General features: G+C 38.6%; 1 protein-coding gene across 1 annotated transcript; it reads right to left on the bottom strand.

Moving 5' to 3' along the window:
* Window positions 1-38,127: 38,127 nt before the first annotated feature.
* GADL1 (glutamate decarboxylase like 1) lies at window positions 38,128-205,312 on the bottom strand. The gene is made up of 15 exons (XM_050777207.1): window positions 204,884-205,312; window positions 171,927-172,099; window positions 167,402-167,528; window positions 165,093-165,183; window positions 161,244-161,350; window positions 160,398-160,513; window positions 154,822-154,901; window positions 154,645-154,699; window positions 149,479-149,595; window positions 144,682-144,746; window positions 144,310-144,391; window positions 113,076-113,275; window positions 98,458-98,509; window positions 90,274-90,363; window positions 38,128-39,801 (listed from the first exon to the last, which is right to left on the bottom strand). Exons 1-15 carry the CDS (start codon window positions 204,918-204,920, stop codon window positions 39,628-39,630), a joined length of 1,566 nt encoding a protein of 521 aa, XP_050633164.1. The 5' UTR covers window positions 204,921-205,312; the 3' UTR covers window positions 38,128-39,627.
* Between the last annotated feature and the right edge of the window lie 47,182 nt (window positions 205,313-252,494).

Raw genomic sequence — 252,494 nt, 5'->3', positions numbered from 1 at the left:
TGGCTCTTGGCATATTCCATGCTTCCCTTTTCTACCCAGATACCACATCCATTTGGTGCTTTTAATCGACTTAATGAATGGTGGGATGAATATGCCTTAGGAAATTGGCTCCTGGTCATTTCTTGTGACAAAGTGCACAAAATTTTCTGCCTGAACTTCGTGCTACCTGTTTTGGAATCTGAGAGATTCTGTAGCTTCTTCTTAGTTATCAACTGGGTTCTAAATAGTTAATGTCATAGTGCCTGCACAGGGTGTTTCAGCCTTAGCACTGCTGACTTATTTCTGCCTCGGATAATTGGGAGGGAGGGAAGCCGTCCTGTGCACTGTGGGATGTTTAGCAGCATCCCTGACCTCCACCCACTAGATACCAGTAGCACACACCCCACAGCTGTGACAACCACAACTTTCTCCAGACATTGCCAAATGTCCCCTGAAAGACAAAGTCCCTCTCAGTGGAGAATCACTGAGCTAGATGATGTGGTCCTACTGGGGGCCTTAGTTATAGTCTTGTCTTTAGTAGTAGCAATTTTAGTGGTTACTAATTGTAGAGGTTACCTGCTCCTCCATTTGCCAGCTTTGTGATCTGGGCAAATTACTTAACCTCTCCATGCCTCAGTTTCATCATGTGTAAAATGAGATTTTACAAGCCTCATCCTATACAAGATAAAATTGTGGTAAGACACATTAGGCCTTTGAAGATGGGTCTTGAATTTTTTGGAAAGCCTTCACTACATGCTGGCCAATGTTAAATTGGTTTAGTACGCTAAGGGCTGCTTAGGCAAAGAAGCAGATTTTCAGGGAAAAACCTAGAGAGCCTTTACAACAGAGGAGAATGGGCATATTCCCCAGGTCTGCAGGACAGGAAATGTGAGTCCTGTGTTAGCACTAATCATTTGAAGAGAACGCTCATTCACTGAATACTCACTATGTCGTCGGATTGAATCCTCCACTAGCTCGGTGAGGTACATACTATGCCCATTTAGCAGATGAGGAAACAGATGGTCAGAGAGCTCAGATAAGAAGCCCAGGGTCTCACCATGTAGAATCTGGATGCAAGGCCAACTTGTCTTGGAACTGGAATTTGGAACACCTGACATGCTTGGTTCTTCCTGCTGTTTCCTGAGGGAACTGACCTGCCCAAGCAGGACCAAAAGGCTACCTCATGAAGAAAAGCCCTGCTACTGGGTCATTGTTCTCATCTCTCTCTGGGTCTCTGCTCAGTGGAGGCAGAAAAGATGCTTTTCCACTTCTATTGTCTGACTTCCTCTCCAGTCACGTGGTAAGTTTTGTCTAGATGCTTGCTGAGAGAACAACTGGAAGACGAGTGAATGTGTGTAGACTTGTAGACTGTGTTTCCTCATGTGTAAAATGTGTACTGATAGATGATTTAAGATTGTGCCACGTTTATAAAAATAGATCCACCTTTATTTTAGTGGATCATTAACATGTATTAGAAAAAAATCATTAACGCAGCCTGGACTTTCACAAATAATATTGCTTGAAATATGGCTGAGTTTAAAAACTTGAATGGATTTTTAAAGTACATTAAGTAGATGATACTTATTCATGACAACTATAGGAGATGTGAATACGAATAATTGAAGTTAGGGAGCTCTACCCAAGGAGGCAAATTCATATTAATTCCTAACATTTATTGAGTACTTGGTAAGCGTCAAGCACTATTCTCTGTTTTACCTTCTTTATCTGCTTGAATCCTCTCAACAACCCTGTGAAGTATCTTTCCTCCATTTTATAGAGGAGGAAACTGAGGCAGAGAGAAAGGTCTAGCTAAGGGTCGCAATCATTAGCATGAGAATTTGAACTGAAGCAGTTGGACTCCAGAGCTCAAACCCCCACCTTGAACACAAGATAAAACTGGAGTTGGGGGATAACAACGTGGAGCCTCTGGAGAGCCCAAGGGTTTGATTCAACAGTCCAAAATAAGGAGGACGCAGATGCAGTTAGCACTGGAGAAGAGGGAGTTACCCATGAGGGAACCCAGGGAGAAAAAGTTATTCCTCAAATGCACATGGGCTCTGGGCTCCGGCCCAAGAGCTTCAGCCAAAACAGGAGCCAAGGTCTTCTAACCCCTCTCCCTTCTTCCACGCTCTGTTTTGCTGGGGTTATTTTAGTTCTTGCTACTGCAAGGTCAGGAACATTCCCAACTGGCAATTAGTCTGCAAGTGCCCTCAGCACGGACTCAGTCCTTTGCACCAATCAGCATCCTTTGAATTCAGTCTATATTTGTGCCCAGGAGTTTCTATTTGTGGTGGCTGTTTTTGTTTTAAGCTCTCTATGCAAATGACACGCTAATGGTCTGGTCCTTAGGGAAATTCTGTCTTCAGGTGACAGAGAACTTTTCATTTAAATAAGTGTATCTATCCTTTTTCACTAAAGCCACTACAGTTGGCGTCTGCTCATTTTGTTCATTTTCCTCCTGAAATAGACTAGCTAATCATTGCTTATCACATTTCCAATTAGTTTCTTTTTTTTTTACTTGAATAATTATAGCTCCACACTCTATGGGTTTGGGGCCATGCCCTTCAGGCCTACTTTGCAAACTGTGCTGATAAACACAAGATGGTGAACTTGCCCACATTACACGGGCTGCCAATCAGCCTCACACGGTGTAATTTAATTCTAATATACCTCCTGATCTTTGGTGCATTTAAAAATAACTTGTTAATAGTCTTCCTATTCTAATTAAGCTAAAATTGCATGCACTGTGAAATGTTTGCTCTCTTGCTCTCTCGTGCTCTCTCTCTCTCTACACGCGTGCGCGCACACACACACAATTGATCCTTAAAAATCATTTCTGTAAACAGCCTGTGTGGCACAGTGCTTCTGAAATTCTCCTCAAAGTCTTCCCCTGACCTATGCCCACAATGATAGACAATAGAATAAAATAACTGCAGCCCTGCTACCCTAGGTCCATTAAAATATTCATAATAAATTATCTAAACTTTCCTAACAAAGTGGTTAAAATTGGAACCTCTAGAGCAAAATCTCCTTAGTTCAAATCCTAGCTCTGCCACTAACTGTAACTTTGTGTAAGTCTTTTAACTGTTTTTATTTCTTGGTTTCTTAATGTGTAGAATGAGGATAATGATAAGCTCTACTTTGGAAAGTTGTAAGAGTTAAATGAAATGGTGGTTTTTTTAAATGGTTAGAACAGAGACCGATGCACGTTAAGTATTCGTTATTATGATTAAGTTTTGCGTGCTTTAAAATGAAGCTGTGTTATTGCAGTATTTTAAAGATGTTTTGTTCCCAAAATCTTTGGGTACAATTGACTCTTAAGGAATATGAGTCATGTTTAAACTGTAATTGTGAGCAGACCACCCTTTTTCCTCGAGAGGCTTTCTCAACCAGGTGAATGGCATGGCTGTGGTGGGAAACACGGGGCCCTGTGAGACAGGAAATCTAGGGCGTTGTGTAGCTCCATTACCATCCTCTTCTTTTACGGATTCAGTGTCTTGTTCTTTTGTTCCATGTGAGAATCATCCCTATCCTGCCTACATTAGAAAGCTGGAGAAATATGAAGTAAGTGAAAACATGTGGAAAATGTACTAAAATATTAATGCAAGGATGCAAGGTATAAGCTTTGCTGGAACATTAGCTCCTCATTTATTAGTAACATTACAGGCATTTGAAAATATGTACTTTATGTGGGACCTATGTTTTACATATATGCTAATCATCCTAGAAACCCTACAAGGTAGGTGTTACTTTTTTCCATTTTACCATTAAGGAAATTATCCAGGTTTACACAACCGGAACCCAGGTCTCTGTCGGTACAAAACTGTCTACTCTTCCAAACTGTTTTATCTATCCAAATTTATTTCCTCCATTAAACATTAGTTGAACGCAACGTGGTGTATCACCCAAGGTCAGCTGGCACCTTGAAAACTATGTGTTACTCAGCCTCTTAGCACCTAGCAAAGAGTGGAGCATATAACAGTCTTTCAATTAAGTTTTGTTGAAGAAAGAAATGAAGGCTCTTGGTCTTTAGAAATTCATAAATCAGCTGAAGAGACAGATTTACTAACCAATAGCGTATGATCAGCATGTTCTAATTAGTAATGTCTCTGGAATAAGACAGCCGGCCGCAAAAAAATGTCTGACTTTTGCAGAGAAACTCCTAGTATGAGTTTGACTGCTGTCCCACATCTACCTATGTGGCCATAGTGCTGTAGCCACTGTTGTTACCCTAAGAGGACAGCCTTATTCCTCCAGGTCTCTTACAACTCTCTTTTAAGGAACTTGTATTAGATCCCTAGAGCTGCTGTAACATATTGCCCCAATCTTGGTGACTTAAACCAACAGACATTTATTATCTCATAGTTCTGGGGGCTAGACGCCTGAAATCAATGTGTCTGCAGGCTTCACTGTTTCTGAATTTTTTTATGAGAACATTTTTCATTTGATTTAGGGCCTACCTGGGTAATCCAGGATGATATCATCTTAAGATTCCTAACTTAATGAGACCTGTAAAATCCATCTTTCCAAATAGGTCACATTAACAGCTTCTGAAGACTAAGGCATGGACAGATCTCATTGGAAGCCATCATTCAACCAACTGCAAAGCTTTAGCCAATTCCCAGCTATGAATTCTTCCAAGATGAAAGGATACCAAGCTCAAGACCCTCCCTTGTTCATTTGAAGCCTTCCCAAAGATGACTGACAACTTCACAGATTTCATTTGGTTTCATTTCCTATCTTAATGAAAAAAATGATAATGTTTATACTGTATGATAATGAAAACATCATGTAAAGATTACTCTTTATCTAAATGTTAGCACATATTTTTGAACATCTATCATTTTTCCAGCAGTTATGATTTTTTCTTCCCAAGAATATGGGAATGAGGTGAAACTGACAACTTTTCCCCCACACATTGTGTCCTCTTTTAACGCCACCCTGTGTTTAACAGCACCTGACAGAATGTAGGAGCAATCCATGGTGCTCAAAGAATGTTATGGAATTTAACAACAAGTATATATATTTATTTTGATCCAGTGTCTCATCTGACTACCTTGGGCTACAGGAATACCCTAGGTGAGAAGGGAAAGTTGGGTTCTAGCCCAACTCCTGTTACTAAATCTCTGAGCTCCATGACCCTTGGATATTCTAGTTGTTATTACTACAAAACTTAGTGGCTTAAAGCCATCTTTTCATTTTGCTCAAATTTTGTGGGTCAGAAATCTGGGAAAGGATTAGGCTGGATAGTTTTCACTTGGAGTTTCTTCTACCATTGCAGTCATATGTCAACTGGGACTGAAATCATCTGATAGCTTAGCTAGGCTAGATACCCAAGATGCCTCACTCTGGTGGTTAGTGCTGGTAGTTAACTGGGAGATCATTTGGGGCTGTCATCTGGAACACCTGCACATGGCTTTTTCAAGTGGCAGTGTTAAGACAATAGTTCTAATATGACATCTGGCTTCCTCTAGGGTGAGTGTAGAACCTGTGGAAACTACATGGATATTTATGACATAGCCTTGGACATCATATAAGATCACTTCTCCCATACTCGATTGAAACAAGCAGTTGCGAGTCACCCAAATTCAAAGCAATGGGACATAGCTCCCCACCTCTCAATGGGAGACGTGACCAAGAATTTGGGAGCAATATTTTAAAACCACCACAGGTACTTTATACTACATGAGTCTAGCTCTTCTCTATAAAATGGGACTACATTGTCTCTAAGACTCCTCTAGGGCTTAAAGTCTATGGAGCACTTTCCTTTAATAATCTTAATTTATAGATACTTACATTAGTATTTGTATGCCAATTCTTTTCTATCATAAAATAACCATAGTACATAGAATTTTTAAAAATAGAAAAAAAGGCTCAGTTTCAATGCCCAAGTCTTTATATATTTACATATTTAGAGTTATTTTCTGTGTTTTTGTTTGTTTGTGGTGCCTTGTGTGTCTCTCTGTGTGAGTGTGGTGAACCTACCAGTACATCATTTTAGCATCTTTTCTCAGAATTAAGCCAGAAAGACATTCTGAAAGGTTGTTTGTTTTGTTTTGTTTTGTTTTGTTTTGTTTTGTTTTGTTTTTGAGATGGAGTCTCGCTCTGTCACCCAGGCTGGAGTGCAGGGAGGCAATCTTGGCTCACTGCAAGCTCCGCTTCCCAGGTTCACACCATTCTCCTGCCTCAGCCTCCAGAGTAGCTGGGACTACAGGCGCCCGCCACCACACCCGGCTAATTTTTTTTTTTTTTTGTATTTTTGGTAGAGATGGTGTTTCACCGAGTTAGCCAGGATGGTCTCCATCTCCTGACCTTATGATCTGCCCGCCTGGGCCTCCCAAAGTGCTAGAAATACAGGCATGACCCACCGTGCCCAGCCTGAAAGTTGGTTTTTAAAGACCATCAGTTGCCATTACAACTAAACATACTATGCAACAGTAACATTTAATATCCCAATTAAATTGTAGTGGTCGTTGACCTCAGATTACAAACTCAGGTGGGCCAGAAATGTCTTATTTTACAATAAATTTGTTTTAATTTTGATTCTGAACTCCTGTCCTGCTGAGCTGGTGGGAAATATAGCCCTTCATTTTTGAGACAACCTTCCCCACTAACTCCTGAGGTTATATCATTCATCCAGGTCTCATACATTTGGAACAAAGGGGAGGAGGCTGAAGGGTTGTTCTCAACTATCCATGAAACTGAATTCGCCCTAAAATGCCCATTATCCTTGTTTGCTGGACTTGTTCAAGTCTGTCTCTCCTATGGCTCCCTGCCTTGCAGGGAGTTTGTTATTATTCTCCAGGAAACGGAGTATTTCAGGTCTAGACTTGCTTTCTGGTGCACCATAAGCAATTTCCTTATATCCTCCATGTCCTCAGGGTCCTGCCTTGGAACAGTAGGCAGGTGCCCTCTGCTCCAGAGATTACCACGACTCTTTCTCCCTCAGGTCCTACAGATTCCATATCCTCTTCCTTTTGCCTTACCCAGGCTCTACTCCTGCTCCTTTCTCAATAGTTTTTGATAGCCTATCAAAATCATTAGCAACCAAACAACTGCTTCACTTCATCCTGAAACTTTCCCTGGAGAAGGAAATATTTGCGTTCCATCTTTCTACTGCTTCAGAGAAAAGAAGAACCAAATGACTATTTTTCCACAATAAGAGTGAATGTTCACATCCTACTACAAAAGAATACATCAGGCTAATTTATATGCATTACATATTCTCCAGTATATAAAGGGAATCACGCTTCCATCAGAGAGTTTTTTGAGTCTCTGTTCAACTGCTTCTTAAATCTCCTGGGTCTAATGGGAGAACAGCCTCTTTCATGGCTGATGACACTGAAGAAATGCCAAAGAAAAAGCAAAATGGCAGACTTAGTGTTTATTGTTGGGATGAGATACTACAGGTTCATAATCCCTATGTGCTGTTTCACATTCAAAAGCTCAGAAAAATTGAAATAACTTCTCGCTCATTTGGCTTCTAAACCTGACCTGAACTAATGTGAGGGTACTTTTAAGTCTTTGTTTATCACACTAAGGGTTGATATTTTTATATTATATACCAGAAATATTAGTATGATTGATTATGGGAGTGTTACCTACTTTCTGCTGCAGGGTATCACAGGTTGGGGCTCAGAAAATGATACCCTGAAATATGCTGCTTTGAACTTCCAACTGAGAGGACCTGAGAAGCAGCAAATGCTGAGTTCCTTATTTGACTAAGATAATTTCCTTCAGAAGGCATTCAATTGTCTTGCCCCACCCTACCCTTCACCCCTAGAATTTCATCAAACAGAGGAGATTAACTCATAGGAAAGAAGATTGGAGCTGACTCTACTCTTGGAGCACATACAAACTTTTTCCCAAGCTATTGTCTGTTCTTCAGGCCCATTCACCTCCCCCAAAAAATCATGTATTCTTCCTCAAAAATTGTCTATTATCTTCCTCTTCCCTTTCCCCCATGAAAAAGTGTTGAGGCTTATTCTGAGCCAATATGAGTGACCATGGCCTGAGAACCATCTCAAGAGCTCCTTCAAAAGTGTGACTGAGCTTGTTAGGTTGCAATTTGGTTTTATACATTCAGGGAGACAGGAATTGTAGGTAAAATCATAAATCTATATATAGAACGTATACATTGGTTCAGTCTAAAGTGGTGGGATATCTTGAAGGCAGGGTTGAGGGGATGCTTACAGATCATAGGTAAATTCAAAGATTTTCTGATTCACAGTTTGTTGAAAGTATTAAGTTTTGTCTAAAGACTTGAAGTCAGTAGAAAAAAATGCTTGAGTAAGGATAAGGGGGGTTGTGAGGGCCAAATTTTTGGTACGTAGATGAAGCTTCATAGATAGCAGTCTTCAGAGAGAATAGAAGGTAAATGTCTCTTTTCAGACTTTAAAGGTATCAGACTCTCAGTTAATCTCTCCTAGATCCAAGAAAAGCCTAGAAAGAGAAGGCCTGACTCCATTAATGGAGATTCTCTACAGATGCAAATTTCCCCCACAAAAGATGGCTTTGTGGGGCCATTTCAAAATATGTTAAAGAAATATAATTTAAAGTAAAATCTGTTTATTTCCTTCAGGGTCTGCTGTCATGTGCCATGACATGCTATACCAGTCAGGTTGGAATCTGGTGTCTTATTGCCATAGTCTGTTTACTCAGTCTTATGATGTCTATTTTAATGTTAATGCTGGTCAGTTGTGCCTAAACCACAAAGGGTGGAAGTATGATGAGGAATATCAGACCTCCATTCCCATCATAGCTGGGAATTCAGTTTTCCAGGTTTCTCTAGGTCCTCCCTGAACTAGAGAGGGTCTGATTAAAGCTGCATTTGCAAAGAATGTGACAGTGAGATAAATCTAGCATGGCTGATTCCAACTTGCTTCTAGTCTCACATGCTGGCTATTTTTACCCATTCTTGGGTATAGGCCAAGCTAACCGTGAAAGGGGACTGAATTCTGCTAAGATCTACTTTCTATAGTCCATTACTGCTCAGGAGTCACATGGCTGGAGGTCACAAGATTTGTGACTTATTGCTGCTTTACATAGCATCACTATTGTAGAAGATTGGCCTTTTGAGATGTTTTTTAGACTTTTGCATTCTGGCAACCACTGACCCCACCCAGACTCAGGACTCAACTGGTCCTGTGGCCCTGTACCCAGAGTGCCCGTCCAGCACACAAGGACTATTTTCCATGCCCCCATGATTGTATCCCCAGCTAATCAGCAGTACCCATTCATTAGTCCCCTGCCCACCAAACTATCTTTGAAAAACTCTAACCTCTGAGCCTTTAGGCAGGCTGATATGAGTGGCAACCGCAGTTTTCCTGTGTGGTCTGCCTCATGTTAATTAAGCTATTTCTTTACTGCAGTCCCACAATCTCGGTGAATTAATTTTGTCCATGTAACGGGCAGGAAGAACCCACCAGGTGATTACATGTTTATTTAGCTGAGGGGCTTAGGATTTTATTTTTGGTTTATATGAGCAGATTTAAGCTTCAACCATCTGAACTGTCTTTGAGTTTTCACTTTTTGTGACTCCTGTGCACTTGCATGTTAATACATTTGTATGCCTTTTCTCCTGTTAATCTGTCTATTATCAGTTTATTTCAGCAGACTCAATTATCAAACCTTCAGAGGAGAAGTTTAAGCTTCCCTGCATACATAATATGTACCATATTATCTTTTATGTATATATTTCATATATATGTGTGTGTGTGTATATACATATGAATTAGTAAGTTTCTTTTTCATGGTATTTCTTCATGTGTCATTACAGGGACAGAAAAAATAATTTTTCCTCTACCCTTGTAAATTCTCAGCTGGGGCCCCAATATAAAAAGACAGATTAATGAAAGAAAAACAAACAGAAGTTTATTAACATGTATACAATGACTTTTTCTGTAACCTCTGCCTCCCCACCTCATCTTTATAAACCTCGACATTTAAACCATCTGGGACTTCAGGTTTTAAACACGAGCTGCCTGAATCTTCTTGCTTGGTACCCTGCAATAAATGTATGCATGAGAGACACCCAGGGAAAAATGAGGAACTCTCAAAGAGATAGCTTAGAATTCAAGCATAAATACTATCTTCAGCTAAAGACAAAACAGAGAAGGGTGTCAGGCAGGAGGAGGTATCTAGGAAAAGTACAGTAAAGAGTAAGTTTTGTAATGCAGATTTAAGTCAGTACCTTCTTCATGGATAAGAGTCGCTAGTGATTTACCCATCTTTCTCTTTCTTATGCAAAGAGGGAGACACACTTAAAAAACGGAGATTTATTTTATAAATGCAAATTTCCCATAGAAAAGGGTTTACTTCTCCCTTGTTTTCAGAGTTTCTCCTGTGTCTGCTGTTTCTCAAAATAATTCTTATGCTAAAGAGGCAAATTTTGGGGTGGCATATTCTGGTCTCCTACATCATTCACACTAAATCATGGGGCAGCATGATTTTCAGTTAAAGATGAATACCAGGAAAGGCTTTTTAAAATTTCAAATGCTTGTGCTTCTGAATATCAAGAGGCAATCTGTGAGGAGATTCAAAGCAAGAAAGAAGACAGGAAGCATAAGAACAAAGCTTCTTATTTCCCCACCACCAAGTCTAGTTAAAATTTTCCAGTTGAAGGGAGACAAAGGAGCTAAGATGAGATAAGATGTTCATGGGGCTGAGGCACAATGTGCTGCAGACTTGGAGGAACCATGCAGAATGAAGGTAAGTCATAATCCAGGGAACAGCCAGCCCCCACTGGAGTAGCACTTTATACTGTCAGCCCATGGGAACAGCATGAATACTAAGTCAGACACTCTAAAACTTCTGGATCCATTCAAGTGAGAATCATGTCTCTTGTGCCAAAGATTGACATCAATAGTCTTTCATACTAGCAACTGGTAAGAAGCTCCCATCCATAGTAGCCTACTGCCTACTTAATGTTAATCAGTACTGGCTCTAGTGGCCTAAGATAATTTTCTCAGGCCTTGACTGTTGTGAATTAACCTAACTCAATTTTGCCAGTCAAAATTATCGGATTCTTTTGGTTATCAGTAGTTTCAAATGCTTAGAAGCAGACTAAGGATACAAGACTCCTCCCAAAAACCTCCCCAGCAGGCTTCGCTGAAAACCATCTCAGATTGCAAAAAAAGCAGTCACACAACTGAGACGGAGCAGGGAACCCTCTTAAAGGCCTGCAGCCCACCCCCCACCACCAAAGCTTGATAATAAGGGAATATCTTGAGTTCCTTTAAGGGAAATTCCAAGTACCTAGTTAGCCCTGAGAAGTACATGAGTGATTTGATAAGCAAGAAGGCAAAAGTAGCTTAAAACAATAGCTAAAGAAGTTAGCATCAGGAGATGTTTTGTTCCCTATAGAAATTAAAGATAACATTTTAACCTCTCTTCCTGAGTTGGTTTACAGAAATCCAGACTCCCACCAAACGGATCCATTGGCACATAGACCTAGATAAGGGGGAACTGAGGACTGAACTCTGATCACCATTCTTCCTTCTAAATTTCTTCCTGAGGGAGGCAGTTAAACCCATGAGCTAAAGCTAACATTCTTTTCTGCTGATCCCAAATTTTAGACAAAGCTTTGCTTTTTAACCAATCACAATTCAGAAAGTCTTTGAATCTACCTATGACCTAGAGGCCCTGCTTCAAGATGTCCCACATTTCTAGTGAAACCAATGTATAGCCTCAATGTATTGATTTATGACTTTTTCTGTAACCTCTGCCTCCCCATCTTTATAAACACCTACCTTTAAGCCATCTGAGAGTTCAGGTCTTAAACGTGAGCTGCCTGAATCTTCCTGCTCAGTACCCTGCAATAAATACCTCATTTTCTCTCATCTCCATCCCAGTGTCACTGTTTGGCTTTGCTGCACTGGATTAACAGATCCCAGTTTGGTTTTGTTGGGAATAGGCCTCCGAATCTGGCCATAAACTGGCCCCAAAACTGGCCATAAACAAAATCTCTGCAGCACTGTGACATGCTCGTGATGGCCTTGACACCCTTGCTGGAAGGTTCTCGATTTACCAGAATGAAGGCAAGGAACACCTGGCCCACCCAGGGCAGAAAACCGCTTAAGGGGTTCTTAAACCACAAACAATAGCATGAGCGGTCTGTGCCTTAAGGACATGTTCATGCTGCAGATAACTAGTCAGAGCCTATCCCTTTATTCGGCCCATCCCTTTATTTCCTGTAAGGAATACCTTTAATAAATCTTATGACTGGCTTGCTGTCAATAAATATGTGGGTAAATTTCTGTTCAGGGCTCTGAGGTCTGAAGACTGTGAGACCCCTGATTTCTCACTCCACATTCTATATTTCTGTGTGTGTCTTTAATTCCTCTAGCACCGCTGGGTTAGGGTCTCCCTGACCAAGCTGGTCTCGGCAGATTTGATAATACAACCTTTACCACAACCTCAAGGAAGTTCCAAGTCTCTCTCTTTAGGTACCATCACCAGACCTCACACTTGAGACAAGTGCAACAATATTCTAAAGTTAGGGGGCAGCAACTTTACAGTTGGTGTCCAACAACCAGAATCTAGTTAATTAGTACCTAGACATTGTTTCAGAAACAAGCTTCAAATACCATTGTAAAAGATACGGATGTCTGAGCTAGCTGGATTCTATTCACCTGAAGATGAAAGGGATCTTCACAACATATTTAGCCCATCCACATATTTCTATAGTTTGGATTTTTGTCCCCCAAACAGTATGATAAAATTTGATCTCCAATGTCAGAGGTGGGGCATAATGTAAGTGTTTAGATGATGGGGGCAGACGTGTCATTAATGGCTTGGTGCCATCCTCATGGTAATGAGTGATTTATTACTCTATTAGTTCCAGTAGGGAGTTGTTGTTTTTTTGTTTTGTTTTGTTTTGTTTTAAGGGATGGAAACGCCCCTCTCACTTGTTTCCTCTCTTACCTTGTGATCTCTGCACATGCCAGCTTGCCTTCACCTTCTGCCACGGGTAGAAGTAGCCTGAGGCTTCACTAGAAGCAAATACTGGCACTATCCTTCTTGTACAGCCTGCAGAACTGTGAGCCAAATAAACCTCTTTTCTTTATAAATTATCCATTATCAGGTACTCCTTTATAACAACACAAACATGGACTAAGACATACACCTTGATCACCAGTAATTTCAGCAATGAGCACTTATTGGTACATCCATCATGATAATTAACAAAACCTCCACCATTGATATATAAAGGTAGGTGAAATGCTTGTAGTAACAGTCTCTGAAGTGTAACTTTTAACATACTGACTCACCATCCCTAGAGTATTTTTTTGAAATTGGGAAGCCATCCATCCTACTAATGTGCATTAAAGCCATCACACACACAGACACATATATCAAATACATGTGTAATACTATTTGAAAGTAAGCTATAGACTACAATTTATTAACTGAGGTCCTGTGTGGGTAACCTGCTTTTCAGTTTCCCAGAGCACTCAGAAGCCCTTCAAGTTAGAGTGTGGAGCACTGGATACCTAGAAGGATAATAGTGATAGTATTTAGGTGAAATCCTCCCAGCTTCTCAAACTTCACAGGTGAACTTGTTTGGAACTGAATGCAATCAGATGAAAATCTTCTCCAAAACCAGGAAAGAAGTATATTATCTTCTATTCTTTCTGCTCAGGGAACATACCCTACATTTGGGACAGAGCTCACTTTGTTGGAATGTTTTTTCACTATAGCTCTGCTATGGACTACACTGAGTCATGCTTTCTGCAAGAAATGTCTGCATTGTTGAGCACAGTGATACAAGAAAAAGCTGTTAATGTGGCCATACCTTGTGGTTTTGTTTTATGAGACAGGTAATTGTGTGAATACACAGATATTGTATTAGAAAATTAAATCATTCACATATAAGTATTGTGGTAAGAAATTAAATTATTTGTGTTATATATTTTCACTAATTGATATTAAATGTGGTTTCTTAAAATGCTAATATGAAGTTACAACTTAAATGTTGAACATTGAAAACTTTATAAGGCAACAATATAGAAGTGATTAAGTAAACTACAGTTAGGGCTAATCATGGTGACAAGTCATGTAGACTGCTATGCATGATATAATGTTACACTGAAAAGAATCATGAAAAACCTACAATTTTTACCTTGTTTTAAAAAGATTTTATGTCTTATGTATGCATCTGTTGGGGCTCACAAAATGATATCCCCCAAATTAAAGTATCAGAAGCAGTCTCAGAATCAAAGTTTCTCTCTGGCCTTCTGCCTTCCTATCTCTCAGCCTCGTTCTCTTCCAAGGCAAATCATAGAAACCAGAATCTCTTTTCCCCAAAGTCAGCTATGAAGTTTAAAATTGTTACTCTAACTCTCCCCACCCACTTCCTTCCAGGTAGGAAATGGCCAGAAAGAAGGTATCTCATCTACCTTGTTTGATTATGAGTCATAATAGCCCCATTCCAGAATCCTGCCCTATGCTAGAAAGAAATGAATTTCCTCCAGTCTATTACTATTAGATAATACATTTTATTGCCCAATCACATTTCTACTCAACTGTCCCTGCTTCACTGAACCTAAATATAAAATAAGATAGTTTTCCCTGTGTATGAGTCAGGATTCTCCAGAGGAACAGAAAAAATAGGATATATGTACATACGAAAGGGAGTTTATTAATGAGAATTGACTCACAGCATCACAAGGTGAAGTCCCACAATAGGTCATCTTCAAGCTAAGGAGCAAGAAAGCCAGTAGTGGCTTAGTCCAAGTCCCAAAGCCTAAACAGTAGGGAAGTTGACACGCCAGAGCAACCTTCAGTGTGTGGCCAAAGGCCCAAGAGTCCCTGCCAAACTACTGGTGTAAGTCCAAAGGCCAAAGAACCTGGAGACTGATGTTCTAGGGTAGGAAGGATCCAGCACACGAGAAAGATGAAAGCTGGAAGACTCAGCAAGCCAGCTTATTCCACTTTCTTCCACCTGCTTTTTCTAGTCACACTGGCAGCCAGTTGGATGGTGCCCACCTACATAGAGGGTGGGTCTTCCTCTGCTAGTCTGCTGACTCAAATGTTTATCTCTTCTGGCAATACCTCACAGACACACCCAGAAACAATATTTTGCTTCCTTCAATCCAATCAAGTTGACACTTAATATTAACCATTATACCCTATATCATTTGGTCATTTAACCTGGAGGCTCCTGTGTCATGTAAAACTTGGACTAAATAAATCTGTTATGCTTTTCTCTTGTTAACCTGTCTTTTGTAATAGGAGTGTTGGCTATTTTATCATACTCAGGAAATGCATCACATCTTTCTGTTCCTACACATCTATGCTTGTTATTTTATCATTTCTGCATTTCTGTGTGCTAGATTGCTTCCCATTTCCTATTTTCCACCATCATGAATAATGCTGCAATTAATATTTTCATGTAAGTTTGCTATGTTTTATTATTTAAGATATACTATAAGAGGTTATGAGTATTTTTATGATTCTTATGGTCTCTGGCCAAATTATTTCTCAAAAAGGTTGTATCCATTTTGATTCCCACCAACAATATGTAAGACATATATTTCATAGAACATTCACTTTCTTTACATATTAGCATTTTTAAATTTTAATATTCCACAATTTTGCCTCACTAATGTTATTATTTGTATCTCTTTTATTCATAGAAGGTTGAATTTTTTCATGTATTTGTTTAGAAATTATATTTCTAGGCTGGGAATTACATGTAATTTCCTGTAGGAGAGAACAGGTAGTATCTTATTGTCACCCATTGCAAGATTACTGGCTACGAGACCTATAGCAAAAAAAAAAAAAACAGATTAACAAGAGAAAAGCATAACATTTTTATTTAATATAAGTTTTACATGACACAAGAGCCTTCACAAATGAAGATGTAAAGACCCACAGAAATCTATGTATTTTTGTAGAAAGTTGTGCAGAAGTGTGACTAGAGGACAAAGGGGTGTGATCTAATGGAAATAAACAGGGGAGAACTCAGCCAGACCTGTTTGTTCACAGTCTTACTGGCCTCCCAGTATAGGGCAGAGCCCCTCTGGAATAAAGGTCTTATGTCCTACTTTCAAGGGAGGTAGTGTAGGGAATTCTTTTATGGCCTCCTTCAGAGGAGAAAGGCAAGAGAAGATCAGCAAGGACCTTCCTGTTTCTGTGGAGCTTTGTTGTCAATTTCCTTCAGCTTAAAATACTCATCATGCCAAGGTGACATATTGCCAAGGGTTATTATGTTCTGAGCCCTGACAATCCTTTATATATTTGTCTATGACACTAAAGTGATTTTATGAATTATAATATTTGCCAGAAATAATTTCTCAGTGTATAGGGGAAAGATTTATTTTACCCATCACTAGCTTCACTGCTGAAGTCTCTGTAACAACAGATAGATTGACAACAACGAAGCATGCAAATTTATTCTCTTATAAATTGTTTGTGACATGGGAGTCTTTAGAAAGGAAGACCTAAAGAAACAGGGAAACCCATGTATTTTCATGCTTAGGTTTGATGAAGAGCGGACAGTTCTGCAAAAGTATGACTGAACAAATAAAGACGTAATCTTACGGTAATAAACTAGGAGGAACACAGCAAGACCTGTTTGTTCAGATTCTTTTCTCTCCCTGTGTCTTCAGAGATAAGGATGTTCCTTCCTCTGGGCATAGGAAGGGTACCTCTCTGAGGGTCTTATGGCCCACTTCAGGGGAGAAGGGCGAGTGAAAGGTGAGAGGGGCCTTCCTGGTTCTACTGTTTTCTCAAGCCTCAAGGTGACATATTTTGAGGGTAGCATGTATTAAACCCTATCACCAGACTTTCACTTGCCTTTTAATTTTCTTAATGTGTATTTAAAACATTTAAACTAAAAAATATTCGTGGAGTATAATCACTCATTCTATTTTCTTATGAATTCTCCTGCTGCATTCATATTTAGAAGAGAAGTGTCTGTCTAAAGATCTAGTAAACATCCACCTTTATTTTCATAAAGATTTTCTATGGCATTATTTTAAAACAATTAATTGCTTATTCTCTCCAGAATTTATTCAGGTGTGTAGTGTGGGCTTGATGGAAGATTATTTATGTTTTCTAATTGCTAAACAGATGACCCCAACATCATTTAATGTGGAGTAAGAATGAGAAAGTTTTATTTGTTGTCAATTTGTGCTACTTTCTTAAGGATTCAGTACATTTGCCCTTGCAATTGAAACCTTCTGGACTATTTTGCTCCATAATTCAGATTTCATACAAGTCTATCATAGATAATATTACTCTAATTAATGTTTGTGTATTTTAATTCCAGAACAACAAAAAAAATTACGGCTGTTAATGTTTTTGTGTTTGTTTTCTTATGCTTCTTTTTTTGTCTCAATCATAAATTATTTTATCAGAAACAAATTAAAAAGTCAGCACATACTCAGGCCTATAACATGTATTCAGAGTTAATAAAGGTATTTTGTCATGTTTGATTCAGAACTTGGCCTTTCATTTGAAAAGTAACAAAATATTACAAATACATTAACATCTAAGTAACTGTCTTTACTTCCTAGTCCTGTCTCTATTGATCCTCCAAGAGCACAGTTCTCTTATGGCTTAAATGTGGATCTTTCCTATCGATATATGTATCTAAAATCTAGAGTGTTACTTCCTGTACATGTTCTTTTTAATTTATGTAAATGGTATTTTGTATATATTGCTCTACAACTTTCTTAAAATTTAAGATTACACTTTTGAGAGCTATCTATGTTGATGAATATCGACCTAATTTATTCATTTTAACTGCTATGTAGTGTTATCATATGAATATAACAAAATTTATTTATTTGCCTTACTCAAAGACATTGGGTTATTTCCAATGCTTTTTATAATTACAAAGTGCTGAGTAGACAGACTTGATCTATTTTATTAGAAGAGAAAATATCAAGGTTAATTAACAGAAACAAAACAATTTAGATTAAAAAATTCACTGAAAAGTAAAGATTGAACATACTCAGTGAAGACACAGATAGGATAAAGAGTAGAACACAGTGTAATTGTAACCTCAAAAAGGAGGATACATCTGTCAGTTTAAGCTCTAACAAAATATGTCTAGAATCTGTATGCTAAAAGCTATAATAAACTAATGAAAAAGGAAAGAAAAACATAAATGAAACACTAAACTCTAATCATGAATCTCTAGCAAGAATATTCTAAAATTTATGTAGATATGCAAAGGAAATAGACTAGTCCGAACAATTCTGAAAAAGAACCAAGTTGGAGGTTTCATACTATCTGATTTTTTAAATACCTATAAAGTTACAGTCATCAGAATAAGAAGCCCAGAAATAGACTACAGAAATATAGTAACTTATTTTTAATAATTTTCAGAGAAGTCTAAATAAAAGAAATGGAAAAAAATCTCTCACAAATCCATAAAATCTCTCCCTTCACAAAGGTAGACGAGAGGCTGGGTGTGGTGGCTCACACCTGTCATCCCACACATTAGGAGGCCAATGCGGGCAGATCACTTGAGGCAGGAGTTTGAGACCAGCCTGGCTAACATGTTTAAATCCCATCTCTACTAAAAATACAAATATTAACTGGGGTTGGTGCATGCCTGTAATCCCAGCAATTTGGGAAGCTGAGGCACAAGAATCACTTGAACCCAGGAGGCGGAGGTTACAGTGAGCTAAAATCGTGCCACTGCACTCAAGCCTGGGCAACAGAGTGACTGAGATTCCATCTCAAACAAAACAAAACAAAAAACAAAGGTAGAAGAAAAATAAAGCAATTTTATTATTCTATAAGCATTAAACTATAATGTAAGGAGCATCACACGCAACTGGCTAAAGTGATTGTAAAAATGGGAAGAAATCACACCATTTTGTATAGCAAAGCAGTTGCAATCCATTACATACATGTGAATTGTCTTTATCAAAAAGAGTAATACAACTTCTTATATTTTTGTGAAAAGCAGGAAGTTACACTAGGAGTCAAGCATGTAGGCTAAAACTCCCACAGGAGCAGGAAGACAGAGCTCATCTTCCTCGATGTTTGCATTTCAAAAAGAAGGCCCAAACGTTCCCAAGAAATAAAAATCTCTGAAATGCAAAACTAGCAAGTGACTAATTTAGCTTTTAAAGAGATTTAAATACAACTCAACATGACAGATAAAACATTTGCAATCTATTTTCTAAAGGAACTGTCTAACAGAAAGAAAGGGAGAAAATGTTTTCTCTCTCTTTTGGCATGAGGGAAAATTACATTTTTAGAATTTATATTTATACTTTATATAATATACAAAGACAGCTCAGTGGATAAAGAATAGTCCTTTCAATAAATAGAAAAATTGGGTGTCATATACAAAATATATGAACCTCAACACATACCACACACCTTATACAAAAATTAACTCAAATGGTTTATAAAAAAAGTGAAAAAGTGTAAAACTATAAAACTTATAGAAGAAAATACAGGAGAAAATCTATGTGACTTTGAGTTTAGCAATGATTTTTTTTTTTTAAGATATTTTACAAAAAGAAAAATTAATACATTTCAGTTGATTAAAATTTAAACTTTTGTTTTGTGAAAGACACTATTAAGAAAACAGAAAGGTAAACCACAGGTTGGGAGGAAATATTTGTAAATCATGTATCAATAGAGGACTTTTATCCAGAATATATAAAAGACATCTAAAGCTTAATATGAAGAAAACAAAAAGCTCACATTAAAAAAATGGGCAAAAAACTGAACAAGAACTTTATCAAATAAAATACACAATGGCAAGTAAGTATATTAAAAGCATCTCAACATTATCAGTCATTACAGAAATGCAAATTAAAACTACAAGAAGGCAGAGGATTCTGCAAAGATGGTGGAGTATATAGCATCAAAATCTGACTCCTCCAAAGTCAACAATTGCATTGGCAGAATTTGTCTGATGTAACTATTTTGGAACTCTGAAGTCTACTGAAGGCTTGCAACTTTCAGGGGAAAGCTTGGATGACAACTTGCTGTTATTTTAGTCAATTCCAGCTCTTAAAATAGTAGTAGCTACCTATGCTCTACACCAGGGGTCCCTAACCCCTGGGCCACAGACTTGTACAGGTCCATGGCCTGTTAGGAACTGAGCAGTACAGCAGGAGGTGAGTGGCAGGTGAACAAGCATTACCACCTGAGCTCCACCTCCTGTCACGTCAGTGGTGGCATTAGATTCTCATAGGAGCATGAACCCTATTATGAACTGTGCATGTCAGTGATCTTGAGAATCTAACTCATGCCTGATGATCTGAGGTGGAAGAATTTCATCCTGAAACTATCCCCCATACCAGGACCATGGAAAAATTGTCTTTCACAAAACTGGTCCCTGGTGCCAAAATGGTTGGGGACCCCTGCTGTACACCTCAGCTACATGGCAGACTATTTGCACATGTTCCTGGAGCAACTTGCACACAGCTTATAGGACCCAGGGTGGAGAAAACTAATTCTAGTCTTTAAATAGTGTTCATCCGTGCTTAGTTGTTAATTGTCACTCTGATCACGAGGGTGCAGACATTAAGGTGATAGCATTGTTGTTGTACCTTCCCAAATTGTACAAGCCTCTTCTCCAGCTGAAGTGATTTCCAGGGGATGTATAAAGCTGGTGCCCCCTCCCCTTCATTTTTCTTTTTTTCCTTTTTTGGAAGCCAGAAATGAAAGACTATGGCATTCAAAAGCATGCACATACATGAAAGAAATTAGAAAATCACTATATATGCCCAGGGAAAGACAGAAGCTCAGAAAAGATCTGAGAAGACCTTAAGTTCACATCTGAGGTTGATTCTTGGCAAAGATACAGTCTATAGCAACAACGACAACCAAAAAGGTCTTAATAACAAAAATACTTAAACCCCAGGGAAGGGAGAAAATCTGATTTCCAGAGTTAGCATGTTATTACTTACAAATGGCCAGTTTTCAACAACAACAAAAAATTACAAGACAAATAAAGAAACAGGAAATAATGGCTCATTCAAAGAAAAAAAAAAATTATAAAAACCATACCTGAAAATGGATATACTAGACAAAGACTTAAAAACAACTGTCTTCAAGATATTCAAAGAACTAAAGGAAGATGTGGAGAAAGTCAACAAAATGTTTTATGAACAAAATGGAAATAGCAATAAAGACATGTAAAACCGAAAAAGAAATGAACAAACAAAAACCAAAATCCTGGAGCCAAAAGTTTCAATAACTGAAATGAGAAATTCACTACAGATATTCAAAGGTTTGAGCAGGCAGAAGAAAGAATCAGTGAACTTGAAGATAAGGCAATGGAAATTATTAAGATAAAACATGGAAAAAAGATTAAAGAAAAGTGAACACAGCTTTTGGGACACCATCAAGTGAATCAATGTACACATTGTGAAAGTCCCAGAAGGAGAAGAGAGAGAAAAATAGAGAGACTATTTAAAGAAATAATGAGTTAAAGCTTTCTAAATTTGATCAATGATATAAATATAAACCTCCAAGAAGCTCAATAAATAAACTCCAAGTATGATGAATTCAATAAGACTCAAACCAAGACATGTTGTAATAAATCCTTTAAAAGCCAAAGGCAGAGAGAATCTGGAAAGCAACAACAGAGAAGTAACTCATTACATATAAGAAATCATAAATAAGATTATTAGGAAATTTCTCATCAGAAACTTTGGAGGCCAGAAGACAGTGGGCTGATATATTCAAAAGGCTAAAAGAGAGGGAAAAAAGCTACCAATCAATAATATTATATCCATCAAAACTGTCTTTCAAAAGTGAGGGAGAAATGAAAACATTCCCTGAGAAACTACAGCTGAGATAGTTTATTACCACTAGCCCTGCCCTGCAGACAATACTAACAGGAGTTCTGCAGGTTGAAATGAAAGGGCAGTAGACAGTAACCTAAATATGTATGAGAAAATAAAGATCTCAATAAACACATGGGAAATTATAAAATTAGTATTATTGTAACTTTGGTTACTCCACTTTCTGTTTTCTACATGATTAGGAGATTAATGCATTTTTTTTAAATTATGAGTTTAAAAGCTAATGTTATAACATTTATTTTTAATTTTATGTTCTGTTTTCTACATAATTTGAGAGACTAATGTATTAAAAGGAATTATTAGTTTGTTTTTGGACAAACAATGTACAAAAATACAATTTTGTTATATTAACAACTGGAAAGGATGGCTATCGGGTAGTAAAGGAGCAGAATTTTTGTATGTTATTGAAGTTAAGTTATTATAAATTCAAATTAGAGTGTTATAAAATTAGGATGTTAAATGTAATCCTCATGGTAACTACACAGAGAAAATAGCTATAGAATATCCACAAAAGGGAATGAGAAAGGAATTTAAATATTTCACTACAAGAAAAATCAACTAAACACAAGACAATAGGGATTAAGAGACAAAAAGTTATAAGGCATATGGAAGTAAGTCTCTCATTATCAGTAATTACTTTAAATGTAAGTAGGTTAAACTCCCCAGTCAAAAGGCAGAGATTGGCAGAATGGATATAAAAATATGATTCAATTATATGCTGTGTAGAAGATACTCACTTTAGATCCAAAGATACAAATAGCTTGAAAGTGAAAGGATGCAAAGAGGTATTCTATGCAACATTAACCAAAGAACACAGGTGGCTCTACTAATACAAGGCAAAATAAACTTGAAATAACAAGAAGTTACAAGAGACAAAGAAGAATATCATGCAAAGTAAAATAAGCCAGTCATAAAAAGACAAATGTTACATGATTACACTTATATGAAGTACTTAGAGTAGTCAAAATCATAGAGACAGAAAGATTGGTAGTTTCCAGGCACTGGGGTGAAGGAAGAATGGAGACCTACTGTTTTTGGGGGGAATCTAGAGTTTGTTTTCCAAGAATAAAAGAGTTCTGGAGATAGGTGGTAATGATGGTTGTACAACAATGTGAATGTACTTAATATCACTGAAGTTTACACTAAAAAATGGTTTAGATGGTAAATGTTATGTGTATTTTATCACAGTAAAAATGGAAAAAAAAAAAAAAACACAAGAAGATACAGGTATTAGAGCGGCCAATAAAGATGGCATTACTATGTGCTAGGAAAATATGGAGCAACCGAAATAGAATATATTGCTGGTAGAGATGCAAAATAGTACACCCTCTTTAGAAAATAATTTGGCAGTTTCTAATAAATATATACTTATCATATGACCCAGAAATCCTCTTCTAAGCTTATTGAAAACATGTTCACATGAAAACCTATAAATAAATATTATAGATGGTTTATTCATAATTATACAAAGCTTGAAAGAACTCAGATATCTTTCAACAGGTAAGTGGATAAACAAACTGTGTTATATCCATACAATGGAATATTACGCTGTGATAAGAGGAATAAATTATTGGTTAACACAACATGAGTAAATTTAAATATATTTTGCTAAATGAAAGCAGCTACACCCCCAAAGCTACCTTTATATGATTCCATTTATATGACATTATAAAAAAAGGCAATTACATTAGGATAGAAAGCAAACCATTAGTTGCAAGGTGTTGAAGGTGAGAAGAGAGGAGTTGACCACAAAACGATCACACAAGAAAATTGTTAGGTGGTAGAACTTTTCTCTATTGCAGTAGTGGATACCAGACTTTAATATTTTTCAAAATTGGAAGTATACACCATGGAAGTACACACCACAATGAATGAATTCTACTATATGCAAATGTTAACAAATCAACTGGGATATCAGGGTAATATTAAAGAAAAAAATTATTCTGGCATTTGGTAAAATGGTAAGTAAGATTTCATTCAGGACTATTAAATAAATCAACTTCCATCTGATCTCTCTCCTCTATTGCAATAAGAATATCAAGAGAGAACAGGCTCAGTTTCAAATACAACAAAGACGACTGGGGATTTACATCCAACAAGCACATTGAATGGAGTCAGTGTATAGAAAACTATTAACAGCAGGCTGGGCACAGTGGCTCACGCCTGTAATCTCAACATTTTGGGATGCCAAGGCGGTCAGATGACTTGAGGTCAGGAGTTCGAGACCAGCCTGGCCAACATGGTGAAACCCCGTCTCTATTAAAACTACAAAAATATTAGCCAGGCATGGTTGCACACACCTCCAGTCCCAGCTACTCAGGAGGCTGAGGCAGGGCAGGAGACTTGCCTGAACTCAGGAAGCGGAAGTTGCTGTGAGCCAAGATTGTGTCACTACACTCCAGCCTGGGCAACAGAGCAAGACTCTTGTCTCAATAAAAGCAAAAAAAAAAAAAAAAAGGGAAATCATTAACAGGAGACCTTCAAGGGGAGTGGGATTTTTTTGCCTAACTGACATGACAGGATTCTTGCTACAAACGGCCAAGGTCTTGGACATCAAAGGTGGGGGATGAAGAGCTTGATCAGATATCAAGGATGATCAGATATCAAGAAAGGAAGATTCTCCCTAAACTGACTTAGCAGGATTCTTGCTAAAACTGGACTGCACAAGGATGGACATGAAAGTCCAAGATGAAGGCCTAGTTGAGAAACACGCTCAGAGGAGCCTTTAAAGACTGGTTAAGGAGACAGCCTATCCATAACCAGAATGAAATGTAGATGGTAACAAATAAATCTAGCAGTATTAAAAATTTATGACATAACTTCACTGAAGGGGATAGAGAGAAAAGAAGCTGACCTAGGTAACTTTGGAAAACAATTTTTTGTGTGGGTGCTGTAAAGCTAGAGAACAAAAGTACTGTTCACAAACACCATCCTCTAGCTGGGAAATTTTTTTTCACACAAAAGCACAGATTAGCAATTCTGGAACTAATCTATATGTATAATAAATTTGAACCAATAAGTAAATATGTTGTAGATAAAGACAGCCAGATTTCCTATTGCCAGAGAAAGGAGTTACAAATCATCAAGAGGTGGAGGAGTCGGAGAAGGCTAAAATAACTCTGTGATGCTGCCTTAAAATCACAGAAATCAGTACAAACTCATGTTTATATACACACACACACAAACATGCATGTACACATATATGTCTGTAATATGTATAAATTACATGTTTGTGAATGTATATGTACTTGTATTAGGATATACACATGTATTTCCTAGATTTGTCCTCTTAGATGAACAGATGTCCTCTTAGTGGCACCCAGGGATAATGAGCACACTTAAGGTCCAGATAGTAGTTTCTACCATTCTCCAATAAAAGAAACCAGGACTTCTCGAAGAAATGGCTGAATCTAGAGTTAGGATAATGAAAAAATGAGCCTGGAGCATCTTATAGTACCAAAAGGTATGAAACTGCTTTTTGTAAAAGATAAGGGCATGTCAAAAGGACACAGAAGTTAATCTGTGAAAGCTCCCAGTGATCAAACCTGGAACCACCTGAGCATAAAATGAATATCCTTGAGTCCACACTGATGTAAGTACAAAATTAAATACATAAATAACTATGGGGAAATGCATGTTTTTCTTACAAAATAATTCCAATTAATAAATATAAAAGGCATGACAGAAATATAAAGTCAAGCTGGGCACAGTGGCTCATGCCTGTAATCTCAGCACTTTGGGAGGCTGAAGCAGGTGGATCATGAGGTCAAGACTTCAAGACCAGCCTGGTCAACATGGTGAAACCCCCTCTCTACTAAAAATATAAAAATTAGCTGGGCATGTTGGTGCGTGTCTGTAATCCCAGCTACTCAGGAGGCTGAGGCTCCCGAGACCCAGCAAAGGGCGTTTTGACAGAGTGCTGGGTCCCACCTCTGGGACCCAGGAGGTGGAGGTTACAGTGAACCGAGATCGTGCCACTGCACTCCAGCCTGGGCTGCAAAGCGAGACTCCATCTCAAATAGATAAATAAATCAATAAAGTCAGCATTAGAACACCACAAGAATAATTGCAGCTGGCAACATCCACTGATGACTGCAAAAATGAATGAGCAAAACTTTAAGGAGAAAGAGGATACTTGCATATCCTAAAAATCTCCCCCTAAAATATGTATTAATTACTGTTAGTGGTTTTACTTTATGTCTACAGATTCATTTATACTCCTCACTCCACAAATGGAGCTTAATTCTCCTCCATAAGTAACTCACTTACAAATAATAGTGCATGAAAAGGGAAAAACTAACTTCACAATGGAGAAACCTGTCAGGTACTACCTTAACCAAGTGATCAACGTTAACATCATCAGTAATAAGACTAGACACAACCCAGACATCTTAGTCTAAGGCTAACTTTGTCCTACTGAGAGGTGACAACGTGCTAGCAGCCCTCGCTTGCTCTTGGCACCTCCTCAGCCTCAGCGTCCACTCTGGCCGCACTTGAGGAGCCCTTCAGGCCACTGCTGCACTGTGGGAGCCCCTCTCTGGGCTGGTGGAGGCCACAGCCGGCTCCCTCTGCTTGCCGGGAGGCCTGGAGGGAGATGCTGGGTGGGAGCCAGCACTATGCGCGGCACTCACAGGCCAGCACGAGTTCTGGGTGGACTGGGCTCTGTGGCCCTGCACTCAGAGCGGCCAGCTGGTGCCACAGCCCTGGGCGGTGAGGGGCTTAGCACCCATGCCAGCAGCTACGGAGGGTCCACCGGGTCCCCCAGCACTGCCGGCCTGCCCATGCCGTGCTGGAATTCTCACCAGGCCTCAGCCACCTCCCCATGGGGCAGAGCTCAGGACCTGCAGCCTGCCATGCCCGAGCACCCCCTTCCCTGCCGTGGGTTCCTGCGGCGGGAACCTCCCTGAGAGGTGCCGCCCCCTGCTCCGCAGCACTGGTCCCATGGACCGCCCAAGAGCTGAGGAGTGCAGGTGCGCTGTGCAGGACTGGCTGCCCCCAGTGCGCCATCCACTAGGCGAAGCCAGCTGGGCTCCTGAGGTGGGTGAGGACTTGCAGAACTTTTATGTCTAGCTAAAGGTTTGTAAATGCACCAATTAGCACTTTGTGTCTAGCTCAAGGTTTGTAAATGCACCAATCAGTACTCTGTCAAAATGGACCAATCAGCTTTCTGTAAAATGGGCCAATCAGCAAGATGTGGGCGGGGTCAGATAAGGGAGTAAAAGGAGGCTGTCTGAACCAGCAACGTAACCCGGGTATCTCCTTCCAGATGGTGGAGGACTTGTTCTTTCGCTCTTTGCAATAAATCTTTCTGTTGCTCACTCACTGGGTCAGCGCTGCATTTATGAGCTGTAACACTCACTGTGAAGGTCTGCAGCTTCACTCTTGAAGTCAGGGAGACCACGAATCCACCGGAAGGAATGAACAACTCCAGACACCCCGCCTTTAAGAACTGTAACATTGCGAGGGTCCATGGCTTCATTCTTGAAGTCAGCGAGAACAAGAACCCCTCATTTCAGACACCAGACACACTACTACTGAGGCAAGGCTTTTTAAAGTGTTCTACCCAATGCTTTTCTAACTATTCTACCCAATGTCTTGTAAATCATGAGGTTTTTCAGCCTGGCTAATAGAAGGAGGCAATATTACAGGCTCTGTATGGGAAGTGGACACTGTTTCCTTAAACCTTCTAAGGGAATTCTTTCTTCCGCCTCAGGTAGTTTTCTTACATACATGTGCTGATAAGTACTCTGTTGAAGACTCAAGGGAGACACTCTGTGGATCAGAATTTTCTCTCAATGCAGCTCTTTTCTCTTCAGTAATCTGTCCCATATTCTCTAAATACCAGGTTTCCCCAGTCTTTCAAATCTGTCTCTAACTCAGTCTTCTGAGATCCACCTTGGTTTCTCTTCCTGTGCCACACTTAAAAAACAAACAAAAAACACCTCATTCATTAAGCTGGAGCAATCATTGGGTTCACCTCATTAGTTTCCTATTTTTCAGGGATCACTGTCCTTCATTACCTGATGTCCAGTGTCTTAAAAACCTAATGTGTTTTGTCATGTTGTTTTGTTGTTTCATGTGAAAGAATAAATTTGGTTCCTGCTACTCCACCTTGTAGAAGTGAAACACTCTTTAAGTTCTTTAATTCTAGCTTTTACATCTGTTATTTTATCACCCAATCTTTTTATCTGTGTCCATTGATTTCCCTTATGACAGTTTTCTCAAGTCAATCTTGTGCTTAATTCATCTAAACATCAAAGTATTTTATATTTATGTATTATCTAAATATCAACAATCATTGCTAATACCTGCTGTTTCCAGTACAGAGATGAATTACAGAAGCACAAAAAGTATACGCAGAATACATAAGTGATGGAATTAATAAAATAATACTTTTCAGGATTATTTAAAAAAGAGTATCTGGGTAAACATAAAGCACTCTAATATGTTTAAAAAATATTTATATTTTTTACCCACAACTAAATCTTACCCCCATAATCTCTCTCTCTCGACTCTGTGAGATCAATTTATTACTACTTTTTCTCCCAATATGCTATGCATGTTTTCCATTTCTTTCCCAGTGATTCAGGTCTGTCCTTTTAAGTTTGTGAGAACCCCACAGCAGCTTAAACTGGTTGAGTCTGATGCTCTACTTCACCACTGCAGCTCGCTCACTCAGGTCAACTCTCTAATAGGAAGCAAACTGATAACTAATCTTTGTGAAACCTGAAATATGCTTGACTCTTGTGATCCAGAATAACTGTTGCTGGGTATTTTTTCCTCGTTTTAAGGGTTTAATGGCTATTTTGGTGAAAAAGAGAGAAAGGGGATTTTATGAGCAATTACTCTTCAAATTAAGAAAAATCATCTTTAAGCAATCAAACTCACAGTGGGGTCCAAAGTCACCCAAACATGCAGCTAGTGCTCTTAATTCAGCAAATTCTTTGAAGAATATTCATTGGATTTTTAATTTTGAAGATAAGAACTAAAGACAACCCATTTAGATAGCATCAGTCCTAAGACTTTAAGACATTTAGTTATCATTACAGCAGGCAGCATCACAAAACATTCAGCAACCATGGGATTTGAGAGCAGCAGCATAAATGCCAACCATTGACTTCTAATTACCAAGCACTTCTTAAAAGATGGCAGTTGGCACAGTGGCTGGTGATCCAGTTTTTCTTCAGTTTTCATGTGCAGTAGTAAGTTATGATTGTTGATGTGTTTGTTTTCTGAGTTGTATCACATCTCTTTCTGGAAGTTACTTGCTCATCCAAATTCATTCACCCACTTGCCTACTTAACCTTCCTTCCAAATTTCCCTGGTAATGACAGTCATTTTTTCCACTTACCCATAATCAAAGATTTGCATCAATCTTCCACAAATATCCTTACTCATAATAGTGCACCCTTACTATTGGTCCTTTAGAATAGTGTGATACACACATCATGTATATTAAACTGCTGACTTGTGAAGGGGAAGCTTAAACATTGGCTAGTGTTCAGGTCAATGACCTTGGTACCAATTTAATCTCTTTTAGAAGTTATGTGTTTGTAGCTCTACCAGGTTCTGTTAACTCTGCCTTACTCGCCATTTTTGGAAATTGGATTTTATTGTTTAGGCTTGGCCTATGCAGCATTCAATTTGCTCTTTTCCCAAGGTGTAAAGTGTAGTGGTGGTCACTGCATTTCAGTTAAAAATCTTGTACTTCATTTTTGGCTTTAGAGAACCCAGACCTGCTGCCAACACTTGGCCAACATCCTGACCAAGTCAGCCCCATCCCTAAAAGTACCATACCTTCAACCTATAATCCAGTCCCCAACCTGTAACTACATACACACACCATAGGCCAAGAGTAGAGCTGTTGTGTGAAACCTGTATCTATTAAGATGTTTCCATGATATTAAAACTCAGACCAATAGAGATTGGAAGACACTATGCTAGAGCATAAATATGCAGGACTAGTCACGTGACTGTTATTTCACTGGTTTAGTTAGCTATAGCAGGGGTGGAACAGGCCTAGGTGCCACACAATTAGTTTATTCACAAACTCTAGGATCTGTTCTTCACTCTTGTTTGTTCACGTTAGGAGAAGAGATGCAGAAATTCGCACCTACACCTTACTCAGCTACCACTACATATGAATATCCTGAGCTTGCAGAGAGTAAAGATTTTTAAAAATTCTTCACAATTTGCATACCAGATTAGGGCGATATGTGAGTTCTTGACTGATAAACCAGCAAGTCACTATAACATGAATATAAAAGCTCCTTAGAAGTCATTCAGGTTGGATTGTATAGCTCTGCCCTCAAAGATGTGAGAAATACCAAAATTGATTCACAGGCTCCAGATAGCAGAGAGTAAACACTTGAGTTGGGGATATTCATCCCAGAATGAGAAAATTCTCTCCTATAGATCCAAATTAGAGGCCTTAGAGGGGTTTTTGAATACTTGACCTAGTCATTCAACTAAAAATTCAACACACGTTAACTTAGATATGAGATGAAAGACATTTTTGAGAACCCATGCTAAATACAAAAATTAGTCCTAAAAGAAGAGAGTTGAGGAGGTAATGACATTTGCTCAAGCATCCATTGCTCATCCTCTTCTGTACCCAGCCCATCAGCAGAAAGGAACCACACCTGCAGAGAGAACAGCTGTGTTTCCATTACGGTTTAACCATCTTCTCATCCCTTCATTTCTGGCAGAGCATGACTTACCCAGAGAAACTTCAAATAACGAATAAAAATTCACTTCAAAATAATAAATTCACTTCAGAATTAAAAAAAACTTCAAAAAACAGCTTTCAAATAACAGAATAAAAATTGTTTAGGACTCACCATCCACATGAACCATAGTTTGAACTATTTGTCTACTACGTTGTTATCAGTTAGAATTTCAAATTCCAGAATATTTCAAATGTGAGTCTATATGGTGTCTTGCGAAGTCTTAAGATGGATGAACTCTTGTCATACTCTATCGTGAGGAAATATTTACAATTCAAAATCATGCTTAAGAAGAAAAATTTTCTGAGATAAGTCAAGTCTAGCTAGGCGCGGTGGCTCACACCTGTAATCCCAGCACTTTGGGAGCCCAAGGTGGGCGGATCACAAGGTCAGGAGATCGAGACCATCCTGACTAACACAGTGAAACCCCGTCTCTACTAAAACTACAAAAAAATTAGCCTGGAGTGGTTGCGGGCCTGTAGTCCCAGCTATTCAGGAGGCTGAGGCAGGAGAATGGTATGAACCCGGGAGGCGAAGCTTACAGTGAGCCGAGATCATGCCACTGCACTCCAGTCTGGGTAACAGAGCGAGACTCTGTCTCAAAAAAAAAAAAAAAAAAAAAAAAAAAAGAGAAACATTTTCTGAGATAAGTCAAGTCTACATTTATTTTTAAGAAGAAACTTTTCTCTTTTCCTGTAGGGGCACATTTACTGACCAAAACACATCATGTCTCAATTTGTAGCATGTGTTTTAAAATTAGAGGTGACTTTAGTGCTTTCTTTAAGGCAATTGGTTAGTTGTTTTACATTTATGATATGCCCCTCAAATTAAAAAGTCATCTCCAAATACAAAAGCACCCATCTGCCAATCTTCCTCACTTCCCTAATTATATATTGAGCAATTAATTACTATGTGTGAAGCCCTCTATAAATATTATAGTCTAATTTTTTTAAATGCACAGAGATATGTAATTACAAATAGTTGCACCTGTAGTTTAGGGAAAGTACAGCAGCTTATGTTGGTGCAGACGCCATTTGGGTGGGTAGAGAATAGGCAGAGAAGCCATTCTTAAAGAACTGAGAATCAAGCTGAGATCTGAACTGTAAGCACAAATTTAGGTAGGTGTAGAGAGAGAAGAAGGAAATCACACTTGAGGAAAAGGGAGTACATGCAATATTCAAAGGTTTTGACATTCAGGGGAAAGGACAGGGGTGGCTGAAAGAAGACTGAATTTTCTGGAGCCCAGCATGAGAGAGGCTGCAAAACATAAAGCTGAAACTTCATGGAACCTGGAGGCATGCAGAGCTTTGGCAACCACTTGCAGAATTTGGATCCTTATGAGAATTCAAATGACTTCCTTCCATAGAGCTTAACTATCAGGACTAAGAATGAAGATCACTTACACCAACAAGATTTAACTCTTTATTCTTAACTGTAGATTCTTGCTCAGAAAGTTAAGGTTGTAAATCTATGAATAACTTTGTTTACTTTAGGAAATTCCTGCTACCTGATTTATCCAAATAAACACTTGACTCATCTCTCACATCAGGACAAAAGAATGCTCACCTGCAGAAACAGCTTGCTTATCAAACAGCAGTTTATTTATCAAGACTCACACCAAGACTTTCACTTTGCTGTGCTCACTGGTGCCAAAAGATTACATGATAAATTGTATTTGAGTCAGTTTGTCTTCTAAGCCACTTGTGTCCAGAACCAAAGCCTATAAATGTCTCCTCTTCCCCCTTTCTGGGACACCTCTAAAACTTATTCAAGGCCATAGGATAAATTAGCTTTTCTTCACTTAACAGGTTTTCTGGTAGTCTTTGGCAGAGTTGGTAGTTGTCAATCCTGGGAGCAAACAAAAAGCTATTGAAGATTTTTAAGAAAGTAAAAGATAGGACCAGCATTTTAATTTGGTGGCAGTTTGGTGAGTAGATTGGAGAAAGCATAGAATCAATGTATGGATGTGGCTGTAAGGAGGCTATTGCTATAGTCCAGGGGGAAGGTGATTGAAGCTTGGAATTTTAACATGACAATTGAGATAGGATAAATGGATGGATTAGAGACGTGTTTTGAAAGTAGATCCAACAAGGCCTGCTAACAGTGGAGGAGAGGGGGAGTTAGAGGTGTCAAGCATTAATTTATGAATTTTTGGTTTGCAAACTAGATAGAAAATGCTGGCAGTTATTGAGGTGGAAAACATAGAAAAGGAACGGGTTTGGAGAGAAATGTGAGGGTTGTGGGTAGGAAATCATGAGTCAGTTTTGGACATGCTGAGTTTGAGGTGTCTTTGAGATACTCAAGTGGCACTGTCAAGTAAGCATTTGGACATGTGGTCATGGAGATCAGAAAAGGTCTGAGAAACAAAGCAATGACCAAATACTCAGAAAATAATTATTTCATCTCCACTGTGGTTCCCGTTTAAATTTCTTAGTATGTGCACCCAAAGGGCCCTTTATACTGCTATCCTCCAACTTTAGTGGCAAAAAGCAGAAAGGAAAATTCTTGTATTCAGGCTTGAGAAAGATGGCAGGGTAGTATGATGTAATTATTGCCTTCTAAGACCAACTTGGTTCTTAATGGCCTTTCCTTTCCGTATAGCTATACTAACAAGAAGTTAAGAGTCTGGTCTCTGGGGTGAGGTGGGCTTAGATTTGACTGTTGAATCTATAACTTACTAGATCGATAATCTTAAGAAATTTTCTTAAACTGAGCCTCAGGTCCCTCAATTATAAGTTGAGGATAATAACAACTACCACCTCATAGAGTATTATGAGAAGTAATTAAGTCCATGTAGTGTGGCTGGTGTAGTACTTGGTGTGTAGTATGGACTCGATAAATGTTAGTTGTTGCTATAATTTTCATCCTTGGATTACTGCATTAGAGGATTCTCAAGCTTGTAGAATTTTGGCCGTAAGAAGTGCCATGCCTGCAAAATTAGAGAGTTAAGGAAACAGAAAACCTATACTATTATTCTAATGTACTTCAGGCCCACACCCAAACTCACTGCCAACCCCATGGAACTATAAGGGTCTAAATATCCAGTGCTTCATTTGACTAAACTCATGCCCATTGAGAAGAAGTGGAAAATAGAATGAAGACTGAGAGCTCTCATTTTTCTCCCCTTGTGACTTACATTTAACTTCGGGTTGTTTTTGTATCATTAGATGAGTTTTCCCTTAAAAGCTTGTCAAAAGTCCCTTTATTGCAATGTTGCTACTGAACTGTGTTCCCTAAAGCCAAGAGAGTCATGAAAAAGGAACTTCTTTCTGAATCCAGTTGGATTGAACAATTTAATCCATGTTTTCTTGAGTTAAATTGTATAAAATAAATCCTATACAAATTTGAACAAATCATACAAGTTCTACTTAGTTGAAATAAATTTGCCCAAGATCAAACGAGCTCAAATAGAATGTGATCAAAACAGAGAGACATAAAATTACTTCAAACTGCAATCAGGCCAGTTCAAATGATATTAGGCTACTTCAGACCAGTTAAAAGGAATCAAACTGGTCCTGAAGAGCTTAAGTTGAGTCAAATTTTTTTTCCAGTTCAAAATTGGCTCTAATTGAGTCAAGGGGATTAAGACATTTCAAGTTGTATCAATCCATTTCCAGTTGGATTAGATAAGCATGAACCAGGCAAGCTGGCTCTGATCAGCTAGAATGAGACAAATTGAATGCTAAACAGTTTAATTGGAATCAAGCTTTATCAATCTAGGTTAATTTCTGTGCTGTCTGGAAAAACAAAACATTGCTTTAAGAACTGGTGTCTCTCCATGCTTGAGTCATGGTGGCAAAAACGATGAGTTGCTTGTCAGTGTCCATTCTGGTAGTTTTCTTCATTACTAGTGAACCTTATACGATTGTGGTCATCAATGTATCTAGCTAAAACAAAGCAAAAAACAAACAAAAGACTACATTTTCTAGTCTGTCCTGAAGAGAAATATGACAAGTGGAGTGGGCATTGAAAAATGAGTTCTTTTCTATTTCTTGTGCCTGAATTGTGGAAAATATCTGGAACCACAGAGTTGCAACCATGGGTAAAACATGGTGACTTAATTCATCTCTAAGGATGTCAGAATAAAAATATATAAGGATCCTGGGTCCCTGATAACATGGTGAAGGTACCATCCCCTGTTTCCAAAGTGGTCAGTGCTCCTTCCAAATCTCCTAGGCACTCACCAGTCCTGCTGAAGACTTTAGCTTCAAGCATCTGTACTCTGTCTAAAGGATTTCTTGGGCCATGGGAGCATGGTGGGGGACTGTCGGGTTGCTAATGCCCCTGGAATCAGTTATCAACCAACTTATCAACCAATGGATTAACAGCTGTTCTTCCCCAGCCCTCAGATGGAACATCTCCAAGGTATATTCTATACCCTTTCCCAGATGTCATGTGTAGGATTAAGCCTCAGTTGCTCAGAGCACTAATTTTCTCACTAATATCACTACTGATTCTCTTCCATTTCCTGTCTCAGTGTACCACTCTCTAAACAGTGTTTCCTGGCATCACCAAATGAATAGGCTACTTGCTCTCAAATCCTTGTCTCATACCTGTCTATGAGGTAACCAAATGTAAGAGCATCTCTGGATTGTCTATCTTGGAACTTATTTTGAATAAAGAAACATAAGGCTCTTTAATTAAATCACAATTATTTGAATATTCTCTTATGTGCTGCTAAACCTCATCCGATCCAATTAGCAATGTAATAATTTCTTTTTTTTTTCTTTTTTGAGACGGAGTCTCACTATGTCGCCCAGGCTGCAGCGCAGTGGCCGGATCTCAGCTCACTGCAAGCTGCGCCTCCTGGGTTCATGCCATTCTCCTGCCTCAGCCTCCCGAGTAGCTGGGACTACAGGCGCCCGCCACCTCGCCCGGCTAGTTTTTTGTATTTTTTAGTAGAGACGGGGTTTCACCGTGTTAGTCAGGATGGTCTTGATCTCCTGACCTCATGATCCACCCGTCTCGGCCTCCCAAAGTGCTGGGATTACAGGCTTGAGCCACTGCGCCTGGCCAATAATTTCTTAAGCTTAAATCACTTTATTATTACTAGACCTTTTTCCAATGAAGAACAGCTATTAAAAACCAAAAACCAGAAGAAAAATTTAAAAGCCTTTTTATTGAATAAAGTCTGATGCCTACTAAAATATTGAAAATTATATTCTAAATGTTTACTTTTAGCAAATACAATTTCAACAAGTAAATGGTTTCTACATTGCCAACTAGTAAATTTCAGTTTTTACTTGATTCATCCATAGCTTTTGATAGAGTTAGTCCTTTCCTTCTTTCTGAAAAATGTTTCTCTAATTGGTCTGTAGGCAACCACCCTCTCTTGGCTTTCCTTCTGCCTCATTGGCTGCTGCTTTCCAGTCTCCCTTGCTGGTTTCCCCTCATCTCAAGCTGGTATTCCCAGGCTCAATCCTTGGCCAGTCTCTCCTCTTTATCAAAAAGCATGCTCCACATGATATCATTCTATCCCATAATTTGAAATAGTATCCCTAGGTTGATGGATCTTAAATTTACATCTTCAACCCCAATTTCTCCCCTGAAGTTGAGACTCATAACTAACTACTTATATACCATCTGTGGTTGACTGGCTTTTAGACAGCTCAATTTTCACATGGCTGAAACCAAGCAAAATCACTCTTCCTGCAATCTTCAACACAGTAAATGGCAACTCCTTTATAATGGTTGCCCAGGCCAAAAGCATATGAAACTAGCCACATTTCCTCATTTCTCTTTCAACACTCCACTCCAGTAGCCAATCCTATCAACTCTACCTTTAAATACTTCTAGAATCTGACCCCCTTTCACCATACCGCCACTAAAATGCTAGTATAAACCACCATAATTTCTTGCTTGAACTCTTTCAATTGCTTCCTATTTTAGTTCTCTGACTCTACTCTTGCCCCCCCCACACCCAGTTCTCTAAGCAGTAATCAGTGTGATCTTGATTCAAATATAAGTTGAATTACATCAGTACCCTGTTCAAATTTTCCATTGTATATCCATCTAACTCTAAGTCTTCACCTACAGAACCCAGTGTAGCTGACTCCCAGACACTTTTTTACTTCATCATTTACCACTCACTCTGTCATTCACTTGGTTTCAGCCAGACTCACCTCCATGTTGATCCTTGGACACATACCATGAATGCAACTCCTCAGGCCTCTGACTTATCATACCCTCTATCTAGAAGATCTTCTCACCAGCTACCTTGTGCCTCTCTCCCTCACTTCCTGGAAGTCTCCACTCAAGAGGCCATGACTAACCAACTTTTCTACCATAGCACGGCCCACCACGCTCTCCCTTCCAGGTTCTATCCCTCTACTCTGTTTTTCTTCAGAATATTTATCACCACCTGACTTGTTACATATTTATGTGTTGTCTGTCTCTATTAGGATGAAAATGTTAGAAAGGACTTTCTATTTTATTCACTGAATATCTCTAGTACCTAGATAATTGCCTAGAACATAGCAGGCATACTATAAATGTTTTAATGAAAGAATAAATGCATGATAATAATACTTCTCTCAAAAAATTATTTTTGACCACTTAGTCAAATACCTGATTGAGTGTAGTATGTTTGAATGTTTCAAGAAAAAATAATGAAATTTTCAAAATTTCTGGCAGCAGTTGTTTTTTTACATTGATCAAGGAGCTGCCCTCTCATAAAAAGGCACAGCAGGAGTTGAGCTGTGGCTGAGCTACCCATGGCTTACCTAGTAATTGAGAAAGACTAAACAAGAGAGTCCACTCTTTGCTATAACTGCTTTTTTCCATTTTATTCAAGGTGTTAACTAAAATACAGAGAGCTTTCAACCTGCTTTTTCAGTCATTAAGCTAAAATGCCAACCAAGTCCAGTTCACTTCTAAAATGTGTTGGTACAATCCAGTAAGGAGGAGATGACAGGAAAAGAAAAGTCAACAACACTAAGTATAGTAATGTTCCTTTTTGTTTCATGAAACTCAAATTGTTACAAACATCAATTTTAGGAATATTTTATGTAGACATTAAAACAAAAAGGCAACAAGAAATGCAAAATAAATACACACACACACACACACACAAAAATAGGTTTCACCTAAGAATTTGAAGTAATTCAGAGAAAGATTTAATATTCTTTGACCAATAGAGATACCGAGAAACTGCACACTAAAATGAAAATAAGCAATAAAAGCAAATAGTACTCAAAATTTAAATGACATTAGTTAATAATGGAGTATGAAAATGTTATTGAATATGCTAAGTCTAATACTTTAATACTCTTCAATCATTCACCTTTTAATGCAGAGCTTTATTATATTCATAATCTTATCTTGTTGAACTCTACACCCACACCTATGAATTCCATCAATTTCTTAGTTAAATAAAACTTTCCTAGAAATCTAGGACCAGGGTCAGAGATAGAGTTAAAATCACAGGCGAAATGGAGGAAGTATTTCCACTGAAAGGCTGATGATTCCCAGATCTCTAATATAAACCACTTAATAATCTATACTGATATTTCAAATCTTAGGAAAGGGAATGTTGTACAACCGTGGATGTCCTTGTGTTTATTCCCTAGGAGGCACAGAGCAAGATAAGAAACAAGCCACTCAAGCTAAAAGAGGAACACAGAAACATATATGTATATATATCACAGAAACATATATATATGTCCCAAATTTGTTCCCAAATTTTTCTTAAAAAGCACCCCAGTTCAGGTATCTTAAATAAAGAAAATTAGTCATAGATGAAAAAAAAGAGAAAACCTTCCAGTTGTCTACCAAGAAAAAACTAATGTGAATATTATGTGCATTTCTATTTTGAAGACTAACAGTTTGTTAATTTATTAATAGAACCTGTATTTTTCTGTCAATTATTGTGCTTTCAATTATTGTGGTTTGAATATATATAGAGAGAGAGTCCATCCCTGGCTAATGACACAAATGATTTTGGGAAGTGAATTAGGACTATTGCTCATTGATTGAAAGGGCCATACTACAAAGTGTTTGCCTTTTATTCTAATCTCTAACTGAGAAAAAACAGAATGGATAATTTGAACTTTTGAGATAAACATTCAGCCTGCATAAAACATACATCTCTATGAAGTAAACATCTTATACAGTTTCTCTCTTTAAAAACAGCTTTTGACATGCTTCTGATGTCCTTAAATATTTGTGCTACAGATGCCATAGTTGTATTTTTTCAAAGACTGGCTCAGAGGTTTCTGAAACATTAGATATCCCTTTGCTGGCAAAATATCAGAGTGAGCATTCGATCATTACAAGGTTTTTCTTAAACCAGTGTTTCTCAGATTTTACTGTGCATCAGAATACCCTGAAGAGCTTGTTAAAACCCAGAATACTGGGCCTTACCCCCAGAGCTTCTGATCCAGTTGGTCTGGGTAAAGCCTGAGAATCTGCATTTTTAACAAGTTCCCAGGTGATGCTTTGATGCTGATAGTCCAGGGACCACACTTTGAGAGCCACTGCTTTAAACTGTTAGTTTATAAGTTCTTTAAAGAGCAATGTAAGCTTTGGCCGGGCGCGGTGGCTCAAGCCTGTAATCCCAGCACTTTGGGAGGCCGAGACGGGCGGATCACGAGGCCAGGAGATCGAGAGACGATCCCGGCTAACACGGTGAAACCCCGTCTCTACTAAAAAATACAAAAAAACTAGCCGGGCGAGGTGGCGGGCGCCTGTAGTCCCAGCTACTCGGGAGGCTGAGGCAGGAGAACGGCGTAAACCCGGGAGGCGGAGCTTGCAGTGAGCTGAGATCCGGCCACTGCACTCCAGCCTGGGTGACAGAGCAAGACTCCGTCTCAAAAAAAAAAAAGAAAAAAAAGAGCAATGTAAGCTTAGAATCCAGAACCTACATGGTACTTACTATCAGAGCTGTGTTCCAGGGGCATTCCTTGAGAAAATCATTTTTTTTTTAAACTTTCTTCTTTTAGCAACAGTAATGCCCAGGTAGCTAGAGAGTCCTTCATATTCATTGCTTAGCATTTTGGTTTTGTTGGGCCTGGACTTGGGAGTATTTCCTATTTCTCATCAGAAGGGCTGCAATCTACTGTGTATCCCCAAGATGTTCTGAATCTAAACTCTCCCAGGACAGGATTTATGCCTCTGGGGGACGAAAGCCGCAGCTACATGTCTTTACCCAGTAAGTCTATCTCATCCAGGAGGAAGTCCATGTCCTCCCGGCTCACTTGAGGGCTGATCACCACCTGGCGGAAGAAGTTGACCTTTCCCCGGTGCGGCTGGTAGCCCAGCATCAAGCTTCCCTTCTTCATCATCCTCTCCTTAATGGCTGGGGCCACCTGTGTGGGGAGAAAAGGGGAGGGAGGTGAAAGACCAGAACACCAAGGCATTTCAATAGCATTTTCACCAGCCATTTGACATTTACTGGGCATCGACTGGTTTGGATCCCATTCTCATGCACACAAGGTTGACACTAGTAACAATAATAATTTATGGAGGACTGATGACATATGAGTACTGATTCAAGTGCTTTAGACATATTAATCTTCACAATAACCGTGAGGAAGATGCTACTAATATGCCCATTTGTGGTCGAGAAAACAGGTACATGGAGACTAAATCAATATCTCAAGGTCCCAGGCATTTTCTCCCTAAGCCCATACTCTTAAGTATAAATCATTATGCAATGCTGCCTCGTTAAAAACAAATCGGGTGTCCACAGGGATTACAGTCTCATTCTCAAATTTGTCTTAACTAACAAACACCCCAGTTCAGGTATCTTGAATAAACAAAATTAGTCCTAGATGCAAAAGAAAGAAAACCTGCCAGTTGTCTACCAAGAAAAAACAAACATGAATATTATGTGCAGTTCTATTTTGAAGCCTAATAGTTTATTAATTTATGAATAGAACCTGTATTTTTCATTAATTATTGTGCTTTGAAAATTTATGGCTGCCATTCCTAGAAAAAAATGAAACTTAAATATTATTCTCACATATGAAATATAAACACTCTGTCTCTTATTAAGAGATGTAAATGTGGTAATAAAATTAGGCCTGATATTTTAAAGATCTATAGCTGACATGCGAAGTACAGGCCCTGATAATCCAGATACACAGATTTTTCTAAAAGTTTAATGTTTGAAGAAACTATACTAATTTAAAAACCACATGGGAAAATCAGTCCATTTTCTAATCAGTAGTATGGCCACCAAAGAGCTAGGTTGTAAACTTTTAAAATAGTGAAGTTCATTTTTGATACACTGAGTTAAAATATTAAGAATGCACTTTTACTATCTTGGAAATCCAAGTGAAGTTTTTCCATTTGAATTTTATTTTAACTTTTTTTTTGAGTGTGTCCTATGCAAATATGTGGAAAGGGAATACGATGAGTGTCTATCCTTGCCTTCTCAGGAAGATGAGACTTAGTCCTCCAGAAGGGAGGACTACATAGAGAAAGAACACCAGGCAGAGTGTGGTTTTGAACTCCTTAGGTGAGGGGCATGAATCTTGGTTCCCACGAGTCTCTCTCTCATAGTGTGACAATCCCATACCGCTCCAGTTTTTGAACATACCCACATTTTGTCAGCAAGTCAAATGACTTCATCTGACACTCAACACAATCTTGATCTGTTCCAAAGCTGATGGAAAAATTGGGTGTTTTAGACCTCTGAAGATACTACGTGCTGAACTGTACCACAGAGCCTTCTCAAGGGATGTTCAAGGGTAATTTTAACTCAACAATTTTTTTTCCACATGTGCTAATTTTAGAACATAAGTCTTGCAAAACATGGACTACACAGTGCTTACAATAACAAAACAAACATCTATTCAGCAAAATCACATTGCCATTCTAGCAAAAGATTGGAAGTTTCTTACATTATAACAAGATACGAAAGGAAAATATATGCATGTAAAAGAAAAAATGTAGAAAAGGTGATGTTAGAGGTCAAGTTAGTGAAAAAAGCATGGGCCATCAGGTTCTACAAATTTCTAAATATATGTGACACATTTTATTCTGAGCTTTCTAGAGATTAGAAAAATGTGATTAAACAACAGCCTTCATTCACTTGAAAAGAGTGACAGATGTCCAGTTGATGCTGGAAGCTGGAAGCTAGGAAGTAACTCTCTACTATGCTTACACGTATCTGCTTGAAACCCATGAATTTGTATGCATTGGTTGAGTTTTCTTCCAAATCCATTTATGCAAGTAGTAATTATAAAATCAAGTAAAATAATATGTAAGACAAAGACAGGTGAGTGCCAAAAAAAGTGATTTTTATAAAAACTAAGTTGAGTCCGTTGGAAAGACTGGATAAAGGGGGACGGCTAAACATCATTGCGATCACACCAGGTAAGAGAACTGTAAAAGCTTATGAGAATCCAGACTGATTGTGCATTGCGATCACTACACAGGTGCCTGAGTACTTCACTTGAAGAAACCTGAGCTGCATAAGACAAGATGATTCTTGAAGAACGTGGTTTATACAAGAACTGTGGAGGGCCCTCTCATCATCAGACCTCTACTTAAGAAAAGATTCACTTGTTTTTAAAAAGCATTTGGAAATCTTCACTAGGTGGAAAAAACCTTTCCATCAAAAGATGGTAACATAAATGTACATTGATGTACGAATATAACATTAAAAATGCAAATATAAATATACAAATATTGGAAAATGTTCACATTATGTATGCATCACATTATTTTCTAAGATTATTTGCTTTACCTGACTAATCCTTCTCACCTTAGGTAGGAGGGCTTCTCCTGTGTGTGTGGATATAAATGGGTGTGCATGCATAAGCGTGTGTGTGTGTGCCTGTGTATATGCACATGTGTATGTACACACACACATATAATTTAAACCTCTGACCCACCATATTGTACCGCTCTTAAAACCTCTCTGGCCACAGGGCAATGGCGAACCATGCTTTGACTTAGGTTCATGATAAAAGTACGTTTGTTTTTAATTCAAAGAACGAGTGGCCTTCTGAATGTAAACTGTGAGAAAAAGACAACAGTACTGCCAGTGCTAAATCAAGATTAGGAAGACCTAATTTGGTCCACTACATGGACCAAATGTCTGGCCAGAAGAGCCACAGGCTATCAGTTTTAGAACTTACAGCTTGTGGTTCTGTGGTTCTTGTTTTTGAAATTAAAATGCTCTTCATATTCCTCTTCGTTGTCCTCCAGGTACCCAGGGTATAACTGGCTCTGGCTTGTAGCCAATTTTAAATTTAAAACAGGCATGCTCTTGTCTCAGACCTAATTTGCATAGTCTATTCCTGTTTACTTTTCAATACTTCTATTTTTTCTCCCAAAATGGTATTTCCTGCCTTATCTTTGGAGAGTATTAGAATTTTGATTCCAGCACATAATATGTCTGAGGCTCACATGAGGCAATTATCAAAATGAATCTGTCACGTTTGTATTTCTTGTGAGGAAGCCAGAAATACTTTCTAACGTGAACAAGAAAGTTAAAGGAAGAGGGCACCTCAGATGTTTTAATATAAAGATACTTTGGATGTTTAAATTCTTGCTCTCGTGTAAACCACATGAATGTACTTCCATGGGCAAAACACAGAGAATAAAAGCCAAACTTCTAGGACAAATTTTGTTACTGATTTTCTGAGATTATAAAGACATAACTAAATATATGACTCAGAGGACTAGCTAAGCAAGGGTTTGACAGTACAACACACTTCTATTTATGAGTCTATGAACTGTAAGATTAATTCCTAGAGGCAGTTACTAGGTAAAGACGGAAGGTCTCCCCTGTCTATGAATACTTCAAGGGAAAGAAAGTAATAAACAACATCAAAGCTGATATTCATCAAATCTCTATCACAACCTATTCTGCTGGTAGTAGTAGTAGTTGTTTTTAACACATATTTTACCAGTTCTTTACAATTTGCAATGTCTTTTCGCTGTCTGATTCCCATAAATTGAAATTAAAGCTTGCTTGAAAGGAATTCATGTTTTTGGTAATTTAGGGACCACGCATATTCTTACTAACAATCTTTTTTTTTTAAAGCTTTTATAAGCGTATCACCTTTGCACTTAAAAAAAAAAATCAACCATTTTTTAATTTATAAAGCTCCAGTTATAATCCAATGCTAGGTAATTTGGATATTCCTTTTTGTTGATCACAGCAGAGAAACAGTCCTGATCTGACAGGATGGCATGTCACAGGGGAAGGAAAATGTGTATGAACTAAATGTCGGCATCCAGATATCACCCCTAAATGGGGTGCGCATAGAGGAAAGCAATTTGGCAGGAGTGAGATTGCTTTCCAGCTCTCAATTATTTTACTGCTGTTTTTCCTTCAAATTGTAAATCAAATTCTTTTCTTGTGCCTCAGTGCACTGGTTCCTGCATCTTAAGCGGAGGAAGATCCTGACATTTCTATTTGGATACACAGTGACTTAATCTACACGTTTCTATAGAATTTCTGTCTCTCCCTACCCTTAAGTTATGTTCCATCAGTGAGTTAGTCATTTAAGTAGAGTTTTGTTGTCACATCGCTATAGCACAAAATAGGATTTGATATTTTAAAGTTGCTGAAATCCAAGGAAAAATAAAGTAAGATGACTTTCTTTCTGACCAAGTGGGGCAATTTGATAAAAAGCTACTGACCAGGCATCATTATTGCCTTTGATTAAAATAAAATGATAATTTCCATAAAATGACATTTCTTTTTAAGACTGTTACATACTCAGTGTTAACAACAGTTTTTTAAAATACAAAGTGTTTTTCAGGGTCGGGTGCGGTTGCTCACATCTGTAATCTCAGCACTTTGGGAGGCCGAGGTGGGAGGATCACTTGAGGCCAGGAATTTGAGATCAGCCTGAGCAACATGGTGAAACCCTGTCTCTACTAAAAGTACAAAAATTAGCAAGGCGTGGTGCTGCTTGTTTGTAATCCCAACTACTCGTGAGGCTGTGGCACGGGACGCGGGGGTTGCAGTGAGCCAAGATCACTCCACTGCACTCCAGCCTGGGTGATGGAGTGAGGCTCTGTCTTAAAAAAATGTAATAAAACACAAAGTGTTTTTCAAACTATCTGTGAAGAAGGATCAGTTTTATTTTTTTCAATGCATTATAGACTAGCACTTTTGTAAAATACAATAAAAATCAATTACTAGCAAAATGAAATAAAAATACAAGCCCAATTTTGTTTATTTTTAAGTTCAATAGTAAAGTTAATCTGTTAAGGTTGCTATAAAAATTTCTAAATGGAAACTGGATTTCCATAAATTTCTTATTGCAGACTGGTAACACAGATGGGTTGGGATTGCTGCTGTGGCTTTCTTCCAGTATAGTTTTTCTGGAACAATCACAAAAACTAATTTGCTTTATACTTTCCTCCCACGTAATCTGGGTTCCCAATGTGTCCCACTTTTCTATGTCAACTTGAGGAGGGTTCTGCTGAGTGGGATATTGAAATCTAGTTCATGGAAAACGTTGGCATGAAATGTTCATACTTTGTATCTGGCACTCAAAACTATCACTGAGACGTATATATCTCCTTCCCCTGTAAAGTCATTTCTTTTCTCTCCTTCCTTCCTTCCTCCCTCCCTCCCTCCCTCCCTCCCTCCCTCCCTCCCTCCCTCCCTCCTTCCTTCCTTCCTTCCTTCCTTCCTTCCTTCCTTCCTTCCTTCCTTCCTTCCTTCCTTCCTTCCTTCTTTCCTTCCTGCCCCTCCCTCCCTCCCTCCTTCTCTCCTTCTCTCCCTCTCTCCCTTGCTTGCTTGCTTTCTCTTCTTTCTTTTTTGTAGTTTGGGGTCATCTTAGATTTTCTGAAGCCACCATGGATCAAGGCAGGGGCCAGAATTCAGGGTATGAACAGCATCAAGGGTAGAACTTAAGCGGAAGGATTTCAGTTCAAGAGAAGTATTAGCATGTCAAACCAATTCAGATTTTGATGGCTTTCCACGTGCCTCCCCCTTCTGAGAGGGTGCACCAATGCAGTGGCAATCTAGAAGGTAGAGTTTTTCCTGCCTCACTGGACTCAGGAGAAAGTAGCCACAGTCCTCAAAAGCTAAAGCCTGATTACCCATCTGAGAAAAGCCAACGTAGAGAATACTGAATGCCAACTTCTGCAGATGTGAAAAGTTAGACATGTGAGAAAGCATGAAATTCTTTTATTTGCTTATTAATTTTTCTGGTATTTATCTCCATAACTAAAGCATTATAGTTGGCAGTGAATTTAAGGTCATCAGAACCATGTTAGATCACAAAGTCTCATATAGATTTACATGTCTGTTTGCCTTTTAGTTTCAATTTTTGTTTAAGTATATTCTTCAGTGGAAAAGTGGATTTCATCTGTTTCTGATGATGAAAGAGCTCAACAATATGTCTCATACAAGTACTTCTTAAAACCTAGTGAACATTCTTATTTCTGAACTACATATCTGACCATAAATATGAACGGAATTATTCTGCCTGTAAATATGAACTGAATTTTCCTTTACACATGCAGCTCACAACATGTAGAGTTGAAATGGGTTTTGGATTCAGCTAAATATACATCCTCCAGTGTGTCACCTCCATGTTAGCCAGGCAGGCTGTTACTAAATGAACAGCTGTTGACAGAAAGCATTTCCTTATGGTCTAAACATATGATAGTGTAAAAAAGAAAGTGATTGTTTTAGTCTTATATAAAAAGTTTTTTGTGTGTTAATGGTTAGCTTTACATCTTTAAAATGTATTAAATGGAATGTCTCACCAAATACAAAAAAAAAAAAAAAAGGCTAACCCACAATATAGAAGCTTTTCTATTTCCAAATATGTCTGAGTAATTTGTCTCTTGTCCCAAGTGAGACATCCTACATACCACTACATACCAGACATTTGCCCTCCCAACACAGCTTGCTTTTGTCCATAGCCATAAACTGCAGAAATTTTGATTATCCTTCATCGTATAGTCAATTTCAGTCCCCATTAAGGAAGAAATCAGTATTTGCCAGAACAAGTACTTTATCACCTTCTTGTTTCTTAGAGCACCTGACAATTTAAAGAGGGGAAAATAATAGTCTTCTTAGTTTGTGTTCAGGTACCATCTAAATCTCTCTACTTTGTTGTTTTTTCTACCTGATTTTGTCTTAGGTAAAATGATCTTATTTCACTGTTGTTTCATCAAGTTACACATTTTCCTTTTGGAATAGAAAAATAGCAAGAGTGCTGCCCTTTGTTGAAAGCTACTTGATCCATGCAGTAAAGAAAACTGAATCTCCCACTGCATTGTGTAAAAGCGGTCACACTACACAGTTTAACCTTCTGGGGCAATTGTTTGTTAATGAAAAACTTAGAACATTTTTCTTAAAAATGCCAAATCAAATGAAATTATTCACTCCATTTTTTTCTTCTTTACATTGGTGTTTTGGCTGTATAGTCTTAAAAAAGATGTGTGAATGTTTACAGTAATTTATTCAAAGCAACACAAATGTACTTCAAGTACAGAATGGATAAAGAAACTATGGGAATACCTATACAATGGAATACTACTCAGCAATTAAAGGGAATAAACTACCAACAACACAACATAGATGAATCTCCAATAGACTATGCTAACAGAAAGAAGCCAGACTCAAAGGCTACCTTCTATATGTTTCCATTTATGTGGCATTCTGGAAATGGCAAAATCAAATGGCTAGAGAAAAGATGAGTGGTTGCCAGGACTTGGGCTGAGGGGAAGGGTTAACGGCAATGAGTCAGTCCTAGGGAATTTTGGTGAATGATGAACACTGTGGTACTGTCATGGTGGGTATATAAACACCAATGGGCAAAAAATTCTATTCGAAGCTGGGCCTTTCACTCTTGGGTGCAAAGGAAGAAGGCATTTTGAACACGGTAGAACTTGAAGCTTTTCTTCCTGGTGGGCTGAGTGGAATAATGGGAACTGCATGGCTCAAGGATTTTGGGGGGCTCTACCACACATCAGACTGAACATATTTAAATGTACCCAACATACTTATTAAATATAATTCATATGGAATTATAGAAGATTTCAGTTGAATTGTGATTGACTCAGTTAACATAATCTTTTGTTGTGTTTGTTTTTTAGTTTTCCTTTTACATTTTGGATCCATTTTTAAAACTAGCAAATATTTTAATGTGGCCCTATTGAATTCTATCCTCTTCATGTTTATTTTGCCTGATGATTAAATAAACAAACTCAGTTCACACTAGTGTGATCAAATATCTGGTTTGCTCAGGAGAGACCCATTTTATACATGTTTTCCTGTAATTATCAATAACACCCCTTTTCATGGCCATAAGTGTCCCACTTCAGATGATAAACTTTATGGATTACATTGACCATACATAGACCAACAGACTAGCTTAGACTGACTTGCGACCCAATTCCTGAAATTCTCTGTGACTTTGGGCCAATATTTAACTCCTCTGGGAATCATATGTCTCTTCCATTCAGAGCCGATAATCCTTTGCAGGGTCCTTATGTGGACTAAGTGAAATAATGAGAACACAATAAGCATAGTGCTTGGCACATTAGGCACTCAGTAATGGAACTAATATTATTTATTTCTTAAAATAAATTTGTATTTAATCAATTTACACTCACATTTGGACTTTCATTACATTATTCATTATTATCTCTTGAGACATGAACATTTCCAAGTGCTATGAAAAACATGACATAATTTATTTTCTCCCTAAAGTGTCTAAACTGTATTTAAATATTTATGAGAGAGGCTGCAAGTTTGAAGTTTCAGAAATTAAATATTGCACCCATGTATGCCACTAATCTTCCATTTAAGTTGCAGGATTTTTTCAAACGTTGATAAAGTCAACTTACATTTTTCCTTCACAAAGTAACACAGTCATTGATAATCTTGGCAGATATTTTGGAGGGAAGTTTTCCACTAAAATTTATTGTGGGTATGGATGAGTTTATTATATTCTAGAAATTTCTATCTGTTGCATAAGTTGTTAAAATACAAAAGCATTTTAAAAGTAAAAAAAATTACTTTTTCTTGGACCCAGGAAAAGGCCATGTACTTAAAATTCATAAGCTTGTTTCCAGCATTGTGCAGTCTCCTTGTACTTTCTTGTCATTTATGTCTTTATCAAAGAAAGGTTGAAGAATACTATTTGGTATGTCCCAAATGTACATGAAAATACAAATCACCTAGATTCAGGCCCCGATCAGAGCAGCTGAGTTTGAATTTCATCCGAAAAAGCCTAGTGGTCTGTATATTTACCAGGCCACCCAAATGCTTTTTTTTCATTATGTTAATTTGGTGAATGATGATCTCTTATTTAGGACTTTGGGAGAGGCAAAGGTGAGGTTGGAGGTAAGAGGAGTTTAGGAAAGGAAAAACAATTTTGACAGAAGAGGGGAGAGGAAATTGAGAATTTCCTCTTGTTGCATTGCTTATGTTGATTTTGTAATAAACCAGTGACCTTCAAAGAAGTTGTTAGCCAACTTTTTTGTTAATCATAAAACCTAATAAAGTGTTTAAAATACTTAACCATGGCCCAGGAAACAATGAGCCTCTTAGTTTTGATTGCTCAAAGAATCAATTTTTCTCTTCTACTATATTTTCTGCCATTTTTAAACTATCGAATTCTTCTCTTACTCCTTTATAAAACCCTTACTCATTTCCCCCGGTACCCCCGATAATCCATTATTTAGAAGTAAAATGCATTAGTGTAAGTCTCTCAAGTTTAAATTATGTAAAATTGGTGGTCTATAGCCCATGAAATCATATGCATCTAAGGGATCATTTTAGCTTGGCAGAACATGAAGGAAAAAGCCATACTTTGATTGAACATACGTTTTTCAAATATGAATTTTTACCCTTATTTTCCTCCTGAGTATATCTGAAAATCAGACATGCACAAAATAAAAGAACTGCCTCATTCATGTTCTTTCCAATACAGATGAGCAAAGCCACAGAAACAGAGAGTTTAGAAACCCCAAAAGCCAGAAGAACACAGTGAGCTTCACACTTGGTGTTTACAACGTAGTGACGACGATGACAGCACTTCCAATAAAGCTAATGTCAGTCATATATTCAAGGCAGCTGAAATGAACAGTCATAAAAACAAACCAAACTGAACTGAAAGCTTTAGCTGAAGGATGGACACAATAAACATTTTATACACTCTATAAAGCAAAAGCTTAATACCCAATTGTGTCTCAGCAGCCATCTGAGCTAATAGCTCCTGAGTAACTGTTGTGGGCCAACTCCCAAATTTCTGCCTATGTAGGGAGATCCCCGTACTGCTCCCTAAATGCAGTTATTCAGTAGGTCTCTACCAGAGGTGGTACCAACTCCGTTGGGGCATTTGGAATCATGGGAAAGCATTTTGGATGGTTGCAATGACTGTGGAGTGCTACTTGCAGTTAGTGTCCCGTGGTTAAGGGTGCCAGACACCTCACAATGCTGAAAATAAATCTGCCCAAGGAAGAATCATGTCATCCAACATGCCAGTAGTACCTTTGTTGAGAAACACTTTTCAGGAGCCCCATAATCCCCATCGACATCTCTACACTCTTTCTTGACACCCCCGAGACCTTTAAGTCTCTCTGAGGAGTCATTAACCTTGCTTTGGCCAAGAGCAAAGTAAATGGGATCATAAGTGCCTAAAGGTATGTTCATGTTGTTTTCCAAGGATTCTTAACATACTCAGTGAGTATCACTCCATCTGAGAGGAGAGAATGAGTACAATCCCAGGTTCCTCTTCAGGTTCTACGGCTAGTGGTCCAATATTTCCGAATATTGTGTCTGAGCATTTTAGCAGGGATACAATGCTTTAGTTTCAGCACTACTGCCTGTTACAATAAGTGGGTCACATTCGTGAGTTTTTAGCCACACAGATGTCACATTCACACCTTACCCACACACTTAGTGAGATGAGGAGCACCTCAAATACACTCTATAGCAGATGAAAATTATGATTCATTTTCTCACGGGTTTTCTCAGGGCAACTTTCTCTGAGAATCCTATTACTTTTCAATATTTGACATTGGGAAATTAGCAGCTCTAAGTTTCTCTTTTGATTTATTCCACTCTAGCAAGCCACTGACAGCCAACAAAGCTCTTCTGGGCATAAATGCAAAACTCCTAACTAGTGGCACACGCACAGATGTGGGAAGCGGCCCCAGTGTTGGCACAGCAGTAATTTTACATTGTAGAACCTGCATATTAGGCTTGGGAGGCTTAGCTTCCTGAATTACAGAATTGCTGGTTTTATAGTAGATTCAGGGGCCTGACAAGGCAGGGAGTGAAAAAAGAAGGGAGCCCATGGGGTTATGCTGCTTTGACCTAAGGGACATCTTGTTCTGCACAGGCTGCCAAGACATTCCAATTATGCCTTGGTGAGATTCCTGTATCCACCAGCCTGCACCCTCCTTCCTGTGCCCGTCCTGTCCTCCTGTGTGACTGTCTACCTGCCCCCACCTGCCTGTGCCCACCGCCTGCACCCATGCACCTGTATCTTATCTTGTTTATAGGTTTTTTCCACTGATTATTTGCTTCAGGAGTAAACTGAAGTCTAAATTGTCTTGTTGACCGTTTTTTTTGTGTGTTTCTTTGAATACAGGTGTTCACTATCCACACAAAGTTAGCTGCACACACACAGGATGTGTTCTCAGCTCTCCCTATACCTTCTCTTTGCATCTCTATTTATGTCATTTTCATATATTTTACTGCACTTCTTTATTCAGCTATAGTGCATCCTAAAGCACCTTGGTGTTTCAACCTCAGAGGCAAAATCTGAACTTTTAAAGTCTCACGTGTTATGTACCTTACTTTACTTCTGTCACTGAATCAAAGAAAGCTACCATGAGGATATTTTAAAATAATTATTATTCTTGTATTACTCATAAAAATACTGAGAAAATATTAAGTATGAGGTGTTTGTTCCTCCTTGAAATCTTTATAAATACTAATAAAGAGTCCTTACCATTAATGCTATAAATATTAACCAACAGTTTTTAAAAGCAATCCAGACCATTTACTTAATGAAATGCTTTTGATTTGCACATTTTGAGAAAATTAATGGAAGCAAGTTACACATTATTTTTTATGGAGCTTGCTCAACACTCCTAGTGTTTAAGTTTGGAAATTACTCTTTCCTCTAAGTCATAATGTTTCTATTGTGTCCAGGAAACTACAGGCTATGGAAGAATAGAAGGCTCCCACAAGGGGCAAGAAGAAAGCAAAGCAGGCAGGACCCAGCTCTGCCTAAACTAAGCTCTGCTTTACCTGCTTCCTATGTCAGAGTTCTACTAAGAGTTTGCTTGGCAAAAAGGACTCTGGTATTTAAAAAGACAGAGTTCGAATTCGATTGGTAATGTATTTTTGTTATTATTCAAGATCTTTATTTGGCAATAACTGCAAAATAGCCCTCAAGATGTTAGCTAGGGGAATTCCTACATGCCATGTCTAAGGGGAGAAAGTTGCTCTTGGAGTCTGGCATTCTTTCCAAGGTGGGGAAGTTGTGAGAAAGGTCCTAGAGAAACTTGTTGCTCTGCTAAAACCAAGTTTGTTTTGCTTAAGAGTTTAGGGTAGGTGATACACTGTCAAGTTATGTTCAAGTCGAGTAATGATAATAATAAACTACTATTTCACATAATTGAACCTCTAAGTACGTCCTAAAGCAGTTACGTAACAAAGCACTATCACCTTCCCACCAAAGGTCTCTTTTGCTTCTTCCAGGTAATCACTATTCAACTCCTACTTTCTTACTCTCCCATATATGCCCCTAGGGTTTCAAGTTATCTACTAGCCATTTGAATGTCTTCTTTTTGTTAAATGCCTATTCATGTTCTTTGCATATTTTTGTTTTGGGTGATCATCTTTTTTTTACAAATTTAGAAAAACCCATTATTATGAAGAACATTAATTCTGACTTTACGTGTTGCAAGTTATCTGCTTTTAACTTTGTTTTTCGTTATTTCCTGAGCAATTTTTATGTTTATACAAACAAACATATATATCTCTCTCTCAAATATATAAATGTTTGTATAAATATATAGAGGTGTTTGTATTATATATATATTCCTATTATATATGTGAGATAGGTGGTTTGTTTGTATAAATATTATATATATTATATAATTGTGTGTGTGTGTGTGTATGTGTATTCCAACACTGTGGTGTTATACTTAAGCTCTCTCTGCCCACACCAAGAATACAAAAATGTGTGTTATTTTCTGATTTGATTATGACACTTAAACTTTTAATCCATTTAAACATTCAATTTTTTACCTTGCATAGAGATACACTCCTATATCCCCACATTTAACCAGTAGTCTCAACACTGCTGATAGAACAAGCCTGCCTTTCCCCAGTAGGTATCAGAAACATGTTTGATTCCTGTAAATACTTGGGCCTAAGTCTTCTATTCTGTAAGATTTACCTGTCTATTCTCAGAATAATCCAAGTTGTTCGATTTATATAATTCTATAATATGTTCAGTTCCTAGAGAACTCCCCTCTCAAAATGTTCTTACCTGTTACTACCAACTTATTCTCCTAGATGACATCTAGAAGTGTTTTTGATGAGTTTAAAAAATCATTTAAATATTATGATTAGAATTATATTAAGCCCATGTATAAATTAGGGAAAAATTAATCATCTCAACTAAAATTATGATGGTGTTTTTCAGTTTCAAAATGAGGTAATTTAAAAAATATGACTGCAATTTTTTTGACACTTCCCTCAAAGAGATCTCTTCAATGAGAGAGGGCTTGTGGCACACTAATCACTGGTAGGATGCAGTGGAAGAGACCCTGTGTGGCCTCCAAGGCAAGGTCAGCAGAGGTGGATTATTGTCCAACTTATTCTCAGGTACACTGACTCTTCCAAGTTCAACTCTCCTGAGCCCACCATGAGGAATCCCAGACCACATGGAGAGGCTTTCCTGTAGGTGCTCTGATTGACAGCTCCAAATGAGGTCCTAGCTAAGGGCCAGCATTAACCACCAAACCTGTGAGTAAAGACGCTTCCAGAATAATTTGGCCCAGACAGTAAATCACCTTCAGCTATTTTAGTCTTCCCAGATGAGATCCAGCCATCATATTCCCTCTGTGCTCTGTCAGAATTCCTGACCCACAAAATCCATGAGCATAATAAAATACGGCTTAATGCTCCTACATTCAGAGTGATTTGTAAAACAGAAATTGTTACTGGAACATTAAGTGTTTTTTTTTTTTTTTGCCTTAAACTTTTGTAGTTTTCTTCCATAGATATTACACTTTATTAAAGTTAACTCTTAGTTATTTAACATACTTTTGCTATTATGGTGATAAAATTATTCTGACTAAAAAGCTACCTTCTGATGTAATTTTTCATTTTCTAGCTCCCAGTTTCTTACCTTTTGTGTAGTTTTTCAACTTTGTACATCTACTATAGTAAATTTCTAAAAGTATTTTATTTAATATTCTTAGGTTTTATAGATACACAATCACACAATTTAAAATGAACATATTTGGATCTTCACCATTAAAATATTATAAAATTCAGGGTTTTTTTCTGGTTATTATATTGGCTAGTACTCCTAGAACATCGTTAACTCACAGTGGTCCAGCCAGACGTTCCTAATTTGTTAATGAGTTTAAGGGGAAGGCATTTCATGTTTAATATATATAGGTCTAAACATCATACAAGAAAACAAAATAATATAATCAGAAGATAACCTCTAAGCCTTACTATTAGTTTTGAAGGTCATATATTTTAGCATATTTCAAGTAATTTTTTTTTTTTTTTTTTGCTCCATTTAAGTGGGAGAAGTAATTCTGGATTACTTTTTTGATTTACTTATTCAGAGATAGGAAGAAAATTATGAAATTGCTTTTTAAAGCCTGCTTTTGCTTAGCTTTAGAAATAATGACGTTCTGCTGAATGGAGCAATAAAAACAGAACCTGCGCATGATCTTGTACGCTACAACGGCTGACTAATCCATCTCTTCAGATGGTTTTTCAGAGTCCAAAAATGCTACATCAATTTTTTTCAACCTGTGTGAGTGGATTATTGTGTGGCTTCCTGAAATAATCCTCTCATCTTTTAACACAGTTCTGACCCAGTTAGAGAGAGTATCTTTAATATCTTGCTCTACTTCACTGACCTCAAGGCAGAATAGCCAGAAATATATGCATTTAACAGGCAACTTTCATCTTCAAGCTCACAAAAGGGTTGGCTTTCTTTAAAAAGGAAATTGAAACTTATATCACCAGGCAGCTTTTTAGATAATTTTACTTTGTATTTTATAACTCCAGCAAATAGGAAGCAGAGATGTGGAATGACTGAAGGAGAGAGATGGAGTGTCTGAGGTGTCTCAGAATAGCGCCTAACAATTGATGGAAGCAAACAAAAGCTGTCACAGGGTCTGCTTTTACCTCACCATTGATTATTCATCAGGTCAAAGGCATTCATCCCAGAAAGAAAAACAGAAACACATGTATGGAAGACGAGGAAAGTGGGTTGCTAGAACAAAGCACAGAACAATAGCCCATCCAGAGGAGTGGGCTAGCGAGGTACTTACAGAACACAATCACTCTAAGAATTCACAACACACCCTGATTCCCTGAGTGGATGGTTAGGAGCATGGGTGTTTTCTAGTGGGTAAATGGGAGACTGATTGTTCTTCATTATTTAAATGTCCTTCTTGCCTTTGCCTCATAACCCACACACAGGGCCTGCTGTAGGAGAGGTACATATCTTTGTTCCATTGCTAAGTGACCACTTCTGAGCTGAAACTCTAAGAGTCATTGTGTGTTTCTGCCAGGCTTTCTCTTTTCCCTTTGCCACAAGAATAGCATTTCCCAGACAGAGGCTCCTCCTTCAGTCTGGATGCGAGGGGAAAGACCATGGAGCAGAGCAAAGCTGTGACTGACCCCCCAGGGCGTGAAGCATGATCAAGAGATACACCTTTGTAATATAAACCATTGAGATTTGGCTGGGAAAGGTGGGTGGGGTAGGGAGGCTTATTTGTTGCTGCAGTGTAACTAAGTGAAACCTAATTCACATGACTCAAACAAGGTATATTTGGTTAGATCTAGGTGAGTTCTACTTTAGAGGAAATCCTGGTAACTGTTGTTTGTTTGTAAGTTATGGCTCTAATTAATAAGCCCTGGATTCAAAGTCCCCAAACCCTGCATTTAGATACTATGCATTTAGACTTCCTTAGGCAAAGTCAAGGCAACAAGCTGATGATTCCAAGCTATTGTTCAAGGAGTATCTGCCATTATAAAAGTGGTTTAGTCATATAGATAATATCAATCTATAATACAGGAGATGGTAAAATTTTTTTGTAAAGAGCCAGATAGTAGCTGAGTATGGTGGCCCCTAATCTCAGCACTTTGGGAGGTCGAGGGGAGAGGGTCCTTTAAGACCAGGAGTTCAAGACCAGCCTGGGCAATATAAAAAAACTCCGTCTCTACAAAAAAACTTTAAAAAATTAGCCGAGTGTGGTGACTCATGCCTGTAGTCCCAGCTATTCAGGAGACTGAAGTGGGAGGATTACTTGAACCCAGGAGTTTGAGGCTGCAGTGAGCCATGATCACACCACTGCACTCCAGCCTAGGCAATAGAGTGGGACACTGTCTCCAAAAAGAAAAGAAAAAGCTAGGTAGTAAGTATTTTAGACTTTGCAGGCCATACAGTTTCTGTGGCAACCACTCAGGTTGTAAGTGAAAGCAGCCATAAATAAAACAAAAGATAGTGGCCATGTTCCAGTACAACTTTATTTACAAAAAAAATGACAATGGGATGTATTTTGCCTGTAGGCTGACCCTTGCTGTAGAATAAGAAACACGAACAGTGGTGAACAAAATCTAAATAACAAACCTAATGAAGAATGTTCTACAACTATGTTTATATGATTTTAAAATTAAAAGCTACCCAGGAGCCACTGAAGAACATCGTTAAGTTCTTGGTTTTCTTATATGTAAAATAGAGGCAGTAAAAGCTATTTGAAAAGATTTTGGTAGGAATTAATTAAGGTGAAATACAAAGTGTGCATGAGTGAGCAAGTGCTCAATGAAATTTCAGCTTCTTTAATCTTTCTGTGTGCTACTATTCAGGACTCAAAGTAGATTATCAGTGAAGGCCTATTTAATTCATGCCAAGTTAATGAATGAGGTCAAACAGTAATAAGGTGAAGCAGAGAATCCTTTAAGTCAACATTTGCTGAGCAATTCAAACTTATGGTAATGAAGAATAAATATTAATATATGTCATGATTTACATGTCTATTAATTAGATCCCTAGTTATATTGATTTGACATAGAAATGCTTTATTTTTATTGCAGGGGTACATTTGGAATGATAGAAAATAATTATCTGTGTTCCACACCCAAATCATGAAATTCTGTCCTGCATGGACAAGGGATAGAAAATAAAACCCTATTGCTATCTGCTATATTAAGAAGCTGCTCAATTAAACAGAAGTCAATTTTGTTATTCATTAAACTCAGATTGAGACATCAGATTTTCTTTCAAAAAGCAATGGATCTCAATATGTTGCTCTATGTTCTGTTAAATACCTTCTGTCATGAATAATTAGTGTCAAATATGCTCAGAAGCTCATGGCCAATATTCATCATCTTTGGTGCATGGGCCATAGTGACAATTGTTGAGATACCTGAACTATCTTTTTCTTTTTGTAAATCTAAATGACACCAGAGAAGAGAATATTTGTTTTTCCAATACATTCTCTGCCTCGTTTAACATTTAAAATTTGTCTTCCTAGGCCTCCACTTGGAGTTCATCTTGTTCCAAAATATTAAAATTCTGTTCCCTTATTCTTTCCATTTCTTCTTCTTCTTTGTTTTTTGTTTTTTGGGTTTTTTTGTTTTGTTTTGTTTTTCTTTTTTTGCACTCCAGCTCTGTCGCCCAGGCTGGAGTGCAGCTCTGTCGCCCAGGCTGGAGTGCAGCGGTGGGGCCTTGGCTCACTGCAGCCTTCACTTCCTGGGTTCAAGCAATTCTCCTGTCTCAGCCTCCCGGGTAGCTGGGCTTGCAGGAGTGTGCCACCATGCCTGGCTAATTTTTGTAGTTTTAGTAGAGACAGAGTTTCACCATGTTTGCCAGGCTGGTTCGAGACCTCAAGTGACCTCAAGTGATCTGCCGGCCACAGCCTCCCAAAGTGCTGAAATTACAGGTATGAGCCGCTGCACCCGGCCTCCATTTCTTCTAATGGCTACGTAATGACTAATATTTTTAACAACCTCAGGAGGTCTGGTCTATCCACAAGATGGATAATATGACATACATCAAGCTACACAATTACTTCTCAAGACATCAGGCTGGGTGTGAATACTTCCCCTCTATAACTGGTGTAAAAAAAAAAAAAAACACAAGATGTAAATATTTTTCTGTAAAACCTGGGCATATGCTTAAGTAGATGAGTTCCACCTTATTCACAGAGTAGAAGAGATGTTTAAGGTGAGTAAAAGTTCGCTGAGGAGACAGCACTGTTGTGTGCTTGAATAAATGTGGGGAAAGGAGTACGGAACTGGGAAATGACTTAATATGCATTGAATCCAGATGCTAATATAATTGACACATAGTGGCGGGGAAGATAACAGCATCTGTGCCAGTCCTGCATTCATCTTGCGTAGCATTTCCAGAATATGGAAAATTTGCCTTGGCATCACCTGGACATGTTTGTTAAAATTACACACTTTAAGGTAGCACTCGCTGCAGACCTACTGAGTCTCCAGTCTCTAAGAAGTTGTTTCTAGAAATACAATGTTTACCAAATTTTCCTATGATTCTAATGTGAAGCCAAGTATGGGACCCTCCTTATTAAAGGAACATGAAGAACATGAGAGATGCCAATAGTCATCACCATCAATATTTTCACAGGGGCATAAAAAACAGCACCAGGGCTGTGATAAAGGTAATAAGGTGACAAGTGCACCAGGTGGGACAGGTGATGGGGTGATAAGGTGACAGGTGGGCCAACATTTGTTAGGAGGAGTTTTCTTCTCTTTTTACTTCGTACCTTTCCTTTAGCTGAGAACAGTATCTAATCGCGGGCCATCAGATTTCATACACACAGAAATGCCAACACATTAAAGTGACATATAAGTTGGAGACGGAAGAAAACAATGGACATCAAGATAATTGACAATAAAAATGTCCATTAAAGTAATTGAAAAAAGTGAACCAGATCTATCATATCTACAGAATTATTATCTATAAATTCAATGTTGTGTTTTGGTGTTCCTGATGGCCAGCAATGCAGGGGAGTGAAAATGAGATATGTGAGTTTAAGCATTGAAGGGCAGAAGGATATTGAGAAATCCCTCAGTGAAACAACCCAATTTAGGCCAGGAATTTTCCACTCTTTATCCTCACAGGCCCTTTTTGGTACCTTGTATAATTATAGCAGACATATAGGGGTCTCTCTGCAACATGGTGCCTGTCAGGATCCTGCGTTTTTCTTTTTGCCTCTCAGATGATTTTTACTATCACAGGCCTGGGGTAAGTGATTTGCACATGAAGCATCTTAGCAGACCAATCAATTAGAATCAGCCCTTTTCTGTTTATGTTGATAGCCAAAGGATCACAAGAATACCCAGGCCATTGTTCCCTCCCAGGGATTCAGCATCCAGCACCTTGGGTTGTCTGAAAGTTCTTTCCAGGGAGCTGCTTCCAGACCTTAAACACACCATGAAAAAAATGTCTCCTTGGCTACTGACAATAATGAATCAACTGCATAAATATATCTGTCAAAATGATGATGCATTTGTCTATCTGAGTACTAGAGAAGGAAGGGTAGGAGAGAGTGAAAGAAGGGTGGAATTGAGTAGAGTCTGACACCTCACAAACTTAGCAATTCTGGTAAAGGATAAATTCACATCTATCTGTACATTTCTTTGGACATCTGTGCAGAATTCTCAAATCCAATTTCTTTTGAAAAGACAGTCTCTAATATATTTTCTGAATCAAATGGATTTTTAGTTTGTTTGTTTTTAAAGTTAATCTATAATTTCCTTTGAAATGAAGACTCTAGACATGGCCATATCTAAGAGAATAGGAACCAAACATTTAAATAGGAGCATTCATGGTCAATCCACTTCCTTGGTTTATCCTATTCTGTAAATATTTTCAATCTACTACCCATCTGTCCACTCCGTTCTCCTAACCTGATTCCAGCTCTTGTCAGGATCGTGGCCTGCGGTTTAACTGACTGCCTTTGCCAGAGAATTCAAATGAGTCCGTTCTGATTCACAGTACCAGCTAGATCACTAGGGCCACTAATGATGAGTTTAGCAAACCTCCCTGCCAAGAACATAAAACAATTCGATGGCTGAAAAATGCTTCCTGTCCGAACTAATCCCCCAAATATTTACAAGTATAGCCTACAAAAAAATTCAACAGCATGTAAACCTAATTACTCATCAGATAGTGATGAAAAGTCCAGCCATTGCTGAAGCCAGAGAAACGAAGTTAGGTGAGTTAGAAAGGGATGGCTTGGTGTTTTCTCACCTTCCTCCTGGACCAAATCAATGGCATAGACACTATGGATTGATTTGGAACACCATCTAGTGAAGGATGTGAGGAAGTGCATGGACATAGAAAAATCCCACATCAACTCCTGATTCAATTCATTTAACATTTCCTTTCAGGCTACTTTAAATGGTTCTGAAATGAATAATGATGTAATTTTTTTTAAGTTATGAAAAAAGCAAAACAGAATGACCAGTGTGTACTCCAGCACCAACCAGATTCAGCTAATGAGTCCACCTGCCTCTTTCTGTCTTAGCACTTTCCCACTGACTACAGTAAGGATGTAAGAAACACCCCCATAAAGTTGGGACAATCAATAGTTTCCTTCTGCCAGAATGTCAGCATCTGGAATGGCACCAAAGGATTTGAGAAGAATGATGCCAGGGCACCAGATTTTCAAACAAGCATCTATCAGCCATGGTATTTTTCAGTTAACCAATATATGTGTAAGAGGCTTTAGCTATCAAAAAATTAAAAAATTTTCTGGAACTCAATAGCTTTTATCGCCAGAAAATCGGTACCAACAGCACCTATTTCACACTGTGCTGCACACAAAAAGCATTCAATAAATATAATATTGTTCAATGACTAGAGGTGGCAGCTAGAATTTTTAACTTGGGAAGAAAGCTGAATATAATTCAACCATTACATTTTGAATTCTTCTATATAAAAGTGTGTCCTCAATTATTTATTTATTTTTTGAACTTCTCAACTCCACATTTCGATGTCTTACCCCTTGGGACATTGATCCACGTGCTGTTAGCACTGAATAAATATTATATGACTGCCTCTAAACTTCCCACAGAGGGAAAAAAAGACAAAGCAAAACAACAACACAACTCCCCACATTCAATATTGTGGTTCTTTCACTATAATTATCATTTCCCTAATCAATCTTGCCTTCATTTACCTTATTCTGACTTTCAGGAAACCTCACTGCACCGTTCCTCATTGGAATCTTGCTTTGTGTTTTCTAGCTGTTGCTCTGAAGTCACATGGTCAGCCTGCCATTTGGGGTATCATAGTTTCTGAGTAATTGATTCTAGCCAGTCTTAAATGGAAATAAATGCTGTGTTTGTGTTGCTCAACATGTTAAATTTTCCTTTTAGTTGAAGCAGAAAAGGTTACATAAGGTCTTAAATCCTCAAGTATAGGCCATTAGGAAGATAGTGACCTCCCATTACACTCTTGGTCTTCTCTCTATAATAGGAAGAAAAGAAGACTGGCCAGAATGCTGGAGTGTCTCTCACTTTCTCCTTTCAACTCTTCTATTGTTTGAACCATGACTAATTAGCTGTCACTATCTTTAATGCAGCAATGTACTGACTAACTCATGCCTATTTTTAGCAACAGGTGAATCTTGGGGCATTTCTTCAAGAAGCCAACACTTTAGACCAATGGGACCTACTTTGATCTTAGAGAATAGAACAGTTTTCAAACATTCCAACTGTGCTTCCCTGATTGTGTGTGTTTGTGGTCCTGGACCTAATAGAGAAGGAAGGCTTTTACCTAGCAACACATTTTCAATCTGCTAGGCAACACCTGAGAAGCACCTGAAGGCAGGCAGCAGTCCTCTACTGAGTGGTTTCATTCGCCCCAGCTGAGCACCTGCCACAAGCTCCGGAGGCAGTCTAACGAGGATAATTAGACGTAGCATGTCACTACTCAGGGAGCGGCAATAAAACATGAAAACAGCTATGATATAAAATGAAATGGGTTAGCTGTCGTAACTGAAGAATTAACTGTGATGGAGAGTTAAATCAGGGTATTCTATAGCCAATGATCAGGGTCAATGGAAAAGAGTGCTTTGGGCAGGAGGTTTTGTACTTTAGACAAAGGTTAGGAGATTTTGCTGTCATTCAATCAGTTGTGTGTTGTGTAGGCAACTTATTATGATTCAGGTTACAGTACAAGAATTTGTTGTTGTTCTGGTGTGATTATTGATAGTATCCTTTCACTTTCAAAAATGTCCTGTGTTGGGCAATTCATCCTCTGGTCAACAGACACGCACCAACAGTCTATCTTATGAAAGCTGTAACAGCACATGGAGTGGCACAAGAGGGCATGATGCATCGTCGACATCCACTGACACCACCGGCACTGTCGGCCTCCCTCTGCTTAGGCTTCCAAAGCACCAGGTCTACCGAGATGCCCAAACAACATTGCAAAGGCAAGGTTATGTGAAATGCCACACTAGTTGTGGAAAGAGTGCCAGTTGATGTTTTCAATGGAATGAAATGATGGAAAAGCCCGGTGGATAAAAATTTCTGTATATCCCTTTTCTCCCCTTATAGCCACTTTTTTTTTTTTTAAACACAATCGCTACAGCTGTCAATATTAGCAACATATACACACACAATATAAAATATACACATACGTATATGTAATGTGTGCTGTGGTTTCATATGGATTTAAATTCATATCTTCAAACTAACTTATTTTCAGCTTGACTAAAAAGTTGCTGATTCATTTGCCTTAGCTCATTTTTTATTTTCAATAAACATTAGGCTCTGGTAGATCCTGTAACAAATAAAGCACTATATATTTTAAATATTTTGTGAAAGACACAGGACATTATCTAAACCACAAGGTAATAAATATAAAAGAAGTGTGCTTTGAGAGAAAGAAGTAAAGAACTATTGAGACAGGAGAATAGGAATTAGGGTAACCGGGGTTAAGGCATAAACAAAAGAACAGCAGGTGCAGCCAATTCGCATAAGCAAAAGAACAGCAGGCGCAGCCAGTTCTAGGCAAGATTGGGCAGCCTACGGGCCGTATTCTCGCTCCGTAGTAGCGAGACAGGAGTTTCCAGTTCAGCCTCTGATTAACTGCGTGCCGAGAGCCTTCACTTCGGCCTCTGATTGGTCGCAGGCGAATCCTTCAAAGGGCGTAACCAATTGGAGGCCTCTAAAGGACACCTGGTGGGTGTTGCCAAGTTCTTTCGGCTTTATAAAACCCTGGGAACTTTTCGGTAAGGAGGCTCTTGAGTCGCTTGTTGGAGTTTGTTTCTACTCTGTGAGTTGTCTTTGAACAATCTGCTTTTTCTTTCCTTACTCTATTCTTCTGTTGCTTTGTCTTTCGTTGCTTTGTGCCTTTTGCTCGACACTCCGAGAATCTAGACAGCTAGATCTTTTAACGGTTTCATAGGCAAACTGGAAATGTCTTTTTTTCTAGTCTACTGAGTAGGAAGGAAAAGCTCTCTCGAGTTTGAGTGGAGGTATCTGTAGAAGATAGGCTGACGTGAAAACTGAAAGAAAAACGGCTTGAGGAATTATCTCCCCATAAACCCACCCCTCTACCTAGTCTTAACTACAACTGTGTCCCACGGACACGAAGATCTATGCACTGAGAAACTGAATTAGATTTCTGCTGCGCTGGTGTCCCCAATGGCCTTACCATTTCACGGCTCACGGTTTTTAGAGGAAAGTCCTTGGAAAATTTGCCTTTGTCTCTGGCTAGACACAGAAGTAGGATTAAATGGTAGGGCTAAATCTAGCGTTCCTCTTCATCCCCAACCAATCTTGTTCCTCTCTCTTCCCAACATCCCATTGAATGGCAAAGGGTAATGAGGCCGAAGATGAAAACAAAGACTTGCTGATGGCTGTCTGAATAGGATAGGACGAGATTCTGAAATTGAACCCAGCAGGCGGAATGCTTCCATAAGGCCGCCCAGGCCCATGTGCTAAAACATTTCATTAAAGCACTGTTGTTTCTCATTCCACACACAAAGTGGCACCTGACTGAGTACTTAAAACTTTGAGCAGAAGATGCGGCTCTGATGTAGCGCTGCTTATCAAGTTTTCTCAGATAACTTCAGGGTTGTTACCAACAGTCTTGTCTTTTATACGTAAGGGAAGCCAGATCCACAAACTGAGCACTAGCACAGGCTGGGAAGAAACAAAGCTTAACTTTCACTTCAGGCACTGTAGGAACCTACCTCTGTCTTGCTGCAGTTACGGGTGCAGTTTAAGCACAAAATCTATTTAAGTGGTGCACTTTGCATGGAGGTGCAGAAATGTATGATAAGAGGATAGGAGTAACAATGGAGTCTGTGCCGCAGCCAATCTCCACTTTTAGATAATGTCCTGTATCTACTACAAATTTGTGATAGCCTTAGGGGGGATGAGGATGCTGGGGGACGCTGCGTCTTTAAATCACCATAACCACTCATAAACCCAGTCTCAAAGAGTGTTAACAAGTGTCTGTTTCTCTCAACCTGTTCCCCTTAAAATATCTGATAGTTACAAGAAAACGTCCATTGGAGCATACTTCATAGCACCATGACAGCAGCAGAAGGGAGAAAAGTGACTGTTTCGAGAGGAACTTGCTTGCCCCAGCTCTTGGTTCCTTTGAGTATTTAGAAAGTGTTGGAATCCAAAGATTTGTTAGCATTTGAGAGATGTTAATGGCAGGTTAAAACAATCCAGGCTGCTGGAAGATTAGAGTGTGTGTTCGATTTAAGTTAATAGGATAATTTTTCGAGCTCTCTAAAAGTGGATGGAAGTCAAACCAGTGTAAGATGGCAAGCTGGTAGTGCTTCTGAATTCAGTTGAGAACACATTTTCACCAACTTAAATTGGTTTTGAACACTTCATCGGCAATACTTAAATATTAAATTTTTAAAATATTCAGATTCCTAAAGGAGAATCATAATGGGCAGCTTCTTAAACCAGCTTCTCTTTAAAATCAAATGCTGTCACTGCCGATAAACAAATGCAATGTTTTTTCTTATCGGTGAGTCATTTAGTTTCACTGTAATTTCAATCTAAGTAACCTTGTGAAATATTAACCACGCTTCACAGGCCCCACCCCTGACGGCCCCACCCCTGACGGCCCCACCCCTGACGGCCCCACCCCTGACGGCCCCACCCCTGACGGCCCCACCCCTGACGGCCCCACCCCTGACGGCCCCACCCCTGACGGCCCCACCCCTGACGGCCCCACCCCTGACGGCCCCACCCTGACTGCAGGCAAGCAGAAAGAAATTCCCTTCAGATTGTGTGAATGGAGACAGTTCCAGTCTACATTACATGCTCTCTATGCACAATAGTATGTTTTCTGATATTTATTCCTTTGATTTAGAAATCCTTCCTCAACCATATTTTGAATCCTAATTTCAAGTACATCTTTGAAGAAAATATCCATGGTAGGTTTGTGCACAACTTGCATTTTGCTTATTTACCTTGGTTAATTGAGGGTTTTTCCTTAGTTTATTTTTAAATTTTCTTTTAATTTTTAGGAAAAATTTTCAGGTTTTTAATCTTAAAAAAAAAAAAAATACTTTTTAAGGAAGGATAGTTCCTTGTAGAAAGGTGATGAAATCCCTGCTTTGCCATTCTCTATTGAGTTATTTCAAATAAGCATCCAAAGACCAACAAGACTCAAAGGGTAACTTTTTCTCTTGAGTGATACTTAAATTCACTCTTAATTCTGTTTACTTGTGGAATGTGGCTTAGAGAATCCCAATCGGATAATATGAGGAAACCAACGTGAATTCAGCGGCACAAGTATCATAAAGAACTTTATTTGCTTTTTAACTACTAAACCTACAAATGTGTTCTTATGCAAGATTTATATAATTCATAAATTGCAAGAAAACAGGCTAGCTTCCGTGTACACTTAAATCTGAGGCTCCTCACTCAGTACCTTTTAGTGGACCCTGCAGACGAGGTGACTAGACCATTGATGAATCAGAAGAGGGAAGCAATTGCCTAAAATGACATCACTACTCTGTTAGGAGCACACTAAAAGCCATGGCCACCTGCAGATTTTCCCGAGGAGGACTGAGGGTGAGGGCTACTTGCATTACCAACTGTATTCTATATTTTCCACCTGCAAACAGTAAACTCAATTAGTAACACAGGCTTTCCTGAAAAAGCATCTGATTGCTAATGTGTCTCCAGATGAGTAAAATCCCTTTTAAGAAAAATAGGCAAGGTTGTGTTATTGGCTTTTGAAGGTATGGCTTCATCCTTTTTTGCTTTCCCCATGGGTTTACAAGTTCAATGCAATGTGAGGGGCAGAAAGCCTGCCTTTTTGTTTTTTTCCAAGATGTGTAAAGGAGAACCATATGCAAGCCTTTTGGGGAACAAACTATAATTCTGTCAAGCTGATGAAATAAGTTTATCAAGTAATATCTTTTAGCTTCCTTCAGGAAAGAGAATATGTTGGGACTACATTTTGACAGGATATTCAACCGTGATAAGCCTTAAAAGCATGAATCCTGAAAGGGATATGGAAAAAAGCCTCACAGGAATGCCAGTGATGGACTCTGGAATCTTCAGGAGTTCTGGGAGCATCAAGAATATGGAATCAAAATTCTACCACTGAGCTGACAGATGACAAAGAGTGTATTACCTCAATGGCTAAATATTTAAGCTTCATGGAGTGGAAGATATTTGACTGTGTAAATGAGCCAAGAATACAAAATTAAAAAACTGCCTGTGAAATTATACTGCAGACATAAAATCTCAACTGCCTAAGAGCTCCAGTTCTTTTAAAAGCCGTGGCTGACAGAGCAAATGAAGCAGTGAGATGTTTACTATGTTTAACAGAGAGAAACTGGCAAATGTAGAAGATGTAATTACCCAGCATGTTTCTCTAAAAATGAATTTTAACTCTGTTCTATGAGGGGGCAACAACTGCAGGGCACTGATTTATTTTCCTTTTTTTTTTTTTTTTTCTTCCTTTCTTGAAAGTCTCATGTGCTTGGGAAGAATTTTTAAAATTATTCAGTAACTGATAATGGTCAAATATAGAAAAACCAAGAGACTTTCGCTGAGAAAGCCAGACCAAAAGGAGAGCATTTCAGCATCTCTGAAAAGGATTCTGGTTGAAGAATACCGTTTGATCTAGCAGGATATCCAGAGGATTAGCCTGCCAGGGACAAAGCAGTGCTTCCCACAGAAATTAGTCAGTTAAAGCTGACTTGAGACTCTGTATACGAATGTCATATATACAGATGACCTCCCACCACAAGAACTAACCTGTACTTTACTGTAAATTATATCACAATTATATTTGTCTTGCATGCAATAGATAATTACTGACTTTAAAATATATGCAAAGATGTTTACATGGTGAAACCATCAGCTTGATTTATTAAAGAACCTGGACACTTTTCTTATTAAATAGCAACAATAGATGAGAGTTCCAAGACAGCTCTTTGGAAGGAAGATACTATTACTAAAAAACCTAGAAATATCTGCATAGCAAAACTTTTAATAAGCTAAACTTCTCTAAGCCAGCACTGGAATAAATACAAAGGTGATTGCTCACACATTTAAAAATATTACAGTAACCTGAAGGAACGCCTCCCCCTAAGGAATTTCTTGGGCCTGTCCTAGGAGGGCTATTTCTTTTGCGATATTATGACAGGAAATCGTCCATTTTTGAGTGGTGACAGTTGTAGAAAATATACTAGCCTCATACTGGTAGTGTTATAGTTAAATGTCTGAATCCCCTGTTAGACTATAAATTCATTGCAGGTCTGGGAGTCCTAGAATAGTGTCTGACACATTGGAAATGCTCAGTATAATACTTGTTAAATGAATGAGTGAAACAAAAAGCAAATGTCTAGATATCTATGTTGTTGTTAAAGATTTTAAATGCCAAAGGTACTTTTTCCTACTAAGAGGGCATCACTTGTATACACAACATTCATACACAGTCCCAAGTCAGCTTTAAATGGCTGGTTCCTCTGTGAGCCACTGCTGCTATGTCACTGATGGTAGACTTCCACAAGCCACCTTCTATATGCAGATTAGAGACCTCAGCTTCTTGATCATCCAGTCACCTCACCCTAGGCCTCACAGAGAAACCTGGGACTGTGCAGGAGATCTAGGACTGTGCAGCAGGAGTTTCACAAAATGTTTTGGCAGCAGGAAACCAGCAGCAGCAGAGATGAAATGACTCGCCACTCTTTGGGCACAGGATCTAGCTATGTCAAGCATTTTTCACTTCATTTTGATGTTTTTATGGACCATGACATGAACATGGAGCTTGGTAACGAAGAGAAATGTGTAAGTCCTGAAACTCGGAGATACTCAACTGATCTGGCCTCAGTTTCCTCATACATACGATGAGAATGAGAAGAAGGAAATGGACCATCTCGGATTCGTAGCCAAGTCAAGTGAGATTGTGGATGTGTAAACACTTGTCAAGCCATAAAACACTAATGCATGAAGTGTTAAAGGCATCTTTGTGGTAGAATGATAGAAATATGGTACCAATTATCCTTCTACCACTTTGCACTGTGCCTTTGACCTTCCTCCCATCAACAGGTGAAGTCTATTCCTCCACCTCCTCTCTCTAATCTAGTCTGGTCTTGCAGTTTGCTCTGGTTCATAGAAAACAGCAGAAGTAATGGTGTGCTAATTCTGACCCAAGGCCTCAAGGTAATTTCTTTTGCAAATATATTTGCTCTCAGAACCCTACCACTGGCAGAAGAACAAGCCTGGATTAGCCTGATTAGGAAGTAGAGATCAATGTAGAGTTTAGTTGTCCCAGATGAGACCATCCTTGTCCACCTTTCAGCCACAAACACAGCCAAGATCAGCAGCGCTCCCTACCTGACTCATAGCTGATGGCAAGTTGTAAGAGACAAGCCAAGACCAGTAGATCCATCCAGATGATCTGTAGATTCATGAGGAAAGATAAAGGCTGATTGTGTGTAAACCACTGTGTTTGGGGGTAGTTGGTAGCAATAATGGATTTCAGCATTGTAAGCCAACCAGAGTCCCTGGGGACATGTCAAAGGAGGGTTAACAAAGGCAGAAAATGTGTAGGTCTTGATAATCAATGGCAACTGTTTCAGTATTACCACTCAGCTTTCTCCATTTTCAGGGGGTGGTAGTCACAGCTTCCGGCTTACCTCGAGACTGCTGAGATCAGAAGTTCTGACTTAGACTGCTCTTAATTCAGAGTGCTATGTGAACCGCTATAACTCTGCTTCCAAAATGTGATTTATAAAAGAAAATAGGGTCCAGCAGGCCATTTCTTATCAAATTAAGTATGCTGTCTCAATCAAGAGTGAAATACTCAGATCTCCTTTTAAATATAGCCTCTGAAATCAACCTACCCAGCCTGACACTTAAAAATCAGCTGATACAGAAAGGCCGGAAGGGATTAGTTAGCAAAAGTGGGAAAGTGAATGGATCAGAGACTAGATCATCAGAAGGCTATAAAAAGCATAAATGCTTAGGACAGTTCACACGGAAAGTGAAAAGGGAATTAAAGACATGAAAAGGAAACCAGTTCATCTTTTTTTATGAGCAAAGTATATCCTTGCTCAGAGAACTCTGTGTACAGCCAAAACTAATGTAATGCCATCAGTAGTAAATATTCAGAGGATAATTACAGGCCCATAGATTAGTGGATTTCTACTTTAAGGTTGCCCTTTTATTTCCCAGGGCATAGCTCCTCCCACAGAGAATGAGTAAACACAGAAGGACCTAGAATTCCAATCATCCAAAGAGTTGTGATTAGTACATCAGATTCACAAAATTACAAGAATTTGAAGGAGTTCTACAACTCCTACAAATGTAGTCCCACCCCTGTTTAAACAGTTTTTACTCTACTGGATCCCAAGACTTCTTTCTTCTCTCTAATCAGAACACACCAGTAGCAAAGCTGCTCAGATTATTAGCAGTTCAGCAAAATTCAAAAGGAATATCTGAGCTTAAGATGGAAGGGTCAGGTACCCAGTACCAATAAATGCAGATAACACTTATTGAGCATGTTACTTATGTGCTGAGTAGTACCATGGTGTTTCTTTATCTCAAATTTGTTTTCTCAATTCCACGAGTTAGGTATTAACCAATTTTATAGATGAAACTTTGCAAGATGCAGTAGCTTGCCCTAAAAATTTCATAGCTTTCATAGTTTCCTGCACAGGTCAGAGCATAAACCAAATCTGTATGATACCAAACTACTCTCTTCAACCAGCCGAACGTCATGTCTTGGCTTTACTCAACATTCTTTGCCTTTGTACTACACGTTCCTATCTGCCAAGTACTATCGCATACACAGTTGTGTGAACCAAGTGTGTATTCTTAGTGAACACCTTTCTTTGACAGAGCTTGGTGGAGCACTCCACTCTAAAGGAGCCCCTCCTTAGCTGACGAGTTTTCTCTGGGCTATTCTTTGCAGCCTCCCTCCAGCTCTTCCTTCTGTCAGATCTCCATTTCCTACACTTTGCTCCATGTTTGCCTTTTTTTTTTTTCCCCTGTCTTCCCCTCTCAGAAAGAACCACAGTGACTGCTTGAACTTTTAGGATCAGATTGGCTCTGCCAGTAACTGATTGACAAAACCCTATGAGATGGTAACAATGAGATAACATGGTAAATGCTCAAACATAAATGTGGGACTTCTATGAATATATAGACTTGGTGGAAGAGTAAAAACTAATCCTGGATTCTTATCACTGAGATAAAGGCTTTCATGGTGACTCCAAGAGGGACTCCATTGTATTTCCATAAAGCAATTATTTATTTGCCTCATAGTGAAGTACTTTCATAAACAGAATCCTGTCCCATCCTTGCCATTAGGCAGCACTTTGTGAAAGCTGGTACAAGTGTCACCCTTTTGATAGTCTTCCCTGAGCTTCCAGTGGAAGATATAGGGGACTGATTCAACATTTATTCAATCTCCTTCTAAAGTCCCTATATTGCAGAGGCTTACACATTTCCAAAACTCCCTTGCAGTTAGTCTGATATAATTTAAAGTGAACCAGCCAGATGTTACCTGCACAAAAGCTATAATTTCAAACAAGTGGGAGAAGAGTCATAATGATAAAAATCCATGTTCCCCCCCGCCCCCCCAATCTAGTGCAGATCACGATGGAGGTGGTTGGATTTAGTGCTGGCATTTCTTAAGGCAAATTCACAATTCAACAGGCCTCTGCAGATTGGAGCAGAAGCAGCAGCTCCCTGGGTACCCCAGTTTTGGGGTAGAACTTGGACATCTGTCTCTAGCTCTCCCAATGATTATGTAAATCTTTAATTCTCTATAAACCTTTTTCTTCCAAAATTAGCCAGAGTATATTCTACTCTCTGTACTTGATTTCTAAACAATAGCTAAGAGGATCTCTTGCTCTTTTTTTTCTGTACCTCCAGGACTTGTTCTTGCTCATAATTCTTGTTACACTGGACGTTTTATTACAGTAACTCTTGGATACATTCATATTTTCCTCAAGTTGAAAGCTTGATGGAAGATGCTATGTCATTTTCACCTTTGATATTTCCCATAGTGCTTGGCACAAAGCATTTGCTGAATTGAACTGAGACAGGTTCCCACAGTAACACTATGGTAAGCTAAAGCCTAATTTTGAATTGTCACTAGGTCTTATTATTCCATATTCTGTACATTGCTAAATTATGTTTAAACTGTTTTAAAAGTGACCATCCTTATTTGTGGTAGATTAGGTTCTTCAGAAATACTAATGTATCCTCACTACTTCACTTCCTTGGAAGTGTAATATATTTCCCTGCTTCACTGACACTGGATTTGTGCATATGGCTGGATTTGGCTAACTGCAGTGGAGTATCGTCTCCAATATCTTCTAAGATTGGGCTCAGTTATGCGATTCACTATGGCCAAGCTGATGTCAGCGGATATAACAGACTCGCAAAATGCTCTTATGCAGCTGGGCTTGTGCTGTGTGCCCCTGCTATCATACGAACATTCCTCAGACAGTCCAGTTCAAGAAAGGATAAGAGATTCACGGAGCACAGCCACCCCCAGCCAAGTTCAGCCTAAATTAGCTACCTAATCTGCCTTTTACCTGCAGATGCATCAGCGATAAATGCTTATTGTCTTGTATCATTAAAGGTTTGTAATTGTTTCACAGTGTGACAATGAGTCATGTTTCTAGAGAATTCTTTCAAAGAAAACGATGTTACCAGAAGGAGAAGGCATACACTGGTATGAAGTTTAATACTTCCCTCTAGGACACTTCCTTCCTGCACAACCATCTTCCTCCTCGAGGCTCATCTCCTTCATTTCCATAGCAATACACATTACTTGTGCCCCAGTTACTTACTGACTTGACCTTATATCTTTCTGCATTATCAATAGATGGTACTCAAAAATTCTGCTTCTCTTCATTAAGCTTTCATCTCTTTTAAAAATCATTTTCAGGGACTTGTATTGCTCTCTATGGAAAACTCCTAAATTCTGTCCAACCTTGAACTTTTTAAGTCACAGCCACCAAGCTCTAGCTACCAACAGACTGTCTGTAGCTGGCATTCTTCCTAACATCTTACATAAAACTCTCCAAACCACATCCAGCAATGTTTCCTTAAAGAGGAAACAAGAGTGAGTTTTCTTACCATCTTCCAGGCCATCTATACACAAAATCGGTTATCGTTACCTTCTTCTCACCATACCAGACTCCAAATTTAATAATTATCACATATCTTAAGTGTTCTGACAGACATTCCAAAGGAAGTTACTTATTAGGTTAGTGGAGCTTCTAATTTGAAGGAATACTATTTGAAATCATTTTTGTAAAGCAAAGAGCAATTTTGATTATGTAACTTGTCCCTGAATTGGTTCTCTAATTTCAGGACTTCTACTCCATATGTTTTTCTTCAGCTGGGGGCAGGGTGATGGGCAGCATGTGGAGCATCATATATACTGATAAAGATTTCAGGTAGTCATTTGTAGAAGGGAAAGGACATAGGGAAACCGGCCATTCCTGCTTCAACCAGCAAAATTAAAGGCTGATGTCCTGTGCTGTTCTACTAAAAAATCAGTGGCTAATAAACATAAGCAATATTTACCTCGACTGGCAAAACAAGGATTAAAATTTACCATGCAGAACACAGCCCACAGAACATTTTGCAACTGGATAACTTTTCATTTCAAAAAATGTAACCCTGTCAGGTTTCACATAGGCATTGAAGGATCTCAGAGATCCTGGATGTAAATCTTATATTGTGTGCTTTATTTATTTTAATAAAAGTCCAGCTTTCCTCTAAATCAGGCTATATTTCTATCACATACATTGAGAGAGGTTCTATCATGGATAGCAATGAGAATTCTGAGTCTCTAGGGAGAAGACAGAGCCTTTCAAAGCTCCTCAACAAGCTTAAGCTAAAATTGACTCAATGTTTATTTGGTGAATTCTAGGCATAAACAATTAAGTTAACCAAATATTGTAGGGTTTATTGACAAAACAAGTAGCCAAGTCTTCTTCCAGGCACCCAGTGTTGGTGGCACACACACATTTTCATGGCCAATGAACTGCAGAACCTGGGGATAGATATGTTTATTTTTACTGCATGGTATATTTTAGCTCCTATATACTACCCAAGTTTTTAGTGCAAAGGGTTATTGAGTAAGCTTCCTTCCCTGACTCTGAAGCTGACATTTGTTTTGCATCTGGAAAGTCTTTAGTCTAAAACTTTATCCAATTGAAACTGTCAATCCTCAGCATGCTGTAGTAATAATTAAAAAATTTTTAGAGGTATCCATTTGCATGTGAGGCAAGTGGACAGAGAAAAGTAACATTATTAGACCAGTAAGGAAAAAATCTGGAACACATTTTCTACCTTGTAATCACAATACAGCATCCCCTCCACCCAGTACCTCTACCAATTAATTAGATTCAAACCTATGGTCAATATTTTTAATGGCAATCTTGAAACAGCACAACACAAAAATGCTGCATTTCACAGCATACATAATATGACATTTATATGCATGTGTATATGTATTTGCATATAATATCTAGGGCCGTGGGAGGAGTGGGAGTCTAATAGAGTACCTGGAACTAAGGCACAAAAGAGGCGAGACATTGAGTACAGACCTTGCAATGTGACCTGAGCAGGTAAGAGGTTTGGATGTAGGAGACAAAGTCTACATCACTAAATGCCTTGACTACCCTGCTTAGGAACTCATGTTTTATAGAGAAGGCAGCAGGAAAGTCTTTACATAGTGGAATTGAAGGAGTCAATGGCTGTTTATACAAGGCCTCTAACAGTGAAGAGAGAAGAGGGGCTTGGGGTAGTGACAACGCTAGGAGTAAGCGAATTATGTTGAAGGTTCATGGCAGTAATCTAAGTGAGAAAAAAGAAGCACGGACATATGCTTTAAAAGGCTTCCTTTTCTACCTGGTAATTCAATACAAGGTCCTTTTGGAAGACTAAAAGTTTTCATGCGATTTTTCTGAATGGTCACAGCATGGAAAAAAATACACAAAGCATATCTGAACTCATGTACTTCAACAACTTCAAAGTCGAATTAGAAACTTATTTTTATAATAAACTTTTTAAATTTTTTTGTGGGCACTTAAGCGTGTAATTTTGGGGGTACATGAGATGTTTTGATGCAGGCATGCAATGTGAAATAAGCATATCATGGAAAATGAGGGATCCATTCCCTCAAGCATTTATCCATTGAGTTGCAAATGTCCCAACTATACTTGTTAAAAATGTACAGTTATTGGCCGGGCGCGGTGGCTCAAGCCTGTAATCCCAGCACTTTGGGAGGCCAAGACGGGCGGATCACGAGGTCAGGAGATCGAGACCATCCTGGCTGACACGGTGAAACCCCGTCTCTACTGAAAAATACCAAAAAAAAAAAAAAAACTAGCCGGGAGAGGTGGCGGGCGCCTGTAGTCCCAGCTACTCGGGAGGCTGAGGCAGGAGAATGGCGGGAACCCGGGAGGCGGAGCTTGCAGTGAGCTGAGATCCGGCCACTGCACTCCCGCCTGGGCAACAGAGAGACACTCCGTCTCAAAAAAAAAAAAAAAGTACAGTTATTGACTAGTGACTCTTATGCAATCAAATAAGGGTCTCGTTCATTCTTTTTATTTTGGACCCATTAACCATGCCTACCTCCCAGACTCCCACTACCCTTCCCATTCTCTGGTAATCATCTTTCTAATGTCTTCAATTGTTTCTTTAGATCCCACAAATAACTGAAAACGTGTGATGTTTGTCTTTCTGTGCCTTATTTCACTTAACATTACAATCTCCAGTTCCATCCATGTTTCAAATGACTGGATCTCATTCTTTTCTATGGCTGAATAAGACTTCATTGTGTATATGTACTGTACTTCATCTGCAGATGGACACTTAGGTTGCTTTCAAATCTTAGCTATTGTAAACAGTGCTACAACAAACATAGGAGTGCAGTTTTCTCTTCCATATACTGATTTCCTTTTAGGTAGACAATTAAAACTCTATAGGACCATAAATAGGTACAATCATGTCAATTAAAAGTAAAACTGTATAAAGGTACATACAAATTACACATGTATGTATGTGTATTTATACATATACATACTCAACTTACAATGGGTTTACATACCCATGATCCCATCATAAATTGAAAGTATTGGCCAGGTGCAGTGGCTCACACCTGTAATCCCAGCACTTTGGGAGGCCGAGGTGGGTGGATCACAAGGTCAGGAGATGGAGACCATCCTAGCTAACACAGTGAAACCCTGTCACTATTAAAAATACAAAAAAAAAAAAAAGCTGGGTGTAGTGGCCAGCGCCTGTAGTCCCAGCTACTCAAGAGGCTGAGGCAGGAGAATGGCATGAACCTGGGAGGCGGAGCCAATATTGTACCACTGCACTCCAGCCTGGGTGACAGCGAGACTCTGTCTCAGGAAAAAAAATATATATGGTAAGTCAAAACTGTATTTTATTATACCTAACCTACCAAATATCACAACTTAGCCCAATCTACCTTAAATATACTCAGGCACTTAGATGATTTTGCCCAACTATAGTCTAACAGGAAGCCTATTTTATAATAGTGTTGCATATCTCATAGACTTTATTGAATACCGTACATTACATCAAAATTGCAAGTTTCTCACATTGGAAAGTTGAAAAATCCTTAGGTCTAAGCATTGTTAGTCTTAAAGACCACATCTTTATATATCTGTCTCCATCTATAGATACGTAGATATACATAATCTTCAGTCAGCTTTTGACCAGAAAATTCTAAATGAAGAAATGTGAATATATCAGAAAATATCACCTTTAAATGATATAACTTGGTTATCTATATTTGAAAAATGACTATAAATCCTCTTGATAATACAAAGGAAAAAATCTTTCCATTGACTTTTTTTCTTAACAAAGAATAAACTATAGAATATTCCTATTAAACTAACATCAAATCTCTAAATGAGGATACAGGATTTAAAATATTCCATAATTTGGTAAAAATAGCATAGAAAGTTAACATTCATAAAAATTCAAATGCATATTTACTTATGTTTATTAAATATATTAACTATACCGAAGTGATTTTATATTTAAACTTCATACAAAACAAAATAAAAATTGCCTGATTTAAGTTTTTCAAAATTTTTTTTCTTCATGTCCTCATTTATCTTAATAGTTATAAGAACAGATTTTTAGATCTGAGTCACTTTCCCTACTCATTGTAAGAAGATACACAGTATAAACTAATTTCTAAGACATGATCGGATAGATTCTGGTGTGTAGACTGAGAAACCCTGCAAAATTTGTAAGATTATACTTAAAATATAAAAAATATAACTCGTAAGAAAAGTAAAACTACAGGACCTGTGCATTAAAGCTGTTTGATTTTCAGTTTACTTCCAATTTTATGGAAAAATTGAGCCAAGTGTAGTTACATTTTATCTTTCCGACTATCTTTCATACTACTCGGTCCTTCTTTATAATTTTTCTAAGCCCCTTACTGAGCATTTAGAGAAATCACTCGAAGGATATGTACCAAGCATCAAGAACAGTGGAACACAATAGATGCTCAATAAATATATTGTTTAATGAATAGGCAAGTTCCCATGAGAAATCTCTGATCATCTTACACTTGTTAACTCACATGATAGACGTGATTAGTACCAAACTAAACTGCCACAGCATTCTAGTCTACCTCAGTACACTTCAGTGTGTCAGCTCACCCCAGGTTGTACTGACAATCTCCATTCGGAATTAGGCAGGTGATACTACAATGATTAAAGCAAGCTCTGCTGTGGTACTGCCAGAATTTGAATTATTCCTATCCTTAAAACAGTGAGGCACTACCATTTCTAGAACAATCCTGTAAGGTGGGGACACTTTCATAAGAAAGCATAATCCAAGGACAGATTGTAGGAAAAGTCTGACAATGGAGGTTTAGCCATCTTGTAGTCACAACAGTAAATTGACTTTTTTTCTTTTTTCATTCTGAACTGATTTGGCCAGCAGAACCAAAACTAGATAGCAACTTACAACCCTAACTCTGCTAGATTTACGCAAGACAGAGGAGGTAGTTCCCTCGAAGGCAATGTTAGGAGAGCCATCAAAATGTTCATCTCCCCTAACATGTCTTCCTTATTAAGCTGTCCTTATCCTGAGAATTCCCCACACAGATCACTCATCAGAAGTGGTGGCTCTCAGCTCTTCCTGCACATCAAAAGCCAGATAAAAAGATGATCCTAGGTTTTTACTGCAGACCAACTCAATCACACTTTCAGGATGAGTGGTCATATTCTGTAAAACTATAAGTGGGATAATGGACAAAGAACCACGATGTCTTCAGGAAGCCACGATAAGCATATAAGTTGTCCAAATCAAGTTCATGCCTTAATTTATTGATTCAGCAAAATATTAGGCATCCTACTATGTGATAGCAACATCGTGAAAACATACAAGAACAATCAACCCCATTATTTAACATTCAGTACCAGGGCTTGCTTCATGGGTGTGCAACCTGTGCAGCTGAACAAGGCCCTGCCCTCAGAAGGGTATGCTTGGTTTAATGCTCAGCTGTCAGCATCTTAAGACTCTGGGTAATTTTGGAACAAGGAGCCCTACATTTTTATTTTGCATGAGTTTTTGTAGTAGCCAGGCTTGGAAGGTTGAAACTCAAATATGACCCTAGTGTGACACATTGTCCCCACCTTCATCTCCCCTGCAATCTACTGTATCATAGGGAAATCGTAATGCATCATCCCTGTGCTAACATTCATCAGCTATTTTCCCCTATGCATTGCGTCATTTCTCACTGTCTCTCGCCTCTAGCTTGACATAATCTTTTCCAACCCCCCCCCACCCCCCACAATATTGGTTTCCTATTGTAACTGCCGAGACAGGGGAAGAAAATGTGTCATAAAAGTATCTGAAAAGGGTATTCATGCTCAGGAGCCAGGAAATAAGTTCCTGGGAAAGCTGAGAAGGCTGACCTTCTAATTTTAAATTGGAGTCAGACATAAAAACTGACTGTATTGGTTAGATGACATTGGTTAAAAGCTATAAATGGCTTACAAACGATTACATCATTCCCCATTCAGAGGAGGAGACAAGTATATATCTGGGGCCTCCAGGAAGGAAATTGAACATGGGGCACCAAGAATGAAGAGGTGGTAGAATATAGGCACAAGACACCAGGGACAAAGAAAGCAGAGAGAAAATACAAGGAGGTGGTGGCAATGCTCAATTCACTCTCATTAACCCTGAGCACCAGGGATTCTTCAAGATGTGCAACCAGCACAGTCACAAGCTCCTGAGCAGACAAAGGCCTCATGCTTGGTGGTAATGCTCTACTGTTGCCATCTTGAAATTTTTAGTAGTTTCTGGAAAAGGAACCCCACATTTTTACTTTACACCAGGCTCTGAAGATTATGTAGCCTGTCCTACTTAGCACTATATAAAGTGGTTAACATGTACTATCCTATTTAGTCCCTGAAAATCTACAACATATTACTGTGATTTGTTGTTGTTGTTGTTTGTTGTTTTGCATGAGGAAACAGGCATGGAGCGGTAAAATACTTTGCCAAAAGGCACATCACGAAGAAGTGATGAAGCCAGAACTCGCATCCGGGTTTTTCTCACTGCCAAGCCAGTGTTTTTAATGACAGTGATAGGCTGGCTTTCCAAGTAAAGACAGGAGCCAGGTGGCTCAGTCGGTTAGACCACAGGGGACGTAAACAGGATTAGCAGAGGACAAGGTAAGAAGGTTGAGTAAATGAGATCACTGTAGTCCCTGAATGATTCTAGACTCTTTCCTATGGGACAAGGGGAAACATGAAAGTTGACATATTGAGAGTTGGACTTTAGGAATTCTATTGTGATAGTGTTAAGGTATTTTGTTGAGCAAACAAAAAGGCATGGAGAAGATATCTTGGGCTCATATAGTCCTTCAAATGTGAGGTAACAGGATGAATAATAATGAAAGCTAATATTAAGCATTTACTCTGTGCCAGGCACAATGCTAAGCACTTTACAGTATTTAAGCATTATACCAGTCAATCCCCATCACAGTTCTGTGAGGTAGGTAGTTTTTAACATCCTCATGTTATTGATGGAAAAATAAAAGGAAAGCAAGTTTCAGTAACTTGTTCATGGTCACGCAGCCACTGAGCGGCAGAGGCATTATTTACTTAACTCCAGAATCGGTGATTTAATCTTCAATAAGAATATTTAAAAGATGCCATTTTTAACTTAAAGCGTTCTAAAATATATAAAAACTAAAAATTATTAAAGAATGCCATTTTACAAAGGAATCCAGGAGGATAGAGTTTTAGCAGATTTGAGAACTATTGTAAAGGAAAACTATTTTAAATCCTTTAGTTCTTGGCACAAAAAGAGACACAGATCAATAGAACAGATTGGAAAACTGAAATAGTTTTTAAAATTGTAACACATAAGTACCCCCAAAATAAAGTGTTAGGAGGAATTAATTAGAAAAACTGAATAATACTTTGAGGAAATGATCAGGTTATTCATACTTTGCATGGTGCACTAAAATAACCCCTACATGGATTAAGGAGTTAAATACAAAAAATTGAATGACAGTAAAGCCAGCAGGAGATAGAATTAGAATATCAGATTTGTGAGAAAACAGTAACTTCAGGTTTGAAGCAGTGGAATAAATTATGCAGGAAAAGATTGACAGATTTGAATACATAAAAAATTAAAACTTCTGTACAATGAAAAAACGGCAAGACTAAATACAAAGGACATTATACTGAAGGCAATATTTGCTTTCCATGTTACAAAGACAGCTTTAAAACCCAAACCATGTTACCCTTATTCAAATTTACAAAGGAAAACATCAGATCTCAAATATACTTAAAATATGAAAAAATGGATACACTGATAATGAGAAATTGTTCAGCCTACCAACAATTAATAAATACATATATGTGTAAAATAAAACTTTAGAAAGATAAAAAATCGTATCTCTCTAACTCCCCATACTCACCTTATCCCTACAACACCCAATGTTGTCAGAGTTAGATTGAACCTGGTGTGCGCATTCCTTACTGCTGGCATTGTAAATGTATGCAGACTTCTTAAAAAATAGTAATACAAACTAATCAGGCTCAAAGTCGCATGAGTGTTTTCATAGTCAGCAATTACATTTTGAGAATTTTATCTCCTGGAAATAGCAAAAGTAGATGTGAGCGAAAAAAGATGTTCATCTGTTATTGTTCACAGTGGCAAAATCCTGGAAACCTAAATACCCCAAATTATGGGAATGGTTTTATAAATTATGAGAGGGACTACTTGTTACAGAGGGCAAGCCATTTGAAGATTCTTATTTTTCAGGAGTTTGGTCCAAAGGGATGAGGAAAGAGACAGTGTGAAGTAGCTTGAGGGGAAAACAATATTAAGGAAAAATTGTCATTTCTTTCGTTGAAGCCTGGACATGTTTATCAATTGAGGGGGGAACAAGATATTGGAGGAAATAAGAATGAAATTTTGAGAAGGAGAGAGGGAGAGAAGAAAGGACAGGAAGCGGGGGAGGGGGAGAAGGAAGAGAATGGCGAGACTGCAGGTGCAGTGACCTCTGAGGCATGAAGAAGCCTCAAAGGCAAACGTGGAAAAGTTTGCTTTGGAGACAAAGGATGTGACTTCCTCTGAGATAAAGTGGAAGAAAGAAACATATCTGAAGTGAAGAGAAGGAACAATTTGATCCTCTGAGAATTTCTGACTTGAGTCTTTCTTGGTCTGGCAGAATCGGATACCCTTGGCACCTGTGATGTTGTAATTCTGTAACATTTCACAGTTGTACACTCAGCATTTAGTGTGTCATTTTCCAGCTATGACCAAAAACGTGAGCAAAAGTGCCACCAGGGGGCAGGCTGGGCACTGGCAAAGGACTTCAAAGAGACCATGGAAAAAAGTCTTTTGCTTTCAGCCCAGGGGTCCATTCTTTATTTTTGCAACAACAAATACTGCATCAAGTCCAGAGCAATTTCCTTAATGGTTATGTTGTGGGTATGGATTTTGCTCCATAAACTCAAGTGTGCAAGAAATGTCACAGTACTATATTTTCTCTAAATAAAATTAAATCCAACTGCAAGCCACCATCCTAGGCAAGGCTGCTGAAAGTCACTCAGTTGTTATTACAACTCCCACAGCCCCAAAGGATTCTATAGAGGTAATGAGGATCTTATTCAGTGCTCATGTTTAGGTCATTGGTCCATCCAGTGACCAGTGAAATATTTATGACCTGACCCAACATGATGTCTTGGTACACTGACAGTGCTGTATCCTTATCTGTTAGGATATGGGCAGAAGTTCCAATGTCTGGAACACATGCGCGCACACCCACCACCCCCCCCCGCCGATAACTCCTTAGGAATCATCCTCAGCTTCCCTGCTTTGTGTAACCTATCTGTAGAAATTGTCTCCTGTACCCTCCTCTGGCTTGAGGGAAATTTCTCCTGCTTCCTCCTGTGCCTGCCTCTTTGTTGCCTCTATGGTCTCATCATGGGCCAGCTTAGGTTACTAGAACATCTAGGAAGCTGGACATCTTCAGAACACACAAACCTCAGGAGAGGCATGAAAGCCCAGAGGCCCTGTCTAATTCTTGGAATCCGGAAAGGAGAAAACACAAGACCAAAACGCACGCACACCCATATGTCTAAATTGTGTTGCCACATTTGCCACAAGGTTACAGTCCTTAAAACACTCACTTGACAGTCTGACAGCGTGAGACAGTTTTTCGGTAGATGACAGAGCTCAAGCATCCCTCAAAGTCGATAGTGGGCCAACTCCAGAATTGTTGCCATGGAGGAGCCAAAGATGAGACAAACTCTCAAGGAGCTTCCAGTGACACACACAGGTAATCAAGGACTGATGAATTTAGGTAGGAATTGCAAGCTTAAAAGCCTGAAGACCAGATCCCACTGACAAATGTGTATCACACGTTTCTAAATTATTTGCCAATATTGAAAACATTAAAAACAGAGTTCATGTAAGCATCTGTACATTATCTAGCTTCTCTTAAAAATAAGACTTGGCAACTCCGACCTGCATTCCTGCATGGCAGTCATGATTAGGAGCTGAGTAGAGGTTGTTCTCTTTAGCTGGGGCCAATATACTTCAGTGTATCACAGTCCCCATCACTCCCTCCTGTGTTATGCTCGAGCTCCTCTCATTTATGCCACTTGTGTAGCTTCTATATGTATTTGGGTTTGCAACTCGACTGAGTAAATCAAATAAAATCATAGATACACAGCGATAAGTGGTCCATAAGCATTAATTAAGCTTCTGCCTTTCCCTGATGTTCACCCTGATATATTTGGAAATTCAGAATTATTTCACTTAGACCTTATATGAACAGACATTAAAGAAACAGACTTAAGTGATAAACTTGGCTCATGTGCAAATGTTACACAGAAAGCCAGTGGCACTCCAGTACAGAGAATAGTATACTTTTGCCTCATATGTGTGTCTATAGAACAATAGACCTGATGTACAAAAAGATGTTCGTGAAATGCAGCTTTAGCTGTTCCTTGGCCTCATTTCCTATGACTGTCATCAAAGGTGCCCAGTGGATCAGTCGGTCACAAGTGAACAAGTGTTTACTGTTGTGAGCTGTGGGTGGCCACTCCCATGAAAATTCCTCTGATAACTGGTCTCATCCTGGCCTTAGGCCTCTGAGGTCAGCCTCAGTCTGCAGGAAATGCCAGCTTCATTCTTCTCTATTTTAATTTTCAAGAGATAGGCCAAACTCAATGTATGCCACAACAGATTGGAACAGTCCAACAGAAATAAGAGAAGGGAGGCCGTTAAACTCAAGGAAAGAAAAATTTATAATGAGGACATCTGTGCTTATCTGGCTTTCCTGGAGAGTTCAAGTTACTGGCCATAAAACACTTATCTATGAAAATGTTTAAAGACCACAAAACAACATATTAGCAAATAAGTAAAGTAATAAATTCATTGAAACATGCTATTAAACACAAAGGAAAACTCATGAACTTCCCCTCAAACATGCACATACAACAAGAATTTTATTGGTACTTTTTGTTGGTTGAAATTGTATAAATCCAGTGGAGTATATTTAGAAAGACAACAATTAACTGGAAAAGAGATGAGCATAAAAGCAAGAAAAGCACTGAATATTCCCTGCCCTCCAGCTGAAGGGACACTCCAGCTTCAGCAATCAGCTGAAGCTGGCCATAATTATATCAGAAGTACCTAAGTGGCTTCTTGACCCTTAGTTGCAGAAAGGCGTAAGAACAAAACTGATTACCATTAGAATGCATGACAAATTGTACATAATATCTCTACCTGACAGAATACTTAAAATAACATTTAATATTAGCTTTTAATAGTTCAGGGGAAAGAGCATATGATGTCTACAAAACACAGAATATTCATTAGCTAAGCATTCTTGAAATCTACATCCCAGCCACTATCCAAATAAGGGGAGCCTCTTAAGTCATATTTAGAACTATTTTCTTTAAAAGGCACTTTGATATTAGACTCTTTAAACATAAATTTTAAACTACAGCTTGAAAGTGATAGGAAACAGGATTTTTTGAAGGATATACTATAAATTCTGTAGCATAAAGTTTAAAAGAATCTAATCTTTGAACATTTTTTAAATCGCTGCACCTTTGAAGACCCAGGTGCTTTTAGTTCACAATCCAAAATTGAGTGATTGAATATACTAATGTCAAAGACAATGACAAAAGAAAATCAGAATTCTGAAAAATACACAAGCCTTCAATTGTGAACTTGTGCACGTGTGTGCATGTGTGTAAGCATATCTGAGTCCCTAAGAGATCAGAAGACATTATATACAGAACTGCTGTTGGAGTGGCTAGAAATATGTCCAGATACTAGACACGCAAAAACACATTCAGAAAATAAATGGGGCAAGGAAAGAGATGCTAAAACCCTCCCTTAAAATCCAAAGCAGCAGCCTGTGTGGATGTCTTCACTGTGAGGTTTCCACAGTGACGTTTCCACATCACCCTACCCAGATTATGCAGTCTCATCTTCAAGTGCCGTTAATCAGAAACCTGCCAGGGAGAATACTAAATTCTTAAGATATCTGGGATATCATCAAGTTTTATCACCAAACAATAAAACCCATCAAGTAGATTTTTAAGATTTATTTCCCCTCTACTATTGAGAAAGGAGCCTGTTATAAATAACATTAGTCACAAATCTGCAGGTCAGCAAATGAAAAAAAACAAAACAAATAACCATACATGAATACGAAAAGACAGCTTGTTAATTACTTTTAAGAATGTAAATTTTGTTGGCATAATGTAGAATTATTTATGAAATATTGACAAAAGAAGAAATCTTTATCAGAGTACCGAATAATGACGGGGCAAAACAAATGAGTGGAATTTTCAATTACATTCTCTGGGTCTAACATTTCCCATCTTATCTTTGCATTCTATCCTCAACTTTCTCGTTCTCAATATCTGATCACTATCGGGCAGCTTCAGAAGAAGGAAACATACAAACTTATTTCAGGAAGTTACTTTAGAAAGCAAAGTATAGGGCTGGGTGCGGTGGCTGACGCCTGTAATCTCAGCACTTTGGGGAGGCCAAGGTTGGGTGAATCGTGAGGTCAGGAGTTGGAGACCAGCCTGGCCAACATGGGTAAAACACCATCTCAACTAAAAATATGAAAAACTAGCTGTGTGTAGTGGTGAGTAGCTGTAATCCCAGCAACTCAGGAGGCTGAGGCAGGAGAGTCGGTTGAACCCAGGAGGCGGAGGTTGCAGTGAGCCAAGATTGTGTCACTGCACTCCAGCCTGGGCGACAGAGTGAGACTCCATCTTAAAAAAGCAAAACAAAAAAAAGCAAAGTATAACTACCACAATGCCGGAAGCTTTCAGGGAAACCTAAGAAGCCTATTGAAGATCACTATGAACCACTACTAGCAATGCCTCTAAACTTAAAACCAATGCAGATACTGTGTGTATTTTAGCAAGGAGGGAGAGGTGGGAAGGGATGACATTGAACACAATACCTAGGAACATGTCATAAGAGAAAATAGTTTGCAAACTAATCGATTGAATATTGTATAATGATCCTTAAAGAATGGTACAAGAAGATTAAAACATTTTAATATTTAAAACTTCATCCTTACAAAAATTGTGTTAAATCTACATGCTGTATTTCTCAAGTAATACGTGTAGATAATTTTAAAATGGTAAAAATGTACCATATTGGGATTAATGCTTAATTTTTCTGGCTCTTGGGAAATACATGGTTGAAACCTAGATAACTTCTGTCTAGATAAAGCACTCAGGGAAATCTGTGGCTTCATTGGATCAATTAACTCCAATGTATCTCATTTTATTGTTTTCACGAACATACACTAATTATAGAAAATTTTCAAACTGAAGAGAAATATAAAATCACCTACAACTTTATTTTGGCACCTCTTATGTACCCTTAAAGCATACACAGTTTTATATGTACTTATGTACATTTAAGCATAAAATTTCGATATTGGTATAATACAGTGGCTGTTTTAAACCCCTTTTTAATATGAATTATTTTGAAACACAATTTTGTCTGGACACTACAAATTGGTTTATAAGTTATGTACTAAAATTTAACCAGTTCTCTATAGTTGAATATTTAGTTTCTTCTGAAATATTTGTTATTTTAAAATAATGTCTTAGTAGCTTCCCCCAATATTTCTATAACTATTTTTAAATAATACATTTTTAGAAAGGGAATTTGCTGAAAGAAAAATGAAATTAAGATATTTGATATGTTTTATAAAGTTGCTTTTCAGAAAAATGGTACAAAATTTACCCAAGAACAGCTTGCAGGAGTCTCTTGATGCTCACCAACAGTAGACATCAACATTGAAAACTACAGTGATTTGTCAATTTCATTAGTGAAAGATATCCATTACCCAGTTTCCAGTGTTTCCTAACTCCTCTGGGCCAATTTACTCAGTACAAGAAATCACATAGGTTGAGTTAGAAAAGTGCCTTAGGATCAGACATGGAGGGCTTTGGATGCCAAAGAGACAAGATTCAATTGGTAAGACATGGTGAGATTTTATTCTGTGGGACAGTGGTTCTCAAGGAAATGCTACCACCTGCCTAGGGAATATCTAGGAAATCTGGGCAAATGCTTTGGATTTTCATGATCTTGAGGGGGCTGCTACTGGCATTTAGTAGGTGGAGACCAGAGGTGTCAACTGCCCTGCACTGTGTAGAGTTATCTTGAGTGACATTGAACTGTCCCATGTTTTACACAACTTTCAAATGTCCTAGTAGAAATGCATGAGGTGTAAGAAGCCTGATTATAATTATTCAAGCACAGAACCTAACTGTTTCACATACCAATGCCAAATATTTTGTGGCCATTTTTAATAGTTTTCTACCGTGTAAAGCAAGGGAAAAATTATTTCTTCAGAGTATTCACAAAAGTTGTTCATCATTTTTGAAAAGTATATCACTAATACCATACTATTGCTGTTATTTTCATCACCAACATCACCTACTTATAATAGTGTGCATTCATGAATAGCCTACATTCACTGTTTCTAAGAGTATATGCAAGAATCTTATCACTTGTCTTCCAGTACTGTCATGCTTAAGCATTTACATAATTTTATTATAAACTTTCACATTGTATTATAAAGTCTTATGTTACCCTTTACAAAACTGCGTATAAGGAGGTCATGTATTCCATTGGTTTCATTTTAGAAGAGTAATGGGTATATTCTCCTAAATATTGTGTTTTACTACAAATAGTGGTCATTGACTCCGACAGGGTTGAGACCAGTTGCTATATGGTACTAGGGGATGGGAAGCAAGTCAGACTTCCAGACAGAAGAGTGACATGATGAAGCAGAGATGGAGGTAAAGAGGGACTGACAGTAAAGAAAATAAACTGGAAAAGGAGATGGCAGGAGGCAAAGAGACCAGAAAATGAGACACATACAATCTAGGGAAGTAATGATGAAGACCTTAAGATATCAATAATGAGTAAGTCGGAAAGAGGAACATCTTATGGTGGGCATCTTGAAAGGAGAAGTCATTGGAACTCAGATCCAGTATCACAGAGTGTCATCGTATTGTTACAGGCCACAGACTAAATTGTGTTCTCAAAGTCTCATGTATGCGCACATACTTGCCAAGCACACATATACACTTACACCCTCCAACTCTCTAGATTCATTACCAAATAATCCCTCTCCCCTTCTGCCACCAAATGGAAGATTTATCACACCAGCAAATCTGAAATCCGACAGCTCAACCTGACATTAGTCTGCATCAGAGGGGCAAAGCCTTGTGATTCTCTATTCAAGATAAACCCTAAAATTTCAAGTGTGATTTACACTACAGGTTATAAATCATACACTTGCATTCTCATTCTACAGTAAGCATAAAACCACATAAACAATATGTGTGTATATATATATATACATATGTCTCCCTTCCCCCTTGCCAAATTCATGTAGACACCTCGACTTGCAGGAGGAGAATGATAGGAAATTAAGAAACTCAGGACCAGTGACAATTTGTCTGCAGCAGGCATTTTTTCTATTCGGTAGCAACTATAACAAATGAAGTTGTTACTAGATCAGGCAATGGTTGTAAATGGCAGAAAAGCATTTCCAAAATTAAGGGATGGAGAGTCCAAGATGGACAGTAAAGAAAATAAACTGGATATTTACCATATGATCCACTTTGGCAAATATTGGGGATAAAAGAGAATGTCCCAATTCCTGTTCAATTCCCAATTAAGATAAAAAGTGCATTACACGCCGGGCGTGGTGGTTCACGCCTGTAATCCCAGCACTTTGGGAGGCCGAGGCGGGCGGATCACCTGAAGTCAAAGCCTGGCCAATATGGTGAAACCCCATCTCGACAAAAATACAAAAACTCAGCTAGGCATGATGGTAGATGCCTGTGATCCCAGCTACTCGGGAGACTCAGGTGGGAATCACTTGAACCTGGGAGGTGGAGGTTGCAGTGAGCAGAGATCGTGCCATTGCACCCCAGCCTGGGTGACAGAGCAAGACACCATCTTGGGGCAAAAAATGCATTATATTCTGTATTATATCCATACTCAATTTCAATTTTTTAAAAAACAAAGTAAACGAAGAGTAAAAAGTCCCCAAATATATGAGTATCTAGTTATTCTAATTCCTATCGGTCCAACAGTACTGAGTTAGTGAAACACAAATATCACATTCTTTTTTTCTTAATGAAAAAACAATTTCTAGCTTAGTGAAAACAATGGTGACCATAACTTTCTCAACTTGTAATTTTTTTCCCTACCCTACCAAAAAATGTCACCCACATTCCATCAAAGTGAAAAAATGTTCCTCTAAATTCCCACATTGTCCAGTTCCTGTTTCTCTGAGTTACTTAACATCTGATATGTATTCTTAAGCACTTTGCTATTTTGCATGTGACAAAAATACAAGACAAATCCCAAGGTCTATGCTAACTGCCTGAAATAGGTAAGGGCACAGATAACACCATCCATCTCTCCCCATCTTTGCTACCTGATAAGGTTTGATAAGAGGTAGAAGACTTCTGTATTGGTCATCTATTATGTTACAGGTTAGGAGGTTTGAACGATGAATAAACAAAATGACCTGAAGCTAAATAGGACATGCTGCCAAGTGAGGCAATCAGTGACTATGACTTAAAGGCTCTGCCCTCTTCCTTCTAATTAGACTGGGGCAAAAATCCCAAGCTCTTTGCCATGGGAGACAAGGCTCCATGACCCTCCCTCTGTCTGTTACTCTTCTCACCTCCCATCACTGCTTCTTTGCACCCCTGTGGTCATGGAACCACATTCTCCTCTTGAGCCTGAGTCCTCATGCTGTGATTCTTCCTGGAATCCACTTTACAATTGTCCCCTGACTGGCATCTGCTTATTGTTCAAAACTCAGCTCTAGTATCACACATTGGGGTAAATACCCTTTCTACTTTCACTGGCACAGTTAATCTCCATTCAGGCACTTCTTGGCTACCTTGTGATTGTCTCTCTACTCGTTGTCTCTGGGAATATTGAGTTTCTCAAGGGCGGAGACACATCCTTTTGATGTTTGTATTTCCAGTGCATAGTTTAGTGGACATCAGCAAATGTTTGTCACTTATCTGAGCAGGGAGTTTTTTGTTTTTTTGTCTTCTAAAGGCTATGGACCACAAAAATTGCTTAAAAAAAAAATCCTTTTCCCCCTGAGGGTAAGGAGGGGTTTGCAAGTCAGCTTTACTAACCAGGGTCATAAAGTCAGCTGTGCTGACTTGATCTCACTCAAGAGGGTAGGGAATTGCCTGATTTTGTTGGTGCTAGCCCGTGAGAATTTTCACTCTACATGACCACATAATCCCCAGTGGAACTCCCATGGGTTCACTTTCAATATGCATTATGTTCATACATCTGGAAAGTGGGATCAAATAGTGTTACTTGCAAGACTCCATAGTTCTTGGAAATCTGAATTAGAGGCAGGATTATAACTGGCAGGGCCATGCTAGGCGAGGAGTAGATGAGACACAAGCAGTCCCTAGAGCCTGGGGCCTCTCCTCACACTGTATGATCAGCCCCAACAGCTGTGTGTGAAGACACTTCCAAGCACATTTTGTTCGGTGTTCAACTGAAACCCATTGCTAGCATCTCTTCTCTTCTATGTAATCTCCTTGGGTGTAAGACATAGGGCCTTTGTTGAAGACAGAAGGTCTCAAGCTCACAAAAAGTATCAGATTTAGACTTTTAACATTATTTTCCAAGTAAGGTGAAACAACAGCCCAGATGCAGTAGCAGAGTTGAAATAGTCATTCATCACACAACTCTAACCTTGTGTCCCATGACCAGATGGCACTTCCTGAAGTACACTGTGAGCCAGAACTTCTAACAAATTCCATAATTATCTTACAACCTAATTGTTTTGAGAGTGTGTGTCAACCATGTTAATTTGTTACATGTGAACAACGTCTACAACTGTTTGGCCTGTCATTACTTCTTAACGAACTAGAAGACACTTCTCTAGATAAGAGGGCCTAGCAAGCACAGAATTATTTATAGGATCAACAGATAATGTGCACTGAATCACCTTCATCAAAAAGAAAAATACCATTTACTTATTACTTACCAAATTAAGTTTTGCCCAGAACTCAGGTCCTTCTTCCATCTCTCTGAGGCTCGGTGGAATGTACCAAAAGCAAATATTGGCATATTCAGGCTGAGAATTAGAAAAAATTTAAAATTGTTATCCTAAGATTTCTTAGAATGCAATTAAATACTTTGAAAACTTAGTTTCTTTAAGGGTTACCATGGGTATAAAACTTTAACATATCACAATCTTAGAGTAACAATCCCTTCTGCCTTCTGATAACATCCTATTTAAAAATTTTCTTCTCCATAGTGTGCACCTAGCGGGTTCCTTCATCTTAATGTGAAAATAGGAAAAAAGTTAAGTTTAAGGCTGACTCAACCCAGCTTTGTCAGTTAGTGCCTGCTTGCATATATGCTTAGAGATGCCCTGGATCCTTTCTCTCCAACACTGATCCTTAAGTTATTTGCTATATCATCATAGGCTTCCAATAATTATTTTTCTTAAGGCAGCCAAAGTTGGCCCCCTACACCTGACAAATGCAAAAGCTTTGATTACCTGTGAGTTGATAGCAGCACGACATGCGTGGGCTTCACTAACCAGCACTACTATGATCCTAGCCAATACTGCTTTTGAAAAAAGAGCATCACCTTGACTCCCGGCTCTCAAATATCAGTAAAAGTGTGAATTAGCTAGAAGACCTATTCAAAATGTAGATTCTGAGTTCCTATGTTCAAAATGTCCAGTGTCTAAGTCCATCCCAGAAAAGGCTAAAGAATTGGCAGTTTATGAAGCATGTCAAGTGATTCTGAAGTGGGCAGTGTATGTTCTATGAGAAACTGTCATCTACACTAAGTAACCGTAACCCAGTCATCTTCACTGCTGGTCTGTTTTTCTATCAGACATGATTTGCTTAAACGTGGAACTGTATTCTAACAGGCTTTAGCCCAGCCTTTGTCATGCAGACAAGGCTTTGTCCTCACTGGACAAAAATATAGGAAGTTCCATGACCAAAAGACTTGTACTCAGGACGAGGAGATTTGGGACATTATGTTGGGGGTTCACAAATTAGACATACAGAATTGTATTCAGGAAAGATTTAGTCATACACATCTTCATTGTCAGTTTCACACTGACAATATTTGAACTGATTTTCATTTTCTGCCATACAGTTTGTAATAATCAATGTTATAACAGTTCTCTAACCATCAGAATTATGCTCTAGTATATAAAGTTTAAAAGCATTTCATAAAGAGAAATAGACCTATCATCTCATATCTTAAAATCAAGACTGGTGAGATATATATATATATATATATATATATATATATATATATATATTTTTATATATATATATATATATATATGTAATATATATATTTTATATATATATAATGTTTTGAGTTTAGTGGATTTTAAATCATAAGTGAATGCCCAGAAACATTCCCAGTTCAACAAGGTAAGTTCTTGATCTTATTTCATCTCTGAAATTAACATTCTTATAGCTCTGCTCTTGTCAAGTCCAGTAAGTCTTCAAAATAGTTAAAAATGAAACACTGTAATTCAACCCAATTTTCACAAACATTTATGAGACTACAATCATTCTTACAAATTACACAATTTATACGTGGATTTCTGATGTATTGAAAGAAATGGCAAAAACTGCAATTACTTTTGCAGCACTGTCACTAGATTGTGTTATGTCAGTTACCGATTTATTGCCTCTCAGCTACAAATCTACCCTTTTTGAGTGTCCTAAAATAATGTAGGTGGACTCTGCAGATATTTCTCCCTTGACATCTGGTCCAATCTTAAACTTTGTCAGCAGAGGGCGCTGGAGAGACATTGGAGAAGGAAGGAGGAATGCCTTCCTGGTGTGCTCACTTCATGGGTCTCCTACAGAATCTGTGGTTCTTTTCAGCAGCACTGGTAACCAGAAACCAGAGCACATCCCCACCCATCGACCCCAGCAGCTTCCCCCAGTACACCCCTTTCAGGTGGCATCACAGCAGACAGGCAGCAAGTGAAGGGCCCATAAATGGCTTTTCCTGGCATATTCCCCTCAGGTGGTCTCATGAGAGATGCCAGCTAGGCACCTTGCCTTGGATGACTTCTTTGGCACTCCTTCTGGGTAGCTTGCAGTGATTTCCAAGTTGTGGCATGGCCCCTGTGGATGGCTTCCCTCAGCTCAGCAATCCAGACTAGATTTCTAGTGAGTACCACCAATGTAACACCTCAGTAAATTTTTGTTATCCCATGAGCCAAGGTCATACTCTCTCTGAAGAGGTCTAGACCTCAGTCCTGCAAAGGGACGGCCTTTCTCTTGGGTGCTCTATCTCAGTTCCAGGAGTGGTGGCTGCTCTCTATATCTGCTACTCCTGTTCATTTTTAGGTTTTTCATTCTCTCCTATGAAGCAATCCTCCAATCCCTTAATAATTCTTGATACATTTCACACTTTACCATGCAGTTCTTGTCTTCTGAATGGACTCTAATACGTGTCACCAAATTTGTTATTCCCTTTCATTTGCATAGGAACATTACAAAACAGTTTACGATGTTTTATCTGCTGTTATAGGTTCTATATTTTACAAGTTAGGACTTAAATCTTTTACATTTTTTAGTAAGTTTCGGTTTAGCGATAGATCTGATTCCTTTTGCCCAAACACTTTTAGAATGGAATGGCTTCAGTGCTACAACATTTTGAAAGCTTATAAAGTCCTTCTGACAGTTCATTTCATTGGAAGACATTTGATGCTTCATTTGGAGTATCTTCGCTTTGGCAATTTCCCAAATCATTAAGAGTTGAAAAACATACCTTTTTGAATTTCTGCAAAAGTATGAGTTTTTCCTGTCTCTGCCTCTGTAGCTTGTATTTTACATAATTTTTAAGAGACTTCAAGGCACTGAGTATTTTCAGAGTAAAATCATTTATACACCACTTAATTCTAATTGCTTACATATATGAAAGTCTGACTACTTGGGTGTCCTGAGAACGCATTTAGTCTGTTCTAAAATCCACAAAATTAGGAAGGTATTACAGGAGTCCACGTGTCTAGTGAAGGGTGCAAAAATTCCGTAGCAGCAAGTGCATTATCATAATCTTTAAAAATTCACAACAAAAGAGTAATGTGCCATTAAAGAAGAGTTTGAATACATTTTATACTGGTTTTCAAACAAAAAATATATAAAGTTCTTTATCAATTTCAGGAAGAATTATCAAATTTTGAGACCATTTGGGAAAGAAATTAGTGGTCACTAAGAGGTAGCAGCAGCTCACATTCTGAATCATATCAAAAGAAATTAATCTCCTTTGCTTTATAATGTCATTGGATCAGAATAATAAAGCTAGCACTGTTTTGTTTTAATAAATATATATGCAGAATCCAGCACACAGATTCAATCATGCAAATATAGACTGAAGGAAAAGCTGGAATGGTGAATTTTAATTGACTTCAAGCTTATAGGTGTTAAGATTAGACTATTGAAAAATTTCAAAGGCAGCACTGGATAGCACAAAAAGCCTTAAGTTTTGGAGTTGGAAGGATGTGGCTTTGAATTTCAACTTCATCAGATCTTTGCTGGAATGAGTATCAAACTTTCTCAGTTTCTGCTTCCTAAACTATAAAATGTAGATGATGATGATTGCTCCACCGGGTTGGTTTGATGATAGAAAAAATGTGTTTTCAAAATTTAGTACCATGTCTGGCACACAGCAAGCACTGTAGTCAGTGACTATTATTTGGGGCCATAATGGTAAAAAGAGATGTCTTCTAAAGTGAATGAGTAGCTCCATTAAAATGTGTACTAGTGAGGTACATCACTGTTAATTTCTTGCTAATATATTTGAAGGGAAACATTAATGTCCAACGAGGGGTAACCAAGCTGTCCAACTTAATAAGCAAAACTTTCTGTGTTATAAATATTGACTAGGCATCGGGACGAGAAAATGACTAACACTTTCTGAACTTGGAATGAATAGAGGACAGGGTGTACTGAAGAGAGGTGAAGCTAGAATTGCAGATGGGAGTTATGTCATGAAGGACTTCTTATATGACATGCTTGGAAGCTTGGGCTTGACTCTAGAGTTAGACGGAGTCACTGGAGAGTTTCACTACTCTAGGAAATAGATCTCATTTTCGAAAAGCTGCTCTAGCAGCAGTGTGGAGGTTAGGCTGGAGGGATCTGAGACTGGAAGTGGGACACAAGTTAGGAGACAGTACCTAGATAGTACCAACCTCCTGAAGAGTGAGATCTTGAACTAAGGCGCAGTGGCTTTGGGAGTGGAGAAGACTAAGCATTCAAGATGTATTTAGCGGGGAAAGAAAAGGAGATAGTAAGAACAACATCAAGACTTTGGCTTGGGTGGATCATAGCTCTAATGACCAAAAGAAGAAAGTAGAATTTTGGTAAGGAAAATACTACACTTAAACTTTAGAAATGTTGAATTTGAGGTGTCTGTGGCATCTAGGTGAAAATTTCAGGATATATTCATATACAAAGGCCTAGAGTTTAGGAGCTAAGTTGAGGATGAGGAGATATAAAGAGGCAATTGATGACAAAGCTCTGGATGTGAAGAAATTTCAGGGAGACTGGCCAAAGATGACAGAGTATAGAAGAATATTTAAGGGGGTGCACTGATGAAAAGACCCCTTAACGTGGAGACTGAAAAGAACAAGTCACATGGAATTGAGAGACTGGGAAAGGAAATCAAAGAAACTAAGACAGGGGAAGACTATCAAGAGATGGAGTAAATAGATAACATGATGCTACAGAATTTCAGCAAGATGATTAAAATATGCATTGGATTTAGCAATTAGGAGGTAGTTGTAACCTAATAAAACTATATAACAAGATAACAATGTAAGAAAAATCACAATTGCTTGATACATATTAGTGGGTTCACCATTAGAACATGAATAGTTAGAGCTATCTGGAAGAGGAATGAACTAGTGAATTCTCTGCAAATAGGAAGTATTCAGAGGTTGACCACTTGTTAACAGATACTGTTAAGATAGCTTTCCTGCATCGTGCAGGAAGTTTACTATATGTCCTCGAAGATCTTCTGTAGCTCAAAGTTGATGAAACATTAATAACTCCTAGTGTAGACCTTGAAAAGAAAAAAGTTGAATAATTAGGACTCTCCCAAGAGATAAAAATAAAATATGTGAATGATAGTTTAAGAATGAATATACCTCTAGGAAATGTCTATTAGATCTTAGATCCAACACAGAAAAAGAGATGATTTTCAGAGGCCTATGAATAATTCAGAATTCACTTAAAATAACTTTCAATCATCTTCAGGAAATGTATTTTTGTTCTTTTCAGGAAAAAAAATTCAAGTACTGGGTATTGTCCTGTGATGTTCATCTACAATTTCCAATGTTCCACTTAACCTTCTCCTTGCTGTTAGACAACAGTGACACATGTACTCTCACACTCTAATACACACATGTACATAGAGACATACGAATGCCATATATAAGCAAAAAGACTATCAACTTAATACTTATATGTGACATTCAAGGTCTAATTCTGCTTTATTTCTTGCTGTAATGAAAAGCGGCAAATGCAGATCACATACAAAAATTCTTACAGCAGGAATTCTGGAAAACCATTTAGAAAATCACCTTCACTGCTTGTGGGCCAGCTGGCTCCCACAGATGAAAAATCCAGGGGCAGAAGGCTGACTAATAATTAAACCCTACCTTAGCTTTCATTGCAAGGACTTGAGTGTTTGCAATTTCCTAATGATAATGGTAAGTGGTTCCCCTCTTTTCTAAACCTTCAGGAAGAATATATAAACAACTTTTTAATCGGCCCATCTTTTTTCTCACTTCCAGCTCTATCAAAAGACTACAATTCTAATGTGTACAGGACTTTTCATAAGTACTATAGCTCCCATTACCAGAGAAAATAACACAACTCAAATTTGAGAAAATAGGAAACTCAAACCCGAGAAAATATAAAGTAATCAAACTCAATTCAAGTAAAATAACTGCTTTTTCTCCCATACATGCTTAGGTATGTACTTCTAAAAACTATAGACATTTTCTTACATAGTTATAATGCCATTATGCTTCACAAAATTGACAATTCCTTGACACCGTCTAATAGCCAGTTCATATTCAAAACTCCCCAACTGTTACAAGAATTACTTTTTACAGTTGGCTTGCTCAAACTGGGATTTCACAAGGTCTATATGCTTTATTTGGTTGTTATGCTTCTTTGGTCTCTTTGAACCTAAAGAGATTATCACTACTCCCTCCTTTATTTTTTCCTCACGTCACTGGCCTATTGAAGAAACCAGGTTGTCTGTTCTGTAGAACTTTTCGTGCTCTAAATTTGTCGTCTTTCTAGTACTACCAGAAAGTTGTTTAACTATTATTTTGGAATGCATGCAAGATCTTCCATATCTCTAGCTTTCTGGAACTCTGGAAGCTTAGAACTTTCTAATCTGGTGCTTCCTTTGTAGACAGTAGTGGAATCCATGGTCTAGATTCTCTGGAAAGTATTTCCCAAACTTCCCTGAGGACTATTGTCATATTTCACTTTGGCTACTAAAAAGTTTCCAAGTTTGTCTTCCTTATTTTTATCTTGTCCTCTCTTCACTATTGCTTTTTCAACATTCCTCTCTTCTCATGACATCAAGCATCGTCTTTTAAAATGCAAGTCAAACCCCTGTCTTGTTAAAACATCTCCAATGACTACATTCGGAATACAGGCGAAAGGCCTTACCTTGACCTACCTGACCACCACCTGATCTGGTCTCTGCCCACCTCTCCAATTCCATCACCTGCTGCCCACTCCCCTTCATTCAATACAACTTTTTTTGGCTGCTCAAAGATAGAACTCTCTTCAGCTTTAAGCCTTGCAGTTGTTTACCAATTCTGCCAGAATGTCTTTCCCCGAAATATCCGCATGGCTTGCTGTTTCTCTTTATTCAGGTCTCAGCTCAAAGATAACCTTAAAATCCCCTACCCAGATTACCCAAACCAAATAAGCCATCCCCATTTCAGCATTTTACCCTCTTCCCCCTAATACAATAATATATCTATAACCTTGTCTCATTTATATACTAGATTATCTCATGAACACGTTTTATTGTTTTAAGACTCTTACTACCTGATTTCCCTATTAATTTGCTTATTTAGTGCGTTTCACTTTCCAGTCAAATGTAAGCATCATGAAATCGGGGCCCCTTTTCTGTTTTCTATCTCCTGTGCCTAGAACCATGCCTGACACATAGTAAATTGTTCAATGCATCTTATTGAATAAATACCCAAAAAAAGCTAGATTTCTTTTTCTTTTTACTTTGCTTTTTTTTTTTTTTTCTTTGAGAGAGTTTCACTCTTGTTGCTCAGGCTGGAGTGCAGTGGCATGATCTTAGCTCACTGCAACCTCCACCTCCCAGGTTTTAGCAATTCTCCTGCCTCAGCCTCCCAAGTAGCTGGGTTTACAAGCATGAGCCACCATGCCTGACTAACTTTTGTATTTTCAGTAGAGACAGGGTTTCACCATGTTAGGCTGGTCTCGAACTCTTGACCTGGTGATCCGCCTGCCTTGGCATCCCAAAGTGCTGGGATCATAGGTATGAGCCACCAATGCCCAGCCAGCTAGATTTCTTATATATAGCACAGGCTCCAAGACTAGAATCTCTAGGTTATTTTTTACATTAGGTTAAAAACTGCTATAATACATATACTATAACAAAATCTAAGATAACCTTGCAATTTATAGTTAGCTTTGTAACAACCTCATTTCTTACACATAGCAAACAATACAACGTCGACAAAATGGCTTGTTTTCCCGTTGCTCCAAAACGAATATGCTCTCATTATTTTATAAAAAGAGAAAACTGTATGCAGTATTGTACATTCACTTAATTTTCACATGCAGGCACCACTACATCACAGATGAATATTTGCAGTACAATCATTATGCAATTTATATATCAAGATAGAGGTTATAATTTATTCAATATTATCCTTTGGTAATTGAGCATTTTAATTTTCAATACTTAAAGGCAAGTATATTCTCTGTGAATCCAACAAAGGAAAAGTACTCACTAATAGAGTAAATTAACATAATAGACTCTATGAATTAAACTAATGACTTGTTTTTTAAGTCTGCAACACAAAAACCAATGAAATATATAACAGAACATTACCACCTTCATCACTGTTAACTGACAAAATCACAAGCATAATTATGCAATCACTTACTTCCAGCAGTAACTTGAATCCTTCTCTTTTCTTGATTTCATCTACTAGGTACCTAAAATTAAAAGTCACAATATTTTATAATCTGCAATGTAAAAATGTCAGGAACATGAATGATGTATGACAAAACCGATTCAGAGACAGGGCTTGGCGATAAGAAAGATACAGAGAAAGGTCAAGGTATAGGCAGAGCTATGGATAGATAAATACTCCAGACCTACTGTTATTTCCTTGGCCTGAGTAAAAAGATGCATCTTTTTGATGGGATTTATCTCACATGTTAGCGTCAGGCTTTAACCCTGGTGTGAAAAGCTAGATAAAGCAGGTTGGATATATATCTCTGAACATGTGGGTCTTACTTTCATATCCTAAATCGGGGATTTAACATAGGCACTTATATTAAATAGCTGGCTTGGAGGAAAGAGGTTTTTTTGGTGTGTGATCCTGCTTGTAAGTTCATTTAAAATCAAGGAAGATCAACATAATCTTAGTCCAGCCCAGCGGGAAGGAGGACTGATAATCAGTATCATGTTAAAAGTAAGTGGGCTGATTATCCTTAGCAAACTAACACAGGAACAGAGAACTAGACACTGCATGTTCTCGCTTATAAGTGGGAGCTGAACAATGAGAACACATGGACACAGGGAGGGGAGCAACATAACTAGGGCCTATCAGGGGAGGATGAGGGGAGAATATTAGGGAAAAGAGCTAATGCATGTGGGGCTTAATACCTAGGTGGTGAGTTGATAAGTGCAGCAAACTGTGTGGTTTATGTTTACCTAGGTAACCTGCACACGTACCTCAAAACTTAAAAAAAATACAAGAAAAAATAAATTACCTGAATATGAGGGGGCAAAAAAGTGGGCTGTAGCCATTGATAGAATATCTATAAAGTCATTTTGGATGTTGGGGGGAAAGAGAATTATCACACTTAAGTAAAGGGCATGGATGAAATATGGAATATGAGTGAGAAAAGACTAAAATAGCATTGAGAACATGGTGCTCTATATAATAACATTGACTCCTCTCTTTTAGGCTTGGCTTTTGTCTATACCAAAAGAAAAGTCTGAAATGGCCTTGAAAAACTAGCGATTCACGAGCCTTTAAATGTTCACAACACTTGACCCGGTACTTCAAATCTAGGAATCAAGTCTAAGGAAATAATAGAGACACTGACAGAAATGTTTGTCAGAGCATTTATTGTGATTTTTATATGTAATAGCAAAAAAAAAAAAAATCACACCAAACATAAGGAATGCCTTTGTAAACTAGATTCCAGTAATGGAATTATGATCTTATGATCCTGTCACTAAATCATAAATGTTCAACTAATATTTAAAGACACAACGATGCTCCTCTTGGGCCTCAAGTCTCTTACCTGTAAAACTGGACTAATACAATCTTCTTTTCTAATTTGAAATGGTTTTTGTAAAAATTAAAATCATAAACATGAAAAAATGCAGACTATAAAAACTGGAAAGAAGGGACAATTACATCATTTTAGGAAGGCCATTCTACAATGTGAATATGGAATACAGTAAGATGAAGTTCCTTTTTCCAAATGTATACAGCTTTTTATATTAAGTTAAATATTGATGTTTGCATATAGATACTATCATTGAAATATACAATATCTTATTTAAAATTGTCAATATTAACTAGTAATATGGGAATCTTTGAGCAATAATGTTAGCATACACACGGGCACACACGCTCACAAAGTACTAGATGTTCTATGTACGCCATTCTCTGAACACTTTTTCAGAAGACGTATGTAGCTATAAAGTTTTTAAACCTTTTATCACACTGGCTAGCTTTCATTAAAAAATTTCATTGCTCAATACATACCAGAAAAGGTATTCAAAATCACAAAGAAGTACAAATTAAAACAATAATACAGGCATCCCTTGGGGTATTGTAGGTTTGGTTCCAGAACACTACAATAAAGTGAATGCTGCAGTAAAAGGGGGTCACAATTTTGGAGGTTCCTCAGTGTATATAAAGGTTACTTTTACCATATACTGTAGTCTGAGTGTACAATGGCATATCTAAAACACAATGCACATGCCATGATTAAAAATACCTTATTGCTAAAAAGTGCTAAGGATTATCTGAGACTTCAGTGAGTTGTAATCTTTTTGCTCCTGGAGGGTCTTGCCTTGATGTTGATGGTTGCTGACTGATCAAAGGGCTGAAGGTTGGGGGTGACTGACAATTTCTTACAATAAGACAACAATGAAGTTTGCCACATTGCCTGACTCTTCTTTCACAAAAGATTTCTCTGTAGTAGGCAATGCTGTTTGAACACATCTTACCCACAGCAGAACTTCTTTCAAAATTGAAGTCAGCCCTTTCAAACTTTGCTGCTGCTTTGCCAACTAAGTTTATGTAATATTCTATATCCTTTGTTATCCTTTCAACAAGATTCACAACATGCTCACTGAGTAGATTTCTTCTCACAAAACCACTTTCTTTGCTCATCCATAGGAAGAGGCTCCTCATCCATTCAAGTTTTATCATAAGACTGCAGCAATTCAGTCACATCTTCAGGCTTCACTTCTAATTCTAGTTCTCTTGCTGTTTTCACCACATCTTCAGTGACTTCCTTCCCTGAAGTCTTACCACCCCTGAAGGTCAACCACGAGAGTTGGAATTAACTTCTTCCATATCCCCATTATTACTATTTTGACCTCCTCCTATAAGTCATCAGTGTTTTTAATGGTGTATAAAAGAGTAAACCCGTAAAATTTTCAATTCACTTTGCCCAGATCCATCAGAGGAATCACTTATATATTCTGTAAGGCTATAGCTGTGATATTTCTTAAATAAGACTTGAAAGTCTAATCCTTGATCCATGAGCTGTAAAATGAATGTTGTGTTAGCAAGCATGGAAATAATATTAATCTCCTTGTACATCTCCATCAGAGCTCTTGGGTGACTAGGTGCATTGTCAATGAGCAGTAATATTTTGAAAAGAATCTTTTTTTCTGAGCAGTAAGTCTCATGTCTCAACAGTGGGCTTCAAATATTCAGTAAACCATGCTATAAAGAGATATGCTGTCACAGGCTTTGTTGTTCCATTTACAGAGTACAGGCAGAGTAAGTTTAGCATAAATCTGAAGAGTCTTCAAATTTTCAGAATGGTAAATGAGCATTGACTTCAACCTAGTCACCAGCTGCATTAGCTCCGAAAAATAGATTCAGCCTGTCTTTGAAGCTTTGAAGACAGGCATTGACTTCTCTCTGGTCATGAAACTTCTAGGTGGCAGCTTATTCCAATATAAGACTGATTTGCCTACATCAGAAACCTGTTTAATGTAGCCACATTCTTCAGTGATCTTAGCTAGATCTTCGGGATAACTTGTTGCAGTTTCTCCATCATTTGCCGCTTCACCTTGCACTTTTATGTTATGGAGACAGCTTCTGTGCTCAAACCTCATGAACCAACCTCTGCTAGCTTCTAACTTTCCTTCTGCATCTTCCGCACCCCTCTCAGCCTTCGCAGAATTGGAGAAAGTTAGTGTGTTGCTCTGAAATAGGCTTTGGCTTAAGGCAATGTCATGCCTGGTTTGATCTACTCAGAACTCTAAAACCTTTGTATCCGCAATAAGGTTGTTTTGCTTTCTTATTCATGTATTCACTGAAATTAGAACCTCTAATTTCCTTCAAGAACTTTTCCTTTGCATTCATAAATTGGCTATTTGGCACAAGGGGCCTAACTTTGTCTGTCTTGGCTTCTGGCATACCATCCTCACTAAGCTTAACCATTTCTAGTTTGTGACAGACATGTGACTCTTCCTTTCATTTGAACACTCAGAGGCCATTGTAGCATTATTTGTTGGATTCATTTTGATATTGCTGTCTCGGGAAATTGGAAAGCCTGAAGAGAGAAGGACAGAGATGGGGGGAATGGCCAGTTGGACAGCAGTCAGAACACACACAATAAATATTAAGTTTTCCAGCTTCTTATGGGCGCATTCTATGGGGAGCCCCAGAACAATTAAAACAGTAACATCAAAGAGAACTGATGACTCAAACATTATTGTGAGAATTACCAAAACCTAACACAGACATGAAGTGAGCACATGCTGTTGGGAAGATGACACTGATGGACTTGCTCAATGGAGGATTACCACAAACCCTCAATTTGTAAAACAAAACCCCCCAAAACACAATATCTGGAAAATAAGGTTAAGCACATGAAATGAAGGATTCCTGTATTAACCATGTTTCCCAATGATATCGGAAACAAACTTTAGAGTGACAACTTCCAGTGGTGGTGAGAATATGATAGAAAGCTGCTACAAACCTTTTAATAATACTCATATCTTCTTATAGAGCAAACCAGTTTTGAAATGCTGGTCTACCAAGAAAAAAGGTATCAATATCAAGGATAGATGGTACATATAAATATGTGCACATATATGCTGTTATATCTAAATCTCTGTACTGTGGGTGTATAGGTATATTCCATACAAAATAACTAGAAACAAGATTTAATATTCAGAAATTAATAGTGAATTAAAATGTACTATAGAAACATAATGTAATACACAGCTATTAAAATGAATTATCTACTTCAATTAAAGCACAGGATGATCATGATAAATTAGTAAAAGATAAAAGTGAGGTTCTGAGACACAGGGATATTTGATTCAATTTTTAAACATTTTTTTAAAAATCCACATGTATACACAAACAAAATATGGAAGGATACGTCATAAATTTAGTCTAGCTGAGGGAGGGGGAAAGAAAATGCAATGGGGGTGGGGGCTTTTCCATTCGCTTTTTATATCTTTTGAAAGTTTCATACATGTGGTTTCTCGTATAGTTTTTGAAAAGAACTTAAAAAGTATAAAACAAGTAGATGTATATACTTCCTACCTATAGGAGAAAAGCTTTGTTGAACCATCCTTTTTCTCACCTTTTCAGGCACAAATGTACTGGCAATCTGTTAACTCAAAAGGTTATGCTATGATTTCATCCTGAACTGAGGCTATGAAGAAAGCTTTCTCCAGAAATCTTGGGAATAACTATGAGATTCTAATTGTGCAGCTAAATAACTTTGAATCTAGGCAAATTCCTAACTCTTCCTGAGCCTGCCTCCATTTCCTCGTGCATGTAAAGACATACAATAAAATTGGTAAAATCCTTCCCTAACAAGTTATGGCTACACAAAACTTACATGTATTAACCATAGTATCATTTTAAAATGCTTCTGTCAAACTGGCTAAAGGTGCTCTTGGGGGAAAGGCATCCTAAAACAGCTGAATTATTTCGGTTAAAACTTTTTGCTAACCGTGTAGATCTGGGCTTTGTGTTGGGGTAATGTGCCTATCGCAGTCACTCTCAGAGCCTGTAAAGCCCAGGGATATGGTTTGGCTGTGCCCTCACCCAAACATCATCTTGAATTGTAGCTCCCATAATCCCCATGGGTCATGGGAGGGACCTGGTAGGAGGTAATTGAATTATGGGGGTGGGTTTTCTCATGCTGTTTTCATGATAGTGAATAAGTCTCTTACCTGCTGCCATGTAAGACGTGCCTTTGCTCCTCCTCCACCTTCCACCATGATTGTGAGGACTCCCCAGCCATGTGGAACTGTGAGCCCATTAACCTCTTTTTCTTTATAAATTGCCCAGTCTCAGGTGTCTTTATTAGCAGCATGAGAATGGACTGATACACCCAGTGTAACACTCCAGCTGAGTTGAAAAGAGGTGATTTGAGGCAAGAGGGGATGCAGCTATTAACTATGATAACAAAGGTCTTACACCAGAATTCTCAAATTATGCTCCATGGTATACCATCTTAATAGGTTTTCCACTTAAAAAGTCCTACTATCAAATAAGTTTGAACACTGCTAGGCATATCAATTACATTGATTTTTGTCTACACTTAGAAGTACACTTGGCAAGGCATGGTGGCTTATGCCTATAATCCTAGCACTTCAGGAGGCTGAGGTGGGCAGATTAAGTCCAGGAGTTCAAGACCAGCCTGGGCAACATGGTGAAACCCCATCTCTACAAAGAATACAAAAATTAGCTGGGTGTGGAGGTGTACATCTGTGGTCCCAGCTACGTAGGAGGCTGAGGTGGGAGGATCACTTGAGCCTGGGAGGTGGAGGTTGCAGTGAGCTATAATTGGACCACTGCACTCCAGTCTAGGTGACAGAATAAGCCCTTCTCGAACAAAAAAGTATACTTGGCTTAATTCATAAGGCCATTTGTCAAGCTGGTTGGATTGTTCAATAATATCAGGAACCAGTTATTTACTATAATTTCAGCTAGCCATGCTCAGTGTTAGGGAGGTTTCCTCTCATGTTCACAAGACAGCTGCTACAACTCCATATGTCCCATCCTTATACAGCAGTGTCCCAAGAGTGGAGGGGGCTATAGCAAAAGCACTTAAGTTCTCTCTATTTAGGTAAGAATATTTTCCCCGGAAGTCTTCACAGTATCTTACACATTGATGTCTTCACCATAACTTGTTGACTGAGCCACATACCCTCCCCTAAACTAATAGTTGGGGAACCGCATGTTCTCACTCATAGGTGGGAATTGAATAATGAGAACACTTGGATACAGGGTGCGGAACACCACACACCAGGGCCTGTTGTGGGATTGGAGGGGGGGAAGCGGGAGGGATAGCATTAGGAGATATATCTAATGTAAATGACGAGTTAATGGGTGCAGTACACCAACATGGCACATGTTTACATATGTAACAAACCTGCACGTTGTGCACATGTACCCTAGAACTTAAAGTACAATTTAAAAAACAATGCTTCTATATTACAGGCCCTCTCAAAATTTTAAATGTCCTAATGAGTACTTTGAATTTCCAAGAGAGGGATAATATAGCAGTTAGCATCTCCCAAACTTATTTAACCATGGAACCATTTTTTGAGAGATCATCTATTAAGATCTCTTGGAAGTCTACTGGCCACAGCATACTTTCATAAATGCTGGTTTAGAAGTGTTTCTACTATAAAGTACCCTATCCTCTTCTTAAATAAATGCTTAAATGAAATGAGTTGTTGGGAGGAAAGCCAAAATGTTTGAAGTCACCTCTGCCTATGTTTCTAGGGACGATTTATTCCTCACAACTCTTGTTTTCAATATATGAAAACAGCCTAAAGACAAAATACATTTAATAAACTAATCTTATATGGTGGAAGCCAGTAAACAAGGTACGTTCAGTTTGGGGACATAATACCGAAACCATAAACTACTGTCAAAAGGCATTCAAGTAAGTAGACTCGAAAAGCAATAATAACTTCATAAAACTCTTTGTCCCTTCCACTAACCTTGGCATAGAAGAGAGAAAAATAAGCAAGAGGTTTCACCAATCCTACTGTGTGGTAATAACATTAATATTCTGGCTTGATCTTGGCATATGCAATAATGATAAACTTGCTACAAAATAATTTTCCTTTACTTACAACTATGCTTCTAACATTAGAGAATCTCAGTTCTCAGATTGGTTATATAAGTCCCCCGCTTTTTGTTTTTATTTCTCTTGTCTTTTTGCAAGACATTCTTTTCTCTCTGAAAATAGCCTTTCCAGTCCCCCTCTTCAGCAGCTACTTAGCGCCTCCCTGGACCACTTTGGACCAAGTTTCTCTCCTAGTCTCATCTTCCCATTTGAAATTTCTTCTGATGCACTGAGTCTCCCAGCACTCCTGAGATTTTTCCATCTGCTTTCCGTATGCTCTGCATATATCAGCACATATCACATGGCTTGTGGAATTCATCACAGACACCCACGTGCTCTATTCTACTGTAATTGTAACTTTTAAAAAGATCACCAATATAAAGATAAAAATAAAAACAAAGACTGTTCCCTAGTTTTCTAGACTCTGTACCTCCCATCACCTAGAGAAATACACTGGCACAAAAGCACCATTGTGTAACTGCTCACCTTTTCCATATTGAAAACAATGAACCCCTCGGTATCCATGCAAGTCTATGAAGTGATTTCCATCTGAGAGATTGCAGAGATTGTGTGTCAAGGGAATAGATAAATGATACTCGGGAGACCAAACAAAGTAGCAGAGTGGGAGTTCCTGAGCTGTTTGTTGTTGTTGAAAAGACTTACAGACATGACTCTTCTAGGCCTGCTTGAAAAATTATCCTTTAGTGGATATCCATTTAACCTGAATGCCATCACAAAGGCCTAGAAGGTGCCCTCAGCAACAGGTAACCTTGTATAGTAAAACATTTTTTACTTTCCTAGGCAGATATCAGAAATATAGTTACTGGTTTTCTGCCATAGTGTTGGTTTTAAACCTGAGCCCCCTGAGTTTCAATTATGCTCAATAATCACATGTTGCTTTAGGCTCTCAGTGTCGCTGATTTTCAAACCAAAGAAAAAAAGCATATTAGCCATTAATATTTTCTGGGAGAAATGTTATCTCTTCAATTGGGTTGACAGGGTCAAATGGAAATTAGGAAAAGCCTTAGAGGTCTCCTAGGCGCTAATTTTTTTCCTTCTTGCTAAATTTCTGACAACCCATGAAATTGGAATCATTGTCCTCTTGAAAGTGTCTGCTCTTACTTTCCCAGGGGAAGATGAAGAAGGCTATCTTATCAGTGCAAGTGATCACTGGCCTATCAAAATATCGTCCTTAAATCTTAGTCAATATAAAAACTTCAAAGTTAAACTCCATTTAGATTCAGGAATATAGAAACATTAATCTATGGAATTCAAAGGAAAAGAGTTGCACAGCTTTTCTGGTATTTTAGAGATCTGACCTAGGGCCTAGGGAAGTGGATATTTTAGCTATAAGAGCCTGCCAATAACGTGCTCCTCAAATACTAATGCAATCATCACATGCAGCTTTACTTTGCTAGAGTTATCTACTGAAAGAAGTTACATCTCTTGGAAACAAAACAATGTTACTGTGACTTAGAAATTATTCCAGGTGGAGCCTTCCAACCATGGGTGAAATGCTTTTGATTTGGTAAACTCTGAAGCCAGTTGCCAGACATCAGTGAGCTTCATGGGAAATATCTTGACCCTGAGAGTTTTTGAATTGATTATGCTACTTCACATTATGCACGTGGTTAGAAGACTGGAAGAGTTAAGATTATGGGCTGGAACAGTTAAGATTATGGCCCACAGAACCAGTGGTGTTCTAGAGCTAGTTTGTAGTGGTTGAGAGTCCACTGTTAAATATTCAGGAAATTCATAAACTACAACCATTGGTAGCTTGCAATTTGCTGTGACAGAAATATTTACACCATGAAAATTGGAAGACACAACTGGCGCTTGCTTTTCCTTCTGAAAGCCAATTTACGGCCACACCACTGCATATAGGCTTAAGCGCAAACGCAAGAGACCCTAGAATTGAGAAAATACTCTGTTTTTCCTAAAAAGCAGAAATTCAAATGAATCTGTAATTTGAAAAGAAATCATGAAAATAAAGCCCTTCTGTTGCTAATTTACTACAAATCTTACTCTAGAGAAATTCTCTTCAAGTTTATAATTTCACATTCATACCAAATTACATGCCTCAAAGTACTCTGCCCTTTTCCTTGGCATTGGAGGCAGACTTTTGCCCACCCCAGGAATAGACTGTTGGATATCAAGACTGTGGGAAGTTAAGCCAAAAAAAACTATTATAAGTAACAGCAGGAAAGAGGAGGGATTATTTTTCAAATATTTAAATATAGGTCACAGAGTCTGCAGCAATGCTCACTAAAATGTTAATTCAATTCAACTTGACAAACATTTACAAACAATAAGTGTTTGTTGAATTGAAATGTTAACATTTATCCTCCTGTGATATTTCTCTGCAAAAATTAGAAAGTATTCTTAGACCGTAAACTAAATTCCACCCTGAGATGAATGTTAACTTTATAATAAATACAATCGTAAAATATTTATATCTAACCTTATTTCAAAACACCTCCCATTGAATTATTTCAAAGCTTAGACAAAATAATGCAGAGATTCTACCCCATTTAAATAGTGCAAGAAAATCCACAAAAAGGGAACAGAGCTTCCTGGACTTCTAATTTAGTGAGCAGCTATAAATAATTTATGGTAGACCATAGACCGTCTTGTTTTCTCACCACTGGGTTATCTCCCCACTTCTAATAGAAGCACTTTAACCCTATCTCTGACAAAGGTACCTTCGTCATCTAGGCTCAGTACACATTCTATAAAAGGAATTGACACACTCCCCAGTGCCAAGAGAGAGCAGGTGAGTCATCATTACTACTGAAAGCATCATATTGCCCTGGAAACCATGACTGATTCAGAGATGGATATTTACCTCACTCTCAAATAATTAAACTTTCCTCAGATTGTTGAGAGAGGAGTACTTTATCTTTTGATCTTGAACCCGGAAGAACAGAGATCTGACACTCTTTGCAGCCACCTTCCCCCATAGGAATAAACTCAACCTGAAGGAAAGCAGAGCTGAAAGATGCAGAGAGACTGAAGACTGCTGATATTGTTTAAGCACCTAGACTAAGCCTTCCAAAAGTCATCACTACACTAGTCTTAACAGCCTTAAATTACCATTGTTTATAATACCTTGAGTTAATGTTTCCATCGCTTACTACCAAGAGTCCTCATGTAACTTTCACAGGTTTTTCAAACTACTTCATACCCATAATCACCAGAATTACTGACTTCTAAACGTCTTCTGAAAATGCCAAAGCCATCTCTTTACCTGTCTTTATATCCAAGCCCTTTGCCACGTAACTTCGCAATTCTTCCTGCTAAAAGCCAGAGGGTACTTCCCACCTCTTCACATTGGGCTTAGCCATATGATTTTCTTTGACCAAGGGAGTATAATGCAATCAGGAGTTTAAAGTGGGCTTTTACATAATTGGTTTGCCTTCTTGGCCTTCTGTCATGGCCATCTCAAGAATATGTGCTGGCTAGCATGCTGATCAAGGAATATGAAAGACATGTGGAGAGTAGACTCAAACACCCCAGCCACTATGGTATGCTATAAAGTCATGCTAGCCAACATTGAGACCTCTAGGGGGAAAACAATTGTTGTTTTAAGACATTAGGTTTCAGACAGCTTGTTGCTCAGAATACCCATACCCACTATAGAAAGAAGAAATTGCTCTAAATCTCTAAGAAGGTCCTTCATGATTTTCCAAGTGAAATGTTAACAGGGAGTAAAGAAGGAAAGACTATCCAAACCAGAGTTCAAAGCCTAATGTCTATACTGGCCAAGCAGTTAAGTAAATAATAACTAAGACTTAAATAGCATGTAGGACATCGCAGGCATTGATCTAAGGGTTCTACATGTATCCATTTCTTTAACCTTTACAGTAACTGAGATATGTGCTATTATCATTTTCCTGGGACGAAACTGAGGTGCAGAGAGAGTAAGAAACTTGCCCCAGTCACATAGGACTTAGGTCTTGAATCCAGGTTGTCTGTACCTCTATGCTATTAGGCTAGATTTATTTGTTGTTGTTGTTGTTGTTGTTGTTGTTTTTAACTGTAAGAAGTAATAAGGGACTGTGTTTCTCCAGAGTCGGGCATCATCATGTTCAGCTAATTGTTACCATGTGGGATTGAGAACATTCTAAACTTTGAGAAAAACAAAAAATACAGGTTTTTGAGAAATCTATTTTTTTTAAAAAAGCATTTTAAATATTTAAATGTTTGAATGTTTAACACCATGGAAGTTAACCCTAAGCAGTATAAGCCCAACAAAATACATGTAAAACTAAATTTGGCTATGGCCTGTCCACCACTGATCTAAGTTTAGCAGTTCAGTCCTATTCAAGTAGCAATGTCTGGCACCTATCTCTCGAGCTTTTCTAATGTTCTCACAAGTGTGATAACAGCTTTATTTCTTAATGTTACTACAAGGCAAGTAAACATGGTGCTTCCGTACTGCCTTTCCCTTTAAGACTTAAGCTGCCACCAAAACTCACAGATATGCTTTTCAGGTCCTTACTGTCACATCCAGACTTCTGCATCACCTCACATCCAGAGGTTTAGGCCTGCTGCTCTTTCCACCCAGGTCATTCTTCTCCCTGTTTTAGTCCGTTTTCACGCTACTGATAGACATACCCGAGATTGGGAAGAAACGGTTTAATTGAACTTACAGTTCCACAAGGCTGGCGAGGCCTCAGAATCATGGTGGGAGGCAAAAGGCACTTCTTACATGGCAGTGGCAAGAGAAAAGAGTGATGCAAAAGCAGAAACCCCTGACAAAGAGCTTGTGAGACGTATGTACTACCACAACAGCAGTGTGGGGAAACTGCCCCCATGATTCAAATTATCTCCCACTGGGTCCCTCCCACAACACCTGGGAATTATGGGAGTAGAATTCAAGATGAGATTTGGGTGGGGACACAGCCCAAACCATGTCATTCTGGCCCTGGCCCCTCCAAATCTCATGTGCTCACATTTCAAAAGCAATCATGCCTTCCCACCAGTCCCCTGAAGTCTTAACTCATTCCAGCATTAACCCAAAAGTCCACAGTCCAAAGTTTCATCTGAGACATGGCAAGTCCCTTCTGCCTATGAACCTGTAAAGTCGAGCAAGCTAGTAACTTCCCGGATACAATGGGGATACAGGTATTAGGTAAATACAGCCATTCCAAATGGGAGAAATTGGCCAAAACAAAGGGGTTACAGGGCCCGTGCAAGTCTGAATTCCAGCGGGGCAGTCAAATTCTAAAGTTCCAAAATGATCTCCTTTGACTCTATGTCTCATATCCAGGTCATGTTTATGCAAGAGATAGGTTCCCATAGTCTTTGGCAGCTCCACCCCTGTGGTTTTGCAGGGTATAGCACCCCTCATGGCTGCTTTCACATGCTGGCATCGAGTGTTTGTGGCTTTTCCAGGCGCACGGTGTAAGCTGTCAGTGGATCTACTACTATTCTGGGGTCTGGAGGACAGTGGCCTTTGTCTCACAGTTCCACTGGGCAATGCCCCCGTAGGGACTCTGTGTGGAGGCTCGGAGCCCACATTTCCCTTCTGAACTGCCCTAGCAGAGGTTCTCCGTGAGGGCCCCCTCCCCTGCAGCAAACTTTTGCCTGGGCATCCAGGCATTTCCATACCTCTTCTGAAATCTAGAATGGAGGTTCCCAAACCTCAATTCTTGACTTCGGTGTGCCCACAGGCTCAACACCACATGAAAGCTGCTAAGGTTTGGCGCTTGCACCCTCTGAAACCATGAGCTGAGCTGTACTTGGGCCCCTTTTAGCAATGGCTGGAACAGCTGGGATGCAGGGCACCAAGTCTGTAGGCTGCACACAGCATGGGGACCCTGGGCCCAGCCCACGAAACCATTTATTCCTCCTAGGCTTCTGGGTCTGTGATAGGAGGGGCTGCCATGAAGAACTATGACATGCCTTGGGGACATTTTCCCCATTTCTTGAGGACTATCGTTCAGCTCCTAGTTACTTATGTAAATTTCTGCAGCTAGCTTGAATTTCTCCTCAAAAAATGCGTTTCTTTTCTACTGCATCGTCAGGCTGAAAATTTTTTGAACTTTTATGCTGTTTCCTTTTTAAAACAATGCTTTTAATAGCACCCAAGTCACCTCTTGAATGCTTTGCTGCTTAAAACTTTCTTCCATCCGATACTGTAAATCATCTCTCTCAAGTTCAAAGTTCCACAAATCTCTAGGACAGGGGCAAAATGCCGCCAGTCTCTTTGCTAAAACATAACAAAAGTCAATTTTACTCCAGTTCCCAACAAATTCCTCATCTCCATCTGAGATCACCTCAGCCTGGACCTTATTGTTCATATCACTATCAGCATTTTTGTCGAAGCCATTCAACAAGTCTCTAGGAAGTTCCAAATTTTCCTGTCTTCTGAGCCCTCCAAACTGTTCCAACCTCTGCCTGTTACCCAGTTCCAAAGTCACTTCCACATTTTTGGGTATCTTTTCAGTAGCACCCCATTCTACTGGTACTAATTTGCTGTATTAGTCAGTTTTCATGCTGCTGATAAATACGTGCCCGAGACTGGGAAGAAAAAAGTTTAATTGGACTTACAGTTCCACATGGCTGGGGAGGCCTCAGAATCATGGTGGAAGCCGAAAGACACTTCTTGCATGGTGGCAGCAAGAGAAAATGAAGAATGCAAAAATAGAAACCCCTGATAAAACCATCCCATGTTGTGAGGCCTATTCATTATCACAGTGCAGTATGGGGAAAACAGCTCCCATAATTCAAATTATTTCCCACCAGATCCCTCCTACAACCCCTGGGAATTATGGGAATACAATTCAAGATGAGATCTGGGTGGGGACACAGAGCCAAATGATATCACCTTCTCTTCATTAGATCTCAGTTGAAAGTCACTTCCTCCAAAGAGCCTCTGCTAGTGTTCCTCAAGAACATACTAGAGAGCCCTCCTGATTGGGATTGGAGACTCTATTACCTCACCTTGCTAGAAAGGAGGGCCATTTGTATCTCTCAGTAGGCTAGGATCTTGGAAAGAGGTGGTAGGACTGCTCTGTTCATAATTCCTGACACGTAGTAGGTATTGAGAAAACGTGTATTGGATGAAATAAAGAATGCACAAATGAAAATATGCACTTGCAACACATTTGAAGTATTACTTTCCTTAGGTCTTTATAGACAGTCACGAATATACACACACACACACACAGAGAGAGGCTAGTACCTAGATAAAGCAAGAGCACGATTAACTCTCTCTTCAAGGCCTGATGTACCCAGGGCCTTCCAGGTCATCCAGAACTTGAATGCATCTGGTCTTCTGCTACATTGGATAGACTTGTCTCCTGTGTCATAGCTCACATCATAGAATTTATCCTGCTGGAAGAGGTAAGATGCCTTGGCACAGTAGCATTTTTTAAGAAGATCCTTTGAAAAAGAAAGAAAGATTACAAGACTGTTCAATTTTAGAATACTACTTGATTTTGAAAGCAAACATACACATGTACACACACAATGTGTATATTCTACCTATGCCAAATGTACATCTCACTTTGTGACTGCCTTGCATTGGACACAATCAGTGTACATTGACTTTGAGATACACATTACCCACAGTGTTACCAAACAAAGCCTCAGAGTTGACAATGCTAAAATCCATCTTCACAATTTTATTGAGTATTGAGAAGCTGAAAAGACCATGTCATTATCGCTAGGACATCAAGGCGGGCCAGTTTTTCAGTATGAATAAAACTGTCTATAACTCACTTAAAGCTCTCCATTGGCAAACAAAAAAAAAAACTGACATATTTACACATGTTATACAATTTCATAAGCAAAATAGGTTTAAAGACCTTCTTTTTCATACTCATTTGAAAAAGCTAGACCCGACATAACTCAGGGAAAAAGCCCAGGGATAAAAACCCAGTGAAAGAGCTATGGAAGAGGTAAACAAGAGCCAACAAGTTCTCACTACCACAAAATGTCAGCTATAATTCCACAGGGCCTTTCATGTTTGTCTCATGCTGGTTTTATTTGCAACCAAATTCCATCTGCATTTACTAACTTGTTATCATTAGGAAGTGGGGGACAATTTACTGTTCACCACGATTTATAGGGCCTTTGCCTCGACCTCAAACCATTAAAGTTGAAGCCATGTTGTCTTCAATGTCATCTAGTGTCTACAAAAGCCAGGATTTCCTAATCAATCATTTACAGCCCTGACAACTCCCCTAAAATATTTTAGATCCTTGTGCCTCCTCAGTGGAGCCAATGTACTCAATGTCCCTGAACCACTTCATCATGTCTCTTCTATGTCTTATACCATTTGCTTGCATCTAACTCTCTATTTTATTATGGTACTTGACACTTTCAACAGACTATATGCAGTCTATTTATAAGCTGTGAAGTTTACTGACACTAAACATAGCCTTGCCTTCTTTCTCAGGCCTGCCCTTCCATCAGGTCCCATCTCAACTTTTTCCTCCCCTTCAGCTTCATCTGCCCATCTCGTTGGACTCAAAGGAATAACTGGTATTTGGTTGCATTCGTTGGCCTTCGTCCTGTGCTTTCCCCATGCAATGAGCAGTCACTACCTATATTCTCTCCTTGTGTGGTCAAGCAGGTTCTTGGGAGCAGGAATCATTTCTTATCCATCGTTATATCCATGTAGCTTAACACTGCTGGGCACAGAGCACTCTCATTAAGCTATGAAGACAATGATTCCTCTCCCAATACCCCTGACATGTGGTATAAATAGAATAAACACGGATAGATGAGCTTCTCATTTGGTGCATTTTCCAAACTTTAACAATTCAAAACTACTAGTGCTGTACAGGAAGCTACAAAAAAGCTGCTCAGTAGACATGGGGGTCCTAGAAAATGTTTCCTTCTGATCAGAGAATGTATTAAATGTGCTTCATTTGACTAATCAGCTTGTGCTAATTAGTTGAATGAAAAGGAAATCTCAACGTATCACATTTCAAATGAAAGCATAAGTTTGCTGACTTAAGCAACATTGTCTTGTGTACATACTAGTCTGGATCTAAATATGTTCTGTTATCAAAAAGTATGATTTTATACTACATAAAAATTATATACCAAACATAACCAAGAATTACAATATGCCCCTCATCCAGTATCCACAATAAACTGAATATAAAACAATAAGGCTGGGCACTGTGACTCACACCAGTAATCCCAATGCTTTGGAGGGCCGAGATAAGAAAATCACTTGAGGCCAGCAGTTTGCTACAAGCCTGGGCAATACAGTGAGACCTTATCTCTATAAACATAAAAATTAGTTGGGCATGGTGGCACGTGCCTGTGGTTGTGGCATGTGCCTGAAGTGGGAGGATCACTTGAGCCCATGAGGTCGAGGCTGCAGTGAGCTGTGAGCACACCACGGCTTACCAGCCTGTGCAACAGCGAGACCCTGTCTCTAGAATAATAATATAATAATAATAAACATTAGTATGCCTTCAGCCTGGTTCCGATGGGTATTCTTGAGAGATACAGGGAAAGAGCAGATTGCTCTGAACTGAACACTAAAGTAGAAAAATCCCTTAAAGTCTTAGATTTTATCATCAATAACACTACTCTGATCACAGTTGCCACTGCTGCATCTCCCTGCCCTCAAAAGTCGGGAAATTTGGTTGTTTCCATAGCAACTACAGTCTGACCATATATTATAACACTAAAAGGCCACTGCATGTATTGTAAGGACAAATCACGCACACATATTCACAACACAGGCACACACACACATATTTGCATTACGATTATAAATTTACTGTCACCAACCATGAAAGATTAAAAATCCCCAAAGCAAATGAACTTTGGACATTTATTGAGCAAGTTGAAAGGGAGAGGAGGCTCATCCATTATCAGAAGAAAAATTTGTGTAATCATAAGCAAGTGGAGAACAAGAGAGCCAAGAAAGCAAATAGCAGAAGAAACAATTGTCCTGCAGTAGTGACAGTTAATTTCATGGCACTAAAAATTCTGCCTTGGGAAGGTTTCCTAAAGAACTGGAGGCTTGGGATTTACTTTATCAAAAATAAACTTTCCTCCCAAATATTTCACTTTGCGTTTTAGTCTATGTCCTTGTATTAAAGTGGATGAGATGTCCTTTAGTTTTAAGACATCAACTAAGAGAAGATGCTCAGATCTCCAGTGAAAACATTTTAGAATAAGTATAGTAAAATTTAACATTGTTGAAAATAGTTATTGTGCTATCAAAGAGAAGCACCATAATTATCTTTCTCATCTTCATATACTCTTAATCCTAGCAGGACAATAAATACTAGTAACATGGCTTTCAGAGACAAGTATCCAATGAAAATTCAAATTGCTTTATATTGTGACATTAATTCAAACTCTTCTCAGGGGTTAGTAGACATTGTATTAGGACTTGTACAGTGGCAAGCGAAAGAAGCTTAAGCAAAAGGGAGTCTTTTTATAGGCTTGTATATTTAAAAATCTAGTCGTACATATAATCTTCAGGCACAGTTGAATCCGGTACTAAATAATACCCATTATCAGGAATATGTCCTTTCGTCTTGTTCTATTATAGCCTGTATTGGCCTCACTCCCTACACGGAAAGCTGGTAGGAAGGCTGAAAACTGAAGCTTCCAAGTGGGATCTAAGAGCATGGAGAAAGGCTCTGTTTGGAGACAGGAAGTGAGACAACTTTTGCTGGTGGTGCTACTAACAAACATTCTCTTTTTGACTAACATTTAGTCTAAGTCCTCTAGGTCTCCACCTTGATATTTATCTTTCTATAAATGCATCGCCCTCTTGTAGCAAGAATCTTGCTAGTCAGTTTGGAAAGAATCCCCCATCCCAATATCTCCCTTTGTCTGACCAAGTTCTTCATCCTTCTAGCCTGCCTTCAGCAAGCATCTTGTCAGATGTCTAATCTGTATCCTTTTATTCCTAATGTTTTCTCAGTCATTTTCCACCCACTGACTCCCAACCTGCCCCTTGGCTATGAATCCCTACTTGTCCATGCTGTATTCAGAAGTGAGTCAGGTTATACTGAGGTCTCTCTTCCTCATTGCAGTAGTTCCTGAACAAAGTCTGTTTTTACTACTTTACTGTCTGCTTCTAGTTTTCTTTAACATTACCCATGTAGAGAGAGACACTTGACCTCCCAACCTCACTATCTTATATGAACCTCTTTGTGACCAAACCTAGCAGGAAGCCAATTGGCAAAAGAGCCTGGAAAATATGGCTTTTAGGAGTCTGGCCCTTTTGCAGAGCAAAGCAGAGGAAAGTAAAGAATGGATTGGATTTTACGGTAAAGAGAAGCCAACGACAAGCACAGAAACCACAACTTTTACTTTCCCTCTTTGCCTTCACAACACCTAACCTAGCACATAATAATGACCAGAGCTAACATTTATTGAACTCTTACTATTTTCCAGACACTTCATATGTAATAACTCATTTAAATCTCATAACAACCCAGTGAGATAAATTCTATTTTTGTCAAGTCCATTGTACAATTTGCAACACAGCAAGTTAATTACCTAAGTTCATGTAGCTACTAGGTGATAGGGCCAGGTTTCAAACCAAAACTTAGATTCAGGGCCTGAACTCTAACCTATTATACTTTATTGCATTGACAGTGGGCACTTAAATATATGTGAAAGAGGGTGCTCCATTTGGAGAGGCTGGTAAAAAGGAAAATGGCAGAAGAGAGAACACTGAGCTGAGCTAGAGGTCAAAATAACTAAGATCCTGTTTCAAACTCTTACTTTTTTCTATAAACATGACTTCTGGTCTTACCACCAGTAATATGGTGTTTATAAAGCATTTTGAGATCTTTATGAATACTTGTGAATCTGGAAGTATTATCCAAAATATTCACTCATTATGTGAATGAATGAATCTGTAGGTTGCATATTCTCCTGACCAAGATTAGCCAAGCCATCTTTGATTTCCATAGGCTAGATCAGATTCTGCGGTCTCTTTTTGGTCAGTGACCATGTGGGTCTACTAAGTCGGGATTCTGTGCACCAGCAGTCCCAGCCTTTTTTCGGCACCAGGGGACCAGTGCTCATGGGAGACAATTTTTCCACAGATGTGGGGGGTGGTGTTGGGGAGATGGTTTCAGGAGGAAACTGTTCTACCTTAAATCGGGCATTAGAGTCTCATAAGGAGCACAAGACCTAGATCCCTCTTATGCACAGTTCACAATAGAGTTTGCATTCCTATGAGAATCTAATGCCAAGGCTGATCTTACGGGAGGCAGAGCTCAGGTGGTAATGCTTGCTCACCTACCACTCACCTCCTGCTGTGTGGCCCGATTCCTAACAGGCCATCAACTGGTACAGGTCTGTGGCCTGGGTGGGGGGATCCTTGCTGTACACAACAAAAACCTTTGTATTTCCTCCTTGCAATCATGTTTTTCAGCTCATCAAAGAAAAGCTACCAAAAGCTCTTCCCATATGGCCCTTCCTATATTCTGTCCTATGTCACCATAAAAAAGGTCTAAACTAAATGACTTAGAAAATAGGGATATTAATCATCTTTTAATAATTCATCTAAAAATTATGTATTGAGGACCTATTACATAACAAGCACTATCATGCCAGGAGCCTGGGTATACAAGCCCATGAAGGTGCTAAGTATCTGGGTTAATATTTGTTGGCATAATGTACAAAATCAAATTCAGGTTGCAAATAGAAGACTTGGTTGTAATCTAAAATATAAAAGTGAACTTTCAAAATGATTATGCCATCTGATACTGGCTTGCTTTATCAAACATTTGGGTACAGTAATATAGGCTGAAAGCTGTGCTAGGCACTGGAGATGTAAATAAGAAAGTCACCATCCTTAAGACATTTCAGGTGGGAATAGGAGCAGAAAAAACAGGCCACTACTGTCCAGTGCTAGAATAGGAAAAAGCACAAGGCGCGACCGAGCACAAAGGAGGGTCATATTCACCATCTTAGAGGTGTGAGAGATGGCTTTTCAGAAGATGCTGAGAGCTGAAAAGTGAGAGGCAGCTGGACCAATGAGAGGACAGAATTAATTGAGTATAACTGGAGCCAATTAAGGAAGTGGGCCATAGCTGGAGAGTTCAGGCTAGAAATCTAGAGTAGCCAGTCACCAAGCATCTTAAATGCCACAGTAAGAATGATTAGTGATGGAATCTTCCCAGGCTCCTATAGATCTTACAGTTTAAACTTCCTTACTAATCTGGCAGAACAAAGTGAGAATCAGCAGATGTGAATTCCGCTTTTGATTTAGTTACTTGGTGTCAGAGCTCAAAGCCTGTCACTTAACATCTTGGGCTTCATTTTTCTCGTTGGCCTAATGAAAATGCTGTTACTTGTTCTACCCATCATACATATTAGGAAAATCTAAGGAACTAACGTTAACTGGGAATACTCTTCAGTCTTAAACCAAAAATCTTACCCACCACTCCTCCTCTTCTGCACATTCCGGTATCCCCTGACCCCTCTGAGCTCTCACTGCCTGTTCCTCCTTTGGTTTACTTTATTTCCCCCAGGCAAGCTGCAGGACGGAACATCAGCTCTCGACTTCCTCACTGTTTATGAAATGAACATATTACAACCCTCACCCACCTTCCTTTTTAATGGAATGTATTTGCCCAGTTATACAGTTATAGAAGTAGGCCGAGCTGACAGAACATATTACAAAAAATCTTGAAGCAATAAAAAGAGTTATCAATGCTCTACATCCTTCAAATGGAGCAGATCCTGACTTAATTAAGCTCCCATACTTGAAGTCCTTTGTAGATGCTGTGGGTCTTTACAAGTCTCAGCATAGTTTAAATTGGAAGACCCTAAAGGCATTACATAAAATTAGAATGACCCAGGGCATACGCCGGGTGGACTGAGAGCTAAGGAGCCATCAATTGGCCAGGTGTAACTTGAGTTTTCTCCAGTTTCCTTAAGCAAAGAGGGAAAAATGGTTATGTTAACTTCTGCGTAGTTGGTGTGGGGTGGAAGGAAGAGAGTAAACAGAGGACAATAGAGGATATGCGGCTGGGCGCAGTGGCTCATGCCTATAATCCCAGCACTTTGGGAGGCTGAGTCGGGTGGATCATTTGAGGTCAGGAGTTTGAGAGCAGCCTGGCCAACATGGCGAAACCCCATCTCTATTAAAAATACAAAAATCAATCGGGTATGGTGGCACATGCCTGTAGTCCCAGCTACTCGGGAGGCTGAGGCAGAAGAATCATTTGAACCTGGGAGGTGGAGATTGCAGTGAGCCGAGATTGTGCCACTGCACTCCAGCCTGGGTGACAGAGGGAGACTCCATCGGGGCTGGGGAATAAAACTGTTTTTCCCAAAAGGAAGCAAATCAGACTGAACCATGTAAAACGTCAGTGTATTAGGTTGGGCCATGAATAGTCTGACAAGGAAGAAAAGAAAGAAAGGAGGGAGGGGAAAGAGCGAGGGAAGGACAGGGAAGAGAGGTAGAAAAAGGAAGAAACAAAGGATGAACAGGCCAGGCCTGGTGGCCCACGCCTGTAATCCCAGCACTTTGGGAGGCCAAGGTGGGCAGATCACTTGAGGTCAGGAGTTGGAGACCAGCCTGACCAACATGGTGAAACCCCATCTCTACCAAAAATACAAAAATTAACTGGGTGTGGTGGCACATGCCTATAATGCTACTCGGGAGGTTGAGGCAGGAGAATTGCTTGAACCTGGAAGGCGGAAGTTGCAGTGAGCTGAGATAGCGTTACTGCACTCTGGCCTGGGTGACAGAGCAGGAATCCATCTCAAAAACAAAAACAAAACAATATGAGGAATATCATTCAAAGGTGAGATTTCAAGTGCTAAAGTATAGGTCAGTACAAGGCACCTGTGTAAATGGATGCATTTTGAGCTTGTGGAAACCAGCAGACTATTTGGATGCCATCTAATACACAGATTCTTACATTAGCACACCACTTTTATCAATCTTTTGCCTTTTTTGTCTAAAATGCTGATGTATGAAGTTAGAAAGTGGGAAAATAACTCTCTTCATTTCTCTAAATGCAAGTCCACCCACTACTTTTGTCTTTCTGGTTTTTTGTTTTGTTTTGTTTTTTCCTCAGTGTTATAAATGTTCCTTTTTTCGGGCTTTCAAATGTATACAACATGTTACAAGTCCTGTGGTAAGAATGAGAGCAGGTCATCAAAATCATTTGAAACAATCTTTGCACTTAACCTTCACCTCGCCCTCCTGTGTCTGTTCTTCTGTGTAACCTCTGCTTTCCTAGTCTCATGCACAGTGAATGAAGGATGGTGGCATTCTACTGTAAGAGCTATTCACTTATAACTGGGAATTTGCCTTCAACTTTAACCAGCGAGGACTCATTTCCTGAGTCTCTACTCACAATCTTTCTGCATTTTACTCTACTTATGTTCACCTATAATCCAAAGCAGGTATTCTTTCATTGCTGTCATCTTGAAATAGACATCTTTCATTTTTTTCCTATGGCATGTCTTTCATTCATTTCTTTACTTGGATTTATTTAGTTCATTTTTCTGCTGTAGATTTTTCATTCTGTCAGAATAGAAAATATTTAAAATCATCCGGTTTGCATACAGCTTGGAGAGAGAACTTATTTTTTATAAAGGGGCACAATTATTTTTTGAATTTGCCACCAAATCTGAATTCCTATTTGCCTTTTCATCTGCAATTTGAGAGACTAATTGCAGACACATTGTGCTCCATTGGATGTTTCAATGTAGGAGGTTCAAATCATGATATAAAGACTTGCTTCTATTACCAGTTCCGAATCATTTTTTGATATTGACTCAGCTATCTTTCCCATTCCAGTCAAGCATTTTCCAGTCACTGGTATCGCCTATAGATCAACTTCTGCTCAAATCCTCAATTAGTTCTCCAATTCTCACTTCCTTCTCATGATCTCTTGTACTTCCTGGAACATGTTGTGTACAGAAGTTTGCTGATACTTTTTTGTTTGTTTTTTAATAGTTTATTTTCAGAGGTGGGATTGTAGAGAACTTTAAGTTTCTATTTTTATATTACTTGGATTTATTACAAGTATATATTAAGAAAAAGATATTTTCACACACACCTTTTCCTCCAAAAACATCATTGCATAAAATTCATACTATAAGAAGAATCTCTATGCATATTCTCTGGGGGATATATACATATTTTTTGTCTTATTCCAATTTAAGGAGCATGAGGCTACAAGGAGACAACAACCTTGCTCTAATATTTTCTCAGAAATAATCTGAAGTGTATCAGATACATAATGAAGTTTTGCTGATACATAAGGTGCTTGTGATTGAATTTCTGTTCTGGTGAACAGTCTGCCCTGTATTCTTCTGCCATATAGTGACATACTTGAGCTTGTACTGCCATTTTGACATCTCCTTTCCTCGAGTTTATTTTGATCTCCAGTTTCTCAAAAACTGTGTGCTGTCAGCCCTCCTCACAAACTGGTTCGATGGTCTGCCTGGTTCAAGCCGTTTCCAGAAAGTTTCTGGGTGCTGTGTGCTAGGTTTCCAACAATGTGACTTCATCTCTTGTTTCAGTTAATTGACATAATGCTTTTAACTTCACAGCTATCTGTGAAAATATATTCTTTGAGAAAACATCAGCATTTCAATTCATGATACTATGAAAGAAAAGTTTTACATGATATATATAGACAGGTAAATACAGAAATATATACAGAGAGAGATCTGTGTTTGTATTCCACCTTTGACCCTTTCGTTGATGCGCTCTTGAAAATTCTTAAGTTGCTTTACAAAGCTGAGGTCAGTTGCTTCTTTCCTTAATACATTTGACATTTTTGTGGTGGTTCAAAATCCTCACTTTCCCACTGTGTATATTGCTTTATGTAATAGGTTATCAAAGAGATCCTACAGCTCTGTCCAGCTCAAGGCAGAAGAGCAGGAAAGGGCATTTTGTGCAGTGGGCACTACTCCCCAGGTTCCTCCCATGAGCCCCCAGTCGTCTCTTGGCCGCACCCTCCTCTGGCTCGCCTTTCTTCTCATTTGTCATCTTTGCTACTCTCTCTCCCAGTCACCCACAGTAGTCTCACAGCACAATGGGCAAAGGAAATAGCAGCCTTCCACGCAAAATGAAAGTAGAGAGGGAGGGGGAGGGAAGTCCCTCCCCCTCATGCTACAAGGGCGGGGCTGGAAACACCAGCCTTCTTGATAGTGGTTTACACATTACCAGCTATGAACTGCCAAGAGGTCGCAGGCACTGGATCAGTTTGACATCATCTGTAAAAACTACTGACGTCTAGAATATTCTGTGCACTTAGTGTTGAGATCAAGACTCCCCTTCCAATTCCAGAAAGCCTCTTGGAAGATTCCAGAAAGCTTTAAGTTTCAGGGCTGCAGACCTGTTAGGAATTTTCAGAGAACTGCTAGCATACTTTAGTGCAAGATCTGAGATATTTTCTCCCAGAGTGTAAATCTTCCTTAAATACCCCTAACTAAGGGTTAGAATGAGCTGCTTAGAAAATGAGGAGACTGAACTAAAAGATATTTTTAGAAATGCAACTTAATAATTTTAAACCATAACGCTGCCTACAGGAGAGGAAAGTTGGACTCAGTTTCTTAGAGAATGTGTAAGTGCCTCTATAAATAGGTAAGAAACATTTGATAGTGCAGAGATCACTTGGCAATACCTCGGCATGCCCTACAAGCGTTTAAAAATAGTACAATCGGGCTTCTCTCTTGGGACAGATGGAGATTTTTTGATTTTCCCTAGGCAACAATCAACATACCTTCTCTATTAAAAATAATCTAAAACAGTGTTTTTCAAACTCTGACTACAACTCACAGTAAGAAATTATTTTTAAATAGTGACACAGTATCCACCCTACTACACATGAAACTGAAAGAAAAATTTCATGGAATAGTACACATTACCACATGGAGCGCATACTGATTTTTTTCTATTTCAGTCTGTTCTGTTCATTAAAAGGAAAAATAAAAAGCTGGCATGACTTACAAATGACTGTAACTCAAGAACAATTAGTACAGTAATTGTTAACCCTGGATAACATTAGAATCATCTGTTGTTGTTTTTTTTCCCCAAAAAAATAACATTGCAGGGTTCCTACTCCAGGCCACAGAACCAGAATTTTCTGTGTGAAGTAAGGGCAATGTTACTGTTCAAAATGTTTCACAGGCGATGCTCAGGTGCAGCCAGGATTGAAAACCACTGCTCTGATGGGTCTTGATCTTACGTTGAAAAATCCTGATCTAGAAGTTTCAGTGAATATTACATTCATGTTGGGACTAGAGAAGTCTGAAGTGTTGAGTTTTTCTGATAACATATAAACTAGGGTGATTATCTAACTTATTTTTTGCTACTAGTGCTTATTATAAGAGTTTTATTTGTGTGTGAATACAAGTGAAGAATGGCTTTATTCCATGTAACCCAAAGAGAATATGGGTTACATGTCGTCCATGCTGAAGTCTTAATCAGTAGGAGGAAAAAAGAAGCTCCAAACTATAAAACCTATGTCCACGGGCTTACAGCATGGATGAAATGTGCAAACAAAACCAAGAACCTTATTCAACCTTTTGCTTTGCCATGTATATCAGTCTGTTTTCATGCTGCTGATAGATATACCAGAGACTGGCCAATTTACAAAAGAAGTTTAATGGACTTATAGTTCCACGTGGCTGGGGAGGCCTTCCAATCATGGTGGAAGGTGAAAGGCACATCTTACATGGCGACACACAAGAGAACTTGTGCAGAGAAGCTCCCTTTTCTAAAACCATCAGATCTTGAGAGACTACTATTATGAGAATAGCATGGGAAAGACCTGCCCCCATGATTCAGCTGCTTCCCACTGGGTCCCTCCCACAACACAAACGAACTGTGGGAACTACAATTAAAAATGAGATTTGGGTGGGGACACAGGCAAACCATATCATTATGTTATTGTGATATGGAAGAAAAACCATTTGTTTTCAGAAGCTAGTATCAACTGATAGGTGAACTTTGCTCACTTGTCTCTGATAGGAAGAACTGCGATCCTTCCTCTTCCTATGTTACTGCTAACTCTGAGTTTCTGGGATCCATTTGAGACCCTACTTTGTTGCAAAAGGGATTTAAGGTAGCCTACAATATGGTAGGATTGGGAGAGGACAAAAGGAAGGAGAGATAAGAGATAGGAGAAGTGAGGGAGGTAGGGTAGAGATGGGGGAAGAAGAGAAGGAGGGGGAAATAAAAGGGAGAATGTGGAACCAGGAGAATAAATGAGGTTCAAAGCCAAGAGAAAATGCAGTGAGGAAGCCTGGCATGTCTGCACACAAAAGGCACATGAGAAGGGAGACAAAAGACGAGAGATTACAGAATTTGGCAAATGTTTGGCATATCTAGTTAACTGACACATAGTGTAGCAAAGGCATTCAGTAGTCATTTACTGCTTCTGAACTTTGGGTATTTACTGTGTAATGGTCATCTACATCACCTTGCTTCATCATATAACATTTTCATTTATCTGCAGATTGAGGATAATAATATTGCACTGCAGCCCACCACCTGGAGATATGTGGATTATTTGTGGCATGATGTGTAAGTAAATGCCTGAAAAAACATATTAACACAGGATGTTTTTCTTCAGTCTAGATGGATTAATTGCATCTCTCTAAAATAGGTAGACAGATGTCTAGAAATGTTCTCTTTCAAATTGGACAAAACAGATACAGAGTGAGTGTGCTGCTTTGGACTGAGGCTAGAAGAGCAATTCTTCACCAAGAACATAATAACAAAATCAATCTATGTCCCCAGCTTATTGTGATGCTGTCAACAAAGGCACGGTTCCTCCTCAAATGGAATTTTACATTTGAATTTTACCTTTAGCAGTAAGGCCTGTGGCCTACATTTCTTGGAGTTTGAGCATTCTTGAGAGTTCTGGCCTCTGAGGCCTGAAGTATAGGTAGGAGATTGATATCACAGAAAGGCAAATGCTATGCAGGAAGGTGAGTTCTGAAACATAAGTTTCCTGTTTATATAAATCCCATTGAAGATTTGTGGGACATTACTGACATTACCATCACCATGAGCAGTCCTATTTAAAACTATCCTTAAATGCCAGTTAAAAATTTAGGAAGTACTTGGTGGAACCTTTTGGATACAACAAAAGATGTAGTGGACAATAGCATTTTTTTAAAGGACTTATAAACTACAGAAATGTGCTAAAATGACAAATGTTTCCACTATACTAATGGATATTTGTTCATACAGAAGAGCCTGTGCATTTGCATGTGGCTTACTCAACATAGACATAACAAGGAAAAAGGGAATTATTTGCTGTGTGCTGACTTACCTGGTTAACAATGCATTGCACATGTTTGAACCTTATTTAATGTTATAGTAGTTTTTCAAAACAAAGTGTCTTCATTATACAGATAACAGCATCAAGGTGTTCAGAAAGGTTAAATGACTTCTCAAAGTCACACAAGGCAGTCCCAAGCAGAGGAATAACTCAAATACAAATCTTGCTGGGTTTTCAAGGTCCGTATGTTACCCACTGAGAAATATTTAATCCCAGAATTTCCCAGTTCAGACTATAGCCTTGGAGACTGGGTAAAGCAAACCCGCATATCTGGATGTTCTAAAACAAGGATCAGCAAGTGATTCCATCTTATACATCCTATATAGGATAGATAGAATCTTATCTGTATAGAGCCAGGTAGTAAATACTTTCAGGTTTGCAAGCCACATGATCTCTATCACAACCACTCAACTCTATGGTGGTAGCATGAAAACAGCCATAGAGAATATTTAAATGAGCATGACTGACTGTATTCTAATAAAACTTTATAAGAACAGGTGACAGGTCAGGTTTAACCCAAGGGCCATAATTTTTGGACCCCTGCTTTAAGACATTCCAGTGAAGAGACACTCCTTGTCATTTCCAAATTTGTAGAGGCAGAAAAAGTTAAACCTTTACATGAAGGCTGCAAAACCAGAGACATTTTTCTTGATTTAAAAAAAAGGAATAAGAGTTCGAGACCAGCCTGGCCAACACAGTGAGACCCTGTCTCTACTAAAATTAGCTGGGCATGGTGGTGGGCACCTGTAATCCCAGCTGCTTGGAAGACTGAGGCAGGAGAATCACTTGAACCTGGGAGACCAAAGGTTGCAGTGAGCCAAGATTGTGCACTCCAACCTGGGCAACAAAGCCAGACTCTGTCTCCAAAAAAAAAAAAAATTGTCTTTCATTTTCATTAAGGTAAATTTTTAATCCTGTTTAATAAAATGGCCATGGTTTATTTTCCTTTCTGGATTTGAGAAACATTTTACACAATTCCCATAGAGAATGACATTTGAAAATCAAGACCCATACTGACTTATTTCTAATTTTCATTGTTCCCCCAATACCCCAAGAAGAAAAAAAAATACTCTGTGATGAAACTGGTTAAATTTGGTTTCATTTTCTGTTTTACTGCAAATAGTAAGTGTAAGCTACCAGTAAAGGAGCAAAAAAGGAGGCAGGGAGGGAAAGTAGACAGGTCTCTCTGGTCGGTTAAAAGGAGGGATATGTGATGACGTTTACGATTCTCTGGCGCAATCCTAGGTCTGTAGGTATGAGAATTATGGTGTCCAAACCAAACAAGAAAACCGTTGTCTGACAAATTGCACGTGTCCTGAAGGGAACAAGAGAACCAGATGTATTTAGAACAACCATGACTGCAAATCCAGGGGAGAGAGTGACTATATCTACAGAATTTCTGTACAACCTTGGCTGAAAGAGGGAAAGTGTAATGAGAAAAACCTACAGGCAAGAGTCTGGGGACCGAATTGAGTTAGGTGGAGATTCATAGGTCAGTTTAAACTAGACTGGCTGTGGAAATGAGTTAGAAGTAGCAAAATCATCAGCATTACTACTTCATTTTGTATAGGTTCCAAAGGGGATTAAACAAGCAGGTTTTATCTTTCTAAATCAACGTTTTCTATTTCTGTACATTATTATGGCTTTAAAATTCAGTTTTAGGCAGGAAATAGTGTTGATCCATTACCTGCCATCTTGTTTTAGGCACACATAAGCTATGTGGTTAAAAGCATGGATTGTGGACTGAGCATGACTGACTGAATCCCACTTCCATCCTTTATGAGATTCATGGAAGGCTGTGAGCATGTTGTTTATGCTTTCTGTATTCAGGTTCCTCATCTGTACAGTAGGAAGGGGAATAGTCCCTACCTCATGGGATTGATATATGGATTTGATGGGTTACTATATTTATCCACTTGTTTTAACTGTTTATGGAACTTGCCAGGCCTGTACTGGACATGAGGAACAGGCAGGGAGCCTCTTTCAATATAGGTGAGAGGCTAATGGCTCCACCATTAGAGGAATTTGCGATATGTACTGAACAAATGCTTGGCTAGAGAGGAGGGCCCCTAAAGCGTCCTGGAAAAGCAGAAAGGCCGCCTGGCAGAGTTGAGGCTTGAGCTGTGTTTTATGGGAGAAACAGTAGGACTCAAGTAGGCAAAGAAGAGAGTATCTGGTTTTCCACACAGAGGGAACAACTTGCCTGTAGGAAAATAAATGCATTCTTAACATGATGTTTAAATCCCTCCATATGTGATCTGAAATTGCTTCCAAGCCTCATCTCCCAGCACATCGTTCCCCAGTCCCAGATACCCACATGTCATTGTCCAGATCTGACTTTGCTCTCCCCAAGACCATAGATTCTTAATCTGTGTTTTTCTTTTCTTTCCTTTTTTTTTTCTTTGTTTTGTTTTGTTTTGTTCTTTGAGACAGAGTCTTACCCTGTCACCCAGGCTGGAGTGCAGTGGCATGATCTTGGCTCACTGCAATCTCTGCCTCTCGCGTTCAAGCGATTCTCCTGCCTCAGCCTCACGAGTAGCTGAGACTACAGGTGCATGACACCATCCCTGGCTACTTTTTGTATTTTTGGTAGAGACAGGATTTCACCATGTTGGCCAGGCTAGTCTTGAACTCCTGACCTCAGGTAATTCGCCCGCCTCAGCCTACCAAAGTGCTGGGATTATAGGCATGAGCTACCACGCCCGGCCCACATATTCTTAAGTTCAGTGATTGTCAGAAATCAGGGGATAACTGTATTTACAGCATCTTAGGGTGAAGGGTGCCACACCCTATTCCTGTCCCATATCCAAACACTGATGTAGTCCCCACGCCTATCACGGCTCAGCATACCCTCTAAAAAGTCACCATGTGCTGACATACAGTGCCCACACCCCAGTGACCTAAAATGAACCATAGACACTTTCCTTCTCGCCTGCCTTACAAAATCCATGAACGCATTACAATGATGAGTGACAATATGTCTTCTCTCTAGTCTCATGTAGCCTGGCATGCATGTCTGTTTTTGGTTCTAAATAATTATAAATGTCTTGAATGTAAGTGACAACCTTTGTCAAAATTGTCTAAAGCTATAGAGGCATTGAGAAAATAAATCTCCGTACAGGGAGAGTTAAACTCCATGAGTTCATACTAATTTATTGTTGTATTGTAAATCCAATATCAGATTCTAGAATATACTTAAGATTCCAGCTCCATGAAATTAACCTTGCCCACCAATCATGGGTGAGTCATTTCCTCAATCAAAAGCTTTTTAAACAAAGAAGACAACTGAAGAACTCCTAGAGATTTTCCTTTTAGATTTCAATTGAACCTTTTACGTGAAGGGGCCCTATATCTTTCAAAATTGGGAAATGAAATCTATTAGAGTGGCTAACCCTCTAACACTTGATGTTGCTACCTCACAGGCAGAAAACAATCTTTTCCTTATTACATATAAATTTCTGGTTCACACTAGCTCTGAAAACAGCTACGTATTTCATTGCATTTCACTCCCTCTCTGGCAAGTTGGATATTGAAATGGCACAAAGATTCTGAGAGTGCTCTAAATGAATGCACCAGTATTTCTATAACTGGATGTCAAGGGTTTAATCTACACTTTGGTGCTAAGACTGAAAATAAAACAGACGAATACTATTTCAAGGTAAGACCAAAAGAACATATAATAGCCACATGTGCTACTCCATGACAAGGGCATAATGAAATGTACTGGGAAGAGAGTAGCCTTATAAAGGAGAAGTGGTAAACTTCTTTCTGATAACTGCTATGGAACTGGAGATGGGGAAGATACAATTCTTGGTTTTTTTTTTTTTTTTTTTTTTTTTTTTTTTTTTTTTTTTTAGTTTCTGGACTACATTTAAAAATCGGCAATCCACTAGTAAATTGTCACAGCAAGGCATGGAAGATGTTCATTGTAGACACAATTTAGCCTCCTTGCCCAGTTCACAATGACCCCTTACTTCCCCTCTCATCCATAAAGATGGGCATAATGAACCCTCGCTCCATCCCGCTGCCCCACCAATTGGACCAGAGGCTAAGAAGACTAGAAATGTAGAATTAACACTGAGATATTCTAATTTAGCTTTGCTAGTCTTTTGGGCACAGATGTAAACATTATACTGTGGAGGTGCCATATTTTTCCTGTCATGAGAACTTAAAAGCAAATATAATTGTTAGAAGTTTTAAAATTATATCACTTTGGATGTATACAAAGGGAACTTTATTTTTCTTTAAAACATTTCTGATTTGGAGCCACCATTACTTCTAATGCATAATATTTAGTCTGGTCACTTCCAGAAAAACTCAAATTGACCAGTCAGACCATTCAGAAATAAAACATAGTTGATCAAGAATTTTTTTTTTCTGAGGGTAATTTCTTCCTCCTCTTGTTCTCTATTTCATGTTATTGTGAATTTCTCAAATGCTGTTGAGAAGAGTTGCCAGTTAAAATACAAAATACCCCCATTAAATTTGAATTTCAAACACATTATAAATTTATAAAAACCATTAATATAAGTATGTCCTATATAACATTTGGGATATACTTACACTAAAATATTGTTTAATGAAAATCAAATTTAACTGAGCCTCCTGTGTTTTTATTTACTGAATCTGGCAACCTTATACTGAGGTGTGAAATCTGCTTGTCCGGTTTGGTCACTGCAGTCGTGTGTTGAGCTCCGCCCTTAGCTCATCCCAAGATGGTCTTCCCACCTTCCTGCTTATGCCTGAAGATCTGCTATGGCCTCTGAATGTCAGATCACTTGAGGCCTGCTTCTTGCTTCATGCTCCTATTTCCAGGCATCTTTCTGTCTTGTTCATGTTCAGTCACTTTTGGATGATCCTCCATACCAGCCACTCTGAAGCCTGCAGGAACACAGGGGGCTACCCCAGGTACTCTAATGCCTAGATAAAGGGCCATCTCTAGTTTCTGCTTGACCATATTGACATGGGAGATGGAGGGGGAGGCTTCCCACATTTTCACCTAGAATTTGAGCTGACAGGAAAGAACCTATTATCCTTTCATTTACAGGGAGGTTCTATTCTTTCTTGGTGCCCTGGGTTTACACTTATACTTAAGAATTGCTTTCTCTTCAGAGAGGCCTCTTCCCTCCCCAACTCTGAAGCCTGTTTATCTACTTGGGAAAGAGGATGTGAATTAAAAATGGTTTTTCATATAAGATATCCTTCCAAGAATAACTATGGAGTGTAAAAGGTAAAAATTTGTCACCCTTTATCTCTGGTTTCATTCTGATCATTATCTGAGTACAATAAAACCCAGAATTTCATAACACATCTTAAGCACTTGGGAGATTAAAATCACTATTATAAATCAGTCTTTGCTCAGAGTAAACTAACATGGTTATTATAGATTAATTGGAAAATAATTTAGATGAGAACACTCCAAAATGGAACTTAAGGAGCTGAGCCAAAACTGCCCTCAAATGTAAAACAGCATTCTTACAGAACAAAAACATAAATCGGGAGAAATGGAATATTAATTACATAAATTTAATAAGGACATGAAAAATAAATGCAAAAAGTGATTCCTTATGGAAAGAAAATAAGTAATCAGGGAAAATTTTTTAATTAAAAATTAAGATTTCAGGCAGGGATACGAGACAAAAATGAGATAAAAATAAAGACATGGCATATATTATGCTAAGATCTTTGAAAATCTTAGCAAAATGTATTTGAGAAAATATTGAACTCAACTACAGCAGAAAATTAATAGTTCAATTTAAAAACTGAACACACAGTCAAAGAATTATCTATCCCAAAATTTCTGAGCAAGAGTTTTATTACATTTCCTGAACATTTCTAAAAACTGATGCCTGTTATTGAAATTTTTTTAAAAAAAGACATTTTAAAACTGTACTCAAAATACTATCCAACCAAGATAAAACACAAAGAATAGATTGATCACATGTATATGGAGGCAAAAATCATCCACTAACATATTAAAATAATTTAATGTAATAAAATGAGGTGAATCAGTAACATAGAAAATCTATTAACATGAATTTTGTTTAAGGAGTAAATTGATAGAATTGCCTTATATGATAATAGAAAGATATATGGTAAAACTCCATACTAGATAATTTCTCAATATTAAGAATATATAAGTTAGGGCACCTTTAATAAAATTACAAAGACAAGAATGTCTTTTGTTTACTATTACTGAACATATTTTTGAAAATTCTATCAGTGCATTATAATTGTAACCAATATGAAGCTTAGATATTAGAATGAAAAAAATGACAGTTTATACTGATATTCTCTTGCATTTCTAAGAATATGATTATAACTTAAAATCTCTCAGAACCAATTAGCTAGCGATCTGGTAAAGTAGTTAAATATAAGTAAATATTTCAAAAGTGTTTCTTACATCAGCCTTAGCAGTCAGAAGGTTTAAAAAACAAAATATATAATACAAAATGTATAAACAATCCAAGCAAAACATATGCAGGGTCCTCTGTTAGAAAAGCCATTACAACTGAAATACTTACAGGTAAACTGATATAATGTATGAGTGTCTTTTTTCTCTTTTTTTTTTTTATACACAGGCAAGAGGGGGAAGAAGTAGATATGAAACTTCTCATGAATTGATCCTTGCTAAAAACCATGTGATGGGTTCATGAACGTTCATCTCTACTTTTGTACATATTTGAAATTTATAACAGTTAAAAAGAAACTTTGAAATAAATGAGATCTGAATAAATATTACTAGGTTGGAAGGCTAAAATCATACAAAGATGTTAAGTCTTCTGAAATTAACTTGTAGGTTTAATATAAACTTTAGAAAAACTCCCCAGTGGAAGTTTTTTAAACTTAAGTTTTTGAGAACTGTTTGGAAGAATAAATAAGTCATTTTGTAAAAGACTCTACTAGATGAAATATATTCTGAAGCTACAATGATTACAGCAAGGTGGACTTGCAAAACAATCAACAGCCGTTTGATCCAATGAATGGGATTATTTCAGAAATGTAATATCAAGTTATATTCATGCCTTACCCAGTCTTCTGACCCTTAATTAAAATTCCTCTACTTTTCTCCTCCAGTTTATGCACTAATGCTATGTTTTTTACAAATTATTTTCACTTTAGACTATTCCACATTTCCTCTAGTTGATATGCAGGTTTTGTACAATATTGGGTTTCATTTGGTACATCTAATGGGATAATTTGCTCATACGAAAATCTGGTATCACTTGGAGACTTTCTCTATAGATGAATAGTTAACGTGTGTCACAAAAAGATGACAAAATTCCACAAGAAAAATAGATGGCTGGATGATATTTCCAAATACCAATATCTCCTAATTGAACAAGACAGGTTTAGCTTCCCATGTTTCTGACAGTCACTGATTACCTCAGTAACTACAGTTGTAAGAAGTGTCTGCATGGGGGAGAAGGTGTTGCAAATTTTGTAATAGGAAGAAAGCTTCTAAAAACATATATGGACTTTCATGTAATGCACACCGCTGAACTTGGCTGAAGGTGCTGAATTAGCTGCTTTCGTGGTAAAGATGGCCGTGATTAAAGAAATATTCTCAAGCTTCTTTAAACCCAAGGAGACTGTTTTTTTAGATCATAAGAAGGGGTAGAAGTGGATAAAGAAAGCAAGATGCTGGTTATATAAGCAAAATATATTAATTTATACTTAGCATAGACATATTAACATGCATCTCAAGAAAATTTTAAATGATTTAATATTGGCTGGTGTTTTACAAGTAATTTTTGTGTTCTTAATTATGCTTGACTCTGTTTGATAATGTGATCATATATTACTTTTAAAATATGGAAAGAAAATACCAGTAACTGATATTTTAAGTCACCTCTGTTGCAACAGTTTCTTGACCAGCCTTTTCAGCAGTGTTCTCTTATTTTATCTACATTCTCCAACTCCTTTTTAACCATTACATAACTAAAGAATAGTATGTTAATTGTTTACTTAAAATGTTTTTTTTTATTAACCTTTGCGTTAACTTAGGGTAGGGGGCATGTCTTATTCACTGAACACATAGTAGTCTCTACATATTTTCAGGTTGAAAGACTGAATAAACAAATACTTATTTCCAGTGGCAGTACTGAACAGCTGCTAATTATTAAAAATCCAAAATGTGGTACATATCAATTCTAATAAAGGAATAGATGAATTGGAGTCCCTCCCACTGAAGACAGCCAGGAATCCTGGAACAAAATATAAAACTGCATCTAATGAAAAGCCTAGCAGACCTCCACAAGACAGGGATAAACTGCTGGAGGTACAAAGAGGGAAAAGGGAACTCAAGGAGGGTAAGCTAGAGACGTTCCTACTCCGGGAAATTTTCAGAGTTGGGAAGGACAGTCAAGACAAGAACCAGAATGGTGAGAAGGAAGGGAACAATGATTGAGGTCCTATGTCCACCAAGTTTGGAGACCTAGAGTGTTATCAGTTCTCACCACCAGATATCCTAAAGGGTTCAGGAAACAAAATTCAAAAGTGTTCATTGTCATTAAGGCCAAGAAAGAAATCTCTTTTCTTGTTTGGAACCCAAAGGTCTCCACCATGAAATGGAGGTGCAGGCTATACCTCGAAGATCCAGAAAAAACGTCCAACATTGGTCCTAAACTGCCAGTTCCCTCAGATGCTCATAAAAATGAAAATAGAGATTCCATTTTTATAAAGAAAGATCACTTCAGGTCTCAAATTATTCCTAAGGGTAACTTTTCAAATAAAATATTAAGTAAACCACCAAGGATTATAAGGTACCTCTCTAGACAATATGAGAGCCAGGAATCACAGACACAAGAAATAATAGTAATAACACCAAAGGGAAACTAGATATTGAAGTTAACAAAAGAGATGGTAAATATGCTTAGTGTTCAAGCAGATAAAAACTAATCTTAAAAACATCAAGAACCTAGAGAAGACAGTATATAGGTAAGACAATATCAAAATAACTCAGACGGCTTTAGCAGCAGATTAGCTACAGCTGAAAAGAAAATTAGAGAATTTCAAGATAGGTCAGAAGAAACTGTACACAATGAAACATGGAAAGACAATTATGGAACATATAAAATAGAAGAAAAAAAAGGAAACAGGCTTACTATATATTTAATTGATGTGCCAGAAAAGGAGAGAGAAATGGAAGCAAAAAATTGACTCCCTAAATATTTTGGCCATGAAACAACAAAGCTAGAAAGCCTAATTAGAATTATCAGGTATGTTTTAAGATATCTTCCTTGGAAACAACCAATATGACAATAAAATTATACAAAGAAAAACAAATAGAATAATTTATTCCAAGAACTCAAAAGGGGGCCTCAAGTATCTTATCAGAGTTGTGGTAAAAGCGAAGGCCTTAACTAGCACAGGAGCAGAAAACCAAACACAAGTTTTCACTCATAAGTGGGAGAGAAACAATGAGAACACATGGACACAGGGAGGGGGGAGCATCACACACCAGGGCCTGTCTTTGGGTGGGGGACAAGGGGAGGGGGAGAGCATTACAACAAATACCTAATGCATGCAAGCCTTAAAACCTAGATGACGGGTTGACAGGTGCAGCAAGCCACCATGGCACATGTGTACCTATTTAACAAACCTGTACGCTTAGCACACGTATCCCAGAACTTAAAAAGAGAAAGCCTTGTTGCCACGAGTTAATAGTAAAATAAAAGGCAAAAAGGCAGATACTTGCAATCCTTTAAAAATAGTAAAACCAAATTCTAGCCCACCCGAGGCAGGTGTAGCATGCTTAGTATGGCATAAATTTTTCTATTACGTTCATTCCAGGCTTCCTTTTATTCCCTTAAATCTTATGTTTCTTCCTTTCTTAGATTTTAATTTATATAATCTTTCTGTGCTGTGGGACCCTAATCAGTTTTGTTTCAAGCTGAGATGGAAAAAAATTAGTGTGTAAACAGAATCCTCTCTCTGGGATATTTTTCAACTGCTGGTCTTTTACAAAATGACAAAAGGACACAAAGGCAGAATTTCATATTTTTCTTTCTGGTCATTTTTTTTTAGCGAATCTGAAGTCCTCTGTGATGACGGGGCAGAGAAGCAAAGATTGGAGTTCCATACTGAAACAGGCTGACTGCCAAGATAAGTGAATTCGTTACCTGGAAGGGCGTTAGCGAGATTCCTACACCCTCAGGGTTCTGCAGAAACAGGCAGAAAATATAAAATCCAATAATGGGCAAAACACCAACTCATCTAAGCCAAACTGACAAAATAAATGTAGCTTAATCAGTAAGACCAGGTGGCAGCCACCCAAGAGTTTTGAAGGAACTCAAGGATGAAATTGGGAGACCGTTGGCCAAGATGCTGCATCCAACATTACAGACAGCCATTTGCAGCAAACTGGCAGATTGTGAATGTCATTCTGTTCATTAGAAGGGGTCAAGAGAGGACCCAGGGAGCCTTAGAAAAGCAAGTGTCTCTTCTACTTGTCCAGTCTCCAATAAAAGACAGCATCATTAGATACTAAAACAAAAATAACTTCCTAGGGGAAAGACAATATGGTTTCTGAAAAAGGAAACCATGAGTCACTGGTTTATTATTGGTCTCTAAGGCATGTAGGTAAAAGGCCAAATGTTGGCACAACCCAGAGTAAAGATTTTTAAAGTGCCAACATGGGATGGGATGAGAGGAGGTAATGGCTACATCAAGCCATATGGATGAGACAAATGATTTCCATACCCCTTCAAAAAAATTCCTATATATTAGCGAGAAGGGACATGCTTTGAGACTTGAAAGATCAGAATGCATGATAAAGGACATATTACTCCACACTGTGGGTAAAAAACTTAAAACACATTGCCATTTGGTGGTATTGGAAATAGATACAGATTTAGTCACTTCAGGAAACATTTTTTAATTGAGAATTAGCTGAGGCTTGGGTTTTATACTCAGTAGTGGAGCAACAGTGGTGAGTGAGACCCATTCTGTCCTCAAGTAGCTCTCAGTGTACTACACAGATGATTCTAAGAACTGTGGTGCCCAGTTCAAGCCCTGCATTAGGATCGGTACACATTTATGACTAGATGGTAACTGATGATTGAGATCAGGTAGTACAATCACAATTACATAATAACACATAATAACACATCTCTTGGGGCCACAGTCAGCAATAGCAGCAATATACTGAACTGTATGGGTCAAGGATCTAAAGCAAAATGCAAATTCTCTTGTTAAAACGAATGGCAGTGGTAATACCAACAAATCCTAAAAATTTTATTGGTTTGGTGGAGAAATAGATAATGGATTCTGAACACAGGAGGTTCTAACATTATTATCCCTTTACCTTTTAGAGAAGGAAAGCAGAAATGACAGCGGTGTTTGTGATTACTGATGAAATCATGTTTTTTAATGTGATGCACCTGCAAAACTTCGTGGAAAGAAAATTACCTGTTGCTTATTATAATTTTTAAAATACAGGAATTAAAGAGTATTTACCAATCAGGAAATCAATGAGTTCTCTGTGTTTGATTCTCAACCTTGCCGAAAGGCCTGGGAAGAATTTTCTGAGCTCAAGCAAGAACAGCCCAGACACAGAGAATGATTATGGCAGCATGAAGCACAAGAGACTGATATCTCCCCTACAAGTCAAATGCTTCTCTTTTCTAATCAGTTTTAAACACCTACCTTCCCCTTTTTCTGCTACATTAGCTGGTAGGCTGTCATCCTAAATAAATTTACAAGGTGTACCTGTACAGAAAAAGTGTGAGTGTTCTCTGGCAGAAGAGAAAAAAATTTCTTTGATCAGATTGTTCAGTATGTTCAAACCATCTAATGGCATTTCCATAGGAACTCTATGAAGAAAAGCAAGAGCTAGGAAAGAAATCCCCACAAAACCAGATTCAGTTTGTTCTAGTTTCTCTGATTTAAAAGAAAAATGTATTTTCTTTCTTTACTTGCACACTTTTTAACAGGCATGTAATAATTGTCATTTGTAATATCAATCATTCAGAACAGAAATGAAAATGGGGCTAAGAAACCTGCTTCTCGGGTATATTTTCCAGCAAAAATTCTGTCTTTTCCTGGCAACCACACTGGGAAATGACATTAGTCTCCTTTTTTTCTTTACATTGCAGTGTGTGGCTCAGCACATCCTCAATAACTATGTGTTGAATGACTATCCCACTCTTTTTTTTTTTTGCTACTCCTTCTCCAAAAATAAAAGTGGGGGGGCGGGGAGGGTCTATATTCTGAGCCTCCTCTAGAATGAAGATGAAAGGAAAGGAAAAGCCTTGCAAGCTTATCTCCAGGGCCTCACATTTAAAACCTAGGTAATTTACAATTGCGTGTCAATACACTGAGCCAAAGAAGATCCCTGAGAAGGAGGTATAAAATGTCAATAGATAAAATTAGAAGGAAGATGTTTGCATCTGTGTCAGTAAGTGTACAAATGTCTGCCTATCAAATTGACAAAACTATGCCTGTGATGTCAAAGGTTAGAACAAAAACATATGCATGCACACACACATGCATATATATATATATACACACACACACACACATACACACACACACTCCATTAATGAGAATGTAAATGCTTTTGAAGAAAGATTAGGAAACCTGTATTTAAAAAGCATTATGAAAGCTAGATACTGCTCTTCCACTTCTAGGGATTTATGCTAAAGACCAAAGTTTGTGCAAAAAGATTTAGTCTCAAAGATGGTAACCAAATTTGTAATAGACAAAAATCAAAGTCATCTGATTGGCCAGCAATAAGGGGTTGGCCAAGTTAATTATGATACATCAAAATCATAGGACTTTCTGCAGCTATTAAAATTGTAAGAGCATCCATATTGACATGAAACAGTTTTCATAATTTTGTTAAATAGAAAATGCATGCTCAAAGCAAGATATACTGCAAATTTTTTAGATGAAGGATGGTGTATACACATACATTTAAATGTAGGTATACACTGGGAAATACATAAAGGCCATCTTCAGATATCAGTATTCTGTGTTGCTTTTCATTCACCTTTCTTTTTATCTGAATTTTCAGACTCATTGGATGATGAACATGAATTACTTCTGAAATAAAAATATTAAAAATGAACATGATTTTTTAAAATCCATACTGTCAACATAGTCTTTCTAAAAAAGTAAAAAAAATTCACTTGAGTTTTCTGTAGCAGCTAGGTTCAACAGAAAGGCATTGTGAGTTCAAATGGAATGATAATGGTAGGTAGAAATAAAGAGGAATCATTTATACTTAAAATGCCATCTGATTAGCATGTTTCATATTCTCATACCTGTTGGGGTTTTTTTTTTTTTTTTGAACTAAAAAATCTGTCTCATAAACACTAAAAATCAAAAAGCTGATACTGAGATTTTTCTCCATCTATGTAACTGATTCTTAGAATATATTGCCTTTTATTTTAGATCAAAGCATCAAAACTGTCTTTGATCCAAAACAGCCACGCAAATCCCGCATTTATCTCTGAAGTCAACCTATTTATAATCAGATTTTTTTTAAATCCCTGATTTTCTTTTTATCCCTGTAATTCAAAGGGGGTTAGTGATACTACAACTTTGAGAGCAACAGCTGTGCTTTGTTCCTGAAGCAGTCCTATTTACTAACACAGGAAATCAAAAATGCAAAAGCTACCAGTCAATCAGGAAAACAGCATTGTGGATGTCAGGGTTTTGCAGGTACAAATTAGGGAATTAGTTTTTGCCTGAACAGCAGTATATTTACTAAGTAATTTACTTTCTTTTAAACTAGAGTTATCCTCTTACATTCAACAGAAGTACCACCAATTAAAATCACTATTCATCAATGATTGTCCTAACACAAGCCTTGTGTTAGGACCTAAGCAATAGAGCTCATCAACTATAATTTTAATCATTGTATCTTGGAGTTTTCAAAAGGAATAATTTGGGGTGAGGGAAAAATTCAAATTCTTAGTTACTGCTGACATGAAGGCAGATATTTCTGAGGATGATTAATGTATTAACCATTCAGTTTTTAGATACTAGATTTTTTTCCCTTTTCAGTGAATTACTTGCTAGGCACTGACAACAAAGTGGTGAACATGATGATAGTCTTTCTCCTCATGCAGCTTACATTCAGTAGGAGAGAATGATATTACGTGAGAAGTCATTACAAATAGTAATTATACACACTATTATGCATATAGTAACTATAAGCACTTTAAAGGAGGGAAACAGTCTGAGAAACAACACTGGGGAGGTGCCAGTTTATCTTGGTAAGTCTGGGGACTCTTCAAAGAAGAGGGTGACAATAAGCTGTCACACGAAGGATGAAAGTCATTCACATGCCTCACATTTTGTATGGCTCAGAACACAGTTATCCAAAATATGGCACCTTGGAGGTCACTCGCTGACCTTCTCTCATCTTTCTTCCCTGAAACATGGTCATAAATAATTATTTGACCTATCTCCCCTAAAAGGAGGCTGTTAAGACCCTCATTCCAGAGGGGTCCTACCTTATGCCTGGAGGTCAAGAAGCCTGGACAAACAGGCTCTGCAAAGTCCCCCCTGCCAGCTTATGACCATACTTCTGCATGATTGTCCAGAAAAATAGTTTTACCTGGGCCTTTGGAGCTTCATCTCTGAAGGTTCTTGTTTCACATAAAATGTTGGTTAAATAAGCTTGTTATGCTTTTCTTTTGTCAATGTCTTTTGTTATAGGAAAGTCAGCCATGAACCTTGCAATGGGTAAGGAAAAGAGAGGACTTTTTCTCTCCTACATGTTCTTCTCTGTTTGGTTAGCATCCCTCTTTGTGGTCTTCCCACCATCTCCCTGGCCATTCTGACTCAGCCTTCATGGGGAATCCTTCCTCCTCTATCTAATCTCTAAATGCTAAAGTTTTTCAGGGCTAAGTTCTAGATCTTATTTTCTTCTAATTCCAAAGAGCGTCCCAAGGCATCTAACCCATTCCTATGACCTCACATGTCATCTATGTGTCAACAATTCTGTAATAGACTTTACTATATAGACTTCTTAGATTTGGGTCCGTATGTCAACCTCCTATGTGACTTCCTCACTTGAATACCTCAGAAGAACCTCATTTAGTATAAGCAACACTGAAACGTGTTTCACTCTCAACTCTTCTCCTCCAGTGATCTTCATCTCCCTAAATAGAATCATTCATTCAGTTGCTGTATCCTGATTACTGATACAGCAACCGAATGAATGATTCTATTTAGGGAGATAGACATGACACCTGTTTCTCTCTCATCTTCCATAATAATTGATAATGAATTGATAATCAATAGTTGATAATTCAGCCCTGTCTAAATTGACAGCTAAAATGTATACTAAATATCACATTTTCCCATCTCTCTTGCCATCAACTCTGGCATAGGATATTACAAGCCTTTTTTTAGTCTTCTATCTATTCTTGTTCCCCTCCAATTCATTGTCCTAAATGAAAATCTTTTCCAGTAACTTTTAGTTCTTCTATTGTTCTAAAGATCAAGTCTAAAATCATCGCAATAGTCTCTAAGACCCTTCATGATCTACCCACTGCTTGATCCTTTAGTCTCATATTATGTCAATCTTCACATTATTCTCTATGCCTCAGTCAAAATAGGCTTTTTCAGGTTTTTAATTTTTTAAAAAAGGACATTACTTTCTTAAAGAATTTTTACATGATGTTCCTTCCACCTGGAACATCATAGATCTCCCTACTGTGTATTACTGAAGTGACATATTCTTCTCTATATCAGACAAGGGTGCATTTGGCTGCAACTAACAGTTACCCAATGGGGAGATGGTTTCAGTAGTAAGAACATTTAATTTTTAACCACTGATATCACAAAGTCTGAAAGGAGTCACATTTTGGGGGTGCAACGTTTCAAAATTACCCCAATCCAAGACTTTCCCTTTGTTTCTGTCATTCTGTGCATATTAATTTTTAAAATTGAGGGTAATTGCCTTACGGTAACAACCCATATATCAAGTCTGATGCAACTGCATTCAAGGTAGAAAAATGTGAGAAGAATGCTTTCGTATAAAATTCTTCTCAAGGTCCTCATCACATTTTCCTACATCACATTAGACATATCTATGTCATATGGAAACTGCAGGGGAGGCTAGTTAGGTGAATATTGGGAGATGGGCAAGAAGAGAAGGAGGCTGGAATGCCTGTTGATTTTTACAATCAACAGAGTCTGACATTCGTTGGTGCACTTATCAAAATAGCAGTTAAAAAATTAAATACCTGCATTTTGTTCATTGTCTTCCCTGTGAGATTTAAAGCTCTTTGTCTCTGAGGAATATGTCTGATTCAATGCTATAAGAGCCTAGAATCGCACAGTGTCTAGCCTACACAAATCATTTATGCTGGTTGATGGAATGAATTAATGATATGGAAGAGAGAATAACAGGCAGAAACCAGGTACAAAAGAGATAGAAAACTGCCAACACAAAGCTTAAACTGATTGCCATATCTCATATCTCATGGTTCAGCTTTCTATTCCATTTAAATTGAAAACAGTCTTTTTCATTAAAAAAAAAAAAAATCAGGTAACTTTTTGAAAGTGCTCAGTTCTTTGCACAGTGAATAGAATTCCCCGAACCTCTTAATTCATGCCATGAAAACAGACATGGTTATGATTGTCACTAAGATCCAGGAATGAATTCTTTTTTTTTTTTTAAATAAAACCCTGTTAAGGAGTTATATGATCCAGAAAAATTTAAATTGCCTCAAGTACATAAATGTAATTCAGTTGTTGGCTAAATTACTCAAATATTTAACAGGAAAAGTGTATGAAAGCTAGAAAGTTATTTAAGAGTAGTCATAAAATTTTTAGTGTAAGTTCCCCCACTCCTTAGCGTATCACACCAACAGATAAGTTTGTCATTCAGATTGTCTGATTTAGGTAGAAAGCACATGTAAAATACCTCACTCATTAAGGATGATTGACACATTTTTGTTTTTATACCTAGACCAAAAGAAAACTTGAGTAAATTCCTATCTCTGTACCATCCTAAATGTGTACCTATGGGCAAGTTGATTACGTTCTTTGGTTCACAATCAATATAGTAATCTTAAACTACCTTTCAGTTACAAATACAGTCACACCACAACTTTAAAACTTAAATTTAAAAATTAAATGGTATTGAATACATTCAACTATATCCAACCTAATACAACATTAAGGAACTGATTCATATTTCTGGTGGTGTCTATTTCTCTAGAAGCAAAACCTGTTCCTAGTTTCTGATGGACATTCTGTTTGATCATGTCAGAATGCACAGGGCAGTAGCATATAAATATCACAATTTCTTTACAAAGTTGTAAATAGCTACACATGCAAGACTAGGTTTCAAGTTTTAAAAATAGTTTTCATTTGAAATAAAATTCCTTAAAAACAGAAAATGACTTTAACATTGGCAAAGGGAGTTCCCTAAGAAAAAAATGTAAACAGATGGCTGAGAAAGATCACCCACATGCTGAACACAGATCTTGAGGAGGCATTTCTAAGAATGAAGTAGCACTTCCCAGCCTGGGCCACTTCCCACAAGGATCCTTATTTAACCCATGGAAAACACAGAGTTTATACCTCCGGCCAACAGGAGCCTCAACTTTTTTCCCACTTGCCTCACAGTTATCCAGACAAGTTTCCAACTCTCCCTAGCATTCTAAAAGAAGCTAAGTACCAACCACTTGGGATGAACAATCCCCTAATAAATCAGTGTTCAATGATCAGCCCTGAACAAATGTCTTCCCATATAAACGGGCTGTTAAGCCCTAGCTAAGCGTATTAAGTATTCAATTTAATGTATGACACACATCTGTTCCACTTTCTCAGTGAGCAGAAGTTTCAAGATAACTTAAATCCCAGACTTAATCAAGGAGAAAAAAATCTTGGCAATGTTTAAAACTGAGTTTTAAAATATAATCCAAATGCGGGTGAGAGAGACCATTTTGCTGTAACTAACGAGATTATATAATACCTAAATCAAATCCACAAAATTACCTGAGCAGAATCACTAAATATTTTATCTAGGCTTCTTTTGTCTTTCATTTAGAGACCATCAACATTTCCCAAAGACCTTCAATTTACACCTTGCCCAAGTCGCCAAGAGTGAGCAAAAATGAAGCCCTTGGCAAACACAGTGACTTAACCCCCTTGAAGCCCAAAGAACACAAAAGGAAAACTTACAGATTTGTCTTTCACAAGGAGAGCACAGCACTGGATCCCAGCCATCAGCATCTTGTGTGGGTTCCAGGCCACAGAGTCAGCCCTATTTTTTAAACAAAGGGACAGAGAAGGGAGCAGACTCAGTTTCCACAGGCAATGGAATACTATCATTATCAGTATCTACATTCAGTACTCATAAAGTTTACTGTTCTACAGAACTCCTTGTCTGAGTGGTTTAAGGAATTTGGGTTTTTTTTTTTTTTTTTTTTTTTTTTTTTGGTTTATTTAAAGAAAACAATTACTTTGTTTTTTCCTATTTTCAAAATATCACTTAGTCCAAAGAGATCCCTTTGCCTGACAAAAGTTGGCTGTACACCAGGAAACTACATTTACCTGTGGATGCCATGCAGAAGCTTGCGGTGCTTCCTCGACATCAAAGCTGAGCCACCCCAAGAAGCCTGTTGAGATATTTACAGTACCAAAACAATGTTATTTCAATGTTATTTGCCAGTGGATTGTCATAGAAAACCCTCAGTGATGACCTCAATCCGCATTATTTGATATTTTGTTTTATGTCATGTTAACTGATTTGTACCCCCAGGAAATTCTGATCACTGGTTCTACTCAGGCAACCAGAACCTCATCACAATAGATGGGCCCTCACTGACCCTTAGAATTATAAATTCACACATCATATATTGGTATATTAACCAACTGAGCTATGTGTGGATGAAGAGGTTCAAAGTCTATGCCCTCTTATAGCTTAGACTCTAACATAGACAACATCTTCACAATGCTAACATTTTGCCATTCAGTGTTTGATGAGACATGGGCTAAGGACTAGCATTCTACATAATGAACGAGGCATATTATTGACATGGTAGATAGAAGACCAACTAGAATGATCTAGGTGGAAATATCTGTTAATGAAAAATTAGATCATTTTAGCTAAATGGCTTTCAGAAATATCTGTAAATGAAACAAGGACAAATGAGAGAGAGAGCAAGCTTGGGACATAAGGAAGTTATCCACAGGAGAAATAAATTTTGTGAGCAAAGGAGAGGGGAGCTCAGATAAAATCCCATAGTCAACAGGTCTGGAACAAAGGGAGAAAAATTGATGTAATAAATACAAAAGTTAGTATGCTTCTTGAAAATGGAGCAGACATAAATTTTAATTTGTAGGGACATTAAAGGATAACTATTGAGAATTTGAGGGGACTAGCTTGGGCTGTATTGAATGCTTTCCATGTTTATTTAAACCTTACAGCATTCCATTAAGAATGGAGTTATGATCACTTCCACTTCTTCTAAAGTTCAGAGGTGTTCAGGTAAATTGTCCAAGGTCTTGCCAATGACAAAAATCAGATCTCAGATTCAAAGCCTATTCTCTTGTCATGTTAACATCATTACTTAAGGAAGGTGACAATTTGGCCAAAGTGGGGAGTATAGCATGTGCAATGAGGGTGACAGAGATGCTTCAGGCAATAGGTAAGTTCAGGAGTTGCTTAGGATGTAGCAACCTCTGTTTTTGGCTATGGAATTTAAAGGCATAGATAGACCTTAATATATAGAAGGAAGTGGCAAGGTTGTACGCATCACAGATATGGAAGATAAAGAAAATGAAGTATCTCCATGATCCTCAGAGTACTACAAAAGCTGGGCCCATTGGTAGCCAATGAGAAAGTACAGCACAAGCAACTTTGTGGCCTTAAATCCCACTTAAAAACAACTTTCATTGACAGCTGAGACTAGGGTAAAGTGAATGAGTCAGTAGGGTGCATAATTCAAGGAGGAACTCAGTCTCAGAGCTGGACTCTTGCAAGGCCCTAAGAGTGAATCCTCAAAATTTGAGCCCTGAGAATCCCACTGGCCTCATATTAGCACCAACCTTGATCCCATGGACTAGAGTCTCCAGCAACTCGATGGGGTCCCCAGAGGCCTGTGAGGTCTGATGTGTTTCAAGGATGTTGTGTGTTCAAATCCCAAAGCATTCCCAGGTAAAGGATTAGTAACTTAGTATTGTCAGTCAAGTTCCCTTTCTGTTGCATTTTCTCCCTTACTTGGATTCACAATGGACCATGTGAGACTAAGGCTGAGCCACAAAGGCAAATGTCCTCAGCATCTAGGAAAATTTTATCCCAGCCTACACCTTGAGGATCTCCAGATTTGGATTTTGAGAACTTGGTCCTTGCAATATTAAGATGAGTTACATATCCCATTTTTCTTGACTTGCATTACATATCCTAAATCCTAAATTACCTACTTTTCTCACTTCTCTTATTGCCCAACCTCTCTGAGAACCTTTCAGTGACAACTACAGGAAGGATTAGTCTACTCAGTTACACCTGTTTACTCACTAACCCTTTCCACCTGCCTCATACCCTACACTTCTACCCCTTCATGCTCCCTGAGCTAGCGTCTGCCTCCATTCCTTCTCCAGAAAGGTCAATAATCATCTCCCAATTCTAGTGAACTGGATTTAAGTTTTGAAATCACAAGAACTCTTTCAAGGTATTAGTTCACCAGTTTGCAAAGTACTTTGGCAGGATTAGGAACAGCTCATCCATAAATTTATTCAAAAAATAAATAAATAAAACACTCCTGATGTAAATGCCGTACTTTAATTTGCTTTACTCTAATTCCTAACTCCAGAACCTGTGAAATTATCAAACCAATCACCTAAATGATGGAGTTTGGCTTTCCATCTCAATAAAGACTGTCATTTATTAAGCTCTTACTATATGTGAGGCACCACAGTTTATCATTTTTTATATATTTGTCTTTAATTGGTTAATAAATTAATAGTAGAACCAATCCTGAAAGGGAAGTGAAGGAAGGAATGGAATTGAGATTTGGCAGCCTCTAAAGCCCAGGATTTTAAATATGTTTGCTGCCTTCTATGGGACGTGGAATGAAGAATGGGTGAGAGAATAGGAAGCTTTGCTGGGAATGAGGCTTCCAGCAGCTACAACCTCTGATTTAAAGAAGAGCTAGACCAGTCCGACATTTTGCTCTCAGACAGAAGCTTGCATAACAATTGCCCTCATGAAGGAAGAACTGTACTGGAGGTGAAAGAGTCTAATAAAACTAGTTTTTCTTATTCGGTGGCTTAAAAATGCATTATATTACCAAATTGAAGACACTATCAAATGTAAGCATCCCCATTTTTTGTGTACTACTAATAAAAATTGACATCAAAATACCAATTTCAGATGTTAAATTTTTTTCAAATAAGTGCATCTTAGAATTAATAAAATGTGATATGTATGCAGAGCAGTATTGTTTTACTGAAAACTCAGAACAAGTAAATGTCTTTTCATTTTTAAAAAGAGATAATGTCAGTTTTTAATATTTTAAAGAAGCTTTAAAATGCCATTTAGAAGATTTCCAACAGGTCCAAGCAATTATTGCAATTTGTTAATATTTTCTCTTTAAAACTAATAAAGTACCTATGGCATATGAAGTTTCTTCAACATAAGCTACATGTTCCTGTAATAACATTTTATGGATTTGACACCCACAATACTAAAGGATGGGTAAACACTGTCTTTAATAAGCCAGATAGGCTTGTGTCAAATTTAATATAATACTATAGGCATTTGCCAGATGGGCATGCTATGCACAAATAGGATAATTTGGTGTGGTTTACATTCCCTTATAAAGAAGTTTTCTTCAAAGACTCAACCTTTAATTTTTAGAAAACCAAAAGAGCTTTTCATTCATACTTATAAATCACAATTTTCTCTAAGCCCCATAAATCTCTTAATGTCACTCCCAATTTAAAAGCTGCTGTGGTTACTGTTTTACATAAACTATTTACTTTTCTCCGTTTTATACAAACTACATAAACTATATAATCCATATGTGATGTTTCTTTTATGAGAGTATAATATTTAGGTATAACTGCTGATGTATTTGATTTTTTTCCCCTTATTTCCACAGTTAAAAAATGCTCACTTCATATTATCTTTTAGGATATAATGTATTGTTATGCTTCTAAGTCTATAAAAATCAATAAGATATAAGTTGAAATATGAACAGATACAAATGCTAAAATCCCATTAAGAAGTCACAAATAATCTACCTGAAGTATTGCCATTGGCATACTAATAGAAGCAATAACTCTAGTGAACTTTATACTACTGTTGCTCTTACCAAATGTTAGTATACAGTTAAGGTAAACTTTGAATCATATCACAGACGCTGTACTACATGATACGATTGGATTGAAATAAACACTTCGAAAGCATAAAATCATCTAAACTACAAAATTATGTGTGGATATATCCCCCAAATGCTGTTTTCTTTTGTTCAGCAAGTCAAAGAACATTGCTTCTGATAAAGAGGATCTGAAACTATCACTTACCAGAGGAAAGGTCCCAAAATACCACATGCAATTGTCTCTTTGGTTAGAATCAAACTAATGAACTCCTGGTTTCGCAATTTCATTTTAAAAAAGAAAATTAAAAAGCTCAACAAGTGTTCATAGTTGATTGAATTCAGCATTCTAACCCTGGAGAAGTAGAATTTTTAAAGTTGCCTTTGATTTAAAGAAATACGTATTTTGAATAACCACAGGACTTACAAAAAAATTTTTAAAAGCCAGTGCTTTATTAGAAAACAGTGAAGAGTATATTATCCCAACCCCCCTCAAATAATTAGTTGATAGATCCAGAGAGAACTTGCTTTAGGTGTAGCATGCAATTATGTCATGTAGCTTTTTGCATTTTCCAGCTGTTTGGAATCATAATTTTAGAGCTAGAAGATCCTTTATAGCCCACATCCACAATGCCCCCCCCCCTTTACAAATGAAGAAATTGAAATCCAACAGGCTAAGATCACAATGAAGAAGAGGCAGATGAGTCTCAAACCAATCTCTCAGCTCCCTAATCCCAGATGTGTCCCTTACACCAGGCTGCTTCAATGACAGTAGATTTGAGGACAGTAGATTTGATGGCTCATGGGAGTGAAAGAAGCAAAATGGAATCCAGAAAACTAAAAATTTACAAAGCCTTGGAATCTTCTCATTTATACTTCACAGAAAGCGGCATACTTGTTTTCCCCAATGTGAAAAACAAATAAAAGCACTGGGGACTCCACATCTAGTTTCTGAGAATAAGAAAAATGTCATACCAAGGCTACAAAAAGACCAAAGGTTAAACACGTATGTACACATAGATGAACTTACATCTACATGAAGCCAGAGGCCATGCCGCTCACAGATGTCTGCTATTTCATCCAGAGGGTCAAAGGCTCCCAACACAGTTGTACCAGAAGTGGCACAGACAAGAAACGGTGCTGCCCCCTGTAAGAAGGATCCAAAACACAAAGAATTGTCACCGTCATCACTAAGCTTGTCCTGTAATAGCTGGAAAATATAAAGGGTTATGCATCCAGAGAGTTACATGGTTTTTTTTGGAGATAGTCACTAATTCAATGGGTGTTTTTAAATGTTGTCAATATGTGGTCTCTTGGCATTATAAACAGATCAAGTGTACATCTTCAGTATTCTCAATATTCTTCAGTATTCTCATGTTCTTTTTGTAATGTTTTTTGTTCTTTAAATTGTCCAGATAGAAATTTAATAACTTCAGCTGCAACAGCAAACTGACATTTTGTATGACTCCTAATTTCTTCCTGAAAAAATTGTGCCATCACTGTCGGCTTCTCAAAAAAAAAAAAAAAAAAAAAAAAAAAAAAAAAAATTGGAATACGAACAGAGCTCCAGGAGTAAACCATGCAGGCCTGTTTGCTTGTCTCCTTGTAAAGTAAGTGCAGTTATAAAACAAAGAATGTAGAATTATACTCAGGTACAAATTCAGCAACAGAGGAGATAAGGCAACCTCACTGAGACACCTTCTCCAAAACAGGTGCTGCAACAGAGAAATCCATTGGCATGTGCTGGAAAAGAAAATCTGTATCACTTCTATCGTGGTTATTCCTCCTCACATAGCTGATGACTGCATCTCGTGGAGTGAACAGGCGCTGGTGGGAAATAGAGAAGGAAAGGGAGAATGTGGGTGCACACACACAGTGAATGGTTATCTCGGTCAAGCTAGTCACACGCTTTGTCCCCATTAAAGGACTCGATGCCAACCAGATCGAGGAAGAGTACATGAGGTTGCATTGCTCCAGGATGGTGGCAGAGATGTGTTGCTCACTGTGTAGGTGCCCTGCAAGAACACTTGCAGACACGTGGGGGTGAGGGGAGCAACTAGAATATTAAGATTCAAGAGCACCTGAGAAATGGCGACAAGAATGTTTACTGCCTCTAAAAGTCGTTTACTGCCTCTAAAATTTTTTTTTTCTCCATTTAGCATGGAGCCACTTTTTCCCCTCAGTTTTATAAAGTGCATGCTCATTGCAATATATTTTTATGTCCTTTTATGCCAGGGATTATTGTGTTTGAACCAAACTCTTTCCAATTTAACTGACTTTTGACAGAAACATGTTATTTCTCAATGGAAAGTGGGGCAGAGCAAGAATATATGGTTTGCATCTCTAAATTGAGACTCATACAGATCAAAGTGATGGTATATAATAAATCCATTTGCCATCTTGGGAGACAGCTGTGGCAAATAGAATCAATTCCATCTACCCAAACCTTGTAGAGCCAAGTCAGTAGGTGACAGAGCCCTGGAGAAACCAAAGGTTTTGAAAATTCTTCCCTGTATTCAAACTACTGACAACTATGGCTTTATCATACCACTGACCTAAAGGAAATAAGACCAGCTTTACATCAATCATTAAAATCATTAAAAGCAATAGAAAAAGTAATTTTCTAAAACCATTTAAGGTGTCTTTAATGGTTGGGCTTTTCCTCATAAGCTATATGACATCTTGACAGGCATGAGAAAATACCTTTGCAAGCTATTAGAGTCTATTAATGAGTTTTTCTCAGCTTTTAAAAAGATCTCACTATAAATACAAGCCCAGAAATTAAACTTTTGCAATCTGGATTTAACCTTCTAGATTTTCTTCCCCATATCTCATGCTGTTAATGAGAAAATTCAGTAGAAACAGTATTGATTGCATGCTGCCAGTGAGCTGTATTGCCTAAGAAAATTTGTCATTTCTCACACTCATAACTCTAACAAAATGTCTCTAAATATTCAGTGTTCATCCTAGTTTGAGCCTGTCAGTAAGCCCTTTAGAACCTATGATGCTTTGTGGTTTTCACCATCTCTGTAATGACATCAAGACAAGGTCACCGTGCAACAGTTTTTCAATGGATTGTCATAGGCCAGGGAATTGAATCCCAGCAGAAAAAATAGTTGATGTACTACTATTCCTTATATCTGAAACAACACAAGTTAAAAGCTTGAAACAAAACAACTAGGTCTGAAGCTACTGAGAAAAATGAACCAGTCATCATATATTATTATCTCAGAATGGATGCAAGGTTTGTCCTTGGTGAATCCAGGCTCAAGTATTAGCTGACTTGAAAGAAAACTGAGGAGACATACCAACTCTAACCCCATTGCCCTACTTTTAAATGTGCCTAAAGCAATTTTTACTTTTCAAAAACTTACTTTTTTGAGTTCTCAACTTTAGTATTATGTCCGTTTCATGTACTTTCACTGTCAAAACAAACAAAAATTTGAGCGACGAAAATGATAATGACTGTGGTGGAATAAAACCCTCTATGCTAGAAATATGAATTCTTAATGACACTAAAAAAAATAAGGATTATCTTTAGGGGATGCTAGGCAACAAACTCACTATTTTAAAAATTGATAAATAAGGGGAAAGAATAGGATGTCTATCCTGTCTTGCTGTGCAGTGTTTCCTTAGGGAAACAAAATGAGGAGGAATATTTTTCTTTACAGCAGAATGCCTGACAATAAGGAAGGAGAGAAGGAATTAGGACATCGCTTAATGAAATAATAGGTCTAGACAATGATCATCAATGGCAGCAAAATCCATCAAGTGAGAAGCTGATGGAGGGTACATTGTGATGGATAGACTGACGATACCAGACGCCACCAATCAATGTTATTACAAAAAAGAGACACAGGATGTCTCCTGACGGCAGGACCCATGAAGCCTCCTTGGTTTTAAAAAAAAAAGAAAGATACAGCTTAAATCTCATTGAGTCTCAAGATCTAACTGCCAAATTACAGAAAATAAAAAGAACAAACCGGATGGTGCAGAGGAGGTGAGCACTTAGGGTCTCAAATTCTTGATGTAATCCACAAAAATCTATAACGTGGAAAGCCCTACAGGACAAAGGACCTGATCTTTTCAACAAATCAATGGTAGTGGGGGACAGAGGAGGGAGGAGGAAGCCATAGATCAGAAAACATTTACATTTGACATATCAACAAAATGCAATTTGTGAACTTTATTCGAATCCTTAATTCAGACAAGCCAACTATTTTTTTAAAAGGGCAATGAGGGAAATTTTAATATACACCGAAGATTTGATATTAAAAATTATATTTTAAACAAACTATGGTATGTTTTTAAAGCAAGTATATATCCTTTATAAATATACTCAACTATTTATAGATCAAATGATATTATGTCTAGGGTAACCAATCTAGTGGTGGTATGAGGGAATGTGGTACAGATGAAATAGAAAGGAGCCTAATGGCTGTTGATTACGGAATGGGTATATGAAGGCTTATGATATTAGTCTCTTGGTTTGTGTGTGTGTTGGTTTTTTAGGAAACATTTACAATTTTTTGTAATGAGAAGTTTAAGAAGTGGGGAATAGGGAACGGAGAAAGGGAAGAAGGAAAGGAGAAATAGGGAGGGAAGAAAAACAATCATGACACAATTAATATTCCCCACCAAGATTAATAATATATGCAAATTATTTTTGATAGGAATTTGTGTAGAAAGAAACTAAAACTAGAAAATATCTGCAGTTCTCAGCAGAACGAACTTACAAGTTGTTACTCAGAATTATACCCGAGTCAAATCTGATTACGTAAACCATCAGATAACAATCAAGTTCACTTGTCATTGGAATGTTTAAAAAAGAAATGTAGATGGACACATACCTGAAGTCATACATCTGCAATAATGGCAGAAATTTTAAATACAGAAGTTCAAGCCAAATATTGCGATCTAGCATTCCCCAGGGCTAGGTGATTTTTATGAAAACTTGAAAAAAAAAGTACAATAACAGAACTGTAATATTTGAACTTAAAAACATTTAAAAACCCATCCTTGTTAGAGGATGAACTCCTATGAGGATAGATACACATGTATCCCAGCTCAGGAGCCAGGCTTTTTATTTTTCAGTAGTCATGCCTGACTTTGTTGCTACCTATTGGAGTTACTGGAGAATAGACTCAAGCTCCATTAGCAGGCAGCGGTGGGATGGGAGAGAAGCAGCAGATCTAGCAGGCTTTTGGTCCAAAAAGCAAAATGGCTGACACCAAAATAATGATACTTTTTTTTTTTTTTTTTTTTTTGAGATGGAGTCTTACTCTGTCGCTCAGGCTGCAGTGCACTGGTGTGATCTCAGCTCACTGCAACCTCCGCCTCCTGGGTTCAAGCGATTCTCCTGCCTTAGTCTCCCGAGTAGCTGGGATTACAGGCATGTGCCACCAGGCCTGGCGATTTTTTGTGTGTTATAGAGACCGGGTTTCACTGTATTGGCCAAGATGGGTTGGATCTCCTGACCTCATAATCTGCCCGCCTCAGCCTCCCGAAGTGTTGAGATTACAGGTGTGAGCCACTGCACCTGGCCTAATGACATCCCTTTTTAAAATGCAGGTGTTAAGGCCAGCCTTGGCTGGAGCCATAGCAGGTGCACAGAGCCATGCCTTGCTTTCTCCAATATTTCAGTTTTAATATGTTCTAGCAGCTAAGGAAGAAAGGACATTCTGCCACTGAACTACTAGATACAGACCCAACAGGGGGGTGATAGTAATAGATGGGTTTTTGGGTTGGAAGCAACCTGGGAGAATAGATTGGTCAAGAAATCAGGAATCACCCTGAATGCAGCCCAGAGAAAATCGGTTTGTCCTGCAGATTTCTCAGAGGGAGGAGTTATAAGGAGAGGAGATGCTGGGGCCCTGCTGGAGAGACTGGGTTCATCCTTAGAGCTTCTTCTAGCCAAGAATCCTGATTACGGGTGATTTCATTGTTTTAATAGGCTCCAGCTACCTGGGAACATGAATATCCGGGAAACTCCACAGAACATGGAGAGCCAAGCACTTGGAAATAGAACATCTGTAAATGAGTTTTCCTATTTTAATTCCAACATGCTCTCTTCTCTCTCCCACACACAGAAATGGTTTTGGCTGTTTGCATTCTCTCCTTGCTATTCTGTCTCTCTCATAAGCGCACGCACGCGCACACACACGTTATCTCTCCCTCTTGCTTTCTCCCCTCTCACCTCTTTTCTGGCTTGCCAGACTTGCTTCTCCAGTTCCTCCGGTATCATTTTACCTCTAAGGGACAAAGATTTGAGACTTTCAGTTATGTTTTGTAGTTAACAGACAATGATACTGCTTTATAAACCGTATGAATTTTTCCCTCCACCCACCAGGCTTCCGGATCCTGTCCCCATTACCTTCCATCTGTTTCCACAAAGCAAACATTCTCAGTGCCAATCCCAAGAAAAGAGGCTGCCTTCTTCATGGAGTAATGACACTGAATTAAAAGGGACAGTGGGGAACGGAGAGACATGAATACATGGCACAAGAAAAGCATTGCTTATTATCAGAGGCAGATGAAAGTCAGTATGGCTGAGCATAGTCTTTGGGACATCATTGCATAAAAAAAGTAATTTAATTGAGCTCCTTAGCATAGTGGTTGAGAACATCCACTTTGGGGTCAGAGAAACCAAGATTTAATGTCAAGTATTCCAGTTACAGCTATGGAATCTTGAATAAATAATATACACTCTCCAAGCCTCAATTTCCTAATCTTTAAAGGGATCATGCCAATAATGCCTACTCCATCTGCTTGTGATAAGTGGGTTAATAATATATGTAAAGGGCTTAGCACAGAGCCTGGCACATGGAACAAACCAGGACACTGGAGGCTGTTGTTTTCCATCCCATTGAGAAAAGTAAAGTTTCTCCTGATGCTACCCCTAAGACTTAGTATTAATGGAAATTTAGAATCTAGTCCACTGCTGACTTTGAAACCCTCTAAGGAGAGGGCATGACTCTATCTCAAAGATTGCAATCACAGGCTAGAGAGGAATTTAATTATTTCTTAGAGCAAACAATGAGTTGTAGGTGCTGATCAGACACTTGACCAATCTGGTTTAATACTGAACACAAGACTGAAATTAAACACACAAGAATGTGGCTAAAATCATAAGAACGAGAGTACTAATAGACAAACCTACTCAGCTATGGCATGAGTGAGGCTAACAGGTGAATATGGAATTAAGTCTGGTCTATTTCATATTGATAAATAGTAGTGTGTGCTTTACATTATTGGGCCTTCTCTACTACATGAAGCCCATAAAATAATTAGCATGCAAACAATGAATATGTCGCTTTTCATACATTAGTGAGGACAGGTGGTCAATTAATTCTTTTTCATCCCAGAAAAATGAGGGTGCTAAAGGACATCATTGTACCAAAGAAAATCTTAGTAATTTGTAGGTATGAATACATTAAAAGAGTAGTCATGCCTTCACACTTCACTTGATATATTCCCTCAAATGTGGTAATTTTTTTTCCTTCTTTTGTCGAGAGTTTTATTGGGAGCTCTTTTTTTTAACTCTGTAAAAATAAATGCAGAAGTAACATCAGGAACAATGAAACCGTTCTAAATAATTAATTTCCAAATATCAAATAGGACCTGTCCAAAATGCCTATAGGATGCTTTTATTTCAGGTTGTTACAAGACCATATGCATACTGAAGAGTAATGATGTACATGAAAGTGTAATTAATTCTCTACTTGCTCCACCAGCCTATGCTGGTTGGTGGTAACCTGCCTGCCATAGCTAAGGTGACATAGCTCGGGTGAGTTATTTCTCACCAGAGAGTTGGGCTCTGGCAACCAAACAGCTATTGATATCATAATGATAAATGCTAGTCTATCCCACTGATATCTACCTATAAGGAAAATCACAATGCTCTCCCCCTGAGAAATAGCAAAATATCTCCAACCAATGAATCTGCTGAATAAAAAACTTGTAATCAGAATAAGAATAGTGGAGCTCTCTTTAAGTACCTCAGTGCAAAATACAACCCAATGTCAATCTGAGATAGACAGATCAAAAAAAATCTGCAAAACTGAAGTTTAAATATCTGAAAGCTTCAGAGAAGGAAGAGTCCTGGAAGGGGAACAAAAGAAGGTGATGCTTCAGACATGCTGAGTGGTTTCAAGGAAAGGAAAAACCTAGAAGGCTGGAATTCAAAAGTAATAACTGCATTTAGAAACAAACAGTGGCTGTTTCTATCACTGGCAAAAGATAAGTCGGTTGTTCTAAGACCCAACCTCCCCATAGGTTTCATAAATCTACAGAAGACGAAAAAACTCTCAGTGGGTGTTCCTTTCTATAAAGATAAAATGGCAAGTGCCTACATGAAAGACAGCATTGAGCAGGAGTTTTACTTTCTGGCTCCCACAAGGATTTTTTTTCTATGACCTTGAGCTGCTCAATGAACTGCTGCTTTCTCCTCAGTGTACACTGTGCCCTGGACACCTGGACTCCAATGCTGACTAATTTGATTCTCAAGTTAGCTGGTAGAGAGAACGGGGTATATAAATGTTACATTTTAGAGAATGAAGAAAAAGAGTTTCCAGGGGATGTCTCTAAGAACACACAGCTGGTTTAATTCCCAAAGAGGCCAGAACCAGAAGCCAGATAGACTGAACCCAGACTCATGCTCTGCGAGATGTCCTACGAAGCACCTGCTTGCCTGTGGAGAAGACCTGCAATCACATCCCATCGCAACTCAACCTCAGCTCTCACTCAGCGATCAGGAGGAAGTGAAGGAGGCACCTTAGGGTGCACAATTTAGAGGCATGACACTGAGACACACCCTAGATACCTACCTCACTTGCTTCTCCTAGCCCAAGCCCTGCTAGAGAGGAGCTAGGCCATTGATTACTGGCCTGGGAGGTAAGAGTTTCTTTTTCACCCTTGCTTTTTAGTGGCAAATCATGATCACTACTTTATGCTAATTCCAGAAGTGATCTGAAATATACAGGAACTTTACAAACTTGGGATTTCTATACACCCATGGAATTTATATCAAAGTACAAACCAAGTCATAGATTTATTACTTTTATTTCTCCAAAAGTTCCCTTCTCTTAGATTCCCATTTAGCACTAGATAGGCAACCTTGGATATACTGACAGTGCAGAGGTTTTTGTCGTGATCTTGCAGGTCTCTATCAATAGTAGAATTAAAATAAAAGCCTAACGCATGCAAAAACACCTTCAGTGGTGGGTACATATATTCTGCACTTGATGGTGCAAGACAGAGATGGAGTAATTTGGGGTAGCACAAAAACTGGAAAAGATCACCTAACAGAACAGTACTGGGCCATGGACCAAACCCCTAAAAGGAAATAAGGGAGATATAGCAAAAAAACTAACGCAGAGTTTAAGACTGTTTAGTAAACACAACCTTCTTTAATTCTTTAATGAAATAGACTGATTTGTTGTAATAAGCAGTAAAGGCAGTCAATAAAATATGAATTAAAATAGTGCAAATGCTATAACTAGACTCTTCGAGAGAGCAGGGAAAGGAATGAGCTGCAAAGTAATGTTTCAACCAATGGAGTGAAAATATAAATTCCAGGCTACAGTGTGCTCGAAGTGATGTAATTTTTCTGTGGAATTCACACCTAGTTCTTGGTTTTTCTGGCTCCAACTTCTGCTGGCATGTTAGCCAAGGCATATATTTTGCCTCTATTTGGAAAATTTTTGAAAACCACTTAGTTCTGGTTTCACAACTACATAAGGTTTCACTTTCTTTTCACTCCCAATTCACAAGCCCCACCTGTTACTGATCTTTCCCAGGCATCATCTTTATTCTAGGCTTCCATATAATATCTTTCCCCTTTCCATGGTAATTATTCCAGAAGAACTCCAGCAAGCTTTAAACCAAATAAAGAATGAAAAAGGCAAAAGTGAAAAACCTGAGCTGATAACCAGGGTGCCATTTAATCAGCTTTCCCATGCTTGGAAATAGCAGTTTGAATGCAGAAGAGACTCTGCATTTATGATCCACTGGGGTCCCTCACATTGAAATATCCAGGGCTGAAGCATGAAGAAGGAAACTCCATTCCATAATAATCCCAAATAATCAGGTACTTTTTTCCAGCTGTCCATATTACCAAACATTCTTCTCTTGGTACAGAAAGAATGTCTTATGAACAAGAGCCTCGAATGGCTGAGTTAAGAATCTCAGGCTAGATGATACCTCCCAGTTGCCTCCCATCACTCAACTCCCACTTTGCACTTAGTGCTGAAAGAACCAGAGCAAAGGTCAGACAGGGCAAGAGGAAAACATGAGAGTGGTCATATTTTCTCCTACTGAGGAAAAATTAGTGCACAATTGGTCCTTTTGCAATAAGAAACTAACTTTTGTATTTAGAAGAAAATGATAGATACAGGAAAGCCCAGCTGGAAATAACAAACCCTCAGTTTTTTATTTTGCCCACTTCATGTTAGTGACAGGATACCTGGTATTACCTCAGAAGGTAAGAAGCTAAACTCATTCTGCCAAGAACCTGGGTGATGAAGCAGTGGTAGAATAGACAGAGGCATCCACTGGAGTCACACAAGAACAGGAAAGGGAAAAAGTCTCTTCCATATAAAGGATGCACTTAAGCTGTGCCATCTACTTCTGCCCACCTTGTTGTAGCTGGATCATTCTCCTAGTAACAATTATATTTAATATTTAAAAAAAATCTATTATGTCCCAGATGCTACTTTACATGCAATTACTCATTTAACATTTGCCAAAACTCACTAATCAACTACCACGTGGTTGCTGGATTGTTCTAGTGGTTCCAGTGGTACTCTGTTCCATGTATTCAAATCCTCTGCCTGGTGACTTTACGGCAAGTCTCCCCATGAGGTGGGGTCTGTCTTCCCACATCTTGGATCTGGGCTCACAGATGGGACTTTGCCAAGAAAATGAGGCAGAAGTAACAATGGCCGGTTCCGAGGCTAAGACTCAAGAGACCTGATGTGTTGCCATGCCCTTTTATACCTGCGCCATTGCCATGAGGACACACCTAGACTGACCTGGAGAATGAGAGACATATGGAGCAGAGAGGCATCGCTGGAATCATCCAGGCTGAGCCACTCATAGATGGGCCATCAGTCAGCCAACCCCTAGACGTGGAAGGGGGCCCAGCCAAGAGCAGCAAATTTGCCCAGCTACCTTGAGACTTAGAAGAGATAATATACAGTTATGGAATGATAACTGTATATTTGGGGTGATTTGTTGGTTATAAGAGCTAAACGATAAACTTATTTTTACAAATTTAGGAAACTGAGGCTCAGAGAAATTAACTCATTCAAGGTTACTCAGATAGTAAGTGGCAGAGGCAGGGACTGAATCCAGGCAGCCTAACTCAAAGCCAATGCACTTATCCACCATCTGACTTCCTACTTGAGTAGAGAGTAAAATATAAGAGATTGAGAACACAATCTCTTTTGCCACCGCAAAATCTCTCTCTCTCTCTCTCTCTCTCTCTCTCTCTCTCTCTTTCTGCGTGTGTGTGTGTGTTTTCATTGTTACTGTATATCTTCCTTTTCCCTGGAAAAGATACACATCCCTTATATTAGCCAATCAAAGCAATCATTTTACAAGGAAATGTGAGTAGAAGACATAGCTGAGATCCATAGTGTTCATCTAAATACTGACAAATAAGACACTCAAAAAAAAAGAGATTCACAGAGATAGCACTTTCAAATTAAATATTCTTTTCTTAAAATGTTTTTACAGACTATACACTTTAAATAAAGGTAATTACACACAATTGGACCAAGCATTACAACATCAAACTCCTTAGAATTTACTTTGGAATGAAATACTATGTTATACTGCAGCATATCAGTCACATGGGTATAGGACAAAATCGCATCAGGAGTCCTCAAACAAGCCCTCTTAAAATGCATTCTCAGAAAATCTATATTCAACACAAAAAATAATTTTTACCTCTGCAGATGTGAAAAGGATTAATCTTGGCGAACCAGACAGCCCCTTTTCCTTAATATCAGGACAATATTTGTATCTAGCTAAATTCATTGCATACATATTGGACACTGAGCCACCTGCAAAAACAAAATTAAAATGGCATATTTGTAGCATGAAGTTGTAGCTCACAAAATGCTGAATACAGTGGAAAGCATGGATGGCCATGGCTGCCCTAGTCTAATGAAAAATCACTGTGAAAAGCACATGAACAGCGACCTCCCTGCTCCCACTACTCTGAAGATTTTATTGCATACCCTAATCTCTAATTCCAGAACTTTTATTCTTAGAAAAAAAGATAAATTTTGGTGTATTTTCATGACAGGGTTTTTTTCAAACCAAAAGTCTCAATCTGTCAGCTCTGGACTTAGAGTCAGTACCTAGGTCTCCATAGTTAATATTCTTTCTGTCACCTAATCAATAAAATTGAAATAATATTTGTTGGTCTCTGGCTCCAAAAGAGGACTACAGGATAAACAAATGTAATTCAGAAATCTTCTCAAGTAAAATTTGATTTTAAAATTTAGAGGACTTACAGCCTTTCCAAACTTCCAGCAACTGATCAATTCATTTGTTAGATATGAATCCTAAATTGTAGGCATCTCATTCATGAAGTATGTATGTCACTTATTTAGCATTAATACAAAATGTGATCACTCTGGAGAAAGGCATAAGCTAGATTCTTAGCAAGTAGAATTATTAATATCCAACTTTTTGTCATGTATAAATCTGCAAGGAGTTGTTCCTCATATAGGTAAATTTTTATGTGTTTGTATTGGAAGATTGATATCAATAACTAATTGTACTCACCTGGGTTAAATATTCCATCCCCTTCTTTCCAGCCAATAAATTCAATCATTTTCTTCAGAACCGCTTCTTCCACTAACAGAAACACTGGGGACACCTCATACGTATAACTAGATGGATATAAAAAACACTTCACTTCTATGACTAGAGTCAAAACATTCCTTTGGTGTCCCAAGAAATGCACACAGAGTTCTATTAAACCAAGTGGCTGCTGAAGTGTAGGCAGTCTTTGGAAATTTATCCATTGAAAATAGAGAATTACTCCATTAGTGACAGCACTAGTCATGGTTAGATAAGTGCCAATAGCTTGTGGCCTTAGGGATCTGCAAGCTGCTGCAGCAGTCTTACTTTCTAGAAAAACCTCAATTCCATGAGGAGAGATAAAGGCAATGCATTTGCATCTTATGTATTAGCCATGGGCAGTGGCCATTTCACTCTTTGGATGCTTGGAATACTGCCTTGGATGCTGTTGATGGTCAAAGAAAATTCATTGTCATGGTAACCAGGTTTTATCAGATTACTATCGTGAGTACGCTAACAGTCCCCTCTAGATATTCTAAGTGGAGACTACTCCACCTGAACCAGGGTTTCCTCTACACTCTCTGTATAAATGAGGAGTGTTCTGTGAGACATCTCTTACGTGATAATTTTACTGCAAAGCACTACCCAAATCCCTTGTCAGTGTAGGATTTGTTGCTCGGGCTGGAATGCTGTTGTCTCAGAGCATTGCTGTTTTAGCCCCTTTAGAGATTGCCTCAGCTGCAGGGAGCTACCTCCTCCAGGGTCACACCCCTTCTTGTGATGGTCTACACCAGATGACTGGTGGAGATGTAAAGGCCTGGCTGTCTGGGCCCAACTGCAGACCAGTCTTGAAGGGCCACTGTAGTTCCAGAGATCTCCGAGCATCAGCCAAGATTGCCATGGAGGCTGCATGGCAACTTGCCTCCTATCCCTGCCCTTTCTTGCATCCTCCTCCTCCTCCCCAGGTCACTCATGTTGATCCCAAGGGTAATCCTTAATAAACATCCCGCTCACTAAACACCATCTAGAGCAGCATTCCTGGGAACCCACATTGCAACAGTCACCATGCCTTGTTTGGTAGTGTTTGAGTATTTTCTCTATCTCCAGACAACTTGAGGGTGACTATATATCTATGATCTCCTTCTCAATTAAGGGATTACATTAAATTGTATCTGAATAAATGTGTACTCTAAATGTGTAAGCAGACACATTTAGATTTATAGTCACAGAATTTAATGCAATTATTTTAACATCTGGAAAGGAAAACTTTGGGATTGAGGCATAAAAATTGGTCATCTATGTATCACCTACTATTTATCACCTACATATGTGTCAAGAACGCTACAGACATTATGCCATCTTACAAATATAGATTCGGCCGGGTGAGGTGGCTCACACCTGTAATCCCAGCACTTTGGGAGTCTGAGATGGGTGGATCATGAGGTCAGGAGTTCAAGACCAGCCTGGTCAAGATGGTGAAACCCCATCTCTACTAAAACTACAAAAATTAGCGCCACATGGTGGCGGGGGCCTGTAATCCCAGGTACTCAGGAGACTGAGGCAGATAATCATTTGAACCTGGGAGGCAGAGGTTGCAGTAAGCCGAGATTGTGCCACTGCACTCCAGTCTGGGCAACAGAGCAAGACTCTGTCTCAAAAAAAAAAAAAAAAAAAAAAAAGATTCTGTTTTTCAACCATGTTATGAAACCAGTGTACATACACCAAAAGTGTGAAAAGAAAGCATATATATTTATGTGAACCTACAAATATATATAAAATAGTTATTCACTTTTTCATAATAAAAGTATTAAGCCTGTCTTTGAAAACTGGCTCAATTATAAACCCTAGGAATCAGCCTGGAGGTGGAGGGGAAGACAAGATAGAACACACTCGTGGGCTGGCATATTTTGAGTGGATGGTTTAGCTTAGCAGCAATTTAACACTTCTTTAATCTGAAATATTTAGAGATTTTTGAACTTAAATGAAGAGTTAGAAAACCTGGCATATACAAGAAAAGATTGAGAAAGGTATGTAATTTTACTGTCTCTTCTGACTTACCCTCACTGTGTAACTAATTGTAACCTGGTATCTGCTCTCATCTCTCCAACAAAACATCCCTAAAGTTGCCAGTGACGTCCATGTAGCTGATCCAGTGGACGCTGTTTAGGCTCTTAGTTGAATATTCAACAACATGTGACACTAGGCACACTCTCCTCATGGCTGCCACAGCTAGCCTTTTAGTTTTTTCTTTCTATTCTCGCCATTGTAAGCTGACCCTGTTCTTCCTAACCATTAAAGGTTAGATGTCCTCAACGCCCAGTCTTGAGCCCTCTTCTCTCCCCACTCTATACTCTGTCCCCTGGGCAGCGGTTCTTTATCTTGGCTTCCCATTGAAATCATTTGTTGAACTTTGTAAATATATCAATGCATGGGGCACAGCCACAGAAATTCAGATTTAATTGGCCTGGGTTGGTACCCAGGTATCAATACATTTTTATAAAATTCTCAAGTGGTTCTCATGAATAGTCAGGGTATTGAATCACTGACATAGGAAATCTCATCCACGTCCACCATTTCAATAACCATCATTTCACTGATAATTCTTAAATTTATACCTTTCATATAGACATCAGAATTCCAGGCCCATATATTTCTCAGCTTAGTTCCTATGTATTCTTGGGTATTTTAAAGTCACTGCAAACTCAAATGCCCACAACTGAAAATGGATTGCTTGCCCTTGCCTCCTTCACCATGTACTTGAAAACCAGTTCCCTCCCCCAGTGCTTCTTATTTCTATGAATGATATGACCATGTACCCAGCTATGAAAGCCAGAAACCCAGCCATTGTCCCAGAAACCTTCTCCATCCTACCATTATTTCCAAGATATGTATCCCGTCCTTTCTGTTTTATTTTCTGAACTCATTCTTTCCCGCTCTATTCCTACCTCTTCAAGTCCAAGCTACTTTCCTTTCTCACTTGACTAAGTAATGCCCTCCTAACGGGTCCTCTCCAACCTATTTATACTTTTAGAGATATTTTCAATAAGCAAATGGCACCTAGTGATTTAGAAACCCTCAATGGCTTTTTGTTAAATTTAGAATGACTCATAAACATGGTCACCTGCGCCCTGTATATCTGGCTCCTGTCTTTCTCTCTTTCTCTAGTCTTATTCTCCACTACAGTCCTTGTAACTCTCTAAGCTATACCCACACTGACCTTCCAGTTCATAGAGAATGGCATGCTGTGTCCTACCACAGAGCCTTTATACACGTCATTCTGTCTATTTAGAACTCATCCCTCACCGTATTACTTAATAACACTTATTCTTCAGTGCCTACTGTCACCTCTGCAGAGCACACTTTCCTGAGCTTCCAACTAGGAAGAATTGCCCCATTCGTATTAATACTTAGAACACTTTGTACTTTTCCTTCAGATGAGAGTTTGGATTTTACATGAATTTTTTGGACCACTTCGATTAAAATTTTTATACCAGATATTATGCTCTATGAGGGCAGAGTCAAGGTTTATTTGTTCAATTTGTCTCTCCATCACTTAGCATAGAAAATGGCTTTTCATGCAGGAACAAATAAAAAATTGCCCACTCCATTTTCTCATCTGTTAAGTGGAGATAATAATTGCCTTTTCCATCTCACAGTACCACTATTTAAATCAAACAGCTATTTGAATCTGATAAGTATCATAAAACTATTCCATTATTTGCGATGGCACTATGCAAAAGAAACCATTAAATAGAAAATTTTGAAATAAAATGTCATCTAAAAAGTCTCTAATCCACATTTGGTGTGAAATTTCTATAGCATGGCACTTACACACTTGGATTCAATGCTTCAGTCATAAATCGGGCCACCAAGGAGTAGTAATCAAGTCCAGCATACAATTGGTTGAAAAATCTTGGGTGGTCTGCAAATTTAAAACAGAGTATTCATCTATGCAGCAATAAAAAAAAAACTGATACAGCATTAACATAACTGAATCTTTCAGAAAATGAAAGACACACAAGAATTATATATAACATAATTCCATTGATACGGCGTTCAAAATCAACAAAGCTAAGGAGATGATGGTTAGAATTCTAGGTACTTTGTGGAAAGAATTATGGATTGGGAAGGGACTTCAGAGAGCCTCTGGAGTGCTAGAATTGGTCTATATCTAGATCCAGGTGATGGCTCCATATGCACAGCTATGTACAAATTCATCATGCCAAGCAATTATGATTTGTGCATTTTACTGAATATAATTATACCCCATTCTCAAAAAAATCCAAAACAGGATCATGTACAAGGAAGAACATGTTGAAGACTCATCTCGGAGCCCTTTCTGCTGATCAATGTTTCTAAGTAAAATATGAGTTGTCTTTTAAGAGCTTTGATTTACTTGCTCTTCTTTTTTACAACCCAGACCCAAACCAGAACCCTTTAAATAATTATTTGAACACTGTTTGTCCAAGGATCACAGGGTACTGCCTTTTTTTCTGAAAATATCAATATTAACTTCTCACTTCATATACATTTCACTTACAACAGAGTTCACCCCAGGCTATGGCACTGAGCAGCCTTTTCATTTTTCAGATTGTACCCATGCGACTGGCGGTATGTAGATGGAGTAAGATGTGACTCACTATGCGGCTTATGTACACTTCTGATTCAATTTGCTTCAAATGCAATTGCCTTTAAGAGACAAACAACATCTTGTTCCAGTTTTAATTTTTTCCCCTCCTATAAAAGGTCTCATAAAGGTTCTTGGCTTTATACCATGTGAATAATCACACCATACACCTGGCTAACTGGCTTGACATTCTCAATCACAGGAAGCTCAGCATGACAGAATAAATAGGCAGGAGGTCTATTTCTACATTTGAGTATTTGGGAATCATTTAATTTGGTGACCTCTCGTTACAACTTACAGCATCTGGCTTTAATTTATTTTAGTTTTTTTTTTTTTCTCTTTAAACTAGGGGTTCAATAAAAAACAAGTCTCAAAAGAAAATGTCTTTTCAGCTTAAACGTGGAAAACTTCCTCTGATCTGGCAAAAAAAAAAGAAAACAAACAGGCACTGCTACAAGTAATTTTAATATTTTTTTTTGGTTCTGTGTTAATTTATGATTGATTTCCATGGTAACATGGAAAATATCCAGTAAACTGAAAAATCTACTGCATTAAATGTCATTCTACACTTTTGACATGCACTATAATAATAAGATAAATATCTCTGCTTTTGAAATGCTAACTGGGTTTTTGATACATACACTAGACTTTCCCAAGGGAATATACTCCAATTGTTTTTAGCCAGAATTTTATTATGTTCTTTCCACTAAATTTAGTCCAGTGTCAGAAGTTACAAAGTAATGCCTGTATGGTCTTAAGCACTGGATTACCTTTACATTACACTGAGAAATATTTTGGAAGATTATTCTCCCATTTTTGAAACTTGTTCACTGGATGAACAGGATATTAACAGGAATGCGCCTCAGTGTAAGACTGACGTCCAATCACTGCATGTAGAAAGTTCACAGTTATGACATCACTGTGAAATAATCTCATCAAAAACTTGGAATGTATTCGTTTGTCTTATATCCATCTAAGGGCTTTTATTTTTTATTTTTATTTTTTGATACTGCCAGATTTGATCAAATAGTTTGGCAGTTACCAACTGCTAAGAGTTAATCAGTGTCTTCCAAATCTATTTCTATTTATATTAAAGATACCTTTTGAACACGTTTTTTTTGCATACTCTGGGCCATCAAGACTTAAAATCCCTTAACGAATATATATCATGAAAATACTATTTGCCACTTTGGTCTAACATAAGAAATAAGTAACAGTGATAATATGTGATCTCGATTACAAATAGTATGTGGGGGTTGGCAAGGAGAAGAGGATATTTACATACAAACACTAACATCAACAGTTTTCCTATCAACTTATCTTTGGCCTTCGCAGTGGATCTGGATTAGGGATTAAAGGGACCATTGCAAAAACGTCAGAAACACTAATTTTTTAATCCAGATTTCTCATTCCATAAATATCGCTATACTCAGCTTTGAGAGGTAAATAAATGCTTTACAAACATAAGAACTTGTCAGAGGTACAGATCAAGGAAGTAAATTAAAGTTCTTACTAGTTTTGACGCTGTAGCGTATGACATCCCGACAGAGTTCCAATAGTCTATGGGGTGGCTCGCCTGAGTCTCTCATCTCCAAATCAAGAAGCTGTTTCAGTTGCTCAGGAGGCCTCCATTCACACACCTGGAGATTCAACCACAACCCAAATTGAGTATCCACCATAGCCAGGTATTGAGAGGATGTTAGAAACATGGACTCTACCATTACAACGTCTGGGCACTGGGAGATTTAAACATGCAACTATAGTTCAGACGAAAAGAACTATGACAGTAATGTAGATGTTGATGGTACTAATGGAGGGGTGCCATCTTAGATTTGCAAGGTTAAGGCTGATTTCTTAGAGACACTGATAATCTAACTTGTTACATAGAATAAGAGTACAGTAAACCAAGTAAAGTTTAGGGAGGTTCTAGATGGAAGTGACAGAAGTAACAGAGACCAAAAGTAAAATTAAAAAACATAAAAAATTCGGATCCTATGGCACATCTGAAAAATCAAGTACATTTGGTTTGGTTAGAACATGGATTTTTGAGAAACGGAGAGGAAATAAATAAAACAGGAATGCTGAAGTAGTTTTCTCTCTGCGTGTACCCTTCCCTATGCAGTCTGCTATCAACCTTGCAGCCAGAATGATCCTCCTAAACTTAAGCCATGGCCATTCCTCTTCTCAAATACATCTGATGGCTCCCTATTTCTTTCAGAGTAAAACCTGAGGTCCTTACAAAGACATAAAATGATCCTTTATGATCTGCTTCTCCTGGTTTCATTTTTTCTCTAGTCTCATCTGGGAGTACTTTCCTTCTGGCCGACTCTGCTCCTGCCACCCTGGCCTCCTTGCTGCTCTTAACTACATGAGGGATGTTCCCATACTGGGGTCTCTGCACTGTCTGTGCCCTCTGCCTAGAACGTTTTTCAAAATATCCTCATAACCGAATCTCTCACTTATTTCAAAGCTTAAATCAGAAGTCACTTTCTCAACAGCAATCCTGCCTCCCTTACCCAAAATTAAAATCTAACTATTACCTCTATCAATCCCCTTTAACCTTTCCTACTCTTCCTTTTTACAAAGCACTTATCACCCTCTAATATACTGTTATTTACTGTATCCTACATAATCTCCATACAAGTAGATCTTTTTGCTCACTGATCCCAAGTGACTACCACAGAGTCTGCACATAATAGTGCTCCATAAAGATGTGTTGAATAAATGAATGAATAAACAGAGATAAACAAGGCTCGGATCATAATGGACTTTATGTGACACATTTACAGAGTTTGGACTTGGCTCTAAGGAAGCCATTTAAATGTGTAGGACAGGGGAATGGAAGAATCATATTTGTGTTTGGGGCAATAGCTTTAGTTGTTATGTGGAGATTCCAAATAAAATTTGAAATAAGAGTTTGCTGTAATAAACCAGGTGAGAGAAGGTGATGATCTGGATGAGGGTCAATGCTGTATTAAGTATGTAGTTTTTAGAGATATTTAAACTGCAGAATCACTAGAACTTGAAAATCAGTTAGATTTTGAGGGTGAGATGCATGAGCCAAGGATCATTCCGAGGTTTCCAGCTTAGACACAAGATTGGATGGCAGCAATGGGGAGAGCAGGAGAAGGATCTGTTTGGGGTGGTGTGGGGATGATGAGGTATAAGCATGTTTAGGACAAGGCACTTTCAGAATATCCAAAAGTTATATAGCAGTTGATCTGAGGCTCTTGCAAAAGATCGAGGACAGAGTTCCAGGGATATACTATGATAATATAACAGTGGATGATGTGGCGCAGAGAGAACCTACAGCAGAGAAGAGAGGAGCAGAATCTTTCTGGGCATCACCAACACTTGCGAATGGACACAGGAAGAGGAGCTTGCCTGTACTATGGAGGATATGCCAGAGGGGTAGGGAGAATCCTGAGAGTTTAGTGCTACCATAACCAAGAAGAAAGAATGTTTAGGAAGGAGATGTTCACCACTGTCAAACACTGCTAAGAAGCCAAATTAGATAAAGACTGAAGTGCTCATGGAATTTATCAACAAGGAGGTGTTCTTGGCAAGAGCAGCTTGACTTAGAGAGGTGGGGGCGGAGGCCAGATTGCTTTGAAGTGAGGATGTAGGAGGTGAAGAAATAGAAGGGAGGGAGGGAGTATAGATAATCTCTAAAAATTTTGGCTGTGGAGGGGAGGAGAGAGATAGGGAAGTAGCCAGGGAGTGAAAAGACTGGGAGGTTGGGGAAGCAGAAGGAAATACCAAGTTGTGCAAGTAGTATGAAATTGAACTCTGATGCTATAACCATGACAGGCCAGAGGTAAATTGGAAATGCCTGAGACAATCAAAAGTAATGACTACTGGTGCATTCAACAACATGGATGAATCTCAAATGCATTTTGTTGAGGGTGAACAGCAAGACTCAAAGGCTGCTACAATACAATTCCATCAATATGACATTCTAGAAAAGGCAAGTATCGGGGAAAGAAAATCAGTGGTTTCAGGGGCTAGAGGAAAGGAGAGAATTGATTAAAGAGGGGCACAGAATAGTTGTATAACTATTCTAATAAAGATATAGAACAGTTCCATCATGTCGCAGTAATAGTTATGACTTCTGAAACTCATAGAACCACACCCCAAAGGGGTAAATTTTACTGAATGTAAATTACAATTCAGTTTTAAAAACTGACTGATGAAGAATTTTCTACTAATGAAACTAGCAGTGATCATTGCATCAAGCTTGAGTATGTGTCTGCAGGCTACTTTTTAATGGTGCTCTGTTGGATCTCAAACAAGGTAGGTTAAGTTAGTGGTATCAAAACTTCACCTCCTTCCCTGAACTCTAACATAGCTTTCAATTCAACTTCCCGTGGTAGCCTGCACATATATTACATTGTGGTTGACTTGTGGTTCCTTCATTGACAACTTGGGATCTTAAGATCTTCCATTTCTCATCTTATTCGTCCCCTGTGTGAGCCCTTTTTTCCGGGCAAAAAATGGTCCCCTTGCTGTGTTAAATACATCTTGTCCTTTTGCAATGTTCTTTCCATTATTGACCTTCCTGCTTTCTTTCTCAGAAATGAGTACCCTAAACCCAACCTTTCTCTTCCCCTGCCACTTGCCCTTTACATTCCACATCTGAGCTCAAAGTACCCACTCCTGAGTGAAATTCCAAAACTCTGCTCCAGTCTCAAAGCATTTCTCACATCCTTACTGGAACCCCCACTGCCTTTTCTAATGAAAACATATCCTTCCAATTAGATTATAAATTCTGTTCAGAGCTGGGCCTTTCTATTGTTTTTCTTTGTATTCTCTAGGGCTGAATATAAAGCCTTATTCATAGCTAATACTCAGTTAATATTTAATGACTGAATAAAGGCCAATAAAAAAAACCCTGCCAGAGGAACAGTGTACTCCAAAGTAAAGCAGGTCCAAAGTATTTCACAAGTACAGAGAAGACCAGAAATTATGTAATTATACATATGCTCTCTAGGCAAATACCAAACACCATCAGGATTTTGCCTTGAACATAACTTCCAAATTCATGCATCAATCTATTTTCCTATTAGTTTTCCCAAAGGCATGTGATCAAAACTTCAGAATAAATATCACCTCACATTTAAAATCTCTTAAAAATGATATTTATTTCTAACTAATATAACTAGAATAAAAATCTCTTCCTTACAACATTTGGTGATAATCTACCTCCAACATGAAAACCAATGTGATAAAGGATAATTCAGTAATTTTAAGAGGCATATGGAGTAGTTAAGAGTGCAGATCGTATCCCAGCTCTGATACTTGTGTATAATCTTGGGCAAGGTATTTCTTTTTTTGCCTGACTTTCCCAGCTCTAAAATGGGGGTAGTAAATAGTATCTGCCTTTTAGTGCTTTTGAAAGGATTAAATACATAAGGAGTAGTCCTTAGAACATAGTAAGTACTCTTAAGAGTAGATGCCATTAGCAGCGGTTCTAGTATCAATTTGAATTGAATTTGAGCCTGAATTTGAAATCTATAATCAATAATTGGTACCAGAAAGGAGTCAGGCTTAACCATCTAAGATTTCTAGGCTAAATTCAGACAAGCTCTTGATAAGGACCTTAAGATAAATTTAAAATATCTTCACATCCTTTTCTATCTTTTGCTTGATTTTCATGAGCAACATGAAGAGTGTGCACTAGAAAATGGGGAGCGAAGAGCATTAGAGAGTTGCATAGGTCAGATTAGCAGGTTACTTATCTATGTTATTATCTAGGGCAGAGAGTTTCATCCCTGTGCTTCATGGCCTTATGTGATTAAGCTCTAGGGTCTCAGTCAATCTTCCCATGAATGATGACTGGCAGAGGGAGTCAACCCTTCAAGGAAAGCAGGAATTGCCTGAAGGACAGCCTACACTTTTATATCTGGACATCCTTTTGAGACAAAGGCATAGAAGAAATAAAAACTTGGCCTTCCCATTTCCCTTATATTCAGCCATACTGATTTGGGGAACATCTATCTTTCCCATTTCTGCAATTTCTTACAGGTTTTAATTTTTACCTTCTCATTGACATCTGTAGCTTTCAAAACCACCTCTTCCATTATTAGCCTACAGGCCTCTTCAACAAATTTTTCTCCAGCTTTTGCATCGGTTGTAGGGCCATTCAGCACAACCCCATCCACAAGAACAGCATTCTTCTTACTTGGAATCATCTCTTGCTGATCAACAGCTCCTGGAAGCATGCAAACAAATTGTGTTTGAGATATAATCTAATACATCACATAATGAAGCACAGGGGACAAAATGCATCACTATCCCGGCTTCAAATGGCACATCTTTTAATACATGAAGGCATCATTTGAGGTGTTGAGCTGACGATTTCTTATGACACACAATGGTATGATAGAGTTAAGGAAAATTTTACAAGGAAAGCTCACAATTTATGGATTAAGTAAAGCTACCTTATATGTTACTCTGTACTGGGCTGAGTTAGTCATGGAGTATATGACCCCTCATTCAGTATAATTTCAGGTCTGATGAGGAAAGGTACCATTCACATACACCAATTCCCATGCTAGATGGTGTCTGAAGTTGGGGAAAAAAAATGATTTCCGTAATTAGAGTTGGTTCACAAAGCAACTATACCCCTAAAAGAGAGTATATATTCATTGGCATTCCTACACATGCATGAGTGATTAAGTGATTTCCCTAATCCTTTCCTCAGAGACAGCCATTACTCTACCACAGGAGAGTTCAAGATGGAGGAAGAAGATTAAAGCATTTGGAGAAAAGGATGAGGAAAAATCACTTCAGATTTTATCTAGAATTAACACCTCCTCTATGCTTTCGGTGTCCCCTTAAAATATAAATAATACAATATAATACAATAGTTGTTTTAACTTTCAGAATCTGGTATCCTATAATTAAGGTAGCAAGCTTTTAGCTTCATTTCCTTGTACAAAGTCCTTTAGCATTTCTGAGCCCTAGGATGAAGCTTTGGGCAGAGATAAAGAAAATATCACCTGTCCTTACACAATTTGTTTTCTTTAAGGAAGAGATAATGCATTTCCAGACTGAAATAACAAGTTGAATTTTATAAAGATCCATCATGTATTTGATGTATCTGAATTATGGAAGCATCTAAGAGGGATCACCGGGTCACCTTCAGCAAAGTGAATATTGAAATCTTCAAAGGCAAAGAGCTAGCTGCTTTCTTCTTGAACTGGCACACATGAATATGTTTCTCCAAATGTATGTTCCCTCTTCCTTTAGGTGTATGTAGCTGTTGGCCAATTTCTCTATGAACTAGATTACAAAGTTTACACAGAAAGTTCTATTTTCCATTCTTGCAGCATCTTGTTTAGCATCAGGGAGTGTGGAGGAGCTGAAGAAATGTAAATGCAACTCATTTTACTCATTCTTGCAGTCACCTTTCAAACACATGTACAAAAAGATCTTCGTAAGCATAAGCCCACGTCTGTTTCATGCACACAGACACATACACACACACACGTGCACACACACACTCTTTCTCTCGTAATTTGTTAGGGATACCATATTTTCCCTTTTAAATCATTCCTAAAAGCAGCAATATAAATATGTCACTAATCTTAATTGTATGTTTTAATTCTATGTTTAAATGTTCCTCTACATTACAGATACTGTTTTGTCCCTGAAAGCCCGTAATTTTTCAGCCATTTTCTACCTAGAGAATGATAGAGGAAAGAAAGCAGCACAATGGTTTGTTAAGCCTGTATTAAATGACTTTAAACTTTTCAACCTTGCAGTTTAAGCACAGGTAAAAGGATGAGACGGAACATGTTCAAGACTGTACATGCCGATCATTGACTAAATGTTAAAAGTCAACGTGAAAATCTATATCTGAGAAGAAAGGTTACTGCCTACCCAAAATAGTCCTCCACAAAAATAATTCTGGCAACTCAATCCAGATATTCAACCAATTTCTAGCACAAGCTTTGATTTAATCATATTCCCTTTTTCTAATCAGTGTGTTTCTCCACCTTATAATGTATATGTTCATTTAATTGTTGAAATTTACAGGAACAATTTTACTGCACCTCACACAGTACCTTCTATTTTAAATCCATCTTAAATATTCCAATGGTCTACAAAAAAAAAAAAAAAAAACCCTTCTAAATATATGTATTTCAAACACTTCTACTCTTAGTGAGGGCTCTAACAATATTAACATTTATCATACCTTAGACTCCACCTTCTCCTCAAACGTTCTGATAAAATTCTATGGCCTCACAAACACTTCAATTCTGTTATTGGCAAACACAAATGGTGTCTACAAAAGCACCAGAAAAAAATATTACAGGAAGATCCCCCAATTGGGGAAAGATGGAATCTGCAGCAAAGGATCAATCTTTTGTCCTCTCACTGAAAGAGGAGCCATTCAGAGCTCCAATGATGAATGTCAGTTCCAGCCTTCACTTTCACATGAAAGGAAACATTTAACATGGTTTAGAGCCAAATGTTGAAGTCCTAGAATTGAGCTTTTAGATGGAAATGCTCTGCACCTGAAGGTACTTTCCTGTCCTCCCAAATTTTCTAGGCCCTAAAAATAGAGTAAGAAAGAGGGCAATTATTCCAAGAACTCTGGTTATGTGAGTAGGCAGTGCTATTATTAAGCACACAGAAAAAGTTAAGATTTTTTTTTTAACCTCATTAGTAGGATTTCAAGCTTTTATTACCCAGAGAATAGCAGCAGCTCTATAGCCTGCTCAGTCTTTTTCTTTTTCTCTCACCCTGCTCCGTGTGTGTGTGTCACACACACACACACACACACACACGATAAAATAAATGTCAACACCCACTCGTAACTAGAATAGCAGTAAAATTTAAATTATCACTGTCTTCACACCAATGAATTTAAAAAATCCCCATAATTCACACAATTATCTAGGAGAAAATACTATAAAAATCTATACAGAATTGGGTCTAGATTATGTCTTGTCTTTGATGGACATATTTCATTTTTATAGCCAGATGTGATAATGTGCCTCTTTCTCCCCCAGCCCAGGTCAAAAAAGGACCTCTGGAGATTCTAGAATAGGTCAAGCTGTGGTCTCCTGAGGAAGGATATTCAGAATTTTCATTCTAACTGCTAGAGTTTATAGTGGCTCTTAATCAAATCTTTCAATTTGAGGAATCTTCCATGAAGACTATACCTAGGATATGACTGCTTTTCATCACCCCCACTTTTACCACCTTAGTTCAAACCGCCATCAAATGCTAGGGTTACTGCAGTAGCCTCCCAACTAACCACCTTCTTCCACCCTTTCCCCTCATTCTCTGTGGACTATTCTAAACACAGTACCTCCTACGTTCCCTTGAAAAGGTAAATCTGATCACATGATGACTTCTCTGCTTAAACCATTCAATGACTCCTCATCAAACTGAAAGCTAACATCCTTCTGATAACCTCTGAAGGCCCATTTCCTTATTATCTCATGGACCTCAGACCTCATCTCGTTACTGTTCTCCAAGCTCGTACAGCTCTACCATCTGTGGTCTTTTCACCATTCTGATTCTTTCCTGAAACATTAGTTTCTCAGGGAGGCCTCCCTTGACCACCTCATACGACGATGCAACTACCTCTCTGCACTACTTTCTCTGTTTTGATTCCAGAGCAGTGACTACGATGGGACATATAATACCTATACAAATTTTTATATATATATATATATATAAAATATCTGTCTCTCCAATAAAGAAAGGTTAAGCTCTGTGAGAGCATAAGTTTGTGTCTGTTGGTTTCACTGTTATTTCCATAGCACCCAGAAGGTGCCTGGCAGTTTGTAGGAGTTTGATGAACATTTTTTGACTATTCAATGAAATAAGTTCCTCCTGGTTCCTTCAACCAACCAGCGATAATGTCTTCCTCCTCTGAGATGCCATCGCAGGTTGTCTGTATGCCTTTCTGAACTGATAGCACAGCAAGGAGACTGGACCTGATTAAGCAGGAAAAACCTTTGGCTGGGGATGCAATAGACATAGAACACAGATAATGGGATAGAGAAGAGACAGTGGAGGCTGAAAGAACCCCGCGAACAGTCAGCAAGGCAAACCTGGGTTTCTGTTCTCTGCATTATTAAAGGAAACTGTGGCTGAAAGACCCTCCCTTTCCTCTCCTCTCCATTCTTGCTACTGCAGCCACTCTTTCTGTGCTCTTATTTTCTTTATGGTAGTCATTTGACTTCTGAAAGTCAGACCATGGACCACGGGCTCACTCCAGAAACCACACTTCTGAATTTGAAAGCCAGTCAATTCCTTAAAGACTCCAACTTCTGTGTTTTTACTAATTCCTCCCCTCCATAGCTTCCAAAATTCTATATAGGCTCAACTTTTGCTTTGTTCAGAGAGATATGTTGTTCTCCCTTGATTAACAGACAATTGAGCTTCAAATATTATTTCAGATTTTGAGAGATAGCCTCTTCCTTTGACATATAATTAAATGAATTAATACAGATAATGCCTTAAAACAGTGTCTGGTACATAGTGGGAACTAAATAAAAGTTAGCTAACAGTACTAAGTAACAACAATACTTATTCAATACATAAATGCCACCAGGCACAGTGGTTCACACCTGCAATCTCAGCACTTTGGGAGGCCGAGGCAGGCAGATCACTTGTGGCCGGGAGTTTGAGACCAGTCTGGCCAGCATGATGAAACCCCGTCTCTACCAAAAAGTACAAAAATTAGCCAGGCACAGTGGCACGTGCCTGTAGTCCCAGCTATTTGGGAGGCTAAGGCACAAGAATCACTTGGACCTGGGAGGAGGAGGTTGCAGTGAGCCAAGATCATAGCACTGCACTTCAGCCTGGGCAAAAGAGGGAGACTGTGTCTCAAAAATAATAGTACATAAATGCATAAAGGAAACTTGCATGTGATGGTAAGCTGTGATAATGGAAAGAGAGGCCTTCTCAGATTGATCAAATGACCAGGGTAATAAACTCTAGACCAAGTAGCTGGTGAGTTATCACCTCTGGAAGGGCAGGAAGAGAGGACCACAGTGGTTGGGGGTTTCCCTGTGAGAAGAACAGAGCTTCCTCCACCACGTTCATGAATGCAAGATGGTAGCCAAGTAGTTCAACCCACACTGGGTAGGTAGCTTGCTAGACCTCCTGCCTTATTGCTTTCCACCTTGCACTGTGGTTACCTGTGTAGAGGTTTTATTTCTTATACCAGGTTATAAACCTATAGAAAAAAAGAACCATTTTACTGACCATTCCAGAAACAGAGTTCAGCAACTGGCTTTCAATAGCTCTCTGAGGACTGACTGGCTGACTGTATATTTACTTTGGAAGTCATCTTATCTAACTTTTTCATACAATCCAATAATTCCCTCCACAACCTGTGGCCAAGAAATGAGGAGAGCTGACTTCTAGTCCCACTTGATCACTCCCAAGTTCTCTGATACTGAAATAATACAATCTCTCTGTGCCTCAGTTTCCTCATCTATAAAAATTGGAGCCTATCTGAGGAAAGTGATCTGCTAGTTTCCAAAAAATTCCTGGGAAAATTAATGAAGATTCAGAATCCTGAGTTCCTACCCAAAAGGATTCTACGTAGAGCCTAGAATCTAAAATGTTAGCAAGTATTCCCATTTATATTAATAATACCGAAATACACTAATATGTAGTGGGTGTGAGCATGGCTATTCTGGGTGACCTCTAAAGTCCTTCCAAAACTTCAAATCTTCAGTTGTCTAGCCCCTCTTTCTAATCCTTTAATAATTATGTGTTTATCTTAACAAATATGCATCAATCCCTGAGAAGAACTGAAAAATTACAATACTACACACACATATATATGAGAGAGTACTTACTATGTGCCAGGCCCTGTTCTAAAGGATTTACAGATTTAACAAATGTAATTGTAACAGAAACTCCAGTTACTCAGTTTTTCAGTTCAGAAAACAGAGGATTTAATTGGGTTAAATTGCCTTGCCCAAGGTCACAGAACTAGTGAGTAGTGAAGCTGAAGGTAAATTTTTACTGAGTACTAAATATTTACTGAAGTTCTATGAAGGATCAATGAGATTCTGCTTTATGGGTGTCAACCATTATCAAGGCATCATTAGGGAGTTAATAATGACGGCAAGACAAATTACTGTACTTGGGTAATTGGGGGGCTCAAAGCAATGAATAGAAGATAATAGGTGCAACAGAAGATAATAGGTATCAAGTAGTGCCACATGGAAGACACCAATAAAACATTCTGAATGTAAACAATGTAGACATTTGAAATTAAGGGTTGTGGTTATAGAGAAGCTGAGGTGTCGGGAAAGATTTCTGAAACTGGAAGACCTGCCTGCTCTTTGAACATATGCACTAATAAATAATAATAATACTGTTACAACCTCATCACTTCTAAAGTAACAACTTCATTGACAGCTGCTCAGACCTCCCATCTTGTCACTTTCACAATGGTCACACAGCTTTTCCTGAGAGTGACTCCAAATATGCATTTGTGTCATGTCTATAGGCTTTTATAGTAAATGAGTAAAGTGCATGGAATGTTTCTTCCACAGCACTATGATCCAAATATGTGAAGACTTTGTATCAACTCTCTTTTGTCAGTTAAAACTGCTCTCACTTTTTCCAGTGGTTTCTGATAGTCCGTGGTCCGTAGTCTGGACCAATTTGCTTTTATCTTATAAAATGAGGCATCTCACAAAATTCCGGGTGTGATCTCACCAACTCTCAACAGAGAACTCATATTTCCCATCCTCTGGGCACCATGATTTCATTAATAAAGCTTTTATTGACACCATAGTGGAATCCAAAGCCTGAGCTTTAAATCCTGGCCCAAATTCTAACTCCGCTGCCGTGACCTTGCCCATGTTGTTTAACCTCTGTGTGATCCATATTTATTATCTGGCAAATGGGGAAAACAGCTATGAGTCATCGAAAGGGTCAAATGTGGTAATGTATGCAAGGTACTAAATAAAGTGCCAGGGACAGTGTAAAGAACTCAATAAATGGTGACTATATGAGGCTCAGTCTATATGAACTCTCTTTTGGCACTCACATTACACTGTTGGCTCAGGTAGAAGTCATCATTAGCAGTCTTAGGGTTTCGTCAGAAAGTCTGCCAGTAAAAGCCAAGTTTCCCATCCAAGTCTCTTTAATTGTTAAGAGCAAATTAGCAATAGAAAAATAATGTTTGCTTTCAAAGGACAGAAATGAGAAACAATGAATCAAAAGTGAATCCAGACATCTGGTTGGGGAGGCCAACGAGCTCTTCAGAAAGTTAGTGCAAAGACACTGGAAACTGAGTGAGGCAGGAGGATCAGGACTTAGAGAATCCAGTAGGCCAGTCCAAGAGAGTCTGAGAAGTAAAGTTTGAGAAAAGAGCTGGGATAGTATTAATAAATTAATAAGAGCCTACTAAGTATCAAGCACCCAGCCTGGTACCTGTGGATACAGAAGTAAACAACACAGTCTCTGTTCTCAAGTTGTTAAAAGTCTAGAAAGAGGATATTTAGGAAACCAGGGCAAAGCAAAATTGAGATTTAAAAAACTGAAGATATATTTTCTGTTCTGGAGTTTTCTAAGTCACGTATTTCTTCTAAGCTCAAAACAATGGATGCCTAATTTACTTGATGTACCTGGTACATCAGCCTCATAGATTGTTTGCCACACTTCTGAATTTCACACTGGTTTTAAAGCCATTTTAGTTGTCTTAAAAATGACATGCCAATGACAGGGTAACTGTGAACAACCTACAAAGAAGAAGACTATGGGAAATAAATATTAAGAAATAACACTAATACAAAGCAGTGAGAACAGAAGCTCTGAAGCTTTGGGTAATGGCGACAAATGTGGCAACTTAGTCCCCGGATCTAGCCCTATGATTTGATAGAATCATAATGCTTAGGGATTGAACCATTTCCATATCCAATCCACAAACATGAATTCAAAGGAGTAAACAGAAAACTATATTTACAACTTTGTCAGCAAGAGATGGGTATCTATTTTTTTTTTTTTTTTTTTTGAAAAGGAAGAGCAAGACAAGATAATTTTAATCATTCTTTTAGTCTCCTCTTGGGCTCATTCTCCTCAGCTGAAATCCACAGTAAGCAGATACTTCTCTTATTCATACTTTCATGAAATATTCATAAAATATTGAATTGCTACTATGTTCAAGACATTAGGGCAGGCACTATAGAAAACTTCAAGACCAAACAGACACATAGCTGGCAACCCCAAAATCCAATAAGGGAAATGAGACATGTTTATGAATACTTAAAATTCTATCCAAAAGGCAGACATTATGATATATGAAGTCAGACAAAACACATACTGAAATTGCAGAGAAGGGTATTGCTTCTGAATGTGAGAAGCAGAAAGTCCTTCTGGATGAGGTGGTATTTGAGACAGACCTCCATTCAGCCATTCAGCAAAGACTTATATTTAGTGCCTATTATGTACAGAACTCTGTGTAAGGCATTCGAGGTTGAGCAATGAACAAGAAAAATTTACATTTAGTTAGGGTGGATAATATATGCAGTTAAACAGATAAATTATTAAAATAATGCAGGCTCTAATAAATGTTCTAAAGGAAATACCTAAATGACTTCATAGAATAAGGACAAGGAGCTATTGTAGATATGATTAGGAAAAAATGTTTCTGAGCAGAAGATATCTGAATTGAGTTGTAAAAGAGAAGGAGCCAGACACGAAAAGATATGGAAAGAGAATGATCCCGGAACAAGGAACAGAAAATGTGAACAATCAATAAGTTGGCCTCGTTAAGAAGTAGAAAGAGACGAGTGTGGCCCACGTGTGAGGGCAAGGGAAAGGAAGGGTGAAATTAGATTTGGAAATAGGGACCGGGAGCAGATCAGGTCAGGTTGTATTTTACTCTAAAATCAACAGGAAGCCGCTTAAGGGTTTTAAACAGAGGAGTAACGTGTACTGGCTTACATTTATGGAAGATTACTCTGGATGCCGTGTAGAGAATGAACTGTCAAAAGACAGATGTGGAAATAGGGAGAAAGCTTAGGTCACTACTGTAGAAGTCCAGACAGTAGATAATGGGAACTTTGGTCTGAATGGTAACAGAGGAGATGGAGTAAAGTGCTGCAACTTGGGAGATATTTAGGTGATAAAGCTTAAGGAACTTGCTGATAGATTGGATGTGTAGGGGTCAAGAAAGCAGAAGAATTTAAAGTAATTCTTAGGTTTGAGACCCGAGCAATGAGATAGATGTGGAACCCCCTGTACTGATCTGGGGAATGCTGGGGGAAAGCAAGTTAGACAAGTGTGTGGCTGGCGCGTAGGAAGATCGGCATTTTGACAAATTCATAGGGATTGCTCATGATGACATAGAAACAAGATTCACACCATGGACTTTCATGACAGAAAAAGCAACATGAACTAAGGCAAAAAAGTGTGTGTGTCTGTCCAGGAACCTCAAGTACTTCTGTTTGTCCAAAGGGCAGGGTCTGTAAATGAGGGAAGGAGCTTTCGAGAAGTAGGCAAAGAGACCAACCTTGCACGGACTTCAGTAGAAACTGAGAGTTCAGTTGTTACTTACTGAGTGGGCAATAGGAGGCCACTGAACGTTGTCGATGGGATAGGAAGACTGCCTTGGAAAGATGAAGTGGGACTGGTGTAAAGTTTAGGTGGGAAACCAAGAACTGAAGGAAGAAATGACGCCAATAATCCAGGTCAGGGAGAGGGAAGAAATGAAATAAATAGTAGACAGGATGGTAGGTTTACATTTATTTTACACTCTCTCCTACAATGCTGTTACTGAATTTCAGCCAGGTATCCCATATCTTTGTAAAGAGTTCTACAACTCCATGGATAGACAGCTTTTCTGTCCTCCAGTAAGTCTATGTTCTAAAAATGATCATTAGATAAAAAGTGACAGAAGATGGGAGAAAATCACTTTGTGCATCAGCTCCTTTCTTGCAAAACACAGATGAACATGTAATATTTCTGGGAGCGAACATGTTCCCATCAGCCAGAGTTTTATGTTATGAGATTGTTATGTTAGAATCTGATACCAGTCAGATAATTCTGATTCTACTGAAACACCAAGGCACCCCCACGAACCAAAGAGCCAGATCCATAAACACCATCCAGCTTCTGAGAGAACATGCTCCTCAGAAGGGAGTCTCTGAAACAGCCAGAAAAATAGCTGGCAGTGCCCTACCAATAGCCAATAAATACACAGTACACCATAAACCCTGCTTATTTTAATTTCAATAATGTTTTCCTTTCACTGGGCACAAGGCCAGGAATTAAATAACCTAATCTTTCCAGGAGAGTAGATTTTTCAGAGACATTTACTCCTATTGCTTGAGTAAACATTACTTAATAAGGAGCATGATGTGCTGCAATTGTATATCTTACATTGTCATATTAAGGCAGCTCTCTAAACCACCTCCACCCACTAACCCATTTCTAAACCTTTTGAACTTTTTAATGGGTCCAAATTCAGCTTGAAAAAACTTGTGAAATTGGGCTCCATGAAAAAAAAAATGATGTAGCATACCCATTCAGTGAATTTTATCCCCGTCCTTCAGTCACAGGTTAGAGAACTTGACCATATGCTTTAATGTGGCTCAGCAGTAGCTACTGCACCACAGAGCAGTACTTTCCTCAGCAGCTGTACTAACTATATCTTCCTTCTTCTCTTCATTAACCACTGTCACTCCCATAGTCACGGTTTCTGTTGGCATTTGGCATTTTCCTCCTCTGACATCTTGGCTGATTGTCCTTTCTTATTCTTCATCCTTTTCTTGTCTATATACCTTTGTAAAACACCAAGTTTCACTCATTGCTTTAATGGTAACTTCTGTGTTTTCTGAGATTCAGGGCCGAGTAAAGAGAAGACTTGTTTTTGGTTTGCTTGTTTACTTGAGGGCATTTTTGGCCTAACTAGCTTCTCAACTAGAACCACAGTTCCCCTAGGACATGGTCTTGGTAATACTGTCAGTTACATAAAGGCCCTTTTGCAGGTATCTCCAAGTTCTAAGTTTTCCAGATCTCCAGAGTCACCTTGGTTTCTGTCTTATTTAAGACATAATTATTTATCTTTCTCTAATTCTGTGAGCTTTCTAAGATACTCTCAATAAATTCCCCCTTTTGGTGAGCAAGAGTCATTCTGCGCTCTGTGAAATTAGAGAGCCATAATGAATACTCTGAGTAGCCTGGTTTTCATCGGTTTCCAACTGATGAAAATTAAAATCAACTAGACACACCTTACTAAGTATACTCTCTTGACCTTCAGAGTCTCTCATCTATTTACACTGTTTTCCAAAACTTGGAGGTCAACCAGTCACTGTCAGACAATAAATATGCTGTTTTTTTCTCTAACATTCTTCCCATGTATAATTCTGGATGCTTGAGGTCAGTGGGTATAGTGCAGTCATAGCAAAAAGAGTCCAGGACAGTGCTGCCAAAAAGAAATATAATGCAAGCCACTGACACAAGCCACCCGAGTAATTCTATCTTCTCTAGTAGCTTTTCTAGTTGTAGTGTGGCATAAACGAAACAAAAATATAACTGCACTTATAATAGTGGTTAACATTTAATGGATACTTACAATGGACCAGGTATTGGGCTATATATTTTATATAGATTATTTCCTTTAATTCTCATAACAGCCTTATGATGAAGATATCTTTTTAAACTCTATTTTATAGATAAGAAAACTGAAGTTAGAGAAAGGGAATTGCCCAAGTCTCATATAGCTAGTAAGTGGTGGAGCCAGAATTCAAAGCCAGGCAGCCTGATTCCAGATCCCATGTTAATAATTACCATATTCTCCTGTTTTTCCAAAAAAGGCAAGCAAGAAGATATTGCTTTCTGTGTCTTATCAACCACACTAAACTATTTGGACACATTTTTGTGCTCCTAAAGCAATAAGCAATTATCTTAGAAGTATGTATTAAATTGCAATGTGTTACAATTTAATATATAGTTTTAAAAACAATTTGCTCAAGTGTTGACTACAGGATTTTAAATGCATTCCATTTAACCAGCAATTTAAATGAAAATTTAAATAAATGCTAGAAATGGGTGCCTCATTTGCATCATCTGTTGATTAACTCTGATATGGGGATTATCTTTGCCCAGGGTTCTGCCTCCTGCTTAGGGCTTTGGTGAATCATTTTATAGGTGAACAGGGGGCAATTACTCTCAGCTCTCTTGCTTCTCAATACACATGTTGTGACATTCACATGTGGCCACCTTCAGATACAGAAAACTACTCACCAAATTCCTTTACAGAGTTACTAAATGTGATTGGAAAATACATATTGAGATGCTCATTGGAATGGCAATAAAACCTTTCCAAGGGCTACACTTGAATTAAAACAGATGGTCCAAACTGCCTTCTAGGGAGGGAGGACACTGTTACCTGCAAGAAAAATGCATTGCTGAGTAGAGTTTGCAAATATGGGGCCAGAGCTGAATTGCTTAGTGAAGTAGTGAAGAGGGTGTGGCTGAAACTCATCCTTTTATGCCACACAGATTCAGTTTCACCTCTATACAGAATTGGAGCAAATGTCCTGAAAATTTTAGCTTCCTGGGAATCACCACAGTAACATAAACTACATTATAGATTATACCACTGGAGTGGCAAATGCAGGTGCCCTGGGGAATGCCCACACATCTCACTGCCACTGTCATGTTGAGAAATGAATTACTCGCAGAACACTGCCTAACAGATCATAGTAAGGCTGGTCTGGGTTATTCCTCAACTGAAATTCACTGAGATATGGGTTTGAAACCATCTAGGATATGGGCCAAGGATATTTTTGGCCAATTATGTGTAAGATTTTGGGATCTTAGAGCTTTACAAGCACTTTTACAGATCAGTTAGCAAATGTCCTCATTTTGAATTTGAAAGAACCAAGGTTTGATGACACAGAGATTGCTTGAAGCCCATGTAACCCCTTCTAAAGATTCACCAGATCCACTAAGTGTTATCTACATTCCACCTCTCATAAGCATCTAGAACCCATTTCATATAATCATAGCTAGCATTTATTTAGTGCTTACTCTATGCCATATTTTTGTAGGTCCTTTGTAAACAGCAGCATATTTACACAAAACAACAACTCTTTGAAAATACAACTAAATTCACTCTGGTTAAGTTAATCAGAAAAAAAACCTACTTAAAGGATATATCAGCTATCTATAGTTGTACCAAAAAATGAACCCAAAATTTAGTATCTTAAAGCAGCACCAACGTACATAATTGCTTCGGGGTAATTCTGCTGGTCTTGCCTGGGCTCACTCACACAACTGCATCCAACCTGTGCCCTGACTCAGAGCTCAGCTCAGCCAGGAAGATTGAGATGGCTGGGTCTTTCTATGTAGGCTTTTATTATCAAAGATAAGACTCGTCTTCCTCACAAAGTAATACCAGCTTTGAAGACAGTGAAGGCAAAAGCTACAGCACCTCTTGAGATCTCAGATGATTTGTCAGAAATATCACTTCTGCTGTCTAGTGGTCAAAGCAAGTCACAAAAGCAGCCAGACTCAAGGATATAGAGAAGGGAAAAAAAAAAAGCTCACCTCTTGATGACAGAGGGCAGTGTCACATTGCAAAGTAGTAAGCATACTAGGCAGAAAGGATTCTGAAACCAATTTTGCAATCTATCATAGTCCAGTCTCTGACCAAAATTATTTAAATTCCTCTCATTCCCGTATGATGACCTCCCAAAATCTTATCTCATTATAGAATTAGGCTTGAAGTCTAGAATGCCATGGTCTGTGTGTCTTGTCTACAGGCGGACAAGACTGTTCAGTTATGTTCTTGGTCCCGAGACCCCTAAACTAAAAACACAAGTTATCAGACGTCACACGCAACATACAATAGTGATAGAGGCCAGGATAATTTCTGCAGACACTCTCAGGAAAGAATGGGAGGCAGAGGGTAATCATTGGCTTATAGCAGTTCTGAAATCCCACTGGGCACATACTTCACATATTAAGTAGGATCTGATTCTGCCCTCTGGGGTGGTTTCCTAATCCAATATTCTCTGTGGCTCTTAGCTCCACACTCTGGCAGAAGTGAAGCAGTGGCCCAGCCTCTCTGAGGTCAAATGCCATGATGGATAGATACAAACGTGCCAGCATACTGCAGTTTATCCTTACTCTCTTCTCTTCTCATCTAGATGCTTCATGATTGATCCCAGAGATATTCACACAGAGGAAAAAGTTTCTCCAGCCCATTTCACTATTGCACTTGGGCAATTGGACATGCCTGGATTTCCAGATTTTCCTACAAGCTCCAACTTGGCCATTCTTGCCAGTTCTTCAGGAAGGCTGATCTGTGACTTTTCTCTGATTTCCAATTCTCCCTTATGAATGTTTTCTTCTTCAGTTCCTATTACAATTGTGTAAGGTCTAACTCCTATAATACATTCCATATTCTATAATATTCTGCACATATTATATGTTACTGTATTTAATCTTCACAACAGCCATGCAAGTTACATACTAACATCCCCATTTTATAGACGAGAATATTAAAACTCAGAGAAGTTAAGTAACTTGCCCAAGGCTACACAGTTAAAAGGTATCAGAGATCAAATTCGAATAGGTCTATATGATTCTCAAGCCTATGATTGTAACCCCTATTCTCTATTTATGGAAAGAGATAGGATAAGGACAGTAATGTGTACTGATAAATTGGTTTCTGAAGAAAAGACTGATTGGTAGCATTTACCTATTTCTATGGTGTAAAGACCCCAATCATGGCTAATTTCAGGGCCAATTTTAAAACTGGCTCACAACATTTCTGAATATTTAACATTTGTGATGAACAAGTATGAGGTGGTTTCAACATGCCTTTTCATGGGGAGCCAAGAAAACAAAAGTTCATCAATGGAAAAAATAACAGAAATGGAGTAGTGTTTCTTCAGATGTTTCTTCCACGCACAGGCTCTCTAATTTCTCTTTAATGCCCACTTAAGTGCCAAGTGTGAAGCTCTGAAAATTAAATACCCATAGCTCAGCATCCTTCAACCGGTAAGTGATAGAAACTGATGTATTAATAGCCAGCTTTCTTGCTCTTCACATGCGATAATACTAATGTCTGTCTTCATTAACACCCAGAGTTACCCAGCAGGATTAAGTTTCAGTTACCCACAGTGATAGATACCTTACTTTATTACGCATCCTCTATTTGGCTGTCTCCCTGAAATCACCTTACAAAGTAACTACCCACATTCTAATTCTTGATTCAGAGCCTGATTCTGAAAAACCTAACAAATACCTTTTATATTTTGAATCCCAGTGGACCAGAAAGACACTGCACGAGGCACTTATATTTCATGTTTTTGGACAAATATTCATAGCACCCTATAAAGCAAGTATACCCAGTTCTACAAATATGGAAATGAGGATCAGAGAGGTCAGTTAACGCTATGGAGGTCACATAGCTGATAATAGTAAATAGCAAAGCTGATATTCAAATTATGATCAATTGTAATACCTCTTCTCTTTCCATTAAACTATGTAGCCTCTCTTACCAGAAAGATTGGACTAACACACATGAAACAATAAAAGAACAAATGCTAAGATGACATATTGAACAATTTTGGGCAAAACTGTCATCAGACTTATGTTCTACAATTACTTTCTAAAATTCTCTTTTTTTGTACCATCAATTTGAAAAATAAGGCCACTGACTAACATTAGGAAATCCAATTTTTCATAAATTTTCTTTCTCCTCTATCACTGCATCATACAAATTAGGTACTGAAATAAAACTGAGTGTCATGACATATACCATGATGAAAAGGCATATGAAGGAAATACGTTGCTTGGGTATATTTTTTGGCCCACATAGCATCTGAAAAATCAGGTATGTCATAAAATGCCAACTACGTCTCTATTGATTTTGTAAGTCAATACAAAGTATTAGAAGATCAAACAACACAGCACACACAGTGCTGAGATGGGAATAGGCTTACCAGCTAACATCAGCAAAGGAAGGACTTTGATTTGACTTTTGTCTGTTAAAGGGACAAAAACTGAAGTGTGGAAATTTAAGATGGTTAATGATGTAGTATTAACCATATAGATTTTAATATTTAACCATAATATATTTTAATATTTAACAGTGGCTTGCTGTCATCAAGTAATTTAGATAGTTGCTCTACAATATTTAACATGAAGAAAGTTCTGAATGCTGAAATTATTAAGCACTACACCAAAAAATCTCAGATGCTGGTAGAAACACACATGAATTCCCAGTATGATTTGATCAGTATCTTACAGGTTTTGTTTCTTATTTTAATTACCTGCCCTGGTGATATGCACAAAAGGAACCCTCTGGAGTCTGGGTGAGAGAGTTTTAGCCCTGACTCTGGCCCCTAAGTAGCTCTGTGGCTTCAAGTACTTTAACCTTTCTGGTTAAATGATACTCTCAGTTAAATAATGCTCTACAAAACACCGTGTCACTCTAACAGTGATTGTACAGCTAAAGCCTATTTTTTAAAGTTAAGTTCTTATTCATGTAACTAACAAAGATCACATGCTACCGTTTCTAAAAGTGGTCCTTATTAGTGCTCTTCAGAACCATAAATTTCTAAAATCGTCCAGGACCTTCATGGAAGTAGCTCGGGGAAGGAAGTGATGGAGAACATGAGCAGGTAGTCTTTTAGGCCCATGAGGCCTACTTTAGGTATAGAAACGCAATTTTATCTCAAGTATCTGTGTAAAATTTCTTTAAACAAAGAGTTTGTAGGCTGGATGAATACATGAATACTTTGACTTAAATTATAAGAAGACTGATAGACATTTGACACCCATCTCTTTTCCCTCTTTACAAAATACATAACTTAATCTAGTGAGACTCACTTACCATAGGACACTCCACTCAGAGGCCTGAGACCCAGCTTTGCACATATTTACCTTTGGCAACTGCACTTCTCCCAAGACAGTGCCAGTGGCAGTGGTACTAGCTGAAGCAGTCAATTCCATTTGTTTTAAGCCTGTTGTGGTACTATTATTTTTAGGACACTAGGGTATATAGAGAAAATATAGTATCCTTATTATGTTCTTTAATTAATCTTGTCTTCCACATGAGCCCATATTGCTGAAAAAAAGGTAACAAAATTTATTTTATTTTGTCCAATCTGGTTAAAACATATATAATAAGTTAAACAATTCGTTGAGGCAATGTTCTGTTTAACTGTTTGAACATGTTATCTCAGATTTCCACTTCTAATATTTTCTTGATGACTTCTAGGTACATGGGGAGAAAAGAATGTCTCACTCAACCTCAGAGTGGAGGAAGAGTGGTGGAGTCCTTGGATTACTGCAGTGTGCACTGACTGGTACCTTTGTCCCTGGGCGATCTCGCTTGTCTACATCTTGACTCCATTCACACCTGGCAGTCATGTGAGATGCATACTCATGGCCTCTTATCTCTCATGTTAGTCATAGACTAGGGTTCTCTCTGGATAAGGTTGTCTCACTTTAGCTTTTGGTGATGGAATAGACATTTCTGGGCTTATGCCCCATCCTTCCTTGGCTCCCCAGTAAAGCAAATGCATCCCATAGTTTTTGCCTTCATCCTCATCAGAGAAAGCCCATTGGGAGGACCAAGGGTACTCAATTAATCTACCTTCCTCTGAGGATGAAAAGGGCTTTTCTGAATTATCTCCACCCCTTGAAGAGATCAATACAGGCTCTCCCTCTCCATCCCACTTTAGTGAGCCATCACTTTGGCTTTGATAAGTCTGCAAGGTGATCTCCTCCAAGAGAAACTGATAAAGGCCTATGTTGTTACTTACCTTATTTCCATAAAACTACCATTAGTTTTACTAATGGTAATGGTAAAGAGGTAGAAGCTACCCAAGTGTCCATCAATGGAAGAATGGATAAACAAAATGCAGTGTATACATACAATGGAATGTTATTAAAAAGGGAGGAAATTATGTCAGTGCTATAATATGGATAAACCCTCATGACATTATGCAGAGTGAAGTCAGTCACAAAAAGACAAATACTATGTAACTCCATTTATGTGATGTATTTAAAGTAGTAAAATACTACTCCACCCCTGCTTCCATCCCAAGTAATAAGAAATCAAGAATGTGCATTTCTGCACTCGCCTCTCTTGCTTAATCCTTCTTCCTCCTCTCATTGTCACTTCTTGCCAGAAATGGAGATTTTTCAGTGACTTTGCCTGCATTAAATGTTAATTTTTCTTGATGCTAGCCTCATGGATAGCCATTGAACGTACACAAAAATATCTTTTTTGCACCAGGAAAAAAACTCCATAATTTGGTTCTCTAGGCAAAATTAGTTAAGTTAAAGGGAAAATAAAAGAATGTAGAAAGCCCAATGCAATAGCTGGAATGATAAAACTATTGTTTTGCTTTGAAACTCCTATTTTGACTGCCTGAATCTAAACAGTAACTGCCTTTCTCTTTGCATTCTACTTACTAAGATCAGAATCTTTCACAGCCAGACACTGCTGGCATAAAGGAAGAGGTATTCATAAAAGCAGCAGAAGAAAAGCACAGTAATTTTTTAAATACATACATGAAAACACAGTCCTCTGCCTGAGTTCTACATCTATGGATTCAATAAATACTTTTAAATATTAAACATTTTTAAAAACCAACAATGACAGTACAATAAAAATACAATTTTTAAAATAAAATATAACTATTTACATATCATTTACATTGCATTAAGTATTGTAAGTAATCTAGAGATGATTTATGTATACAGGAGGATGTGCACAGGTTATATGCTGATACGGTTTGTCTGTGTACCCACCCAAATCTTATCTTGAACTGTAGTTCCCAAAATCCCATGTGTCATGGGAAGGAACTGGTGGGAATTAATTGAATCATGGGGGTGAGTTTTTCCCATGCTGTTCTCATGATAGTGAATAAGTCTCATGAGATCTGATGGTTTTATAAAGGACAGTTCCCCTGCCCACGCTCTCTTGCCTGCTGCCATATAAGATGTGCCTTTGCTCCTTCTTTGCCTCTGCCGTGATTGTGAGGCCTCCCCAGCCATGTGGAACTGTGAGTCCATTAAACCTCTTTTTTATAAGTGACCCAGTCTCAGGTATGTCCTTATAGCAGTTTGAGGATGGACTAATACATATGCAAATACTATGCCATTTTATATAAGGGAATTGAGCATCTTGTGGATTTTGGTATCTACAGGAAGTCCTGGAACCAATTCCCTGCAGATTCTGAGGGATGACTGTACTCTAAAATTTTATGGACATGAGGATTAAATAACTGTAAATTTCTTAAAAATGGAATTGTACTCTCAAATTGGTGAATTGTGTGGAATACAAATTAGACCTCAAGAAAGCTCTTAAAAAATTACATGCAGTATAAAAAAGAGTGAAAGATAATTGGCCACCCCCTTTAAGCTGTACTATGAACTCTTAGTAGTATTGTTTATGAGAGCAGTGAAAATGGAGAAAGTAAGGAAAGAAAGCATAGGCATTGTCCTTTTCCTAGCTAAGGGCTAGAGATCAATCACATTCCCAGTGCAGGTAAGTGAGTAGAAAGCTATAATATTCCTTTCAACTGGGACTTATCTGGCAATTCTGTTTATATGTGTATCTCTTGAGCAATAAAATATTATCAGCTTTTACAAATCATGGGCATAAATTGTAATTATGCATGTATACATTTACATAAAAATATTTTCATTTACATACACTGTGTGTGCAAGCTTCTTATCTGATAAAATCATATAACTAGAACATATGCAAGAATACAGAAGAATGCCAAAAATTAGAACAATGTGAAAGTAACAGATACTGAAACTCTTATAGTAGATCCTCTTAACATTTTCAGAGGCAACCCAAATTACGCTATATGTAATTCCAACCTTTTGTGGGCTAAAAAACTAGAAGATAAAATGATGACCAAGCTTGTTAAATGCAATACACAAAAGCATCAAATAGTGGTTAAGGATGCTACTGGAATTCAAGAGAAGGAAGAAAATATCACTGACCTTCATGGGAGACCCTGATGGAGGGAGATGGCAACAGTATAAAAAAAGATGTGAGAACTCAAGAACAGCCGTCTGAGATTGTTCAATGAAGGGACAAATAAACAACTGGACACATCTCTACTCTTTAGAAATATTACATTATGACCAGTGCTGTCTAGCAATGTCAAAATACAACAAAAAATGATAAATTTGATCAGTGACTGCTATGGTTTGAATGTTTGTCTCCTCCAAAAACTCATGTTGAAATTTAATTGCTATTGTAACAACATTAAAAGGTGGGACCTTGAAATACCATAAAAAATAACTAGGTCGTGAGAGCTCCAGCCTCATGGGTGGAGGTTGAAGTTGCTACAAAGGCAAGAGTGTGCCCCCCTGTTGCTCTCTTGCCTCTCTACCTTCCATCATCGAATGACACAGCAAGAAGGCTCCCCAGATGCTGACCCCTCAATCTTGGACTTCTCAGCTCCAGAACAGTAAGCCAATACAATTGTTATAAATTACCCGTTCCGTGGTATTCTGTTATAGCAGCACAAAATAGACTAAGACAGTTTGACAAGGAAAGTTCTAAATAGTTTTACACACTTTTCTATCCTTAAAATATTTTTTTAATTAGGTATTTTTATTGTAAAACATGAATAATAAAAATTACCATCTTAACCATTTTTAAGTGTTCAGCTCAGTAGTGTTATAAGTCTATTCACATTGTTTATTTGGACATATATAACAATGTTTCACATTGTGAAACAGATGTTCAAAACGTTTTCATCTTCCAAAACTGAAACTGTATAGTCATTGAATAATTCCACTTCCCCCCTCACAATCTACCGAAAATCACCATCCTGTTTTCTGTTTCTATGAATTTTACTACTTTAAATACATCACATAAATGGAGTTACATAGTATGTCTTTTTGTGACTGATTTCACCCTGCATAATGTCATGAAGATTTATCCATATTATAGCACTGACAGAATTTCCTCCCTTTTTAATAATATTCCATTGTATGTATATACTACATTTTGTTTATCCATTCTTCCATTGATGGACACTTCTGTAGCTTCTACGTCTCTATTATCGTGAATAGTGCTTCTATGAACATTGGTGTGCCAATATCTCTTTACCCTGTTTTCAGTTTTCGAGGTAGATACTCAGAAGCAGAATTGCTGGATGTGGTAGTTCTATTTCTATTTTTTTGATTTTTCATTTTTAATGCTATTTTACATAGCAGTTACACCATTGTACAATGTCACTAACAGTGTACAAGTGCTCCAGTTTGTCCACATACTCTCCAGCACTTGTTACTTTCAGGTGGTTTTATTTTAATAGTAGCCATCTGAATAGGTGTCAGGTGATAGTGTGGTTTCAGTGTATTTCTCTAACATTAGTGATAGGGAGCATTTTTGCATACATTTGTTGGTTATTTTTGTATCATCTTTGAAGAAATGTCTTTTCAAGTACTCTGCCCATTTTTAAGTTGAGTGATACAATTATTTTGTTTTGAGTTGTAGGAGTTCTTTGTATATTCACAATAATATCAGGTGTATTATTTGAAAATATTTTCTCTAATCCCATAGATTGCCTTTTCACTGTTGATTGTGTCTTTTGGTGCATGAAAGGTTTTACGTTTGATGTAGTCTCATTTGTCTATTTTTGCTTTTTTTGCCTGTGCTGTGGTGTCATATCCAAGAAATCATTGCCAAATCCAATGTCATAAGGTTTTCCCTTCTTGTTTCCTTATAAAAATTTTATATTTTGGGGTCTTGCACTACATCTTTAATCCATTTTGAGTTGATTTCTATATACAGTATAATAAAAAGATCCAACCTTATTCTTCTGCATGTGGATATTCAGTTTTCCCCGCACCATTTATTGAAAAGCCTGTTCTTTCTTCATAGAGTGGTCTTCTAGCCTTTATCAAAGATCATTTGACTGTATATGTGAGGGTTTATTTCTGGTTCTCTATCCTATTCCATTTATCTATACGTATGTCTGTCTTTATGCTAGTACCACACTCTTGATTCCTATAGCTTTGTAGTATTTTCAGATCTGAATGTGTGAGTCCTCTAAATTTATTTTTCTTTTTAAAATCATTTTGGATTTTCAGATTCCTTGAAATGCCATGTGAATTTAAGGGTAAATTTTTATATTTCTGCAAAAATAATGCCATTTGGGTTTTGATAAAGATTGTGTTAAATCTGCACATTGCTCTGGGTAGCATGGATATCTAAATACAATTTTCTTAATCCATGAACACAATACGTCTCTTCATTTATTTGTATCTTTAATTTCTTTTAGCAATATTTTGTAGTTTTTAGTATATAAGTCTTTAATCTCCTTCATTGGACTTGTTACTATTTTTTATGCTATTGTAAACATTTTAAGTTTTTAAATAAAAATTTTAATTGGTTTTTTAAGAGATTAACAATGAGAGAGCTGTGTAAAGACAACTGGTATCCCACTTGTCTAAGTCCTTCAACTCTAAATATCCTATTTGCTCATCCAACTCCAAATGCTTGCACGTCTTAGTCTGCAAAATTTTGCTATTCCACTGCCAATAAGGAACAGGAAGGGAACAGGAGGGATGCATTCCATATTATCTTGGTGGGTCTGAGGACACCACTTTCTGCGGTCCATCTCCAACTTGAAGAGCCACAGCCACAGCCACAGCCACAGTAGTCACAGATCAGACAACATTAAGCAGAGTGTTTGAACCACATCTGGGGACCTGAGATGTAGCCCAGTTGGGGAAGGAAAATGCCTTCCCCGAGACAATCCCATTGCATGAGAACTTCGTGATATACTCTTCCAAAATGAGCATCAGGCAAAAACTCATATTGGTGATCTGTTATTCCCTTCCTGTGCAAGTCTGCAGCACCTGTTGAAGGGACAGTCCTTAAAGTGGTGGTGGCAATAGAAGCAGAACGAAATTCAGTTCCCTAAATCCATGAGAGATCGAATCTGAGCACAGGTTCAGGAAGATACCAACTTCAACCACCATAATTTCATTAGTAGCCAAAAAAACCTAATCTATTTATCTCCTACACTGATTTTTCTATTATATTTTCTATTTGTGCTGTTTCCATTCTGAGCAGAAAGAATCTTTGATACCGCCCTTTTTCAGTTATTCTATTACAAGTGCTAAAAGTCAAAGGTGTCCCTTCCTCATTATACATTGCATTTGTTATTTGGTTTGGAGGACATATTTAAATGAATCCTTATTAAAAATCATACTCCCCAGAGATTTTCATGCATATGTATACATAGAATTCAATGTGATAAATATTTATTGAGGGAGGAAGGCAGGAAATACTTATTAATGTGCCAGATACTTAACATATATTCTCTATCAACCCTCAGAAAACCCTAGGAGGTAAGTAGTGTTGTTTCTTATCACTTTTATTGTATGGGGGAGTGAACTGATGGCTCATTGCTATTAGAGTCAGAACCCACACCTCAGTCCATATCAGAATAATGCTCAAACTTTGTTTTTCCCCTTTGCTGTCCTGACAAGCATCTAGTATTTGTTCAATACCAACTTAACCAAATACAAATTGGTCAAGATGATCATTGGTAAAAATAAGTATTTCCAGTTACTGATTTCCAGGGATTAGTAATTCTGGCATGTTCCACCTTAAAACATTATTAATCTTTTTCCAGAATTGCAGTGTTCCTCCATTTTTTGCTTCTATATTTTTAATTAATTTCCATTCAATTATTTTTTCTTCTGTCTTATCTATGATTTAAAGATGTTAAAATAACTTAAGTATCCAGCAAGAGGGGATTAATTAGAAAACATTTTAGATTCCAATGTAAGAATTTTTTAAACAATAGAATAACATTCATGCCTGTATAAGATGATGATGAAAACCAAAACCAGATGGATAAAGCTAAAAAGCCTGGCCTAAAGTGAGAAAAGCATTTAAGCAAAATGAAAGCTCCATCCCTACCAAGTTTTTTTTTTTCTTTTTAACAGAAACAATACAAACTCATTATGGAAAATACAGACAAGCAGATGAATCTAAAGAAAAATTCCATTATCCACCCAATCACACACAACTACTTTTAATTCCTACATGTAAATATTTTCAATTCCAGTTTCATATGTATAAATGGATGATTATTTTTCAACAAAACAGACTTCTATATAAACCCTTTCAATCTACTATAATGTAAATAAGTCAGCATTTACATTTTTATACATTTTTTATAAAATTACATTTTATGTATTTTAATAGAGATGAGATCTCACCATGCTGCCTAGGCTGGTTTTGAACTCCTGATCTCAAGTGATCCTCCTCCTTTGTCCTCCTGAAGTACTGAGACTATTGGCATGAGCCACCGTGCCCAGCCTATGTTTTTAAATTAATATTTATTTCTAAGCATTTAACAAATATGAATATTTTACCATTATTGGCAGAGAAAAGAAATAATTGCCAGAAAATTAATAAAGAGACCAAAAACAGACTAGCAATAAACTTGAAAAATTCTAAATATACGTCAACAAAAGGCTTAATATATAAGTCTGTAAAACTGCCCCATAATGCATCACAATGAAAATTACTAATATTTGAACTAATTGGTAAATGAGAACATCAATTTTTACCAATCATTATAATGGTTAATGAAGCTAACACAAGAACTGAAGAGTTGAATATGAAGAGCTCAATAAAAGACTCGATCGCCTAATAAGAAGCCCAATAGATGATAAAATGACTTCATGCTTTTTTCTGGAATTTAAGGATTAGATTACGGAATGTACTGTAGTCAAGAGGACTGGATATGTCCAACAGAAGAAGTGATATGTAGACATTTCTGCACACCAAAAGACAAGGTGTTGATTTCTCACCACTAATTTTTACAGCATCCATGGTTTCTGCAGAAGTAAGCAAGACCCTCCCCCAGGAGTAACTGTGTAGTTTTGCATTATAAAGAACAAACTATGGGCACAACAAGAGCAAACTTGGGCTGGTGAGAAGATGACAGGGCAAGGGCAAGGGCAAGGGATGGGGAGTGGGGTGGGACAGCAATGTCTGACAAAGGGGCTTCATTGAAGGGGAGGGGACTCTGACCTAAACAGTGCTGTTGGAGCCTGTTGAAGTAGAACGCAAACTTCTCAGCATGGGGGTTAGCTTTATGCTAATAATTCATGTTGTAATTCTTTGCTCGCTACAACTGCGTTATACAGAAAGGACTAGACAACTCTGATTGCTTTGCAGCACCCAGCCTGAATGGAGCTTCTAGGTCCCAATCTGTATTGTTGTGTGCAAGGTCACAGCCTAGAGCTCCTGGCAGGCAGCATAAGACAGTGGAAAAAACCAGGGACATGGAGTTAATAGGGTACACTGGAGCTTCAGTACAAATGTTGTCTGCCACTTCTTTCTACTTAATGATAATCATAATAACAGCAGCTAATATGGAGAGAGCACATACAGAATGAGCCAGTGCTAAGTGTTTACAGATATCCTCTCATGTCATCTTCACCACTACTCTGTGAGGCAGGTTCTGTTACTAGTTACAGATAAGGAAGCTGGACCTCAGAATTGGGGCAGCATACCCAAGGACATAGTTCAGTGCCCACAGTGCCTAGACTTCAGTAACTGGTAGAGCCTGGACTCCAACATGGTGTGTCACCTCACCTTGTTATACCTGTTAGTTAATAGAGTACTTAGCATGTGCAGTCAAGGACTGAGAAGGAGGACACTCTGGGGTGGTACAAACTGGAGTTAAAAAGAAGGTGCTATGGATTGAATATCCCCTCCAAAACTCATGTTGATAATGAATTCCCAATGTGGCAGTACTAAGAGGTGGGGCCTTTAAGAGGTGATTGGATCGTGAGGCCTCTGGATCTTTGAGAAAGCATTTATAGATTGTTGAGTTAGTGAATTAATGGGTTATCATGGGAAGGGAACTGGTGGCTTTATAAGAAGAAGAAGAGAGACCTAAGCTAGTGCATTAGCACTCTCAGCCCCTTTGCCATGTAATGCCCTGCACCACCTTGGGATACCAAAAAGAATCCCCACAAGCAAGAAGGTTCTCTCTAGATGCACCCACTCGACCTTGGACTTCCCAGCCTCCAGAACTGTAAGAAATTCCTATGTTTTGTGAATTATCCAGTTTAGGGAATTTTGTTATAAGCAACAGAAAAGAGACTAAGAGGCAATCTTCAGGAAAATGTTGAACCGTGGGCACAAAAGTGGTGAAACCCAGATTGTCAGTTTTATAAGCTGAATGGCCCAGGTTCTTCAACAGGTAAGTTTTAAGAATAGAAAAGAATGAGAGAGAATCTATACATTAAAAAGACATATCATAGTTTTTAAATGGTAAAACTAAATTGTTATAACTAGGAATGCATATATGAATCGTAAAACTATTTTTAAAATGCCAGAAAGTAATGACAGTCAATGGTTGGTATTCAAAAGGGATTGGTTTCAGGTCCCCTATGGATACCAAAACCCGAGACTGCTCAAGTCCCTATGTGAAAAGGTATATTTGCATATAACCTATGCACATCCTCCTGTATATTGTAAATCATCTCAAGATTATTCATAATACCTAATACAATGTAAATGCTATGTAAGTAGTTGTTATACTGTATTGTTTTTGTGTTCTTTTTTATTGTGTTTTTATTGATTTTATTTTCCTTCTGCAGTTTGTTAAATATGCAGATGCAGAAACTGCAGCTATGAAGGGCCAACTGTGCTATCAAAATCAAGATCCTGGTTACTTCTAGGGGAAAAAAGAGCTCTGGGAATAAGGCACATAAAAGAACCTTCTAAGATAATGGCAAAATTATATTTCCTCTTCTGGGTGGTGGTTACAAGTGTACAAAATAATATGTGGGTGTTCTATGTGTGCAGCCCTCATAATTCAAAAAAGTTTAATAAACAGAAAACAGGACCACCATTATAGAGTTGTGGAGACTCAGGAATCCTCAGAAGCTCATAGTGAAAACCAAGTGGGAAGGAGAGAGAAGAGGGATGTTCCAAACCCCTGAGTGCTAGCAGTAGGTTTAGTGGGGACAGATTCTATTTTTGAGATTTTTTTTCAGGATTTTTCCCATTCCATACCTATTATCCCCAAGTGGGATGCAATAGGGGTATCACCTTCAAATCAAGAGATTAGGACTTCTTACTCCCTTTTTCAAGAGAAGGAGTATATTAGGGCTGCATAACAACAAGGAGACAGTATGAAGGGCATGCAACTTTATCAGAGTGCCTATGAGGGAAAATATTAAAAATGAAGTAGGGCTTTCCTTTAAGACTGAAAGAGTTCCCTACATGAAAGAAAAAGTGATGTGGCTGGTGGATCCTGGGAAAAGGGACTCTGAATTCCACTTCTGTCAGAAAACCAAAGAAGCAACCAGATGTTAGAAAGAAAACAATGTCATATGCTCCCAGAAATGGTGTAGAACCAACAGTAAAATTTCTGCAATATATATAAATGTGTAATATTAAAAGTTTGCTCATTCATACCTCTATTCCCAAATGTTAATTTAAAAAAAGAGAAAAGCTGTATTAGTCCATTTTCATACTGCTATGAAGAAATACCCAAGACTGGGTAATCCATAAAGAAAATCATGGTGGGAGGCAAAGGAAGAGCAAAGGCATGTTTTACATGATGGGAGGCAAGACGGCATGTGCAGTGGAACTGCTCTTTATAAAACCGCCAGGTCCCTCCCATGACATGTGTGGATTATGGGAACTACAAATCGAGATGAGATTTGGGTAGGGACACAGCCAAACCATATCAGAAGCCATCTTTACAAAGTTTCTCGTTCCTGGAACTGCCTTCTCAGACAAAGAAATGATACTCAACAGTGGCCACCTTGCAAACACCTCAAGCACACATGCGAACCAATTAGGGAACACTTACAAAGGAGGTATTCATGAACTGTCAGAAAATGTATATATAACAAAGGAAAAGCCAAAAGCAGAAATGAGACCAAAAGTTAACTATGATTTACAGCAAAGCAACGTATTTAACCTGGCAACATGCTGAAAAATTAATATTCGTAGTCACTGGATTCCAGTTAACTTTTTTTTCCTACTTTGAGTTTCTTTTTAAATCGCACATCTCTTTTAACTCAATTATGCAATTTTGGAATGCTGAGAGGTTGGAAACTACTGAAATGTTCAAAAAGGGTTAGAGGAGGGCAAATTTAGAAAATGAGTTGAGAAGACAACCTTAAGTGCCTAGTAACAGGTGGTACAGTATAAGTGATCTATAATATACATAGTTTATATTTCTTATACTGTGTTTCCTCCTTGTAAAACCAATGCAAATTCTTTACATAAGAATCAAATACAGTCAAAGAATTTAAGGAATATCCACAATCCCATCTACCTAGAGACAACCCCTGTTCTTTGCTATCTAACCACCTAGAACCTCTTGCAATGTATAGTCATTGTCCAAACATGGAATGCATTCACATAGTATTCTATACTCTATCATAATTTAGTTTAGCCATCCAGCTATTAGATATTTAGATGTTCCAAACAATGCCCCTTTTTTGATGTGTAAATGGTTACTAATTTTTACTATTATAAAGAGCTTCAAGGAGGCAAAAGTGAATATGAACTTAAGATTTAAATGCAAAGATGAAAAGAACTTAAGATTTCAGGAATCATGCACTGTCATGATTCTTGTCACTCTCTAAATCATTCGTGTATGAGTTTATTGAACAAACATATGTCAAATATATGTACCTACTGTGTGCCAGGCACTTTGCTAGATGCTGGGGATGCAGTAAATAAACAGATGTGTTCCATACCCTCATAGACATCAGGCAAGAAATAGATATATAGAATTGTAAACATTTAAAAAAGAATGATGATATGGGCAATACAACCTTTACCAAATACAGTAGAAAAACCATTGAACAGAGATAAAAATCTTGAAACATCTGTGGTAGTAATTCCATTACACCAGTGACCAAATTGCTTTCTGAAAATCACCTCCCTATGAATCACCTGGATTCTTAATTCATTCTCCTGTTTTAATATGTATATTAACTACTCATTCTTTCCTAAAACTGAAAGCTCAAATTACAAAGACTCAGCAGCAGACCAAATGTATAGAGTGTGGGGTAATCACACAGCTGGTGGACATTCTTCATCAATAGGTGAGTATGAGATTGTGTTTGGCAGCACTGTGGAGTTGCGTGAACATCACCGTGGGCTCTTTCTGTAAAATCACGTGGTGCTAACACATTTCAATAACCTCATTAACTTTCACATACAATTTTCTGAACATCATAAGTCTATTTATAACCTACCACCTGCCATGTATTCTGCATATTATTCCTAATCTTCATGATAATCTTAAACAGTACATATTTTTATCCCTACGTTACAAATTAACAAACTGAGGCTCATAGAGGTTAAATCATGTATCCAGAGACACAGTCTGAACAGGCTGTTGGCTAGAGTATTTACTTTGCATTTTTCTTCCTTCCTTCCTTCCTATTTCTTCCTTCCTTCCTATTTCTTCCTTCCTTCTCTATTTCAAGTGATAGAGAACAGCTATGGTGAGTCTGCCTGCTCCCAGGGTACTGCTTTATAAAATGGATTCATCTGTCGTGATCTGAGAGGAAGAATCAGTAAACCTACCCCAAGAGAAAGGGCTGCTACAGAATTCATCCCATGGGGTGCTGCCCTTTTCCCTCAGAGCCAAGCTGCTTTGATTCTTAGCAACCAAACAGCAGAGCACATATACATGCCTTTGAGAGGCGCAGTGAGCTCTGCCTCATCAGGATTGCCACATCCAGTCCTACCACGAGTGCGAACCTCCCAAAACTGACAGTTTTTCTCTCATCCTTCCCACTCAAAGAGGAAAGAATGCTACTGTCATTTCAAGGAACTTAAAGCCACACACATCTCAGGGTCTTCTCCAGCGTTCTTCCTATGGTCCCAGCACAGGCAGGCAAAGGAGGCTGCTCCAGGTCACTGGCCCATATTCTGTAACATAGGCCAGGGTCTGGGATTAGGTGTTAGGAATGTAGGGGTGTGGGACTCTGGAGTGAGAGCCCTGGGTTTAATGCCCAGAACTGATCTTTACCTTCTCCAAGCCTTGGTTTCCTTAAGATAAAAATTAAAAAGCAGACCATAATAGTATCCCCACTGACTTGTTAATGAAGGTTAGATAAGATAGTATTTGTAGTTCAGCACAGCAATAGTAGGGACCAGGCACCCAGTGATGAATTTTGCCTGTTGGGGGTTTCATTTAAATGATAAGAAGTAAATAAAAAGTGAAAAAGTCACAGAGAAAAAGAGAAAAAATCTAGAGGGGGCAAAAAAATACAGAAGTTTTGGTCCCAAATTTCATGATTTCAATTTTATTACAACATGCCAGTCTTACAACGGTATATAAAAGCCAGCATTTCAACAACAAATTTTTGACCCATCATGAAAATTAGAATTCTACTTCTCTTTAAACATGGTTTAACAAGAATCAAAGCTATTCAGGAAGAATGGAAGGTTGTGCTGTTATTTCAAGTGATAGAGAAAAAAACATTATTTGAGTCTGAAGAATCATTCATTTTTAATATAATGAAAATTTGAATCTGATATAACTAATTGCTTAAACCTCTCTTGCATGTACTACAGCAAGATCATAAACGATATCAAAGCATAAAGAGAAGAATAAGAATTCTTTATCTGCAACAGGATTCCCTATGGTATTCTTCCATAATGTATAGGTCTGTAACAGATATTCAACAAGAGAATTTAAGACAAGATATCATTTAACATCCTAATCCAGTGTTACCTTCAGGATTTCATCATACATACTTGGAGGATTACTAAGTCTGACAGATAGTTATCTTGTACTCTTTTAAGATGCCATAGCAAGCATTTGGCATAATTAGGTGTGTTGCTGCCTTATCACCTGCTCAAGGATAACCAGAGAGCAACCCAAGAATTCTGGTATTTTCAGAAATTCAGATTTAAGGCAAACTTTGAACTTTACTATTTATAAATCATATATTCAGCTACCAAAGTCACCACAAGCTACAGACATGCTTTGCTACAAGGCACATGCTTAATTTAGGAAAAGTAGATACCTTGTTATTTTACTTTATTTAAAAAACGTTCCTATCAGATTTCTAAAGACTATGCTATATGGCTTTAAAACAAGAATTAAGGTTAAAAACAATCAAAACAGAGCAGGGTTAAGGTCAGAAAAAATTATTCTGACCATCCTTCATTCACATAAAAAGTCTCCTGTATTAGGATTCTTAAATAATCTAATTTATGCTTTTCAATCTGTTCTCAAAAAGCCAAATATTTATTTATTTATTTATTTTGAGATGAAGTCTTGCTCTGTCACCTAGGCTGGAGTGCAGTGACACAAATCTCAGCTCACTGCAGCCTCCACCTCCCAAATTCAAGCAATTCTCCTGCCTCAGCCTCCCGAGTACTGGATTACAGGCACCCACCACCATGCCCGGCTAATTTTTTGTATTTTTAGTAGAGATGGGGTTTCACCATGTTGTCCAGGCTGGTCTCAAACTCCTGACCTCAAGTGATCTGCCCACCCTGGCCTCCCAAAGTGCTGGCATGAGCCATCATGCCCAGCCTAGCCAAATATTTAAATAAGTATGTGCTGACCCTAGGAACATAAGAGTCTGACAAAAAGCCTTAGCAGTTTAAAGTGTCAGCTGCTTTTCTTCTTTTTAAGTTTTATTTTGTTTTTAATTGAAGCATAACAATTGTACCTATTTATGGGATACAATGTGATGTTTCAACACACATATACATTGTTTAATGACCAAATCAGGGTAATTACCATATACCTGTCATCTCTTTTGTGGTGAGAACATGGAAATCCTCTCTTCTAGCTTTTTTGAAATATACAATACATTATCATTAAATATATTCACCCTACTGTGAAATACAACACTGGAATTTATTCTTCCTGTCTAACTGCAGCCTTATACCCATTGACCTACATGTCTACAGCCCTGTCTCTCCCCTCCCCAGCCTCTGGTAACCACTATTCTAACTTTCTACTTCTAAGTACCAGGTTTTATGCCATATGTAAAAATAATAATAACACAACTTTTAAAGTTTTTTTTTTTAAAAGAGCGTCAGGACAGTTATGCTGGAAACTCTCCTTGGGACAATAAAAGGTGAAGTGTTTCTTTCAGAAAAATGGCTTCTGCTTCACCAACCACTGTGCAAAATTCCCAGCCCTGAATATGACTGATCTGCAGGGAACCCTAGCTGAGTTACCTGACCTACCTGTTGAGCAGAAGCCCCCAGAGAGATTCAGCTTTGAGGCTTCATTAAGCCGTGTTCAGCACAGTTCAAAAAGGTTATTGATACAAAGAGGAGTTATTCCTGGAGGATCACTCCTAAAAGGTCAACAACTCATTAGTGAGAATACCTGAAGGACAATAATGATCACCTTTCAAAGAAGGAGTAACTATTATTTTACCGAAGTAGAACTAAGTGACACCCGAGTTTTATAAAGACAGTTTGGGGAATCCTGCTGCACAAGATCTTCAAACAACTAACGTCCCTGTTCTTAACTCGCAGCTCTGATCCAAAGAACATTAAGGGCATCACGCACTCTGAGATGAGGGTAGCCTCTTTTAACCCTTGTTTATAGAATAACTGGCTGCAGGTGACAGGCCTGGGATGATGCTGTCCTTGTTCCCCAAAAAAGAAGCAAAATCATCTTTTTTACAGGGCAGGTATTTCCAGTCTAACTAGGGAAACGTGCAGCAGTTTGCCAAGCAGTAAAATCTCAATACGTATCTATTTAACAAAACCCCATTATGTCTTAGGCGCGGTTCTTCGCGCTTTATAAAAGTGAACTCATTTGATTCTAAATAATGATAACATTTTAGGTACGGAAAATGGTGCAAAAAATCCATGAAGATGGGGACTTTCTACCACCCCAGCCGCTTTACAAGGAAATAACCAAACTTCTAGTCCCCAGGTCAAAAAGTAAGGAGATTAAAATCCAGACAAGGGAGCTTAAGGACAAAAACCGCAGCCGCGCTGGGTCGTTACCGTCTACAGGGCACTGGTGGTCCGAGTCGCTGCTCATCTCCGTTCCCCCACTCCGGGCTGCCCCGGGCGCGGCTCCCGCAGTCTGGGCGGCGACGGTGGTTGCTGAGGCAGCGCCCCCCTAGGGACCCGCAGGTGCACCAGGCAGCCGCGGAGCGCACACCAGTGCAAAGGGAGGGACGAGGACGCGCGCGCTCCGTGCTCCTTTCGCTTTGCTATCCCAGGCTCCAGTGCCAGACTTTTGCAGCCCGCGGCTCTCTTAATATTTGGAGCGCTGCTGGCTGCGTTGCCACAGGCTTGACCCAGGGCCAGGGTCTCTCCGCCTTTGAGGGGAAGGGGTGGGAAAGTGTGTAGGAACGTGGGTAATTTGGGTAGGAAAAGGCAGGGAGCACCCTACCAGCCCTCCTAGGATACAGGCTGGGCAAGGCAGATAAGTGGCTCTTGGCCTGGTGACCTTTCCAGCGTCGCGTTCTTTGGAGTAACCACTTCGCAGAGCCTCATCCACCCGGAGGAGCCCCAGGCTAAATATGATGCCTGAGCCAGGTCATCAGCTGAAGGAACCTATTTTAGGGCAGCTGTGGTGAACAGGATCCACTGCCCATTCATTCAGCTCTGTCCTGACATTTAAGAGTTCTATAAGTGAATCCCTTTTTCCAGTCCACTTTCAACTTTCTCTGTGTGTGTACCTCTGCAAAATTTTAAGTTTGGAAAAGGGAAATGGTTGGGAGTGGTAGGCATGTTGTTACCTTATGATAATGTGCAAAAGGAGGTGGTAAAAGGTGAAATATTGCAAAAGGCTCAATATTTGGTCTTTAGAGTAAAATTTTCTCACTGTATTTGCTCCAGCAAGCCCTTGGAATTTTAGTTTCAGTCATGTTCCTATTGTAAATTTAAATTTAATTAGTGAGTGCAGCTTTGTCATTCTTCCAACAGGCTTTATGTTTAAAGTGGAATTCCCTTAGGACCTTTTTACTGAGGCTGTCGATGTGACAGAAACAATCAGTTAATGCCATCTCAAAGCACATTTATGACAACTGCATTTACGGAGCTGCATTTGTAATCCAGATCTCTCAATGGACGAAAAAAAATCTCACTTTACATTTGCAAATGCCTAGTGTCACTTCTTAGCAGGTGAATTTTTTTCCTCTGGTAAGCATAATTGTAGTTCACATCAGTGAAGACAGTGCAGACCTTTCTTCCAAATAAGGATAGATTATTTCTAATATACCAACAACCAGAGTTACTAAAGTCAAGACGCTGCAGATAAATTTCATAAAGACTGTGTAAGCTTCCGAGATCCCCCCACACTCTTTTGTATCCAGTCTCAGCAGAAATATCACTGAGATCTAGTGATGAAAACATACATAACTTAGGAGTTAATCTTCTGTAACTCTATTAAAACATACTGAAAGAAGTGCAGTCCTGCGTTGATTAATGGTGGGGATATGTTCTGAGAATGCATCTCTAGGCGATCCGTCATGCAAACATCCTAGAGTGTATTTACACAAAGCTAGATGGCACATTCTACAACACACTTAGGCTACATGGTATAGTCCATTGCTCCCAGACTACAAGCCTGTACAGCACATCACCGTACTGAATGGTGAAGGCAACCATAAGACAATGGTAAGTATGTATGTATCTAAACATAGAAAAGATACAGCAAAAATATGGCATAAAAGATAAAATAACACGTTACATCTGCATAAGGCACTTACCATGATTGGAGCTTGTAGGATTGGAAGTTGCTCTGAGTTAAGGCAGTGAGTGTTAAGTGAGAATGAGAGCCCTAGGAAATTACTGTACACTACTGTAGACTTTATAAACACTGTACCTTTAGGCCATACTAAATGTATTAAAAATATTTTCCTTTATTTAATAAATTAATCCTAGCTTATTGTAACAAACCAAAAACGTATAAAACGTTTCTATAGGCCAGGTGTGGTGGCTCACGCCTGTAATCCCAGCACTTTGGGAGGTTGAGATGGGCGGATCACGAGGTTAGGAGATCGAGACCATCCTGGCTAACACAGTGAAACCCCATCTCTACTAAAAATACAAAAAGTCAGCCGAGTGTGGTGGTATGTGCTTGTAGTCCCAGTTACTCGGGAGGTTGAGGCAGGAGAATCGCTTGAACCCAGGAGGTGGAGGTTGCAGTGAGCCGAGATCATGCCACTGCACTCCAGCCTGGGCGACAGCGAGATTCTGTCTAAAACAAACGAAGTTTCTATAAGTTTTTTAACTTGGCAAACTTTTTGACTTTGTCATAACACAGCTTAAAACACATTGTCCAGCTGTACAAAACTATTTTTTGTATCCTTATTCCATAAGCTTTATGTTTATTTTTATTTTATAAGCTTTTTGGTTAAAAACTAAGACACAAACATACATATTCACCTAGGCTTATACAGGGTCCAGATCATCAATATCACTGTCTTCCACCTCAACATCTTGTCTCGCTGGAAGGTCTTCAGTGGCAGTAATACACATAGAGCTGTCGTTTCCTATGATGATAATGCCTTCTTCTGGAACACCACCTGAAGGTCCTGCCTGAGGCTGCTTTGCTGTTAACTTTTAATATACATATGTATGAGGAGTACACTATAAAATTACTAAGTATATAGTTAGTATAGTATGGTAAATACATAAACCAGTAACATAGTTGTTTATTATCATTATCAGGTGTTATGTATTATACATAATTGCATGTGTTATACTTTTATAGGACTGACAGCACAGTAGGTTTGTTTACACCAGCATCACCACAAACACAGGAGTAATGCACTGCACTACAACATCACAATGGCTACAAAGTCACTACGTGATAGAAACTTTTCAGCTACATTATATTCTTATGGAATCACCATCATATATGTGGCCCATAGTTGACTAAAACATTATTATGCAGCACATGACCGTATACACTCCAGCCTGTTTTTCGCTTTTTTCTTAGCATTTTAATAAGAAAATCCTCTCCATTCTAGTTCAGAATAGTGACCCATGGCAGCTGCTGCTAAATTTCGTATTTCTCTGTGTAACAAACCAGGGCCTGAAGGGGCCACAGTCATTTTACAGACCCGGACAAAGACCCCCAAGCAGGGAAATATGCCTTTCAAAATTTCTTAGATTGAAAACCAGAAACTGCCCTATAGCGCACCTCTTAATGCCTTATTTCAACTATCACATTTATTCCTGTACAAAGGTGTATTGCATTATATTCTTCAATTACTAGACACTTTCCCAGCGCCCGACACTAAGGATTTAAAGAAAAATTCTGCCCTCGGAGAGTTCGGTATAATTGAGGGAGAGATGCATAAAACCAGCTAACCTTTCCTAGATGTTTTATTTTCTGTGAAAGATAAAGGGCATTGAGGAGCCACTGCTCAGGGGATGGTTAATTCTATTAGGGGGATTAAAAAACATCTCCAACCGGAAAAGACCATTTTGAAATACTTGGAAAAATTCACTAATGACAGTTTCTGTCGTGTACTATGAACTAGGTACTCCGCCAAATGCTGTTTATACATTCCCTTTTATAACCTTTGTAAAAATAGGAATTATTGTCCCATTTTGCAAATGGACAAACTGAGGTTCACCCAGTTCAGGTGCCTGAGGCAGGAGACTTGCTTGAATCTGGGAGGTGGAGGTTGCAATGAGCTGAGATCACGCCACTCCACCCAGACTGTGCACCCAAACTGCGCACACCCAGTTCAGGTGCCTGAGGCAGGAGACTTGCTTGAATCTGGGAGGTGGAGGTTGCAATGAGCTGAGATCACGCCACTCCACCCTAGCCTGCTGACAGAGCAAGACTCTGTCTCCAACAAAACAGATTAAGTAACTTGCCTAAGAACCCAGAGGTGAAGAGTTTTAGAATCATAATCGGAATGCAGTTGTCTCTTATTATAAAGCCTGTTTCCTATCTCTACAGTGGACTGCATTGATCAGCAAAGATACTTTGTAAAATCCTTGTAGTGTAAAACTTTTCACATAAACCTTTCAGAAAGTCTTTTGTGAGTACGAAGATGTGCCACTTGGTGTTATAGGAAACTGGACTGTGCCTAGGCAGTCACATTTCCCTCACCGAGGAATCGCTACTTGTCATGACAAGATAGAACACACAAATGGCTCTCTAAAAAGAACTTGGAAGGCTTTGCGAAGTGGCTCATGCCTGCAATCCAGCACTTTGGAAGGTCAAGGCTGGTGGATCATGAGGTCGAGAGATGGAGACCATCCTGGCCAACATGGTGAAATGCCATCTCTACTAAAAATACAAAAATGAGCTGGGTGTGGTGGTGCGCACACCCAGTTCAGGTGCCTGAGGCAGGAGACTTGCTTGAATCTGGGAGGTGGAAGTTGCAATGAGCTGAGATCAAGCCACTCCACCCCAGCCTGGTGACAGAGCAAGACTGTGTCTCCAACAAAACAAAACAAAACAAAAACACTTGAAAATCAATATCCCAGGCAGGACTGCCAAGGAAATGCATTTATTAATTTATAAATTTGTTCAACATTTGCTGGGCACCTACTACATTGCACATACTTTTTATGGAAGCTCATGTCATCCCAACAACAGATTTCCATAGGAATGCTCCAAGGAATTAGATATGTACATGAAAAGAGAGAAAAAAGAAGCATTACTCCATGCAGAGTTGGCCAGTAGGCCATTTTATTTAAACTTGAGAAATGTGCCTTTTGTCGAATAGGAAGTGAAAGAGAATAAAGAAGATCCCAAGCTTCTATTCAGATGAGAAAATCTCTACCGGTCACATCTATCCAAGAGGCCCCCCAGATTGTGTGGGTCTGAAAAATCTGGAAGCGCACTCAACAGAGAGGCAGCAAAATGCAGTGATTAAGAATCCAGTCTTTGGTGTCAAGTAAACACTACATTCAGATGCTGACCAGTCCGATCAATGGTGCTCAATACGAGGTCAGTCCAGTACTATCCAATGAATGAGTAACTAGAGCAAGCGATAAAACTAACCCTAAGACTTCACATCTGTAAAGTGGGATTAATAGTATAAACTTCAAGGAACTTTTGTGTGATGTCTCTGTATTGGTAAAGAAGTGCTTTCAGTTGCTAATGGCAGAGATCTAAATTAGCAATGATTTAACTACATTAGGTTGTTTTTTTCATCATTTAGCACAAAGTGTGGAGGTGTAGACATCGTCTAGGGTTATTACAGTTCTATATTTTAATCAAGCATGTTTGAATCTTCTTCTGTAGCATCTTTAATGCAGCCTTCCAGCCTCAGAACCTTCTCATGGTCTTGTAATGGCTGCCAGAACTCCGGAGGACTCCCGTTAGTCTTCCAAACAGGAAAGGAAAGGAAAGCGGAAAGGGGAGAACGTGGCATCTGGCAGTTGATTCAGACCCTTTAAATAACTTTCCCAGTGGCTTTGTTCAACAACATCTATTTAAAATTCAATAGACGCTTCTTCTCAAGAGAGGCTAGGAAGTGTGTGTGTGTGTGTGTGTGTGTCTGTGTCTGTCTGTGAATGTGGGCACTTTAGGGGTTCTGCTATCAAAGAAAAAGAGAATGGAGATTGGGTGGACAGCCAGCAATATCCACTGTAGTTACAGATTTGACCCAGTGCCACAAAGTAAATACTCAAAAAAAAAAAAAATCGGTATGTTAGAAAATCAAACAGATTCCTGACAAATGATAATAAAACTAGCCTAAGTGTGTGTGTGTGTGTGTGTGTGTTGAGGCTGAGTGTGAGAAAGAGTGTTGATCAGATAGTTACTTCTCATGAAAGAGGCAGAACACTCATTAATTTTTAACAGTTTCAAGCTGAGCTCAAAACTGCCAGGAAACATCATTTAGGTTACAATCTTTTGCCTACTTTGGTACTAAAAGCCTGAATAGGAACACAGTTCAGTTACTTCACAGACGAACTCCAGGCCAAGAGAAAGAAAGAGCTCAGCAATTCATAGAAACAAAAGTGGGAAAGTGGAAGAGAAAAAATGAGAAAGAGATCTAATATGTATTGCTTGCAAACAACCTAAATCACATCTGCCTTTAAGACTGGTTTTACAGCAATCAATTGGGAAGATATCAAGGCCACACAGACTTGACCGAAGGTTGTAAAGACGGAAAATCAGACTTGGCAGTTAAGCAAGAACCAAACTCTGGAAGTTCAAAAGGCAGGAAGCACAACAAGTAATTTTTTACAGGGATGAGTCTGGTAAAGGATACCCCCCTTGTCCCACTGCTGCAAGAAAGCCCCATTGCTACCATCAGATCCTCTCTCAAGTACTCAGAGATAATCCAGTTTATTTTTTAATTTTATTTTTTAAGTTTAAGTTCGGGGATACATGTGCAGAATGTGCAGGTTTGTTGCATAGGTAAACATGTGCCATGGTGGTTTGCCTGGAGGAAGGGTCAATGGGTGAATCCAGTTTCTTATCTTTGTATCACTTGATCAAATCCATCAGGTGTATGTGCCTGATTACCCATGTCGTGCCTGGATCCAAGGATTGAGATAGGACGAATCTTCTTCCTTTGTCTTCCCTGGGTAGTAAATTGACCCCACCATTATCATCCTCCAAGAGGGACTCTTACACTTGCAGGAAAGAGGGTTAGATGCAGGACAGCCAAATAAACAACAACAAAAAAGAGGGACAAATATCAGTCACAGTGTCTTAATGAGCCAAGCTGTGTTGAGCACTAGGCATGTAATATTCACCATGATCCTGGGAAGCAATAATTGTAACTACCATTTTATAAATTAAAAATTACGCATTTATCTAAGGACCCATCGCTAGTGAGCAACAGATCTGGGACTCAAACTTAGGTTCGTGGATTTCAAGAGCTCTTCTGGTTTGCAATATTTGACCCTACTTCCATGTTTTATTTTATCTGGATTCGACATATTTTTTAAAATCTGCTTCACTTTGTCTAAGTCAAGGGATTTGAGGGGATGACAATGTAATACTCAAGGCCATTTGACATGGAGCATTGTTCTTTTAGCTAGTAGACAGTGTGGACACTTGATAGTTATTTTTCCAATGATCAGGTACTCATTCAAATAATTCTTATTGAACTTTGATGTGAAAGGCACTGAGCTAAATGTGGCACATGAATAAGTCATGGTTCCTTAGAGAATTGGCAGAGGAGATTGATATGTGGACAGTTAAATCACAATATGTTGTGTTAAGTGCAACAATAGAAGTATGCACAGAAAAATGTACAGAAGCAGTGCTGAGCAGGCAGCTACTTGGACCCCTTTAACAAGTAAATCCCCAGAACTACTAAGATTTATTTCCCACTCTTGCTAAATGTCCACTATGCATCTTCTGTACTTCATTTCTACCCCCTCTGCCATGCCACCCCCCGCCCCACCCCAGCCACCAGTACCCAGGATGCTGAAGTAACCTCTCTCTGGACAGGCTCACTTAAGAGAGAGATAAGAGTAGCAAACCATGTCCTGGCTCCCATACTGTCTATCCAGGAAGAATACCCATATTTCTGCCTATAGTTCATGGGATAAAGGAAGTCACGTGGCCAAAACTGACACCAATAGGACGGGAAATAATAATGTTGATCTTCTCCCAGGGAGGGGCAGCACGTGTTTTTAAACAAGAATATAGTCCCCCACATGAGCCCTCTGGGAGAGGGGAGCAACAAGAAAGGCTTTCCCAGAGAGAAGAAATGTGAAGTTGTCCGGTGGAAGGGTGGGATCTGGATTCGTCCTGGGTTTGAATCCAGTTTCTACCACTGACTATTGTATAACCCTTGGAAAGTTACCTAAATTAGCTAAGTGCCATTTCCATTTCCTCAATAGTTAATGTACTATTAATAATAAAATGGTAACTACCTCATGGGGTTCTTGTAGAGAATAAATGAAACAAACATTCAGCGCAGTGCCTATCATACATAGTACATTCTTAAATGTTAACAATCAGCATAAAAAGCTAATATTTTAGCTGAATTTTGAAAAATGAATACAAGTTTTCCATGTAGATGGTGTTAATAAGGTAGAATACTGGTTTTCCAGGCAGAGGGGCAAGTACAGGCCAAGTATTGACCTCTGACCCAGCACCAATAATTGAGCCAGTACTTTCTGGAGGAGTTAAAGTTGGGAGAAAAGGGTGTTCAAAGATGAGGGTGGGGAAGGGAACAGGTCCCAGGTCCTGAAGGACTTGTAGGCCATATATAGAAGCTTAGATTTTCTCCTTTAGGCAATGGAGACCCAGGGAAGAGTTTTAATCTGGGACAGATGGAGAGAGTATCATTATGGAACATGCCCAGAGGGCAGGGGTGGGTACTATTCTATGTAATAATCCAGGTGAGAGGTGGCAAGTGCTGCCAGCAAGGCAGGGACAGTAAAAACTGAGGAAGGGTCCACAGGAGGGAGCATACAAGGGGCGTGCCCGAGCTGTGAGTGCACCAGGACTTCTTGCCTTTACTACTGCTGAAGCCCCAAACCCAGAATGGCATGAGGCAATGCATAAGGGGTCGTTGAATAGATACATCAACAAGACTTGTGAATGGATTCAGAAATGGTGGGAGCATATCTGATGGGGTTATATTTTCTCTCAGTATTTTCAGACCTCTCTAATTATTGGACTCACCCAGGGTACTTATTAAATATACAGATTCCCAGCAATCCCCCAACCTAGTTCCTCCATCTTTTGATGAATCTTGAAATCTCTATTTTTAAAAAGAACTATTGATTAGTAGTAAGAAACTAATGGTTCATTAGGTAAATCCTGCTAAACTGACTAAAATATTAGTGGTCAAAAAGGACAAGGGTGCTGGGTATGTCAAAGAGGTGTCATGATTCAATCTGGGATTGTGCATTCATTCTTCAGTACTGTTTAGAGATGTTTATGAGCACTCCTATTCATATCCTAGAGCACTTATAGTAGGGTTAGTTATGTCATTTTAAGAAAATAAATGTCTCTATTATAAGTTACATGATTTCCATCTGTTTTTATTACCCTTAGGTAATACACAAATTCTTCTGAAATTCCCCCACGTTGGGATCTCATCCTTGGGCTAATGAGAAAGGCAGCGGGAAAACTTCTTCTAGAATGTTACTTCTCAGAGTGTGTTCTGCAGACCAGTGCTGATCTGGGACATGCTCATAACTGGCCCATGAAAGGTAGGAGCAAAAATTGAGGTGAGTCATTTAGACACTACAATAGAAACATCCTCAGTACTGTTGACCTCCGGAACATGATCATTGCGGTGGGAGCTGTCCTATGCGTTGAAGGATGTTTAGCAGCATCTCTGATGTCTTCCCACTAGATGCTAGTAGCACTCTCCCAGTTTTGACAACCAAAAATGTCTCTAGACATTCGCAAATGTCCCCATAAGACAAAATGTCCCAGGTGAGAACCATGTCTTTATAACAATTTAATAGAGTAATTTTATGCCTAAGAATCCAATAATATGAAAATAAAATTGTATCGAGTCTTTTAATTCCATTTTCTAGTAATTCATTATTATATTTTGCTCTTAATTCCTACAGAGTTTTAAAAAGAGCCCTTCCCTATATATAGCTTAAAACACACAGGGAGAAAGTCACTGTAAAATACAGAAGTGGTCCTTAGAAGAAGAGGCACAACCTTGGACTATCTATCATTCCCCTGCCACAGTCAACATTACAAGATGACTTTGACGAAATTAACTAGACTTTGCTTTTTATGGTTTTATGTCTGTAACCCATCATGAAGTCTTTAACTTTCCCATATCATTAGAAAGGAAGAAGCAGCCAGCACTAGGTTATTCATTCTCTAGTGAAAGTAAGTAGCTCTTTTTTTTCTTTCTCAGGACAGATGAAAATTTGCTGGAGGAGAAGGTGGGGAAAGAACCTAGAGGTAAACCCTCAAAATGTTTGTATGAGAGAAAGCCCTAGGTAAGAGGTCACACACTCCCTAACCACACAGGTTAAATTTAGTCTACAGACAGGTTTTATTTGCCTCTCATATTGACTTTTTAAAAATTAATTACAAAACTACTTCTCATAGAAATCTTGATTGCCAGCTTCTCTTGAAAGATCAGAGCCTTTTGGGAACACTGGGCCTACCTTACCTCACAATGTCAACCACTGAAGCGGAAAAGCAGCCGCCATCCTCAGCCCTCTTTTGCTATCTCCTGACAGCTCACTTCCTGATCCATGTAGCCATGTGAGTTGGCAATTCCTGGACAAAGTCAACAGAGCATTTCATCTAGACATCTGGAGAAATAGAGGTGACAGAGGATTTGGACTTTGAGGATACAACATGGTAGACCCAGGGACTGTCCAAATCTGGGACAGGGCAGGTCAAAGGCTAGAGTGCTTGCAGTTGCTAGGTAATTTAGGTCCTGGGTCTTGGAGGTAGGTCTGCTTCAGATGGGACTAGCAATATGGGCACCTCTACAGGAGTGAATAAAGATTGCCTGAGCCTGATCTTACTGCATTAATTGGAAGTTGAGCCATGAGACTTGTCTGTCTTGGTCTTGGCAGCAATGTCCCTCACTAGCTGTCTCCCATCACTAATTCTCCCATCACTAATTCTTTGGTCTTGTAAGATTCAAGGGGTCTCCCAAATTTGATTGCTAGAGAATGTTTAACCAATCTGTCAAGCGAGCACTCAAACTAAACTTAATGGACCTTAGGAAAATGAGTAACAGTGACCTTGATTGCCCTCTGAATGCCAAGGAAAACACTTAGTGGGTATTTACTATGTGCAGGCTTTGAGGTTCCAAAGACAGATGAGACGAATCAGTGCTCCTCACCCTACGATGCTCTCACAGAGGGATGAATTCAGCTGTGTAAAAAGATAATCAAGATGGGTGAATGCTATTTCAGAGGATGATCCAAACCCTGAAGCAGCTAAAGCATGAGTAACATAATCTCTGTTCAGACAACTTGGGGCTTCCTGGAGGAGATGCCATCTCAGCTGGGCTTTGAAGATTAGGTGGGTTTATTAGATAAAGAAAAAAATAAAGCATTGTAGCCAAAGGAATCAGCTTGTGTAAATAAAGAAGACTGAAGGCTGACTGAAATGAGCATCAGTTTAGTATGGCAAAAAGAAAGTGTGAGTAAACAGAGTGGTAGGGACCCGAGAAAGGGCTGAGCTCAGGTCAGGTCATGTCCTCACATCAAGGTTACTCAAGCTTGTTGGTTGCATGAAAATTCAAAAATTATGTGATCTGATCAACTTTGTTTCTTCGGAGATTAAATCTGATGGCATACTACAGACTGGGCAAGAAAAACTGGAGGCAGACAGTCCAGCTCTGAAGCTGTTTGCAAACCTGAACTAAGGCAGTGACAGTAGTGAGATATTCTCTAGAAATTTCAAGACTTACATTAAACGAGGAGGTGGGAGAGAGGAGGGTGCTTTCTGACTTGGGGAGACTAGGTGGTTGATGAAACTCTTAACAGAAATGACAAAAATAAAGAGCAAAGAGCATGTTTGAGGAGATATGGTAGAGAGTGAGTTGTTTAGGACAAGTTTGAAACAACTGTGGGATCTTCAAACAGACTTATCCAAAAGACGCTGAAAAATAGGATACCAGAGTTACAAGAGTAAGAAAGATACTAGAGATATCAGTGATTAATGAAGCCACATGAGTGGCTGAAAGTTCTAGAAAGAAAAGGAAGATCCAGAACAGAATCTTAGGGAACCTTCAATTAAAGGGACAAACACAAGAGAGGATACTACAATACAGGAAAGAAAGGAGAGTCAGAGAATTGGGAACATGAAGACTAGAGTGATAGAAACCAGTGAAGGGAGGTTTCAAGAAGCAGTCAGTCCTTGTGTCCGCCTGGGGATGTGCAGAAAAATATCCATAGGATTTTGCAATTAGGAGGCCACTAGAGACCTTAGCTAGAGCCACATCAAAGGAAGGGGAATGGCCAGCAGCTAGAATGTAGTGGACTGAGGCATGCACTCAGGGTTTGTGGAAGTACAGATGGTAATGTTACCCGAAAGGGGTCCTGATACACCAAGAAAGGGTTCTTGGACCTCGCACAAGAAATAATTCAGGGTGAGTTCATAGAGAAAATGAAAGCAAATGTATTCTGCCTACTCCATAGGCAGAGTAGCCCTGAAGGCCGCTAGTTGGCTATTTTTATTGTCATTTCTTGATCATATGCTAAACTAGGAATGGATTATTCATGAGTTTTCTGGGAAAGGGGTGAACAGTTCCCAGAACTGAGGGTTCATCCCCTTTTTAGACTACAAAGCGTAACTTTCTGATATTGCCATGGCATCTGTAAGATGTCATGGCACTGGTGGGAGAGTCTTTAGCATGCTAATCCATTATTATTAGTGTATAATGAGCACTGAGGACAACCAGAGGTCACTTTCATTGCCATCTTGGTTTTGGTGGGTTTTAGGATGCTGGCTTCCTAACCACATCCTATTTTTATCAGCAAGGTCTTTGTGACGTGTATCTTGGGCCTATCTCCTATCTCATCTCGTGACAGAATGCCTGACCTCCTGGGAATGCAGCCCAGTAGGTCTCAGCCTCATTTTACCCAGCCCCTATTCAAGATGGAGTCACTCTGGTTCAAATGCCTCTGACAATAAGGTGGACTACTAATTCATAAATTTGATGTTAAAGCTAACCCAACAGCCTAGAGACTGGAAGCAGGCTACAATTGTGGTATTTCATCCCCATTTGTCAGCCTTAATTACTGGGGATGTCTTGAGCTTATTTGTAATGAGAGGGAAAGGCCCAGTGAAAAGAGAAAGGCTGAAAATTCCTAGAGACAGAGGGTTCCAGGGCATGTTCCAAGTGAGGACTTTAGGAATGAAGGGAAGACCACAAGTCCTGCTTTTAGGCGTAATGGGAGGGAAATTGACTTGAGGGAATGTCTCATGAAAATCCTAGTATTTCTTAAGGTTTGGCCTTGGGGAGCAGGAAAGTCCTCCCCCAGGAACTTGAGGACCCCCAGCAGACTCAGGGGGCCCCTCCCAGGAGCCACCAAATCAGAATCACTGGGAGGAGGGCCCCAGGACCTGCATTTTAAACCAGCACCCCAGAAAGCCACCATGTGAGAAATGATACAGAGTAATTATGCCCCCTCTGAAGCCCAGTTGCCTGGGTTCAACTTTTATCTCTGCCAATAACCAAATGTATGATATCGGGAAATTTATTAAATATTTCTTTGCCCCAGTTTCCTCTTTTGAAAAATGGGCATGATGGGACCTACCTCAAAGGGGTGGGTATTGGTGAGGAGTAAATGAATGAGTGTATGGAAAGTACTTAACAGCAGTGTCTGGCACATAGTAAATACACAAAAAATGTGGACACATTGCTTTTCTTTCACATTTTCTGTCATAATGATTCTCAGTTTATAGTACGAGCACGGATCACTTGGGGAAATGCATTAAAACTCCAAATTTTCACTGCTGAAATTCTAGAGAACATAATGAAATTGGTCTGAGATGGGGCTCTAAAATGTGTGTTTTAAACAAGTCCATTTTCCCCAGCCCTCCCCACCCCCCATAATTTTAGTGTAAATGGGCAAAGGACCACACTTCCGGAACCACTGTTCTACAGGATCGTGCCCATTGGGCTAACTGTGGCCCTGCTCTCAGCTTTACCTACTTGCAGGAAAGTCAAGATGGCCCCGACGCCTCTCAAGGCCCTCAGGACACTGGATGGTGAGAAGAGAAAGGGCTATCAACTATGACTAATTATGGTGTTTTTTTTTTGGAGACGGAGTCTTGCTCTTTTGCCCAAGCTGGAGTGCAGCGGCGCAATCTCGGCTCGCTGCAAGTTCCGCCTCCCAGGATCACACCATTCTCCTGCCTCAGCCTCCCGAGTAGCTGGGAGTACAGGCGCCCGCCACCGCGCACGGCTAATTTTTTTGTATGGTAGAGATGGGGTTTCACCTTGTTAGCCAGGATGATTTCGATCTCCTGACCTCGTGATCCGCCCACCTCAGCCTCCCAAAGTGCTGGGATTACAGGCGTGAGCCCCCACGCCCGGCCTAATTATGAACACTTTTAAAACAACTTTTGGTTTTAAAAACCTTTGACTCTGAAAGCATTTTCACCCAAATTAGTCATATGTCAGCCTTAATTCCTACTCGTGTTTTCTTTGGGGGGAAAAGCAATTTGAAAAGAGATACAACACGGGGCATTTTTCTGGTGTATTTATAGCACAACCATTACTATGTGTGCTGGTTTCAAACTTAACATTACAAAACACAAGAACAATAAAACTTAAAATGTAAATGGGCTCAGCAAACCAAACGTTTTCTTCCAGTGGGGTAACGGTTCTAAAATTTTAACTTGAGTATTCAGCACGAGGGATGGTTATTTACATAAATAAAAATAATGGAAGGAATGACTGGAGGTGAAATTAGATTCCTCCTGGCAACTGTATGTAAAGAAGGGTAATTGAAAAGGAGAAGACAGGTGTCTGGCCTCCTGTGTGCAATGCAAATGAGCCTCACTGGCTTTTTATTTTTTATTTTTTTCCCCAATGCTTGAAGTACTGTGAGTACTGGCTTTCAGTTGAGTAAGGCTGTTTGCAAATGATGTGTAGGTATCCTGGGTCCTCTTGCTGATGAAAAGCAGTGGCCAACAGGGTTAACTTCTGTTCTCTAACCCAAAGCAGATTCACAGTAATTTATCGGGGTTATCTGTATTTTTGATTTAAAAAATTAGAGCTTTGCTGCTTACAAGGCTTTTAGACCCATTAACCCGAGGTTGCAAATGGGCTGTCTGAAGCCATAGTTGGCCTACACAGGTTTTCTTTTTGGCCTGCATAATGTTTTAAAAATATCTAAATGGTTGCCAGGGTTTTTCTCTTAATTGGGAGAATTCACATTAAATTCAGATTTCAAGCCCTTAAAAAATATGGTGTCGTGACCTATATTCTCGCATGATTGGAATGAGCTGGAGCCGAGTAGCAGCTGCTCCCTTTATATAGGAAATGTATTTTCTGTGTTATCCTCTCTGTGCCTCAGTTTCTTGATCTGAAAAATGGGGATAGTAGTTATGCCTCTTTCATAGAGTTTTTGTGATAAGCAAGGAAGTTGATGTAGGTAAAACACTTAATGCCCAGCATTTAATAAGTGCCAGAGTCTCCACCCAGCCCAATTGAAATTGATTTAAATTCCTAGCAGGCACATAGTTTACATGCATTTGCATTTGTGACCCTTGCTAAGTCTCGCCAATTTTTAAAAGTAGATACCAAAGTAGATACAGACGTTTCTAAAAAGCAGAGGAGTTTGAGGGTCTTTAGCACCTTCCTGCTAAAAAGAGCTGGCCCCAAGGAATTTAAAATCTGAGGAGAACCAAGTGTTTTGAGTATATAAAGCATTACAGCCTTGTCCCCTAACTTTTCTTCCCCTCAGCTGTAATGCTTTGTAGACTCAAAACACTGTCTTTGTTAAACTTGGTAGGGTAAGTTTGCAGCTTTGGGATTTTTCCTTTCTTTTATTCTCTCTCTTCTCCTGTGCGTTTGAGTAGTAAGAATCCTTAGAAATCCTCAAATAATTTGGCATGTGTTTAAAAGGAAGTATTAATAAATAAAAAGTTCAAGACAAGATGGTGCTCCTGAAAATACTGAGTAGGAACCATCATGTGGCGGCAGTTGGGTGAGACCCCAGTGGAGTGGCACTCTATTTGTCACCAGGATTGCAGCATCTTACTACACTGGGTATTTTCCACCAGTCTTCCCAGATCCACTCTCTGTCCTTCCACCTGCTTGGGGTCCCCAGAGGCTAGCTTGTGTGGGCTCTCTCTGGCTTCCCAGCCCTTGGGTGTTCAACTAGATTCAGCCAATGAGAGGCTTGGTGAGAGAGAGGAGAAAATGTGAGGTTGTGTGTTTATTGCTGTGCTGCTGTGCTGGCCTGCTGCTGGCCTGTGGCAGCCTTGCTGTGTCTCCTTACCAATGACCCAGGGCCCCTGCCAGGCAACTCTCTCGAATCAGCTGTGTTCTCTCGGTTCCAGTCATTGCTCTCCACCGTTTTCTCCTTCAGTCAGGTCCAGGGATGGCAAAGGATGCCCACCCAAGGAGACCACACCATCTTCAGTGGCTTTCCTGAAGCCCACTGGCACCTTTGAGAACAATCCTCTTATTAAACTCTCAATGCTTTCAACCCAGGCGTAGGTTTCCCGCCAGACCTCTGATTGATAAACTTATCTACCGTGTAATATCCTTTACCACTTATACCCTGCTTGTGTTTTATGAACAGGGCCTTCAAAATCTGTGCCATGTCCTTATTAGTAAATTCTTGGGTTTGATCCTATTATATGTTAAGCAATGCTTACTCAATTGTATTAGTAGATTGAGTAATGTGTTAATCAAAATATCTAATGTTATCAAAGGTGAAATTTTGAAAAGGAATAACATTGCTCCACATGAACTTTTGTCTGTCTTACCATGAAGGAATAAGAAAAATGCCTCCAGGCATGTGCTTCCCATGCTGCCTTGGGCTAAGAGAGCGCTCCTGGTCCTCCCCTACGCCCCCAACCATGGAGCTCACATATTTGGGTTTTCAAATATAAGCAAAAATTCTACATAATTGAAAGTGAAGGGAAGGTCTATATAGGAGGAGACAACGAATTCGTTAGTGAAATAGTAGAGTTGTATAGCCCACTATGGTGGCCCTAGGCCACGTGTCCCTACTGAGCAGTTAAAATGTGGCTGGTCCAAATTGAGATGTGCTGAAACTGTAGAATGCACACTGGATTTCAGGGTATCTATGAAAAATATGCAAAACATATCATTGATAATCTAAATGTTGATTACATATTGAATTATATGTATGTTTATGCTGTTTTGAATATACTGGGTTAAATGTAATATGTTATTAACATCTTTTTGAAATGTAATAGTAAATTAGAAGTGTTCTGTGTCTCTCTCCCTCACTTGCAACCCATGAGCTTTACTGAATAGGAGTGAAACGGAGGGTTAGAGCTTATGCTTGGCACATACCATTTAGCTACCTCCTTTGAGCCATACCCCATTGAATGTCCCACATGTGAACATGATTTAACCCTTTTCCCAGGTAGAAAAGGGATTCTGTGTACCATAGATGTCAGTCAAAGCCACTTGTCCTTTGAGATGTACATAAAATTCTCTCCAACATTAGATCTCCACTAAGAGGGAAGTCATATGCCTCTCTTCCTCTGGTCACTTCTTTCTCTCTCTCTTCTCGCCTTCTATAACTCTTCTCACCTTTGGGTTTCACACTGACCCAGGGGTGGTCAGTCACTCCTCTCTTGATTTTCCTGCCAGTCTCTTATGCGAAGTATTTAAAAGTTGCAGCTTTTACTGAAAGTAAAAGATGAAAGACATTTCTGTCACACCAAGGAAGGGGGGATTTCTGACTGGCCACCTTTGTTGATAAGCTACCTCTTTCCTCACTCCTGGAATCATCTCTTTATTCTCAAATTCCTTCTACTTCTTAGAAAGAGTACTGTAACCATCTGTTTGTCCTGCTACAATCTTCCATGCCATATATCTTGGAGTATCATCTTCTACACTTAAACAATTCTATGAAGCATCTGTCTTAAACACAGACATTTCTTTCTGAAATGCTCCACTAGAACTTAAAACTAACGTGACCTCTTTATATCTCAATATCCTCATGCTTAAAAGCTTGAAAAAGTTCCTCTGGGCTTACTGTGAATCTTTAGCAAGGCAATACCCGTGAAGAGCACAGAACATGGTCTCAGATAGTAAGCCTTTAGTAAGTGCTAACTGACAGTGATGTTTGTTCTTAAAACAGAAGGAACTTCCACCCCATTACATGAGCAACTTTCATTTTATGGTAATGCTTTGCTTCAGGAAATCCTGGGGCAGGTGACTAGCTGCCCAAAGATACCTCTCTTTGCCCTGCTCTAGTAATTTAATGGCTTGGATTAGCGACATTAGAAAACCCACCAAAGGTTTGAGGAGGTTTCCAGTGGCCCTATGCTGGACCTCTTATGGTACAAACTTTCCATGGCAACTTCTGTAGTAGTTTCCTATGACTGCTGTAAAAATTGCCACAAACTTGGCAACTTGATACACATTTATTCTCTCACAGCTTCTGGAGGTCAGAAATGTAAAATGAGTTTCACTGGGTCAAAATCAAGTTATCAGCAAAGCTGTGCTCCCTCCAGAGAAGCTAGAGGAGAATCTATTTCCAACTTCTAAAGCTGCATCTCTGAGTTCCTTGGCTCCAAGCCCCTCCCTCTATCTTCAAAGCCAGCTGCTGAGCACCTTGCTTCAGTCCTCAGATTGCCTTCATCTGTCTCTGCAGTCACATCTCCCTCTGCCACCTCCTTATAAGGTCACATGATTACGTTGAGGGTATGTCCAGATGATCTAGGATAATTTTCCCATTTTAAGATTTTAGCGTGATCACATCTGCAAAATCCCTTTTGCCAAATAAGGAAACATTCACAAGTTCCAGGGATTCCGACATGAACATCTGTGGGGGTTATTATCCAGCCTGCCACACCTGACAGTTTACCTAAATAGGAGTGAAGAAATGGACCAGGATTGTTTTTTTCTTTAAGGATAAGGAGTACTAATATACACATATGAGCGGTTCTAACATTCTTCATAGTCTCACAGAGCAAGAGTATGCCCCTAATCCCAGCTCTAGAAATACTACTGCAAGTGGTAGCTTTTAAAATCCATTCATGTATTCATTCTTCCATCCATCTATTCGTTCATTTATTCATTCATTTATCAGGCAACAAACAGTTGTTGAGACTGTACTAGGTCCCAGGCACTGTGATCACTGTGATAGGAATTAAGTAAAATAGAGACTGTACTAGGTCCCAGGCACTGTGACAGGAATTAAGTAAAATACATTCCCTGCTCTCAAGAGGATTACAATTCATGGTGATGACAAGCGATGGCAGGAAATGACCAGTTAAGTAAGCTAGAGAAATATTCTGTCTTGAATGCTGCTACAACGGAGGCATGACAAGCAATGGGAGGTGCTGTGTGTCCTTGAAGAAGGGTGATATAAAGTTAAGGTGATTTCTTGTAGGAAGTAATACTCTGTGCTTTGAAAGATGAGGTGAAATTTGCTAAGTAAATGCAAAAGACAGTAATACTAGATATCTTGGTGTTTTTGGTGAACTATGAATTTTTCTTGATGACTAGAGCTCTGGTTGTTCCATTTAACTACACATTTGATTCCCCTGGGACTAGGGAGACTGATTAAATACAGATGACTCAGTTCTACCTCAGATATTCTGATTTAATTGGTCTGGGGTGAGTTTTTTAAAAATTGGGATTTTTTTTTTTTTTTAAACTTGCAGGTGATTCTTTTTTGTTGTTTTCTGAGATAAGGTCTCACTCTGTTGCTGAGGCTGGAGTGCAGTGATGTGAACACAGCTTGCTGCAGCCTTGACCTCCCGGGCTCTCAAGCAATCCTCCTGCCTCAACCTCCTGACTAGCTGGGACCACAGGCACATGCTACCTTGCCCAGTTAATTTTTTTTTTTTTATTTTTTCATAAAGACAAGGTCTCATTTTTTGTCCAGGATGGTCTCAAACTACTGGCCTCAAGTGATCCTCCCACCTCAGCTTCCCAAAGTGCTGAGATTACAGGCATGAACCACCATGCCCTGCCCCGGGTGATTTGAATGTGCAGCCGGGTTTGAGAATTACTGGCCTAAAGCAGAATGAAGGGCAAATGTGGAGACAAGAGACAAGGGAGGGGTATAAGCATAGCTCATCACAGAGAGTTGTGTGCCTTCCTAAGGGATGCTCAAGGAGAATCATTTGTTTTGTCTTGTTTTTTTGTTTTTAGTGGGGGCTTCCAACAACCTCCTTTCTTGCTCCAGTGGTGGTTTGCTTTATGGCATTTGCCTCCAGGCTGCCTTGGCTTCTCATATGTTTTATACAAAAGCATTAAAGCAGGCTAGAATTGAACATGTTTATCTAGGTGCTCTGAATTGAAGCAGCTGGAAAGTGATTATGCTGTGTACTACACATAGGCCTGCCACAGACTACCTACATGTCCTTAGGCAAGATATTTTCTGAGGCTGATTCCTCATCTGAAAAATGGGGATAAATATGTAGAAACTCATATTTATTGATTATTGTGATGTATAAAATACTTGTGAGAGAGAAAATCCTTAGAGCGGTGCCTGGCACACTGGAAGTCCTCAGGAAAGCCTCACCTTGTTATGATCTGAACTTGCTACTTAAAGGGAACCTGGGAGGACTGCGGGAAACAAAATAGTAAGATAACACAGAACAGTGACACTCTAATTTACACAGCTTGTCTCCAAACACAGCCCCCAGTGAAGCAGGCCTCCCATATCCATGTCTTCCTGTCATCGCCTTCCAGTGACTCTGGGCTGGCCCTGTGATTCACTTTTGACTGTAGATGCAGCAGAAAAATGGTAAGTGAACTAAGGCTGAAACAGACACATTTTGCATATTCTTATATGTGGGAGCTGAAAATTAAGCAAATTGAACTCACGCAGGTAGAATAGAATGATGGTTACCGGAGGCTGGGGAGAGTAGGAGGAATAGGAGGATAAAGTGGAGTTCATTAATGGGTACAAAAATAGTCAGATAGAATGAATAAAATCTAGTATTTGGTAGCACAATAGGGTGACTATAATTAACAATAATCTAGTGTATGTTTTAAAATAACGAAGAGGGTAGAATTAGAATGTTCCTAACATGAAGAAATGATAAATGCTTAGGTGATGGAGACACCAATTACCCTGATTTGATCCATTATACATTGTTTGTATCAAATCATCACAGGTCCTCCATAAATATATATACCTAGTATGTACCCACTATTCAAAAGAATTTTTTTTGAATGAGGCAACATTAACACTACATAATTTCTGAGACTAGGTCAAAAAGAGTCCTGCAGCTTCCATGGGGACTCTTGGAACACTCAGTCTTGCTTCTACTCCCCTGAAAGGGCCATACTGTGAAGAAGCCCTAACTAGCTACCTGAAGGCAGCATGGAGAGAGAGAGAGAGATGCCTGGTCAGTCTCTAGTCCTTTCAGTCATCCTGGCTGAGGTGCCAGGCATGCGAGCAAAGAAGCCCTCTTGGATATCTCGTGCAGTGGAGTTTTCAGATAACTCTAGCCTCAGCTTCCATTTGACCGTGACCACATAAGCGTCTCCAAGCAAGATCTGCCCAGCTAAGGCTAGTCAACAAATGGACCCATCCAAGAAAAATACATTGTTTTAAACCACAGAGTTTTGAAGTGGCTCATTATCCATCAGTAGATAACCACAATATAACAAAAACAGTTCTCTTCATCCAACATTTTGTAAACACATTAGCTTACAGTCATGTGCATCTACAAGGAGCACTTGAGACAGGTCTTAGATGTTGGCTGGCTTCCCTCAGAGTGAGCATTTCAAGAGATCCAGGCGGAAGCTGCGCCTTGCACCACATCTACAGCCAAAAGTGAATCACAGGGTCAGCCCAGATTCACTGGGAAGGGATAACACCAAGACATGGACATGGGAGGCCTGCTTCATTGCAGGGACTCTCTTTGGAGACTAGCTGCCACAAGAGCAAATAAACTAGAGTGCCACTGCCCCCACTGTGTAAGGCTGCCTTCTTAATTGGCTGTTGCTTTGTTACATCTTGCAGTCAAATTATTTTTCCATCCTATTAATTGAATTCTAGACACAGAAAGACATTGAGAACTGCTAAGTGGACTAAAGAACAAACTGAATTAGAAACTTTCCAGGTTGAAGGACCCAACCCACAGACATGCTTTTGTTTGCCTGCACTGCAGCTAATTATGATCCCGCTGAGGCTCTGATTGATGTTCAGGAAAACTAGGTGTTCAATGTGTAGTCCATTGATATTGTTTCTTTTTTTTTTTTTTTTTTTTTTTGAGACGGAGTCTCACGCTGTTGCCCAGGCTGGAGTGCAGTGGCGCGATCTCGGCTCACTGCAAGCTCCGCCTCCCGGGTTCCCGCCATTCTCCTGCCTCAGCCTCCTGAGTAGCTGGGACTACAGGCGCCCGCCACCGCGCCCGGATAATTTTTTGTATTTTTAGTAGAGACGGGGTTTCACTGTGGTCTCGATCTCCTGACCTTGTGATCCGCCCACCTCGGCCTCCCAAAGTGCTGGGATTACAGGCTTGAGCCACCGCGCCCGGCCTGATATTGTTTCTTCTATTGTTAGTGTCTGTAAAGCAAATTTAAGGTCTTGAAGGAGAAAAAAAAATCTGCCTCTGTTTTTATATTTTGCCTTATGTTATCAGGAGGTTGTGTATTTTGTAACTGCATTAATGAAGCTATACAAATGTAATGAAATCCACGCATATCAGAACAGTATGATCTGGTTAAATGCCATTTGGCTGGGTTAGAATTATTCCCATCACGCCTACCACATCCTGACAGGGTGAAAAACATTTTAAGATTTGTGTAATGACTATGTTTCCTTTGGTCTGAGGCTTTTTTTTCTAATTAATTGACTCATATTTTAAGGGCAGTTTCAGGCTTATAGAAAAGCAGAAAGTATTTTGAACAGTGTCCATAAATCCCCTCTCCATACCCCTCCCCTCAATTTCCCCTATTGTAAGTATCTTGAAGACTCGATGTGGTGACATTAATACTGTAATCCTAGCATTTTGGGAGGCTGAGGCAAGAGGATCACTCGAGACCAGAAGTTCAAGACCAACCTAGGCAACATGGCAAGACCCTGTTTCGACAAAAAGGAAAAAAATTAACAGAATGCAATGGCTCATTGCCTGGAGTCCCAGTTACTCAGAAGTGGCTCAAACCTGCAGTCCCAGCTACTCAGAAAGTTGAGATAAGAGAATCACTTGAGCCCAGGAATCTGAGGTTGCAGTGAGCTATGATCATGCCACTGCACTCCGGCCTGAACAAGACTCTATCTTAAAAAAAAAAAAAAGGATAAAGAAAATCTTGCATTTGGTGAGGTATGTTTATTACAATTGATAAGCCAAGACTGACACATTATTAACTAAAGTCCATAGTTTACATTAGGATCTACTCTTTTTGTTACACATGCTATAGACTTTGAAAAACTTATGGTATGTATTCATCACAAATATGTTATGTATTCGTCCCTGACGCCCAAATATCTGGTGTTCCACCTGACCCATATCTTTTTCACATTTTAATGTCTCAGAAATGGGGATATTCAAATAACATTGATGGCTACAATTAATGTAATGTGCTGTCTCCTTTCCCTACCTCTGTCTCCACTTTCCTTGCCTCTTTCTTCCCTCCCTTCCTTTCCCTTCCAACTTTCCTTCACCTGAGAGGCTCTTGTTAAACTGCCAGCATATTTTATAATCCATGGCATCTTAGCACTGAGGAAACATGGTAGTAAAAGAGGCCTTGATATGAAGCCTAGTATATACTCTCTTCTCCTTTGTTGCATATCACTGAGAATAACTAACAGGACCTGCTCCATTCTCCTTCTGACTGGAGTTGTGGGGGAGGTTGCCTAATGTAGCAGCCTTTTTCTGCCATGTGCACATGTCACTTTCTTCTCTGCTGTCAGAATCTGATTCTGTGTTCGGGTGGTGTGCTGTGTTTCCCCCGCTTTCTCCTTGAGGTCCCCTCTCCTCTATCTTTCTCTACCCTGCTCTGCCCCCAGGGACTGCCCTGTTTGGATGACATCAATAGGTCCCAAGCCCTTTGGCTTTCAGTTGTTTCATCAGTGAGGAGTCTGGGCAGGAGAACGGAAGGACCGAAGGGGGGTGTTTATTCTCCAGGTTCTCTTATAAAGGCCACCTTAACCTGGCTCTCTTCCTTGATAGAAGGTCACTGCTCCTCTAAAAATTAATGACTCTACGAGAATCTTTCTCTTTTTGAATCTCATAAGCTCTCTTTCACCTCATTACATTGGCCCACGGATGGTAGCAGCTTGTGTTTTTATACCATCCTTTATAGTTTCCCCAAACCCTGGCCACATCTTCATAATGAGCCCCTTTGTAAATTCACCCTCCTGGAGTTGTCCTCATTTGAACGGACCATCTGGTTGTTATCAGGTTCTCAACTGATACAGGCTGTAAATGGAGATGACTTTCATCTCAGGGAGAGGAGGCCTCAGTCCCACGGGATGAACCACGATTGGTGTAAGCAATTCTTGGTGGTCGCAATCTTTGTTACTAATGATTGATCTAGGCCCTAAATTCTAGGGGTTCCAATAAATGTAAAAGGAAGTGAGCTGGGGGACTTCCGTTTTTGAACATAAAGACAGAGCTTCATGATAGAAAAAGACATTTGCTCTCCCATGGATATTGGTGTGAGTTCATGATGCCTGGAGATATAACTGCCACTTTGTGACCATGAGGTGACCAAAATAAAACAATATTTCAAAAACCCTGTCATGTACAGAGAGTCAGGATGTCTCTCTCTCTCGATGCGTATATATCCTCAAGGGTGTTGCAGGGCGTTGCATGAAATCTGAAACCACCTATTTTGGATTACTCTTCTTTGGGTGATATGATTACATGCCCTTATTGTTTATGCCACTAAGAGTTCAGCAAAACCCATTGCTACCTGATAGAGTGAGGGTGGGGGCTTGATAATAAAGGTAACATATAACATTCTCCAGTTCAGGGTGTGATACAGTAGGGATAGGAAACACTGAGTCTAAGATGAAAAAGGGTGCATATTGACTTGCCCTCATTGTTCTATCTTTAGAAGAGGCAGTATAAGGCTTTTGCCATCTATTGGGCCTGTGCCATACTCAATGCAATATCAGAATCCACTACACTGGAAGCTTCTCGGTGTTTAGAATCTGACTTTCATAGCCAGGTAACACTGAGTCCTTACTTAACGTTTCTAAAGCTCCTTTCTGGGTTTTCCCACTAACTGCCTTTGCTGACATTAGACTCGTATCCTTAGCCTGTCCATTTGAGGAATAGGCTTTCTGTATGTAGGGGAAAAATAACTAATAATTCCTGACCAGCTGCTCAAACCAGGCAAATGCAGTATTTCAAATCCTAACAATTCTGCAAGGTAGAAACTACAATTACCCCCATTTTACAGAGAAGGAAACTGAGGTTTTTACATATAAAATAACCCAAGTCTGTCTGAAACCTAAGCACTTGTTTCTAGTATGCTTAAAGTAAGCATAAATTCTGAGCACACCTGTCTTATTCATAATCTGGACACTGTAACTCCTTGCTGGCTTTTCTCTATTCCTGGCTTGTCCCTTGCTCTCCTCCTGCTGTTCATCAGCTTGCTCAATGCACAGCACTGATCATGCATATTCCTCCTTGGGCCCAATTTTGCTCTCACTTTCAGACCCCATCCTGAAGCTTTGGGCTATCAACATCCACAGGGTGACCTCAGAGTCTTTTACAAAAGAAGTAGACTTCACACACTTGAGTGAGCCTGACATTTTCTCTGGAGAAAAAGCAATGCCTAATTTACATTTTATATATTCAGTTTATTTTAAAATTTGGCTTCTATCTTACTCTATACAGATAGTTCTCAATTTATGCTAAATCGACACATGAGTTTTCAACTTTACGATGGTGTGAAAGTGATACGATACTCTCACACGTTGCTGGGCTGTGGCTCCCAGTCAACCACATGATCACCAAAGTAAACAACTGATACTCTACAGTTTACTGTGTTGCCAGATGATTCTGCCCAACTGTAGACTAACGCAAGTGTTCTGAGCACTTTTAAGTTAGGCTGGACTAAGCTATCATGTTTAGTAGTTTCGGTGTATTAAATGCATTGTTGACTCAGTATTTTCAACTTATAATGAGTTTATTGGGATGTAACCCCATTTTGAGTCAAAGAGCATCTGTATAGAAGAATCAAACAAGATAATAAGTCATACTGCTTTTGAAGAGAGATTAAATAATCAGTGTCTACCCACATTGGGAGTAAAGGCAATGGTAAAGGGTTGTGGGACAAATGATGTTCAGAACTATCAATGGGCTCATTAGACACACACACCAGGATTGTCAGAACAATGACTGGTTTGAGTAGAATTCCACCAGAGAAAAGCCATGAGAAACAAATCAGAAAGTTCCATGTAATCTGACAGGCTTCCTTCAGATGTCAAAGGATCTGGTAACTTCATTTCTTTGTTTTTCTGGAATACTAGGCCATATTTTCTGGAGACATAGGAAAAAAAAATGTTGTTTTGATGATACTGATAATAACAGGAAGCATAGAAATTCTAGGCACACAGAGGCAGGTCCCTGGTGAAGCTCCATCCTCCAGCCAAAAAACCTGAAACCATAGCCCAAAGTGAGAACTCATATCCCTGTTTTCCCACTCGAATGTTGCCTTTTCCTAAACCACCCATGGCCCCACCCCACCCCATCCTGTGCCTATAAACACCCTAGACTCTCAGGCAGAAAGGAGAAGCAGCTGGACATTGGAGACTACAGCTGAACATTGGAGAGAAGCAGCTTGATTTCAGAGGGAGAGCTTGATGGCATAACTTCGGAGAAGAATCCAGCCAGAGACAGCCAGACTTTGGGGGGAGTTTACCTACCTACCCCATCCCCTTATCAGTTCCCCTTCCCATGGAGAGCCACTTTCACTGACAACAAAATCCGCATTTACCATTTTTCAATTTGTTCGTGTGACCTCATTTTTCCTGGCCACTGGACAATAGCTTGGGAGCCACAAGTATGGATACAAAAGGGCTGTCACACTGGCCCTTTACCCTTGCTGGCAGAGGACAGCTGTGGGTCCACTTAGCTGTTAACACTTAAGCTATCTGCTGACGGGAGAGCTAAAAGAGCACTGTAACATGCCCTTTGGGGCTTCGGGAGTCACAGGCACCCTGCCTGGATCCTGGCATAGGCTTGCATGAAGTTCACTCCTGCCAGCACCCAAAAACACTGGCTCCAGCTCCTGCACCCACTCACCTGCATGCTCCCTCCCATGAGTGGTAGAACGTAGCAGGTCTGAGTGAGTTGAGTCTGATCCCACCAGTGCTGAAATGGCTGGCCAGTTCCAGCCCTCGTGAACTGCAGCTCTTGCCTTGTTCACTCACACACACTCTCCCTTGAGGAGTTGACAGCAGTGGGCTGAGTAAAGGAGGCACCCCTGTCATGATCCCAAAAAGGGGTCAGGGAAATATCCTGCTTCAATATCATCTGATTCACTATAATATTTTTCACAATGACAATTCTATTTTCAGAGTATGACTCTCATAGGTTTTGTTAAATGTGGTGAGCACATATCCTTAGAGGACCGATGCCTTGGTAGACTTTACGCATAGAAGTAGCATATAGCGCTATGTTTAGGTGTAATAGATAATACCCAATGAAAACATATGCATTATCATTTATTGAGCATTTCTGTGTGTCTCTCAATGTTTTAAACATTTTGATGTGCTAATTCATGTAATCTTCAAACAATGCCATGAGGTAATACTAAATTTTTTTTGGACTTGTGAAGTCACTGAAACTTAGCAAAGGTATGAAACTTGTTCAAGGTCCACATGTAGATAGTGATAGAGCCCAAGTTCCAACCTGGTTCACCTGATTCCAGAGCCCACACAGTTAAACATGCTAATTTACTGTCTTTCATTGGCATCAAAAATTATGACTTGAAACAGTCTATTTGCACTTGAAGACATGTCAAGTTATCTACATAGATGTATTTGCCAGGTTTTAGGGTTCAGACTCAAGCCAAGAGGAGGGATAGCCCAGAGTCTTTGTGCTTTAGGGAACTCAAGGAGGGGGAATCTCATTTTATAATAAATATTTCCCCCTATTAAATTATAGGTGATTCATTTTTCTGTCAAATTCTTGATATGACTTCACTTTCAGGAAATCATAACTAAATATAACAACAAAAAAAGCAGGGAGAAGGGTATTTTAATTATTCTCTAATTTGTTACAACTAAATGCTGTGCTTTCCTAAACTTCATCCTGAAGATCAAAACATACTCCTTCGTTTCAGAAGTTCTAACCAATAAAAAAGATTCTCTTGGGAGTGGAACTTGAGGAAATGGTAACTGTGCTGCCTTATCATTCATAATATAAAAGTTTGGCAACACTGAACTAAGTTAAAGGTACCTGTGATTTGAAGACAGAGCCTTTCAAATTTTTAGAGAGATGGAGACATGTATCAGCTATCTTGTGTTGTGTAACAAACCACCCACAATTTTGTGGCTCAACACAATAAAAAAATTATTTAGCTCATGGTTCTGTGAGTTGGCAATTTAGGTTGGCCTCAGCAGATTAGTTCTGAGACCAGTCTCTGTTGGTCTCACTCATGTGTCTGTCAGTACATTAGCTGGAGTTGTCTGGGACTGGCTGGGTTTATGATGACCTCAGCATAGATGGCTGGAATGATTGTTGTCACTCTCCATATAGTTTTTCATCTTTCAGTAGACTAGACTGAACTCGTTCTCATAGTGGTCACAAAGTTGCAGAAAGTCAATCTCCAATGTGAAAGCGTATTTCAAACATGTGCTCTAGTCAAATTTGCTATTGTTCCATTGGCCAAAGCAAGTCACATGGCCAATCCTGTGTGTGGGGCATAGGGAGGCACGAACAAATTGGAAGTCAAAGCAATAATCTGTTATGAGATATAAATCCCAACGTACAAATTTCTAAAGATGGATATTTTTTTAAAGATTGTAAAATAAAATTTTGATTATGCAAAACTAAGTAATTTTAAATAATTATGAAGTATCAAATTTTATAAGAAAACCAATGTTTTTCTACAGGGAACCATCTGATAAGTTTGAATTTTAAAAGATAGATACAAATGATATAGAATATCATTATCAAGAATAAACGGGAGACATCTGTGAGAATAAAAATTTTAAAAAAAATGAGGTTTGAAAAATGTATCAAGACAATAAACAGTGTTGTTTATTATCAGACAATCTTTTTGTGGTGTTTTGTCATTCTTCATGTGTGTTCTGAGCAAGGAAGAAGTGATAGGCCAAAGTTTGGAGCAGATAGTGTTATGTTAGCAGATGGTCAGGAAAAGCAGCACTATTCCCTTTCTGTCGTACTTCTATTTTCTCCATTAAAAAAAAGATTTAAGCTGGAAAGGTTGAAATAAATGTGATTGAATAAAAAATGAACCCGTATTTGCTGAAAAGTTGGTTTAATGCTCAGAGAACTAGATGGGATAGTGACAGCAATCGCAGATGTGACTGTAGAATTTTTATTTGAAAACGTATGTGACAAAAATATGTGGAACAAGAATTTCCAAAAGATCAGTGGTGACCATTTATAAAGCTGATATTCAAAAGATCATGTATTCTACAGTCAGTTCAATTTCAGAAATTTTACACTACCAAGTTTGTTATCAATTCTTTCTTGATTTTAGGAGAGAGTCATTTGGTCATTAATTCTCATTAATTTATTTTAATAGCAGGGATGTAACAATGAATGTCTGTCTAGGGAAATTCCCATTTACTTAGGGAGATAGAAATGTAAATAAGCCACTATGCTACCCATGAAAGAATGCTGAAAGGAAGACATAGCATCTTGAAGGATGAGAAGGATTTGGCAAGGTGGGAGGTTGCTGGGTCAGAAGGTGAAGGAAATAGAACTAGAGTGTACACAGAGAAAGCAGCTTGTAAAGAGATTTAGGTTACAAAAAGATCACTCGGATGCATCAATGTGGCTAGATATTAGGGAGGGATGAGGGAACTGTAGGAGACAAACCAAAAGCATATTTTATTTAAAGGTAGCAGGGGCATTTAATAAAAAGCATTATTTGCTAGTTATACATTTATTCCAAAGGAAAAGGGAAACTATACAACATGTTAATTTCCAGTATAGGTCTATTTCTGAGTTTCTAATGTGTTATATTGATCCATGTGTTCATAGCTAAACAGATGGTTAAACAAATCCCCAGAAAAGAAAGTGAGACTCACTGGAACCCATGGTTCTTAGGACATGTTTATAATTCTTTCTGCTAAAAGTTCAGGTATAAAAATTGTAAATATGAGACAAATGGCCACTTGATTTTGGTAATAAATTTGACAAGAACTCTCATACTATCTTAGTAGCCAAGATGAAGGCTAGGTAATCATGCAGTTGGGTAGATGTATTGTGACTGGACAATTTATTAGAATCAGCCTTTTTGGTATCCATACTTAATCATTTACCTTTAATTTTTTTAATCAATAACTTGGATAAAGACACACTATGATAAATGTTTAAGTCATGCAAACAATAAGATAGTACATTGGAAAATCAGGTTTAAAGGAACTGTGTTATGCTCTAAATAACAAACTAAAATCTGAGATGAAATTCAAGATTTTGGTTAAAATTTTTGATATGTCAACTAAATGTAATATGAGGATTCTATTTGGATCCTGATTTGACTAAACTGATTTTGAAAAGAAATATTTCAGACAATACTGGAAAATTAAATATAGACTTGGCATTAGATAATATTAACAAAATATTACAAATTTTTAAAGTATGATAGTGGGCCTTTCGGTTACATTTAAAAATGGTTCTTTCTGGGAACTGTGACCAATGCCTATAATCCTAGCATTTTGGGAGGCCAACGCGGTTGGATTGCTTGAGCCCAGGCATTTGAGATCAGGCTGGGCAACAAAGTGAGATCTACTAGCTACAAAAAATTTTTAAAACATTAGCCAGGTATAGTGGCTTGCACCTGTACTCCTAGCTACTGAGAAGTCTGAGGCGGAAGGATGCCCTGAGCTCAGGAGTTTGAGATTGCAGATGAGCTAGGATCCTACCACTGCACTTCAGCCTGCGTAACACAGCAAGACCTTGTCTCAAAAAATGAAATAGTTTTTATCTTCTAGCAATACATAAATATTTACAGGTAAATTATATGACTATGGTATTTGCTGTAAAATAGTACAGGAACAAACAAACAAACATGGGAGGTAGATGGACGAAATACATATACAAAAAAAAAAAAAAAAAAAAAAAAAAGATAATGTTGAATCTGAGTCATGGGGATGGTAGGGGAAATTAAGTTCCTGTTCTGGGGGCTGAGTACTACCTACCCTTAGCTCTGTCCCCATGAATGGGATTAGTGTCCTTATAAAAGAGGTTTGAGGGAGCCCTTTTGCCCTTCCCCTTTTGCCTTTCAGCAAGGAGACACTCACTGTGGATGGTATCCATCCAGAAAAGTGGCTAGGCTACTTGCTTTCCAGCCTCCTCTTCTCTAGAGGTGCAACCAACCTTCTGTTTAGCCTGCCCTGTACAGGCCAGTGGTCTCCAGTTTTAATGATGTGTGTGTGCCCATGGAGGTGTTGAGGGAGACGAGGGTCAGACATCGATTAGAGCAGAGAAACAGACCAACTTCTCATGCAGACTATCGATTACTTCAGCCATGCAGGACACCTCCTTGTACAGCATGATCTGATGTCCTGTTGAGAAAATTATAAAACAAGCTCCTCCCTCTCAGTATTCTCATCATGGGGATATTTCATGTGGGCAGTTGCCAGCCTTCTGGGACTACATCTTAGAAGTACTTAAGCTTAATCCAGGTAACCAACTGTCAAGGAGTATACCTATCTGGCTGAATATCTCTTCATTTTATCATCTGTGATGTTTCTCAGGAGTCTTTAGGTAAAAGGAGCTACATGCTCATATTAATGTTTTCAAATAATGAGGTATCTAATTTTATAAACAAGTGGCTCTGCTTCAGAAAAGTCAGCTACAGCTTATACCCTATAAAATAATCATAAAAGGACAAGAACAGTCACAGTGTTAAATGAAGAGGCATAAATGTGGGGGAGGCAAGTATAAATGTGCTAAGGTAAGACAGAAAATATGTCAAGGGTAGGGAAACCTAAAGGCAGGGTAGAGAATTTTTCTGAAAATTATGACTGAGAAACAAGCTTGGTAATTAACACTTAGTCAACTTATCTAATTATTTTGACATATAGCCAGACTCAGAATTGTTTTTAAAAATCAAGTTGTACATTTTGTAAATTCCTCTACAAATCAATAGTTAAGATCATACAGCAGAAAGCCCATCTAGTCCAATGAAGGGGAAACTGGGGAATGGGGAGGTGAAGTGATAAAGTCACACAGTTAATTAGAGTAAAGACACAAATTAGGATCCAGATCTTTAAACTATTGATTACATTTTTCCCCAAACAGATTAATACAGACAAATAGCCACCTACAGAACCTCAAAGTTCTAGAAAGCCAGTAAGGCTTATCTCTTAGCTAATGGTATTTGGAGTTCCCTTTCACTTAGTTTCAGCCTATCGAGGACCCTGGCAGGAGATTGCAATGTGGTTGAAAGAAGAAATAAAGATCATTCCACTTTTTCTTTGCCTTGAGTTGTCTCCTCAGCAGAAGCTGATTGGTTTCAACTCTGGTCAGACAGACCCCATGATGGTTACAGCTCCTACCAGGGGGCTGCAGCTTCTGCAAGGTGGTCAAATCCAGTGGCACTGCCCCCTGCCTTTGTCTCACCTCCCCAGACAATGGAAGCATCTTCCTGCAGTTGGTATTCTGAGATGTCTTCCCTTCTTCCTTTGTTTTTTCAGTTCTTCTAGCACTCTGATTATCAGATGTTCATAGTACATTCTTTTCATTAAACTGCTCAGAATAGATTCTATTTTCTGGCTGAACCCTGCCACTCAAACCCTTGGCAACTTCCAGAATGTAAAGAAATTGATCTACCCCATGATCAATTTCATCAGAGTTATACACAAAAGAAACAAAATTTTAATTCCAAAATCTAAAAACAGTTGTCTTGACTAAAGTCTCAAAGAGGATGCAAAGAGATGAGAACACCTAGCATGCAGCAAATTTTTTCTATAGTTTGTGACATTCACTTGCTCCCTCAAACAGTGTTGATTATGCTACTATTTTAAAGTGAATGAAAAAGGTTTCCAAATACAATGACAAAACAAACAAAAAATCTATTATTTTATTGAGATTCATTGATGTTAAAGATTATATTTTTAACGTAAACTAATTACAATTTGCAGTAAATAACAAAAAAACCCTCAATGAATCAATTTCAAATATTTGGTCTCAAAATAAGTAGTGACACAATAAAATTATTTACTTTTTATTAATAAAGAAAAATGTTGTGATAAAACATAATAGTAAAGATGGTAGATTTAAATCCCAATATACCAGTAATTACATTAAGAGGCTAAATATTCTATATAATGATTTGTGTTGTTGGACTGTATAAATAAAAACTTACTATTTGCTGCTTTGAAAAGACATAATCATCAGAATAGAATAAATCTTGTAAAACACGTAAGGGCTCTACACTAAAATCTAGAAAACTTTATTGAGATAATTACCTAAGACCTACATTAATAGAGACACACCATATTCAATAATGAAAAATAACCTATATCATAGAGATGTCAATGCCCCCTAATCTGGAGAGTGCTGCATATTCTAATACTGGCAAATAACTAGTGAGATCGCTCTCTGGTCACCTCTGACCTGGTGGCACAGAACTGTAGCTATGGAAGAATCTAAAGTCTTGAAATGCATGGTTTAGAAGTCTTGATAAAGTACGCTTTCTGGGGAAAAAGTAGGCAAGTGAGAACAGAAAAGTGTCTTAGAAGGGGTGGAAAAAAAAACCCAACTGTCAGAATTTGAGACTTATAGAACAAATGAGTACAACAGAATCTAAATGTACCTCGACCGTTCTACTCCCCACAAAATGCCACATATTAAAGAAAACACACCTCACTGTCCTGATAGAAGAGGGCACTCATTTTTTTGGTTTGTTTTTGAGATGGAGTCTCGCTCTGTTGCCCAGTCTGGAGTGCAGTGGCGCTATCTGGGCTCACCACAACCTCCACCTCCTGGGTTCAAGGGATTCTTCTGCCTCAGCCTCCCATGTAGCTAGGACTATAGGCACACGCCACCACGCCCGGCTAATTTTTGTATTTTTAGTAGAGGAGGGGTTTTGCCATGTTGGCCAGGCTGATCTCAAACTCCTAATCTCAAGTGGTACACCTCCCAAAGTCCTGGGATTACAGACGTGAGCCACCGTGCTCAGCTGAGGGCACTCTTAAACTAAGAAACCTATGAGCCATCCAAACCCTTTGCTATTTTTTTTTAATTGATGATCCAGTTAAATCCAGACATTTAAAGACAAGATAGGCGACATCCATATAAAGCAATTATAACAGGAACAAAGAAAACGGGAACTGTTTTTACCTGATGACCATGATCTAAAAAAAGAAACAGCAGAATAAAAATGTAAAACAACACTGCAACATAATATGCCATGAATAAGTATTTGCAAATATGAGAACACCTCCAATAAGAAACGTAGACTAGGATAAGCAGAAAATAGGAATGTGAAATAATCAAACTCAGAAAATAACTTGAATTTAGCCTGGGCATGGTGGCTCATGTCTGTAATAGGTCAGGAGTTTGAGACCAGCAGCCTGGCAAACATGGTGAAACCCCATTTCTACTTAAAAAAAAAAAAAAATTAGCTATGCACAGCGGTGCATGCCTGTAATCCCAGCTACTCGGGAGGCTGAGGCACAAGAATCACTTGGGCCCAGGAGGCGGAGGCTGCAGTGAGCCAAGATTGTGCCACTGTACTCCAGCCTGGGTGACAGAGTGAGACTCTGTCTCAAAAAAAAAAAAAAAAAGTATATATATCAGACTAAATTTCAAACTCCCCAAGGGGAAATGAACTTGATTAAAAACAAGGAACTCTGAGGACATGAATGAAAACAGTTATGAGAAAATGAAACAAAGGATCCAAGAGACAGTACAAATATTCTTGAAATAAACATAATTGGAATCCATGAAGAAGAAAAAACAATGTGATATAACTGATATTTTAAAACATCATCCAAGAAAACACTCCAGAGGAAAACAATTCTAGAATACATATGGAAAAGACCCACCGTCTGGGAAAAAAATTCTAGAATACATATGGAAAAGGCCCACCGTCTGCTGAGAATTGTCAATTCCAAGCTATAACCTAGAAAATCATTAGATCATAAAAATAAAGAAGAAATACCATGGATCTTGCAGTAAAATAGCAAAGTCATTTGCAAAAGACAGAAAAAAAATGGTATGTATCACACTTCTCAATAGCAACATGCACAATTTTAAAAATTGGAACAACATTTTCTCAAGGCTCAAAGATAAAGTCAGCCAAGATATTTTAATCAGACAAACTTCTAGAATCGAAGTTATTGAAGAATAAATTTAAACATTTACATACTGAAGGAATATTGTATTCATATGTTCTTGAAAAATTGGCTAGAGTATGACCAAGAGATGATTGGGAAAATGCTGTCAAAATTTTGAGTATATATATACTCAATAGACCCCATATTTCCATGTTATCTTTCCATACTCATATATTGAAGACATATATCTAAGACAAAAAATGTGGTAATGGGGGGAAAATAGCTTGTAAATGTTGTATGTTTTGATAGAGTTGAAACAATACAACTAAAAAGTGAAAGAAAGGACCATTCAGGACATAGGCACGGGCAAAGTCTTCATGACTAAAACACCAAAGGCAATTGCAACAAAAGCCAAAATTGACCAATGGAATCTAATCAAACTAAAGGGCTTCTGCACAGCAAAAGAAACTATCATCAGAGTGAACAGGCAACCTACAAAATGGGAGAAAATTTTTGCAAGCTACCCATCTGACAAAGGTCTAATATCCAGAATCTATAAGGAACTTAAACAAAAGAAAACAACAAACGACCCCATCAAAAAGTGAGTGAAGGATATGAGCAGACACTTCTCAAAAAAAGACATTTATGTAACCAACAAACATATGAAAAAAAGTTCATCACTGGTCATTAGAAAAATGCAAATCAAAACCACAATGAGATACCAGTTAGAATGGTGATTATTAAAAGTCAGAAAACAACAGATGCTGGCAAGGCTGCGGAGAAATAAGAATACTTATACACTATTGTTGTAGTGTGAATTAGTTCAACCATCGTGGAAGACAGTGTGGTGATTCCTCAAGGATCTAGAACCAGAAAACTATTTGACCCAGCAATCCATGGGTATACACCATTGCTGGGTATATACCCAAAGGATTATAAATCATTCTACTATAAAGACACATGTAGACATAGTTTATTGCAGCACTATTTACAAGAGCAAAGACTTGGAACCAACCCAAATGCCCATCAGTGATAGACTGGATGAAGAAAATGTGACACGTATATGGCATAGAATACTACTCAGCCATAAAAAGGAAGGAGTTCATGTCCTTTGCAGGGACATGGATGAACATGGAAGCCATCATTCTCAGCAAACTAACACAGAAACAGAAAACCAAACACCACATGTTCTCACTCATAAGTGAGCATTGAACAAGGAGAACACATGGACACAGGGAGGGGAATATCACACACCAGGGCCTGTTGGAAGGTGGGAGGCAAAGGGAGGGGGAGAGCATTAGGACAAATACCTAATGCATGTGGTGCTTAAAATCTAGATGACGGGTTGGTAGGTGCAGCAAACCACCATGGCACATGTATACCTATGTAACAAACCTGCACGTTCTGCACACATATCCCAGAAATTAAAGTAAAATTTTAAAAAAGAAACAAAAGAGACCAACTTTCTATTAGAGCAAAAGCGTAGGAGAGTATATTGGCAGCTGAAGCAGGTGAATGCTGGGACAAAGCAGAAATGAACATACTCACGTGTAGGTGACCCACCCTATGGCAGAGTTTGGAAAATTCTCCCTTATTCCTTTCAAAGAAGAGCCCCCATTGCAGCGTTTCAGTGACCCAGTGATTTTAGATGTTCTTAGATACTGAAAATGTGTCTTCCTTCTCCAGCCCACTAAACCCCTGAACTTCTCTTCAGGTACCAGAGAAAAAGTCTCCTCATGACTACTATGTTCAATCCAGGAATGGAGATCTAGTGCATTCAAAGAGCTGGACCAATACTTGGGCTGACTATGTGATGCACTTCTCAGATGCTCTTGAAGGATTTGTGCAACATATATTTTCAGGTGGACCTGCCTGGTAGACAAAAAAAAAAAAAAAAAAAAAAAAAAAATGAAAGAAAGGAGAGTGAAAGAAAAAAGAAAGTAGAATAAGTGTTTGATTGTCATATAGGTAATAAATGGGACTCAAAGAATATCATTTAAAGATGACAAATCAAATAATAGAAGCCTAAGTAAGGAAAAGGGAAAATGAAAACATTATAAAAGACATTAACATACAGGCAAATACTGGAAAAAAAAATACAAACTTTTTCCTAAATACCAAAACAGAAAAATTTGAAAGCGAAGACAGGCTACCTAGGGTCAACATCTCACAAAAATGTATACCAAAATGCACACAGCATTAAGTGGACAAAACGTAAGTTAGGGTAACCTAAAAAACAACATTAATGTAGAAAATATAGATGTTTATTAAGTTTTAGACTCTAACCATTGAAAATACACTTTCTCAAGTACATATAGTAAAACTGATGTCAGTTTACAAGTAAACCACAATAAATTCCATAAAGCAGAAAAAATAAGAGCAGCATTATCTGATAACATTTCAATAAAGCTAGAAATAACAATACAAAATTAAAGCAGAGATTTCAGCCCAAAAATGAAAAATCTCTATAAACTCTTGTAATAATCAAAATTAAGAATTTCTGAATAAAATAATGATAATTATAAACACTAGTTGAGCAGTGCTAGGTGATGATGATAAAAATGACAGTAATCATAACAAATAATAGTTGGTATTGAGTGTTATTTACTTCACATGTGAAACAAATATTTTCATATGTTTAATTATATACATACCTGCACATAAATATCATTATATATAAATGTATGGGTATGACCACATATCAGTGTGCTAGGACTGCCATAACAAAGTACCACAGACTGGGTCATTTAAACAACAGAAATTTCTTTCCTCACAGTTCTGGAGGCTGGGAGCCCAAGTTCAAGAGGTCGGCAGGGTTGATTCCTTCTGAGTTCTCTCTCCTTGGCTTGCAGATGGCTGTCTTCTCCCAGTGGTGTCTTCACATGGTCTTTCTTCTGTGTATATCTGTGTATTAATTTTCTCTTTTTACAAAGACACTAGTCATATTGGATTAGGGCCCACACCAACAGCCCTATCTCCAAATACAATAACATTCTGAAGCCCTTCGGGGGTTAAGACTTCAACGTTTGGACTTTGGGAGGACACCATTCAGCCCAGAACAGATTATAAACACTTTTAATGTGGCCTTTTCTTTCTTTCTCCTTTCTTCTTAATTCCCTTATCTGTTTTTCATTACCACATAGTTCTCTCCTCCCTCAGGGTAATCCATGGCATGCATATTTCCATGTTATCTTTCCATACTCATAGATCATAAACGTACGTGCACGTAAATCTGTAGGCACACATACATATTTATATGTATATATAGAAGGACTTTTTAAATGCACAAAAGCGACACGCATTATTCACCTCTTTCTGCATTTCATTTTTCATGTTCAACCATACCTCATAAAATATCTCCATGAAGAATTCTAACTCATTCGTTCTGAGAACTGAACAATATTTAGTGTCCCATGGTGTAGATGCGCCAATCCACTCATCTGTTTCTCTGATAGTCTTGTAGGCACTAGAAATCATGATGCATGAACATCCATGTACACACACCTCTGTGCACCGTGCACTGCTGTTTTTATTACCATGGGATAGATTCCAGAAGTGAGATTTCTAGTTTGAAGGACACACGTATTTCTTTTCTTTTTTTTTTTTCTATTTGAGATGGAGTCTTGCTCTGTCACTCAGGCTGGAGTGCAGTGGCACAATCTCGGCTCACTGTAACCTTCGCCTCCCGGGTTCAAGCGATTGTCCTGCCTCAGCCTCCCAAGTAACTGGGATTACAAGCACACACCGCCATGCCCAGCTAATTTTTTGTGTTTTTAGTAGAGACGGGGTTTCACCATGATGGCCAAGCTTGTTTTGAACTCCTGACCTCAAGTAATCTGCCCGCCTTGGCTTCCCAAAGTGCTAGGATTACAGGTGTGAGCCACTGCCCCCGACCAGGATACACATATTTCTAGTTTCAGTAGATGCTGCCAGTTTGGCTTCCAAAGTGGCTGTAACACTCCACACTCCCATGAGGCTGGAATTTTATCCCTCTTTTACAGCTCAAGAAGCTGAAAAACAGAGAAGATAATGTGTTCATGCTTATTAGCAGCAGAGGTGAGGTACAAACTACACCTGCCTTGCTTGCAAACCAGTGCTTTTACCAACCCGATACTCAGCCTCCCAAAATGACAGGCACCTGTCCTGCAGCAGCCAGGTGTGTGCATGTCAGGGTGAAGAACTGGTTTCCCCTGACCCTTTTGTCCACTAGGCTGGCTGTACCCTCTCTGTGGACTGCTGAGCCACAGGTGCTGGGCTTGTACTGTTTACAACATAAAATCGCCCCTTCATAAAAGTATAATAACGTACAATTTGTAAGAATAAGGATCCTTCAGGAGCAAAAGTGGGTACTAGAGCTTGATGCCACTAAATGTTATCTGGGAGGTCATAAGAGATAGCTAGTACAGTGAAAAATTGGGGCCCCTTCTATCTGATTAAACACATTATCCAAATAATGCATATGAAAATAGAAGGGGAATGAGAAGCAGGTGCTCTGGTCAGTTCTTATCTCTCTACTTTTTAGTTATCGTTTTTTTTGTAAATAACACACGTGCCATTCAACTAAGTCTTGCTTACTTAGCACATTTTCGAGAGAGGGAAAGAGATTGAAAGCAGCATTAATTTGAAGAATAAACAAGCCAATGCATCTTTCTGTAGCTGTTGTTGATGGAGTTCGTTTTGAGAATACAATTACGCCTCCGGACATGTACACTGGAAAAGGTTAGCTATAATAATTCAAACAGCATTGCAGTTACAACATCCTTCCCAAATACATTGGAGAGAAAACAAACAAGTTTCTGTTTTGACCACACGGAGAAACATCAGCATGGCGTTTGAATGCTTTCACAGCTTCCAGGAGAGATGTTCCACCTATTTGTGAGTGATGGCAGGAGCAACATGAATAATAACATTTTATTTTCTCTTGGGAAAACATAATAGAGGGGAGGGCAGGTCGACATGGGAATGGCAAAACCATAAAATTCAACAGGTCTAATTCACACTTGATCATGAGCACACGAGCAATGGGATGGGACCTTCTGGGTCTTTGGCAGAGAGGAAACTCATAGGAAAAATAAGCAAGAAAAACCAGAGTGATCCAGTTCTGCACAGTGGGGCAATATTGTATAATTCTTCTAACCTTAAACCTTCTTTTAAACAGTTCTTTAAATAACTGAGCTTTTCTTTTTTTCGTTTAGTAGCTGTTAAAGTCACTTGAAATGAATGCTCTAGTTTAAACTAAAAAATATCCAGGAATTGACTGTTTAAAAAACAAATCTAACCCTATAATTTTAGTCTATATAGCCTTCTTCAATTAGTTTCATATTTTGTCCATTTTATGCCATGACTTGTAGCTTTCTACATGGCTAATGATGCTAATAACAAATTTTGTATAGCATCTTCAACTTTTTCTAAAAGCAGGGTTTTATTTTTTATTTTTACTTTTCAGAGACAAGATCTCACTCTGTCACCCAGGCTGGAGTGCCGTGGCCTGATCTTACTCACTGCCCTTCTAACTCCTGGGTTCAAGGGATCCTCCTGCCTTAGCCTACCAAGTAGTGGGGACTACAACCATCTGCCACCACACCCTGCTAATCAGAGCAGTCTATTTACAACTTCCCAGTGAGGCTGGAAATCGGGTATAATTATCTTCAATTTACAAGTGTGCAGATCAATTAAGTCACCTACTTAAAGTCACATAACTGGGAATAGACTCAGAAAGAACCCAAACCTTCAGATGCCTAGTCCAGGCACTTTCCATTATATTACACTTCATACAAACAGCAACATAGATTAATAATTACTGTTTATTACTTTTTGCCTGAAATAACCAAGCTCTGGGATGACTAGACACCCGTTAGTAGTGGCTAAATGAATTGCTGTTTGAGAAGGATTATAAAGCTGTATTATAAAGCCATCAGAACCATGATGGATGGGATGATAATCTGTCATGTGTGATGAGGGGGTGATGCTAACACACAAGCCACGTATTTTCCCGATCCTGAAAATTTCAAGACCCTTATTCTGCATTTTGACCATCATTTTCATTTGCTGTCAACCTAATGTCATGGTCACTTCTTGGACCATTTTTGAGATTGAACCATGTCTAAACTCTTTTTCTCCTATCTCTGTCTACAATCTCTTTTTCCATCTTCCTCAGTTCTTGCTCTCATACCTTGTTATTTAACTTAAACACTCCCCAAAATTCCTCCACCACTTTCTTTTTATTATTATTACTATTGTTGTTGTTGCTATTTCAATAGTTTTGGGGAACAGGTGGTGTTTGGTTACATGTATAAGTTCTTTAGTGGTGATTTCTGAGATTTCGGTGCACCCATCACCCAAGCAGTGTACACTGCACTTAATGTGTAGTTTTTTATCCCTCGGTCCCTCCCACCCTTCCCCCCAAGTCCCCAGAGTCCACTATATCATTCTTATGCCTTTGTGCCTTCATAGTTTAGCTCCCACTTATAAATGTGAACATAAGATGTTTGGTTTGTTATTCCTAAGTTACTTCACTTAGAATAATGGTCTCCACTCCATCCAGGTTGCTGTGAACGCCATTATTTCATTCCTTTTTATGGCTGAGTAGTATTCCATGGTACATATATACCACATATTTTTAATCCACTTGTTGGCTGTTGGGATTTATGTTGGTTTCACGTTTTTGCAATTGTGAATTGTGTTGCTATAAGCATGCATGTGCAAGTGTCTTTTTCATATAATGACTTTTCCTCTGGGTAGATACTCAGTAGTGGGATTGCTGGATCAAATGGTAGACCTGCTTTTAGTTCTTTAAGGAATCTCCATACTGTTTTCCATAGTGGTTGTACTAGTTTACATTCCCACCAGCAGTGTCAAAGTACTCCCTTTTCACCACATCCACGCCAACATCTTTTTTTTGTTTGTTTTGGTTTTAAATTATGGCCATTCTTGCAGGAGTAAGGTGGTACCACATTGTGGTTTTGATTTTCCTTTCCCTGATAATTGGTGAGGTTGAGCACTTTTTTCGTATGTTTTCTGGCCATTTGTATATCTTCTTTTGAGAATTGTCTACTAATGGCCTTACCCCACTTTTTGATAGCATTATTTGCTTTTTCTTGCTGATTTGAGTTCTTTGTAGATTCTGGATATTAATCCTTTGTCAGACACATAGTTTGTGAATATTTTCTCCCAACTCTGTGGGTTGTCTGTTTACTCTGCTGATTATTTCTTTTACTAGGCAGAAGCTTTTTAGTTTCATTAAGTCCCATCTATTTATCTTTGTTTTTGTTACATTTGCCTTTTGGTTCTTGGTCATGAAGTCTTTGCCTAAGCTAATGTCTAGAAGAGTTTGTCTGATGTTATATTCTAGAATTTTTATCGTTTCAGGTGTTAGATGTAAGTCTTTAATCCATACTGACTTGATTTTTGTATAAGGTGAGAGATGAGGATCCAGCTTCATTTTTTCTACATGTGGCTTGCTAATTATCACCACCATTTGTTGAATAGGGTGTCCTTCCCTCACTTTATGTTTTTGTTTGCTTCATTGAAGATCAGCTGGCTGTAAGTGTTTGGCTTTATTTCTGGGTTTTCTATTCTGTTCCATTGGTCTGCATGCCTATTTTTATACCAGTATCATGCTGTTTTGGTAACTATATCCTTATACTATAGCTTAAAGTCAATGTGATGCCTCCAGATTTGTTCTTTTTGCTTAGTCTTGCTTTGACTATGTGGGTTATTTATTTATTTATTTTGGTTCCATATGAATTTTAGAATTGGTTTTTCTAGTGCTGTGAAGAATGAAGAATGATAATGATATTTTGATTGGAATTTCATTGAATTTATAGATTGCTTTTGGCAGTATAGTCATTTTTACAATATTCATTCTACCCATCCATGAGCATGGGATGTGTTTCCATTTGTTTGTGTTGTCTATGACATCTTTCAGCAGTGTTTTGTATTTTTCCTTATAGAGATCTACAGGTAAAACTCTTTCAAATTTCACCTCTTTGGTTAGGTATATTCCTAAGGCTTTTTGTTTTTGTTTTTGATTTTTCAGCTGTTGTAAAAGGGGGTGAGTTCTTGATTTGATTCTTGGCTTGGTCGCTGTTGGTGTTTAACAATGCTACTGATTGTGCACATTGATTTTAGATCCTGAAACTTTACTGAATTCATTTATCAAATTTGGGAGCTTTTTGGATGAGTCTTTAGAGTTTTCTAGATGTACAATCATATTTTCAGTGAATAGCAACAGTTTGACTTCCTCTATACGATTTGTACGCTCTTTATTTCTTTCTCTTGTCTGGCTCTGGCTAGAACATCCTGTACTGGGTTAAATAGAAGTGGTGAAAGTGAGCATCTTTGTCTTGTTTCTGTTCTCAGGGGAAATGCTTTCAACTTTTTCCTGCTCAGTATAATGTTGGCTGTGGGTTTATAATAGATGGTTTTTATTCCCTTAAAATATGTCCTTTCTATTCCCATTTTGCTGAGGGTTTTAATCATAAAGGGATGCTGTATTCCATCACATGTTTTTTTTTTCTGCATCTACTGAGATGATCATAAGATTTTAGGGAGGATTCCCTCTTTCTCTATCTTTTGGAATAGTTTCAGCAGTATTAGTATCAATTCTTTCTTGAATGTCTAATAGAATTCAGCTGTGAATCCATGTGGTCCTGGAATTTTTTTGTTGACAATATTTTTTTATTACTGTTTCAATCTCACTGCATGTTTTTGGTCTGTTCAGAGTTTCTAGTTCTTCCTTATTCTAGGAAGATTGTCTGTTTCCAGCAATTTATCCATCTCCTCTAGGTTTTCTAGTTTTTGCACATAAAGGTGTTCATAGAAGCCTGAAAGATCATTTGTATTTCTGTGGTGTTGTAATATCTCCCATTTCATTTCTAATTGAGCTTATTTGGATCTTCTCTCATTTTTTACTGGTTACTCTTGCTAATTAATGGTCCATCAACTTTGTTTGTTTTCAAAAAACCAGCTTTTTGTTTTATCTTTTGTATTGTCTTTATTTCTTTCAATTTCATTTATTAATAGTTCTCCTCTGATCTTTGTTATTTCTTTTCTTCTGCTGGGTTTGAGTTTGGTTTGTTCTTGTTTCTCTAGTTCCTTGAGGTGTGACCTTAGATTGTCTGTCTGTACTCTTTCAGACTTTTTGATGTAGGCATTTAATGCTATGAACTTTCCTCTTAACATGACTTTTGCTGTATCCCAGAGGTTTGATAGGTTGTGTCACTATTATTGTTCAGTTTAAATAACTTTTTAATTTCCATCTTGATTTCATTGTTGACTCAAATATCATTAGGAGCAGATTATTTAACTTCCATGTGCTTGTAGAGTTTTGAGGATTCCTTTTGGAGTTAATTTCCAATTTTATTCCACTGTGGTCTGAGAGAATACTTGATATAATTTCAATTCTCTTAAATTTATTGAGGCTTGTTTTGTGACCTATCAGATGGTCTGTCTTGCAGAACAGTCCATGTGCTGATGAAAAGAATGCATACTCTACAGTTGTTGGGTAGAATGTTCTATAAATATCTAAGTACATTTGTTCTAGGGTATAGTTTAAGTCCATTGACCTGTCTAGTGCTGTCAGTGGAGTATTGAAGTCCCTCACTATTATTGTGTTGTCATCTATCTCATTTCTTAGGTCTAGTAGTAATTGTTTTATACATTTGGGAGTGCCAGTGTTAGGTGCATATATATTTAGGACTGAGGTATTTTCCTGTTGGACTGATCCTTTCATCATTATATAATGTCCCTCTTTGTCTTTTTTTTTTTTCTATTTAAGTTCTAGGGTACATGTGCATAACGTGCAGGTTTGTTACATATGTATACTTGTGCCATGTTGGTGTGCTGCACCCATCAACTCGTCATTTACATCAGGTATAACTCCCAATGCAATCCCTCCCCCCTCCCCCCTCCCCGTGATAGGCCCCAGTGTGTGATGTTCCCCTTCCCGAGTCCAACTCTGTCTTTTTTAACAACTGTTGCTTTAAAGTCTGTTTTGTCTGATATAAGAATACCTACTTCTGCTCACTTTTGTTTCCATTTGCATGTAATATCTTTTTCTACCTCTTTACTTTAAGTTTATGTGAGCCCTTATGAGGTAGGCAAGTCTCTTGAAGACAGCAGATACTTGGTTGGTGGACTTCTATCCATTCTGCCATTCTGTATGTTTTAAGTGGAGCATTTACATTCAACATTCGTATTGAGATGTGAGGTACAGTTTCATTCATCATGCTAATTGTTGCCTGAATACCTTGGGTTTTGTTGTTGTTGTTGTTGTTGTGTTACTGTTTTATAGACCCTGTGAAAAATTATGTTTTAAGGAGGTTCTATCTTGGGGTATTTCAAGGTTTTGTTTCAATATTTAGAACTTCCTTTAGCATTTCTGGTAGTGGTGGCTTGGTAGTGGTGAATTCTCTCAGTATTTGTTTGTCTGAAAAAGACTTTATCTCTCCTTCATTTATGAAGCATAGTTTCACTGTATACAAAATTCTTGGCTGATAATTATTTTGTATAAGGAGGCTAAAGATAGGACCCCAATCCCTTCTGTCTTGTAGGGTTTCTGCTGAGTAATCTGCTGTTAATCAGATGGGTTTTTCTTTATAGATTACCTGATGCTTTTGTCTCACAGCTCTTAAGATTATTCTATTCATCTTGACTTAAGTAACTGATGACTACGTGCCTAGGTGATGATCTTTTTGCAATGAATTTTCTGGACTTTCTTTGAATGTCTTGTATTTGGATGTCTAGATCTCTAGCAAGACCAGGGATTTTTTCTCAATTATTCCCTCAAATAAGTTTTCCAAGCTTTCAGATTTCTCTTCTTTCTGAGGAACACCAATTATTCTTATGTTTGATCATTTAACATAATCCCAGATTTCTTGGATTTCACTTTATATTCTTTTTTTCTTTGTCTTTGTCAAATTGGGTTAATTCAAAAGCCTCATTTTCAAACTCTGAAGTTCTTTCTTCTACTCATTTGATTCTATTTTTGAAACTTTCCAGTGTATTTTGCATTTCTCTAAGTGTATCTTTCATTTTCAGAAGTTGTGACTGTCTTTTCTTTGATATCTATTTCACTGGAGACTTTTTTCATCTATATCCTATATAGTTTTTTACATTAAGTTGACTTCACCTTCTTCTGATGCCTCCTTGAGTAGCTTAATAATCAATCTTCTAAATTCTTTTTCTGGCAATTTGCAGATTTCTTCTTGGTTTGGATCCATTGTTGAAGAGCTAGTGTGATTTTTGGGAGTATTATAGAAACTTGTTTTGTTATATTACCAGAATTACTTTTCTTGTTTCTTCTCATTTGGGTAGACTGTTTCATTGGAAAGATCTAGAATTCAAGGGCTGTTGTTTAGATACTTTTGTGCCATGGGGTGACTCTTTGATGTGGCACTCTATCCCTTCCCCTAGTGATGAGACTTCCTGAGAGCCAAACTCTAGTGATTTTATCGTCCTTCTGGGTCTAGCCACCCAGCAGGGCTACCGGGCTCTGGGCTGATGCTGGGGAATGTCTGCAAAGAGTCCTGTGATGTGATCTGTCTTCAGGTCTTCCAGCTGTGGATACCAGCACCTGCTCTGGTGGAGGTGGTAGAATAGTGAAGTAGACTCTGAGGATCCTTGGTTGTAGTTTTGTTTAGTGTGCTGGTTTTCCCAAATGTTGGTTATACTAGCAATGAAGTTGTCATGTGAACAGAACTCAGGACCTCTGGTTAGCCAGGATGTTGCAGGCAGTGGAATTAGCTGTTGTTTTCTCCTTCTTTGGAGCAGGGTTGTTCTGTTATGAGTTGCTCTAATGGCTTGAGTTGGTTGGTCTCCAGCCACGAAATGGTGCTTTCAATAGAGCACCAGCTGCTGTAGTGGATGTGGGATATAATTTTGCCCTGTGTTGGCCAGAGGAAGTACTTGGGTTATTAAGGTAGTGGGTGGGGTCATAGATGTCCCAAAAGTTGATGTCTTTTGTCTTTGGCTGCCAGGGTAGGTAGAGAAAAACCATCATGTGGGGGGAGGGTTAGTTAGGTCTGAGCTCAAACTCTGCTTGAGCAGGGCTTGCTGCTGTCACTGTGGGGGTTGGGGGGATGGTTCTGAGGCCAATGGGGTTATATTCCCAGGAGGATTCTTGCTGCCTCTGTTGCATATCATACAGATAACCAGGGAAGTGGGGGGAAATCGGCAGTGACAGGCTTCACCCAACTCCCACACAGCCAGCAAGGCCAGTCTTATTCCCACCATGCTCCCACAACAGCATTTAGTTTATATCCAGGCAGGCAACGAGCAGGGCTGAAATCTTGCCCCTGGCTACAAGTTTCCCCCCAATAAAGCAAGCAGAGCTCTTGGACCTTACCCCTCCCTGCCTGCTCTCACCTTTGGCTGTAGCTTCTGTGCTTGTATCTGCATTTACCATTCACTCCCCTGGATGATGTTTAGGAAAATTTGTGTTCAGTCAATATTATTACGTAGCTCAGCTAGGAGCTTCCTTCACCCTGTGGTCCCTCCCCAGTTCCACTGGCTGCCTTCCCTTCCCCAAGGACCTCTGTAAGAAAAGGCCAGGAATGGCTTTCCTGGATTCAAGCTGGGGACTGGGAGTGCTGACAGGGCTCTTCCCACAGCTTCCTCTACTTTTATATTTTGCTTAGCTCCATAAATCCATTTC

This window comes from Macaca thibetana, chromosome 2, assembly GCF_024542745.1.
Source record: "Macaca thibetana thibetana isolate TM-01 chromosome 2, ASM2454274v1, whole genome shotgun sequence".
In the NCBI taxonomy this organism is placed as follows: domain Eukaryota; kingdom Metazoa; phylum Chordata; class Mammalia; order Primates; family Cercopithecidae; genus Macaca; species Macaca thibetana.
The sequence above is the reverse complement of the archived record's forward strand: the minus strand, read 5'-3'. Positions and strand labels throughout refer to the sequence as shown.

Excerpts from the sequence above, each read along its gene's own strand:
- GADL1 (XM_050777207.1), bottom strand. The coding sequence starts at position 204,920 with ATGAGCAGCGACTCGGACCACCAGTGCCCTGTAGACG. Across the intron at positions 161,351-165,092 it reads GAAGCATTGAATCCAAGTGT|TTATACGTATGAGGTGTCCC; the intron begins GTAAGTGCCATG and ends ATATCCATCTAG. Across the intron at positions 39,802-90,273 it reads TCTGGGCAAAACTTAATTTG|GTGGCCCCAGCCATTAAGGA; the intron begins GTAAGTAATAAG and ends CTCCCCACACAG.